At 44.1% G+C, this 288,358-nt stretch overlaps 4 protein-coding genes across 9 annotated transcripts; 2 read left to right on the forward strand and 2 right to left on the reverse strand.

Moving 5' to 3' along the window:
• Positions 1-7,056: 7,056 nt before the first annotated feature.
• On the forward strand, positions 7,057-111,209 carry SPTBN4 (spectrin beta, non-erythrocytic 4). Its single transcript, XM_069746758.1, has 37 exons — positions 7,057-7,241; positions 13,263-13,415; positions 18,445-18,596; positions 22,057-22,230; positions 22,741-22,832; positions 22,917-22,997; positions 23,907-24,022; positions 25,665-25,777; positions 26,302-26,489; positions 26,842-26,959; positions 29,131-29,289; positions 29,371-29,673; positions 30,655-30,805; positions 31,850-32,163; positions 32,744-33,303; positions 34,329-34,466; positions 35,243-35,999; positions 36,812-37,014; positions 37,809-37,899; positions 74,892-75,038; positions 82,463-82,726; positions 92,081-92,305; positions 93,921-94,010; positions 94,401-94,679; positions 95,523-95,653; positions 98,066-98,270; positions 98,556-98,933; positions 103,913-104,157; positions 105,546-105,684; positions 106,124-106,208; positions 107,172-107,368; positions 107,458-108,125; positions 109,206-109,272; positions 109,430-109,707; positions 109,818-109,991; positions 110,076-110,118; positions 110,928-111,209. Exons 2-37 carry the CDS (start codon positions 13,268-13,270, stop codon positions 111,087-111,089), a joined length of 7,635 nt encoding a protein of 2,544 aa, XP_069602859.1. The 5' UTR covers positions 7,057-7,241; positions 13,263-13,267; the 3' UTR covers positions 111,090-111,209.
• Positions 111,210-116,276: 5,067 nt separating this feature from the next.
• Positions 116,277-176,735, reverse strand: LOC138661825 (G-protein coupled receptor 4-like). 4 transcript variants are annotated; one of them, XM_069746760.1, is made up of 3 exons: positions 176,638-176,733; positions 169,742-169,848; positions 116,277-117,492 (listed from the first exon to the last, which is right to left on the reverse strand). In XM_069746760.1, the coding sequence occupies exon 3, from the start codon at positions 117,459-117,461 to the stop codon at positions 116,424-116,426; it is 1,038 nt and encodes a 345-aa protein (XP_069602861.1). In that variant the 5' UTR covers positions 117,462-117,492; positions 169,742-169,848; positions 176,638-176,733; the 3' UTR covers positions 116,277-116,423. The 4 variants fall into 4 exon arrangements, with proteins under 4 accessions (XP_069602861.1, XP_069602862.1, XP_069602863.1 ...); XM_069746761.1 differs by lacking the exon at positions 169,742-169,848 and having other exon boundaries at positions 176,638-176,735; XM_069746762.1 differs by lacking the exons at positions 169,742-169,848; positions 176,638-176,733 and adding an exon at positions 139,256-139,315.
• A 2,594-nt stretch (positions 176,736-179,329) lies between these two features.
• Positions 179,330-197,078, forward strand: SHKBP1 (SH3KBP1 binding protein 1). Its single transcript, XM_069746763.1, has 18 exons — positions 179,330-179,467; positions 182,231-182,284; positions 182,451-182,496; positions 183,650-183,723; positions 183,832-183,890; positions 185,748-185,828; positions 186,427-186,597; positions 189,654-189,744; positions 190,289-190,479; positions 190,613-190,728; positions 190,900-190,987; positions 191,191-191,307; positions 191,522-191,692; positions 191,879-192,034; positions 192,313-192,409; positions 192,508-192,692; positions 193,826-193,961; positions 194,545-197,078. Exons 1-18 carry the CDS (start codon positions 179,409-179,411, stop codon positions 195,092-195,094), a joined length of 2,442 nt encoding a protein of 813 aa, XP_069602864.1. The 5' UTR covers positions 179,330-179,408; the 3' UTR covers positions 195,095-197,078.
• Positions 197,079-227,014: 29,936 nt separating this feature from the next.
• Positions 227,015-262,821, reverse strand: LOC138667180 (estrogen-related receptor gamma-like). Of its 3 annotated transcripts, XM_069755475.1 has the most exons (8): positions 262,763-262,821; positions 262,573-262,578; positions 255,083-255,456; positions 241,899-242,015; positions 240,577-240,696; positions 240,330-240,491; positions 237,831-238,100; positions 227,015-227,896 (listed from the first exon to the last, which is right to left on the reverse strand). In XM_069755475.1, the coding sequence occupies exons 1-8, from the start codon at positions 262,819-262,821 to the stop codon at positions 227,652-227,654; spliced, it is 1,353 nt and encodes a 450-aa protein (XP_069611576.1). In that variant the 3' UTR covers positions 227,015-227,651. The 3 variants fall into 3 exon arrangements, with proteins under 3 accessions (XP_069611576.1, XP_069611578.1, XP_069611577.1); XM_069755477.1 differs by lacking the exons at positions 262,573-262,578; positions 262,763-262,821 and having other exon boundaries at positions 240,330-240,546; positions 240,608-240,696; positions 255,083-255,260; XM_069755476.1 differs by lacking the exons at positions 262,573-262,578; positions 262,763-262,821 and having other exon boundaries at positions 240,330-240,535; positions 240,573-240,696; positions 255,083-255,260.
• Between the last annotated feature and the right edge of the window lie 25,537 nt (positions 262,822-288,358).

Consider the following 288,358-nt stretch of genomic DNA (forward strand, 5'->3'; position numbering starts at 1 on the left):
GCCCCTTATATTGTTCAGGCACAGGGGTCCTTATAATGTTCAGGCGCAGGGGCCCCTTCTGCCCGCCCTGCCCCAACATTTTCCTCCATGTGTATCAGGTAAACTGTCCTGCTTGGAAAGAAGGTGATTCCCATAATGTATAACAAGGGGGGTCAGCTAGCTGCCATTTGTAAACCACAGCACGTATAATACTAACCAACATTAATAAGACAAAATGCAGCAGCCAAGCCCCCAATTGACCACTTCGGGGCATCATTTTGGTTTGGTTTTGCAGGACAGTTGGCAATAATGGTCTAGTTATCTTCCATGCTCATTTACCCTGGTGCCCACACAACGGCCACAGCCCCCCACTTACTGTATGACTGATGCATTGTATGAATAAGGGGTGATAGCTTACTATATTCTGGGAAGACCTTGTTCTTGCCCCCCACCTTTTCATCTCCTCTTTTTTCCTTCCATACTGTATATTTCCCGACCCACAATGACGAGAATCGCTCTGCAGTGGCCATTTCCACGAAGTTCTGCTCAGTTCCTATTCACTTTAATAAGAGCTGAGCTGCAGTACCCGGAAACAGCCACTATGTGGTGCATGGAGTCGTGCTGTTCTCCTCCGTACACTGTTTAGATATGGCTGCCGCCAGAGCTGAAAATGGCTGATCTGTGGAGGGTTCCTGGTGTCGGACCACACTAATCTGAGAATTTTCTAGGTTTAATATCCTAAGCCTAGAAAACCCCTTTTACTTATTAACAGGTCTTCCATGACTTGAGCCCCACTTATTGTTTAGATGCAGTTTTTGGACATGTGCAATAAGGGGGAAGGGCTATTATGCGTGGATGGAGAGAGGTGCCCTGATCCCAGGCGCCGATGCATCACCAGTAAGGAAACTGTTAAATGGTGCAACCTTAAGCTGCGCTTACACTGGAAGATTACCTGGAACAAGTGTTCTTAAGAGCGCTAATATCACGATAATCTTTCATTGTAAACAGGCGGCCGATGAACAAGCTGTTAGGGCTAGCGGAACGCACCAAATAATTAAATAGATATAATAAGGTGCGTTCGCAGCCCGGGGTCCACCGTGCAGAGATGGAACCTGCTGCTAAGTAATGACGGACTATATGGCGGTACAATGAGGATACACACATGGGTTAACTTCACCCTGTATGAAGAAAGCGATCCCTGTTAAGTCACAGGGTCGCGGTACCGCACAGAGAGCGCAAGCAAGGAGTCACAGGACTCTATCCCAGGACACAGGATTAGAGTTAGTGTAGACCTCTTGCGATCGACACTACAATTGGGGTATCAGAGTTAACTAATATGCACAGAAGTGCATGCTGTGCCACACTAGCGGACGCCACAAACCACCCAGATTTGGGTAAGGTAAGCGCTCTAATAGCGCACGGCGCCGCACTGGCGGTCACAGCAGTTAGACGCTGTTTCGTGTGTTAAAGCTGTGAGTTCAGCCTGGCGCTAGATTGCAGCCATACACCTTACGCGAACAGTCATACACAAGGGATGGGTTTTTTAAGGAACGACTTGCACTCATCAACACACACACGATAACAATTGTATACTAGCGCATGGCCGTGTGGCCATGCAAACCTTTTATAGCTGCAGCAAGTACAAGACCTTCCGAGAAGGACCAATGGGAGTCTGCCACAGAAGAAGAACACCTTTAGGACCTTCCTAGAGGACCAATGGGATTAGCTGCAGTATCTAAGCATGTGACCCCCGACCTCCAATGGGAGGTCATCCCGTGGGCATGCTCAGAAAGGGAAAATCTGGACTTAGTCCCAGAAAGACCTGCTCGATGCTGAACATTGCTGGCTACAAGAACAGAGCCTGGAAGGGCAGTAGTAACCAGTCATCCAGTATTAGCCTGAGCTAGACGCTGGGACTGACGTCTCCACTGCGGCTGGAGAAGAATGGGAGACCGCAGCGGAGATGGTTCGAGATTCCCCCTGTGCAGAGGCGGGAACTTGACACCTAACACAAGCATCAGGTGAAATAATCTTTTGCGCTGCGCAAAGATCATAGTTCTCGGCATCGTCCTGTGTGTACAGGACTTGTAGTGCCAAGGAAAATGGAAGCCCATGCGTACTGAGCAATCTTTCCAGTGTGGGACTGGGAGACATTGGGCCCACCAGAGGACTCGATTTTGAGGGCCCATCTTTCATCTATACAAAACCAATGCATTATCATTAAAAGGGGCTCTCAGACCTGGGATAATTTTTGTCAATGTATCTTATGGTCAGTGGCGTAACTAGAGTCTGATGTGCCCATGTGCAGAAATATAGACCTGGGCCCCCACCTACATGTTTGTCAGATGTCTGTGCCCTTGTAGTGTTCTAGATAGGGCGAATGTGTATGTCTTCACACTATCATGTCCCCCATGCTGTAAAAATGTCCCCGATCCTGGTCCCTTCCTGTAATAATGTCTCTCATCCTTGGCCTCTTCCAAGTATAATTTCTTCCTTCCTGCCCCTTTTCCTGGTATGTCTCCATCCTGGGCCCCTTCCTGGTATAATGTGCTCCATCCTGGGCCCCTTCCTGATATAATGTCCTCCATCCTGGGCACCTTCCTGGTACAATGTCTCCCTTTCCTGATATAATGTGTTCCATCCTGGTCCCCTTCCTGGTATAATGTGCTCCATCCTCGACCCTTCCTGGTATAATGTCCTCCATCCTGGGCCCCTTTCTGGTACAATGTCTCCCTTTCCTGGTATAATGTCCCCCATCCTGGGTCCCTTCCTGGTATAATGTCCTCCATCCTGGGCCCCTTCCTGGTACAATGTCTCCCTTTCCTGGGATAATGTCCTCCATCTTGGGCATGTGTCTGGTATCATAGAATCATAGAATGGTGCAGTTAGAAGGGACCTCCTGGGTCATCTGGTCCAACCCCCTGCTCAATTCAGGATTCACTAAATCATCCCAGACAGATGTCTGTCCAGCCTCTGTTTGAAGACTTCCATTGAAGGAGAACTCACCACCTCTCGTTGCCGCCTGTTCCACTCATTGATCACCTTCACAGTCAAAAAGTTTTCTCTAATATCTAATCTGTGTCTCCTCCCATTCAGTTTCATCTCATTGCTTCTCTTTCCTTGTGCAAATAAGAATAAAGCTGATCCTTCTACAATGTGACAGCCCTTGAGATATTTGTAGCTATTAAGTCTCCTCTCGGTCTTCTTTTTTGCAAGCTAAACATTCCCAAATCCTGTAACTGTTCCTCATAGGACATGGTTTGCAGACCGGTCACCATTCTGGTCGCTCTTCTCTGAACTTGCTCCAGTTTGTTGATGTCTTCTTTAAAATGTGGTGCCCAAAACTGGACCCAGTATTCCAGATGAGGTCTGACCAAAGAGGAGTAGACGGCAATAATGACTTCACGTGATCTAGACTGTGTGCTTCTGTTAATACATCCCAGAATTGTATTTGCCTTTTTTTTGCTGCTGCATCACACTGTTGACTCATGGTACAATGTCTCCCTTTCCTGATATAATGTCCTCCATCCTGAGCCCCTTCCAGTAATTTGTCTCTCGTCCTGGTATAATGCCCCTCATCTTGGGGCCCCTTCCAGTAATATGTCTCTCGTCCTGATATAATGCCCCTCATCTTCGGGCCCCTTCCAGTAATATGTCTCTCGTCCTGGTATAATGCCCCTCATCTTGGGGCCCCTTCCAGTAATATGTCTCTCGTCCTGGTATAATGCCCCTCATCTTGGGGCCCCTTCCAGTAATATGTCTCTCGTCCTGGTATAATGCCCCTCATCTTGGGGCCCCTTCCAGTAATATGTCTCTCATCCTGATATAATGCCCCTCATCTTTGGGCCCCTTCCAGTAATATGTCTCTCGTCCTGGTATAATGCCCCTCATCTTGGGGCCCTTTCCAGTAATATGTCTCTCGTCCTGGTATAATGCCCCTCATCTTCGGGCCCCTTCCAGTAGTATGTCTCTCGTCCTGGTATAATGACCCTCATCTTGGGGCCCCTTCCAGTAATATGTCTCTCGTCCTGGTATAATGCCCCTCATCTTCGGGCCCCTTCCAGTAATATGTCTCTCGTCCTGGTATAATGCCCCTCATCTTCGGGCCCCTTCCAGTAATATGTCTCTCGTCCTGGTATAATGCCCCTCATCTTCGGGCCCCTTCCAGTAATATGTGTCTCCCAATCATTACTCCCCTGCTTTCAGTATAGGAATCGGCTCTGCTTGCCGCTTCGATCGGTCATCATGTGATCAATCACATGTGATTTTGCATGTTTGTGGTGACGAGCTCATCTTCCTGCTTCTCGGAATGGTAACTGTAAAGCATTGAGAGAAGCGGGAAGAGTAGTCGGCACGAGACCAGAAGAATGCAAATCACATGAGTGATCATGTGACCACCGAACAGAGCAAAATCCTAACAGTGAGTACATTCCACGCTGATAGGACACAGGATGATTAGCCATGGCCTGGGAAATCCCTTTACTAATACTGCAGAATGAGACATTGGACAGAGCTGTTCATTGCAGCACCATACGTGTGCCACTTCTAGCTGAGCCATGGGGGTGCAGAACCGGACTCGCGCCAATCTGATATCGATGACCTGGCCGAGAGAGAAATCACCAACGTCATCAGAGCAGAAAACCCCTTTAAAATAAAAGTTGTGTGCGCTGAACCCTAAGTTGGTACCAATAAAAATGTGACTTTTCCACCCATAAGAACCGCTCCTCCTCATAACCTTCCAATGATTGACCAGCGCTACATTCACACAGAGCTCAATAGCCCTGGCTCTCGGAAGCAGTGGGGGTGTCAGCAGTCGGACCTCCAAGGCTTGGGGATAATGTCCAAACTTCAGAATACCCCTTTAAAACTATAGTGCTATGTGAAAATGCTGCTATACTGCCCCCTAGTGGTTACACTGTGCAATGTCTCCTATTCACTTCCAGCATAGCACTAGGTTTTATGGCCTACATGGGGTCTGCACTCATAGGGTGGGCTCGCCATACATAGGGTGGGCTCACAATACATAGGGTGGGCTCGCCACACATAGGGTGGGCTCACCATACATAGGGTGGGCTCGCCACACATAGGGTGGGCTCGCCATACATAGGGTGGGCTCGCCATACATAGGGTGGGCTCGCCACACATAGGGTGGGCTCGCCACACTTAGGGTGGGCTCGCCATACTTAGGGTGGGCTCGCCATACATAGGGTGGGCTCGCCATATATAGGGTGGGCTCGCCATACCCAGCAGGTGCAGGCTGTGCTGCACAGACCACATCTGCCTGTAACAGCAGCAACCAGAGCTTTCTCCCAGCTTAAAGGGAACCTGTCACCTGAATTTAGCGGGACCGATTTTCGGTCATATGGGCGGAGTTTTCGGGTGTTTGATTCACCCTTTCCTTACCCGCTGGCTGCATGCTGGCCGCAATATTGGATTGAAGTTCATTCTATGTCCTCCGTAGTACATGCCTGCGCAAGGCGGTCCATGTGAGTGCGCGGAGTCCGCTGGGCAGGGTCTTTGGGGCGATGTCACATGCGACCCCAGAAGGGTCAGGACAGGAGATCCTGGGTAAGGCCGGACATTACGGGTCGTATATGGACCATCAAATACAGGCGCGTAAACATGTTAGAAGTTTTTATGTCTGGACAACCCCTTTAACCCCTTAATGACCGCCAATACGTCTTTTAACTGACCTGAGATATAAGAGAATAGCCTCCCCATACAGATGACAATCCAGCATCTGTCGGTTGTGCACTATAGCTGACAACTTACTGTACCAGCCACGATCAGTATTTGCACCGTCCAAATCTGTTTAACCCCTTAGATGCTGCTGTCAATAGTGACTACATCATTATAAATGGTTAACAGAGTGTGGGGGCTTCTTCTTTGTCACAATTGGTGCCCTCAGATCATGATTTTGTTGTCCTGATGTTTTCCATGGCAATTCATGGCCAAATAGCGGCTTTAGAGTCTGACAGCTGTTGTAACCTGTTCAGAAGTTAGCAACATTTAGGCGGTAAAAATACATTTTCATTTCTGTCATACCACTTTGCATTAATTCCTGTAAAGCACCTGAAGGGTTAATAAACTACCTGACAGCAGTTTTCAATATGTTTAGGGGTGCTGTTTTTAAAATAGTATCACGTTTGTGGGTTTCCCAATATATGGGACCCCTAAAGTCACTTCAAACATGGATAAGTCCCTAAAAAAATAAATTTTGTAAATTTCTTTGAAAAAATGAAAAATTGCTGCTACATTTTTAAAGCTCCTAAAATGCTAACAAAATAAAATAACATTTTACAAATGATGCTGATGTAAAGCCGACATGAGGGAAATGTTATTTATTAATGGTTTGCTGTGATATGACCATCTGGATTAAAGGGATAATCATTCAAATTTAGAAAATTGCTAATTTTTTAAAATTTTTCTCAAATTTTTGATATTTTTTATAAATAAACACAAAAAATGTTGAACAAAATTTACCATTATCATAAAGTGTAATGTATCACGAAAAAACAATCTCAAAATCACTGGGATTTGTTGAAGCGTTGCAGAGTTATTACCACATAAAGTGACACTGGTCAGATTTCAAAAATTTGGCTCGGTCACTAAGGGGTTAAATTTGTGGACATTCAAGCTCCGCCCCCTAAGACTCCATTATGGGCGTGGTCTCACTAACTCCACCCCTCTTGTGTCCTGTATTGTACTGAGAAAATGTCTTCTTTGAAAATCCCTTCTCACAAATGGTCGCAGCACGTACGCTACACACGCAGACTGGTGCCTTGCCATCACAGATCACATCGTTACCCGCTGCGTGCAGAAAGGACAGGGTCTGAGACTTCTCAGCGCGCATGCGTAACTCTCTTCTTCCCGGTCACCTAGAGGTCTCACGCTCACTAGCAGTCGTTAGTACGCACGCGCAAATCTTCTGGCTCAGCTGTCTCTAGCTCAGCCGCTATCTGATGCGGGATCCGTCTGCTTTCAACTGCGCCTGCGCAACCCTTTAGCTGCCTTCTAAGCGCCCCCTGCAGGAACACACCGGCACTTCCTGCGCCTGCGCTGCCCGAACTGGTCCATGAGATGATTTTCTGAAAGGGATTCTGCAGCATCCGCTCCCCGGATCGTTATCTGCAGATGCTCCTGCTGCACACCGGTGTCCGGGGCCTGGTGAGAGGGCCCGGGGCCCAATGACCTCTGCATTACAGCACAGCAGAGGGGGAAGAAGAGAGTGGGTGACATTGTGTGGCCTTATCATGGTGAAGGTAGGACCATGCCCTGCTGGCTGGGGTACAGCTGTAATGGGGGGTCCGTGCCCTGCTGGCTGGGGTACAGCTGTAATGGGGGGTCCGTGCCCTGCTGGCTGGGGTACAGCTGTAATGGGGGTCCGTGCCCTGCTGGCTGGGGTACAGCTGTAATGGGGGGTCCGTGCCCTGCTGGCTGGGGTACAGCTGTCATGGGGGGTCCGTGCCCTGCTGGCTGGGGTACAGCTGTAATGGGGGGTCCGTGCCCTGCTGGCTGGGGTACAGCTGTCATGGGGGGTCCGTGCCCTGCTGGCTGGGGTACAGCTGTAATGGGGGGTCCGTGCCCTGCTGGCTGGGGTACAGCTGTCATGGGGGGTCCGTGCCCTGCTGGCTGGGGTACAGCTGTAATGGGGGGTCCGTGCCCTGCTGGCTGGGGTACAGCTGTCATGGGGGGTCCGTGCCCTGCTGGCTGGGGTACAGCTGTAATGGGGGGTCCGTGCCCTGCTGGCTGGGGTACAGCTGTAATGGGGGGTCCGTGCCCTGCTGGCTGGGGTACAGCTGTAATGGGGGTCCGTGCCCTGCTGGCTGGGGTACAGCTGTCATGGGGGGTCCGTGCCCTGCTGGCTGGGGTACAGCTGTAATGGGGGGTCCGTGCCCTGCTGGCTGGGGTACAGCTGTCATGGGGGGTCCGTGCCCTGCTGGCTGGGGTACAGCTGTAATGGGGGTCCGTGCCCTGCTGGCTGGGGTACAGCTGTAATGGGGGGTCCGTGCCCTGCTGGCTGGGGTACAGCTGTAATGGGGGGTCCGTGCCCTGCTGGCTGGGGTACAGCTGTCATGGGGGGTCCGTGCCCTGCTGGCTGGGGTACAGCTGTCATGGGGGGTCCGTGCCCTGCTGGCTGGGGTACAGCTGTCATGGGGGGTCCGTGCCCTGCTGGCTGGGGTACAGCTGTAATGGGGGGTCCGGGCCCTGCTGGCTGGGGTACAGCTGTAATGGGGGTCCGTGCCCTGCTGGCTGGGGTACAGCTGTCATGGGGGGTCCGTGCCCTGCTGGCTGGGGTACAGCTGTCATGGGGGTCCGTGCCCTGCTGGCTGGGGTACAGCTGTCATGGGGGGTCCGTGCCCTGCTGGCTGGAGTACAGCTGTAATGGGGGGTCCGGGCCCTGCTGGCTGGGGTACAGCTGTAATGGGGGTCCGTGCCCTGCTGGCTGGGGTACAGCTGTAATGGGGGGTCCGTGCCCTGCTGGCTGGGGTACAGCTGTCATGGGGGGTCCGTGCCCTGCTGGCTGGGGTACAGCTGTCATGGGGGGTCCGTGCCCTGCTGGCTGGGGTACAGCTGTAATGGGGGGTCCGTGGTGAGGTAGGACCGCTGGATTGTCATAGTGCAGGCGATAGTGATGTGCAAGTTCTAGTGCAGGACATATGAGGGTGGGTGTATATATATTATACTGTATATGTGCAATATATAAATATATATATATATGTATTGCATTTACTCATACATACACATATATACAAAACAAGTACATACACATCTATACAGACACACATACCCAGCCAAACACACATATACAGTATATACACATGCACACATACATACACCTACATGTATATACACAGACGAGTATACACACAAATACATACACACCCATGCATATACCACATACACACATAGTATTTATATACACACACATATATACACACACGCAAATGCATACACACCCATATACATACATACAATATTTACATATACATATACAGACATGCAATATATGTACACATACATACACATAAATGCACACACATATACACATATTTTATACTTACACATATATACTCATACACACATATATCTATACATCCATATACAATATATACACACTTGTGTGTGTATATATAAATATATACATTCAAAATATAAGCACAAATACATACGCATCCATGCACACATACATACATACAATATATACACGTATATAGAGTTTCATGTATACAAACACATACATACATGCATATTTACATATATATTTACACATACACATCCATAAACATTTACATACATACAGACACATACAGTATTTATACAGTGAAATATATACATATACAGACATACAATATATACATACATACACATGTTTATACTTACATACAAAATATACATACACACCCATGTACATATATACAAACAATATATACACATACATATATTTATATATACAAACATATATATACTGTACATATTCGCACATGCAGACACATACAATATTTATATATACACATACAGACACATTTATAAGTGTACACACACACACACTTCTATACATATACACATTTCTAGACCTGCTCTGGTTGCAGTCGCCATCTTGCTGATGTACAATCACAGTACTCAGGCAGATGGTATCTATATGGGCATAACCCCATGCCATTTAATCCGTAGGCTTGGCTGAACTGCCATATTGAGTGCACATATGTACTCTCCGGGCATGCAGTGTTCAGTAGCCGTGTTCATGTGATTATTAGCCCCAGAGTGGGGGTTGTAGTACTGGTCATGGGCGGCACCATATATATAGAATAAGGAGGGATTAGATATTACATATCTAGAGGGTTATATAGAAGGTACATGGGATGGGAATAACGTGGCGCGTGCAGAACAATAGACGTGGCACTGTGAATGTGTTATAGTGGGTATACAGGACGATAGTAATGTGCGGCCGCCCCTAGGTCATTTCTTATCCCTTTTCTGAGAAAGTTGTGGTATAGCCAATATGGACACTTTGGGTAAGGACAGTCGTCCTGTCGTGGCCTGCAGATCTGGAGTGGAGGAGGTATCCGTGAATAACACAATAGTGGTCATATGTGTTATCACCCAGCTGTTCCCCAGTGCCCTAGGAGATGATTTACCCCTTGTGTGATCAGGGGTCCGGTCACTGAGATATAATTAGACTTATATAGTGGAGCGTTCCTTAAAAAAATAAATGGAGCAGGGAGTTTTTTCTGTCCTTTTAGGATCTCCTTTCCCAATGCTTCTCTCCTAACCTGGCCATTAGATAGCTGTCATCACCCACAGCTGTTTCTTCCACCACCCCCCTCCCTTTATATGCACGCACGCTTGGCTGAGCATGCATGTATTCCCAATAGTAAGAGAGAGTATACAGATGACAGTCAGCGGAACCTGCCGATTCTGTTGGATCAGTAGACCATCTACTGTATATGGGGGTCCCCCCCCCCCCCCCCCCCCCCGATTATGTGGATAGGGAGCAGGATTGGGCTATTGGGATTTCAGAGTCCGATCCCTTTGTTTTTTGAGGGAGATAAGCAGCTGCCAGGCACCTCCTCTCTCCCCTTTTAATAGAACATGACGTCTGGCCGACCACTAGTGAAATGATTATGGGGGGATTCAGGTGAGATTGACAGAATAGGAATTGGTTCTACGAACAGTTAGCTCAGGTGTTTCGGCCAGTCACAGACCCCTGTGGTGCAGCTTATCTCCTCCAACATTAAAGATTATTACCCATGCAAAAAAAACAAACAACTAGTTGATAATTTGTAGATCTGTAAAGGTCCGATCTCTCTCCATACATTCTCTATAGGACTGCCGGAAGCAGCCAAGCACCGTACTGAGCCATTGCCACCAATCCCGTAGAGAATGAATGGAGTAGCGACACATTCTAGAACTTTTTTGGGGGGGGATCGGTCCCCCTATAATCTGCAGGATATCATGTTTCCTGTGCATTGAGGATCATTTTGTAATGTCGGGAATAACCCTTTAGAATCAAGAATATCCAAATTTCCTGACCCATCCTTCTGTATCTTACATGCACTTTAAGGTGGAAGGCGTTATCATTCTGGGGGTCAGAACATTTGCAATAAAAATCCTTTTAGATAATAGAAAATAAATGAAGCCTTAGGCTATGCGCACACTTTGCGGAATTTTCTGCAGCGGAATTCCAAAATCCGCAGTGAAAACCCATTGCGGTTTTTACTGCGGATTTATCGCGGTTTTTACTGCGGTTTCTTATGCGGATTTTCATCTGTATTTTCCTATTGGAGCAGGTGAAAGTCCGCAGAAAAGAAGTGACATGCTGCGGAATGTAATCCGCTGCGTTTCCGCACGGTTTTTTCCGCAGCATGTGCACAACGATTTTTGTTTCTCATAGGTTTACATTGTACTGTAAACTCATGGGAAACTGCTGCGGATCCGCAGCGGTCAAATCCGCTGCGGATCCGCAGCAAAATCCGCAAAGTGTGCACATAGCCTTATATGAACTGATATCATTTAATCAACCCTTAGAGAGTCCGTCCAAAATCAGTGGTTGTCCGTCTTCATCAATGTTTTGCAAAATAAAAGCAATGCCCCTGGCAGACGATAACATTCCTATAGTCATTTTGCTTTTTTTCCTTGCTCTCATTTTTCACATGATGCTCAGTGTCCTTTGCGGCCACTACAGATGTGCCTGTAGACTTGCAATCCTCCCATATAAACAGGCGCACCTTTACCCGACGGCTCCGCTGACGCTGCAGTGTGCCCGCCTGTTTACTGTTCGCTTACCATATGGGTGGGGGAAAGCTGCAGAGATCAGGACTCTCCAGCCGTGATCCTGCAGCATTAATGTAATAGTCTTAATACTTGATACAGACTCCTGTAATTCCTTGGGAATTAAAGTGACCATGTCACGGAGACAGATGCACCAATAAAAGTAAGCTAATGGGTGCGATGGCATCCACCATGCTTCCCAACGAGCTCCTGATCGGGGGCATTAATGGAAAATCTCACTTGCTGCATGTATAACTGCACATCTGTCTTCATTGTTGATGATTTACGCACTGAATGGTGAGCCGGCTGGAAATGACTTCTGCTGGGTTCCTGAATGTCGGGCCAGACGCTTATGAGGGTCCTGAAGATTTATTTCTAGTATTGTCTGAGAAATTCCCAATAAGGGTCTTGGACCAAACTCAAAAAGTGCACATTTTGCATATAATAATGTATCAGAAGAGGGGAGCAAGATGGCGCCAATATATACTGGTAATGTCTCATGGGGGGTCTTTACAGCTGGCCAACAGAGTTATCCAAAGATGGTTCTAGGAGAACGAGGGGTTAGACGTTTTCAGATGTAGGGATGGCTAACCAATATTTCCAAGAAAGAAGGATGGGAAGGGAAGGAGAAATTTTGGGAGATGGATGACACTGGGAGGAGGTACAGATCCAGGTGGGAAGCTGGAGAAAAGCAGGCATATCCCAAGGCATGGTACAATACTGATGGTGGTGAGCACACATAAAGTTGTCTTATAGGGTTGTTCCCAAAATATCAAGTTATCCCCTCTCCATGGGATTGGAAATTATTTGCTTATTGTTGTGGATCCCTCCTCTCCATACAAGACTGAGCTCTAAAGACCCCCGTTCTTGGAGTGCCAGACCAACATTCTTGGGGTCCCAGCAATCAGTAAGTTATTCCCTCTACTGAAGATAACTTATTTTTTTTGGAAATAACCCTTTAAACACTTGGTGAACAAGGCAAACAATTGTAGAGTGGCTATTAGGGCAGCTGACAAAATTTAGAGGGAGGTTTAGCTGTGTGCTTCAGTCTATTTGTAGCAAAAAACTAAAAAATGAAATTGTCCATGTGGTGGAGATTGATTAAAGAGAAGTAGCTATGACGCTCCTCATCCTCACCGAGGACCCATGGACATTGGTACGAGCTTCCTCACCACCATACCTGGCACAGATTGGGTGGAAGGCTTGTGCATGAGGATGCTTCCCGAAGTGTGGTGGGTGGCATATCCTGGGTGGCCATAGCTTTGAAAAGTAGGAGCCAAATTAGAAGCAACCTGGAGAGAATGGCAGATGTGACAGGTGATTGGGATATTGCCTGGCAGCGCCAATACACATATACAATTCTTGGGCCGATTGTGAGCCTGTCTCTATTTCTGTCATTTATCCACTTCTTGAACCCCAAAAATTAGACATTAACAATATATCTAATCAATATACCATTATTTTCAATGCTGGACCTTGTTATACCTATTTTGTTTCCATTTTTCTGGTAGTTGTGATGGCAAATGTGAGCCCAGAACTTGATAACATGGAGGTGCAGACTCCCCCGAATAACAACAATCGCTGGGATCAGACGGAGCGTCTGTGGGATGAACCCGCAGCTTCTGGCAAACTGTTTGAGTGCTCCAGGATCAAAGCTTTGGCTGGTAAGAGTGATGATATCTTCTGCACAATGGCAGCAAATTTTGAACTTTTCTTGGAAAGCCATAATTCATGGTGGAATACAGGAGATAAAATATTGTAGAATTTTATACCTCCTCTCTTACACCATTGCCCCTATCCATAAGCTTTATTAGGGTGTCACAGGGATACTGTGACAGAGAGGGGTCAGAAGATCTTGGCGTCTGGTTTAACAAACTCCTCCATTTATTAGAACTGTTTCACCAGTCTATTAAACAGTGCAGTTTTTTTTTTTTTTGCTCTGTCATGGCAAGTGTTAATCAGTTCAGTTGATTTCCTGGAGCTCTCCATACTGAATTGTCTCAGCTGTTCTGTGTTGGCCACTCACATCTGGTATATATGCTCCTCGCTGGCAGTTGGGATTTGCCAGTGATAGTTCTACTTCCTGGTTTGGTGTTGAAACAGAAAGTTTAGTGGTTGGAGTTGGCGGTTGAAGAGTTTTTTCTGGAGATTGCTGTGTGGAGTTGGTTTTCGTGTTTATCCTTATCCTCTCACTATCGGTTTCCCCTTTCTATACCTCCCCTGTTTCCAACTCTGTTGTGTTTTGAGTGTATTTGTATGATTAAAGTTTTCTTTTATACCTGTCTGTTTACCCCTGTCTGTCTGGTTAGTGTTTTCCTATACACTTTGGCCCTCTCATCTCTCTTGATGGGGGAGAGATCAGATAAGGGTTGGAGCATAGCTAGTCTATACTATCCGGGGTAATCCAGTCGACAGGAATAAACTAGGACGGCTCTAGATAGATGAAACAGGTAGGTGCCTACAGTCCCTTGGCTCTATGTGACACTGGGCCAACCATTTTGGATCAATTATGGACTCTGTGACTGCTCTGGTAGCGCAGCTACAACAACTCTGCCTGGAGGTGGCAGACTTGCCCTTCATGACTTTACAGCTCCCATGGACTCCAGACTTAGGACCCGTGGCTCCCTAACAACCCATGGTGGAACCCAAGATCGCTTTGCTGCATAGGTTCTCTGGGGGTTGGGATAAGTTTGTGGTTATCAGGGAGATGTGCAAACTTTATTTTAGATTGCGTCCTCATTCCTTGGGTACCGAAGAGCAGTGGGTGGGGATCGCAATATTTCTTCTCCAGAATGGCCCTCTGGCCTGGGCATTTTCTCTCCCGTCTAATTCCCAGTCGCCTTGGTTGAGGAATTTTTTTCTGTCTTTGGGTCTTATCTGTGACGACCCCGATCGTGTTTCTCTGAGTCCAATCTATGACAGCTGCAGCAGGGACACCAGCCAGCGGAGGATTATTGCTTTGAGTTCTGTAGGTGGTCTACAGATACTAGGTGGAATGACCCCGCGCTTCATAGTCTGTTCTGACAGGGGCTTTCTTATAGCATAAAGGATTCCTTTGTGCTGTATGAGACCTTGGTTTCCCTGGAGGCGACCATGTCTCTAGCTATCCAAGTGGACCACCGTCTATGTCAGATACATAAAGAAACACTACAATTTTAGGGGGCTCAGGGGTCAATGGAACATGGGTTGAGTACCGAGGAACCCATGCAGTTGGGGGGAGGGCCGACTCGTTTTAGCTGTCCTCCTGTAGTTTGGTACAAAGAGGGAGTATGTTTTTTCTGTGGTAAGAAGGGTAATTTTATTGGTACTTGTCCATCTATATGTAATCACAAAGAGCAATTTAATCTGATGTGCCACAGAAACATAGGGGCACACGGACACGGATAATTCCGGTACCGATTTTTTCCGGTACCGGAATTATCTGGACGTGTGAAACCGGCCTAAGGGAGGGAGATGAGTAGAATGCTTTTAATACACCAGAGGGACACTATGGATACACCAGAGGGACACTATGAAACCCTCCTTATGCCATTTGGGTTGACTAACGCTCCCACTGTTTTTCAGCACTTTGTAAATGAAATTTTTTGTTGTCTGGCAGGTAGATTTGTATTAGTCTATCTGAACGACATATTGATTTATTTGCCGGACCTCGAGTCACATCAGGTACATGTCAGGCAGGTCTTTCAAATACTCAGGGGCAGTAAGTTATATGTCAAACTAGAGAAATGTATGTTTTAGGTTTACGAGATCCTTTTTCTGGGATATTTCTTATCGTCCACCGGTTTTCACATGGATCCGGCAAAAGTCCAGGTGGTACTGGATTGCGATCGTCCTGAAGACTTAAAAGCTTTACAAAGGTTTTTAGGATTCACCAGTTATTACTGTAAATTCATCAAGATCTTTTCGGTAGTGGTCAAGCCACTGACAGATATCACCAGGAAGGAGACAGACTCTAAAGAGTCTAGTCTGGCCAGTGAGGCATTTGATACTTTAATTTAAAGAGATGTTTTGCTTCAGTGCCAATTCTAATACACCCTGACGTCATTGTAGAGGTTGACGCATCAGAGGTGGGGGTTGGGGCTGCATTGTCGCAGGGTTCGTCTCCAAGTAAATGGCATCCATGTGCATACTTCTCCAAGAAACTGTCATCCGCCAAACGATGACATTGCTAATAGAGAACTCTTGGCAATAAAGTGGGCCTTTGAGGAGAGGCGTCAGTTTTTGGATGAGGCAGTTCATCCGGTCATGGTAACCACCGATCATAAAAACATTTTGCATTAGGAATCTGTCAAACGTCTGACACACAGATAGACAAGATTGTCATTTTTTTTTACCAGTTTCAACTTTTTTTGTGATTTATAGGCCAGGGGTATAAGAAGGTTAAGGAAGATGCTTCATCTTGTATGTTTTCCGGGGGGCAAGGAAGTAATTGTAATCCGGTTCCTATATTACAGAAAGTTATAGTTATTGCTACTATATGTTATGATCTGGAGAAGGATGTCGTAGAGGCTGTTTTTCCTTCAGGTAAACTTCGTCCCCGTGAAACCTCCATCTTAAAATTTTGAGGGAGCATCATGATTCGGTCCTGACTGGACATCCTGGTAGTAAAGTCACCACAGATCTTCTTACTCGTAGTTTTTGGTGGTCTAAAATTCACCAAGTTGTTCGGAATATGTAGCTGCCTTCAGTACTTGTGTGAGTTCTAAGACCCCACATACTTGTGCTTCCGGGGTCTTCAACCTTTGGCAATTCCCTGTAGACCATGGACTCCTTTGTAGATTTCATCACTGATCTACCCGTATCAGCAGGGAACACTGTAATATTGGTGGTGGGTGGATAGATTCAGCAAGATCGCTCATTTCATTGTGCTACCTGTGCTTTACCAAATTCCAAGATTTGGGCACAAATTTTTATTAAAGAAATCGTGAAATTACATGGGATTCCATATGATATTGTTTTAGACTGGGGGTTCAATTTATTTCCAAATTTTGGAAAGCATTTTGTGCTCGGTTAGGGATTTCAATCTTTCATTTTCATCTGCCTTTCATCCACAGTCGAATGGTCAAAGTAAACTAGCGAACCAGAATCTTGAGTCATATCACAGGTGTTTTGTGTTCGAGAATCAGGAGAGTCTTATTTATCTATAGCTGAGTTCGCTCTGAATAACCGTTATCATAAATCTACTGGCAAGTCCCCGTTCTTCGGTCATACGGTTTTCATCCACAATTCTGCTCCTTCAATAGGAATCGTTCTTCATGAGTATTAACCGAGGAGAAACGGTTTTCTTCATCCATTACATTAGTGTGGCTTGTGTTTTTAATAATTTGAGAAAGATGGGGTCCAAATATAGCTGATCAGAGATGCTTGGTGGTTCCGAACCTGTGTGTTTTGGTGATTTGGTGAGTTGTCCTCGTAGAACATTAAGTTGAAGGTTCCTTCTTGGAAACTGGGGCCCAAGTTAATCGGCCCCTATAGGATATAAATATATTGCTTCCCCTGAACCATCTCCACCACCACTTTCCCCAGTCATTGCTGATTGGAATCTGGAATCTTGAAGACTATCGATTCTCGCTTGTTATGCCAGTGTCTTCAATATTTGATTCATTGGAAGGGTTACTTTCCTGAGGAGAGGATGTGGCTACCAGCGTCTAACATCCATGCGATCAGATTGGTCCATTGTTTTCACACTGCACATCCAGATAAATCTGGTATGAGTTTCCGGAGGTACCTCTTGGGAGGAGGAGTACTGTTGGGGATACTGCGACAGAGAGGGGCCGGGACATTGCTGCATCTGGTTACACACACTCCTGCACTTATTAAAACTGTTTCACGATCCTGTTAAACAGTGCAGGATTTCCTTGCTTTGTCATGGCAAGAGTTGATTAGTTCAGTTGATCTCCTGGAGTTCTCCATTCTAAACTGTCTTAGCTGTTCTGTGTTGGCCACTCCCTTCTGATATATATGCTCATCACTGGCACTTGGGAATTGCCAGTGATAGTTCTCCTTCCTGGTTTGCTGTTGAAGGAGAAAGTTCAGTGTTTGGAGTTGGTAGTTGGAGAGGTTTTCTAAGGGTTGCTATGTGGAGTTGGTTTGTGTATTTATTCTTATCCTCTTACATTTGGTTTCCCCGTCCTATAACTCCCATTTCCCACTCTGTTGTTTTGTGATTGTATTTGTATGATTGTGATTGATGATTTATTTTATCTCTGTCTGTTTACCCCTGTCTTTCTGGTTAGTGTTTTCCTATACACTTCGGCCCCTCACCTCCCTGGGTGGTGGAGGGATCAGATAAAGGTTAAGCTAGAAGCATAGCTAGCTCAAGACCCCTGTGTCTCCACCATATGGGGTAATCCGGGAGACAGTGATAGACAAGGGTGCCCCTAGTTCGAGGCATCGAGTAGGTGCCACCAGTCTCTTGACACAACGTGACATAGGGCTTATGGAAATTGCAGAAAGGAATCTTCTATCTTCTATAAGCCAAAGTGGCCCTGGCGCTTACATTGTACTACTCGGATGGCCATTAATTTGACCATGCAACTTCCACAACGAATGGCCTCCTGTAACTTCCCTGTGTTACGATTCTTGATGATAGGGGGTTTCAGAAGAATAAAGCTTGGGTGGAGGGGGTCTTGGTCAGACATCTCGTCTAATAATTACATACATTCTCAGCTTTTCTCCTCTTCTAATCCGTAGATGAACGGGATGCCGTGCAGAAGAAAACATTTACCAAGTGGATGAATTCTCATCTCTCTAAAGTTCCCTGTCGCGTGAATGACCTGTATAGTGACTTACGAGATGGGTACATCATCACCAAACTGCTGGAAGTGCTCTCTGGGGAACAGCTGGTATGACTGTGTGATGGGGATATAGAAATGGTGGTGTAATTGCTTTTTTATGGATTTTAGAAGCTCAAAGAGAATCTAACACCTTGGGCAGCATGACTCTGCGTCCAGCTCCATGGTTGCAGCCATGTATGTTTTACATACAGTATAGACCAAAAGTTTGGACACACCTTCTCATTTAAAGATTTTTCTGTATTTCCACAACTATGAATATTGTACATTCACACTAAAGGCATCAAAACTATGAATTAACACATGTGGAATTATATGCTTCACAAAAAAAGTGTGAAACAACTGAAATTATGTCTTATATTCTAGGTTCTTCAAAGTAGCCACCTTTTGCTGCGATGACTGCTTTGCACACTCTTGGCATTCTCTTGATGAGCTTCAAGAGGTAGTCACCGGGAATGGTTTTCACTTCACAGGTGTGCCCTCTCAGGTTTAATAAGTGAGATTTCTTGCCTTATAAATGGGGTTGGGACCATCAGCTGTGTTGTGCAGACGTCTGGTGGATACACAGCTGATAGTCCTACTGAATAGACTGTTAGAATTTGTATTATGGCAAGAATAAAGCAGCTAAGTAAAGAAGAACGAGAGGCCATCATTACTTTAAGAAATGAAGGTCAGTCAGTCCGAAATATTGGGAAAACTTTGAAAGTGTCCCCAAGTGCAGTGGCAAAAACCATCAAGCGCTACAAAGAAACTGGCTCACATGAGGACCGCCCCAGGAAAGGAAGACCAAGAGTCACCTCTGCTTCTGAGGATAAGTTTATCTGAGTCACCAGCCTCAGAAATCTCAAGTTAACAGCAGCTCAGATTAGAGACCAGGTCAATGCCACACAGAGTTCTAGCAGCAGACACATCTCTACAACAACTGTTAAGAGGAGACTTTATGCAGCAGGCCTTCATGGTAAAATAGCTGCTAGGAAACCACTGCTAAGGACAGGCAACAAGCAGAAGAGACTTGTTTGGGCTAAAGAACAAAAGGAATGGACATTAGACCAGTGGAAATCTGTGCTTTGGTCTGATGAGTCCAAATTTGAGATCTTTGGTTCCAACCACCGTGTCTTTGTGCGACGCAGAAAAGGTGAACGGATGGACTCTACATGCCTGATTCACACCGTGAAGCATGGAGGAGGAGGTGTGATGGTGTGGGGGTGCTTTGCTGGTGACACTGTTGGGGATTTATTCAAAACTAGCTGTACTATCCGGCTTCGCCTGGGTTAATTACTGCTGTTAGCAAAATAGAATGTTAACAAAAATTTATTCTGCACACAAAAACCACAAAACAAATAGATAGAAATGTAATTATTAAAAGGCAACTAAGCTAATAGAAGCATTTCACAGGATATATTTCGTCTTGTTTTCATGTCTGCAAGCCTCGGTTCCCTCTCCTCAGAAAGTTCTTTGGCTCTTGAGGAAGCAGCTGCTGTTCTCATGTGTGTCAGCCTTGTTTCTCGGTCTTCACATTTTTCATTGGCCCGTAATGCAGCTTTTCTTTTCGCATCAGCTGACATTCGTGCCATGGAATTCCTATTCGTATGAGGCATTATTGTGGTAAAAATAGTCTGTAACTGGCAGTTTCTATATCCTCTCACATAGAGGTAATGTGACTGACATCAGCCTTTCCACCAACACACCCTAACTGACATGCTATTACCTCACACAAGCTTTCTTATGCTGAGAATGTCCTTTGTTGCCTATATTAACCAATCAGAGCTCAGATTAATTAACTGTAGCAAAATAGAAGCTGAGCTGTGATTGGTTGCTATTGGCAGCCTGATAAATCCCCAGCCAACAGGAAGCCCTCCCCCTGGCAGTATATATTAGCTCACACATACACATAATAGACAGGTCATGTGACTGACAGCTGCCGTATTTCCTATATGGTACATTTGTTGCTCTTGTAGTTTGTCTGCTTATTAATCAGATTTTTATTTTTGAAGGATAATACCAGACTTGTGTGTGTTTTAGGGCGAGTTTCGTTTGTCAAGTTGTGTGTGTTGAGTTGCGTGTGGTGACATGCATGTAGCGACTTTTGTGAGATGAGTTTTGTGTGCGACATGCGTGTAGCAACTTTTTGTACGTCGAGTTGCATGTGACAGGTTAGTGTAGCAAGTTGTGTGCAGCAAGTTTTGCGCATGGCGAGTTTTGCGCGTGGCGAGTTTTATGTGTGGTGCGTTTTGAGTATGTGCAAGTTTTGTGTGAGGCAACTTTTGCATGTGTTGCAACTTTTGTGCATGTGGCAATTTTTCTGGGTGTGCAAATTTTGCGTGTGGCGAGTTTTCCATGAGGTGAGTTTTGCACGTGTGGCGAGTTTTGCATGTGGCGAATTTTGCCTGTGGCAAGTTTTGTGTTTCGACTTTTATGTGGCGAGGTTGGTGTATGTGTGGTGAAATGTGTGCTGAGGGTGGTATATGTGTTCAAGCACGTGGTAGTGTGTGGCGCATTTTGTGTGTGTGTTCATATCCCCGTGTGTGGTAAGTATCCCATGTCGGGGCCCCACATTAGCAACTGTACGGTATATACTCTTTGGCGCCATCGCTCTCACTCTTTAAGTCCCCCCTTGTTCACATCTGGCAGCTGTCAATTTGCCTCCAACACTTTTCCTTTCACTTTTTCCTCATTATGTAGATAGGGGCAAAATTGTTTCGTGAATTGGAATGCGCAGGTTAAAAATTTTGCCTCACAACATAGCCTATGACGCTCTCGGGGTCCAGACGTGTGGCTGTAGCTGCGACGGTGCAGATGCCAATCCCGGACATACACACATACACACATTCAGCTTTATATATTAGATTGAAGGCATACTGAACCAGCATGGCTATCACAGCATCTTGCAGCGGCATGCTATTCCATCCGGTTTGCGTTTAGTTGGACCATCATTTATTTTTCAACAGGACAATGACCCCAAACACACCTCCAGGCTGTGTAAGGGCTATTTGACCAAGAAGGAGAGTGATGGGTTGCTACGCCCAATGACCTGGCCTCCACAGTCACCCGACCTGAACCCTGACCGTAGAGTGAAGGCAAAAGGACCAACAAGTGCGAAGCATCTCTGGGAACTCCTTCAAGACTGTTGGAAGACCATTCCCGGTGACTACCTCTTGATGCTCATCAAGAGAATGCCAAGAGTGTGCAAAGCAGTCATCAAAGCAAAAGGTGGCTACTGTGAAGAACCTAGAATATAAGACATATTTTCAGTTGTTTCACACTTTTTTGTTAAGTATATAATTCCACATGTGTTAATTCATAGTTTTGATGCTTTCAGTGTGAATATACAATTCTCATAGTCATGAAAATACAGAAAAATCTTTAAATGAGAAGGTGTGTCCAAACTTTTGCTCTGTACTGTAGATATATGTAGTAGTTCTTAAATGGTCTTGATTGCATGAAGTATAATGTTTTTTGAGTCTGCAGGTAAAGTTTTTAAGTGCAGTGAATTAATGAAATCTTCCTTCAGCCAAAACCCACACGAGGCCGGATGAGGATTCACTCTTTGGAAAACGTGGACAAGGCCCTTCAGTTTCTTAAGGAGCAGCGAGTTCATCTGGAGAATGTCGGATCCCATGATATTGTAGACGGGAATCACCGGCTAACGCTCGGCCTCGTCTGGACCATTATTCTTCGATTTCAGGTAATTTGCACATTTCAGAAGATCCCTGTGTTATTTCTCCTGGAAATTTGTGAATTAATTAACACGTGGGTGTAGCCATTCCCCTTTTATTAGTATTATGTGTATACGCTTTAGGATGCTTTCACATGTGCCATTTTGATGCATTTAGTGGGGAAAAGAAGAAAGAATATGTCACTTCTTTGAAGCAGTTCCTGATGGAACTCGCTCCAAACTAGACACTAAATGAAAAACTGCACCAAGAAACAGCTTTCGCGTGAAAGCCCATCATTTTTGATCTTCTGAAAAAAACTGTGTCCACGTAGACTTACCTAAACTCTCATGATCTAGAGTGGCTTTCCAGCTCTCGCAACTCTACAAGAATGACTGGCAGAACATGTTGGGAGTTGTCACTTTGCCGGAACTGAAGATCCACAGAGTTGAGACTTCAGTTCTGCTGGAACAGTTAATACTATGACTCTGTGCATTGTTTCCTTTTTATGAACATTTTCACTATTTCTTCATTCCTGGAAGATCCAAGTGATAAAGATTGAAACTGAAGACAACCGAGAGACGAGGTCAGCCAAGGACGCCCTCCTCTTGTGGTGCCAGATGAAGACAGCAGGGTAGGTTCTGGATTTTTTTTCGTCTAACTGACAAGTGACCTATTACAAGATCCCATAGTAATGTATTATTCTTTCTATCTGCAGCTATCCTGAGGTCAATATCCAGAACTTTACCACCAGCTGGAGAGACGGGCTGGCATTCAGCGCTCTGATCCACAGGCATAGGTAGAACCACATATTAAAGGAGTTTTCTCAAGATGAAAAGTTATAGATTGGGGGAGAACATACTGATCTTTGGGGGTCTGACTTCTGGGACTGTCAGCAATCCATAGGATGGATGGAGCTGAGGTCGAGCATGTGCACCTCCGCTCGATTTATCAGCAGAGGTGAAGCCCCAGTACAGGGATTGGCTTTTTTTTGTAGTCTCCCCCTAGCTAGAGGAAGATCTGACCATTCTTGACCTGGAGCAAGAAAATGGCCCAAAAACGGTAGGGTAGGTCCAAAAAAAAAGTGTGTCTCCCACGATCCAGTGAAAAAATTGAGGAGGCTTTATTAAATATTCCACGGAAATAGATGCAAATACAAAAATGCAACACTTATGATCCTTCCTCGTAGCTACCAGAAACGTGTTGCATTTTTGTAATTGCGCCTTATTCTATTTCCGTGGAATATTTAATAAAGCCCTCTCCTTTTTTTTTACTGGATCGTTGGAGCTGGATTCTTTTGTTCCTTCTCATTGCTCTACACAGACCATATGATCCGTGCACCTACTAGTGGGTTAGTTGGACTTTTCTTGTTCTATTAAGTAATAAGATAGTCCGCAACTGTTTTTCCTAGTTAGCAAGTATAAGCCGGAGTAGGTGCTGGTGCAGACCGCCATGCATGCAACCATGCAGATTTTCCTGCGATATTTTGCAACATCAGCAAGGGGTTTGTTTGGTTCAACTGCTTGTTATGACATTTTCCCATTGTGTGTGTCAGAAATTACATTGTGAGCACCATTGGGACTGACGTGAGTCACCGGGACTGACGTCAGTGGTGATGAGCTTTGTACAGCGCTACTGCGGCTGTATATTGTTTTGCTATATAAGCAGCATACGACGTGAGCCTAACCAAATGTGTTCTTGTCATCAGACCAGATACCATTGACTTCTGCAGGCTGGCCAAGTCCAATGCTACTCATAACCTTCAGCAAGCCTTTAATACAGCAGAACAACAGCTGGGACTGATCAAACTGCTGGACCCCGAAGGTGAGAGCTGTATGTGTTCTGTCTCACCTAGTGAAATGAATCATCGCAGCCCTCAGTCCAGAAGAGCGATTGTTGTGCCGCTCAGACAGATGACGTTGGTGCAGCAAGGTGAACAGTTTGGAGCAACGGAGGCTGTGAAGGCTGGGTGGCAATTGTAGGCGTAGCCCAGTAGACCACAAGGATGGTGGAGATCCAGCAAAAGGAGACCTAAGAAGCAGAATCGAATAAACAGCACAGTAGAGAGGAGTTGGTGAACTATCAGGAGACTCGCTGCAGTGATGTAGCAGAGCCCAGAGATATAGTAAAGTGGAGTGTTGAAGCAGAGCCCAGTGGTGTAGCAAAGCTCGGTATGGCAGGAGACTTATTGCAGCAGAATTGAGTAGGTTAGGAGACACACTATAGTGATATAGAAGAGCCCAGCGATGTAGCAAAGTAAAGGGTTGTAGCAGAGCCCAGTGGTGTAGCAGAGCTGGGTATGTCCAGAGACTCATTGTAGTACATTTGAGTAGGTTAGGAGACACACTGTAGTGATACAGCAGAGCCCAGCGATGTAGCAAATAAAGGGTTGTAGTAGAGCCCAGTGGTGTAGCAGAGCTGGGTATGTCTTGAGACCTATTGTAGCAATGTAGCAGAATTGAGTAGGTTAGGAGACACACTATAGTGATATAGCAGAGTCCAGCAATGTAACAAAGTAAAGGGTTGTAGCAGTGTCCAGTGGTGTAGCAGAGCTGGGTATGTCCAGAGACTCATTGTAGTACATTTGAGTAGGTTAGGAGACACACTGTAGTGATACACAGAGCCCAGCGATGTAGCAAATAAAGGGTTGTAGCAGAGCCCAGTGGTGTAGCAGAGCTGGGTATGTCTTGAGACTTATTGTAGCAATGTAGCAGAATTGGGTAGGTTAGGAGACACACTATAGTTATATAGCAGAGTCCAGCAATGTAGCAAAGTAAAGGGTTGTAGCAGTGCCCAGGGGTGCAACAGAGCTGGGTATGTATTGAGGCTCCTTCCCTGTAGGGAAGAGCTGGAAAGTGGACCAGCAGGACAATTATATGAAGACGTAGCTTGTGTGTCAACTACCTGAATGCACAGGCTGTGTGCCGCTGCCAGTGCTGGCCTATACTGCTGGGGGGACTGTAGCCTCAGGGATGCAGACAAGTTACTATGGTAAAGCAAAGTGCAGGAGACAGGCAGGAAAGCCTGGACAGGTAAGTGCACGTGTCAGTCTCTTTCCTCCTATGTTCTTGACTTTCAATATTTTCATACTAGATGTGTATCCTTGTGCCGTAGGGAGGATCCTGGGGAACTGAGAGATTCAAAGGGTTTTCCCAAGGTAGTAGAGTTATCTCTTATGCATAGAAAAGGGGAGAACTTACTAATGGGGGTCCGACTGCTTGAATACTGGAAAAAGCAGAGTGCCGTATATTCGGCTTCCTCTGGTGATGTGTATGCCTGGCCACCGCTCCATTCAGCTAGGGCTGTGCTACGCCCAGTTTTCTAACCGCCCCAGTGATCAGTCAGGTATCCCCCCATGGTATAAAAAGGAGGAAAAACCTAAAGAACGCATTTGTGGCTAGGGCTATAGGCTTCAGCATGTGTAGAGACTATTAGTCGTCACACTATATCCTTTCTTTTCCTGTAGATGTTAACACAGAGAATCCAGATGAGAAATCCATCATCACATACGTAGTGTCCTTTTATCATTATTTCTCCAAGATGAAGGCGTTAGCAGTGGAGGGGAAGCGCATAGGAAAGGTAAGTTATACATCCTCACAAGTGGGGACGGGATAAGATGGTGCATGGATGGGATACACCTTCGGGATACGGCTGTTCTCTTGCACATTCCTGTCCAAATCAGTCATGGGGGCAGCACGGTGGCTCAGTGGTTAGCACTACAGCCTTGCAGCGCTGGAGCCCTGGATTCAAATCCCACCAAGGACAACATCTGCAAAGAGTCTGTATGTTCTCTCCGTGTTTGCGTGGGTTTCCTCCGTGTTCTCCGGTTTCCTCCCACATTCCAAAGACATACTGATAGGGAATTAGATTGTGAACCCCATCGGGGACAGCGATGATAATGTGCGTAAAGCGCTGTGGAATATGTTGGCGCTATATAAATAAAGAGATTATTATTATTATTATTATTCCTACATTTGGAAGTAAATGCAGCTGTTTGAATTTTCCCTGTAGGCTGCTGCTTATCGCTGATCATCTTATGTTTGCACTGAACTCTGCAGTCCATGATCTTATAACGTTTCATCTCCGCCATTGGTTCTCTGCAGGTCCTGGACCAGGCGATCGATACTGAGAAGGACATCCGTAGATATGAGGTTCTGGCAACAGAACTTCTAGAGTGGATAGAGAGAACCATAGCCATCATCACAAACCAGAAGTTTGCCAACTCTTTGCTCGGCGTCCAGCAGCAGCTTCAGGCATTTACCACGTACTGCACCACAGAAAAGCCTTGCAAGTGAGTGGTGTATTCAGGTGGCCGCGTGTCTAGGATAGATGTCGGCTCGTTTGGCCGACATCTCTACCTTCCGCACTCCATCCCATATGTGGGAGGCTTATCCATCCATTCTTTTATTTGGCCCTGACAGGTTTCCTTTAAGCTTTATTACAGCATTGTACAACCTGGTAATGCGGTCATCCGACTAGAAAAAGTTGTGCACCCCTGATCTAATGTGAATGGGGGTCTTCAGATACAATTGGCCGCCATTGATGTGACTTCAGTCTTCTGCTTGGACAATGACAAGGAATGTTTGGGAGCCTTTGTAGGGATAATGCTGCTCACAGGATCCATTGTCTTCTTTTTTCTCCAGGTTTCAGGAGAAAGGGAATTTGGAAGTTCTTCTATTCTCTATTCACAGTAAGATGAGGGAAGAGAAACGTAAACTGTACGTGCCATCCGAGGGGAAGAACATCTCCGATATTAACAAGGTCGGTTCCGTATCTGTCCGAATGATGACATTTAGGGCCCAATTCATTATTCGCATCACTTTCTTTAGTTGTCTTATGTTATTCGTCAACTTTTTTTTTTCCGCGCAAAATTCTTCAAAATGACGCAGTGCGGTTCATGAATTCTATGCAAAATCAAAAATGTTCTTTACTTTTGTCTAAAAAAACTTTTTAGGGATCTTTTCTCAAGCATTATTCTGCTCAAATGTGACAAAATGTGCACACAAAAAAAAAAAATCAGGTGTATTCTAAAATCACTCCGGATGGGACTGGAGTACATTTGCGCAAAAGTTTTCAAACTTTTTAAAAAAAACCAAATGATGAATCTTCTGGAAACCCCAAAACCTCTTCCAGTAGTAACAAGCATAAAAAAAATAAACAGGCGAACGAGTATAAAATAGAAGTTAAAAAAAAGTGCAAATGAAAAGAAAGAATAAGGCGGAATTGAAAGACACAAAAAACTAGGCATAAAATGGCGCAAATGCTGCTAGGCAGAGGGAAAGCAATGAAAGGGACACAATGGTGGTAACCCTGGTATTTTCTGGGTTTCTGTAATGTTCAGGAAGTGATTGTAGCTATATTTTTTTAATTATTTTTTTAGGGTTATTCTTCATATCTACATTTTAAAAACTATCAACATATTATTTATTTTTTTCTTGGAGAGTTTATATTCTTTTTTTTGTGTGGAATTAGTAGTATTTTATTAGACCATTTAGCGACATATGTATTGTATAACTTTTTTTTTCTATAATTCGTCTTTTCTTATACTTTTACATGCTTTAGCTACATGTATATATATTTTTCTTTCGCCAAAGATACAATAGTAGAACTGTATTTCGCTCCAATAGTGGGATGGTTTTACATAAAATAAATTTAAAAAAATAAAAAGATCAATACAGTAAATACCATTTTTAATTACAAGTATTTCCATGTTTCTCTAGGGAATTATATAACTATTATATACTTTTTATAATAACTTTTATTCATTGCATTAGTACCATTTTCGGGTACATTCATCAGCGTTGGCGTGAACCAGGTCTAAAACAGCCTCTACACGGTTACCCTCTTTTCAATGAGCTTTGCATGACTCAATAGTAAAGACGACTATAAGAAACTTTTGATATACCGTATATATTTTATCAAAGAAACTTGTTTTTCTCCACTTATGAGCCATTTCTTCTCCTACCTTCTGAACTCTCCATTCACTCTGAAAAACTGTTAACAGCTGTCCTGATCAAAACAAGACAAACTGCAATCTCACTGAGGGATCAGGTTACAGTTGTCTATTGATGTATGTGGAGAGAAGAGTGAGGGGGAGGAGAAGGTAGAGCAGAAAGAAAAAGATGCACACAGCCCTCTACTGCTGCTTTCTTGTGTTTTATCTCAATCCCATGGCTGGATTCACAGTTACACTGTTCAGTACCTTAGCATATTGTGGTACAAAGTGACAGGGAAGCAGGAATCCCTTATATCTGTGTGTGGTGCATATGGGAGATATCATAGCAGCTAGTCTGCTGCTTCTTGTAAGTGCTTTAGCTTAACCCCCAGAGCTGGATTCACAGTTACTCTTCTCAGTGCCATAGTATATTATGGCACAGTGACAAGGAGGCAGGAATCCTTTATATCTGTGTGTGGTGTGTATGGGAGATATTATAGCAGTTAGTCTGCTGCTTTCTTGTAAATGCTTTATCTCAACCCCAGAGCTGGATTCACAGTTACACTGTTCAGTACTGTAGTATATTATGGTACATGGTCTCAAGGAGGCAGGAATCCCTTATATCTGTGTGTGGTGTGTATGGGAGATATTATAGCAGCAAGTCTCTGGCTTTCTTGTAAGTGCTTTATCTCAGCCCCAGAGCTGGATTCACATTTACACTGCTCATTACCGCAGTATATTTTTCTACATAGTGAGAAGGAATCAGGAATCCCTCATGGCTGTGTATGGGAGATATTACAGGAGCTAATCTTATCCCATTAGCTCAGAAAGAACAGAAAATTAGAGGGGAAAAATATATGCTACAAATCCTATAATGGCCAGAACGTTTATTACTCCTCATAAACACACGCCGCGACGGCCTGTTCTGAAAAGTCACCTGGAACGGTAGGTATTTGACAGTGATTGTGACATCCTGGATCCATTTGGTATAACCTAGGCTTGGACATGGCTGGAGAAGGCAGAACATGAGCGTGAGGTTGCTCTTCGGAATGAACTTATACGTCAAGAGAAGCTAGAACTACTGTCCCAAAGGTTTGATCAGAAAGCCGCCATGAGGGAGGCCTGGCTCAGCGAGAACCAACGTCTGGTGTCGCAGGTAACACATGAACGGTAGTGATTTTGCAATCATGAGAGGCGATCGCACTTTTTAATTTTTTCTGTTTGCTTTACTTGATAGGATAATTTTGGTTACGACCTCTCTGCTGTGGAGGCTGCCATGAAAAAACACGAAGCCATCGAGGCAGATATCTCTTCCTACGAAGAGCGGATCCAGGTGGTGGCGGACCTGGCTCAGGAGATGGAGTCTGAAGGCTACTATGATATCTGCCGGATAACCGCTCAGAAGGACAACATCCAGAGACAGTGGAACCTGCTGAAAGAGCTGCTCTGCGCCCGGAGGGCCCGACTGGAGAGGAACCTGGCGCTGCAGAAAATATTCCAGGAAATGGTCTACATGATAGACTGGATGGATGAGATGCAGGTCAGCGGCGGTCAGATTTAGTGTGAAATCAGTGCTGATTAACCCCTTCCCTCATCTGCTGTAATAGTACGTGAGGGCCTCATTGCCGTAAATATGTCAAGGTGATCGCTGGGGCATTGCCACTGTGCCAACATGAGATATGGAAAATGGATGGCTTTAATAAAAAAAAATAACTCCCACCTAGAGATGAGCAAAAAAGATTTGTAAGACCCCGATCTTGCGTCCACTTTGTTACTCCGTGGCAGCTGGAAGACACTCAAAAATGGCATTCTGGGTGCCTATTATGGGGTTGTCCACCTTTTTGAAGACATATATATCACTTAAATGCATATATTTTGGGCTAAAGTAATGTATCCAATCACTGTCTTGCTGGCTGCAGAATTAGTTCGTTAGTCAGCACCATTATTGCAGTCTGACGAGGAGTTTGTGACTCATTTTTCACGCTTTTATCCGTCTTTTTCTTAGATCTTTTATGCTGATTTGTGACAACAGACCACATAAAACTTGAATGAAAGTTCCTTTTATGAAATTAGAAATAATAATTTAAAAAAATCAGCGAAACATTTAAAAAAAAAAAATGAAAGTCCCTTTATGAAATAAAAAAAGGAAAAATAAGTTTTGTAAAAATATATATATATACATGTATAATAAACAAAAATATGTATTTTATTAATAAAAATGTCATGAAAAACAAAGTGTTATATATAAAGAGATGCCAAAATATATAGCTTCCCTCAGAATCTAATGCTTCCCAAACTCCAGCCCGTACTGCCCACCAATAGATCATGTTTTTAGGATTTCCTTAGTGTTGCACACATATATGTCCCCAAAATGGTACATGTAGAAATGGCAGCATGTTCCACGCAAAAATAAAATGTCATATTGCTGCAAAAATTTCTAAAAAAATCCACAAAAATGTGTATTTTGGAAGGCATTAAGGGGGGGATTACTCGAATGTCTAAGCCTCCCTGTTTTCCCCAGGTTCCCCTGTCCTCTAAAGATTTTGGAAAACATCTATTGGAAGTGGAAGATTTCCTGCAAAAACACAACTTGCTGGAGGCTGATATCGCCGCTCAGACGGAGAGAGTCCACACCCTGAACCAATCTGCTCTGAAATTCACACAGTTCTCTGGTGAGCGCTACTGAATATTATTATAAAGTAAGGGAAGGGTCAGACGGCCGCATAACACGGACGGGGATCACAATGCAATGCTCGGACTTCTGCCCGCTCTCCCGAACCATAGACCCGAGCATGACGGGTTCATGTATTTCTATGCAGCTTTACGCTCGGGTCGGACAATTCGGACGTTGCGTTGCAATACTTCTCCGAGTTTTAAAACATTAAGTAAGACATGTACGATTTCTGCAAGTCATGTATACATGCCATATCCTTATTCCCCACAAGAGGGCAGTGTAATACATCAAAGCCAATAGGGACCAAATCCAATTCTTATGATCCCACATTGTACAAGGAGCAATATAAAAGGGGTTGTCTCGTCACCGACAGATCCCTTTATTATGACTGGCGTCAATCTGACAACTGATCTTGCATTGAACTGCTGGATGTTTGTGTTTTTTGCTTGTTAGCGGGCTCAAATAGTGAGTCTTGAGCAGGTGACCCACCTCCACTTCTCATATAAATAAATTAAAGGGGTTGTCCACTACTATGATATTTATGGGCAATAAGTGATCCACCTTATTTGTGGTCGTTTAATAGTATGCTTACACAGGCTGATCCAGCATTAGATGAAAGATCTGCGTACTGATCGCACGGACGTTGTTCTCAACAGCACAGATCCTGTTTATACAGTGCGCTGCGCTGCCGAGAACTACAATCTTTCATGCAGCACAAAAGGTCATTTCCCTTGACCTTTCCTCGTTTGTTCGTTTGTGAAATGATCGGCAGCTTGTTTTAACTGCAGAATTTTCATGAATGAGCGTTCCTAGAAATCCTATATGGACCTTAGGTATCAATATAAGATATAGTGGACAACCCCTTAAAGGTCAATCAAGGGTGTAATGAAGACTGCACGTGGCACCAATTGTCTTTTTTTACAAGCATTTGACATATCTGAACCACACATCTACTAAATCGTAAACTATATAGAGGAAGAAACCCGATAAGATGCGTGTGCAGAATGATTTGCCTATTGAGCGATCACTTTATGTCATACAGATTACCAGCCTTGTGACCCCCAGATCATCTGCAACCGGGTGGAACACGTTAAGAGCTGTCTGGAAAGACTACGGCAGCTGGCGGAGAAACGACGGGGTGAGCTGGAAGAATCAAAGCGTCTTTGGTGCTTTTTGCAGGAAGTGGAGGAGGCCGAGGGATGGATACGAGAGAAAGAACAGATTCTTGCAACCCCACAAAGTTATGGAAAGGATCTGAGCAGCGTCCTACGACTGCTGAGTAAACACAAGATTCTGGTGGGGGAGATCGGAGGGAGATTCGCCATGCTACAGCAGACCATGCAGAAAGGGGAGCAGGTGAATACACTGCTTGCGTTATTGGGGTGGTTCAAGGATTTAATATCCTCACGATTGCGCATCAATATTGGATCAGTGGAGGTTCGACTCTTAACATTCCGGCCAATCAGAGTCACATCCACTGTTTGACATTGATGGTCTATCTTCATATTAGATTGGTGTGGGTCTAATTCGGGAGCACTGTGTCCCCTTGAGTATTTACCAGGCGCATTAACGTACATTTTCTAGCAGCTGTGCCTGGTATTGAAGGTCAGACCCATTCATTAGCTGCAGTACCAGGCATAGACCATATAAACTGGACGGCGCTCCTGATCACCTCAATCAGCTGATCAAAGACTGGTGCGGGTCTAACGCACTAAGGCCGGGTTCATACCAGCAATGCCCGGTCTGGCTGCAGACTTACAACCTCACATGTTTCTTTGATGCTCCAAGTTCAGGTCTGGAGACCGCCGGTAAGTTTGGGCATTGCAGTCCCGTGAAATACTCTTGTGTGAACCCAGCCCAATATTGATGAGCTTGATAGGTATGGGTGGATGATCATATAATATGATCATTATCTTTTGCTTTTTCTGTAATCAAGGTGTTAACAAAAAGGCGAAGAGGAATGGTCGGGCTCCGCCAGCGAATGCAGGAGGTGAAGCAGAAATGGGAAAACCTTGAGAAGGCTTCCAACGCCCATCACCTGAAGTTACAAGAGGCCTCCAGCTTCCACCAGTTCAACGCAGACACAGTGGAGCTGGCCGGGTGGCTGCAGGACACCTACCGCCTGGTATCCAGCGATGATTTCGGACACGACGAGTTCTCCACCCAATCTTTGGTGAAGAAGCATCGAGCTGCAACGGAGGAGATAGAGAAGCACAGAGCCACCGTGCTTGGGTTGAGAAAACTGTTGTCAGAGCTGGGGTCCGAGTACCGAGACCAGGTGGACGTACAGATCAGCATCGTGGAGGTGGAGCAGCTGTACGGGGAGGTGGTGGAAGTCGCCTCCTTACGAAGTCAGTGGCTGCAGGACGCATTAGATGTCTACAAAATGTTTGGGGAGGTGAACTCCTGCGAGGTGTGGATAGATGAGAAAGAGCAGTGGTTAATGAAGATGGAGATCCCACAGAGACTGGAGGACGTGGAGGTCGTCCAGCACAGGTGAGGACTCCGCAGGGTACCCGGAAAATTAACACATTCACTGTCATAGCCTGGTAGATTTGATATGAAATGTGAATTTGTGTGCAGGAGGGTTTCTACAACCACGTGGATTGGACTTTCTCCATTTTGTGTAAAGAGAACCTGTCAGTGAAAAAGTTGCTACTGAAATTAGTAATATAGGTCGTAATACAACAATAAAAATGATACCTGTCTTGTAGTAATCCGATGTCCAAGTGCTGAGAAATCAAGGTTTAAAGTCATATGCAAATTAGCCTTGAAATGCATTGGGGGCGTGTCTGTACACTCAGAGAATATAGACATGCCCCAAGCGCAATACAAGGCTCATTCGCATTTGGCTTCAAATCTTGATTTCTCAGCGCTGGATTACTATAAAACAGGTATCATTTTTATTATTGTACCAAGACCTACACAGCCATATCACTAATTGCAGTAGTCAAACTGACCTGACAATTTCTACAGCCACTCCTACAACTACAGCTTCTGCCATGCAACCTTGATAGTTCCTACATTTCTACAGAACCAGTGCGGTAATATTTAGATTTTTCCATGACTCTGAGGGTTACTTATTAGACTAAGGCTCTAGATTAACACAAAGCATCCCTTGACGGAGATGAATGAAATCTCTCCCTCTTTTTGTGTTAAAAGGAAACCTGTCAGTAAAGATTTTACTGGTATGTCTGAGTAGGTCTTGGTACAGCAATAAGAATGATACCGGTCTTGTAGTAATCTCATGTACCTGTGCTGAGAAACAAGCAAATTAGCCTGCAAGTGCATTGGGGGGGATGTAAGTGCACTCAGAGTACATTGACACGCCCCCAGTGCACTTTCAAGCTCATTTGCATTTTTATTTCAAAAACTCATTGAGAATTTTTTTTTTTTTTTTGGGATGATTTTCTTGGTGAGTTTTTGCAATTCTGCGCCACCAAAAGATCCAAGTGTCTTCGATAACCCAGTCTGGTTTTATACTGCAAGTTCCGGTTTGTCCTTGATGATTTTCCTTTTAGATTTGAGAGTTTGGACCAAGAGATGAACAGCCTGATGGGCCGCGTCCTAGACGTCAATCAGATCGTGCAGCAGCTGCTGGAGGGGGCACATCCCAGCTCGTCAGAGGTCCGGGCCTGTCAGGATCACTTAAACAGCAGGTGAGGACATTGTTATATAAGGAGCGACTCGCAGATTTGTCTGGTCACATCTAATGCTCCCGACACTGCCTCCGCTGATGGGTGATATGTACCGGAGGTGGCCGAGCTATAGTAATCTTCTGTTACATGGGGATCTAATGAGCGCGGCCGACCATGTCCTCTTTTACCAAGGTGTTTCACATTTTATGTTAAAGCCTAACTTCACCTAACCCGAAAAATTCAATTACGACTTCAATTAGAGGGGTCATTCCCATCTTCTCATATGGTTAGCGTCATATAGAGCTTGTAAATATAACCAGTTTTGTAATTTACTGCTTATTAAAATTTGCAACCGTTCTTGAGATAACACTTTTCTTTTGTTTACATCTTGTTGCCCTGGAAACCGACCACAGCTGGTAGACAGCAGAACAGGCACAGCTCTATTTCTATCGAGCTCATAAGCGCTGTTTTGAAGCTCTTTTCTATTGGGCTTGTCCAGAATCGCTGGACCGCTCTATTATCTTCTAGTCGCAGCTTCAGCACAGATAGCAGCGGTGGTCGGTCTCCTAGGAAACAAGGTGTAAACAAAAGAAAAACGTTAATATCTCAAAAACGGCTGCAAATTTTAATAAACAGCAAATTGCAAAAGTGATTGGTTTTACAAGCAGTACTCAAGTATAAAGATAGGATTAACCCTTTAAGAGAAGATTATATTAAATAACACCACATTTATTGTTTGTTTTTTTATTTATATTGTGGATTTTTATGCACTTACCATTATTATTCTGTTTGACCAGGTGGAACCGTATTGTGGAGCTGGTGGGGCAGAGGAAGGAACAACTTTCCTCCGTCCTTCGCCTACAGAACTATTTCCTAGAATGCAACGAGGTAAAGTCACAGATCCGTGAGAAGAGGAAGTCCATGGAGTCCTCCCAATGTGGCAGCGGGGAGTTGGGTGGGGTCCTTGCCCTGCAGAGGAAGCTCTCCAACATGGAGGCCGCATTGGTGGCTCTTGAACCCAAGTTGGTCCAGTTACAGCAGGACGCAGAAGTTCTCGCCACCTGCCACCCCACCCAGGCCATGGAGGTGCTGGTGCACTTTGAGGAGATCAGTAGTGAATGGGAGGCTCTTAAGAGAACATTACAGGGGTGCGAGGATTCCCTCACGGTGGCCAATAAGCTTCAGCAGTTCATTCAGGACCTCGACAACTTTCTCACCTGGTTGGTGAAAACGCAAACTGCGGTGGCTGCTGAAGAGCTGCCGTCCAACCTGTCGGAGGCGGAGAGGCTGTTAGGACTTCATGCCTCCCTGAAAGAAGAGATCAACAGATACGAGGAGGACTACAACAAGATTCAGGCGGTCAGCGATCTTCTCAGCTTGGAGGAGGCCGACCTCCCGTACCTTTCCCTCCAGCAATGGCTGCAGAAGCTGGAAGTGGGGTGGAACAAGCTGATCCAGATGTGGGAGAACAGACGGGAGGTCCTGGTCCAGTCCCACATCTTCCATCTGTTCCTGAGAGATGTGAAACAAGCGGAGGCCTGCCTTAACAATCAGGTGAGACGCGCGGCTTTGTGATCCTTCACAATGGAAAAAAAGCAACACATGCTAAACATGTATCCGAATATGGAGGCTGCTGTTTTTACAACCGATTTATCCAACAGAGAACAGAAGGAAAATATAAAGGCAGCCCTGCTCTCAGGCCCTAACAAGGCTTAGGCTAAAGCCCCCAATTCACTATAGATGACTGGCTGCCAGCCAATCGTTCAGCCAACAACTCCCTCGCCTCAGGCGGCGGACTCATTCTCTGGCGGCAGCTGACCTTTTTAAGTCTGGTAGTCTGAAATCTGACATGTTGCGTCCTTATCCCCCCCTTCCCCCACACATTACTGTCGGCAGAATTTTATCGTATGCCTCCATCCAGCAGACAGTGGCCTTTGTCCAGAGGCCACAACTTCAGTGTGGCGTAAGCTCTAGCAGAGCCACTAAGCTCACTGATTGGCTGCAGTGCTGCAAACGTGACATCAGCGCTGCAGTCAATAACTGGGAGCAGCAGCAGAGGCTCATTGCTGAACCATGGGAGGGTGTGAAAAGCACAGCTTGTTTTTTTGTTTTTTTAAACCAGAACTGCAGCCGGGTGTGACAGTAATAAGCCAGGGAGGAGGGGGATGCAGCTGCAGCCGGTCTTTTTCTGTGTCTGTGAGGCTGCATGCTGTCAAAGGGGGCGCAGAAGCAGACATCTTTTGGCCCAGCATGGTTAACAGGCGCCATGTCAGGAGAATCCCGGTCGCTCAGCATGTAGGGAAAAAATTCTGTATGTTTTCAAAAAAATTAAAAATACAATTTCAGTGTTTTGATTGTGGTTGTAGGAATCGGCTCTGGCTCATGTTGAGCTATCCCATACCGTGGAAGGGGTAGAAATGGCCATCAAGAAGCATAAAGATTTCCTTACGACCATGGACATGAATGCTCAGAAAGTGACGGTGGCGGTGGAAGCAGGAGAGAGCTTGATACGACTTGGAAACGTCTTTGCAGACCGGGTTCAGGAGAGGATCGGAGCCATTCAGAAAAGGTGAGAGTGACGATAAAGCTGGGTTTATTCTTAGCGATGATGATGATGCAATTTTCCTATTGTACGGAAATATAGCGACTAGAGCTCAGTCATGTTCCATATAGAGGTAGATACAGAGATAAAATATAATGGTCACCACTAGAGGGAGCTCACTGCAGACGGTAAGGCTATAGCGTTCAATGTGTAAGGCTGCTTTCACAAGTCCGTTTTTGGGAATCCGTCACAATGCGTCGTTTTGGGGAAAAAAACGTATCCTGCAAATTTTCCTGCAGGATGCGTTTTTTTCCCATAGACTTGTATTGCCAACGGATCGCGACGTATGGCCACACGTTGCGTCCGTCATGCACTGGTTACGTTGGGTTTTGGCGGCCCGTCGTCACAGAAAAACGTTTAAGGGAACGTTTTTCTGTACGTCGCATCCAGTGTTTCAGACTGCGCATGCCCAGCAGGAAATATCGCTCTCACGATCTTTCCTCACCCTGCAGTCTGACGGAAATGTGAAAGCAAACACTTCCGTCGGGACGTCGCGCCGACGCTTCGTGACGGCCCCGTACCGACGTAAATGTGAAAGAAGCCTAACCTGTATGCAGTAAGCTCCCTCTAGTGGTGACCGCAGGTAACCACAGTTACATTAAATCCATATTTGTGAGCGATTGGAGTGACAAACCATATAAATATATAGTAGGTAATTGGAATGGTCATGTATCGGTAGGATATACCATCATTATATGATTGGTGGATGTTTGACCTCCCAAAAGTCGAAACAATACTGTATGATATTTGTTATTCACTAGGAGCCAACGTAATATGGCCCTGGCTCAGAAATGGCTGCAAAGACTGAAAGACCACCTACAGCTGCAGCACTTTCTGCAGGACTGCAATGAGGTAAGACCTTCTCGCTTTCCATGTTGAGTTTTCGGTGGTGTAAGCCGCTTTTTCCTACATCACAGACTTATTTGGGGCACATTAAGGTGATGCTACAAGTAGCGGGGTTGTGAGGTGTGACCCTCACATGTTTTATAAATTGCTGTTTTTTATGCCCTTTTTTTCCCCTATATGAGCCGAAATAAATAGAGGCTGTGTAATACGAGATTGCAGTGGAAATTCAATTTTCTGTGTAAATTGACCTTTACTATAATGGGGGCTTTCACCCTTTTTGTATGTAACATCTGTGTTTTTTGCTCCTTGAAATTGGCATTAAATATGACCATACCACGATTAAAGACAGTTCTATGTCCAAAACACGTCATTTTTTTGCCTTGATGCAATATTTTTAATGTACCTGGGACCTTTTAAGCTGTGTTCATAAATTGGTGAAGTTTTATATCCAAATGTCTGGTTACCTTTGTTTGCTTTGTCTATTTACCCTTATGAGTATAGTTACATTGACGATGTTTTTTTCGACCGTAATGAGCATAGCTACATTGACGATTTGTTTTCTGTTTCAATTTTTTTTGTTATTGCTTCTGGACTGCTCATAGACTTTAAAACGTCTGGGTGAGCCGCCTATGACTGAAGTGATGTTTTAGAATGTTACTGCAGAATAACAAGGTCGGGAGCCGGCTGTCAGACACAGCCAGACTCCCCACAGAGAAGGCAGAGATGTTTTAGTTCTGTTTCTGCCTTCCAGATCTCTGTATACACAAACGCTGTGTTTACAGTATAGGAAGCACTGGCAATGCTTCCTCGTCTGGGTGATCACTGGGTGTCGGGATGGAGCAGGATCTGCTGTGTACTAGCAGACCAAGATCAGCTCTGCAGTTCAAGTAATAGACTAAATCTGCCCTATAACTGGGGCTAATATACTTGCCCCAGTTACAGGGGAAGTCAGCCATAATAAATAATAATAATAAAAAATCACCACCAGTTCAATTGGCTGTTTCTAGCCTGCCACCATCAAAATAGACACAAATGTGGAACACAGTTTTAGGCCTCGATGGTTTTCTGTGTCACAGCCGCTGTGTGACGCCATGTTTTCATCTATGCATTTGTAGTAGGACAGTGGAAGAAACGCTTTTGGATTTTTTTTTCCTCACATATTTTGCTTGAATCCATGATATAAAAACCTCCATGAGACACTGCATGAAATCCAAAGCTCACGGAGTAAAAGCCATCTATCCCCTTCCCGTTCTGTTTTTGCCCTTTATTTTTTTTTCCCTCACCTTCTTCCAAGAACAATAGCTTTCTTTTTATATTTCCATCCACGTGGCTGTATGAGGGTTTTGTTTTTCTTTTGTTTTTTTTTGCTGGACGAGTTGTAATTTTGAGTGACATTATTCATTTCACTGGAAAACGGGAAAATCATAAATAATTGACCGGGCAATGTGTTTATCCTTTTAACTAAAATTATGACGATAACAAACTTTTATAAAGTTGTTTTTTTTTTTTTTAAAGTGGTAAAAAAAAATCATAAATTTGTTAAAAAATAAATAAAAATAAAAATGCATTTGTGTCATAATTTTCTCTGAGACATGTAACGTTTTTATTTTTTGGCCGATGGAGTTGTGTGAAAGCTTATTTCTTGGGTGGCGAGTTGATGTACCACTTTGGGGGTAAAAACCATGTTTTGGAGGTCTTCTTGTTGCATTTTGATTTGTGGTGACCCCTTATTTACATGCTGTGATGTGCTGCCGGCAGCTATGATTTTTATGGTGGTATAAAATGTTCTAATTAACCCGTGAGTTATCTGGTGTAAATTGATCTTAACAGTGCAGGCCCATAACTTTCAATGGCCGCCATTATGTAGAACCTTACAAGGCAAATTTAGATAAAAAAAATCATGATTAAAAAAAAAAAAAGCTAATAAATGTAAAACCTCATTCATACGTTTGTGTTTTATACTACATACTCATTATAATATATGGCTATGTTGACAGGCTCATCGTCAGAACCCCAGCGATCACTATGTTGTGCCCAATCCTATGGACAGGAGATGGCGCGCACATATATACAAATGTGGTCAAAATTGTTGGTACCCCTCGTTTAATGACAAACCCACAATGGTCACAGAAATAACTTGAATCTGACAAAAGTAATAATAAGTAAAAAAAAAATCTATGAAAATGAACAAATGAAAGTCAGACATTGCTTTTCAGCCATGCTTCCACAGAAATGTAAAAAAATAAAGCTCATGAAATCTGCCTGGACAGAAATGATAGTAGCCTTAACTTAATATCTTGTTGCACAACCTTTTGAGGCGATCACTGCAATCAAACGATTCCTGTGACTGTCAATGAGACTTCTGCACCTCTCGTCAGGTATTTTGACCCCCTCGTCAAGAGCAAACTGCTCCAGTTGTCTCGTGTCTGAAGGTTGCCTTTTCCAGATGTCATGTTTCAGCTCTTTCCAAAGATGCTCAATAGGACTTAGGTCTGGGCTCATAGAAGGCCACTTCAGCATAGTCCAGTGCTTTCCTCTTATCCATTCTTGGGTGTTATTAGCGGTGTTTTGGGTCATTATCCTGTTGCAAGACCCATGACCTGCGACTGAGACCAAGCTGACACTGGCGGAACATTTCTCTCAAGAATCCCTTGATAGTCTTGAGATTTCATTGTGCCCTGCACAGATTCTAGACACCCTGTGCCAGATGCAGCAAAGTCATCAAATGAGGGGTACCAACAATTTTGACCACGTGTGTATATCTTCATATCATATTATTTATAAAAAAATATATATAGAAATTTTCAATTTTCACACCAGCCACTGAGGCTTTTTTTTTCTACTTTGCAGCAGACTCTTTATCATCAGAGGCAGGATATCACAGCTCACCTTGTCCCCCTTCCTTCACAGTGACCTTTGCACACGCTCATTAGATGCTTTGGTACAAAAAATAGGGCTTGCATTTGTTCATTGTGGCTAATATACATGTGCATAGCTCTGAGCCATCTCGGGTCAAGCATGACATTGCCCATTTGGGAGAGCTGTCCCGGGAGGTCAGAGCAATGTCTTTTCTTCCACTCACTGTGCAACGTCTCTCTGCTCTCTTCAGATGTACATTCAGTTTTCTTGACATTTAGTCTCGTTGGGATTCTAACGCCCAACCTGTATCATTGGAGACAGTAGCAAAACCTATAAGTCACAGGCTGCATAGGAGTGTTGTGGGGGAATTTTCTCTACTTGAATGTGCAGTGTAGTCTCCTAAATTACAGGTGGATTGTACTGGTACATAGAGATACATCTCTATTGACCAGTGCATTTCTATGTACCTGTATTGTAGAAGGAAAAGAATTGGCCAATCTATGCGCGAAGTTACCTTCCTTTTTTCATAGCAATTTTTGCAAATAAATATTTCATGTGTACATTATATAGCGCTTTTTTCCCATTTTTTCCTATTTCCTATGGCAGCAATGCAGTTTCATTGTTCTAGAGTAATCCTTCCTTGTATATTATGGTGCAACCTTACTATTTGTTGCAGAAGGAAAAGAAGTCAAATTTTTTTTTCCATAAAATTGCTAAAAAGAATGAAAAAATTACAATAATTACATTTTTAATGCAAAAACAAAAAATCAGAAATCAGCAAATATCATGAACATATTTATCGTCCCTGTAATTGTAAGAACCCATACAATACAGTGATCAGATTATTGATGCTGAGTGGCTTAAAAAAATGTTGTGATTTATTTATTTTTTCTCCAATATAACTATAAAAATATAACTGAGGCCGTGTTCACACATAGCATAAATGCTGTGTTTTCTTTCTGCACATTACATTTACTGTAGGTGCCTGCTCCAAACTAGTCAATAAGAATCTTCTCTGGTAAATGCGTTTTATATGCATTTTTTTTAATGCATTTCCCCCCGTGATTTAATGCGTTTTTCATGCAGATTTAAAGTAGCGTTTTGCACTTAAAAAATACAACTGCGTCTTTTTTTTACATGCGTTTTTTCAGGCTTCATACAGAAGCTTATGGAGAAAAAAAATCCACCAAAAGCGCACAGTTCAGCAGCGTCTTTAGACGACAGTGTGTGGATTTTTTTGTATGAAATCACATTCACTTTGCTTGGACACTTAGGCTGTGTTCACACGTAGCGTAAACACTTCACTTTTTCTGCTGCGTTTTACTCTCCAAAAAAAGTGGATGTGATTTCATAAGAACTCCGGCACACTGTGTGTCTGTTGAACTGTGCGGCTTTGGTGGGGTTTTTTTTCCGTTCTCCATAGGCTTCTATGGGAAGCCTGAAAAAAAAGCAGCTTTTTTTTTTAAAGTGCAGAATTAAAATTAAAACCGCTGCCTCAAAATCTGCGAAAATGCAGCAAAAAAGAAAAATGCAATAATTAGAGAAGAGTATTATTACCTAGTTTGGTGCGGACACCTGTACAATGTGTGCAAAACCCCCTTACACTACTTGCGCAATTGCGTGTGAACATGGCCGTACCGACACAAACAAAAAAAAAAAAGCAATAACTCATATAATGAAACTTCCAGAAATTGAAAAAGTTCTGGCAGCTATAGCTATCAAGAAAAGAACAAAAAAAAAGTGGGAAAATGACAAGATTTCCATGTTTTACTTTTAATACAGATTGTTTGTGATATCTAAAAAAAAAAAAAAAAAAAAAAAAATTAAAAAAAATTAACACACAAGCCCGATTTAAACATTAGGTGTTTTTTTGTTTTTTCCCTTTATAACCTTGGTGGCTGGTCACCTTTTCCTCCCGCGGTCCTGCGCCTCGCTGCCCGGGATGTGATGTTCTGCTCGTGATTCGGATGTACAGCTTTATGGGACTTGTTAGGAGGCATCTTGTAACAGATGACGGCACAATCTGTCCTCTCAGTCTGATGTACATTTTGTTTTCAGACACCGCAGATACTTCTGCCCCTCTCATCCTAATCATCCACAGGAAAACCATGCTTTAAATGAATATGAAATGATGGTGGGGTCTCCGTAGTCGGACCCCCAATGATCCAGCACTTACCACCTATCCTGTGGCTAGAGCACAACGTCTTCTTAGGCCGGCGTCACACTACCGTGTTTTACGGACGTAAGAGAGGTGCTGAAAATACGGATTGCATACGGTACAATGCTTCTCTATGCCCCTGCTCCTATCAGCCGTATTTTACTGATCCGTATTATACGGTCTTCTACGGCCGTAGAAAATCGCAGCATGCTGCGTTTGTTATCGTATTGCGCAAAAAATACGCCAATGAAAGTCTACGGGGGCCAGAAAAATACGGATTACACACGGACCAGCAGTGTGACTTGCGAGAAATATGCAGCGGTGTTAGAGAGAAAAGCCGGCAATTCAGTGCGGTGTACAGTAAAATCACACTGACAGGTTAGAATAGAATAGGTAGAATAAATGTGTACACATAGAATAGGTGTGTATATATATATATATATATATATATATATACAGTACAGACCAAAAGTTTGGACACACCTTCTCATTTAAAGATTTTTCCATATTTTCATGGCTATGAAAATTGTAAATTCACACTGAAGGCATCAAAACTATGAATTAACACATGTGGAATTATATACTTAACAAAAAAGTGTGAAGCAACTGAAAATATGTCTTATATTCTAGGTTGTTCAAAGTAGCCACCTTTTGCTTTGATGACTGCTTTGCACACTCTTGGCATTCTCTTGATGAGCTTCAAGAGGTAGTCACCGGGAATGGTTTTCACTTCACAGGTGTGCCCTGTCAGGTTTAATAAGTGGGATTTCTTGCCTTATAAATGGGGTTGGGACCATCAGTTGTGTTGTGCAGAAGTCTGGTGGATACACAGCTGATAGTCCTACTGAATAGACTGTTAGAATTTGTACTATGGCAAGAAAAAAGCAGCTAAGTAAAGAAAAACGAGTGGCCATCATTACTCTAAGAAATGAAGGTCAGTCAGTCCAAAAAATTGGGAAAACTTTGAAATTGTCCCCAAGTGCAGTTGCAAAAACCATCAAGCGCTACAAAGAACCTGGCTCACATGAGGAACGCCCCAGGAAAGGAAGACCAAGAGTCACCTCTGCTTCTGAGGATAAGTTTATCCGAGTCACCAGCCTCAGAAATCGCAGGTTAACAGCAGCTCAGATTAGAGACCAGGTCAATGCCACACAGAGTTCTAGCAGCAGACACATCTCTACAACAACTGCTAAGAGGAGACTTTGTGCAGCAGGCCTTCATGGTAAAATATCTGCTAGGAAACCACTGCTAAGGACAGGCAACAAGCAGAAGAGACTTGTTTGGGCTAAAGAACACAAGGAATGGACATTAGACCAGTGGAAATCTGTGTTTTGGTCTGATGAGTCCAAATTTTAGATCTTTGGTTCCAACCACCGTGTCTTTGTGTGACGCAGAAAAGGTGAACGGATGGACTCTACATGCCTGGTTCCCACCGTGAAGCATGGAGGAGGAGGTGTGATGGTGTGGGGGGGCTTTGCTGGTGACACTGTTGGGGATTTATTCAAAATTGAATGCATACTGAACCAGCATCGCTACCACAGCATCTTGCAGTGGCATGCTATTCCATCCGGTTTGCGTTTAGTTGGACCATCAATTATTTTTCAACAGGACAATGACCCCAAACACACCTCCAGGCTGTGTAAGGGCTATTTGACCAAGAAGGAGAGTGATGGGGTGCTACGCCAGATGACTTGATGGTTTGAGGTGAGCTGGACCGCAGAGTGAAGGCAAAAGGGCCAACAAGTGCTAAGCATCTCTGTGAACTCCTTCAAGATTGTTGGAAGACCATTTCCGGTGACTACCTCTTGAAGCTCATCAAGAGAATGCCAAGAGTGTGCAAAGCAGTCATGAAAGCAAAAGGTGTCTACTCTGAAGAACCTAGAATATAAGACATATTTTCAGTTGTTTTACACTTTTTTGTTAAGTATATAATTCCACATGTGTTAATTCATAGTTTTGATGCCTTCAGTGTGAATTTACAATTTTCTTAGTAATGAAAATACAGAAAAATCTTTAAATGAGGTGTGTCCAAACTTTTGGTCTGTACTGTATATGTCAGTGAGACACATATATGTATATATATTAATATTTCATCCAGCGCTAGATAGCTTAGAGCCGGTAATTCAATTGCCGGCTTTTGCTATCTCCTTCCTAAACCCGACATGATATGAGACATGGTTTACATACAGTAAACCATGTCATATCCCCATTTTTTTTTTGCATATTCCACACTGCTAATGTTAGTAGTGTGTATGTGCAAAATTTGGCCGTTCTAGCTATTAAATTAAAGGGTTAAATGGCGGAAAAAATTGGCTTGGGCTCCCGCGCAATTTTCTCCGCCTGAGTAGTAAAGCCAGTGACTGAGGGCAGATATTAATAGCCTGGAGAGGGTTCATGGTTATTGCCCCCCCCCCCCCCCGGCTAAAAACATCTGCCCCCAGCCACCCCAACAAAGGCACATCTGGAAGATGCGTCTATTCTGGCACTTGTCCACTCTCTTCCCATTCCCGTGTAGCGGTGGGATATGGGGTGATGAAGGGTTAATGCCACCTTGCTATTGTAAGGTGACATTAAGCCAGATTAATAATGGAGAGGCGTCAATTATGACACCTATCCATTATTAATCCAATAGTCTGAAATGGTTAAAAAAAACACAAACACATTATTAAAAAGTCTTTTAATGAAATAAAAACACAGGTTGTTTGAATATTTTATTATCCTGGTAATCCACCTGAAGACCCTCGCTCTGTAACAAAGAAAAAAAAAAAAAACAACAATATACATACCTTCCGTAGATCTGTAACGTCCCACGTTGTAAATCCATCTGAAGGGGTTAATTTTTTTTACAGCCAGGAGCTCTGCTATAATGCAGCTGTGCTCCTGGCTGTAAAACCCCAGCGAATGAATGTAAAGTAGGTCAATGGCCTGTAGTTACCTTCATTCGTGGTGATGCGCCCTCTGCTTCCAGATGTGCCTTTTCTGGGGTGGCTGGGGGCAGATGTTTTTAGCCAGGGGGGGGGGGCCAATAACCATGGACCCTCTCTAGGCTATTAATATCTGCCCTCAGTCACTGGCTTTACTACTCTGGCGGGGAAAATTGCGTGGGAGCCCACACCAATTTTTTCCGCCATCTAACCCTTTAATTTAATAGCTAGAGCACCCAAATTTTGCACATACACACTACTAACATTAGTAGTGTGGAATATGCAAAAAAATGGGAATATGGCATGGTTTACTGTATGTAAACCATGTCTCATATCATGTCGGGTTTTGGAAGGAGATAGCAAAAGCCGGCAATTGAATTACCAGCTTTTAAGCTATCTCGCACTGGATGAAATATTAATATATATATATATATATATGTGTCTCACTAACATATATATATATATATATATATATATATATATATATACAGTACATATGTTTTTATTATTTTTTTGAGCACATGGATCCCTTGTATATCCGTATGTTGGTTTTGCAAGCCTGCGAGAAAATCTCGCAGTACGGATGCCATACGGATTACATACGGAGGATACCATGCGCAAAATACGCTGACACACCCTGCCTACGGAGGAGATACGGACCACTATTTTGGGGACTTTTCTGCGTATTACGGCCGTAAATTACGGACCGTATTTTTATATGCTGAGTGTGACGCCGGCCTTACTGGAATAACCCTTTAATTCTTCTAAAACAGTGTTTATGCAAATATGATGCAATGACGGAATTACACTTTTTTTTTTTTTACCATTTCACCCCAGTTTATCCAGTGCATTATATTGAATTGAATGGAGTTATTCAAAACTACAATTAAAAAAAGTTCTGGCTTTTGGGAGAAGAAGAGAGAAAAATCAAAAGCGCAAAAACGATAATTGGGCTTGAAGGAAAGGTCTTAAAAGGAGCACTTTTTCTTTCCTTTTATTTCATTTCCCCCTTTGGTAGTCATGTTTGTATGTGTATTGATTGCAGTAACATATTAGCGGTTGCCATCATCTGCCGTATTTAGCAGCGCTCCAGTCCACTGCGGCATCACGTGACCGATTTGTAACCTGCTGGATCACGCATTGTCTTCTGTTAACTTCTCGGTGCAAACCTATGCAAGGCCCTCTCGCTTTGTTCTGAGACCCGTAGACTTGCATTGTGAGAATTTAAAAAGTGATCTCAGCTCCACAAGGACGACACTTTGTGATTCGGCAGGTCACAAAGGCTGTCACATTTCACGGGAGTGGATTGAAGCTCTGCTTAAGGTCTCTTTCAGAAGTCAGTGTGTCCAGTATGTGTAGTGAGTTTTCACACGTACCGGAGACCCGACACATTCAAGTGAATGGGTTTGTGCACATGTTAGTGCGTTTCCACGGACCATGTGTGTACGTTTTTTAACAGTAGCATGGTCTGCAAAACGTCCCGCCCACGGATGACACATAAATGACATCCGTGTGACACGTACCGGCGCCTGGGAAGCAGTGGTACCCTGGCGCCAGGTGCTGAAGACTGCTCGCATCATTCAACCCTGCTTGTGCCGAGATCAGCACTAGCAGGGGAGAGAATGTTGAGAGTTATATTCAACTGATAACAGTGAGAGCAAGCAATGGCTGATGGGACTACTACTCCCATCAGCCTACACCTGTTGCTGCTAATAACAGTGAGAGCAGGTGGCGGATGATGGGAGTATCCATCAGCTGCCGCCTGTGGTATAATTAAAAAACTTAAAAAGCAGTGTTCCCCTGTATTTTTGATAACCAGCCAGGCAAAACTGACAGCTGTGGGCTGCCACCGTCAGCTGTCAGCTTTAGCAAGACTGGTTATCAAGAAAAGAGGAAACCACGCTGTTTTTTTTAATTTAATAATTTAAAAAAAAAAACTGCGTTGGGTCCCACCATTTTTGACAACCAGCCAAGTTAAAGCAGGCAGCTGAGGGCCGGTATTCTCAGACTGGTAAGGGGCCATGGATATTAACCCCTCCAGCCTAAAAATAGCAGCCCGCAGCCACCCAGAAAAAGATGAATCTATTAGATACGCCAATTCTAGTGCTTTGCCCGGCTCTTCCCACTTGCCCTGTGGCTGTGGCAAGTGAGGTAATATTTATGGGGTTGATGTCACCTTTGTATTGTCTGGTGACATCAAGCCCATGGATTAGTAATAGTGAGGTGTCTACAAGACACCTATCCATTACTAATCCTATACTTATATGGTAAATAAAGACACAGCCAGAATAAAGTATTTTATTTGAAATAAAAACAAAACACGGGGGTGCTGATGGGTTGCCATGACAGCTGGGGGTCGGCTGATGACCTGTGTGCCTGTCATAATGATACTTCTGTCAAAGCCAGAGTTTTGCTGGCGTTCATAGTAGATTGTGATTTTTACTATAGCTAGTAGTGCTGATGCCCTATGTGTAGCACAAGCGATCGTATGATCACTGCTTCAAGTCCCCTAAGGGGACTAATAAATACAGCAAAAAGTGAAAAAAGTTTTAAAAATCTGAAAAAAAAGTAAAAAAACAAACAACTCACAAGTTCAAATGTAAAAAAAAGTTCAAAAATAAAAAATACACATATTTGGTATCGCTGCGTTCGTAAAAGTTCGATCTATCAAAATATAAAGTAAACTAATGCTATCAGTAAATGGCGTAATGAAAAAAAATAAAAAACTCCCAAATTACGTTTTTTTAGCTGCCGCAACATTACAATCAAATGCAATAAGAGGTGATCAAAACATTATATCTACCCCAAAATGGTATCCGTATAAAAGGCAGCTCGGAGTGCAAAAAGTAAGCCCTCACACAGCCCCAGATGCCGAAAAATTAAAACGTTACAGAACTCAGGGAAAATGGTAACAAAAGCAAAAAATTTGTTTTCTTTAAAAGTTTCTGAATTTTTTTTTCAAATCTAAAAGAAAAATAAAAACTATACGTTTGGTATCTGCCTACTTGTACTGACCTGGAGAATCATATTGCCAGGACAGTTATACCATATAGTAATTATAGTAAATAAAACCCTCCAAAAAACTATTGTGCAGTTGCACTTTTTTTGACATTTCTACACACTTGGAATATTTTTTTCCCACTTTCCAGTGAATCACATGATAAATTAAATGATGTCATTGAAAAGTACAACTCATCCTACAAGAAAAAAACCCTCGTACGGCTATGTGAATGTAAAAATAATAAAGCTATGGCTCTTGGAAGAAGGGGAGGTAAAAACAAAACAAAAAGCACACGCAGAAAATCACCCAGGGTTGAAGAGTAATTTTAGCACAAGGATTACAGCTGAATGCTGAAAACGTCATGTGCGTCGTACGATATTCTTGCAGCTATGTAATCCACAAAAGATGTCAGCAGCTGTGGAAAATTGTCACATTGTCGTCATACGTACTTTAATTTTACTGCACGTATTAAAGCAGCTTTGTCAGATCTCATCTGTAAGTAGCATGGAGCAGAGGGGAACTCAGGGATATACCATTTTCTATAATGTTATATAGTATTTTTATGTAAAAAGTTGTTTAACTGCTGACTGGACTTACTGAAAAAGTCTTTGAGTCTGACCAGAGGTGTAGCTAGGGGTTTTGGTTCAGGGGGGCGAAGCTTCTGAGTGGGCCCCTAACCAGGTAACCTTGATTACAACTGGGTGACGCGCCCTAATAGTGGAGGAGAACCTCTGTAGATAACCGCGCTATTACTGAAGATAATCTCTATATAAAGATCAACATGGATATTACCGCCATATGGTCAGTGGTAAATACCAGCCCTACAGAACATATAAGAGATCACAGCACATGGTGACTTACCGCTGACGTCCTTTCTGATGGAATCGTTCACTTTTCCCATCTTTTCCATCTGGCCCAGACCGACATGACAACTTCTTCCAGCCAGGACTCATCTGCAGAGAAAACAACAAAGACACGATTCACTTCCCACATTCCAGCCATCACCATCTATTCCCAACCTGCACAAACTCCTCATCCTGCTGATACCTCAATTCTGAGCCCCTGCTGCCGTATGTGTCCCTATTACTGTCCCTGATACCCCAATACTGAGCCACTGCTGCCGTATGTGTCCCTATTACTTCCCCTGATACCCCAATACTGAGCCGCTGCTGCCGTATGTGTCCCTATTACTGCCCCTGATACCCCAATACTGAGCCACTGCTGCCGTATGTGGCCCTATTACTGCCCCTGATACCCCTATGCTGAGCCGCTGCTGCCGTATGTGTCCCTATTACTGCCCTGATACCCCAATACTGAGCCGCTGCTGCCGTATGTGTCCCTATTACTGTCCCTGATACCCCAATACTGAGCCACTGCTGCCGTATGTGTCCCTATTACTTCCCCTGATACCCCAATACTGAGCCGCTGCTGCCGTATGTGTCCCTATTACTGCCCCTGATACCCCAATACTGAGCCGCTGCTGGCGTATGTGTCCCTATTACTGTCCCTGATACCCCAATACTGAGCCGCTGCTGGCGTATGTGTCCCTATTACTGTCCCTGATACCCCAATACTGAGCCGCTGCTGCCGTATGTGTCCCTATTACTGTCCCTGATACCCCAATACTGAGCCGCTGCTGCCATATGTGTCCCTATTACTGCCCCTGATACCCCAATACTGAGCCGCTGCCGTATGTGTCCCTATTACTGCCCCTGATACCCCAATACTGAGCCGCTGCTGCCGTATGTGTCCCTATTACTGCACCTGATACCCCAATACTGAGCCGCTGCTGCCGTATGTATCCCTATTACTGCACCTGATACCCCAATACTGAGCCGCTGCTGGCGTATGTGTCCCTATTACTGCCCCTGATACCCCAATACTGAGCCGCTGCTGCCGTATGTGTCCCTATTACTGCACCTGATACCCCAATACTGAGCCGCTGCTGCCATATGTGTCCCTATTACTGCACCTGATACCCCAATACTGAGCCGCTGCTGCCGTATGTGTCCCTATTACTGCACCTGATACCCCAATACTGAGCCGCTGCTGCCGTATGTGTCCCTATTACTGCACCTGATACCCCAATACTGAGCCGCTGCTGGCGTATGTGTCCCTATTACTGCCCCTGATACCCCAATACTGAGCCGCTGCTGCCGTATGTGTCCCTATTACTGCCCCTGATACTCCAATACTGAGCTGCTGCTGGCATATGTGTCCCTATTACTGCACCTGATACCCTTATACTGAGCCGCTGCTGCCATATGTGTCCCTAGTACTGCACCTGATACCCCTATACTGAGCCGCTGCTGCCGTATGTGTCCCTATTACTGCCCCTGATACCCCAATACTGAGCCACTGCTGCCGTATGTGTCCCTATTACTGTCCCTGATACCCCAATACTGAGCCGCTGCTGGCATATGTGTCCCTATTACTCCACCTGTTACCCCAATACTGAGCCGCTGCTGCCGTATGTGTCCCTATTACTGCACCTGATACCCCAATACTGAGCCGCTGCTGCCGTATGTGTCCCTATTACAGCACTTGATACCCCAATACTGAGCCTCTGCTGCCATATGTGTCCCTATTACTGCCCCTGATACCCCAATACTGAGCCGCTGCTGCTGTATGTGTCCCTATTACTGCCCCTGATACCCCAATACTGAGCCGCTGCTGCCGTATGTGTCCCTATTACTGCACCTGATACCCCAATACTGAGCCACTGCTGCCGTATGTGTCCCTATTACAGCACTTGATACCCCAATACTGAGCCTCTGCTGCCGTATGTGTCCCTAGTACTGCACCTGATACCCCAATACTGAGCCGCTGCTGCCGTATGTGTCCCTATTACTGCACCTGATACCCCAATACTGAGCCACTGCTGCCGTATGTGTCCCTATTACAGCACTTGATACCCCAATACTGAGCCCCTGCTGCCGTATGTGTCCCTATTACTGCACCTGATACCCCAATACTGAGCCTCTGCTGCCATATGTGTCCCTATTACTGCACCTTCTGTGTGGTTCTCTGTTCCTTCTAAATTCTTAAGCAGTCCTCTATAATATAGTAATGCCGGGTGCAAGTGCCCTAGAAAACAGTGCCCATATTTTGCCCCCTAGAAAGTAATATTGCCATGTGTGCCCCTTTGATAGTCACAGTAACCTGAGATCCCCTATAACAAGAAGTGCCCACTTTACATTTAATAATGTCCCGAGTCTGCCCCCCTGTACAGCTCCCCTATACAGTATAATGTCCTCTCACTGTATAGTACCATCCACACAGTATACTGACCCCTTAGTTGCCCCCAAACTGTTTGATGGCTCCAACACTGTATGATGGCCCCTTCACTGTAATCTCCACACTGTATGATGGCCCATATAGTATAATGCACCAGATCATCCTAAATATAGTATAATGCACTCCCCATGGGTCTCCATATAGTATAGTGCACTCCCCATAGGCCTACTCTATAGCACAAGGCAGCACCCATAGGCAGACTCTATAGCACAAGACAGCACCCCCATAGGCCTACTCTATAGCACAAGACAGCACCCCCATAGGCAGACACTGTAGTATAAGACAGCACCCCCATAGGCAGACCCTGTAGTATAAGACAGCATCCCATAGGCAGATCTTGTAGTATAAGACAGCGCCCCATAGGTAGACCCTGTAGTATAAGACAGAACCCCATAGGGCAGACCCTGTAGTAAAAGGCAGTACCCCTTAGGCAGATTCTGAAGTATAAGGCAGCACTCATATAGGCAGATCCTGAAGTTTAAGGCAGCACCCATAAAAAAAACAAATAATCACCTCTCTTCCTCCTTGTTCCAATAGTGCTTCGACCTCCCGCTCATCTTCTGACAGCGGGCGCAGTGTGGTGACGTCATCGCGCCCGCTGTCAGTGTCTGCGACGCCAGATGCTGACAGGGGGATGATGGGAGGAGTGCAGCGCTCCTTCCCTCATCAGTGTGGTGACAGGCGGAGGCCCACTACTGGCACCGCCCCCCCCGGCCTGCTCAGGGGCCACATAGCGGGCGGCAGAGCAGGGAGATCGATTCTCCCTGCTCTGCTACAGAAGGTAAGTGTATCGGCGCGTGCAGCGTGCCGTTACAGTAGCGTGGCTCCGGGTGGGCCCCCTCAGAGCACCGGGCCTGGTAGCTGCGCTACTGAGTCTGTCTTTTCCTGTAAAGAAATCCCTGCGTGTCCGTCTCCCCCCACAAATACATTGAGAAAGCATGTGAGTCCTGCTTTCCACACCCACACATTGAGGTGGTCTGGGAGTCCGGCTTTCCCTGCCCTCACATAGAGGTAATCTGAGAGTCCTTCTTGCCCCACGCACACATTGAGAAAGTCTGCAAGTCCTGCTTTCCCTGCCCACACATTGAGGTGGTCTGGGAGTCCTACATGCCTCACCCACATATTGAGAAGATCTGGGAGTCGTGCTTACCCCACCCACACATTGAGAAAGGCTGCCAGTCCTGCTTTCCCTGCCCACACATTGAGGTGTTCTGGGAGTCCTACATGCCCCACACACACATTGAGAAGGCCTGTGAGTACTGCACGCCTTGTCCACACATAGAGAATGTCTGGGAGTGCTGCATGTCATACCGACATTTGGAGAAAGCCTGTGAGTCCTGCATGCTCCGCCCACACATTGAGAAAGCCTGAGAGTCCTGCATGCTCCGCCTACACATTAAGAAAGCCTGTGAGTCCTGCATGCTCCGCCTACACATTGAGAAAGCCCGAGAGTCCTATATGCTCCGCCTACACATTGAGAAAGCCTGCAGGTCCTGCTTGCCTGCCCACACACTGAGAAAACCTGAAATCCAGCTTTGTGTCCATTCAAGGAGTGAGCCTGTGAGTCCCTTTCCTCCCACTACCTGTAGAGAAAGAACTTGAATCTGTTCCTTCTTGCCCATATGAATTTATAAGGAAAAGCTGTCAATCACTGGGAATGGGGGGGGGAGGGTGGCAGCAGGACACACGGGCTTTCTCTAGTTCTGGCAGCATTTATGCAGCTTTATACATGAACATATCGAATTAAATCCTATAACATTATATATCAATATATCACTGAGCTCAGTAGTTTACCCCCCTTTCCCTTGCTGTTCATCAATAGGGAACCTGAACAGTCTTTGTAAAGGACCATATTTAGGCTTTTTGTAAATAGATGCAGTTGTAGTGTGACGCTCATCTACTATATAATTGTCTAAGGGTCACTTCCATCTTTCTGTCTGTCTGTCTGTCCTTCTGTCGGTCATGGATATTCATTGGTCGCGGCCTCTGTCTGTCATGGAATCCAAGTCGCTGATTGGTCGTGGCAAAACAGCCACGACCAATCAGCGACGGGCACAGTCCAGCGGAAAAATGGCCGCTCCTTCCTCCCCGCAGTCAGTGCCCGCTCCATACTCCCCTCCAGTCAGCGCTCACACAGGGTTAATGGCTGCGTTACACCGTGTTATGCCGCGGTGTAACGCACTCCCTGATGAAGCCACCGCTGTGGCGACACGCGTAGGGTATTCGCTCTTCTTTTGTGCCTGTTTTTACTAATATTGGGTTATTATACCCAACTTTTCTCAGGGGAAATGGCCAGTCTGCATGCTTTGCACATAGGTAGTTGGTTTATTTAGAGTGCAATATTATGACTTTGTGCACTACCTGACCATATTTTAGTACTGGGGCACCTAGGGTCATTATGCCTGGCATACATCACATTATTCTGTGATTAAGATCATCATTTGTATGTAGCCTCATGCTATATTTGTTTGTACTTATATGAGGGCTACCACCTTAGGCCAGTCTCACGCGTCCAGATAATTCCGGTACCGGAAAAATCGGTACCGGAATTATCCGTGTGTCGGTGTGCTCCCTATGGGAGGTGGAGCCGCATATTCATCACTGTAATGTGCGGCACCATGTGACCGCTCATACAGGACAAGCAGCGACGCTGAGAGGATGTAAGCGCCGAGGGAGCTGGGAGCGAGCAATCAGCGACATTGGCGCGGGATTTAAATCCTGCTTCCCTGATTGGTCGCGCCCAGCCGACATTGCCGCGGGTTTTAAATCCCGCTTCGCTGATTGGTCGCGCCCAGCCGACATTGTGGCGGGATTTAAATCCCGCTTCCCTAATTGGTTGCGCCCAGCCGGCGTGACCAATCAGCGACATTGCCACGGGACTTTTTACTATTGAGGCTGCCTATGCAGGATCAATAGTAAACAGATGCAATGTTAAAAATAATAAAAAAACAAAAAACCTGCTATTCTCACCTTCCGTAGTCCGACGATGCGCTCGCGCCAGCCGCCATTCCCAGAGATGCATTTCAAAATTACCCAGAAGACTTAGCGAGACCGCTGGGAACGGAAGATGGCGGCAGCCGCGCTTCTCAGCACAGCTTCGCTGGATCTCAGGGAGTGAGTATATAACTATTTGTTATTTTAATTTTTTTTTTTCACAGGGATATGGTGCCCACACTGCTAAATACTGCGTGGGCTGCGTTATATACTACATGACTACTATATACTACATGGGCAGTGTTATATACTCCATGGGCTGTGTGATATACTGCGTGGGCTGTGCGATATACTACGTGCCCTGTGTTATATACTGCGTGGGCAGTGTTATGTACTGCATGGGCAGTGTTATATACCGCGTGGCTGCTATATACTACATGGGCAGTGTTATATACTCCATGGGCTGTGTGATATACTGCGTGGGCTGTGCTATATACTACGTGCCCTGTGTTATATACTGCGTGGGCTGTTATACACCGCATGGCTGCTATATACTACATGGGCAGTGTTATATACTCCGTGGGCTGTGTGATATACTGCGTGGGCTGTGCTATATACTACGTGCCCTGTGTTATATACTGCGTGGCCTATGTTATATACTACGTCGCCTGTGTTATATACTGCGTGGCTGCTATATACTGCGTGGGTTGTGTTACATAGTACGTGGGCTGTGTTATATACTGTGTTTGCTGTGCTATATACTACGTGGGCTGTGTAATATACTACGTTGCCTGTGTTATATACTGCGTGGCTGCTATATACTGTGTGGGCTGTGTTATATAGTACGTGGGCTGTGTTATATACTACGAGGGCTGTGTTATATACTCTGTGGGCTGTGTTATATACTCCGTGGGCTGTGTGATATACTGCGTGGCCTGTGTTATATACTACGTGACCTGTGTTATATGCTGTGTGGCTGCTATATACCGCGTGGCCTGTGTTATACTGTTTGGGCTGTTATATACTGCGTGTGTTCTGTCCTCACTAGCTGAGGCAGGCTCATACGTAGCTATACAGTCAGCTAAACCGCTATACCGGGGTCCAATAAGGAGACTGTGGTTGAGTCTGTGCTTTATTAAACGTAGTGGTATATTGATGCGGTGAAACTGTGAACAATGATATACATAGAATCAGTGCATGGCATAGAACAGATACATAATACACATGATATACATTATGCATAACATTTAGAAAGCTAGTGACTAAACTGGGAGTACAACTGGTTAAACTAAGCTAATATAGAGCAGGAATATCTATAGGAAGCATAAAGACATACCGGCAATGCAATCGCAAGGGGGATGAAGTGAAGCGTCTTTCCTTGAAGGCAAACTGAAGAAAGTGAAAGGAAAAATGGAGGGAAATGGAGGCTGAGCTACCATAATGCATTGCAAAGGAGGAGGAGAATCAGACATGGATAATACAAAAACAAGATTGAACTGCCAACATAACTCTGACCGCTAGAGGGAGCCAAAGCATCACAGATGAATAAAGGCATGAATATATCAATACTGTATACTGAGGAAATTGCAATTATGCAAGCAAATAATCAGGGTAACAATATTAGATGGCGGAGACAGAACACTCCCCGTCTGGCATCAACGGATGTCACTACTCCTTTCTTCCGAAGGCAACAATAGGACCAGTTCAGATACCGGTCTGGAAAATGTCTTAGGTTCATTCCCTTTGGTCATCCTTAGCTCAACTTTGCGGACGTTGCCGTCCTTGCTCGGGAACGTTGCAGTAACTAGACCAAGTGGCCACTGGTTCCGGTGAATCTGACAGTCTTTCACAAGAACAAGGTCACCTATGTTCAGATTAGGTTTAGTAGATTGCCACTTCGTCCGTGGCTGCAGGGTAGACAAATATTGTTTGCGCCACCTGTCCCAGAAAGTATTTGCAAGACTTTGTACCTGTCTCCATTGGCGCTTGTAGAGGTCCTTCACGTCGAATCCTCCTGGAGGGGCACTGGACAGTCCTGTTTTCTGGGTAAGTAAAATAGCTGGAGTCAATAACAAAAACAATGACAAACGACTCCTCCGGGTCGTTAGGAACTGGAACTAGGGGTCTTGCGTTAATTATAGCTGCAGCTTCAGCCATGAAGGTGATGAGACTTTCGTGGGTAAGCCTCGCTGCTCCTTTACATTTTTCCATGTCACGAGTTCTGGTGGTCCTGAATGAGCGAGCTATACGAGTCAGGCAGGTAATGGCTGGAGTAAGTGACTTCCAACTTGAGAATCTGTTGAACCTGCAAGATACGAGCTGGATAACAGAGGTCATCGTATGTAGTATAGACACCTGAGGGCGGATTTCAGCATCTGAGTCCTCTCCTACAAGTTCGAAGGTGTCTGGAAAACATTCCTCAATGTACAATAGTTTTGGTCCAGAGAGCCACGTTGTGCTTCCTAGTCGACTTGCGTCAACTGCTCTAGTTGCATGATCTGCAGGATTCTGGTCTGTGGGTATGTAATGCCACTGCTGTGGGTGAACTGATCTCCTGATTCGTAGCACTCTGTTATTGACATAAACGTAGAATCGCCTGGTTTCGTTGTGGATATATCCCAGGACTACTTTGCTGTCTGAGTAGAACTTGGCTTGTGTCAGGTCGATATCCATTTCGGATGCGATGAACTCCGCTAACTCAATGGCTAAGACTGCGGCACAAAGCTCTAACCTGGGTATAGTGTGCTCTGGTTGTGGTGCGAGTTTGGCCTTTCCCATGACGAAACCAATGTGGCACTGAGATTTGGAGTCTACAGTTTTGAGGTAGGCAACAGCGGCAATTGCTTTGACAGAAGCATCTGCAAATACGTACAGTCTTTGGCTCTGTATCTCAGTAGATGGCACAGGGGTGTATGGTCTTGGCATATGCAAGTTGGAGAGTGCCGCTAACGAGTTCTTCCACTCTTCCCACTGGATCCTCTTATCAGGTGGCAGAGGTGCATCCCAGTCAGATGTTTCCCTAGTTAAGTCTCTTAGTAGGGCCTTGCCTTGTATAGTAACAGGAGCTGCGAAACCCAAGGGGTCGTACAGACTGTTGATGGTAGACAGGACGCCTCTACGTGTGAAAGGCCTTTCTTCCTGGCTGACCTGAAAGGTGAAAGTGTCTGATTGTAGATTCCAGAGAAGCCCGAGGCTGCGTTGCATTGGTGCGGGGTCTGACCCCAGGTCCAGGTCTCTGAGACCATTACATAGGTCTTGAGAAGGGAACGCTTCCATGAGTTCTTGGCTGTTTGAGGCTATTTTATGAAGCCTAAGGTTCGAGCAGGCAAGCATGTCCTGAGCTCTCCTGAGAAGACTGATGGCAGTCTCATTTGAAGGCATGGCTTTTAGACAGTCGTCGACATAAAAGTCCTTTTCTATGAATTGTCTGACATCTGCTCCGTATTCTGGTTCTCCTTCCTGAGCTGACCTTTTGAGTCCGTAAATGGCGACTGCAGGTGAAGGACTGTTGCCAAAGATGTGCACTCTCATGCGATACTCTGTGACTTCTTTAGTAGGATCATTGTCTCTGTACCAGAAGAATCTTAGGAAGTTCCTGTCTCTCTCTCTCACAAGGAAACAATGGAACATTTGCTGGATGTCAGCGATGAAGGCAATGGAATCCTTACGGAAGCGCATAAGTACACCCAGTAGTTTGTTATTGAGGTCTGGTCCTGTCAGCAGAACGTCATTCAGGGAGACATCATTAAATTTAGCACTGGAATCAAACACGACTCTGATCTGGCCTGGTTTCTTAGGGTGGTATACTCCGAACATGGGTAGGAACCAGCATTCTTCAGAGTCTTTGAGAGTGGGAGCTAGTTCTGCGTGACGGTTTTCAAAAATCTTTGACATGAAGGAGAAAAAGTGATCTTTCATCTCTGGTTTCTTTTGCAGATTACGAATGAGAGAGGAGAAACGTTGTAATGCCTGATTTCTGTTGTTCGGTAGACGTGGTCTGTGGGTTTTGAAGGGAAGAGGTGCGACCCAGCTGTTGGTCTCATCTTTAACGAGTCCCTTGTCCATTACCTCTAAGAACAACTTGTCCTCTACCGACATTGCCACTTGGTTGTCCTGCTTAGTTCTCTGGAAGACTGTGCCCCCTAACTGATCCTCATAGCTTCCCGACACTATACTGCTGTCGTGAGTAAAGTCTATTAAATGATCAGGTAGTTGGATGCTGTGTGGCAGTTCCCTGACATGGAACTCATTGTTACAAGGTTGAAACAGAGATGGACGTCCTTTCTCCAATGTATTTGTCAGCATGCTTGTCACAGAAGATGGGGCGTGCATGCGTCCCAAGCATACGTTGCCAATTATGACCCATCCTAGGTCTAGCCTTTGGGCATAGGGAGCATTGTGGAGTCCGTTGATATGACGTCTCACTTTATGAACCTGTAGGATATCTCTCCCCAACAGCAGAATTATCTGGGCCTGATGGTCGAGTTCCGGTATGAGGTGTGCTATTTGTTTTAAGTGAGCGTGATGGATTGCTACATCTGGCGTAGGGATTTCAGATCTGTTGTCTGGGATCTGGTTACATTCGATGATCGTAGGTAGTGGTAGGCAGAATTGTCCGTCTAAAGACTCGATCTGGTAGTCAGTAGCTTTCCTGCCTGCTGTTGTCACAGTACCTGCACACGTCTTTAAGGAGTAGGGAGTGCTTGGCCCTTTGATGTTGAATAGGTCAAAGAACGTTGATCTAGCCAAGGATCGATTACTTTGGTCATCTAAGATAGCATACAGTCTTACAGCTTGGTCTCTATGGCCCTTCAGGTATACTTTGACGAGGCATATTTTTGAACAGGACCTACTGTCTATTGTCCCTTTGCAGACCTCGGTGCATTGTGAAGTGATCTCTGGCGTAGCTGTATCAGTGTTCCTTTCCTCCCCGCCATGCTCACTGTCAGCTGGCGTGTTTTGTGTACTCCATGGAGCTGGGCCAGGGTGTAGAGCGGTGTTATGATCTGTGGTGCCACATTCTGTGCATTTTACACTGACCTTGCAATCCTTGGCAAGATGAGCTGTGGACGAGCAGCACTTGTAGCAGATACCGTTTTCTTTCAGGAAGCTTCTGCGATCTGGCATAGATTTTCCTCTGAAGGCTCTGCATTTCAGGAGAGGATGAGGCTTCTGATGAAGTGGGCACTGCTTGTCAGGGTCCTGCACCTTCGTCTCTGATTGGGAGCAGCCAGCAGACCTGTAATTAGAACCTGGAGAAGAAACATAAGTCTTGTGTACTTCCACAGATGTTCTGCGTGGATTTGCAGGTGGTGATGGTGTGGCATATGGTATTGCAAAGTCAAAGCTGGGATCGTTTCTAATTCTTGCTTGTTGGTGTATGAAGTCTACAAAAACGGAGAAGGGAGGGAATGGAACGCTGTGTTTGTATTTGTACGTGGAACCATGTGTGAGCCACCTCTCCTGTAGATTGTAGGGCAACTTCTGGACTATAGGGTTAACACCTCTGGCTGTGTCGAGAAATGCAAGTCCCTGTAGGTCGTCCTCGTATTTGGCAACTTGGACTTCCTTTAGCAAGTCGCTTAGCTCTCTAAGTTTCTGGAGACCTTTGTTAGATATTTTAGGAAAGTCACCGATTCTTTTGAACAAGGCTCTTTCTATTACTTCTGCTGAGCTGTAACACTCATCCAGCCTTTTCCAGATCTCTTTGAGGCCAGTCTCAGGGCGGTTTATATTAATGTCTCTGATCCTTACTGCGTGTTTGACTGACTCTTCTCCCAGGTATTTGACTAACAGGTCTATCTCTTCCCTGTGTTGTAGCCCCAAGTCTCTAATGACATTTTGGAAGGAAGCTTTCCAAGCTCTGTAACCTTCAGCTCGGTCAGTGAATTTCATGAGTCCCTTGGCAACCAGTTCACGTCGTGTGAAGAACTTGGCAAATTCTGTCGTGAACCGGTTGTCAGCAGAGTATACTGGTGATGGGTCGCCCTGATAGTGATGTGAGGTGCGTTCGTACCTGTTAGTGTCCTCATGGTGGCGCCAGCCGGTGTCGTATTGCTTCGGCCTGATGTACGGTGCGTCAGCAGGGTGATCCACGTTGGTTACCTGATGAGGGGCAAGGTAGTCATTAGCAGAGTTGTTTTGCCTCACGTTTTCGAGTTTGTTTCTGTCCTGAGCCTCGTGACGACTCTCGCTCACTTCGCTGGAGGTGTCGTATTCTGGTTTTGGTACTGGTTCAGGGTTATAGTTTGGATCAGGAAGGTCATTAACATACTGAGATGTGCGTTGTGGTGAGTCTTGCAGTGGAAACTCCAGACTTGACGTACTGCTTTGGCTATGCAGCTTGGGATTTTGCGCGGCTTCTAGCGATTCTGCTTCGGCGAGGGCTGCGGCAGCTTCCCTGTTTGCTGCTAGGCTTTCTAAGGCGGCATCCACACGTGCCTTCTCTAACTGCGACCTTCTCTTTTGATCGGCTCTCTCTACATCTATGCGTGCTTTTTCTAATTTAAGTTGCATCTCTTGGTCAGCAAAGCTCGCTCGTATTTTGGCAGCTTCAGCATTTGCGCGGGCAATGGCGACAGCGCTGCTGATGGATGTTGTCTTTGAGGAGACGGAAGTAGCAGATCTTGTCCTATGCGATTTGTGAGACATGGTGTCTTGGGAAAGTGCTTGGCTGTGCAGAGATTGCTGTAGCTGTATTTAGTCTCTGAGTAGCCGGTGACTTGAATCCCACTAGTTGGATGGCTGCCGTTTCACTGTTGAATCCCACTAGTTGGATGATTGCCGTTTCACTGTTCTGTCCTCACTAGCTGAGGCAGGCTCATACGTAGCTATACAGTCAGCTAAACCGCTATACCGGGGTCCAATAAGGAGACTGTGGTTGAGTCTGTGCTTTATTAAACGTAGTGGTATATTGATGCGGTGAAACTGTGAACAATGATATACATAGAATCAGTGCATGGCATAGAACAGATACATAATACACATGATATACATTATGCATAACATTTAGAAAGCTAGTGACTAAACTGGGAGTACAACTGGTTAAACTAAGCTAATATAGAGCAGGAATATCTATAGGAAGCATAAAGACATACCGGCAATGCAATCGCAAGGGGGATGAAGTGAAGCGTCTTTCCTTGAAGGCAAACTGAAGAAAGTGAAAGGAAAAATGGAGGGAAATGGAGGCTGAGCTACCATAATGCATTGCAAAGGAGGAGGAGAATCAGACATGGATAATACAAAAACAAGATTGAACTGCCAACATAACTCTGACCGCTAGAGGGAGCCAAAGCATCACAGATGAATAAAGGCATGAATATATCAATACTGTATACTGAGGAAATTGCAATTATGCAAGCAAATAATCAGGGTAACAATATTAGATGGCGGAGATAGAACAGCGTAGCCTGTATTAACGCATCGGGTATTCTACAATATGCATGTATGTATATAGCAGCCACATAGTATATAGCACAGGCCATGTAATATTTGCTATATACTATGTGGCCTGTGCTATATACTATGTGGCTGCTATATACATACATACATATTCTAGAATACCCCATGCGTTAGAATCGGGCCACCATCTAGTCTACTATATAATTGTCAAAGGGTCACTTCCGTCTTTCTGTCCTTCTGTCTTTGTCTGTCTGTCTGTCACGGATATTCATTGGTCGCGGTCTCTGTCTGTCATGGAATCCAAGTTGCTGATTGGTCGTGGCTGTTTTGCCGCGACCAATCAGCGACCGGCACAGTCCGGAAGAAAATGGCCGCTCCTTACTCCCCGCAGTCACTGCCCGGTGCCCGCATACTCCCCTCCAGTCACCGCTCACACAGGGTTAATGCTGGCGGTAACGGACCGCGTTATGCCGTGGGTAACACACTCCGTAACCGCTGCTATTAACCCTGTGTGTCCCCAACTTTTGACTAGGCAATATACTACGTCACTGGGCAATATACTACGTGGGCTGGGCAATATACTACGTGACTGGGCAGTATACTACATGGCTCTGTGCTGTATACTACGTCGCTGTGCAATATACTATGTGGCTGGGCAATATACTATGTGGCTGGGCAACATACTATGTGGCTGGGCAATATACTACATGGCTGGGCATAATACTACGTGACAGGGCAATATACTACGTGACTGGGCAACATAATACGTGGGCTGTGCAATATACTACGTGACTGGGCAATATACTACGTGGCTGGCCAATATACTACGTGACTGGGCAATATACTACGTGACTGGGCAATATACTACATGACTGGGCAATATACTACGTGGCTTGGCAATATACTACGTGACTGGGCAATATACTACGTGGCTGGGCAATATACTACATGGCTGGGCAATATAGTACGTGGCTGGGCAATATACTACATGGCTGGGCAATATACTACATGGGCATGCATATTCTAGAATAACCGATGCGTTAGAATCGGGCCACCATCTAGTCTATATATATAATTGTCGAAGGGGTACTTCTGTCTGTCTGTCTGTCTGTAATGGAAATGCTGTGTCGCTGATTGGTCGTGGCCGCCAGGCTGCGACCAATCAGCGACGGGCACAGTCCGGCTGAGAATTAGTCCCTCCCTACTTCCGTCCAGTCAGTGCCCGGAGCCCACTCCTTACTCCCCTCCAGTCAGCGCTGACACAGGGTTAATGGCAGCGTTAACGGACCGCTAAGTCATCTGGGTAATTTCGCAATGCATCGCTGGGAACGGAAGCTGGTGGCAGCATCGCGTGCATCGGGACAGCTTCGATGGGCGCCGGCGGGTGAGTATATAACTTATTTTTTATTTTAATTATTTTTTTAACAGGGATATGGTGCCCACACTGCTATATACTATGTAGGCTGTGTTATATAGTCTCTAACTGGGTCGCTGTGACCAGTGGGGTACCGCAGGGGTCAGTATTGGGACCTGTTCTCTTCAACATATTCATTAATGATCTGGTAGAAGATTTACACAGTGAAATATCGATATTTGCAGATGATACAAAACTATGTAAAGCAGTTAATACAAGAGAAGATAGTATTCTGCTACAGATGGATCTGGATAAGTTGGAAACTTGGGCTGAAAGGTGGCAGATGAGGTTTAACAATGATAAATGTAAGGTTATACACATGGGAAGAGGGAATCAATATCACCATTACACACTGAACGGGAAACCACTGGGTAAATCTGACAGGGAGAAGGACTTGAGGATCCTAGTTAATGATAAACTTACCTGGAGCAGCCAGTGCCAGGCAGCAGCTGCCAAGGCAAACAGGATCATGGGGTGCATTAAAAGAGGTCTGGATACACATGATGAGAGCATTATACTGCCTCTGTACAAATCCCTAGTTAGACCGCACATGGAGTACTGTGTCCAGTTTTGGGCACCGGTGCTCAGGAAGGATATAATGGAACTAGAGAGAGTACAAAGGAGGGCAACAAAATTAATAAAGGGGATGGGAGAACTACAATACCCAGATAGATTAGCGAAATTAGGATTATTTAGTCTAGAAAAAAGACGACTGAGGGGCGATCTAATAACCATGTATAAGTATATAAGGGGACAATACAAATATCTCGCTGAGGATCTGTTTATACCAAGGAAGGTGACGGGCACAAGGGGGCATTCTTTGCGTCTGGAGGAGAGAAGGTTTTTCCACCAACATAGAAGAGGATTCTTTACTGTTAGGGCAGTGAGAATCTGGAATTGCTTGCCTGAGGAGGTGGTGATGGCGAACTCAGTCGAGGGGTTCAAGAGAGGCCTGGATGTCTTCCTGGAGCAGAACAATATTGTATCATACAATTATTAGGTTCTGTAGAAGGACGTAGATCTGGGTATTTATTATAATGGAATATAGGCTGAACTGGATGGACAAATGTCTTTTTTCGGCCTTACTAACTATGTTACTATGTTACTATATACTGTGTGGCTGTGTTATATATTGCGTGGCTGTTATATACTACGTGGCCAGTGTTATATACTGCGTGGGCTGTGTTATATACTGCGTGGGCTGTGTTATATACTGCGTGGGCTGTGTTATATACTGCGTGGGCTGTGCTACATATTACGTGGGCTGTGTTATATACTGCGTGACTGCTATATACTACGTGGGCTGTGTTATATACTGCGTGGGCTGTGCTACATATAGAAACAAAAAGAAAAGAAGCCACTACACAAATGTTCGCACACCACCTGATACGTATCAAAAGAGAACAACTTTAATGGGTAACACAACAATAAAAACAGTTAAAACCAATACAACAAAACTCCCCCCGTCAGGTCCAAAATGCTCACAAATGTATATATAAATATGCTGCATAAAACATATGACTATAGAACCGGCTGTGTTCACAATAAGGCACCATGTAATGTCACCTGGGATAGCATCATAAAGAACCGGGCATCCAGAGGGTCAGTGCCCCAATGCCCCGCACGGTAAACTCAGAGGGGGGAGGGAGAAGGAGGACGACGAACCCCAACCCCGTAAATGAAACCCCCTAGAGAGTCCAAACTACTGGAACGTAGGGTATATAAACGCTAAAGACATCTAATAATGCTGTGAGATGTAAACAGGGATCATAATGCCTGGGCACATACTCTGAGCAGACCCCTAGGCTACCATACTAGGTGCCTCACTAGCCATATAGTCACCTTCGGTAAGAACACACAGCCGCAAGTGGAGCAGGACCGACACGGGGGACAGCATTATTAGATGTCTTTAGCGTTTATATACCCTACGTTCCAGTAGTTTGGACTCTCTAGGGGGTTTCATTTACGGGGTTGGGGTTCGTCGTCCTCCTTCTCCCTCCCCCCTCTGAGTTTACCGTGCGGGGCATTGGGGCACTGACCCTCTGGATGCCCGGTTCTTTATGATGCTATCCCAGGTGACATACATGGTGCCTTATTGTGAACACAGCCGGTTCTATAGTCATATGTTTTATGCAGCATATTTATATATACATTTGTGAGCATTTTGGACCTGACGGGGGGAGTTTTGTTGTATTGGTTTTAACTGTTTTTATTGTTGTGTTACCCATTAAAGTTGTTCTCTTTTGATACGTATCAGGTGGTGTGCGAACATTTGTGTAGTGGCTTCTTTTCTTTTTGTTTCTAGTAGTACTTTCCAGCCACTGGTTCTGCACCCCCACCCCCATGTTACATTTACATATATTCAGGAGTGCGCCAGCTGTTGTGCTATGTTAGGCTGTGCTACATATTACGTGGGCTGTGTAATACATTGCGTGACTGCTATATACTACGTGGGCTGTGTTATATACTGCGTGGGCTGTGTTATATACTACGTGGGCAGTGTTATAAACTGCGTGGGCAGTGTTATAAACTGCGTTGGCAGTGTTATATACTACGTGGCCTGTATTATATACTGCGTGGGCTGCGTTATATACTGCATGGGCTGCACTATATATTACGTGGGCTGTGTAATATACTACGTGGCTCTGTTATATACTACATGGCTCTTATATACCACGTGACCTGTGCTATATACTATGTGGCTGCTATATACATACATATATACATACATATTGTAAATACACACCTGTACTTTGTATCTCCCCCACCTCATTGTAGATTGTAAGCTCTCACGAGCAGGGTCGTCTTATTTCGCTTTAATTATTGTTTTGTTAACGTTGTTACTTATGACTTTTGTGTTTGAAACTGTTAAACTGTAAAGCGCTGCGGAATATGTTGGCGCTATATAAATAAAAGATTATTATTATTCTAGAATACCTGATGCGTTAGAATCGGGCCACCATCTAGTCATATGATAATTGTCTCAGGCTGCCCTAGACTTATCCTGTGCATTGAGTGTCTGCAGTTCTTATCCTTGCAGGATAATCCTAACTTGCTTCTTTCCTAGCACTGGGTGTCACTAGCAGCTCTAGCTGTTGTAATTCTGATTATCTCGGTCATCTCGAGACGCCTTATTGCAGCTGCCGGGCATCTCCTGCTGCTAGTTAGCATTTCAATGATTTGTTCTCCAGCAAAGAAACTCACATCTACACTAAAGGTACTGTCACACTAGACGATATCGCTAGCGATCCGTGACGTTGCAGCGTCCTCGCTAGCGATATCGTCCAGTGTGACAGGCAGCAGCGATCAGGCCCCTGCTGGGAGATCGCTGGTCGGGGAAGAAAGTCCAGAACTTTATTTCGTCGCTGGACTCCCCGTAGACATCGCTGAATCGGCGTGTGTGACACCGATTCAGCGATGTCTTTGCTGGTAACCAGGGTAAACATCGGGTAACTAAGCGCAGGGCCGCGCTTAGTAACCCGATGTTTACCCTGGTTACCATCCTAAAAGTAAAAAAACAAACACTACATACTTACCTACAGCCGTCTGTCCTCCAGCGCTGTGCTCTGCTCTCCTCCTGCTCTGGCTGTGAGCGTCGGTCAGCCGGAAAGCAGAACGGTGACGTCACCGCTCTGCTTTCTGGCTGCCCGGCGCTCACAGCCAGACCAGAGAAGCAGAGCGCCGAGGACAGACAGCGGTAGGTAAGTATGTAGCGTTTGTTTTTTTACTTTTTAGGATGGTAACCAGGGTAAACATCGGGTTACTAAGCGCGGCCCTGCGCTTAGTTACCCGATGTTTACCCTGGTTACCGGGGACCTCGGCATCGTTGGTCGCTGGAGAGCTGTCTGTGTGACAGCTCTCCAGCGACCAAACAGCGACGCTGCAGCGATCCGGATCGTTGTCGGTATCGCTGCAGCGTCGCTATGACGGTACCTTAATGCAGCCATCTGTAAATCTGCCTATCGCACATGTATCACTTCATTTACCTGTGATAATCATATCATGTAATGATTTACCATGTTAGATCATCACCGACTTCAGTGGTCGGATGCATAGAGACAGTATTGCGGGGTCGTATGTCTCGATTAGAGTCTCGCCTCTGTATATAATAGGGGGGGGGGGGGGGGGTGACTGCTGCGCCTGATGCATTTTTGGGAAGATTCCAACAAATCCTGAAGGCCCCGTTGACTTTAATTGGGGTTGGTCCAGACTCTTTTGTCCAGAGCCTCCAACTTGGCCTCTTCTGTAACTTTACAGGAGAAAGCCATGGCCAGAAGGACGTTGGTGGTTTCAGGGAAAATGTAGTTTTAAAGAGGATTTGTTGTGTGTGTGTATATATATATATATATATATATATATATATATATATATATATATATATATAAAATAGAATTGGAACAGCACAATTGCTCACCAGCGGGTGCCAGGCCTCCTGAGTAGAGTAGTCCGATCCTCTACCCAAAAATATACAAAAAGAAGAAAAAGAAGGCAGCACTCCAAATCCTTGTCAGGGTGAAAACAGTGAGGTTTATTCAGCCCACATCTCTGTGCTAAAGCATTTCACCCTGACAAGGATTTGGAGTGCTGCCTTCTTTTTCTTCTTTATATATATATATATATATATATATATATATATATATATATATATATATATATATGTATGTATATATATATATATATATATATATATATATATATCTACTATATAATTGTCTAAGGGTCACTTCCGTCTGTCTGTCACGGATATTCATTTGTCGTGGCCTTTGTCTGTCATGGAAATCCAAGTCGCTGATTGGTCGCGGCAAAACAGCCACGACCAATCAGCGACAGGCACAGTCCGGAAGAAAATGGCCACTCCTCACTCCCCGCAGTCAGTGCCTGGCGCCCGCATACTCCCCTCTGGTCACCGCTCACACAGGGTTAATGCCGGTGGTAACGGACCGCGTTATATTGGTAATGTTACCGCTGCTATTAACCCTGTGTGTCCCCAACTTTTTACTACACTGTGTTCCAAATTATTAAGCAAATGATATTTTTCTCGGATTTTCCTAAATGGACGGTGCAAATGACAGTCAGTCTAATAAAAGTCAACACCCGTTAGATTATACGTTGAATTTTATTGAAGAAACCTCCCAATGATAACAGTATAATCTCCAAAAAAAATAAAAACTCAAAATGCACTGTTCCAAATTATTAGGCACAGTAGAATTTCTAAACATTTGATATGTTTTAAAGAACTGAAAATGCTCAATTGTGGAATTTGCAGCATTAGGAGGTCACATTCACTGAACAAAAAAGCTATTTAACTCCAAACCCTCCTAACAGGCCAAGTTACATGTTAACCTAGGACCCCTTCTTTAATATCTCCTTCACAATTCTTGCATCCATTGAACTTTTTTTGGAGAGTTTCTGCTTGTATTTCTTTGCATGAAGTCAGAATAGCCTCCCAGAGCTGCTGTTTTGATGTGAACGGCCTCCCACCCTCATAGATCTTTTGCTTGATGATACCCCAAAGGTTCTCTGTACGGTTGAGTCAGGGGAAGATGGTGACCACACCATGAGTTCATCTCCTTTTACGCCCATAGCAGCCAATGACTCAGAGGTTTCTTTGCAGCATGAGATGGTGCATTGTCATGCATGAAGATGATTTTGCTCCTGAAGGCACGTTTCTGCTTTTTAGACCATGGAAGAAAGTTGTCAATCGGAAACTTTAAATACTTTGCAGAGGTCATTTTCACACCTTCAGGAACCTTAAAGCGTCCTACCAGCTGTTTCCCCGTGATTGTGGCCCAAAATGTGACTCCTCCACCTCCTTGCTGACGTCGCAGCCTTGTTGGGACATGGTGACAATCCACCAACCATCCACTACTCCATCCATCTGGACCATCCAGGGTTGCTTGACACTCATCAGTAAAGAAGACTATTTGGAAATTAGTGTTCATGTATGTCTGGGCCCACTGCAACCATTTCTGCTTGTGAACACTGTTTAAGGGTGGCTGAATATTAGGTTTATGCACCACAGCTAGCCTTTGAAGGATCCTACCCCTTGAGGTTCGAGGGACTCCAGAGGCACCAGCAGCTTCAAATAACTGTTTGCTGCTTTGTAATGGTATTTTGGCAGCTGCTCTCTTAATCCCATGAATTTGTCTGGCAGAAACCTTCCTCATTATGCCTTTATCAGCACGAACACGTCTGTGTTCAGATTCAGCCACAAATCTCTTAACAGTACAATGATAGCGCTTAAGTTTTAGGGAAATATGTAATGTTTTCATCCCTTGACCAAGGCATTGCACGATTTGATGCTTTTAGGGAGCAGAGATCCTTTTTCTTTCCCATGTTACTTGAAAACTGTGGCCTACTTAATAATGTGGAACATCATTTTTAAGTAGTTTTCCTTTAATTAGAATCACCAGGAAAACTAATTATCACATGTATTTAAGATTGATTTCAGTGATCCATTGAGCCCTGAGACACAATACCATCCATGAGTTTATTTGAAAAACAAAACAATTAAATCTTTTTGACACTTAAATCCAATTTGCATAATAATTTGGAACACAGTGTATTGAGGCTGCCTATGCGGCATCAATAGTAAAAAATATGTAATGTAAAAAATAATTTAAAAAAAACAAAAAACCTGCTATTCTCACCCTCCGTAGTCCGCCATCTTCCGTTCCCGGCAATGCATTACGAAATTACCCAGAAGACTTATCTGGGTAATTTCACAATGCATCCTGGGAACGGAAGATGGCGGCAGCTGTGCGCGTATCGCCGGAGCTTCGCTGGATCCCAGGGGTGAGTATATAACTATTTTTTATTTTAATTATTTTTTTTAGCAGGGATATGGACAAATGGATGGACAAATGTCTTTTTTCGGCCTTACTAACTATGATATGGTGCCCACACTGCTGTATACTACGTGGGCTGTTAGATACCGCGTGGCTGCTATATACTACATAGGCAGTGTTATATACTATGTGGGCTGTGTTCTATACTGCGTGGGCTGTGCAATATATTACGTGGCCAGTGTTATATACTATGTGGGCTGTGCTATATACTGTGTGGCTGCTATATACTGCGTGGGCAGTGTTATATACTACGTGGCTGCTATATACTGTGTGGGCAGTGTTATATACTACGTTTCTGCTATATACTGCGTGGGCAGTGTTATATACTACTTGGCTGCTATATACTGCGTGGGCTGTGTTATATACTATGTGGCTGCTATATACTGCGTGGGCAGTGTTATATACTACGTGGCTGCTATATACTGCGTGGGCAGTGTTATATACTACGTGGCTGCTATATACTGCGTGGGCTGTGTTATATACTACGTGGCTGCTATATACTGCGTGGGCAGTGTTATGTACTACGTGACTGCTATATACTGCGTGGGCAGTGTTATATACTACGTGGCTGCTACATACTGCGTGGGCAGTGTTATATACTACATGGCTGCTATATACTGCGTGGGCAGTTATATACTACGTGGCTGCTATATACTACATGGGCTGTGTTATATACTACGTGGCTGCTATATACTACGTGGGCTGTGTTATATACTACGTGGCTGCTATATACTGCGTGGGCTGTGCTATATATTACATGGCCAGTGTTATATACTACGTCGCCTGTGTTATATGCTGCATGGCTGCTATATACTGCGTGGGCTGTGTTATATAGTACGTGGCTGTGTTATATACTGCGTGGCCACTGTTATATATTGCGTGGCCTGTATTAAAGCATCTGGTATTCTACAATATTCTACAATATGTATGTATATAGCAGCCACATAGTATACAGCACAGGCCACGTAGTATTTGTCTGCTATATACTACATGGCTCCTATATACTACGTAGCCTGTGCTATATACTATGTGGCTGCTATATACATAAATACATATTCTAGAATACCTGATGCGTTAGAATCGGGCCACCATCTAGTCTACTATATAATTGTCTAAGGGGCACTTCCGTCGTTCTGTCTGTCCTTCTGTCTGTCACGGACATTCATTGGTCGTGGCCTCTGTCTGTCATGGAATCCAAGTAGCTGATTGGTCGTGGCAAAACGCCCACGACCAATCAGCGACGGGCGCAGTCCGGCAGCAACATGGCCGCTCCTTCCCCCCTGCAGTGAGTGCCCACTCCATACTCCCCTCCAGTCAGCGCTCACACAGGGTTAATGGCAGCGCTAATGGACCGCGTTATACCGCGGGTAACGCACTCCATTAACGCTGCTATTAACCCTGTTTGACCAACTTTTTTACTATTGATGCTGCGTATGCCTTCAATTTACAATTTTCATAATCATGAAAATACTGAAAAATCTTTAAATGAGAAGGTGTGTCCAAACTTTTGGTCTGTACTGTGTATATATATGTATATATATATATATATATATATACACACACACACACACACTAGTTCTTACTCTTATTTTATATCTACTGCAGCCCCGAGTATTTCAGTTTTTGTTGCTTTTTATTTTTAAAACCGCCATACTGTTCCAGAGATGTACCGTAAGGCTTTTTTATTTAGTGTTAATTTTTATGTTCTTTACTAAAAGGGGAGTGGCTCTCGGGATCCTCTGGGGCGTGTCTTTAGGCAGCTCTGCATAATTACCCTGCGAGCCACACCCCTTTGTAAAGGCATAAAATTAGCACTAAATTAAAGTTACCATATCTTTGGAACTGTTCACTTTTGACCTGGTGACAGGTCCACCTTACAGACCCCATACATAGATGAAAGTCGGCCTAGTCTGCTGACTTCGGTGAGACCTCCCCACGTGAATGAGAGCCTTTCCCGTCAGAGGGAAGAGAAGGATCGGGTAGTTGGAATTTTAACACCCGATCATTTTTGTTTACGGGGGAGATGAGCCGCTGACACACGGACGGACGCAGGAACGCTTGGCCGACCTGAGCTCCCTGGTGTATATGGGGTCAGGAGGGATGTGTGAATGTGCGACTATTCAGCTGACCGCTGTCTCGTTTAGGCCCTGTTCACATGCTGAGGATTTGGCATAAGTTTAGGTGTGGATTTTACAATGAAATCCATGTCAAGTCTTACTACAAGTCGCATCCCATTGCATGTGAATGGATCTCTTTGGGGTGCCGTCAGACAGACATATAAATTGGGCAGAGATCGGAACACAGTACACGGACTGGTCGGCGGCTCTACTGACCCGAGTCGGGTGACGGCTGCACAGAAATACAAGAAGCGGTCACATTTGGGTCAGGAGAGCGGCTGACCAGTCCATGCACTGTGCTCCGATCTCTGTCCAATTTATACGGCTGTGTGACTACTCCCTTAATCCCATTTATAAGTTGCAGAAAACCTTTTCCACTTTTTAATGGGTTTTTTTTTATGTTTGTGGTGAAAAAAGATGCTACTGGAGAGAGATATCACTCCCTACACAGGGTATGTTGTCACTAGACTGATACTTGGCAGATTGTAGGATGATAATCTGCAGTGTATTAAGGTGAAATTTTGCAAAATCTCATCCACATATTGTCTGGGAACAAAAAAAAAAAACAGCAGAAATGTATCAGGAGTGCTGGAGAAAGCGCATGTAAACAGCGCATATTTTGGGCAGCGTTTTTCTTGCCAACGCTGATTTGTGCAGCAGAAAAATCTGCTGCAAATACTCATGTGCACATCGCCTTTTCCAAAGTAAACTCTGCAGCCTTTCTTCTGCGAAATTCGTGAAAAAAAAAAAAAAAACGAAAAACGATGTGTTGCATTTTGGCCATTGTGGATTTTCAGCTGCGAAAAAATTCCCAGCGTATCTGTCTCGTAGATGAATCCTAAGGCCGGGGCTACGGGGAGAGTCGGGCAGCGGCACAGGTTGCTGTATATCGCAGCGCAATGCGCCGTGACCGTGACGAGCAAGTCGGAAAAAATCCAAACAATTCTGACTTTTGCCGACTTGCTTGTCGCGCTGGCGGATCGGTGAATCACAGTGCGACCCCCTATTCCCTTGCGATGTCGCGGATAATGTCGGCACGTATATTCTGAAAGCTGAGGACTTTTTCTAGATTGCCTATATATACAGAGGTGCAGACGTGCAGCACTTATTATGGCAGATATGATGTCCAGGCATCGTGGATAGATGAGTGACGCTGACGAGCACGGATGTGGAGATGGAGGCGCTGCGCTCACAGAGGGACATGCAGAATGAGGGGTAGAGATTGGAGCAGGCAGTCGGGCGCTGGAAGCAGAGGAGATGGGGTGGAGGGGGAGATGACGCATCACATTCAGGATCCTCCCCCTCCATCCATTCACTGCAGTGGGATCATTCCACCATCCCACCTTGACTGTGGATCGAGGGGGACCTGCTAGCAATGAGCATGTGTCAGGATAGCTGGGGCACCGTGCTCCTTGTCCGGTCCGGCTAACGGATCTGTGCTGTGGATCGAGCTGCCCACCCCTCATAGGGACAGCAAATCTCACTGCACCAAACAGCATCGCAGGACATTATGCACTGACAGCAGCTTCTGCAGCCACACGGCACCATCTCATGCAGCCTCCTGTTTATTCCCTTCCCCTCGACTGCTCGCTCTCTGCCCTGCTATTAATCCATCTGCTCTGGCCTGTCATCTCCATCCATGCCCTTACCTGTCTCGTCAGACATCCACCCCGCCACCATCTGTCGGATCCCATCTTCATCGCTCACCTGTCGGATGAGGGGGTCCGTCTTCTCTCCTGTCTCTTACGTGCCCGTCTCACACCTGTCTTATTTGCCGTGGATTCTGTGATTGCCGTCTCACCTGCCTGTCCCTTTCATTTCTTACCTGTCTCATTACTTTTTGCACCTCTGTCCGGTCTATGTTCCTTGTTTTTGTCTCCGTACCTTTTTGCCATCTGTAGATCTATCCTAATATACCCTGAATGATAAAATGACCGGTGGAGATACTGGGACCCTCGCTCCCGTCCTTACCTGCACTCACCCGGTTTAGAATAGAAAGCAAACATGGAAGCCGTCGCTCTCACCCACCTTTATATGTCCCGCAGCTGGATGCTTGGATCAGCGAAAAAACACTGATGGCTCGGGATAACTCGCGGGATGTGACTCAGAAACTCCACAAGAAATGGCTCAAGCACCAGGCGTTTATGGCTGAACTGTCTCAGAATAAAGGCTGGCTGGACAAGATCGAAAAGGTAAGTGACGGCTCCTTTATGGCATTGATAAAAATGTGAGGACCCCTATTCTGGAGAGACCCCGGGGGTGGCAGCCCTTATCTATAATCCTATATAGCCATGTTTTTCTTCCTCTTCACTTTCCAGCACATTCTCGATTTGCTTTGATCTAAATATTCAGAATAATCCCAATACCTCGGGGAGCAGTAATGCTGCCGGCACATTGTAGGAATTATGGGGGGGTTTATCCTACAAGAAGAGCCGGAGTAAAAGGTATAACATGCGGTGCAGTGTGGCTTATCCCACTAAGTGGTGGTGGTGGTGGTGGGCACGTGCCCTGACTCCTGGAAAAGATGCCAACAAGCCACTTTGCATTGTATTTTTGCCCAATATTAAGGCTACAAACTGAACATTGCCTTCCATAAATGAGACCTCAAACACAAGTATTATTCTATATATTTTTTTACAGTCTGATCATTAAAAACTTGTATCTAGTGTATCTAGGGCAGGGGTCCCCAACTCCAGTCCTCAAGGCCCACCAACATGTCATGTTTTCAGGATTTCCTTAGTCTTGCCAAGGTAATAATTGCATCACCTGTGCAATGCAAAGGAAATCCTGAAAACATGACCTGTTGGTGGGCCTTGAGGACTGGAGTTGGGGACCCCTGATCTAGGGGACCCGATCAGTTGTGTAGTTGCCAGCTGTCAGGGCCCGCTGGGAGTTGTAGTTACCACTCCTCTGGAGAGTTACAGGTTGCTATCCCCAAATTTGATCCAAAATGTGTTTTTCTCTATATTCATGGTGTTTTAGTGGAGAAGGAAGGGATTACTTATAAGGTAGACATGCTTGTGTACCAGCCAAGCCATGAACCCAAATGAACCCACCGTGATCCAGTTCTGTGGTTCTTGAGCCAGAAGTTTCCTTCCACCAAGTAATAAGTGGCCAGTTTCTGCTCTTACTTAATTTCCTCTGCTCCTCCACCAAGCAGCGCGGTGCTTACATGGTAATAATGCAGAGCAGCCTAAAGACGCGCCCCTGAGGATCTTGGAAAGCATTATAAAAATTAGCACAAAATAAAGACGCCCATATTTCTGGTACCATATGGCAGATTTTAAAAAAACAAGAAAAACAAAAACGAAATACTCGAGGGAGCAGGGGGAATAAAATAAGAACAGAAAATAGACACTAGTGACCAGTCCTCTTTAAGAGCTTTTTTAGATCACTTGTTCATTATCAATACGGTCCATGTGGGTGATTAAATTATTGCAGAATTTGGGAGTCTGATAATTCCTGGAATTGTATTGAAATTTCTTTAGTGGCCAAAGTAAACTTCCATAAACAGACTCTGGACTTCCAGACTGGACCACTGAATTATTAACATGGTCATATGCTTGGCCAAATGCTCCTTCAGTCAACACTTATTTCTCCCATCTCCCTCAGTCAGGAAGTTGATACCTCAGGAAGCAGAAGGATCGGACCTTGTAATTCATCGTGTCCAAACCTTTTCTGTCCTGACTTCATCTGTAGGGAAACTTCCATACCTATTAGGCCAGGTTCATACTAAGAACTCTCAGCTGAGGACTACCTTGAGGTTTCTGTTGGAATCCCCAAACCACAGGATTCCGTCAGGAACCATGAACTTTGTAGAAAGAGTCACTGTGGGCACTGTCTGGCCCCCTGGCATTATTCATCTCTCTCAGACATGCACAAATAAAGTGTCAGAGCACTGTACGTGAGTTAACCAAACCCTAGATGGTCCACCAGTCTGGCTGAAATCGCTGGGATCAGCTAGTTTTAACCCAATGTTTATGGGGGGGTTACAAAACATGGCTGTCCGTTCCTGCCTTATATCAACTGAAGACTAGAAAGAGACGATAACCAAATGCCCCCAAACTTATTTTGTTTTTATATTTTTTTTATATTTCCATGACTTTGGATTCCCATGTATCTACTGATCATGTGGAGGAGGACATAACATCATGGAGGCAACGTCCTGTAAAGGTCGCGTCTATTTATACCCTCGATCCATTTTCTGATAGATCTGGGTTCCAGTTTATGTAATTTCTCAGTAACCGGACACGCACTTCCGACATACGTGACGTTAGATTTCCTTACATTTTTTTCAGGAGTTATTTGTAGATCCTCTTCTCGGTAACTTCAGTGCTTGGTGTTACTGTACGCAGATTGTATTGTGCGTCTTCTTGCTGGGAATGGATTCAGCATGACACCCAGTGTCAGCCTGATGCCAGCCGTGCCAAGGCTGATTATAGCACTGCATACCCTCCTGGCACGATATCCTAGACAATGAAATATGGTAACACCGTATACGGGGTCACTGGCTGTGAACGTAAAGATTTTTCTCTATTTTGCTGAAGCCGTCAGGATTGTTGGATCCGTAGGATGAAGACATGCCAAGATTCCTGTAAACATTTTATTCGGGAGATTAGCATATTGCTGCAGTGTCCGTGGGCACCAGTTTATTTCTACATTGCTTTTGAAAATCGGGCCCACAGAGGCCGCCATTATTTCTATCTGTGCATCTTGTCCTTATCATAGGTCAGCAATACGGCGCTGTATCTATGTATTGTGTCTGTGACCGGAAACTGATGTTAGAACTGTGTGTCTTCTTGTATCGGCAGAAAAATAAGCATTTACTACAGGCGTTGTCCCGGATTAGAAAAACAGGTCCAAAGGCTGTCGCTGGTGCAATGCCAGTCACGGCCCAAAACAAGGGTGGCACTGTTTCTTTTTTTTCTTATGCGTGAAATGTTTTCTGCAGCCAGGTTGGATTGTATAACGTTAATGAGCAAATAAGTGATTTGAATTTTTCTGCGTTTGTGGCAAAATTTATGGACGTGGTAGATGATAATGCAACGTTGGCCGTGGCCTCCATTTAAAAAATGTGTAGGTTAAGAATTTTAGAATTTTGGTTGACGTTGTGCAGACTGTATTTCTTCTAAGTCACTACTAGTCCATGACATCAGTCCCAAAAATTACAAATTGCCCTTAAGTAGCCCAATCGCCCCCGAGTACTTAGGCTCCATTTTTGACGTATTCTTCTGTGTCTTTTTTCTTGGCCAAAAAAGTTGTAGCCTGATGTTACGTCCTACAGTTCATTCTCATTTGTGGCTTTTTTTTGATCTGTAACTTTTTCCTTTTTCTTTTAAAGACAAAGCATAAGTTATGGCAATTTTTTTTTTTTTTGCCATTATTCGCAAAGATTTCTATGTCAAGTCCTGAGAATAAAGCTAGGGAAAAAAAAGATTGAATTAGAACGGCCAATAAAATGTAATTAAAAATGCATTACGTAAATGTAATACAATTAGAAAAATCCATTTTTTCATGGAGTTTAAAAGCCTGGAAGACGGGTACATTTAGATTGAGGAGTTTTGGTTTTTTTTTTAGGTCCTTGTGGAGAGTGGACCCAGGGCTAGCCAATGTGCTGGTGCTAATGGGCAGTTTTCCACACCGACCTGACCTCGGTAAAAAAAAAAAAATTGCAGTATGCACTAGACTGGTCCAATTTACAGACCAGAGTAGTACATATCAATGCAGGCAGTTCCCGCACCTTTCTGCTATGCGGAGAAACTGCACACGGAGCCGGTCACGTCCATAATTTGCGACTGTGACTGATCCGATAAATCCAGCTGTCTCTTTTTCTTTGAAGGGGCGCTTAAAAATTATCTTTAATCTGAGGCGAAACATTGAATTTCTGCTGCAGCGCCACCACTGGAGAAATGAAAGCATTACATGGTGCCTAACGGAAGGAGTGTAATTATACTGCGGGGTGTGCCACAGTAAGGTGGTCCGGCAGGTTGCATTCCTCTCCGGATATGAGCAGGTCAGATGTAATGATCTAATTATGCTCCGTTATAGGATCAGCGAAGAGAATAAGATCACGTTGTGTTTAATTCTCATTTCTGTCATATAAAATGGTACTAACATGACCCAGATACGGCGACTTCAGATGTGTTTCACCCATGTGACATATCATAGGCTTCCAGGCATTTCTTGGAGGAGCTTATCTCCGCTTTTACCAGCCAGACACCAATTTGCATTAAATCCGATTATTTTGCCCTCTTTTTCTCTGAAGGAAAATAACAAGATGATGAAGTATGGTGGAATTGAGGGAAGTAGCAGATTGAGATCCTTGTGCCGCATATATTGAGGATGAGTGACTAGTGGTGTGTGGGCAGGAGAGAGCAGAGACGGCTCACCTGACGTAACGCCCCTCATCAGCAAAAGGATGGGAATAAAATGCCAAACTGAAGGTTACCCACCTTATATAAATCAACGAAAACAATGTGGTCAATTTCAATTAGTAACATAACAAAAAAAAAATCCTCTCCGATTCCCCCCAGATCCCTGATCTAAGGTGGTGCCTGTTTACTGGTCCTGTCCCCGACACATAGGAAACATCTATAAATTTCCACTTATCCAATCACTGGCATTTCCAGAAAGCAAAAACCAGTGAGCCGCCACAACTGGAGCTACGGAAGATCGGGTACAGAGAGTAATTTAAAAAAAAATATATTTTAATTGGAATCTATCAGCAGAATATGACTGTTCAAGCCAAGCCCAGGAGTTGCACTCTTGCCGTGGCTGAGCATTTCTGTGCTTCTTCCCATCTGTCTCTGTCCTTCTTTGACTTCTATAAAGCCGGAGCCGTCAATCAAAGAAAGACGGGGCAAAAATAGACGGAAAATTGCACTAAACTGCTCAGGGAGCTTGGTTTGAACAGTCATTTAAAAAGGAACATCTGGAACCCGCCTTTATAGGTGTCTATAAGCATTAGGTCAGAGAGAAACGAGTGGTTTAAGGACCAGATTTCGGGGCACAAAGGAACCGATATTTGTAGTCCGGCTAGAAAAGTATTTCTCCATGGAGGACCCAGTATGTGGTCACCATGTAATGCAACCTTTTCCCTGTGGGGGCACTGCAGAGGAATTGAATACTTGGAACGGAAAATTTGTGATCAAATAATTTTTTTTTCTGGGGGGTCCTTCTAATGTAGAAAAAAAAAGGGATAAGTGCTTATCACAAAAATCAGTGGCATTATACAGGGGTTGGACAAAATAATAGAAACACCTGGAAACATCAACAAAAGTTAGTATAATATGGTGTAGGTCCACCTTTTGCGGCGACTACAGCCTCAATTCTCCGAGGTATGGATTCATACAAGGTGTGAATTGTTTCCCAAGGAATTTAAGCCCATTCTGCAGTTAAAGGGACTCTGTCACCTGAATTTGGAGGGAACAATTTTCAGCCATAGAGGCGAGGTTTTCGGGTGTTTGATTCACCCTTTCCTTACCCGCTGGCTGCAATATTGGATTGAAGTTCATTCTCTGTCCTCCGTAGTACATGCCTGCACAAGGCAATCTTGCCTTGCGCAGGCGTGTACTATGGAGGACAGAGAATGAACTTCAATCCAATATTGCAGCCAGCATGCAGCCAGCGGGTAAGGAAAGGGTGAATCAAACACCCGAAAACCCCGCCCCTATGGCTGAAAATTGTTCCCTCCAAATTCAGGTGACCGAATCCCTTTAAAATACCCTCCAGTTCTTTGGGCGACGATGGCGGCGGAAATCGACGTCTAATTTGAATCTCTAAAATCGACCATAAATGCTCAATAATGTTGAGGTCTGGGGATTGCGGGGGCCAGATGAGATGCTCAACTTCATTAGAATGTTCCTTGTGCCATGCTTTAACGATTCTAGCTGTATGAATTGGTGCATTATCATCCTGAAAGATGGCGTTCCCCTCCGGGAACAGTGCTTGAACCATTGGATGCACTTGGTCGCCCAAAATGCCTAAATAATCTCGGCTGTTAATTCTTCCATGAAGGGATATCATTGGTTCGGCGGATCTCCACGAAATAGCACCCCAGATCATCACAGAACCTCCGCCATGTTTTACGGTTGGGAGAAGGCAGTCTGGAGGGAATGCTTCTTTCGGCTGTCTCCAAACGTACACTCGGCCGGAGGTCGGAAATAGGGTAAACGATGAATCGTCTGAGAATATCACGTTTCCACTGCTCGAGGGACCAATTCTGGAGGTTTCTACACCACTCTAAACGCTTGGAAACATTTGTCATTGAGAGCAGCGTTTTTTGTAATTGCAGCTCTTCCGTGGAATCCAGATTTGTGCAGCTCTCGACGAACAGTTTTCGTGGAAACTGGGTTCTGTAGGTGTTCAATGAGCTCAGCAGTGATTTTCGGAGCCGTGGTCTTCCGATCCTGTCTCACAATTCGCTTTAGAGTCTGATGGTCTCTCTCAGTCAACTTTGACTTTCGGCCAGACCTGTGCTTTGCTGCGGACGTTTTTCCTTCTCTTTCAAACGCAGTCATTACTTTGGAGACAGTACCTCTTGACACGCCAAGCATTCGGGCACGTTCTGTTACACTAGCGCCTGCCATATGAGCACCAACAATTTGGCCTCTTTGAAAATCCGAGAGGTCTGCCATTGATATCAGGTTCTCATCAATGTTCTTACAATTACTGTATGCTAAACAAACAGTTAATTTACATACACATATCACAAATAATCAACTACAAAACATTACCATATGTCACGGTTTGCATGTTTATCACATGTTCGAAGATTATGATGCCAAAACGTTAGGTGTTTCCATTATTTTGTCCAACCCCTGTATATTAAGGGCTATAGGAAATAAATTGAGCTCCATTATGTCACAGTTCCTTCTTTTTTTGTTTTGTCAGGGATCTCGGCTCATGAATCCTCTCTGATGTTCACTTTTGACATCTCTTTATGATATACGACAAGATAAATTAAATTGAATTGTCACAACAGTATAATTTTACCAGGACAGATATAAAACATCCCGCCGTGGCTTCTGTGTTGCAGATCCCAATGATTCTGAGTCTGGGTAAAAAAAAGCCACAACTTGCAACCAAAATACTGGCCTTCTGGTGCCACTTATTGGAAGTGGCAAGTCAATGCCCAGGCTTAGTTGGCATTACCAGGCCTATAAGTCTACCTATATAATTTAGCAATTTAATCTAAAACAAAAAACCCTAGCCCTCTGTCAAAGGCTTTTGACCCAGGGGACCATTACCCTGCTCTGCACTGATGAAGGGCAAACCACCACCAAACAGTTGTCTACATTGTAGATGGGTGTCTCTTCCCTTTTAGAGAAGACTCAGCTTTGGCCAAGTTTTTTTAAATCATCATTTGTGAAGGCTCTTCTAGGGTTCAGACATTGACTTCTAGGATTCTTACATCCATTAGGTAGCAGTAGGCAGCCAGCTTCTTTCTCCCTGGACCAAAGTTTGCAAAAATTCGCAGACCCTTTTAACAGAGTTCACTTTGTCCACTATAAGTCTCTGCGAGGTGAAACAGTATAGCCCTAAAAAAAAAAAGTAAGACTGAAAATATGATTGAGAACCATTCCTGAACTATTTCTCTGGTGTCTCTTTTGCCCAGGAAGGTCATCAGCTGATCCAAGAAAAGCCGGAGCTGGCCGGTGTGGTAAAGAAGAAGATAGAAGAGATCCGTCAATGTTGGGTGGAGCTTGAATCCAGTACACAAGCCAAAGCTCAGCAGCTCTTCCAGACTAGTAAGGCCGAACTAGTGGTACAAAATTATTCAGACCTGGGCAAAAGACTTCATAGGCTGGAAGAGCAACTGCAACCTGTGGAACCTGGTTGTGATATTTCCACTGTTAATACGCATCTCAAGAAGCTAGAGGTGAGTTGCTTGTTTTATAGATTTCCAAAGATATCTGAGGTTGGTCATATAAAACCTTACGTTGGACTTGGCTACATTCAGACTTAAAATCAGACTTAAGTGGTTTTCATGGATAACCTTTATATCACCTTTTCAACCTACTCACAGGAGAACACATATTGCTCAATGGTGCCCGAAAGCTGTGGACCCGCACCGAACGGCAGAATGGGGCACTTTTAGCCCCCGTTGGAATAGAGCAGAAGTGCACATATGCCCAACCGCTGCGCCATTTATTCTCTTCAAGGCTTGGGAACTGTACACTTGGCTTTTTCTGGAAGCCCTATAAAGGATGAATGGAGCTGCAATTGGGCATCCAGTGGTCGGACATTGAACAAAAGTGTCTGAAGATGCACAAAAATGATCAATTTCATGCTGTTGAGTCCAAGTTCACACTGTCAACTTATCGGATAGGATTAGTAACGCTGCCCCATTGTGTTAACCATTAAAGTGATGATTTGCAATTGATTTGCTGCCGGTTTGTTTGTAATCTATAATCTTTTGCTTTATGATTGTGACTTATTTTGTGTTTGCCAACTCTATCAAGGAGCCGATATTTGGAGTACAATGTGTAGAGATGGCATTGGGCCTGCTCAAATCCTAGGCAGGAAAATAATGTAAGATAATTCTGGTGGTCAATGCATGACCACTAATGGGCAGCAGGAAATTAAAGGATCATTCCCCCTAAAAAAACAAAATATCTCCTATCATGGGATAGGGAGTTAACTTGCTGATCGCTGGGACTTCCCGAGATCCAAAGATAGAGGCTTTAGAACCACAAGACTAGCCAATAACCTGAGTGGTTCCCACGCATGGATATCTCTGCTCCATTTAGGAGGTGGCTGTAGATCTCTGTTTTGAGGTTCTAAAGTCCCAATCTTGGGATCATTGGGGGTTCAAGCAGGGTTAAGAAGAAGTTCTCCATGTCTGAAGATGCACAAACCTATCAGCTTCACCCTGGTGAGTCCAAGTTCACACTTGGAGATAAGTTGTTTATTTGGGGAATGACCCTTTAATTCCCTCTATCATTGAGAAATGTTCCCGAAATATTTACGATGGCCAACAGCAGACGATCTGTAAAGTTGGGTTTTTATTTTTTAACATTATTGCTGAACCTACATGTGTTTGGCACGAAATGACAAATTTGTCCGATTATTTGCTATTTTGCACAAGCACTGTTTTGTTTTTTTAAACCAATCTGTGACTTTCGCCTGATCGATACTTTGATATGAATGACGCGATTGAGATTGATCAGCCGTAAAATCCTCTGATTTTTACAGTTCTTACTTAGGCAGGACCAGCATGTGGATTATGTCTGTTTAATAGGACTAATACTTGTGTATTTGCCAAGCGAAAACCATTTGATGTGTAGCTTATTGAAATGGATTTGAACTAGAAAAACTGTATTATTGGCAACGTTGCAAATGGAAGCAATTTTGAAGCAATTGTTACATGAGTTTTTGACAGCTTAAGAAAAAAAAAAAAAAAAAAAATTATATATATATATATATATATATATATATATATATATATATATATATATATATATATATATTGTTTTTAATATTTATTTCCAGCATGGAAAGTTTTGCAACTTTGAAAATCACTTTGATTAGTCTTCAGTTCTGTAAAAAAAAAAAAAGCATTTAAATGGCTCCCAGACCTTTGCTTTTCCACATTCTGTTTGCCTGCTGTAAGCTGAATTGATATGAGAATGTACTCATGTGGAGTGCAACTGATGGCAGTGATGGGTCAAGCTCATGTGTCCTCCTCTGAATGTTATAATAAGCAGAACAATCTCTTGCAGCAGTCTATCCCCAACTGCTGGAGATTGTCTTGATAACACAATACTCGGGCCCCTGTTTTCCCGCCGGTCGTGGTGGAGTCAGGCGCTCCTGACTCTTGAATAGGTGCACGCTTTCTTTATGAATCTGGAGCGCCTGACGAGTGGCAAGCGTCCCACCAGAAATCTTACTCCAGAGACTGGAGTAAAGTTTATGGTATATGGAACACACCAACTCGTCATGGATTAGATGAGCCGTGTGTTGCGCCCCAGATCCACCCACTTTGGAGAAACTGGCACAAAAACACCAAAATTTTGCAACTTTTTAAGCTATGTGCACACGTTGCGGATTTTGCTGGGGATCTGCAGCGTTTCCGCAGCTGCGGATCCGCAGCAGTTTCCCAGGAGTTTACAGTACAATGTAAACTTATGGGAAACCAAAAACGCTGTGCCCATGCTGCGGAAACGCAGCGGATTATTTTCCGCAGCATGTCAATTCTTTGTGCGGAATCCGCAGCGGTTTTCCATCTGCTCCAATAGAAAACTGCAGATGGAAAACCGCAGTGGAATCCGAAGTAGAAACCACAATAAATCCGCAGTAAAAACCGCAGCGGTTTTGCACTGCAGATTTTCAAAATCCGCTGTGGAAAAATCCGCAGTGGATTTTTCTACGTGTGCACATAGCCTTAAAGCTTTTATGCCAATTTTTTTTTAGCAAAAGCTTTGGTGAATAGGGCCTTTAGTGTCAGCACCTGTGTCCTTCTCTTTGACTGCCATTATCTGTACTCCAAATGAGTACGTTCTGATATCCGTGCAGCTGAAGGTAAATAGGGGGTGGAAGCCAATTACTTGCAATTTTGGTACAGGAATGTAAACAGATTCCCTAATAAAGTGATTTGTAAAGTTTGATAACTTTCCATGCTGGACAAAATTATTTAAAAAAAAAAAAATTAAGCTTAGTTAGGTGTGGAGAGAAAAAAACAGTGTGAGACAAATGCAGAAAAACAGTCTTCTCCAACATCCTGAAGTAGAGGCATCCACATTGAGACAGTTGGAAGAGGATCTTGAAAGCAATCCTGGGCTTTATCTGCCATTCCACCCTTCAATCTAGGCCGAACCTGGATACTTTCATGGATGCCAGAGGTGTCATATCTTGCATTGTGAATACACTTGTGCCGAGCTCCATGTACAGCGCATTTCATTGGAGCAAAGATGATGTTTCGGCTTTCTGCTTGCTCAGCGCCCATCATTCATGAACACCTCATTCTTCCTACAGCATGACGCAGACACCCATGACTGTCCATCTCAACATCACAGTGCAATTTGTGATCCCCGGTACAGTAGATATTGTGTGTGTGGGTATCTTGTACTCTCTCATCCCTATTTTCAAACTGTCCTTTCTTCCGTTTCTGGACCCATAGTCCACTATCACTAGTGAATTTCTACTTTCTTCCACCCTCTGATATAAAGCTCCAGATATCCTTCTGTACAAAGGTTTTACTCTCACCAGCATGCATCTCCTTCGATTTTTCTTCTTTAAGACTCTTGCATATTCCTGACTCTTGCTGTGTACTTACCCGTGTGGACCAGTTATTGGTACAGTAAAGGAAATGTGTCCACAGAAAGTGACAATGTTTAATTCAGGTTCTTATGTTAAATGTATATTTTTTTTACAAGTTCTATATAGTAACATAGTAACATAGTAACATAGTTAGTAAGGCCGAAAAAAGACATTTGTCCATCCAGTTCAGCCTATATTCCATCATAATAAATACCCAGATCTACGTCCTTCTACAGAACCTAATAATTGTATGATACAATATTGTTCTGCTCCAGGAAGACATCCAGGCCTCTCTTGAACCCCTCGACTGAGTTCGCCATCACCACCTCCTCAGGCAAGCAATTCCAGATTCTCACTGCCCTAACAGTAAAGAATCCTCTTCTATGTTGGTGGAAAAACCTTCTCTCCTCCAGACGCAAAGAATGCCCCCTTGTGCCCGTCACCTTCCTTGGTATAAACAGATCCTCAGCGAGATATTTGTATTGTCCCCTTATATACTTATACATGGTTATTAGATCGCCCCTCAGTCGTCTTTTTTCTAGACTAAATAATCCTAATTTCGCTAATCTATCTGGGTATTGTAGTTCTCCCATCCCCTTTATTAATTTTGTTGCCCTCCTTTGTACTCTCTCTAGTTCAAATAGATAGCTTTGTTCAAATTTTCATACACTGCTCAAAAAAATAAAGGGAACACTAAAATCCCACAACCTAGATATTATCGAATTAAGTATTCCAGTTGAAAATCTGTATTCATTACATAGTGGAATGCGTTGAGAACAATAAGATATAAAAATTATCAATGTAAATCAAAATGAATATCCCATGGAAGTCTGGATTTGGAATGATACTCAACATCAAACTAAAAAATCAGATTACAGGCTGAACTTCAGTGGAAATGCCTCAAGATAAGGAGATGATGCTAAGTAGTGTGTGTGGCCTCCACGTACCTGTTTGACCTCCCTACAACGCCTGGGCATGCTCCTTGTGGGGCAGCGGATGTTCTCCTGAGGGATCTCCTCCCAGACCTGGAATAAAGCACTCCTGGACAATCTGTGGTGCAACGTGATGTTGGTGGACGGAACAAAACATTATTTCCCAGAAGTGCTCAATTGGATTCAGGTCTGGGGAATGGGCGGGCCAGTCCATAACATCAATGCCTTCATCATGCAGGTACTGCTGGCACACTTCAGCCACATGAGGCCTAGCATTGTCATGCATCAGAAGGAACCCAGGGTCCAGTGCACCAGCATATGGTCTCACAATGGGTCTGAGGAGCTCATCCTGGTACCTAATGGCTGTCAGGGTATCTCTGGCTAGCACATGGAGGGTTGTGTGGCCTTACAAAGAAATGCTTCCCCACATCATTACTGACCCACTGCCAAACTGGTCATGATGAAGGACGTTGGAGGCAGCAGAACATTCTCCACGGTGTCTCCAGACTCAGTCACGTATGTGACATGTGCTCAGTGTGAATCAACTATCAGCCACGAAGAGCAGATGGCGCCAATGTCAAATCTGCAAATCTTGGTGGTCTCTGGCAAATGCCAATCGCCCTACACGGTGTTGGGCTGTAAGCACAACCACTTGTGGACGTCGGGCTTTCATACCACATTCATGGAGTCTGTTTCTGGCAGTTTGAGCAGACACATGGATGTTACTGGCCTGCTGGAGGTCATTTTGCAGGGCTCTGGCACTGTTCCTCTTTGCACAAAGGAAGTAATAGCGGTCCTGCTTCTGAGTTGTTGGCCCCCTCCACATCTCCTGGTGTGCTGGCCTGTCTCCTTGTATCTGTTCCATGCTCTGGACACTGTGCTGACAAAAACAGCTACCCTTCTTGCCACAGCTCCTATTGATGTGCCATCCTGGATGAGCTGCACTATGTGAGCAACTTCTCTGTGTTGTAGACACCGCCTCATGATACTGTACAGTACCCCTAGGGGTGAGAGCAATGACAAAATGGAAAAGTGACCAAAACAGGCAAAAAGAATGAAAACAGAGAAATGGTCTGTGGTCACCCCCTTCAGAACCACTCCTTTATAGGGGTTATATTGCTAATTGCTTATAATTTCTACCTGTTGTCTGCACAACAGCAGTTGAAATTTAATAAGAAATAAGCATTTTCACTATATATACACCTGTTTCCTTTATAGCTGCATACCCAGAAGCACCCTTCGCCTTGGTGCACACAGGACTGAGTCCAATAAAGCTACAAAAATAAAATCAACTCTAAGACGCGCTCACAAGGATTATTTGAATGGATATTTGACAATGTAGGAAGGTATAGCGGAAATGGCTTCGTTACCTGTTTCCGTTGTGCAGCAGTAATGATCCGTTCTGGATATTGCTTAGTCAGGATGGTTGCAAAAGATTTTCTTGTCGCACTGTTGTAGCGAAGAGCCCCTCGGGCTGTAAGAACCTGCACTGTGTTTGCTGGGAAATCCTGTATGCCTGGACTCATGTGGTGTTAAGAAAAAAGAACCGTGCTGGTATGGTGCAGGCCGGTCACTGCTATACCAACACCTGTTCAAAAAAGCTACCATCTTGCAGGCGTGTGACATCTCTGATACAGTAGTCACTAATGCAGTAGTGCATTAGTGGCATCACACGCCTGCAAGACGGTAGCTTTTTTGAACGGGTGTTGGAATAGCGCTGACTAGCCGCCACCATGCCAGCACAGTTCTTTTTTCCCCATCAACCAAGATGGCACACCTTATAGAGAGGGATCCACCCATCAAGGACAGGAAACCATCTGAAATAAAGGGCGATGCCTCTCCCCCGTATCAGTTGGTTTCCGGTTCTTGATTGGAACATTTGTGCTGGAATTGGCGGTTTCACAGAAGAAGATTTTTATATTTTGTCTCTTATCTAGTCATGTCCTGGAAGAGCAGGCTGTGTGCCTGTGGGCCGGCCTTCAGGATACTGGAAGCGCCTTCCATGGGTCTAGTGGGGGCTCTAGTGTATGAGCGGGCGGCACAAATATGCTGTGCATGTCTTGGTCCCTCCTCTGTCTCCCCACTCTCAGCCTCCATGGTCTCGGCTGAGATGTGCTTCCAGGGGTGCAATCCGCTGAAGTCACGGGTGCAATGCACGCTGGGAGCGGGCGTGCCTGAGTAACGTCAGGGAAGTTGCGCCAGAAACAAGGTGGCACCTTAGGTAAACGCCGGTTGGGACGCTTGGGGATTCAGCATGTCTTGGCTTGGGGCGAATTGGAGAGGGGAGGGGTGATTACCAGGCTGGAGGAGGCGGAACCAAGGAGAGCGCAGTGGATCCCCTGTAAAAAAAAAAAAAAGGGGGAGATAGCCACAGATCATTGCTTGTGTTGAGCTTTCATTCCATCATGGATGATCAGAGATGACAGCCGCAGCAGCCACCACTTCCGTCACTAGCTCACCATCAGCGGGGGCATCGTAACGGGGGCAGCCGTTCAAGTAGCAGGAGCAGCATCCGTCCCAGCCAGAGGAGTGGAAGGTCACAGGACTCCTCGGTATCCAGGAGGGATGTCCTATGTATCTCTGAACAGCCTCCGAATCCGGTACCCTCAAAGTGACAGTGGGTGGTGAGTGATCTTCATGAATGTCACCATTTTAATAGGCCCATTTTCTTTGTTTAAATCACTAGGAGCCTAGAAAAGCTAGCGCAAAGAAGAGGAATAGAGAGTGTGCCCAATGTAAGACCAGCACTAGCAATGGACTGGCAGAAGACTCTCAGTTCAGATTCAGGAGCTAGCATTAGCGATTAGTACCCTCAAGGTGCAGGTATCGACCTTAGGCGCATTATACAATTGTAATCTTGCGGGAAAAAATGGGTGTCACGATTCATAAAATCCTGCCGTAGGTCCAGGCCGGTCACAATCCAAAGAATTCCACTGTGGAATCTAAATCTGATACTAGAGGCATTAACTAAAGACCTGTTCGAGCCCCTACAGGAATTGTCAGCTAAATTCCTCAAGCTTAAAACCATTATATTAGTAGCTCTAACTTTGGCCCGCCCTATCCAAATGCCCTCCCTATACACAGATATATGAGGGTAGGGTTATACTAAGACCTGACCCGGCTTATCTTACTAAAGGTAGCCGTTCCATAGGAGCCAAGAAATGATTTTGCCCTCCTTTTGTAATAATCCTAAGAATCCACAGGAGGAAAGATTCCATAGGTTAGATGTCAGAAGAACACAGTTACAATATATCTATGACCAGTCAGTGAAGGAAAGACCAGTCCCTGTTTGTAGCCTTTCAGGGTAGCAGAACAGAATACGGGGTATCCAAAGGTGCCATTGCCAGATGGATCAGGGAGGCCATTAGTTTGTCTTACACTGCGAGCTGTGCTCTGGTTCCTGAAGGCATCAAGGCTCGCTAGCTGTGGCTACCTCCTGGGCATAAAAAATGGCGAAATCAATTGATCAGATTTGTAAGGCCGCTATCTGGTCCTCACCATCTACCTTCTTTAGAAACTACAGACTGACTTCACTGCTGACTTAACCTTTGGTAGAAGGGTGCTGCAAGCGGTGGTCCCTCCCTAATGTTTCAATTCTCCAAAAATCTCTCAGGTGTGCTGTCGTGGGTGATGAGAAAACACCAAGGTTACTTACAGGAAGCTGTTTAATTCCAGTACACATGACAGCGCCCATATATTCCCCTCTGTAACCCAACTGAAGCAGGGGAGAGGTGCCATCGTTTTATTTCAGTGGGTTTCCTGTCCTGGCTGGGCGGATCCCTCTCATCCGTGCTGTCATGAGTTCTGGAAAAAACGGCTACCGGTAAGTGACCTTGGTGTTTTATTAACACCACGTGAATCCAGGGTTCTTACAACCCGAGGGGCTCTTCGCTACCACAGCGTGGCAAGAAACTCCTGCACAACCATCCAAACTATGCAATATCCTGAACGGATCATTGCGGCTGCGCAATGGAAACCAGTAAGGAAGCCATTTTGGCTACCCTTTCCTACATTGTCAAATATTCATTCAAATAATCCTTGTAAGCGCATCTTAGAGTCGGTTTTATTTTAGCAGCTGAAATTGATTCACAGTCAGTGTTGCTTCGTAACTGGACAGGTTGATTTCACAGAAGTGTGATTGACTTGGAGTTACATACAGCGTTCCCTTTATTTTTTGAACAGTGGATTTATCCATAAATAAATTTAGAAATCCTGCAGTTTTCAGACTGGCCACTAAGCTAAATACTACAATAGACTCATTTACTGTTCTGAATTTAAGTGATAATTATCATTATAGAAAAAGATAATGACAGATAACATCTCTCAATTCAGTAGATAGCACAGGAATCATTACTCACAATAGGTGACGTCACAGCTCACATCCTCCTTCTCCTGTACCATGACCGATAACACCCCATTTACCATAAAAACCTGATTTAGATAATTAAATTATTTTCTGAAGACATTTTCCATTTCTAGCCGTTGGACCACAGTAGGAGCTACTGAGTTTACTCCCCAAAAAATGTGCTTCACCTCCAGAATGGGAACCTGTCAAGTGTTTTCTGTCCCCTAAATCGCTACTGACATCTAGTTCTGCTCCCGCGGATCGGAAGACGGAGCGCGTGCAATTTGCTCTACATGTTCAGGGCCACGTGTGCCAGTCTTCCGATGAATGGCGTTGCAAGCACAAGATTTGTGCGGATGAAGAAAGGGAAGTCAGCCACCTATCAAAGGCGGAGGGCTGGTGTTGGCAGGGTCCCCAGATGTCTGAAGCCATGCAGGTGGATCCCTGGTGCACCCTGTAGTGGCCCCATGTACGGCTTCAGGAAGATATTAGAACAAAACTGTATGCTAGTGGTGATGGTTAGAGGGGCAAACAACACCCGACAGGTTCTCTCGAAACACCCAGAATTTTCTTCATTTCCTGAAGCCACCTGCTCCGCCCCTGGTTTGTTGTGTTGTAATGAGTCTTACAATTTTACGAATACCGCTGAAGCCCGACTCAGAAATCCTCCGTTCCTCCCTCGACTCTTTTAATGCAGACGATGGAGTCACAGATGCAGGAATGGTACAAGGAGGTTGGAGAGCTGCAAGCGCAGATTGCCTCTCTCCCCCTGGATGTGGTGAGCCAGGAGGCCGTGGGTGAAAAGCAGAATGAGGTCGGAACTAGAATCGTGCGTTTGATCGAGCCCTTGAAAGAAAGACGACGCATTCTCCTGGCCTCTAAGGAGGTGCATCAAGTCACCCGGGACCTGGAAGATGAAATTGTGAGTACAGCACTATGGGTTGTTGTTTTTTTCTCTCTGCGTGTCAATGTAAAGGCTCCGAACTGTATCGTACTGGAGCAAGAGAGTGCAGGGGTTGTAGTCTTAGTCACCAAGGACTGCAGGGGTTGAAGTCAACAAGGAGTGCAGGGGTTGTAGTCTCCATAGCCACCTACAGGCAGTAACTAGGAGTACAGGGGTTGTAGTCACCAAGGAGTGCGTGAGTTGTACTCTCCATATCGACATACAGGCAGTAACTAGAAGTGCAGGGGTTGTAATATCCGCACTATCTATGGTACTAACTAGGAGAGCAGGGGTTGTAGTATCCGTGTCTACCTACGGGCAGTAACTAGGAGGGCAGGCGTTGTAGTCTCCATATCCACCTATGGGCAGTAACTAGGAGCGCAGGGGTTGTAGTCTCCATATCCACCTATGGGCAGTAACTAGGAGCGCAGGGGTTGTAGTCTCCATATCCACCTATGGGTAGTAACTAGGAGCGCAGGGGTTGTAGTCTCCATATCCACCTATGGGCAGTAACTAGGAGCGCAGGGGTTGTAGTCTCCATATCCACCTATGGGTAGTAACTAGGAGCGCAGGGGTTGTAGTCTCCATATCCACCTATGGGCAGTAACTAGGAGCGCAGGGGTTGTAGTCTCCATATCCACCTATGGGCAGTAACTAGGAGCGCAGGGGTTGTAGTCTCCATATCCACCTATGGGCAGTAACTAGGAGGGCAGGCGTTGTAGTCTCCATATCCACCTATGTGCAGTAACTAGGAGGGCAGGCGTTGTAGTCTCCATATCCACCTATGTGCAGTAACTAGGAGGGCAGGCGTTGTAGTCTCCATATCCACCTATGTGCAGTAACTAGGAGCGCAGGGGTTGTAGTCTCCATATCCACCTGTGGGCAGTAACTAGGAGCGCAGGGGTTGTAGTCTCCATATCCACCTGTGGGCAGTAACTAGGAGCGCAGGGGTTGTAGTCTCCATATCCACCTATGGGCAGTAACTAGGAGCGCAGGGGTTGTAGTCTCCATATCCACCTGTGGGCAGTAACTAGGAGCGCAGGGGTTGTAGTCTCCATATCCACCTATGGGCAGTAACTAGGAGCGCAGGGGTTGTAGTCTCCATATCCACCTATGGGCAGTAACTAGGAGCGCAGGGGTTGTAATATCCGCACTACCTATGGTACTAACTAGGAGAGCAGGGGTTGTAGTATCCGTGTCTACCTACGGGCAGTAACTAGGAGGGCAGGCGTTGTAGTCTCCATATCCACCTATGGGCAGTAACTAGGAGCGCAGGGGTTGTAGTCTCCATATCCACCTGTGGGAAGTAACTAGGAGCGCAGGGGTTGTAGTCTCTATATCCACCTATGGGCAGTAACTAGGAGCGCAGGGGTTGTAGTCTCCATATCCACCTATGGGCAGTAACTAGGAGCGCAGGGGTTGTAGTCTCCATATCCACCTATGGGCAGTAACTAGGAGCGCAGGGGTTGTAGTCTCCATATCCACCTATGGGCAGTAGCTAGGAGCGCAGGGGCTCGTGGCTCTAACTTTGTACTGTATGGAGATATTTTGTACGATTAATCCATTTTCATTCTCTCCATTCTACCTCTGACAGACCTGGGTACAGGAACGACTTCCTCTTGCAACATCAAAAGATCACGGCACTAACTTACAGACCGTGCAGCAACTTATCAAGAAAAACCAGGTGAGTTCCCGCACTATGCGCCAGGTCTATGTGCCAGGTCTATGGAGCCGATTGATGCTAAAGTTGATTAGGAGCATGGAAAGTAACGAAAAACAAACCTGTATGAGTAAAGGGGCACACGTGTGCCAGTAATTGGCCAAACGGGCCTTCATGAGAGCACATGTTCCTGGCCAGTGACCCGTTTATACTGATGCCGGTGATCACCCGACAAACGAACAAAGTGCTCGCTCGTTAGGGGATTGGATTGTTTCTGCCGCCTATAAGCCAGGGATGGGATGCCGACACTGTGTACGGAACAGTCATATTACTGTGGCAGGCTGCTTACTAGATGTCTGTGCATTGACTTCTGATGAATGGATGACTTTGCTCCAATCTTTGTCACATTATCAGAACCTGAGGAGGGAGGTTCAGGTCCATTCCCCCCGTGTGGACGACATCTTAGAGCGAGCGGGTGCCATTGCCAGTATTCGGACCCCAGAAGCAGAAGGTGTCAGAATTGGGTTTGAGAGTCTTCGGGAGATGTGGGATGTCCTGCGGGAAGAGGCGGAAAGGCGGCAGCAGCTTCTGGACATCAACTACCAGGTGCAGCAGTATTACTTTGACGTGGGCGAGGTGGAGACCTGGTTAAGCGAGCAGGAGCTCCTGATGATGAATGACGAGAAGGGAAAGGTGAGGATTTACAATGACTAATTATCACATTCAGGTCTCTCTGTATTTGGGTTTCCTCCAGAAATCAACATTTATTATCGTCTTGAGATCATATACTTTTGCAAACCCGGTTCCAAGACTCCATTATTGCTCCTTTTTCGCCGAATCCTTTTGGCTTTTAGATGTCATTCTGGAACTCGAAGGAGAGGACGACCCTAGAAGCCTCGGTGGCACGGTTCCTAAGACTTATTGTTGAGCAAAGATCCAATAATCATTTAATATAGGAGTAGATTATAATGGACCGGTGAGGTGTCAAAAGAAGCTTCATGAGAAAAAAGACTTCCCTTATAAAAATTGTCACTGTAGGTCCAAAATTCTGCCTTGGTTATTTCCTAAAAGGGTTATTCTCAAGTTCTTAAATGGTTAAAAATGTTTGTAAAAACAATCAACTTTTGCAATTTACTTCAGTTCTCGATATTTAATTCTATTGTTGACTGCTTGCAGTCTATCAGCGGTGGCTGCCCCCCGCAAGCAGAAAGCAGAGGAGTGGTGCACTCCTAAAACGAACGCTGCAAACACTGAGATCTCAAGTGTGCTGTGCCGTCTGCCTGCAGCCGCCACTAGAGGGAGCTTTGGAGCTAACTGCATACACTACTATTATAGCGTAAGCTAGGTAACAGCATTTAGTTCTTCAGCGCCCCCTAGTGGCGAGTGTAGGTAGACAAAGTGTTTTGTCTTTGTCTGCAGAGGATTTGGAGCTCTGCATAATCAAAATGGAACGGACACACATTTTTTTGAACATATTAACATTTAGATTTAAATCTGTATTTTTCCATATTTAACAGCACCATTTATTTCTACCAGGATGAGCAGAGCACCCTACAACTCCTGAAAAAGCACCTGATGGTGGAACAGACGATAGAGAACTACGAGGAGACGATAGCTCAATTGTCTCGGCAGTGTCGCAGCCTCCTAGATCTGGGACACCCCGACAGGTGAGAGTGTGACGATCTCCCCTACCAATTCTACTGAACGCATCAATCCTAAAGCCGTAGTCGAGTGCTTGAGTCGCTGCCGATTGATGTTGGGACTTGTTTGCGGGGTTGGAATATTATGGCTGTAGGTCACAGCAGCGCGAGCTCTGTTTATGGCCAATAGGTCAGTGGTTTCTATGGGTTAATTCAATAGAAGATCCTGGCGAATCTGTATTGTAGCCCTAATACAAAAATCATACCTTTAGCCTTCAAATCCGTGTCTGCATTTGCAAGAAATGATTCTTTTTACCATATATGCTAATGAGACGCTTGGTGCATTCTGGGCGTGTCCGAGCCATTCATTACATCTTCCCACCTACATGTTTTCCATCCGTCTCCACCATTTTCTGGCTCCTCCAAAGCCAGAGCTGTCAGTCAAGGAAGAGGAGGGCAGAGATAATGGGAAAACGTAAATGAGAAGACTGAGCCGCTTGGCCACGCCCTGGACGCATTGAGTGCCTCATTAGCATAATTGGATAAAGAACGATTTCTGACAAATTCAGCAAAGGATTTGGAGGCTAAAGGTACAAGAGGAAAAGTCATTTTGTACTGTCAAATTTCATTTTATGGCTCTTGATGATAACTATATGACTAGGTGCTCATAGATGTGCATCAATAATGTGTCTTTCATGGGAAGATGGGACAAAGCCGCTGCTTCTGATGGAGGTTTATCTCCCCAGAGAAGAAAAGGATGGGGCAGCTAAATTCAGTCTGCCTGATCCTAATCTCTGCCTACATTAAGGTACCTTCACACTCAATGATATCGCTAGCGATCCGTGACGTTGCAGTGTCCTGGCTAGCGATATCGTTCAGTTTGACAGGCAGCAGCGATCAGGATCCTGCTGTGCCATCGTTGGTCGGCGCAGAAAGTCCAGAACGTTATTTCGTCGCTGGACCTCCCGCAGACATTGCTGAATCGGCGTGTGTGACGCCGATTCAGCGATGTCTTCACTGGTAACCAGGGTAAACATCGGGTTACTAAGCGCAGGGCTGTGCTTAGTAACCCGATGTTTACCCTGGTTACCAGTGTAAATGTAAAAAAAAACAAACACTGCATACTTACATTCCGGTGTCTGTCCCCCGGCCTCAGCTTCTCTGCACTGTGTAAGCGCCGGCCGGAAAGCACAGCGGTGATGTCACCGCTGTGCTCTGCTTTCCGGCCGGCGCTTAGTGCAGAGAAGCAGAGCGCCGGAGAGGACAGACACCGGAATGTAAGTATGTAGTGTTTGGTTTTTTTACGTTTACGCTGGTAACCAGGGTAAACATCGGGTTACTAAGCACGGCCCTGCACTTAGTAACCCGATGTTTATCCTGGTTACCAGGGGACCTCGGCATCATTGGTCGCAGGAGAGCTGTCTGTGTGACAGTTCTCCAGCGACCACACAGCGACGCTGCAGCGATCGGGATCGTTGTCTAGATCGCTGCAGCGTCGCTTAATGTGACGGTACCTTTAGATCTCAGGACATGTAAGACATGTATTTGCATCACTACTGCAAGCTGGTTCCACTGTCATTAACTAATGTGAGCAGTGCATCTGAACGCTAATTATAGGGGAAAACCTCTGCCCATAATGTGCACTTTTCAACAATAAAAGTCAATCAGCGGAAATTTAAAGGGCATTTTCCTGCCCGATGCAATCTGTATGGCGATGAGAATCTGTTAATACGATCATTCGGTCCCTGTACAGTTTGCATATTGTCGGCAGCACATTCCTGTTTGCTTTTCTCACTATGGGAGAGACCCGTCAATCACCAGGAGCATCACTGGGAGAAGCCGGCCAAGAAGTACGGTTGTGAGTGATGACAGTCTAATCTGTATGGGGGCCGCACACAAGACCATGGGGGAGATCAGGATGCGGCACGCTGGCATCTCAGCGGCTGATCCTTCTCCTCTGAGATCAGTTGAGGACTCTGGCAGCGGTTCTCTCATAGAGGACGCAGGAGCGATCTGCCAAGCCGCATGTTCCTGTGTATGGCGGAGTCACGAGTGATAGCCGCTGGCTGAACGATCTTAATGTTTATGGGGGTCTGGGTCCCCATTACTCCCTTATTGAATAGAAGTGGTTTCTGCACAGGGTGCTCCCTTGGTCAGCAGGGAACCTCCATGAAATAGCTTGCATAGTACCTACTGTAATCAATGGGCATCCATTGCATATCAGGGGCATGCCACGGCCATATAAAATCCCGGCTTCCTGGCTCAGCATTTCAATTGGTGCAGTGTCTGTACTGTAATCTTGTTTTGTACACACAGTTCTTCATAGACATGTGCTAAATGACGTTGGATGATTCTTTTACAATGCGATGCTATAAGTCACCTTTGTGCTGTCTCTGTACTGCGCCCCCGACTAACGCACTGACTACTGTCCTTGCATAGTGAGCAGATAAGTAGGCGTCAATCACAGATTGATCGGCTCTACGTGTCTCTGAAGGACCTGGTGGATGAGAGAAAAGGACGTCTTGAGCAGCAGTATTGGCTCTTCCAGTTGAGTCGTGAAGTGAATGAGCTGGAGCACTGGATTGCGGAGAAGGAGGTGGTGGCCGGGTCTCCGGAACTGGGCCAAGATTATGAGCACGTAACGGTAAGTGGCTCTGGATTTATGCCAACATAGTTCTAGTGAACCAATCTAGGAGGTCTGTAAAACTAGGGGTTTGGTCTGCTACAACCTCGGTGGATGGTGGGGAAGTGATACTAAAAAATGTCTTCGTTGCATCTGTTCATGCGAGATAGAGAAGACACCTCACACATAAAGGCAATTTCTAAAGACCCAACAAGTCTTAAGATTTTACATTGGTGAGGCTGTATGTAAAAGCCATTTATAGTGGATTCTATAAAGTGAGTATTTCCCATGCTCCTGTCTTCGCAGCTTCTTCAAGAAAAGTTCACCGAGTTTGTGAGCGAGACGGGCAGCATAGGGCAGGAGCGCATCTCCGCAGTCAATCAGATGGTGGATGAGCTCATTGACTACGGGCACTCAGACGCAGCCACCATCGCAGAATGGAAAGATGGAGTAAATGAGGCCTGGGCGGACCTAATGGAACTGATGGAAACAAGGGCCCAGATGCTTTCTGCTTCCCACGAGTTACATAAGTTCTTCAATGATTGCAAAGAAGTCTTGTCCCAGGTGGAGGAGAAGAAGCAGCGGGTGCCGGAGGTGAAGGCGCAGGAAGCTCGGCTCTCAGCTGGTTCCTTGCAACGTATACTTAGTTCATTTGAACATGACATTCAGGTCCTTGTCACTCAGGTGAGCTCTCTCATATATATCTATATATATAATTGTCTAAGGGTTTTTCCGTCTGTCTGTCTTTCTGTCTGTCTGTCTTTCTGTCTGTCTGTCTTTCTGTCTGTCTGTCCTGGAAATCCCGCGTCTCTGATTGGTCGAGGCCACCAGGCCTCGACCAATCAGAGACGGGCACAGTATCGACGTAGAAATCCCGCGCCTCTGATTGGTCGAGGCCGCCAGGCGGCCTCGACCAATCAGAGACGGGCACAGCGATGATGATGTCATAATGGTTGCCATGGCGACGATGATGTCATAAAGGTTGCCTCGACCAATCAGCGATGGGCACAGTCTGCCTCGAATTCTGGAATCATCATTGTCCATATACTACGGGGACATGCATATTCTAGAATACCCGATGCGTTAGAATCGGGCCACAATCTAATATATATATATTGGGGAAAAAAAGTATTTAGTCAGCCACCAATTGTGCAAGTTCTCCCACATAAAAAGATGAGAGGCCTGTAATTGACATCATAGGTAGACCACAACTATGAGTCAAAATGAGAAAACAAATCCAGAAAATCACCTTGTCTGATTTGGCAAGATTTATTTGGCAAATTATGATGGCAAATAAGTATTTGGTCACCTAAAAACATGCAAGATTTCTGGCTCTCACAGACCTGCAACTTCTTCTTTAAGAGTCTCCTCTGTCCTCCACTTATTGCCTGTAGTAATGGCACCTGTTTGAACCTGTCCACAACCTAAAACCGTCACGCTCCAAACTCCACTATGGTGAAGACCAAAGAGCTGTCGAGGGACACCAGAAACAAAATTGTAGACCTGCACCAGGCTGGGAAAACTGAATCTGCAATAAGCAAGCAGCTTGGTGTGATGAAATCAACTGTGGGAGCAATAATAAGAAAATGGAAGACATACAAGACCACTGATAATCTCCATCAACCTGGGGCTCCACGCAGGATCTCATGGGGTCAAAATGATCACAAGAACAGTGAGCACAAATCCCAGAACCACACGGGGGAACTAATGAATCATCTGCATAGAGCTGGGACCACCGTAACATAGGCTACCGTCAGTAACACACTACGCTGCCAGGGACTCAGATTCTGCAGTGCCAGACGTGTCCCCCTGCTTAAGCTAGTACATGCCTGGGCCCGTCTGAAGTTTGCTAGAGAACATTTGGATTATCCAGAAGAGTATAACTAAACTATAGGGAGAAAAATACTTTATCTAAAAAACTAATTTATCTAAAAAACTAATTAAAGCTGCCAAAAAGGAAAAAGAGAAGCACATTGCTAAAGAGAGTAAAACTAATCCCAAACTGTTCTTCAACTATATCAATAGTAAAAGAATAAAAACTGAAAATGTAGGCCCCTTAAAAAATAGTGAGGATAGAATGGTTGTAGATGAGGAGGAAAAAGCCAACATATTAAACACCTTCTTCTCCACGGTATTCACGGCGGAAAATGAAATGCTAGGTGAAATCCCAAGAAACAATGAAAACCCTATATTAAGGGTCACCAATCTAACCCAAGAAGAGGTGCGAAACCGGCTAAATAAGATCAAAATAAATAAATCTCCGGGTCCGGATGGCATACACCCACGAGTACTAAGAGAACTAAGTAATGTAATAGATAAACCATTATTTCTTATTTTTAGGGACTCTATAGCGACGGGGTCTGTTCCGCAGGACTGGCGCATAGCAAATGTGGTGCCAATATTCAAAAAGGGCTCTAAAAGTGAACCTGGAAATTATAGGCCAGTAAGTCTAACCTCTATTGTTGGTAAAATATTTGAAGGGTTTCTGAGGGATGTTATTCTGGATTATCTCAATGAGAATAACTGTTTAGCTCCATATCAGCATGGGTTTATGAGAAATCGCTCCTGTCAAACCAATCTAATCAGTTTTTATGAAGAGGTAAGCTATAGGCTGGACCACGGTGAGTCATTGGACGTGGTATATCTCGATTTTTCCAAAACGTTTGATACCGTGCCGCACAAGAGGTTGGTACACAAAATGAGAATGCTTGGTCTGGGGGAAAATGTGTGTAAATGGGTTAGTAACTGGCTTAGTGATAGAAAGCAGAGGGTGGTTATAAATGGTATAGTCTCTAACTGGGTCGCTGTGACCAGTGGGGTACCGCAGGGGTCGGTATTGGGACCTGTTCTCTTCAACATATTCATTAATGATCTGGTAGAAGGTTTACACAGTAAAATATCGATATTTGCAGATGATACAAAACTATGTAAAGCAGTTAATACAAGAGAAGATAGTATTCTGCTACAGATGGATCTGGATAGGTTGGAAACTTGGGCCGAAAGGTGGCAGATGAGGTTTAACAATGATAAATGTAAGGTTATACACATAGGAAGAAGGAATCAATATCACCATTACACACTGAACGGGAAACCACTGGGTAAATCTGACAGGGAGAAGGACTTGGGGATCCTAGTTAATGATAAACTTACCTGGAGCAGCCAGTGCCAGGCAGCAGCTGCCAAGGCAAACAGGATCATGGGGTGCATTAAAAGAGGTCTGGATACACATGATGAAAGCATTATACTGCCTCTGTACAAATCCCTAGTTAGACCGCACATGGAGTACTGTGTCCAGTTTTGGGCACCGGTGCTCAGGAAGGATATAATGGAACTTGGGGCGACCCCCCCAACGAACCTATCCATTTCAGTAAATGGCTGCCCACTCTCCCCAGTCCCACAAGCTCGCTGCCTCGGGGTAATCCTTGACGCTGATCTCTCCTTCAAACCACATATCCAAGCCCTTTCCACTTCCTGCCGACTTCAACTCAAAAATATTTCACGAATCCGTTCATTCCTCAACCATGAATCTGCAAAAACCCTAGTCCATGCCCTCATCATCTCTCGCCTTGACTACTGCAACCTCCTGCTCTGTGGCCTCCCCTCTAACACTCTCGCACCCCTCCAATCTATTCTAAACTCTGCTGCCCGACTAATCCACCTGTCCCCCCGCTATTCCCCGGCCTCTCCCCTCTGTCAATCCCTTCACTGGCTCCCCATTGCCCAGAGACTCCACTACAAAACCCTAACCATGATGTACAAAGCCATCCACAACCTGTCTCCTCCATACATCTGTGACCTCGTCTCCCGGTACTTACCTACCCGCAACCTCCGATCCTCACAAGATCTCCTACTCTACTCCCCTCTTATCTCCTCTTCCCACAATCGTATACAAGATTCCTCTCGCGTATCACCCCTACTCTGGAACCCTCTACCACAACACATCAGACTCTCGCCTACCATCGAAACCTTCAAAAAGAACCTGAAGACCCACCTCTTCAGACAAGCCTACAACCTGCAGTTACCACCGATCGACCAAACCGCTGCATGACCATCTCTACCCTCACCTACTGTATTCTCACCCATCCCTTGTAGATTGTGAGCCTTCGCGGGCAGGGTCCTCATTCCTCCTGTACCAGTTATGACTTGTATTGTTTAAGATTATTGTACTTGTTTTCATTATGTATACCCCTCCTCACATGTAAAGCGCCATGGAACAAATGGCGCTATAACAATAAATAATAATAATAATAATAACTAGAGAGAGTACAAAGGAGGGCAACAAAATTAATAAAGGGGATGGGAGAACTACAATACCTAGATAGATTAGCGAAATTAGGATTATTTTGTCTAGAAAAAAGACGACTGAGGGGCGATCTAATAACCATGTATAAGTATATAAGGGGACAATACAAATATCTCACTGAGGATTTGTTTATACCAAGGAAGGTGACGGGCACAAGGGGGCATTCTTTGCGTCTGGAGGAGAGAAGGTTTTTCCACCAACATAGAAGAGGATTCTTTACTGTTAGGGCAGTGAGAATCTGGAATTGCTTGCCTGAGGAGGTGGTGATGGCAAACTCAGTTGAGGGGTTCAAGAGAGGCCTGGATGTCTTCCTGGAGCAGAACAATATTGTATCATACAATTATTAGGTTCTGTAGAAGGACATAAATCTGGGGATTTATTATGATGGAATATAGGCTGAACTGGATGGACAAATGTCTTTTTTCGGCCTTACTAACTATGACTATGATATGTATTGGGAGAATGTCATATGGTCCGATGAAACCAAAGCATACCTGTTGGTAGAAACAAACCTCGTTGTGTTTGGAGGAGACAGAATGCTGAGTTGCATGTAAAGAACACCATACCTACTGTGAAGCATGGGGGTGGCAACATCATGCTTTGGGGCTGTTTCTCTGCAAAGGGAAAAGGACGACTGATCCGTGCACATGAAAGAATGAATGGGGCCATGTATCGTGAGATTTTGTGTGCAAACCTCCTTCCATCAGCAAAGGCACTGAAGATGAAACGTTGATGGGTCTTTCAGCATGATAATGACCCTAAGCACACCGCCAGGGCAACGAAGGAGTGGCTTCGTAAGAAGCATATGAAGGTCCTGGAGCGGCCTAGCCAGTCTCCAGATCTGAACCCCATAGAAAACCTTTGGAGGGAGTTGAAAGTCCGTATTGTCCAGTGACAGGCCAAAACATCACTGCTCTAGAGGAGATCTGCATGGAGGAATAGGCCCACATACCACCAACAGTGTGTGCCAATCTTGTGAAGACTTACAGAAAACGTTTGATCTCTGTCATTGCCAACAAAGGATATATAACAAAATATTGAGATCAACTTTTGTTAATGACCAAATACTTATTTTCCACCATAATTTGCAAAATAAATCTTGCCAAATCAGACAAGGTGATTTTCTGGATTTGTTTTCTCATTTTGATTCTCATAGTTGTGGTCTACCTATGATGTCAATTACAGGCCTCATCTTTTTAAGTGGGAGAACTTGCACAATTGGTGGGTGACTAAATACTTTTTTCCCCCACTGTTGTATATTTATGTTCCATCTGTTATTTTTGCATGTTACATATAATAGATCTGGTGAGTTAGGAGACAAGCGTGAAGGTTTATTCTCAGTCCTTTCTTTAACGTGCAGGTACGGCAGCTGCAGGAAAATGCCGCACAACTGCGGACTTTGTATGCCGGTGAAAATGCAGCCGCCATAGTCACCAGCGAGCAAGAAGTGATGAGATCCTGGAAGGAACTCCTGACCTCATGTGAAGACTGCAGGCTGCAGATCACTACCACCAGTGATCGCATGAAGTTCCTAGGTCTCGTGCGGGACCTCATTTCCTGGATGGAGAGCATTATATGCCAAATTGGCACAGGAGAGAAGCCCAGGTATGTAGAAAACAGTAGAAACTAGAAATGAAAAAAACATTGGTTTCCAAACAAATTGATATTGAAGCTGTCTTTTGGGAAAATATTTGAGTTGTGCTCGCCAAATAGAAATGACAAAGGACGGGGCTGTTCTGCCTTAAAACTAAAGGTGCATTTCCACCTCCCGACCGCAACCACTAAACCAATGGCAATTGGCTATATACAAGCTGATCGACGGTCAATTAGTAACATAGTAACATAGTAACATAGTTAGTAAGGCCGAAAAAAGACATTTGTCCATCCAGTTCAGCTTATATTCCATCATAATAAGTACCCAGATCTACGTCCTTCTACAGAACCTAATAATTGTATGATACAATATTGTTCTGCTCCAGGAAGACATCCAGGCCTCTCTTGAACCCCTCTTGAATTGATGGCCTGTTTAGACAGAACGACCACAGAAATAATCAGGAATAGATCGTTTTGTGCTTATAGAATATCGGTGTTCTTGTCAGCACATGTCCTGTTAACACGGGAACATGTGCTACTGAAAACGAAGATTTTCATGTCGGCATGAACGATCCAATCACCCCACAAATAAGCCTGTTTACATAAACCGATAATCGGCATACACCCGGGTGTCCTAATGTTCCCAATTATTGGCTGGTCTAAATGTGCCGTTAGTACGATCATCCATTTTAGGGAAGAGAGGCTGACCGCGATTTCTCCCTAGCCCTCCATACATGTGCATGCTTGGCCTGTAAGCCACTGACCGTTGCCTCTGATAGCAGATTATTTTTCCGAAAACAAAAGGATCCGGCCGGTCAGATCCAACTGTCTGATCCTTATACCCTCAATATCTGCTGTTGGGGGTGCATCACAGACACCCTTCGTTATCTAAAGTGTGGCCATCTTAGCTCCTTTATCACTAGGTACACCCCGGACCCTTCTGAGGCTAGATTCAGACATCCATGTTTTACTGTCGGTATAGGGACCGCAATGCCCTTTCTGACCGCTGCTCTGTTGACTTGAACGAAGAGTTTTATATTTGGCTATGATGTTCTTAGTTCAGGTTAGGACACTCGTGGTCGGATCTAGGAATTTCGGTCCCTATACGGACCGTGAAACGCAGATGTCTAGTTAGTAAAGTACCAAAGATGTAGATCGGAGATGTGACCACGAGGTTGAGTTTCACACTGAGCTGGCCAATATGGCATCTGAAGAAAGCCCCAAGAAGGACAGGAAATCCTTGTGAATCTCACTGGCTGATAATGTTGTTGGCAAGCTGAAAACTTACCCAAAAGTCAAGTTTTCAGGATCGGTGAAATTTTTTTTTTAAAAGGTGATTCTACTCTAATTATCTTGTTACATATGTAGCAGCTAATAATTGCTTCTTCTTGTGTTCCCAGAGACGTGTCTTCTGTGGAAGTTCTCATGAGCTACCATCAAGGATTAAAAAGTGAAATTGAGACCCGAAACAAGCGGATCGCAGATTGTGTGGAACTGGGAAAGTCCTTAGTCCTAAATAAGAGGCCGGCCACTGAAGAAGTAGGTGATTTGTATGATCTAACTCAGGCCGGTTTCACACATCTGTGTATCATGGTCCGAGTATGAACCAGGATGTACGAACTGGTGCAGGTCTCCTCCTATATATAAGATTATTGTGTTCAGATCTGGAGACCCGCGGCAGGTCCGGGCATCATGATCCATATTTCGACTCTGTTTCATGGACATCTGCAACGGTCCCAGGTGCAGTGCACACTTTCCAGTGTTCCCCTGGATGGTTTCCGTTTTTATTGCACTGCACCCGGTTCCCATTTTTATTGCATTGCACCCGCTTCCCATTTTTATTGCATTGCAGCCAATTCCCATTTTTATTGCATTGCACCATTTATATGTGGGTTGGAGGATGTATAGGACAATGTAAATGGATATTGTTTCTCTGGTATTATATGGTAATGCTCTGAATAATTCATTTATCTGCCAGATCAAGCAGAGTCTGGACAAATTGATGGCCAAGAAGAGAGAAATGCTGGACAAATGGCAGAAACATTGGGAGTGGCTGCAGCAAAGTAAGTGCGTAATGTCATGGTGGATGGATCTGCGATCAAGGGTCGGGCGTATAATGTACCATCTGCATTTTCATTTACTTTTTTTTTTTTATCCAACTGAACTTCACACAAAATGTCCTACTTAATCTCGCTTTCCGATAAAAAAAAAAAAAAAAGCAAAAACACAAGGCGGGCAACCCCCTGCCATCTAAAAGACCAGCTAATTAGGGTTACCATGGAAACCTTTACAGCTCCCACACTCACTTTCCAAGTTCCCCCTGATGAATGCGGGGGAGACTTAAAAGCAAAAATGTATGGGCCTCTCTCAGTAGAGAGTATTTAACTGTATCTGCATCCCAAAATATGTGACTCTCCAAGCTTTTATGCCCACACTAGTCAGTACCCTTAATATAGGTTGGGAAAGGGTTAATAATGCCTGGCGATGAAGCTGATTAGAGAGCCCATGCAAGGGTTAATGACGCAGTACTAAAGAATGGACATGCATCAAGTGAAGGCGTAAGGAACGTTATGGCATTTTGGAGCTTTTTTTCTGCTCCTTCTAAGCATGGACACTTTTGCACCATGGTGGGGGGGTTAGTGACCACTTATTCAATGGATTTATAGTACTGTTTTTTGAAAGGGTTAATAATATATTTGATGGCACTATTGAGTGATAGAGCTATGGAAGGGTTAATAGTGCACTCAGCATGCCTGCAGCATGTTGGGTCTGTTCACACCTGGAGTTTTCGCTTCTTCGGTAATTTACTGTCCTGGGCCAGTGTTGCATTGTAGTAAATGGGGGGGGAAATGTACGACTATTTGGGTATGGTCCCACAAGCGGGTTGTCGGCCCGGCAAACTGGCAAGCGCAGTAGGTGGCCGACTATTAGCGTGACTTGTTATAAAACGTGTATTAATATAAAAATGTGGCAAGCACCACTGAAGGGAAGAGATAACTTTTCCCACTTCTCTTCCTATAACTCAGTGCTTGAAGTTCACCAATTTGCCCAGGAAGCTGGCGTGGCCGAAGCCTGGCTGACAGCGCAGGAACCCATAGTGAAGAGTCCGGAGCTGGGAAACAGCGTGGACGAGGTGGAGCAGCTGATACGAAGACATGAGGCCTTCCGTAAAACAGCCGCAGCGTGGGAGGAGAGATTCAGCTCTCTGAGGCGGCTTACTACGGTAAGGAATACGTGAAGTAGGGCTAAGTGGTGGCGTAAGCTGTATATTGAAGTATTGCAAACCATTTTGCTCCATTTTTGTTTTGCAAGCTCGAGAAGATGAGAGCAGAACAGAGCAAGCAACCAGCAACCCCACTCCTTGGTCGCAGAGTTTTCCCTGACACAACTGACTCAATGCGACCATCACCCATTGTACATCACACAATCCAAGAAAAAACAGAACCAAAACTGGAGCAAAAAGACACCCTGTCCATCCCCAATGGGGTTCAAATGGATAGCCATAGAACAAGAGCAGAGAGGGCAGCAGAGTCCCGGGTTGGGTATGTACGGCAGGAGATGAAACCGGAAAGACTGCAACCAAAGATAGACCACATAGAGGCCAAGGTCACAGAGAAACTACCGCCTGCTCCAGAAGGATCCAGGGCAGAGCGATCGGAAATCAAAGCTGCGCAAAGTATGGCCACGGAGAAAGCAGATGGTAAATCTAGTCGGCATGGAGAGAGACGGAGAGACCGGCATGATCGCAGGCTAGAGCGTCAGGAGTCCAGTGAGAAGGAGGTTCCCAAACCAGAGCAGCTAGAGGAGAAGAGGAGGCGGGATAGACACGACAAGAGGCTGGAAAGACAGGGATCCAGTGAACAAGAGACCCCAAAACATGATCAACCAGAAAGGAGGAGAGAAAGGCACGAAAGGAGGCCGGAAAGACAAGAGTCCAGCGAGCATGAAACGCCAAGGAATGAACCTGACAGGCAAGGAGGGTAAGAGCTTAAAAGGAGATCCTAACCCCAAACTCCAACATGTTTGTGTTTGGGGTTTTAGTAGTATGCAGATACTATAAGGTGAACATCTTGGTGTGGTCTTCACCTATATAGCTGTCTACCGCTCTCTCCCAACTTCATCATACGTATGAACTTTCGGCTCTGATTCCTTTTTGCACTTACGTCATTTTTCGGCATAAAGTCTGCATGCACCACCTCCATATTAGATGGTCAATTGGTCCTGTCAAATGTATATAAACCAAAACAAGAAAACAGAGATCCCTAAAAAATAACTTTTAATAGTATAATTAAAAAGACTATAGTCTTTTTAATTATACTATTAAAAGTTATTTTTTAGGGATCTCTGTGTTTCTTGTTTTGGTTTATATACTTTTTCTGGGATTCCGCATTATTGTGCTTAGGTGTTTTCAAGTCCTGTCAAATGTGCAGGGTTCGGCCTTCTTTTAAGTAATGTATTTGGAAGCATTTAGTGTGTGTTTATTACAAGATGGCTATAGTTTGCAGTGTGCATCATTCTCTGGGATTCCAGCCAATCCCAAAAACCTACATTTTGAGGTCCTTTTGGCATTTTTCTTGCAAAGTTGCACTCCTAACCACCCGATGTTCAAGGAACTGCAACACTGCTCCACTGAACCGAAGGTGGCCAGGACCATGGCTGTGCAGGAAAAAAGGAGCCACGCAGCTTAGCGATGTACCTTCATTTTGATGGTTGACAAGTCAAATATGCAGCAATCAGGAAGTGACGGCACATCATAGCACTATGCCATCACTTTTTAATTGTAGAAAAATCCCTTTAAAACAAGTTTTCGCACAAATCCTTCCAGGTTACAATCCTTATAATTGTGTATAAGACTAAGAAGTTGGTAACCTCTCGAGCTGTGTGCAAGCGGCCTGTTTTTCTGTCCAGTCTGACATTTGGACATATGAGGAAAAAAAAGTCAGAAAAACTGATCTCTTGCCCATTAGCTATCTAGTCGTCTAATCGACTTCAAATAGAAATTATGTTGGTTTATGTGGAGGCTGCAGGTATTATTGGTTGGTCTGATCATCTTTCTGCAGAAAGGCGACCCTTGCAGATATTGTTGAGCAGCTACAGGAAAAGGAAGCATCACAGAATAACCCTCCAGTAAGTATCTGTATGTGCATGTGTTCCATCATTTGTTTTCCAATGTATGGCCAATTTTAAGTAAGCAGTTTTTTTCACTAGGTAATAACCAGTGAATATGGGTAGAAAACCCACTTTTCCTGTTGCTTGCTTAGCAGTATTTGTTCTTCACCCCTAGAGTCGAGATTCTACGGGGCGATTACCCAATGGTATAGATAATCTTCCGGAAAGGACACCAAGACCGGATCGTCCAAGAGCAAGAGACCGACCAAAGCCAAGGAGAAGGCCTCGACCCAAGGACCCGAACCAACCCCCGGGTGAAGCCCGGAGGTCTCGATCAGCCCCCGCACAGAGCAGTGCACCACCTCCACCTCCTCCCACCCATACAGTACAACAGGAAGGATACCTCTTCAGGAAACACGAGTTGGATGGTCCCAGTAAAAAGGCCTCAAATAGGTGATTGTAGAGTGCCGTGAAGAAGTGGGGGGTCTCTCTGCAAGTAGCAGTAAACTCTGTACTAAGAGCCCAGGACCTCCTAACCTTCATATCTCCATTGCTTCTCGCAGGTCTTGGGTAAACCTGTACTGTGTGCTAAACAAAGGCGACTTGGGGGTTTACAAGGATGCAAAGAGTCAGAGTTCAGGGGCTACACATGGGGGGGAACCGCTGCTTAATCTACATGGAGCTACTTGTGAGGTGGCTAATGAGTACAAGAAAAAGAAGTTTGTCTTCAAGCTCAGGTGAGGCTTCCTCCATCGTCCATAAAACGGTTCATGGAGGAACGGTGGTGGTCAAACTTAAAATGCAAATGTCTCTTCTTCTAGGTCGACGGATGGGAGAGAATTCCTCTTTCACGCAAAAGATGAGGTGAGCAGCCATCACGTTAGTGACTATTGACTCTCAAAAGATTACATTTAGTAAAAATGCAATAGCTGTAGATAGAAAAGTTTTACCTTCAAACTAGTGTCCAAGTCCGTTAGTGGCCTAGATCTCTTCTCATGATGCATGCATCAAAGGGCACTGATAGATAAGCGGTGAGCGGCAGGAGAACCATCGTGTCAGTCCAGAAATGTATGGCTGCCGTTGTTTTTACCGAATACATTACAGTCTATAAACTTTCCTGCCCCAAATAGTTGACAAGTGAGTTATTGACAGCACACCCCACATACTGTGCTATTCCATCTAGTAGAGATTGGAAACAAGACCACCCCATATAGGTCAATTTCATGTATCAGGATTAGGATGGAGCAAAAAAAGATTTACAGGATCCTGGTCTAGTGGCCATGTTGGCTGACGTCAGACTAAGACCTGTGGGATGGAGAGTGGTGAGGCCTATGGGTCCCTGCTCTCACGTGATCATGTTGATGGTGATACAGTCCTATATTGTGGCTCCTCGGAGAGCTGGGTCACCCAGCCTGAAATCCAGGGCACATGCACTGCTCCAGGTCTTAGCTACTTAAGGGACCAAAATTTCGAAAGAAAAAAAAAGTTTTACTTTCTTTTCTTTTGAAATTTTGCACCCCTTAAGTTTTTTGGCTCAGGACAAAGACCCCTGTGACGCCTCTACCTTACTATGCCTGTGCATTACACCAACGTGACGGACCCGCAATAATAGTTTTCTAGTCTTTTTCCTAATATAAACGTGATATTGACGCCTTGAACATTTTTTTTAATAGGAGGAGATGAAAAACTGGATTACGGCTATAGCTACTTGCGTCTCTGAACATACCGAGATAGCCAAATGGAGCCAGACCCTCCTTACTACCTCCTCCACAGATGAAGGCAACATAAAAAGAGAGTCTGATCGCAGATCCAGCGCCGGGGGCCGTAAGAAGTGAACCATAAGGGGAAAGCACGGAGCTTCCTACATAACCCTCCTTTTCTACTTCTTCCGCCGCCTTCGGGTTCAGCCGGGAGTAGAACACACACCTGCAGCGATAACCCCTCCAGACTTTATTTCTACAGGTGGTCTGAAATGTTTTGGAACTGAATCTTGATGTCTATGCATTTCCTGAACATAGTTTTCCTACCCCCCCAAAAAAAACACACACAAAAAAACAAACTCTCGGGTGTTAAAATTTTATCCTGAAACTTCCATCCTACAATATTCCCCTTTTGGTTCCTCTGGGGCCCTGTGGGAATAATGTATCTCGCTCTTTTATAGAGTCTGGTGAATATATATATATATATATATATATATATATATATATATTATATATATATACACACACACACACATACACGTTCGTATATATGGCCCAAATGGAATAACTGTGTGTAGCAAATCAGCCTACACCTCTAAGTGTAAGAAACGTGGTGAGAATCCAGACTCTCGGGACCTGTGTGGTTCTGTCAAGGGAGAAGAACCGGAGAACTTTGGGTATAACATGTTCAAAACCTTTTTTTTTTCTCTCCCTCTGGAATCAGGATGGTCCGAGAATGTAGAAGAGCACAGATATTAGTAGCGTAGGGGAGGACAGAGGATCTAGTTTTATATCACTTGTGACAGTCATGTAGGAAGGAACTTCAGAAAACTTGTGCAATATTCGGGGCGGCCGTTGCACAGTTGTGCGATTTTTTTTGGGGAGAGACCTGAGCGTCTAGAGTGAAGGATAGTAATGTGTGAGTTGACATTTCCTGGCACAAAATAACATATACCACCAAATCCAGATGAGAAGAATCCTATATATTTTTTTCTTTTTTTACACATTTAGCCACACGTTAGGTCTTCCATCATACAGCACAACTCGTATCCTTACAGGTTCCCACCTTCGGAATAGAAAAGGACAGTTAGTTACTACCTGCAAATAATGGTCAAAAATAAATGTGCGGGAAATATTTTTTTATCTTATTTTTCCACTGTTATGACGTAAATTCATAGGTTTATGTTCACTTGGTTGCACCAAAAACAGGAGCTTAGCCCATCAGAGAAGGACACGAGCGTTCCTTAAAAGGGTTGTCCTATGGTCACACATTCCTTTTTGTTACAAGAGTCGCTCAAGTATACGTAGATCTCGGTGCATTGCATTGCTGGAACATCTGATAATATGGGAAAATATGGATTTTTTTTTTTACTTAAATGCAGAACATTTTTGCAACTGGATTTTCATTAAAAAAATTGCACAGTTGGGACTTTTTAGGCTGCAGAGTGAGTTAACTAAGAGTCAGTCAGCTGTTTTTTGGGTTGTTTTTTTTTTTAATACTGAACGGTCTGAGGGACGGTTTCACACGTCAGTGGCTCCAGTACGTGAGGTGACAGTTTCCTCACGTACCGGAGACACTGACACACGAAGACACATTAAAATCAATGCATCTGTGCAGATGTCATTGATTTTTTGCGGACCGTGTCTCCGTGTGTCAAACACGGAGACATGTCAGTGTTCGTGGGAGCGCACGGATTACACGGACCCATTAAAGTCAATGGGTCCGTGTAAAACACGTACCGCACACGGACGTTGTCCGTGTGCAGTCCGTGTGCCGTGCAGGAGACAGGGCTACAGTAAGCGCTGTCCCCCCCACTGGTGCTGAAGCCGCCATTCATATCTTCCCTGCAGCAGCGTTTGCTGTAGAGAAGATATGAATAATCGTGTTTAAAATAAAGATCCATGTACCCACCCCCCTCCCACCCCCTGTGCGCCCCCCGCTGTTCTTAAAATACTCACCCGGCTCCCACGCTGGCGCTGCTTCCTGTCCTTGGCCGCACCTTCTACTGTATGAGCGGTCAGGTGGGGCCGCCGATTACAGTCATGAATATGCGGCTCCACCTCCCATAGGGGTGGAGCCGCAAATTCATTACTGTAAATGAGCGGCCCCACGTGACCGCTCATACAGTACAAGGTGCGGACAGGACAGGAAGCAGCGCCAGCGAGGGAGCCGGGTGAGTATTTTAAGAGACTGCCCTTAGCTTATCTATGACCACATCAAAGTTCAGCTCAGCTTTCATTTGATTTTGGAGTTCAAAATAAGACAGGTAAGAGTAAAATCTCCCAGTAAGGACGAGCTCATGACTGATTCTTATTCTGCCATCATCAATGTGCAGGAAAATAAAGTGAAAGGTGCAATTTTTTTTTTTTTTTTATGAAAACCAATTGTAAAAATTATTTTTAACCCAAAATACACGCATTTAAGTAAAAAGCAATAAAAAAAATAAAGGCCTTTAAGTATATAAGGAAAATTTCTGCAGCAAGTGTTCTTCTTTGCAGCACCACCACATGAGACATGAAGCAATACAGAGCTCCCATTCAAATAATTAGGCTGTTAATGTGCCGCATTGACCTTCTGGGTCCTCCATAATAAGGGCCACTATTTGTAGACTCTTTGGCCTCAATTCACCATCGTTCACTTTTCTAGAATAATTTGCTCCCCGTTAGTGGCTTTTGAATTTGCGCCTTATTCTAGTTGTCTGTTTTTTGTTGTTTTTTTTCTTCACAACTTTTCTTATTCAGATGTTTTAGACAGATTTATGAAATGCGACGTTTACTAAATATTGCATTTTTGGGTTACATCTCGCTCCAGTCTCTCAGTAGTTTTCAATTTGGTACATTTTTGTAACTTTTTAAAGGATTTGTAACTCAGAATTACCTAACTGGAGATTTAATAATATTTTTTTTCCCAAATCAGACAACCCCTTTAAGGACTTGCCAATAAATAGTGATAAGAGGAGACATGACAAAGAAGACCAGCCAGGGCTTCGTCAATGAAGGACTAATTTTAGGGAACTTGGGTCTTCTATTCTCAAGTGCTTGGACTTTAGTTTTAGTTTTGTTTTTTTCCCACACAACGACTCTAATACTTTACATAAGTGACAGAAATAGAGGACATATTGGTTTGGTGGTCCCAAGTGAAAAAAAAACAAACTAACCAGATCTGATGATTGAGTTAGGTCGTATCCTGGTGATTGTGTCAAAGAGGAGGCAGACATTACAACAAGCAAGAATTCATAACACATCCATGTGGAGACAGTTTCATGAAGTTCTGTTTGCACATTGTTGGTTTCCTCATCATATCAGAATAATTAGGCCATTGTATTGGAAGCTCTTGACAACAGGTCAACATGCCCTCCGACCATAGTGATAGGCACAGGCTTCAATTAGGGTAGCGCTCTGGTCATGAGGCATAGAGTCTCGTGATCAAAATAATTGTACAAGTTTCTGACTTCAGTTAAAGATTTAAAAAAGTCACAGCCAGGTCACGTACAACTACATCGTAGTCTATGATGCTACAGTTGTGTGCAACGTGCCATCTAACATCCAGTAAGATTGGATTTTTGGCACGTGGTGGTCTCGTTAGATCGCATGTCCCTTTGTTACATGCAGTGTGACATTGAGATCTTCACGTCCACATCACCAAAGTCGATGTGCAGTCAACATTCATGAGACCTGCTGACGATCCTTACAACGAAAAGCTTTCTTATTGTTAAGAGCCCGATTTACGGGAATATCATATACCATGGGCCACATTACACCCCCAGTCTGGATGATCCATAATTCTGGTGGATCAGCAGCTTCTGATGCTTGTGGATTATCGTTACCCACTAAAGTATCAGGTCATGCCAATTACCAAAGTAAGCACCGATTACGTAACCACAGCTTTAGTCTTAGGATGACCAACCTACTGGTCGCTTGGCGATATATTACACAGGATTGGGTTTTGTATTGCAATTTATTTGTAGAAAACCTCTGTTGGGGAGATTAGGTCACTTCTAGGGCCACCGCTACCTGCACGTTTACAATAAAGCTATCCCCCCTACTTCCAGACTGGGGTCCACCAGGGGACAAGTGCTGATAGAGCATCAGCATTTCAGCAGAGAAGGCCCTACGTAAGGGCATGGTGATCTGGCATGATGAGCTATGAGGATGGGACCTGCTGTTAGGTAGTCACTTCACTGTCTAACAAGCTCAGTTTCCCAAAAAAATATTCAGTAGAGACCCCCAATGAATACTGCCTTTTTACTAGAGCTTCCCTTTAAAAGGACCATCTAGTGTCTACAGCAGGCAGCCTCGTAGGTTTCACGGCACGTATCGGCTTCCATATTTCTACAAAATATTTGCATGGCAAATTACTGCTCACGCAAACCTTTATGACCACTTTTATTTTTTTTAGAGGAAACCTGCAACCATCACTTACACCAGGGCACCTTTTAGCCAGCATGTCCATTTTAATAAGCAACTAAAAATAAAAAAATAGTTGAAATTACATGCGGCCATATTGGCCCAAGAGCAAAGCATGTTGGACTTTGTTGATGGGAATATTTATATCCATTTCTTTTTTTTAAATGTTTTTGGAGGCCTTGAAAGACAACAGATTTAGGCTAGGGGTTTAGACAAAAATGATCTTTGGCCAGTGTGCTGTCCCCGTGCACAACTTACCGCACACTGACGAAAGAAACGTGGCTAATGCACGTGAACAAATTTTCCACACTGGGAAGGAAAAAAAATAAATAAAATAAAATGCAGCCTACATTTGTCACGTGCAAAAATGTGATAGATTCAACAGCACACGCACTGTCTGCTTTGTGGATGAGCTGGACATGAATGGAGTCAAGTCCACAATTTACATGGAGTAGCCGGTGAATGTAAAGATTTGTCTAAACGTAGCCTTAATCCCATGATTAGCAACAGAAAACACAAAATAAGGTCTGTTGCCAAGACCTACACACATACATATCTCAGTCATTAGGACCATGGAGTGTGCAAGGATTTTCGGAGGCTGCATGCCATAGGTTATAATGCATGAGTAGGTAATGTCCTCTCCCATTGGATTCTGTTCCTGCTGGTGTAAAAAAAAAGGCAAATACGTAAATGGTTTTCTAGGATGGATTTGAAAAAAAAAAAAAGAAAATGTAATTTTATTTTAAAGAATATTCAGCTATTACAGAAAGGCATTAATATGTAAACATGTATTTTCCCAAGGGGCTCAGTGCGGCAGGTTAAATAAAAGTTAAGTTTTCCATGCATTGTCTGGGTTTGTAGTCTTAAGAGGAATAAAGGAGGGACGGCATTAAATGTGTCTGGGGTTTCTTTTGTTACCTTTTTGGAAAAATGTAAGAAAGCAAGGTTGAAGACCATGAAAATGTAGAGAGATGAATACACAAGTTATCAGTTTTGGAGACCAAGGGAAGCCCTGGCTCAATTTGCTGCTTGTCACAAAATTGACCAGCTACCTTATACATATCAAAGTGGAGTCTCCTCTTTCTTCTCCAGTAGGTGATCGTCTTCTAGGTGATGCGTTACCGTGTTATATCCATCATTCCGTGAAGTCCGCCTTATTGAACTTCGTGCGTGTCGAAGGGATCGAAATCCAGACCATACCGCTCTGACCTCCTTCAGAAGATCTTGCTTAATGCTTTCGCTGACGAAGATGTTGATGAAAGGGTCCAAAGCGCTGCTGAGACTGGTCAGGGAAAAGGTAATCCGATAAGCTGGACGTACCTTCAGCTCTATGTTACAGGTGCAGATGTTACGGTCGCTCACATAAGAGCGGATGAAGAGCACGATATGGTATGGGAGAAAGCAGATGACAAAGATGGCCATCGTGGTCAATAAGAGCCCAATGATCTTTCGCTTCTGCTCTTTTTCCAAGCCGTGACTTCGGTGAACCACATGAACAACAGAGCAGTAGGAGACCACTAGAAGTACCAAGGGGATGAGGAAGACCACAAAGATACGGAAGTAGTTGAGACGAGCCATCCACTGTTCCATTGGATACTTTTCATAGCAAAGCTTGACATTCTGACTGGAGTTGAAGAGTTCATCCCGGGCAAGGAACACAGAATGACTCCCCAAGATAATCAGCCAAACCACACCACATATTATTATGGCGCCTCTCATAGTTCTCAATGCCCTGGCCCGGAATGGGAACACGGTGGCAACAAACCGGTCAACAGCGATACAGCTGAGGAATGCTATGGTTGTGTACAAGTTGGCATTGAAAAAAAAACCTACTATCTTGCAGGTGAGAGCCCCAAAAAGCCAGTCATCTTTGGCTGTGTAGGCAATCCACACTGGAAGTGTGAAGATATACATGAGGTCGGAGGCACAGAGATTAGCTAGATATACACCAAGTACATTACCCCTCTTCACATGTTGATAGATAACACCTATGGCAGCCAAGTTGCCAATCAGTCCGAAGGTAAAAACCAATCCATAGATAACTGGGAAGAGCGTGGCCTCATATGGAGCCGAATAATCACAGATTTGTCCACATGCCATTGAAGAATCGTTCTGGATCCTCAGACACGGCCTAATGGGAAATAAAAAGTCATGTAAATACTATTGTCTAATAGTTCTGTAAAAAATATATATACAAATAGCCTTTTTAGAGAGGAAGAGAACAGGAACTCTAGCGCCACCTATTGGAAGCAGGAATTTTAAAAGTCAATATTGACCCTTTAAAAGGGCCTTGCCCTATGAGTTAGCCCCTCATCAGAGTAAAGCGGGAACATGGTTTTGACTCAGTGCGAAGCTTCTGACAGGGTGTTTAAGGGGTAAAGTTTCTCCTTGTGGATTGCTACTTCCAAACGGAGGCATTAAAGATCCTGTCCTTTTCCTTACTGAAGAGGCCATTTGTGTATATAAATCCTTATGTCGAAGTTCGCACTCGAAACTCGAAACTTTACCCCTTGAACACGCCTGTCAGAAGACTCTCACCCAGCCAAATCAGCTCTCCTGCTTTCCACTGACGAGGGGCAAACACCGATGGGGGTCGATATTGACTTCTAGGATTGCTACCTTCACTAGAGTTCTTAACCTCCTCCTTTCTGAAGAGGCTATTTGCAAAAGATATCAGATGTCAGCTACATGTAATGCTTACCATACCAGGGCTTGTGACTAGAGGTAGGCCAGTAACATCTTTAACATTCACGGTCCGTTTATGGTCTACAACAGGGGTCTCAAACTCAGCTGGAAATATGGGCCGCATATAGAAAAAATTTGAATTTGGGGGGCCGCATTGTTTGAAGGACAAAGTGACATTTTTAGTGATACTGTTTATTTTTCTATACACCTTTTGAACATTTTTGCCTTGTTTATTTTATTTTTTTAAGAGCTTGGGTCGTATGGATGTGGTGATAATAAAAGTGCACTTCTTTTCTTTACTTAAGCTTATATATAAAACAGCATTTTAAGTGGAAAAATATTTTTTCATGCTTTATTATGATTTTTTTTTTTTTTTTACAATTTTGTTTCCCCCGATTGGCTACATACAGTAATATTGTCTTACAATTAGCTCTATATAGTAATTCTAGCAACCATCTTGTAGTAATGTGCCCTTTCTTGGTCCCCTTCTTGCAGTAATGTCCCTATCCTGGTCACCGTCTTGTTGCAATGTCCCTATCCTGGTCACTGTCTTGTTGCAATGTCCCTATCCTGGTCCCCATCTTGTAGTAATGACCCATCCATGTCTCCTTCTTGTACCAATGCCCCATTCTGGTCCCTGTTATGATCTGGTGGTTTAGGAACAACATGAGACAAGCTCTGAAGGAGGTGGTATCTGTACTGACCGGAGACCCTGAACCAAGCAGCGCAACTAGAAATAGCCGTGGGGGGTACCTGACGCTCCCTAGACCCCTCAGCACAGCCTAAGAACTAACTTCCCCTAAAGATGGAAACAGGAAACCTATCTTGCCTCAGAGAAAATCCCCAAAGGAAAGATAGCCCCCCACAAATATTGACGGTGAGAGGAGGGGAAAATAACATACGCAGAGATTAAATCAGATTTTAGCATAGGAGGCCAGTCTAGCTTGATAGATAGGACAGGAAAGGATACTGTGCGGTCAGTATAAAAACTACAAAACAATCCACACAGAGTTTACAAAATCTCCACACCTGACTAAAGGTGTGGATGGTAAATCTGCTTCCCAGAGCTTCCAGCTAACAGAAAAAATCCATAATGACAAGCTGGACAAAAATAGAATGCACAGAACAATAAGTCCACAACATGTGGACTGAAAAGAGCAAAGCCAGAACTTATCTTTGCAGAACTGGTCAGGAAACCAGGAGAATCCAAGCAGAGATGTGAATCCAGCCAGAGAACATTGACAAGTGGCATAGGCTGAAGACTAGAGCCAGGTTAAATAGCAGAGCCAGGAGAGACGATTAGTGAAAGCAGCTGCTAAAGCTAAACCCAAGGAGCGGCAGGTCCACTCAAAACCACCAGAGGGAGCCCAAGGGCAGAATTCACAAAAGTGCCATTTACAACCACCGGAGGGAGCCCAAGAACGGAATTCACAACAGTACCCCCCCCCCCCTTGAGGAGGGGTCACCGAACCCTCACCAGAGCCCCCAGGCCGATCAGGATGAGCCAAGTGAAAAGCACAAACCAAATTGGTTTCATGGACATCGGAGGCAACAACCCAAGAATTATCCTCCTGGCCATAACCCTTCCACTTGACAAGATACTGGAGCCTCCGCCTCGAAAAACGAGAATCCAAAATCTTCTCAACCTCATATTCCAACTCTCCCTCAACCAACACCGGGGCAGGAGGGTCAACCGAGGGAACAACGGGCACCACATATCTCCGCAACAAAGATCTATGGAAAACATTATGAATGGCAAAAGAGGCTGGAAGAGCCAAACGAAAAGAGACCGGATTAATAATTTCAGAAATTTTATAAGGACCAATAAACCGAGGCTTAAACTTAGGAGAAGAAACCTTCATAGGAACATGACGAGAAGACAACCAAACCAAATCCCCCACACGAAGCCGGGGACCAACACGCCGACGGCGGTTAGCAAAACGTTGAGCCTTTTCCTGAGACAACGTCAAATTGTCCACCACATGAGTCCAAATCTGCTGCAGCCTGTCCACCACAGAATCGACACCAGGACAATCAGAAGGCTCAACCTGCCCAGAAGAAAAACGAGGATGAAAACCAAAATTACAAAAGAAAGGTGAAACCAAAGTAGCCGAACTAGCCTGATTATTAAGGGCAAACTCGGCCAATGGCAAGAAAGACACCCAATCATCCTGATCAGCAGACACAGCATCTCAAATAGGTCTCCAAGGTCTGATTAGTTCGCTCAGTTTGGCCATTCGTCTGAGGATGAAACGCCGAAGAAAAAGACAAATCAATGCCCATCCTAGCACAAAAGGCCCGCCAAAATCTAGAGACAAACTGAGAACCTCTGTCAGAAACAATATTCTCCGGAATGCCATGCAAACGAATCGCATGCTGAAAAAACAATGGAACCAGATCTGAGGAGGAAGGCAACTTAGGCAAAGGTACCAAATGGACCATTTTAGAGAACCGGTTACAAACAACCCAGATAACAGACATCTTCTGGGAAACAGGAAGATCCGAAATAAAATCCATGGAAATATGCGTCCAGGGCCTCTCAGGGACCGGCAAAGGCAAAAGCAACCCACTAGCGCGGGAACAGCAAGGCTTGGCCCGGGCGCAAGTCCCACAGGACTGCCAGGACTGCACAAAAGCACGCACATCGCAAGACAAGGAAGGCCACCAAAAGGACCTAGCAACCAAATCTCTGGTACCAAAAATCCCAGGATGAACAGCCAACACTGAACAATGAACCTCAGAAATTATCTTACTTGTCCATCTATCAGGAACAAACAGCTTCCCCACAGGACAGTGGTCAGGCCTATCAGCCTGAAATTCCTGAAGCACCCAGCGCAAATCAGGGGAGATAGCAGAAAGAATCACCCCCTCCTTAAGAATGCCAACCGGCTCAAGGACTCCAGGAGAATCAGGCGAAAAACTCCTAGAGAGGGCATCAGCCTTAACATTCTTAGATCCCGGAAGATACGAGACCACAAAATCAAAACGGAAGAAAAACAGGGACCATCGAGCCTGTCTAGGATTCAGCTGCTTGGCCGACTCGAGGTAAATCAGATTCTTATGATCGGTCAGGACCACAACACGGTGTTTGGCTTGAGGGAGCTAATGTCGCCACTCCTCAATCGCCCACTTCATAGCCAACAACTCCCGATTGCCGACATCATAATTGCGTTCCGCAGGCGAAAACTTTCTGGGAAAAAAAGCACACGGTTTCATCAAAGAACCATCAGACTCCCTCAGAGACAAGACGGCCCCTGCCCCAATCTCAGAAGTGTCGACCTCAACCTGAAAAGGAAGAGAAACATCCGGTTGACGCAACACAGGGGCAGAAGTAAATCGGCATTTAAGCTCTTGAAAGGCCTCAACAGCCTCAGAGGACCAATTCGTCACATCAGCACCCTTCTTCGTCAAATCAGTAAGGGGCTTAACCACACTGGAAAAGTTGGCAATGAAACGGCGATAGAAATTAGCAAAGCCCAAAAATTTTTGAAGACCCTTCACAGATGTGGGTTGGATCCAGTCATGAATAGCTTGGACCTTAACAGGATTCATTTCTATAGACGAGGGAGAAAAAATAAAACCCAAAAATGAGACCTTCTGAACTCCGAATAGGCACTTAGACCCCTTCACAAATAAAGCATTATCACGAAGGATCTGGAACACCATCCTGACCTGCTTCACATGAGACTCCCAATCATTGGAAAAAATCAAAATATCATCCAAATATACGACCATGAATTTATCAAGATAATTGCGGAAAATATCATGCATGAAAAGACTGGAACACAGATGGAGCATTAGAGAGCCCAAATGGCATCACAAGGTATTCAAAATGGCCTTCGGGCGTATTAAATGCAGTTTTCCATTCGTCACCCTGTTTAATACGAACAAGATTATATGCCCCTCGGAGGTCAATCTTAGTAAACCAACTAGCCCCCTTAATCTGAGCAAACAAATCAGTAAGAAAAGGCAAGGGGTATTGGAATTTGACCGTGATCTTATTAAGAAGACGATAATCAATACAGGGTCTCAAGGAGCCATCCTTCTTAGCAACAAAAAAGAAACCCGCTCCCAATGGTGACGAAGAGGGCCGAATATGCCCTTTCTCCAAAGATTCCTTAACATAGCTCCGCATGGCGGCATGCTCTGGCACAGACAGATTGAAAAGTCGGCCCTTAGGGAACTTACAACCAGGAATCAAGTTAATAGCACAATCACAGTCCCTGTGCGGAGGAAGGGAACTGGACTTGGGCTCATCAAATACATCCTGGAAATCCGACAAAAACTCAGGGACCTCAGAAGAGGGGGAAGAGGAAATTGACATCAAAGGAATGTCACTATGTACCCCTTGACAACCCCAACTAGTCAAAGACATAGTTTTCCAATCCAGCACCGGATTATGTTCCTGTAAACATGGAAATCCCAGCACAACAACATCATGCAGGTTATGCAACACCAGAAAACGGCAATCTTCCTGATGTGCAGGAGCCATGTACATAGTAATCTGTGTCCAGTACTGAGGTTTATCCTTAGCCAAGGGTGTAGCATCAATGCCCCTCAAAGGAATAGGGCTCTGCAAAGGCTGCAAGGAAAAACCACAGCGCCTGGCGAATTCTAAGTCCATTAAGTTCAGGGCAGCGCCTGAATCCACAAATGCCATGACAAAAAAGGACGACAATGAGCAAATCAGGGTCACAGATAAGAGAAATTTAAGGTACTGTCACACTAGACGATATCGCTAGCGATCCGTGACGTTGCAGCGTCCTCGCTAGCGATATCGTCCAGTGTGACAGGCAGCAGCGATCAGGCCCCTGCTGGGAGATCGCTGGTCGGGGAAGAAAGTCCAGAACTTTATTTCGTCGCTGGACTCACCGTAGACATCGCTGAATCGGCGTGTGTGACGCCGATCCAGCGATGTGTTCACTGGTAACCAGGGTAAACATCGGGTTACTAAGCGCAGGGCCGCGCTTAGTAACCCGCTGTTTACCCTGGTTACCAGCGTAAAAAAACAAACAGTACATACTTACATTCAGCTGTCTGTCCCTTGCCGTCTGGTTCCTGCACTGACTGCTGGCCGTAAAGTGAAAGCAGAGCACAGCCACAGCGGTGAGTCACCGCTGTGTGACTCACCGCTGTGCTGTGCTTTCACTTTCACTTTACGGCCAGCAGTCAGTGCAGGAACCAGACGGCAAGGGACAGACAGCTGAATGTAAGTATGTACTGTTTGTTTTTTTACGCTGGTAACCAGGGTAAACATCGGGTTACTAAGCGCGGCCCTGCGCTTAGTTACCCGATGTTTACCCTGGTTACCGGGGACCTCGGGATCGTTGGTCGCTGGAGAGCGGTCTGTGTGACAGCTCTCCAGCGACCAAACAGCGACGCTGCAGCGATCCGGATCGTTGTCGGTATCGCTGCAGCGTCGCTAAGTGTGACGGTACCTTTAGGCTGTATCGTACTAATGGTAACAGACCTAGCGACTCTCTTAGTACGCTTAGGGCAATCAGAGATAACATGAGCAGAATCACCACAGTAAAAACACAGCCTATTCTGACGTCTGAATTCCTGCCGTTCTATTCTAGTCAAAATCCTATCACATTGCATAGGTTCAGGACTATGCTCAGAGGATACTGCCATATGGTGCACAGCTTTGCGCTCGCGCAGACGCCGATCAATCTGAATGGCTAGAGACATAGATTCGTTGAAACCGGCAGGCGTAGGAAAGCCCACCATAACATCTTTAAGGGTTTCAGAAAGACCTTTTCTGAAAATAGCAGCCAGAGCCTCTTCATTCCATTTAGTGAGCACAGACCATTTTCTAAATTTCTGGCAGTATAACTCTGCCGCTTCCTGACCTTGACACAGGGCCAACAGTGTTTTCTCAGCATGCTCTACAGAGTTAGGTTCGTCATACAATAATCCGAGCGCTTGAAAAAATGCGTCTACATTCAATAATGCCGGATTCCCTGTTTCAAGAGAAAAAGCCCAGTCTTGCGGATCACCACGCAGCAAGGATATGATGATTTTCACCTGCTGAATGGGATCACCTGAAGAACGGGGTTTCAAAGCAAAAAACAATTTGCAGTTATTTTGTAAAGTTCAAAAACTTGGATCTGTCCCCAAAGAACAAATCCGGAGTAGGAATTCTGGGCTCTAAAGCCGGAGTCTGGACAACATAGTCCTGGATACTCTGTACTCTTGCAGCCAGTTGATCCACACGAGAAAACAAACCCTGAACATCCATGCCAGACCATATATCCTGCACCACCCAGATATCAAGAGGAAAAAAAGAGGCAAACCAGAGCACAGAAAAAAAAATGGTTCAGAACTTTCTTTTCCTTCTTTTGAGATACATTTAATTCATTTTTGGCCACTTGTACTGTTATGATCTGGTGGTTTAGGAACAACATGAGACAAGCTCTGAAGGAGGTGGTATCTGTACTGACCGCAGACCCTGAACCTAGCAGCGCAACTAGAAATAGCCGTGGGGGGTACCTGACGCTCCCTAGACCCCTCGGCACAGCCTAAAGGTACCTTCCCACATAACGATATTGTTAACGATATCGTTGCTATTTGTGACGTAGCAACGATATCGTTAATGAAATCGTTATGTGTGACAGCGACCAACGATCAGGCCCCTGCTGGGAGATCGTTGGTCGCTGAATAAAGTCCAGAACTTTATTTCGTCGCTGGACTCCTGCTGACATCGCTGGATCGGCGTGTGTGACACCGATCCAGCGATGTCTTCACTGGTAACCAGGGTAAACATCGGGTAACTAAGCGCAGGGCCGCGCTTAGTAACCCGATGTTTACCCTGGTTACCATGCTAAAAGTAAAAAAAAACAAACACTAGATACTTACCTACAGCCGTCTGTCCTCCAGCGCTGTGCTCTGCTCTCCTCCTGTACTGTCTGTGAGCCGGAAAGCAGAGCGGTGACGTCACCGCTCTGCTTTCCGGCTCACAGCCAGTACAGGAGGAGTGCAGAGAAGCAGAGCACAGCGCTGGAGGACAGACGGCTGTAGGTAAGTATGTAGTGTTTGTTTTTTTTTACTTTTAGCATGGTAACCAGGGTAAACATCGGGTTACTAAGCGCGGCCCTGCGCTTAGTTACCCGATGTTTACCCTGGTTACCGGCATCGTTGGTCGCTGGAGAGCGGTCTGTGTGACAGCTCTCCAGCGACCAAACAGCGACGCTGCAGCGATCCGGATCGTTGTCGGTATCGCTGCAGCGTCGCTTAATGTGAAGGGGCCTTTAGATCTAACTTCCCCTAAAGATGGAAACAGGAAACCTATCTTGCCTCAGAGAAAATCCCCAAAGGAAAGATAGCCCCCCACAAATATTGACGGTGAGAGGAGGGGAAAATAACATACGCAGAGATTAAATCAGATTTTAGCATAGGAGGCCAGTCTAGCTTGATAGATAGGACAGGAAAGGATACTGTGCGGTCAGTATAAAAACTACAAAACAATCCACACAGAGTTTACAAAATCTCCACACCTGACTAAAGGTGTGGAGTGTAAATCTGCTTCCCAGAGCTTCCAGCTAACAGAAAAAAATCCATAATGACACGCTGGACAAAAATAGAATGCACCGAACAATAAGTCCACAACATGTGGACTGAAAAGAGCAAAGCCAGAACTTATCTTTGCAGAACCGGTCAGGAAACCAGGAGAATCCAAGCAGAGATGTGAATCCAGCCAGAGAACATTGACAAGTGGCATAGGCTGAAGACTAGAGCCAGGTTAAATAGCAGAGCCAGGAGAGACGATTAGTGAAAGCAGCTGCTAAAGCTAAACCCAAGGAGCGGCAGTTCCACTCAAAACCACCAGAGGGAGCCCAAGGGCAGAATTCACAAAAGTGCCATTTACAACCACCGGAGGGAGCCCAAGAACGGAATTCACAACAGGTCCCCTTCTTGGACTAATGCCTCATCCTGGTCCCTTTCTTCTAGTAATGTGACCTTGTCTTCATCTTATAATGCTAACCGATTCTTACCCCCATATTGTAGTTATGTCCTCATCCAAGTCCTCATATTGTAGTTATGTCCCCATCCAGGTCCCTATATCTTAGATATGCCCCCTATTGAGCCGTTCTTCACATACACATTAAAAAAAAAAAAAAAAAGACGATTCTTCTCATCTGACCTCTGTTCCCTCTGCATCCTTACTGCATTTGTGGCCGCAGGCACTTTAGACCCCTTGACGATCACGGCCCGGTACAGGAGCAGCCGACGGCAGTATTTTATTACAGTAGAATGTGTGCCCTTGGACGTACATTCAGTTGGAATACTTTGCAGCACCGAGACTCTCTGCACAGGAATACCAATGTAAGCCGCCGGTCAATCAGGCGCCAGCAGCTGACATCTATGCTGGCTCATGGCAGTGACATTATACCCTGCTGCGCTGGCACGCCGATGTCAGCTGCTGGCCTCTGATTGGCTGGCGGCTGGCATAGGTATTGCTGTGTAGACCAGAGTCTCTGCTTGGCAATACATTTCAACTGAATGTGCGTCTAAGGACGCACATTCAGCTGAAATAAAACGCTGCTGTCGGCGGCCCCCTGGGCAGGAATCGCCAAGGGATCTACAGCGTCTGCGGGCCACATGAAGCATGTGGCCTGCGGGCTGTGTGTTTTAGACCCCTGGTCTACGATGTCCACACTAGCTGAGGAGGGTCTCCTGAACTCAACCACCTCCTATATTCACGTGACACAGTTGAGTTCGGGCCAGGAGACCCACGGCCGGTTCAGTTATCGGAATCCGCACTCGGACGGTGAATATCGAACATATGAAAACGGACATAAGCAAAGTAGGGCATTATTAAGGGGTGAAACACAATTATCAGAAGCTGTGCCTGAGTGGCAAATAATGCGAGTTCTTTTAGTATACTGGGGAGGGAACAGAACATGCAACAAAGGAATAATCTGGTGGCCAGCAAGTCCTATGCTGAGAACCATATACAGGGGGAGGACGGAGGCAGAATGAAAAGGATTGATGGTTAACTGTGAAAATAAATGAATGAACAGCTATTGTCTTATACTTCAGGAACTGAAAGGGAAGGGGCTGCCATTAGCACCAATATGGCTTCTTCCACCCTTGTGTGATACACCAGAGTAATCATGAGCTGCTTAGATTAACGACCCACAAACTTTTTTTTAGTTGCCATTTCTGAATTCTTTTTGTGCCATTTTTAACAAGTTTTATCAATTTAAAAGCTCATTGAACACAATGATTATTGTGATAGTAAAGCAGATTTTTTAAAACACTAAAGGTGAGTGAACAAATGTGGCTTTCTGTGTAAAGGCCCATATAAATGGACCAATAATTCCCCAATATCGGCCCATCTAAACATGTCGGTAAACACCTGATAAATGGGTAAGACATTTACCTGCTGGGTTAAAAAAAAAAAATCCATAGTTGTTCCTTGTGTAAACAGCTGTCCTGCTCATAACCCGATATTGTATGGACACAAATACAAACTGCAAGAATGATCAGTTCTGTGCACACTGAATTGTGTTCGGCTGAGCAGGCAATTAAACGACTGCTGATCAGTGCGCATTTATTGGCCACGATCGCGCCGTCCAAACCCAGCATAAGACGCTAGGTTTAGACAACGCGAACACCTCTATAGTTGTGCGTACTTTTAATTTTGTCGATGGGTGCCCTGATGATTAGCGGAGATCCAAAGAGGATACAGATTACAAATGACTGCCGGCTGGTATAGTGAAACAAACGATCATTCATTTCAACTCACGAATTCACCTCTTTTTTTTTTTTTTTTTTCTTTTCTTCAGCCTTTTGTTAAAAATAAGAAAAAATAAAAAAGTATTACATAAAAAAGTAACAATTTGTATTACCCTAACCCTGGCCCTAAGCGTCAGCCCTAGTTAGGATTAGTAAAAGTGTATATAACGTATAGATGCACTTAGTAATGAACCTTTTGGTTAGTAATGAATGTAGTTTTGAATCAAGGGCCGTGCACATTAAATCGGTAATCTCTTCATTCATTAGCTGCTTATCTTCTGCTATCTTGTTTGCTGCTTATGCAGAGTGCAGCAATCGAGATTAGTTTGCCATCAGCTCCTACGCTCTGCATAGGCAGCAACCGACATGACAACGCTCATTTCATTATGCTTTGTCATTTGGGTTTCTGCCTATGCAGGGAGTGACAGCTGATGAATCAACTCATCAATTGCTGCACTCTGCATAAGCAAAAAAAAAAGTGTCACCTGCAGATCCCAATGACATGACCGTGATGGCGTAAAGGTGCTATGGGGCACAATTTTGCACCTCTATAGACTCTGGCATTTGGGGTAACTTTCCCTTTGAACTTCACTGGTCCCATGGTGCGGCTGCCTTCATGAGGGGGAACATAAGCAACATAAATATGTGATAATTATCACTGAGGCGTCACCTGCAGTTATACGCATATTCACACTCCGTTCTCAAATGGCAGTGGCACCGTGGGAGCTTTATGTACCCACCACAGGTCAAGCGCTGCCCCTGTGCCACTGCGCCAGTCTCTGTTGATCGGCTGCAGCAGTGACGTCATGTCAACAGTATCACTGCCAATCACTGAACTTACCGGCTTGTGCAGTCTATAAGGTTGAAGCCACTGTGCAAATTGATTGATGCAGTGTCATTGACAAGATGTCATCGCTGCTGACAGTCAAGAGAGACCAGGTCAAAGGCTGGACCGATGAGTAAGGCTACTTTCACACTGGCGTTTTTTGTAATACGTCGCAATGCGTCGTTTAGGGGAAAAAACGCATCCTGCAAAGTTGTTTGCAGGATGCGTTTTTGCCCCATAGCGTAACATTACCGACGCATTGCGACATATTGACACACGTCGCAACCGTCGTGCGACGGTTGCGCCGTGTTGTGGCGGACCACCGTGAGCAAAAAACGTTAAATATAACGTTTTTTGCTCCAGACGGACCGCTTTTTCCGACCGCGCATGCGCGGCCGGAACTCCGCCCCCACCTCTCCGCACCTCACAATGGGGCAGCGGATGCGCCGGAGAATGCATCCGCTGCACCCGTTGTGCGGTGCTAACAACGCTAGCGTCGGAATCTCGGCCCGACGCAATGCGACGGGCCGAATTTCGACGCTAGTGTGAAAGTAGCCTAAGTAAACCTTATTTTGTTTAACTCGACCTATGGCCCATTAAGGGTATTGGCATTGGCTTATCGCCTGCAGGAAAAGGATTGGACATGATAAAATCCAACATGCCTAATCCTTCTTTCCCTGACATAGGTTCTGTGGACATTTCCCTAAGTTCACGATTTTGGGAGATGTCATAGTCACAAGATTATATATATATATATATATATATATATATATATATATATATATATATATATATATATATATATATATATATAATTTCCTATGGTTAAGAGTCACAGTGTGACAGGATTTTTTCCACGGTTTAGAGACCGGATTTAGTTAGTCATGTGGCCGTAGTATAACAACCACAGTCGAGAGGATTTGTAAGCGAGTGGATATGAAAATGTGTTGCATTTCAATGAGCCACAGACATATTGGTCTTGTTGCCCATAGCAACCAATCACACTGCTTCTCACATTTTCCAAGAGCACTTTATGAAATGAAAGCAGGGTCCTGATTGGTTGCTATGGGCAGCAAGATCAAAATCAGTATCCATGTAAACTAGCACATAGCCCGTCGGCACAACCTATTCTGTATTACCCGCGACGCACTGTGCTTTCTAATCTGGCCATTAGGAGGCGCCGTTATTACTAGAGCAAAACAGACGTCATGTTTAGCAAAAACAACTTTATTGATATTTTGTGACACATGGTCCATCGCCGTCAATTAGAAGGCAAAAACTTTATTTACAGCACATATCAGAAATATTAGAAGAAAAAAAATTGCTACTAGAATAGTCTCATTTTATTTTTAAATCGGTGGTAAAACATGGCAATTCCCTCCTCCTGCACCCAATATGAAGCATCCCTCTAACAAATACTAGTCCCTGTTAAAGCACAACGATTTAATGTTCCCGATTTGCGAGGCCCATCCCGCCGAGACACTTATATCAGTCATACCGCCATGTTTTACGAGTGGCCGCTTGGCATGTGCCTAAATACATTCACTAAAAGGACTATGAAGTTTAGGAATTGTATAGCTTACTGTTATCAGCCATTGTCAAACGTAATGGCTCCTTAAAGGGGTAACATGACGTAGATCCACTCTGCTCTATGGGCCGTGTCTGGTACTGCAGCTCAGCCCTATGCAATTTAATAGGACTGACTTATAATACCCCACACAGCCCATAGAGAAGAAAGTAGCCATTTGTGTTATTCTTTAGGGACTTTTGGCAATCTTCATCTGACGTTGAGTCTTACATGTCCCCATAAGTATCAGACTAAAGTTAGCTGAACGGACCAATAACGCCAAGATCGACCTACAGTCTAATGTGTACAGGGACCTTCGACTCTCAACGACAGATGATGTTTGTGGGGAATACAAGGGTCAAGAAGTTTGAACCTCAATGGCCGATTTTTCTGTTATTATTATTGTGTTATTATTCAGGCCTTCTCCTTTGACATAATTCAAAAACGTTCAGGATCGTTTAACCAAAAGCTATCTAATGCATATGCGGGAACCTTAAGTTATGGAAAACCTAGTTTAAAATACCATTGTTTTAGCCGTTTTTATGATAAAAAAAAGCTGGGAAGAACACCGCACCCAAAAGAAGACAACGGAATGGATATGCAGGTCACTATCGCAACACAGTCCGACATTCACGATCAGAGTACGGACCACCCGTGGGTGACCTGGCCCAAGCTGCACAGCCTCATGTATGTGAATGAGGCCGTCAAGTTCGGGTACGGACACCTGCGTCGTTCCTCACTTCGCTGTCTATTCTCAGACATGTGAAACCAGCCTAAACCGAAGGTATATTTTAAAGGGGCTATCATCAATACAATGAATTGTTGATAACTTACTGAGCAAGGAGGTCCGAGCACCTGGATCTGGACTTGCAAAATGGGGAGTTTTTATCCAAACAGAGAACTTTTTATTCATGTTACAAAATGGAGCGGCTGGTCAGACACCCGACCTCTGCTCCATTCTCTCACTGTTGGGCTACCTGAAAAAGTCAAGCGCAGCGCATGGAGCCCCATTGAGAATGGATAGGACAGCAGTGGAACATGCGGATTGCTGTTTCATTCTAAGAGGCATACAAGTTCCCCAATCGTTGCAAGTCCCAGCGGTCGGACCCCCACTCCCATTAAGGTATAACCTATCCTGTGCATAAGTAATAAAAAGGTGTTATCTGGTGAAAATAGGTTACGGTAACTATGTGCTGTGCAGTCTAATTCAATCTATTGTTCTCTGTCACAATTCAACTCAAGGTTAAATAACTATACTTCTTTATGCCTCCTAGATTGGACTCTCTGGCTTTGTAATTCTATTTTTTAGCACCTTTTTTAAAAAAAATTCTAAGCCGTAGATCTGATACAGATCAATATTTTTAAGATTTGATACAAAGTTTAGACCAGAGTTGTATGGAAAACCTTCCAAACCTCTGTAATACTGACACAAATGTAATCAATTCTACAAAAAAAATAATACAAAATCAAAAATACTGAGATTACAAAGCAAAAATCTGTGTTCACTGACCCGGTTATGGCCTGGAGAGGACCACTTGGCAAGTTACTTGTCCATCGTGATCTGGTTCTCTCTATAATATTAAAAAAAAGTCATCTAGGAATAAAAAAAAAAAGCATGGCTGCTTTTGTCCAAAAATAGTGTAACTCCTATTGCAGCCCAGCTTTATTACAGTTCCACATATAACCTGTGGACAGGATGTGTAGCTGTTTTTTTGGAAGAAAGCAGTGATGTTTTTCTGGGCCTGGACAACTCCCTTAAAATTACATAAATTACTCAATTCATGGAGCAGTCAGGTAAGGATTGCACTAATGACTGGTCTCTACGTAGAAGTCAATTATGTTCCATGAAGAAGATCCAGAAGTAGAAGGGTTGTAACATGTCAGAGTGTACTTAATGTCTACAGATTATCCTCATAAAGACCAGATATAGTCCTCTTGATTTTAGCCATATTTTGCAGATTTCTCAAGTTTTAATCCATTCCATTAAGAGCTACACATCTAGTCAATCTCAACGTCGACCAGGTGAAGGTTCCTTTATCTAGAATCGGGTGTGTACTTTGGTTTGATGCGTGCATAGGAGACGATTACCGTTTCTTGTGGCTTCATGACATACAAAGTTAAGGCACTTCCCTTTTCTCCTTTTGTCAGGTCTTCCTCGATATAGCAAAAAAAACCAGATAGCTTTGATTTCCACCTTCAAATCCCGCTTTACCCCTTCACTGACAAAAATATTAATAAAAGGGTTTAGAGCGCTACTTAGGCTCGTGAAGGCAAAGCATACCCGATAGGCCGGTCTGATCTGCATTTCGAGCTCGCAGTTGCAGTAGGCCAAGTCACTGAAATAGGAGCGAATAAAAAGGATCACATGATAAGGGAGGTAGCAGATGATAAAGATGGCGGTCATGGACAACAGAAGGCCAGTAATTCTTCTCTTTTGCTCGATATCCATGCTGCAAGCATGATGGATTGTACGGATGATGGAGAGGTAGGAGAAAACGAGAAGAAACAACGGGATAAGAAATAAAATCGTTCTAAAATAGTTGAGATGAGCCATCCATCGCTCCATGGGATACTTCTCATAGCAGAGTGCCACATTTTGGGTTGATATAAACAGATCGTCTCTGCTCAAGAAATAAGAGTGGGAGCCTAGGACAACGATCCACACCACCACACATGATATCAATGCCTTCTTCATGCTCCGAATGAACCTTGAGCGTAGGGGAAAAACGGTGGCAATAAAGCGGTCCGTGGCTATACAACTGAGGAAGGAGATAGTGGTGTAGAGATTAGCATTGAAGAAGAAGCCCACTATCTTACAGCTAAGCATCCCAAAATCCCAGTCCTCCTTGGCGGTGTAGACTATCCAGACGGGAAGGGTGAAGAGGTACATAAGATCGGAGGCACAAAGGTTGGCAAGATACACTCCCAAAATGTTGTTTTTCTTGATTAGCTGGACGATCACTGCAATCGCAGTTAGGTTACCCAGTAGTCCCACAATAAAGACGAAGCTGTAGATGATAGGGAACAGGATGGCTTCATATTTGTCTGGAAATGGGCACGATACAGTTTCGTTACACATTGTCGCACCGCGAGGCCTGTTGTGCTGCAGATCCTGGTGAATAATAGTATACAAGATCAGAGCAGTCCCATATAACTTCCAATATTTCTTTGCACACAGACGGTAATCCAAGAGTTACACAACATGTATGCATACACAACATATATACACATACACACATGCACAACGATCCTGCGAACATCCTAATTCCGCCGCCCATCCAAAGATAACACTAGCTTCCTGAAGCCCCTAAACAAAAATTGTACTAACCCTATCATCAGTTATGTTTGGGGGTTCATGCAGGATACTTTTGTTGTTAGGGGAGATCTGCTGCTACTAGGAGTCTAAGGACAGAGACACACTGCCGTATTTCTCGTGCGATAATCGTATCGCACTGCACGGACGGGCCGGCACCTCTCCTGACCCCGAGCATGACAGCGTGTTGGATTACTATGCAGCTGTCAAGCTCAGGTCAGGAGAGGTGCCGGCCAGTACAAGTATTACCATGCAACTCTCATGAGAAATACGGCGGTGTGTCTCTGCCCTTAGGCTGAGTGCACACGGTGAGTTTTTGATGCGTTTTTTCCCCATAGAATATGCCCAAAAATGCTAAGGAATCCTTATGCCAGCAAAGTCAATGAGAATCCTGAAATGTTGTGCACATGATCAGTATTTTTCTTTTCCAGATTTGCTGTGCGTTAATCCGCAGTATGTCAATTTTTTGCGTTTTTGATACATTGAATGCACAGGGGAAAAAACGCACGCCAAAAAAAATGCACCAAAACATGCTTCAGATTTTTCTGCAGAATTTTTGCTGCCCAGAGATGCAGAAGCCTTGCAGAAATACCCTAAAGGTCCCTATACATCAGCCCTTTAATTTATTTTTGCTGTGAGCACACGCATGCAGCGTTCACTACTGAATGCTGAGGAACATGCAGTGAAAGATTATGTCCTCGCACCAGTGCCAGAACGTACCTTTTGGTAGGAGCTAGCGCGCGATTTGTACAGCCAGCAAAGGATAGCATAAACATCCAAAAGGCCCTTGGAAGAAAAAAGGTTTTCCACCCCTGCTATACATACACAGTAGACTAATGTCTGCTGAACCAAATGATATCACTGGTTTAGGCCAACAGTCTAAGGTGTACGAGCGTGTTGGCCAACTGATGGTTAGGAAAGAATGGCAACTGGACATGTCCGATTTCATTGTTCTCCCGGTTATAAGCTGTTGGCCAACATGTCAGTCGGCAGCTTTCTCATAGAGGACACAGGAGCAATCAGTCGAATGAGCTCTCGTGGATGGGAGAGTTGGCTCTGATGGCTATCGGCCGAACAATCAGCCATGTTTCCCATTCCGTGAGTGCCTGCATCCTAGCATACCAATAAAAATTATCTTCATAAATGCTCTCCTGCATGGTTTTTGGCACAGAGCGGGCCGATGGGCAAGTACAGACCATCCTCAGCCTCATCCACTTGCTACGAGCTTGCTATTCCGACCCCTCTGACTGTGATTGATACAATCAGGTTAGCGAGCTCAAAGCAGGAAATGAGGTTGGACGATACACACCCATTGGACCGCTTTTAGCGATATGCTGGGATGTAAGGACACATGGAATGGATTGTTAGGATCCCAATTAGCAGGAACATTATTTTCAGGCAGTTTAATAATGGGAAACCTGATGACAAGTTCCCTTTAACTAAAGTCTCGCCATAAAAGAGTAAACCAATTTCTGTGGGTAACTGATCACCGATTATTTACTGTGAGCACCTAATCTAAGAAGTAAAGGCCACATTCTTTAGACTAGAATCCCTATAATGGCTCGGTATAAAACCACCACATGCGTGACCGATTCAGACTGATGAGTTAGCGGATGGCTAAGTTTTCAGATTTGGTGACTTCATCCTCCTTGTAGAGCACCTGCACAATCAGAACAAGGACAGAAAAACAAAAAATTGAGAGAAATTTTCAAGTCCAAAAAATAGACCTAAAAAATTTCAAGCAGTGACTATTGTAAACCTCAATATCCTACTGCTCACTTTACACTTTGTGGAAGATCAGATATGGGGGGTTGTTTGCAGAGTCATCAAGCAGCTGGTGTTAGGTGTTCCTAGGACATTGAGGAACACTGGTCACCACTGGTTGTAATCAATGACACCAATTTAATCTGCATTGTCAAAAAGGTTTCTGTTTTCCCATGAGAATGTCCTGCCAACAGCTCCCCAAATCTCATTTGGCAGGGTGCAAGATGGGCATAATAGGAATGCTAAAAAAAATGTTGTGCTTAGGAGAACATAATCTTTTTATCTATCCAAATACTTCCTTATAATAACGATCCCCTGCTATTTCACACGCAAGCACTTACAAGAGTCCATTGTGATAGTCCCACAGAAAGTCTCACTCCTAACAGATAACTCCAGACAGTTCACAATGACTTTATTGCAGTCTGGTGGAGAAAGAGTTAAGTAAACACATGACTCTCCGCTCCATCGAATCCTAAATTATCTGGATTTTTCCAACCTGAAAAGAAAAGCCCTGAAGTGCTTCATTTCCTCAGTTGCTAGGTCCAGATCTGCCCTCTTAAAGGGAAACTTAAGACCATGTTTGCTTTGATACCAATAGGACAATGTACTTCTGCTGCGCACAGCCGGCTTTCTACACTAGAAGGGCAACTCCACCCAAAATGCATAAATGTTGCGCACACCTTATACTACAGGACTGGTGACAATCTCAATATTTTTGTCACAAGTGCCTTCATTTTCCAAAATATGTTAAAAGATTATTTTAAAAGTTGTCAATGAGGAGGGACGCCGCACAAGGTGCGCTACATTGTGGGGTTGCACTTTATTCTGGATCCCTTTCTCTATGATGTTCTGGCATTTGGCCGGAGTCATCTTTAGGGGACAATCCCTTTAAAGGGTATACAGGAGCATCTTGGGACCCTAATGAGTCAATCTGGTAGATTCCAGCATTTGTAGAAAACTTTCACTATTCTAAAAAGATAAAAACTAGTATAAAGCCCTCAAATGACGAAGCAGGAGATATATACTTAATTTCAAGAAGAAGGACCCCATACTTTTTTTTTTTGCCTTACTTTTTTCTGTTTGTGAGAGTAGGCGACTGATCTGTTAAGACTGGTTTCACATATGTGAGTATATATCACAATGTCCTACAAGAAAAACTGATGTCTGAATGAGGCCTAAGTATGTGCTTACAAAATGTATTTATGGGGAGTTTTTAATTGTTTAATGGGGGCGTCCTGGTTTGGGGTTCCAGTCTGCAGTCACTATGTGACACTGCGCTCTGTTAGGATGCTCTTGTGCCAGGAGTGCGTGGTCACGTGGCCGCAGGCATGCATACATGTGGTCACGTGCCAACTAAACGTGCGCGGCCTCACCCAATACAAGTGAATTGAGCGAGGTCGGAAAAGTCTAGTTGGAATGTGGCCGGAAGTATGCAAATCACATACTTGTGGTCACATGACCGCCCGCTCCTGGCATAAGAGAATCCTGACAACGTGCACGGTGCACGCTATGAGGATTCACAAATCTGCAGTCACATAAAGTGACTGCAGACTTGACACCCAAGCCTGAACAACCCCTTAAAGTGCTCCACAAAAAAATAAAAAAAGACGTACCGCTTCTTGCAATGTTGGTTCTGTGATTACCACCAAGATACTATAACCAGTGAAGTAGCAACTGTTATCTTCGGGGATGTCAAGCAACGCCTCCTTTAATCTTTCGCAGCAATGAACACCCTGGCCTAACATATTTTGTACTTTTTGTTCTCCTTTTTTTTTTTTTTTAATTTTACAAGTTAAGCCACCTCTTGGGTGGTGAGACAGGAGCACAGAGGATCTTTTTTTTTTTTTTCAATCACAATGGAACAAAAAAAGTGTAATAACGAGAGTTAAATAGGCTAAAAAAAATACCATTCTCTTTTTATCTGAAAAGAGATCCCGGGGGAGGGTACAAATTATCCACCAAGGACCCTGGTCACAATATTATCAGCAATCAATAGTTGATTTGTTGCTAGGGCTACTCACTTCCAGGAATTTGGTGACACCACAATAACAAAGGCCCGTGGGTTATTGTGACCATCTGGAATACGTTAGTAAGCCCAAAGCTGGGTACACAGGGTGTATACGTTTACATCTATATATACAGCCATCCAACGAAAATAATTTACGGTAATAAGAAACTCTACTATCCATACTTCTGGTGTTGATCCAGACTCCTGCCACTAGTAAACCAGGGCTTGTCTGTATCATGAGCATCTAAACTGGGATAATAAGACATTTACTACAATTCCATACTACTTCCCCAATTCCAGCCACAGCCCCGGCACGGCTCACAAGACCTAAAACCTTTCATGTCTCTACAAGAAAAATACCGCAATTATCTGCCTCGTTCCTGAGATCTCTGCGGTAGCTTTCATGTCACAAAGGAGGGGACAATCAAAACAGGACCAAATGTACATCTACAGTAGCCGGACTGTGAAATGCGTGGGCTGATGTGAATATAGCTAGTCTAAGGGCGGGTTTACATGGCACAAGCCAGGCCATTAGACAACCATTGATCTACCACATACAAGGGGTCTTATAATAGCCCGTTTAGACTGGCTGGCGAACATTCAATGTGCACAGAATGAAGGCTAATACGATCGCTCTGTGCCCATACAATACCGTGCTATCGGCAGGCATGACCTGCTTACACTGAGCAAAGTGAGCCCAATAAAAAAGATTTTTTAAGCCGGCATAGAACTAGCGTTCTGCTCACTTGCCAGGAGGTTGCCCAACTGTTTATAACAAACGATGGTCGAAAATTACCTTTCCTACAAAACGCTAATTGGCTCGTCAAAAAGGGCCATAACTCCAAATTTTCACCTCTTTATTCTAATAATGGTCTCATGCCCACATCACCAATCCCTACACTGATGACTTACAACTCCATTCATTTTTTTTAGATAGGGGTTGGGTAGTTTACAATTATGGTAAAGAGGCAATCAAATGGCATTTAGCAATAAATTGTTGACCTCAGTCACTGGCACCTGACGTTTGGGCTGAGAGATGGAGACTCTTAAGGGTATGTTTCCACGTTCAGGAAACGCTGCGTGTTTGACGCTGCGTAGAGCCGCAGCGTCAAACACGCAGCGTCCAGATGTTACAGCATAGTGGAGGGGGATTTCATGAAATCCCATCTCCACTATGCATTAAAAGACGCATGCGGCAGACCCGCGGAAACGGACATGTGGCGCGCCAGTGACCTCAGGTGCAGATTTCGTCAGGATTTTACCTGCATAAAATCCTGACCAAATCCTGATGCAATCCTGAACGTGGACACATACTCGTACAGAACCCCCAGCTACCATCTATCATTTATAACAGTGGTGTGACAGGAGTCGTTTGGCCTCCTAACGTACCATCACCGATAGTGGCATCTCCGCACCTCTCTATAGCAAACCCTATACCATTCATAGAAACACAACTACATCAAACAGAAAACCATCTTTCCGATTGGATTGGTCTATAGCCAGAGGTAAAACTATAGTGGGTGCAGGGGTGGCAGTCGCATCCATGTCCTGGAGCTTAGGGGTTCCCAAAATGTCCGTTTGGTCCACTTATGAGGACCAATGCTATTAAACGTTGGGAGCCTTTTGGAGATTTTATCCACAAGCTTCAAGTTATGCCACTGTCCATAGCCTTGCTCCTGCCCTTCTCAACCATTTCCGAACTTACAAAACTTTTCAGATAATTCAAAAAAACTTTATACAGCGCAGTTATTGGATCCCAAATGGAGGAAAAGTAGTAAAGAAATATGTATACTCCTTTGTTTAGAGGATTGATTCAGAAACGCCAATGCCCAGGCTTTCCAGATGTCTTGTAGGTGGCTCACCATATGTACGTAGATTCTTGCCTAGTCTGCTAGAGCTAGATCACTTGTTGCAATGGCATCCGCCCCATATATACTCTTGCATACATGCAGCCAACACAACAGACATGGGACTAGCACATAGTTCTTACCTGGCTTCCTCCTCTAGATCTCACAGCTCAGGCTCAGCTCCTACAATGTGTCTGCATCAGCCCAGCTTCCCACTAATAAGCACAGGGGGCAGGAGTGACAATGAGGTAGTGTAAAGTCTGCCCTGCCACATCCTAGATTAACCCCTCCCTGGCCATTGGCTGCTGCACACAATAGTCTTTGCTGTGATCAGTCAAAAAAAAAAAAAAAATAAGGGCTTATTTGCATCTGATGCCATGTCTATGTCGCCAGGCGCTGCACGTCGTGCTCACTCCTGCGTATCCTACCAGACATCACTGCAGCACAATAGAAATGTTCACTTGGTTTAGAAGTCCTTTTGAAGTAAAATTGGGAAAAGTACTTAAAAGGCAATTGCTTCATAGCATCAATCTAACGTAAAGGATCAAATAACAGAGCAACCATAGGGGCATTGCCAATTCCGAATACTTGTATAGTGCCGGCGCAGTTCAGACCCACACACCCCATCGTACATAGCCTACCATGGAGCCATACTGTTCCTCACCTTGTTTCTGCTGGCAGATTACAAAACATAGCTTCAATAGGAGACCATAGAATATACCGCAGGGTGGCACATGGAGTGTCTGTAGGACCGTACCAGGTACGGACTGGGGCTGAAATTCAGCCCTGGCATTTGAAATCACACAGGCCCATGTTGTCCCCGTCCTCGTGAACCAGATGAGATATATTACTAATATTACCCTGGATGGAGGAAAGCAAAATTTACTACAAGACTAATATTTCTAATGATACCCATGGCCTGCTGGGGTAAGTGACAGAGTCAGCAACTTTGTGCTCCATCACAACTCTTAATAGTATTGGTGTCTTGAGAACACCGATTCTGTTAGGCTGGGTTCACATTGCGTTAGTGGGTATCCGCTAACGGAATCCATTACATAGCGCCACTAACGCAATGTAACGGATCCGTTAGCGCACCCATTGACCGCAATGTATGTAACGCATCCTAACGCATGCCATTTTTGGCATGCATTAGCGATGCTCCGTTATTTTGTGACGGACCTCGAACGCTATCTGCAGCGTTTTTGGGTCCGTTCTCGCGGCATCTGCGCTAAACGCGATCCCTTTTTGGACACTGCGTTAACGCAGTCAGTTACCGTATGCGCTAAACGGACTGCACTAACGCAATGTGAACCTAGCCTTAACAACGTAGCACACAAGGCAGCCCATGACCAAACAGGCCCTTCTGGCATTTGCCAGAATTGCCAGATGGCCAGTCCGTCCCTGGGACCGTCATATGGACCATTAGTGCTACCATACCAGGTCTGCACACATCATACAATAAATTCACATAATATAACCAGAGACATCTTCCTGGAGCTTGGATGCTCTCTTCATGTTTATGTGGGTCTTCCAGAAATACACAAGCAAAAAAAAATCCAACATATATTTTTATTCAATACCACGGATATACATATGTATATACAGGTTCGCGCTGGGAAAAAAGCCGCTAAATGTCTAAATAGGTGTCAACAAGCTGGTTAAGTCTGCAATCACCTAGTCCAAATAAATATAGGTTAAAACTCAGGGATGGAAGGAGACCGGTGTCTCTGAAACGCGTAGGATAGAGGTCTGTACCGCACTCCGTACACATCACCGGGTTCTAGTAGCGGTCACGTGGGTCACTACGTCAGACAGTTCCTGCAGACCAGCCGGACTTACCGCTCGTACCACACGCGGCGTCGGCACAGCTGGACCCCGCTTTCACCTATAACCTGGTGAGTAGTGGCTGCTACTGGCTGGGGCAGCCACTAGCTTCGATAAAGACTTCATCTGACTTTTATTTAACCTGCCGCTGCATGGAAGGGCAACGCTACCTGCATCCCGGAGAACCCCAGCACGGCGGGTAAGAGAATATTTCTCCCACCGATACATATAAAAATAAGAGCAGCACAACGCTCACTGGTGGGTGCCAAGCCTCCTGGATAAGACCATCCACATGTCCAACCACATAATATGCCAAGCAGAAAAAGAAGGCAGCACTCCAACAATTTGTAAAGGTGAAAAAAAGCTGTGAAGTTTATTTCAGACCCACATCTCGCGACGTTTCGGCTCACACTGAGCCTTTCTCAAGCCTTTCTGGCTTGAGAAAGGCTCAGTGTGAGCCAAAACGTCGCGAGATGTGGGTTTATTACACATATACATGTTTTAAGCGTGCCCTAAAAACTCATTTGTTCAGACTGGCCTACCGCCTCAATGCATTAACCTAACGATCCCTGTGTGGCCTATTTATAATAAAAAAAAAAAAAAAAAAAAAAGTTCCTCGCATCATGTTCTCATACACTTTATGCAGTTAATAGCCCTCTGTGTCTGTACTGCTACATACTTAGGCAGGTAACTGGTTCATGCAGCTTTACATGAACACTCGAGCCTTACACTATAGCTGGTCCGAATAACTAAAGCAATTGTTACCATCCACCTCTCGTGTCTCCCCTTTTCCCCATAGTTTGTAAGCTTGCGAGCAGGGTCCTCATTCCTCCTGGTATCTATTTTGAACTGTGATTTCTGTTATGCTGTAATGTCTATTGTCTGTACAAGTCCCCTCTATAATTTGTAAAGCGCTGCGGAATATGTTGGCGCTATATAAATAAAAATTATTATTATTATTATACATATATACATATATATATATATATATATTTATTTTTTTTGTGGTTAATTGGAATTACTCCTCACGTATTTAACTATTTTTTATTTATGGGCCACCATGTTTTAACCCATATATATTTGGACTAGGTGATTGCAGAGTTAACCAGCTTGTGGACACCTATTTAGACATTTAGCGTCTTTTTTCCCAGCGCGAACCTCTATATACATATGTATATTTGTGGTATTGTGGTAGCTTACGGATTGCAATACAACCCCATTCACCTGCCTTACGCCGCAATGTAGAGCAATCTATGGCTGCATGGTGTGTGTCGCAGGCATAGTGTGGTGTAGCCCCAGCCATAATGATACATGAGGTGCAATATCGCACTGTGAGCTATGGAGATGAGTGATAATTGCACCCTCTGGCATGCAGATCTGATCCTTTCAGACCCAACAATGCAGGCCAGTGGAGGTACAGGCCGTTTACTGCCATTTTCACACTTTACCCCTTCACAAGTATCTGCGATGTTCACACAAGGCAGGAAGCGACTACAAAATTAAATTCGTGTCCTAGCGAGATCCATTATTATTATTGTCTTTTATTTAAAGCCAAAACCAACGTATCATATCATAATATGCGCTACAGACCGCCGCCATCCTGGGGAGCGTGGGCAGATAGCTCTTTCACAATCACCCGGACTAGTCTAAACCTGTTATATAGACATTCATTTATGCACGTCTTTATGGTTATTGCAAACGAGGGGGTCGGCTAAAGCAAATATGTGGCCAAGCCATCATGGCTGCCTTGTAGCTAAATCTCAAGGACAGATTCCTGTCCTGTGTACTGGTAAATGTTACTTATATCTATCAGCAGACGAAGGCATAAAAGCACGTTCCAAAGTCAGATTTAGCTTCAAACCAGGAGACTGATTAGGAATTTTTTTTCAAGGGTGATGACTGGATACTGAATCAAATTCAGGCATTTTCCAGAAAAAGAACAAAAAAAGACTTACCGTACTAACCTAATGAGAAATATTTAGAATTGAGAGTCCTCAGTGGTTGATACCTTTTAATGGCTAACTGAAAAGATGGTGATAAATTGCAGCTTTCGAGACTACACAGGTCTCTTCATCAGGCATAGACTAATAGAAATTCTGAAGAATCACATATTTATGCACAACACAGCCCAAAAATAATGCCATAGATAAGACAGGTGACATGAAGCAGAACTACCATTATGTGAGTGATAAACAGTTGTGTCCATAAATATTGGAGTTACCAACACAGTAACATGGTACAAAGATATATATATCTTTCCTTTAACCTAACGAGAGCAACTTTTAGAATATAAAGATATACGTCACCCCATCAAGGTGACCTGACCAGCAACCAAAGTCTATTGGTCCCAGTGGGGCTAATATTCTTGTCTAGACAAGCTTTATAAAATAGGGCCCTGGACAAATAGAAAATGAGGACTCTCTGCTCTCCATTTTTTACATTTTAATTTCATATATACAATATTTTTACGTAGAGGTTTAACCAAGTCTAAGATTATTCCAAAGCATGCCTACACCATAAAGAATTTCAGTGGCCAAATAATACCACCATACTATGTCTAAATATTACCGCTATACAGTACAGCATCCAATAATGCCGTATTACTACATTACATGCCATACTACCGTTCAATACACAAAGAAAACAGCCATTCGATATCCATTTAATTTTTTCCTTCAGTGCCTACATAGTGAAGGTTGATAATGGTAAGGTAAAGGGTAGGAGAAAGTTCCTGAAGACCGAGCTTGGTGAAGCCTTTTAAAGGGCTTTTCCAAAAATAGCACGTTATACCCTATCAATAGCATAAGGAATAGCTTGCTGCTTACTGGGGGTCCGACAACCTCTGATGCGGATATTGGGGCTCTTGGATGGATCGGGTGTTTGCATGCTCAATCTCAACGCTATTTATTTTCTATGGAACTGCTGGGGAAAACGGAGGACAGAGCTCGGCTTTTCCCACAGTCGAATTGACAATGAATGGAGTATAGATCGGGCAAGATCATGTGTGATTTTTTTTTTTTTTTTAAATGTAAGCTTCACTTTCTGAGGCCGCCGTCACACATGCGAGTTTTACGGACGTAAGAGCGCAGAATCTACGTCCGTAAAACTCGCAAAAAATACGGCACAATTATTCTCTATGCCCCTGCTCCTATTTGCCGTATTTTACTGATCAGTATTATACGGCTTTCTACGGCCGTACAAAATCGCAGCATGCTGCGTTTGTCACCGTACTGCGCAAGAAATACGCCAATGAAAGTCTATGGAAGCGTGAAAAATACGGATTACACACGGACAAGCAGTGTGACTTGCGAGAAATACGCAGCGCTGTTAGAGAGAAAAGCCGGTAATTCAGTGCGGTGTACAGTAAAATCACACTGACAGCTTCCAGTCCAATAGGTAGAATAAATGTGTACACATAGAATAGGTATATATATATATATATATATGTATGTCAGTGAGACACATATATGTATATATATTAATATTTATTCCAGCGCTATACAGCTTGAAAGCCGGTAATTCAATTACCGGCTTTTTCTTTCTCCTTCATAAAACCCGACATGATTTGAGACATGGTTTACATACAGTAAACCATGTCTTCTCTCCATTTTTTTTGCAGATTCCACACTACTAATGTCAGTAGTGTGTATCTGCAAAATTTGGCCGTTCTAGCTCTTAAAATAAAGGGTTAACTGGCGGAAAAAATTGGCGTGGGCTCCCGCGCAATTTTCTCCGCCAGAGTAGTAAAGCCAGTGACTGAGGGCAGATATTAATAGCCTGGAGAGGGTCCACGGTTATTGGCCCCCCCCTGGCTAAAAATATCTGCCCCCAGCCACCCCAGAACAGGCACATCTGGAAGATGCGCCTATTCTGGCACTTGGCCACTCTCTTCCCATTCCCGTGTAGCGGTGGGATATGGGGTAATGAAGGGTTAATGCCACCTTGCTATTGTAAGGTGACATTAAGCCTAATTAATAATGGAGAGGCGTCAATTATGACACCTATCCATTATTAATCCAATTGTAGTGAAGGGTTAAATAAAACACAAACACATTCTTTAAAATTATTTTAATGAAATAAAAACAATGGTTGTTGTAGTATTTTATTCAACGCCCAATCCAGTCACTGAAGACCCTCGTTCTGTGAGTAAAGAAACATAATAAACCAACAATATACTTACCCTCCGCAGATCTGTAACGTCCAACGATGTAAATCCTTCTGAAGGGGTTAAAACATTTTGCAGCAAGGAGCTGTGCTAATGCAGGCTGCTCCTCGCTGCAAAACCCCAGGGAATGAGGCTAAAAATAGATCAATGATCTATATTTAGCATCATTTGCGGTGAGGCGCCCTCTGCTGGCTGTTCATAGATCGTGGGAAATTACCTAGAAAGCTCCCTGGCTCCCTGGCTTTCTAGGTAATTTCCCACGATCTATGAACAGCCAGCAGAGGGCGCCTCACCGCAAATGATGCTAAATATAGATCATTGATCTATTTTTAGCCTCATTCCCTGGGGTTTTGCAGCGAGGAGCAGCCTGCATTAGCACAGCTCCTTGCTGCAAAATGTTTTAACCCCTTCAGAAGGATTTACATCGTTGGACGTTACAGATCTGCGGAGGGTAAGTATATTGTTGGTTTATTATGTTTCTTTACTCACAGAACGAGGGTCTTCAGTGACTGGATTGGGCGTTGAATAAAATACTACAACAACCATTGTTTTTATTTCATTAAAATAATTTTAAAGAATGTGTTTGTGTTTTATTTAACCCTTCACTACAATTGGATTAATAATGGATAGGTGTCATAATTGACGCCTCTCCATTATTAATTAGGCTTAATGTCACCTTACAATAGCAAGGTGGCATTAACCCTTCATTACCCCATATCCCACCGCTACACGGGAATGGGAAGAGAGTGGCCAAGTGCCAGAATAGGCGCATCTTCCAGATGTGCCTGTTCTGGGGTGGCTGGGGGCAGATATTTTTAGCCAGGGGGGGGGCCAATAACCGTGGACCCTCTCCAGGCTATTAATATCTGCCCTCAGTCACTGGCTTTACTACTCTGGCGGAGAAAATTGCGCGGGAGCCCACGCCAATTTTTTCCGCCAGTTAACCCTTTATTTTAAGAGCTAGAACGGCCAAATTTTGCAGATACACACTACTGACATTAGTAGTGTGGAATCTGCAAAAAAAATGGAGAGAAGACATGGTTTACAAATCTGCAGGTGGTCGGGCATCTAGGAAATAGCGACCACAATATTGTACAGTTTCACCTGTCTTTCACTAGGGGGACTTGTCAGGGAGTCACAAAAACATTGAACTTTAGGAAGGCAAAGTTTGAACAGCTTAGAGATGCCCTTAATCTGGTAGACTGGGACAATATCCTCAGAAATGAGAATACAGATAATAAATGGGAAATGTTTAAGAACATCCTAAATAGGCAGTGTAAGCGGTTTATACCTTGTGGGAATAAAAGGACTAGAAATAGGAAAAACCCAATGTGGCTAAACAAAGAAGTAAGACAGGCAATTAACAGTAAAAAGAAAGCATTTGCACTACTAAAGCAGGATGGCACCATTGAAGCTCTAAAAAACTATAGGGAGAAAAATACTTTATCTAAAAAACTAATTAAAGCTGCCAAAAAGGAAACAGAGAAGCACATTGCTAAGGAGAGTAAAACTAATCCCAAACTGTTCTTCAACTATATCAATAGTAAAAGAATAAAAACTGAAAATGTAGGCCCCTTAAAAAATAGTGAGGAAAGAATGGTTGTAGATGACGAGGAAAAAGCTAACATATTAAACACCTTCTTCTCCACGGTATTCACGGTGGAAAATGAAATGCTAGGTGAAATCCCAAGAAACAATGAAAACCCTATATTAAGGGTCACCAATCTAACCCAAGAAGAGGTGCGAAACCGGCTAAATAAGATTAAAATAGATAAATCTCCGGGTCCGGATGGCATACACCCACGAGTACTAAGAGAACTAAGTAATGTAATAGATAAACCATTATTTCTTATTTTTAGTGACTCTATAGCGACAGGGTCTGTTCCGCAGGACTGGCGCATAGCAAATGTGGTGCCAATATTCAAAAAGGGCTCTAAAAGTGAACCTGGAAATTATAGGCCAGTAAGTCTAACCTCTATTGTTGGTAAAATATTTGAAGGGTTTCTGAGGGATGTTATTCTGGATTATCTCAATGAGAATAACTGTTTAACTCCATATCAGCATGGGTTTATGAGAAATCGCTCCTGTCAAACCAATCTAATCAGTTTTTATGAAGAGGTAAGCTATAGACTGGACCACGGTGAGTCATTGGACGTGGTATATCTCGATTTTTCCAAAGCGTTTGATACCGTGCCGCACAAGAGGTTGGTACACAAAATGAGAATGCTTGGTCTGGGGGAAAATGTGTGTAAATGGGTTAGTAACTGGCTTAGTGATAGAAAGCAGAGGGTGGTTATAAATGGTATAGTCTCTAACTGGGTCGCTGTGGCCAGTGGGGTACCGCAGGGGTCGGTATTGGGACCGGTTCTCTTCAACATATTCATTAATGATCTGGTAGAAGGTTTACACAGTAAAATATCGATATTTGCAGATGATACAAAACTATGTAAAACAGTTAATACAAGAGAAGATAGTATTCTGCTACAGATGGATCTGGATAAGTTGGAAACTTGGGCTGAAAGGTGGCAGATGAGGTTTAACAATGATAAATGTAAGGTTATACACATGGGAAGAGGGAATCAATATCACCATTACACACTGAACGGGAAACCACTGGGTAAATCTGACAGGGAGAAGGACTTGGGGATCCTAGTTAATGATAAACTTACCTGGAGCGGCCAGTGCCAGGCAGCAGCTGCCAAGGCAAACAGGATCATGGGGTGCATTAAAAGAGGTCTGGATACACATGATGAGAGCATTATACTGCCTCTGTACAAATCCCTAGTTAGACCGCACATGGAGTACTGTGTCCAGTTTTGGGCACCGGTGCTCAGGAAGGATATAATGGAACTAGAGAGAGTACAAAGGAGGGCAACAAAATTAATAAAGGGGATGGGAGAACTACAATACCCAGATAGATTAGCGAAATTAGGATTATTTAGTCTAGAAAAAAGACGACTGAGGGGCGATCTAATAACCATGTATAAGTATATAAGGGGACAATACAAATATCTCGCTGAGGATCTGTTTATACCAAGGAAGGTGACGGGCACAAGGGGGCATTCTTTGCGTCTGGAGGAGAGAAGGTTTTTCCACCAACATAGAAGAGGATTCTTTACTGTTAGGGCAGTGAGAATCTGGAATTGCTTGCCTGAGGAGGTGGTGATGGCGAACTCAGTCGAGGGGTTCAAGAGAGGCCTGGATGTCTTCCTGGAGCAGAACAATATTGTATTATACAATTATTAGGTTCTGTAGAAGGACGTAGATCTGGGTATTTATTATGATGGAATATAGGCTGAACTGGATGGACAAATGTCTTTTTTCGGCCTTACTAACTATGTTACTTACTAACTATGTTACTGTATGTAAACCATGTCTCAAATCATGTCGGGTTTTATGAAGGAGAAAGAAAAAGCCGGTAATTGAATTACCGGCTTTCAAGCTGTATAGCGCTGGAACAAGTATTAATATATATACATATATGTGTCTACTGACATATATATATATATATATATATATATATATATATATATATATATATATATATATATTCTTTTCTTTTTGGGACACATGGATCACTTCTATAGCGGTATGTTGGTTTTGCAAGCCTGCGAGAAAACCACGCAGTACGGATGCCATACGGATTACATACGGAGGATGCCATGCGCAAAAAACGCTGACACAGCCTGCCTACGGAGGAGCAACGGACCATTTTTTTGGGGACTTTTCAGCGTATTACGGCCGTAATATACGGACCGTATTGTTTTACGCTGTGTGTGACGCCGGCCTGATTGTTGAAAAATGTCCCTGTTTGCGACCCCTACAAACTATCCCCTTTTCCTAGGTGTAGTAAATGAGGGCAGCTTTTAATAAAGGCCTGAAGCTTCTACCTGGGTCAGGAATTACCTAAATGCCAAGCGGAAACCAATGTTCACCAAGTTGGAGGATGGGAGACCGCGGTATTGGTTTAGTGGGTTTTCCATAAGTGCTTTTACCCCCAGTGTGCTAGGTGACAGAATTAACCGCTTTCTGATATAATCTAACTAGTGAGGTGCGAGCTGCCATTATCTAGGGGACAGAACGTTTGTGGAAATTCCAATATTGTCACAGTGACACACTGTCCAGATAGCTGGCTCACATAGCTTCTTATATCAGAGGAAGCGTATACACAGCACTACAGATACACTATCTAGAGCAAATGCAAACTGGACGTAGCAGGTCATATATATACAAAGATAAGAAATACTATACACATCAATGTGCATGAAAGATGGCATACATGTGCTGGGGAACCAAATGGCAGACCATTCAGGGTAATACTAAGAACCAAGAAGAGAACACCGAACATTGGTAAAAAAATGAGAGTGGGGCATTGCATAGGAAATAAAACACCTTTATTAGACAATGGGTGGCAATACATACAACAGAGTGCCCGCGCTTGTAGAAAAATGGTAAATAGCTGCAGATGAAAAAAAAAATGATGAAACAAAAAAAGAATAAAAAATAATAATCAAGGGGGACCACAGAGAGGTGAAGTGAGGTGTTATGATCTGGCAAAAGGCAAAACACACTGCAAAGAAAAAAAAATGGTCTCAGAACTTCTCTTTTCCCTCTATTGAGAAGCATTAGTACTTTGGGCCTCCAGTACTGTTATGATCTGGTGATTCAGAACCACAATGGGCTTAGTGGTTAAGAGCACAAAAAGTGACCTGACAGTTACCAATAACAAGGACGAGCTCTGAGACGTGGGAACTCTGCTGACCGCAATCCCTAATCCTATCACACCACACTAGAAGTAGCCGTGGAGCGCTCCTGACCAGTCCTAGGCGCCTCGGGCACAGCCTGAGAAACTAGCTAGCCTGAAGAGAGGAAAATAAGCCTACCTTGCCTCAGAGAAATTCCCCAAAGGAAAAGGCAGCCCCCCACATATAATGACTGTGAGTTGAGATGAAAATACAAACACAGAGATGAAATAGATTTTAGCAAAGTGAGGCCCGACTGACTGAACAGACTGAAGATAGGAAAGATAGCTTTGCGGTCAACACAAAACCCTACAAACAACCACGCAGAGGGCGCAAAAAGACCCTCCGCACCGACTAACGGTACGGAGGTACCCCCTCTGCGTCCCAGAGCTTCCAGCAAGCAAGAAAAACCAATATCGCAAGCTGGACAGAAAATATAGCAAACAAAAGTAACACCAGCAAAACTTAGCTTATGCAGGATAGACAGGCCACAGGAACGATCCAGGAGAGAGCAAGACCAACACTAGAACATTGACTGGAGGCCAGGAGCAAAGCACTAGGTGGAGTTAAATAGAGCAGCACCTAACGACTTAACCTCGTCACCTGAAGAAGAAAACTCAGAAGCCGCAGTACCACTCACATCCACCAAAGGAAGCTCATAGACAGAACCAGCCGAAGTACCACTCATGACCTCAGGAGGGAGCTTGACCACAGAATTCACAACAGTGAGGTAACTAAACCGGTCAATTACAATCTCAGTTAATAAATCAATATGTAATCAATAGCCTAGTGGATAACCAATGGAATGAGAAACATATTAAACCAGAATGAAAGTATGTCTGTCCTTTGCATGTTACCTGGAAGTTTGCAAAGACAAACTGGAGCGATCGGTGCCAGTCACTGTTTTCATACAAGTGCGGGCACTCTGTTGTATGTATTGCCACCTATGGTCTAATAAAGGGGTTTTATTCCCTATGCAATGTCCCACACTCATTTTTTGACCAATGTTTGGTGTTCTCTTCTTGGTTCTTGGATAGACAATCTATAATAACTATGTAGGAGGAGAAAGAAAACACAGACATAGTGAAGGAAGGGACTGACCTGACGCCTGCAGTCTACAGATCTCAGTATTGTGACTAGTACAAGAATTATAAATTACTAATTTACATGGCAGAGAGCTAATAAGCATAAAATGCAAACAAACCTATGCATATCACGTGTGTTGCAGGTGGCATGGAGCCAATGTGGGCACCAATGTAACGTGGCGCGTAGTGGAAGCAGTGGGCGAGGTACTCGTCTCTTACGCCCCGACACGTTACATGAAGGTTAGGGTCCTGCCTGGGTGTGTGGTCTTACTCTACAGGGGCGTTACTCGCGTGCAGGCTGTATGTAACTGATGGCTTGGGTTGGCCAGGACCACATGTACAGTTCAATGAGGGAGAACACCAGTCAAAAATAAACTTTTTACTGAACGATAACTTGGTGGGGGATTATGTATAACAGATAGCGGGTACGTAGCCTGATGCATGTTTCCTTCCCAATACGGAGCATTTTCACACACTATCAGCTTCCCGCCGTCAGCTTCCCGCACTGACTGTGAGCGCCGGCTGTAAAGCACACCGCTGTGCTCTGCTTTACGGCCGGCACTGACAGTACGGGAAGCTGACGGCGGGGGACGTGACAGACACTGGAATGTGAGTATGTACTTTTTTTTTTTTTTACATTTACAATGGTAACCAGGGTAAATATCGGGTTACTAAGCGCGGCCCTGCGCTTAGTAACCCGATGTTTACCCTGGTTACCCGGGGACTTCGGCATCGTTGGTCGCTGGAGAGCTGTCTGTGTGACAGCTCTCCAGCAACCACACAACGACTTACCAACGATCACGGCCAGGTCGTATCGCTGGTCATGATCGTTGGAAAGTTGCTCTGTGTGAAGGTACCTTAAAGGTACTGTCACATTAAGCGATTAAGCGATGCTGCAGCGATATAGGCAACGATGCCGATCGCTGCAGCATCGCTGTGTGGTCACTGGAGAGCTGTCACACAGACAGCTCTCCAGCGACCAACGATGCCGAAGTCCCCTGGTAACCAGGGTAAACATCGGGTTACTAAGCGCAGGGCCGCGCTTAGTAACCCGATGTTTACCCTGGTTACCATTGTAAATGTAAAAAACAAACAAACACTACACACTTACATTCCGGTGTCTGTCCCCCGGCCTCAGCTTAGCTGCACTGTCAGCGCCGGCCGTAAAGCAGAGCGGTGACGTCACCGCTGTGCTTTACGGCCGGCGCTCACAGTCAGTGTGGGAAGCTGACGGCGAGGGGACAGACACCGGAATGTAAGTATGTACTGTTTGTTTTTTACACACACGCCGATTCAGCGATGTCTGCGGGAGATCCAGCGACGAAATAAAGTTCTGCCCTTTCTGCTCCGACCAACGATGGCACAGCAGGATCCAGATTGCTGCTGCCTGTCAAACACAACGATATCGCTATCCAGGACGCTGCAACGTCACGGATCGCTAGCGATATCGTTGTTAAGTTGTTCAGTGTGAAGGTACCTTAAGACAGAAACAAAATGAACACATACCCTGCTGTAAGCAAATACGTAAAAGCAATAGTGCATAGATACAAATAGGGTACTTAGTAAACACCACAGGTTTTGGTTAAAAAAAAGTGTAAAAGACATCCCTCCAGTGTCAAGGTGTACCCAAATCAGGATGGTCCTAAGCTCTAGTATTAAAATCTTACCATTCGTCATAGTGAAAAACTTTGATAAATATTTGACAATTTCAACAGAATTATGTTGCAAATAGCAGATATTGCAATGGTCCAACAATGATGCTTTAATGACCGGACTTCAGCCATTACCTCCATGTTTTTCTGAACACAACTGCCCTAGTCACCCATGCAGCGTCCTCCATAGACCTACTGTACATAATATACTAAATGTATGCAGCACGTCTCAGCCTTTGCCTGCAAGCCTCTCTGCTCCTTGATCCTTATCTTTCTGTGAAATTCCTGCTTTGACGCTTGCGGCACATGTTAATATATGACTGAATGTATTATGCAGGATTGATATTTTGCACATTTGATGCGAACAGTAATTGCACAGTAATGGAAAAGAAAACCATTTAACGTGTAATTCCAATGTTTCCAGATCAGATGAACAGATACATTTTTTTTTTTTAAACTAAGAGACCATATTATTATTATTTTATTATTTACCCCCTTTACCCAGTGATTATTCACTGGCATTCAGCAATAATCATTATGGGAGTCTCCGAAATCCCACATTAGTGAAGAAGAAAGAGACACTTACTAATAATTGATTTGTGTGTTCATTGCAGGTCAGCAAAAACAATCGAGTTAGAACACAGTGGGTTTCACTGTAAAACAGAATTAGATGGAAGATCTGAGACTCTGGTCCTGTCTTCTCCATATTGTTCTTCTGACAAGCTGATTTCTCAGGGTCATTGTGCCCCTCTCACACCTCTCTGCCCCCTGCTCTGCCATTGTCTACCACTGACTGCAATCATTGTGTATTCATTACATTGTTCTCGCACAAACCCTCAGGCTACCATTTTTTTTTTCTAGAAACAAGCAAAACAAAAACAGAATAAAATAAAGTTTGGGCACTTTTCAAAAATTTGAATAAATGTCTGCAACACTGGAGCACCAAGTGTGCAGGAGTTAATGATTGGCAGCCAGTTAGTGACTCGGGTCTTGTTCACACAGACAGATCAAATATGAACGCGTAGTATGGGTATGGGCACATGACATTTTTCGCTAATGTAAAACTAAGCAAATTTTCCGACTGAAAAACGTATTGCCTTTGCACGCTATGCGCACGTCCGTACACATGGGTCATTTCTGCCGCTGACCTCCTGCAGCGGATGTAACACTGCGGTAAATCCCACTGCAAAATTGTCGCACATTTCATCTATTGCATTTCAAATCCACACTTAGTGGGACCGCAGTCTCGATGAACAGACCTCAAGCAACGTCATCACGTCATGACATCTAGTAAGCGCAAGAAATGTCGCCTGCACGAGTGAAGACCCATCTCAGCAGGCGACAGAACTGAACACCGGACCAAAACAGAGAGAATCAGCTTTAATTCTAGGAATATTTCCAATTTCAACAAAATATTCTTTCATGAATGTTGGTACAGAAAAACAATCACATAATTGATTCCTCCAGGTAACTAGGGTTCATTTTAAACCACAAGTGACAAGGAAGTAACAAAATCACAATTATAAACTCATTATAATTAATTATACTGTGCGGTGAGACAGACGGATAGTGGAGCTATGTTTAAGGGTATGTGCACACGTTCAGGTTTTTTTGCGATAAAAACTCATTAAAAACACATACATTATGCATCCTATCATTTAGAATGCATTGTGCAATTTTTGTGCACATGATGCGTTTTTTTTCCGCAAAAAAAACGCATCGCGGTAAAAAAAAGCAGCATGTTCATTAATTTTGCTGTTTTTTTTGCGTTTTTCCCGCTATTCTATGGATTTGGAAAAAACGCAAAAAAAAAAAAGCACCAAAAACGCATTAAAAAAACGCGCAAAAAATGCATCAAAACTGCTAAAAAAAACATGCAGATTTCTGGCAGAAATGTCAGGATTTCTGGCAGAAATTTTCCTGACAAAAAACAGACGTGTGCACATAGCCTAAAGCTCTCCCTGCTGGCAAAAAAATTCTCTGCAATCTACGGCGGTAAAGGGGGTCTTGCCCGTACTATTATTTATTTATTTTGCTCACTTAGGCTACACTAGCATTGTTGGCTGCACGTCGCAATGCGTCGTTTAGGAGAAAAAAACGCATCCTGCAAAGTTGTCTGCAGGATGCGTTTTTTCCTGATAGACTAACATTAGTGACGCATTGCGACATATGGCCACACGCCGCAACTGTCGTGCGACGGTTGCATCATGTTTTGGCGCACCATCGGCAAAAAAAAATGTTACATGTAACTTTTTTTGCGCGTCGTGTCCGCCATTTTCGACCACGCATATGCAGCCGGAACTCAACCCCCTCCTCCCTGGACCTTACAATGGGGCAGCGGAAGCGTCATAAGACTGCTTTCGCTGCCCACGTCAAGCATTATTTTCACAACGCGCGTCGGCACGTCGGGCCGACGCATAGCGACGGCCCCGTGCCGACGCTAGTGTGAAAGCAGCCTTATATAGATGCATTAATTCCACAGCACTTTACAGACATCCTCTCTGTCCCCATTGGGGCTCACAACCAGCAGCCATCGTACACACATCCCACTGGAGTATGGGGACGCCACATCATCAACGCTGCTCACCTCCCAATTCAGAAACGAGCAGTGACGGATAACCCATTTAATGGAGTTGCATCAAGCATGCAATTTATCCAACTTCTGGGCATCCTCTCTAAAACACTTAGTCTTATCGCCAGAAAGAACAGATGAAAAAAAGTCTGAAACTGCGAAATGTAAAAGCTTTAGGGTATGTGCACACGTCAGGAATTTCTTGCAGAAATTTCCTGACAAAAACCCGGACATTTCTGCCAGAAATCCGCATGCGTTTTTTTCTGCATTTTTTATGCGTTTTTTTGTGCGTTTTTTCCCAATGCGCAGAATAGCGGGAAAACGCGAAAAATCCTCAAAATTAATAAACAAGCTGCTTTTTTTACCGCGATGCGTTTTTTTTTCATTCTAAATGATGGGATGCATAATGTATGCAGTTTTTATGAGTTTTTATAGCGCTTTTATCGCGAAAAAAATGCAAAAAAAGCCAGAACGTGTGCACTTACCCTTACTAAGGGGATTTTTTTTTTTACTTCGCCGACGTACTAGGTTCTGTTCTGCAGCTATAGCGATATAGACTTTATCCAATTTTACAACACTATAAGTATCCGACGCATTTTTAATGCTGCAAATTTATTTAACAGTTTTATAAATTAGTTTACTAGAGTTTTTATTGCATTTTTTTTTCTTAAGCTGCCACTTCATTTACCGTAGTTTTGATATGTCGTTTTAAATAAGACTGCTTTAAAAAAAATAATAATAATTTTAATGTTATTTTGCTTTCCTAAAACTTTATTGATGAAGTCATGTGCAGATCATATGCATTCTCACTGCAGAAAAGCAATAGATCGCGCATGTATTTTTTATATGCTGACTGTTCTCATCTCATTCAAGTCTATGGGAAAAATCTGCAAATAATTATTTAGTCTTTACAGCAACAGAAGCTGACATGTTGCAGGATTCAAATTTGCATCGCAGGTCAATTTTTGCATTGTGAAAAAAAGAAATACAGTAGGCACGAGATTTACTTAAAAGCTTTACACTTTGCTGTGACTATTTGCTGCCTAAAAAACGCACCAAGCATTATCATGGGAACTCAGCCTCAGGACTCATTCACACATCAGTATTTGGTCAGTATTTTGCATCATTGTATGCCAAAACCAGGACTGGAACTTACAGAGATAAACTAGGAAAGATTGACACTGTGTTTTGGAGACAGCCCTGGGTTTGGCATACAAATACTGATAAGTATTAGTATTAAAAATACTAATGTGTGAAAAAAGCCTCAAAGGGAATCTGTCAGGCGATACATGCTGCCCAAACTGTACCATGTATATTTGTCTAAGATACGCTGCGGCATCAGAAAAAAAATTGTCTTTAATAGCTTCTGGGGATGAAGCCACGCGGGTGACTAGTCGTACAGGCGGGTTCCCGGCAGCTTCTCCCTGCCCGCTGACAGTGAGAAAATCAGTAATGGCCTACATAGAAAAGGACATACTGTCACCATGGATGAAAGGTCAGTGCTTATTTTTACATTACGTTTCTACCAGAATGGTTTCCCTGAAATTATTTTTCTTGATGAAATTTACCTAGAGCCGGCCGTATGTGCGAATAGGTCTTACTGGCCAGAATGACCTGTTCTGTTCATGTTGTGATGATGGAACTAAGAGGGTGCCGGTTGATCCTTTATATTTTTATGGTAAAACAAGATGGTTTTCCTTACATACTGGAAATTGACCCTGTACCAAAATAGAGGTCAATTTCACCAAAGAGCCTAAAAATTTAGAGGCCATTGTCCAGAAACAAAAATAAAGTGCGTGGTTGGTGGACCTGACTGGTGGAGGGTCCTCCTTGTAGAGGAACTCTAGTTCTTCAGGTGCTTGTGAAATGATGGGTGTAATGGTAATAACCAATACAGCTGCTATTGGGCCTAGGAAAGAAAAGAGTAATCCTGGAATCAGGTTCTCAATAGAGACCAACCTAACGCTCTCTCTCCACTCTACACAGACACTGTGACATTAGTCAACAACTTGGAAACAACCAACTCTAGTATGCCACTGATGGAAGGTGCATGTGCCTTGTTCATTAGAATAGGACACAACACCTGTCAATCATGCACTCATCTTGACAGGTGTGTGTGGGTATAACATTGGCGTTAATCACTCCTGGTAAGGAAGTTGGAGTAGTGATGGATATTGGATAACTCTTATTGTGGGTGAATGATCACGTCAATAATTTCTCAGGCGATTATTCAATTGGCTGACTGCTCTTTTTCCAGACTCCCCTATGCACATGAACTTGGCAAAGTTCTGTATTTCCAATGGGGAGAGAGAAGAAAGCTGCTTCCAGACACCTCAGAAAACAAAAATATTGTGCACTTGAATTCAAAATGCCTGATTCATCCCCCAATGGTTAGAGAAAACAAGACCTCTAAGGGCCACATACATAAGAAGGTGCCAACAAGACTAATCCCCATAAACATTGGTTGTGGTCTCTGCTACTTTTGCACTATGTATGATGACGTTAAGGCAACTGTGAACATTTTAAAATTCATTCTTACCAACGTAACTCACAGTCTAGTTAGAAGGCAAGTGTCAGCTTTCCTCAAGGAAGGAAGTGTCATTTTATCAGACCATTGACAGATCTCCAATTTCCAGTAAGATATTTTTCAGAATGAAGGTCAGACCTAGAGAAGGCATGTACAGCAACCCTATCCTCCCACAGAGGGGTCGTAACAAATGTATCACTCAAAGACATTCCTCATGTGTGACATTGTAGGTCTTTGTAGCAGACATTACTCCTTCATTATCGTCGCGCTGCAATAGGTGCATGTGTTGTAAATCTGACCACACATCTCAACATTTTCACACTCCAGCCATGTAAATTTTTCTTCTGCCAGTGGTCCTGAAGTAGTTGCTCCAAGACCAAGTAGGATTTCTGAATGCAACATTTGAACATTTCAGGTGCCCAACTTTATGGTCTCCGAATAATAGTCACAGAACAGGTATGATTAATGCTCCTATGCATTGTAAAGTCACTTTGCTTTCGTGTATGGTAGCTTAGGGCAGCACAGTGTCCCAGTGGTTATCGCTGGGGTCCTGGGTCCAGATCCCACTAAGGACATCATCTGCAAGGAGTTTCTATGTTCTCTCCATGTTTGCGCGGGTTTCCTCCAGTTTCCTTATATTGTACTAGCTATTGAACCCGTTCTACGCCCGGGTGGCGAGCATTTATATTGGCATATGGTCTCCATCCTGTCATGAGCTGCTCCATCCTGCGCCCCCATTCTGACATGTGCTGCTCCCATCCTGCGCCCCTATCCTGTCATGTGCTGCTCCATCCTGTGCCCCTATCCTGTCATGTGCTGCTCCCATCCTGCACCCCCATTCTGACATGTGCTGCTCCATCCTGCGCCCCCATTCTGACATGTGCTGCTCCCATCCTGCACCCCCATTCTGACATGTGCTGCTCCATCCTGCGCCCCCATTCTGTCATGTGCTGCTCCATCCTGCGCCCCCATTCTGACATGTGCTGCTCCATCCTGCGCCCCCATTCTGACATGTGCTGCTCCCATCTTGCGCCCCCATTCTGACATGTGCTGCTCCCATCCTGCACCCCCATTCTGACATGTGCTGCTCCCATCCTGCGCCCCTATCCTGTCATGTGCTGCTCCCATCCTGCACCCTCATTCTGACATGTGCTGCACCCATCCTGCGCCTCCATTCTGACATGTGCTCCACCCATCCTGCGCCTCCATTCTGTCATTTGCTGCTCCCATCCTGCGCCCCTATCCTGTCATGTGCTGCTCCCATCCTGCGCCCCCGTTCTGTCATGTGATGCTCCCATCCATATGCCCCATACGCTGCTCCATAAAGGTTTATGGCCCCCATAAGATGCTCCATATTATATGCCCCGTACACTGCTCCATAAAGGTTTATGGCCCCCATAAGATGCTCCATACTATATGCCCCCTGTACCCTGCTCCATTATGGTTGATGGCCCCATAAGATGCTCCATAGTATTATATGCCCCTTATGCTGCTGCGATATATAAAAAAAAAAAATACCATACTCACCTATCATCGCTGGGCGCCGAGTGCTGGGGGGCCTGAGCAGGCGGGGACACCGGCGCGCTGTGGGGGTCATGTGCCGGAGTCGTCGCTAGCTCAGGCCCCCGACACTTGCTATATTCACCTGTCCCCCGTTCCAGCACTGCGTGCGGCTCCGTGTTCCGGCTCCTCTGGCTGTGACTGTTCAGTCAGAGGGCGGCGGGCATTAAGCGCGTCATCGCACCCTCTGAACTGTGAACGTCACAGGCAGAGAACCCGGGAGACGGAGCCCCACGCAGCGCTGGAACGGGGGACAGGTGAATATACTTACCCTCCTGGCGTGTCCCTGCTATCCGTTGCGGTGTGCGTTCAGTGTTTACGCATACCGCGATCTCCTGGGAGCGTCACTCTGTGGGGTCCAGACTGCGCTTGCGCAGTCTATAAAGGCTTCGGACAGAGTGACGCTCCCAGCGTTATATTATAGATTCCTTCCTCTACATATCCCATATTCAACAGCTACTTCTTAGCGTACAAGTATTTTCAATAGGGAGAGATGCAAAATTCCACCTACTAATCCCACATATTTTAGATAACGGTCAACTAAATGCTCCCCAAATCCACCATCAACATTAATGTCTGTCTGATCAGAAATTTCCAGCTCTGGTTGGATGTATACAGTGAATGAAGCTCGAAGAGCAGAACTCCATACACTGTGCATCCTCAAGTTTCACAGATCAGCTCCTATTGAAGTTAATAGGATATGAGCTGCAGAACCCAGGAACATTGACTACTCATTTTACAGAGCTGAGCTTTTCACCATTTCCATCAGTCTGTCGCTGAAGCTACCTACAGCTGATCGGTGGAGTTTCCGATGTTGGATCCCCACTGATTTGATACGGATGACCTAACCCGAGGATCTTCGATAGGTCATCACTATCAGAATCCCTCAAAACCCAAATGTTCTCTATCATTAGGGAGGAAGTAAAAGGGCTACAGTAAAACTATGTCCTATGTTATTATTAATCAAGTGCACAACCTGCATGGAGCACTCAATTTTTAGATCTACGTAGAATATGCATTTGTCAATTGAAGTTTCTTAATTGTGTTTTTAAGTGGATGACTGGAGATAGTTTAATGCAATTTTTTTTAAGGAGGTAACAATGGTTTATCATCAAAACACATATATAAATAAAATTATGTGGGGGGTTACAATGTATGAAATATCATGGTATACCGTACTTATACTTTCTCTATTGCAAGTTATAGTGAACTTTTCAGGACTAGTGGTATTGGCTGTATAGGTCATAGTATAATAAGAAAAATTACCGTATATCTGTTTTGTAGTGATCCGATGTGCAAATGCTGAGAAATCAAATTCAGAAGTCCTATACAAATTATCCTGCAAGTGTACTAGGGGTGTGTCAATGTAATCCGAGTGCCAGGATAATTAGCATGTGGCTTCAGAGCTCGATTTCTCTGCGCTGGTACATCAGATTACTACAAGAGAGCCGGTATAATTTTTTATTGTTCTATGACCTATAAAGCCATACCACTAATTTGACTAGTAAAATTGTCCTTACAGGTTTCCTTTAAAGAAGCACATTTTAATGAGGAACTAATATGCAAAACAAACCACAAGTCTAAGGAAATAAACCACAAAACTGTAAAAAATAAAAAAAAAAAGTTGCTAGCAGAATATTTTTTGCTTTTGTTTCGTTTTCTAGTTAAAGGAAAACTCAGATTTTCTAGTTCATAAAAAAAATCAAAACGCTACTTTCTAAATATACTAACACTAGTGATGAGCATACGTGCTGGGATAAGGTGTTATCTGAGCATGCTCGGAAGCTAATCGAGTGTCTTCGGCGTGCTCGAATAATATGTTTGAGTCCCCATCCCTTGCCTAACAAACAGGCAATCCCTTCATGTCTCATGGCTCTTGAACAGCGGGGACTCGAACATATTTTTCGAGAATGCAGAAGACACTCAAATAGCACCCGAGCATGCTCAGATAACACCTCATCCGAGCACGTTCACTCGTCACTAATTAACACAGGAGGGGATCAGTTTCATACCTCGTGCGGGTTTTGGATGAGGACAGGCCTCTTAAACAAGAATCTTCTACAAGTCTTCTCTGGGAGTGCATAAGATTAGTAATGCCTCTACAAGATACACATCAGTGCACACAAGCAAATGTGGAAGAAAAGTGATGTAGTTCATAGGGGAGGGGTTAGTGAATTATATTTTCCTCCATACAACCACATTTTTATGCAACAACCCATGTCATTATTTTTTTTTACACCCTGCTCGGTATATTTGTTTGCATTGAGAATGTTGCTTTTGATAAAATACAAGTTCTAGAATGGCCAAATTATGTGCAAGCAATTCCTGAAGTTATTCTGGCCATTTAATGGACTCAAGGCCATTACCACTAATATTATAGTGTTGTTTTTACCACAGTTTTGATCATAGGAAAAAAAAAAAAAAAAGATAGTGATGTGTGAACGCAACCTTTCCATTTACAACAATTCGCCTTTGCTGTACAAATGAGAATAATACTTTTTATGCCTGGACAAGACTTTTTTTTGGAAATTTCACATTAGTCTTGCAGAAATCTTCAAAACATGGCATAAATTATAATGGAGATTAGGCAATGCTGCTTGCACTCAGGCAAAATCCCACTCACCTTTTAGGAAACAGGCAGGGCCAGCCCAATAGAACAAAAAGTTGAGATATATATATATATATATATACACACACACACACTCACCTCCTAAGTGATGTGCAACTGATTATGTAGCACCCCAGGTGGCCGGTTGCTCAGAGGCAATGGAGTTCTCTTCACCAGGTAAGGCACACACATGCAACATATTCTGAATCCAGGCCAAGAGGGGGAGCTCAGGACCTGGATTCAGGGGAGCTTCCCTGAGCTATATGTATCCTGACCTGGAGGAGGAGTTAGTTGTTCAGAGGCAGTTGGTCCTAGGAGACCAAGGAGGCTAGTTGGACAGAGAGACTGAAGTGGAAGAACGTCTGGAGCAGACGAGAGAGGCCTGACAGCCACGAGGGAGCTGCAGCCTCTGAAATAACAGATAACCTGGAAAGGTTGTATGTGGAGTAGCCAGAAGGGAAGGAGCAAAGGCGAGGAACAGGGCTCAGAGGGGAACAGCGATAGGACACCCTCAGAGCCATAGCACCAAAGCCAGGTACCGGGAGCCCGAGGCCTTAGTGGAACTGTACGACACTTGGCAGAACCGGAGGGCATAAGATCATACAGACATTGCCCACACCACACCTGAGACGCAGCAGCACCTAAGGAGCCCGGGGCATGATAGGGTCCCTGTAAATGGCTCAAGCTGCCCGTCATGCAGGTACCTGTCTCAGGACAGGGGGAATAGAGGACTCTGCAGAAAGCTTCAGGCAGCAGGGACTTAATATACAGCAGGCGCTAGTTGGAAAGGCTCACGGACCTCTACTGGAAAAGGGAACCCTCCATTGCCTCTGGGCCGGCCGGACCACCATCATCTGTGCCTGGTATCCTGGACTGTGGCCTGCCAGCTACAGTAACCCAGGTAAAGACTTACAACTTGTGTCCTCCACTTATTTGTCGGTATTTACCACCTACATCTTACCAAACCCCTTTAATTGAGTCCCAGGGCCAGGGACCAGGTCGCAGCCACCGTGACATCCCCTTTAAGACCAGACCCGGTACAGAGTACCCCAAGCCCTGGTAGGGCAACTCAAATTACCTTAATGGGACTCTGTCAGCACAGAATGACTGCCCACTCCAAGCACTGGCGCTTGGTGCACCATGGCATGGCCAAACAATTAAAGAAGAACTCCAATCAAAATGTTGATCCTTTTAATATATTGCAATCATCGTATTATATAGCACTGTGTACTTACAGTTGCTCATTTTGCCTTTCGACCCAGTTAAATCTTCTCTTTTCTATTAGGTCTATAACATCACGTGATTAAAAACTGACTAATTGAATCCTTCTAAGCTCTATGAAGAAACAGGAGGTCAATTTTCCCTGCATGAGTCACTGCAAAAAACCCGGGCAGGGGGAGGAGGGAACAGCTCTGAGTCAGGAGTTGAAGGAGAGGATGAGAAATGCAGGGACAAGAGACTTCCTGTTTCTACATACAGCAGAGAAAAGAGGAGAATTAGCTGGGTAGAAAGGCAAAATGAGCAATTGTAAGTACATGGTGTTGTATAATATGATGACTGCAATTATATAAGATGATAAAAACTTTGCTAGGAATGCTTCTTTAAGTTCACATTCCAACCTGCTTCTTTCCCATCCATCTCCGCCATTCACAAGGGTCTGTGAAGCCAGAGATGTCAATCAAAACAAGCAGGTACGAAGGTACACTGAACTGTTTGGCCACTTGAAGGGTGCACCAAGTGCCTGTACTTCGTTTGAACAGTAGTATTTTACATCAGTATTTGTGTTTCAATCATTTTTATTATATTTTTAAATATTTACATAGAAAACAGGAAAGGTGGGGGAGGGATACTTGGAAGCCAAAATCAGGAGAGGAACAATATTATGGAAACACGTCACCATTTAGAACATTTCTAAAACAATCCACAGCGAGGAGATTGGAACAAAACAAAATCCTCTAAACTGCATGCTCGCAAACGCCAGAAGCCTGACAAACAAGATGGAAGAACTAGAAGCAGAAATATCTACAGGTAACTTTGACATAGTGGGAATAACCGAGACATGGTTAGATGAAAGCTATGACTGGGCAGTTAACTTACAGGGTTACAGTCTGTTTAGAAAGGATCGCAAAAATCGGAGAGGAGGAGGGGTTTGTCTCTATGTAAAGTCTTGTCTAAAGTCCACTTTAAGGGAGGATATTAGCGAAGGGAATGAAGATGTCGAGTCCATATGGGTCGAAATTCATGGAGGGAAAAATGGTAACAAAATTCTCATTGGGGTCTGTTACAAACCCCCAAATATAACAGAAACCATGGAAAGTCTACTTCTAAAGCAGATAGATGAAGCTGCAACCCATAATGAGGTCCTGGCTATGGGGGACTTTAACTACCCGGATATTAACTGGGAAACAGAAACCTGTGAAACCCATAAAGGCAACAGGTTTATGCTAATAACCAAGAAAAATTATCTTTCACAATTGGTGCAGAATCCAACCAGAGGAGCACCACTTTTAGACCTAATACTATCTAATAGACCTGACAGAAGAACAAATCTGCAGGTGGTCGGGCATCTAGGAAATAGCGACCACAATATTGTACAGTTTCACCTGTCTTTCACTAGGGGGACTTGTCAGGGAGTCACAAAAACACTGAACTTTAGGAAGGCAAAGTTTGACCAGCTTAGAGATGCCCAACTGGGACAATATCCTCAGAAATAAGAAAACAGATAATAAATGGAAAATGTTTAAGAACATCCTAAATAGGCACTGTAAGCGGTTTATACCTTGTGGGAATAAAAGGACTAGAAATAGGAAAAACCCAATGTGGCTAAACAAAGAAGTAAGACAGGCAATTAACAGTAAAAAGAAAGCATTTGCACTACTAAAGCAGGATGGCACCATTGAAGCTCTAAAAACTATAGGGAGAAAAATACTTTATCTAAAAAACTAATTAAAGCTGCAAAAAAGGAAACAGAGAAGCACATTGCTAAGGAGAGTAAAACTAATTCCAAACTGTTCTTCAACTATATCAATAGTAAAAGAATAAAAACTGAAAATGTAGGCCCCTTAAAAAATTGTGAGGAAAGACTGGTTGTAGATGACGAGGAAAAAGCTAACATATTAAACACCTTCTTCTCCACGGTATTCACGGTGGAAAATGAAATGCTAGGTGAAATCCCAAGAAACAATGAAAACCCTATATTAAGGGTCACCAATCTAACCCAAGAAGAGGTGCGAAACCGGCTAAATAAGATTAAAATAGATAAATCTCCGGGTCGGATGGCATACACCCACGAGTACTAAGAGAACTAAGTAATGTAATAGATAAACCATTATTTCTTATTTTTAGGGACTCTATAGCGACAGGGTCTGTTCCGCAGGACTGGCGCATAGCAAATGTGGTGCCAATATTCAAAAAGGGCTCTAAAAGTGAACCTGGAAATTATAGGCCAGTAAGTCTAACCTCTATTGTTGGTAAAATATTTGAAGGGTTTCTGAGGGATGTTATTCTGGATTATCTCAATGAGAATAACTGTTTAACTCCATATCAGCATGGGTTTATGAGAAATCGCTCCTGTCAAACCAATCTAATCAGTTTTTATGAAGAGGTAAGCTATAGACTGGACCACGGTGAGTCATTGGACGTGGTATATCTCGATTTTTCCAAAGCGTTTGATACCGTGCCGCACAAGAGGTTGGTACACAAAATGAGAATGCTTGGTCTGGGGGAAATTGTGTGTAAATGGGTTAGTAACTGGCTTAGTGATAGAAAGCAGAGGGTGGTTATAAATGGTATAGTCTCTAACTGGGTCGCTGTGACCAGTGGGGTACCGCAGGGGTCAGTATTGGGACCTGTTCTCTTCAACATATTCATTAATGATCTGGTAGAAGGTTTACACAGTAAAATATCGATATTTGCAGATGATACAAAACTATGTAAAGCAGTTAATACAAGAGAAGATAGTATTCTGCTACAGATGGATCTGGATAAGTTGGAAACTTGGGCTGAAAGGTGGCAGATGAGGTTTAACAATGATAAATGTAAGGTTATACACATGGGAAGAAGGAATCAATGTCACCATTACACACTGAACGGGAAACCACTGGGTAAATCTGACAGGGAGAAGGACTTGGGGATCCTAGTTAATGATAAACTTACCTGGAGCAGCCAGTGCCAGGCAGCAGCTGCCAAGGCAAACAGGATCATGGGGTGCATTAAAAGAGGTCTGGATACACATGATGAGAGCATTATACTGCCTCTGTACAAATCCCTAGTTAGACCGCACATGGAGTACTGTGTCCAGTTTTGGGCACCGGTGCTCAGGAAGGATATAATAGAACTAGAGAGAGTACAAAGGAGGGCAACAAAATTAATAAAGGGGATGGGAGAACTACAATACCCAGATAGATTAGCGAAATTAGGATTATTTAGTCTAGAAAAAAGACGACTGAGGGGCGATCTAATAACCATGTATAAGTATATAAGGGGACAATACAAATATCTCGCTGAGGATCTGTTTATACCAAGGAAGGTGACGGGCACAAGGGGGCATTCTTTGCGTCTGGAGGAGAGAAGCTTTTTCCACCAACATAGAAGAGGATTCTTTACTGTTAGGGCAGTGAGAATCTGGAATTGCTTGCCTGAGGAGGTGGTGATGGCGAACTCAGTCGAGGGGTTCAAGAGAGGCCTGGATGTCTTCCTGGAGCAGAACAATATTGTGTCATACAATTATTAGGTTCTGTAGAAGGACGTAGATCTGGGGATTTATTATGATGGAATATAGGCTGAACTGGATGGACAAATGTCTTTTTTCGGCCTTACTAGCTATGTTACTATGTTACTTCTGCATTTTTCATCCCTTTCTGGTTTTGGCTTACAAATACTGATGTAAAATGCTGACCAAATACTGAACGTGTAAACATGGACTTAAAAGGGAACCTGTCAAATCCTTTTTGGCATGTAAACTGCCCCCAGTGCATTGTTAATGATGCAATATGCATCAACATGTTTTTTTTTTCATTAAAAAGGTGCCATAATCATATGCAAAAAGCACTTTACATTGTTAGATCCTACCTGCTCATTTAGTCATAGGGGTGTGCTTAATTTAATTCCATTACGGTTGAGAAATCTCTCAGTTGCGCAGAGTCTCATAGAGCCGCGCTTACACAGCGTCGATGGGGGGAGCCGCACATGCACAACCGTGATGAGCAGCTCCCTACACATGCGCACTAAAGCTGTATTTAGTACCCAGCTTCACTGACCTTGTGCGGCTGGAGCCGCTATTCACAGCGCCACAGCGCATGAGCGGCTCCCCGATGAACACTGGGCAAGTGCGGGATATTTCAAAGCGGATTTGAGCAACGTCAGCGAAAACCCGGGAACATCATTCAAATTTCGTGGGCAGCGACAACCTTGACTGAATAATATGAAGCACGCCACTATGACAGAATGAGCAGGTACTATCTATGTAAAGTGCTTTTTGCACATGATTTGATTACTGTTTTTAATTAAACATTGCATCACCAACAACGCATCAGGGACAGTTTACATGCTAAAAAGGAAATTACAGATTCCCTTTAAGGCGAGTGTATCCTATGCTTGAGAACAGGGTCTTGAGAATTTGGCACCAACATGGTTCCATAATGTGTATAGATAAAAACGGCAATCCGTGCCCTTCTACATACAGTGCCTTGCGAAAGTATTCAGCTCCCTGGAACTTTTGAACCTTTTCCCACATATCATGCTTCAAACATAAAGATACCAAACGTAAATTTTTGGTGAAGAATCAACAAGTGGAACACAATTGTGAAGTTGAACGAAATTTATTGGTTATTTTAAATTTTTGTGGAAATTCAAAAACTGAAAAGTGGGACGTGCGATATTATTCGGCCCCTTTACTTTCAGTGCAGCAAACTCACTCCAGAAGTTCATTGTGGATCTCTGAATGATCCAATGTTGTCCTCAATGCCTAATGATGATAAATATAATCCACCTGTGTGTAATCAAGTCTCCATATAAATGCGCCTGCTCTGTGATAGTCTCAGGGTTCTGTTTGAAGCACAGAGAGCATCATGAAGACCAAGGAACACAACAGGCAGGTCCGTGATACTGTTGTGGAGAAGTTTAAAGCCGGATTTGGATACAAAATGATTTCCAAAATGTTAAACATCCCAAGGAGCACTGTGCAAGTGATCATATTGAAATGGAAGGATTATCATACCACTGCAAATCTACCAAGACCCGGCCGTCCCTCTAAACTTTCATCTCAAACAAGGAGAAGACTGATCAGAGATGCAGCCAAGAGGCCCATGATCACTCTGGATGAACTGCAGAGATCTACAGCTGAGGTTGGACAGTCTGTCCATAGGACAATAATCAGTCGTACACTGCACAAATTTGGCCTTTATGGAAGAGTGGCAAGAAGAAAGCCATACACACCAAACATGTGGATGAAGGTGCTCTTGTCAGATGAAACCAAAATCTAACTTTTTGGCAACAATGCCAAACGATATGTTTGGCGTAAAGGCAACACAGCTCATCCCCCTGAACACACCATCACCACTGTCAAACATGGTGGTGGCAGCATCATGGTTTGGGCCTGCTTTTCTTCAGCAGGGACAGGGAAGATGGTTAAAATTGATGGGAAGATGGATGGAGCCAAATACAGGACCATTCTTGAAGAAAACCTGTTGGAGTCTGCAAAAGACCTCAGACTGGGACGGAGCTATGTCTTCCAACAAGACAATGATCCCAAACATAAAGCAAAATCTACACTGGAATGGTTCACAAATAAACATATCCAGGTGTTAGAATGGCAAAGTCAAAGTCCTGACCTCAATTCAATCGAGAATCTGTTGAAAGAGCTGAAAACTGCTGTTCACAAACGATCTCCATCAAACCTCACTGAGCTCGAGCTGTTTGCCAAGGAAGAATAGGCAAGAATTTCAGTCTCTCGATGTACAAAACTGATAGAGACATACCCCAAGTGACTTGCAGCTGTAATCGCAGCAAAAGGTGGCGCAACAAAGTATTAAGTTAAAAGAGCCGAATAATATTGCACGCCCCATTTTTCAGCTTTTGAATTTCCACAAAAATTTAAAATGACCAATAAGTTTCATTCAACTTCACAATTGTGTTCCACTTGTTGTTGATTCTTCACCAAAAAATTACATTTGGTATCTTTATGTTTGAAGCATGAAATGTGGGAAAAGGTTGAAAAGTTCCAGGGAGCCGAATACTTTCGCAAGGCACTGTACATGATGCATAAGTAAATACAGTGTGATGAACTAATGCCCAGATAAACATCTTAGATCATCAGGCTGTGCCATGATAAATATTATCATAGCACCACATATTGGACAGGTAGAGTACATAATACCCACATTCTGCCATGCATTCCATGACGAATATTGTGCACATTGCACAGATAAACATTCTGTAAAGTGGCCTGACGGGGTGATGCTGCACCATGAAAATAAAGTGTCCCAGTTATAGTTTACACATTGCACCCCCCAAAACAGCCACTATGCCAAATTGTACAGACAGCACACCCACAATGCAGCATTACACCCCTGTGAGTAGATGGGTAGTAGTGCCCCACAGTGGAGCGGAAGTCTTCAGCTAGCAGTATATAAGAGGTAATGCCATATATTGTGGGGGATGGCATATCTGAAGAATAAAATATCAGGGTTTACAAGTCTGACGTTACTTCTAATCCCTCCAATCGGAGGATTGCACGCTTCTGTCCAAGCATTCTCTGAGGGGGTTCCCTGCCATGTTTTCCAGCAGGGTTACATAATGAAAATCTGCTCGCTTGTGCAGGATTAAAAGGTTACTCCATAATTGTGACAATATTTCCAACTTTTCATTTTTGCATTTCATAAATAAATCTCACTACCTGTAAATGCTTCCAGCAGCGCAGTAGAATGCGTTTTCTTGGTTTTTATTACTTCATGCTCAGCTTGCTGTTAAGTGCCTTTCCTATTATGGTAACATGTTCGAACACTGAAAAAAAAGAAGAAAAAAAATGCAAAAACCAAACCTCCCATTATAAATCTATGGAGGACCAGAGCTGCAGAACCAGATTCACTTTGAGAAGCATATAAAAACATCAACTCTTCAAATTTAGCAAACCCCCAAAGTTGCGTTAAATGTATCTAATGGGATTTGGGCAAAAGTAAATACAATCTTCCTTCATTCGCCTTGGGGAAAACGTCATCTTGTCATTATTTGGGCTACAGTCACACATCCTTGTGACATGTCCCAATCTCTTCTTTTCTCTTGGACAGCATGCTGACCTATATGGGTTTCATAGATCCATACACACATCAGTTTTAAAAGCAGGTCCTTGTATCTAGACCGGGAGACTCAAAAGTCTATTATTTATTCTGAGGATCAGACTAGGACATTGCAGTATATGAGGATCCATGTAAAACGGATGACTGACTTTGTACTTCAGAGATCCATCTGCTTTAACTGATCCATTGTTGAGTCATTGTTGAACAATAAAAAAAAAATCCAGTTTACCTGCTTCAGTGCAAAAAAAAAAAAAAGAGAGAGAAATAACTGGGATAATACCGGAGAAGGAAATTGGTCCTTTTTCCATGGATGGTAACACATGTGTGAATACAGCCTTATCTGAATACCTTGGCCAAAGTAACGTGGCTTGCTGTGCCCCCCAGTCCCAGAGCATATGCTCTGCCAGTCCTCAGATAGGTAAGGCTAGGGTCACATTGCGTTAGTGCAATCCGTTTAGCGCTAGCGGATTGCGCTAACGCAATGTTTTCTATGGGGCTGCGGTCGGGGTCGCGTTAACGTCCCCGCTCTCGCAGATCCCCGATCTGCGAGAGCGGGGAACGGACCGCGGGCGCGCCTCGGACGCTGCAAGCAGCGTCCGCGGCGCGCCAGGAATCACCGGCGCGTCGCTAGCGCGTGCCGAACATGGCACGCGCTAGTGAAGCGCGTTCGCATTGCCTTCAATGGGCGCGTTAACGGCTGCGTTGCACGGCGTTAATTTCGCCGTGCAACGCTGTCCGTTTAACGCGGTCCCATAACGCAATGGGAACCCAGCTTAATAGGCATTCACAGAGAGACACTGAGCAGACGGTGCTCAGTGTCTGCTGGGTGACAGGCTGTATGGTCACAACATACAACCATGCAGCCTGCCATCTAGATGTAGTAGAGCTAGACCTGTCATGGGGTAAATGGATTAGCAGCATCTCTGCGGAAAGGTGAGGAATATTGTTGTTTGTTGTTTTTACTGTTTTGCAGACGACAAGGGCATCAGGGGAATGGGCGAGGTCGTAAGTATGGTTTAAATAAGATTATTAAAGGAATCTGTGTTATTCTTTCAATTAAAGGACTTTATTCTGGGTGTCTGTGTTTTCATACAATGTGACTATGGAGTTAGTAATGGGGGCGTCTTATTGACACCTCTCCATTACTAACCTCAGAGCTTGGTATCACCTGACAATACAAAGGTGACATCATCCCCCAACTATCACCCCACTTGCCACCACTACAGGGCAAGAGCGAGGCTAAGTGCCAGAATTGGCGCACCTTAGAGATGCGCCTTTTCTGGGGCGGCTGAGAGCTGATGCTTTTAGCCTGGGGGGGCAGTATCCATGGCCCCTTCCTAGGCTATTACTATAAGCCTGCAGCTGTCTGCATAACCTTTGCTGGTTATTCATTATAGGGGACCCTGCGTCAATTTTTTTTAAGGGTCCCCCATTTTAATAGCCAGTAAAGGCTAAGTATATAGTTGTGAGCTGATATTACCTGGGAAGCTCCAGGGGTATTACCCCCTTCCCAGGCTATAAACATCAGCCTCCAGCCATCAGTTTTCCCTCTGCTGGTAGCAAAAATTGTGTGGGAGCCCACACCATTTTTCATTTTAAATAATCTTTAGTTAAATACATATACAGTAAGATAAAAAACATATCACAAGGCCACCACCCAGAGCGAAATCCTGATCAACAGATCAGTGTGAAGGTACTGTACAAGAATGGGTAAGTGAAATCATGATCAACAGATCAGTGTGAAGGTGCAAGAATGGGTAAAGTAGGTTCAGTGCAAGGTCATGAAAATCATACAAGAAAAAAAAACAAAACAAAAAGAACCAAGTAATCATAAAATATAAAGCTTTATTGAAACCAAACTATATACAGTGGGGAAAAAAGTATTTAGGCTGGTTTCACATTTGCGTTCAGGAGGGCTGCGGATGGCTGGGTACTTCCTCTCTTCTTCCTCCCTGAAGCTCCGCCTATTTTTGTAGGTGTACTGCTTTCCCTGAATACCTATCTTTAACATTGGGTACACAGGACATGCGTCCGCATGTGGCGATTTACAGTTTTGCTCAAAAGTGCAAGTGCATAAGTGCAATATAACAATCCCAATGATATAGCCTGGAGAATAAGTATGTCCAAATCAGGGGCTAAAGCAGATGTCCAAGAAGGCTGTATACCACATCAAGGACAAAGAGTGTAGAGCAAAAAATAAGTGAAAACAGATAGTACAATGTTTGCCTAAAAGTTACCTGAGACTCTGTGGTGCCACCCACCCCAACCCGCATTTCGGCGCTGTACCTTCTTCCGGTGGAGTAGCATCCATGAGTAATCAGGACCTTAACCATACCGAGGGGGCCTATCAAGATGTCTGATACAAAGCAGAGTAATGCTAGAGTTGACTACTGATGCGGACCCTCCTGACCGGTGACGCCCTTGTGATGCTTGTGCAGCGCCCCAGGGTCCTGGTCGTTGCAGTAATATCATTCTTCCACCAGGGGGAGGGATGTTACGTTTGAAGGCAATAAAGGAGATCTCTTTGCCAGGTAACACTAACACACAACACAATTCACACTCCAGTCCACCAGGGGGAGCTATGCTCCTATTTATTAGGGCACTCTTCACAATTAGGTAAAACTGGTGGTCTGGATAGGAAGCGAGGCAGAAGCTGGCTGGGTTTCACCCAGTGAGCTGCTATCTGAGCTCTGCTCAGGGAGTGGGTCCCTGACAGTGGTGGGATCCTGTCAGAGGCCTAGACAGAAGGCCACGGAGCTGCGCCTGCCCCATGTGCGGCAGCATCCTAAGAGAGAGACACGAACAGAGAACTGTATTGTAAAGCGTGAGGAGTAGTCATAGCAAAAAGAGAGGAAACCAGAAGGAGTTCTGCCCTGCACAGGCTGCTTCCTTCTGAGACACAGGATCTGGTAGCCAGAACACCGAGGGAGCAACAATCCTTTATGCCTTGCTCCAGAGAGCGGCAGGACAGCTAATTTCAAGTTACTGATCCGCCCTATACCCAGGAGGTACGGTAGCAACTTGTGGGGGCCGGGGCGTGCTAGAGTTCCTGTAAAAAGCCTCAGGCTACCAGTCATATGGGTTTGTCCTATCCATCTGGGGGACAAAGAGAGAGACATAACATCTAGAACATCTACAACAGTTGTGAGGACCTTATGAGAGGCTCAGCAGTAAGGTACTACAACACCCAGGTGCTAGAGGAAGGCTACTGATTTCCACCTGGATAAGGGGACTCTGGATTTGCCTCCAAACCGGCTGGACTCTGCCTGCCCTGTGATCTGGTGCTCTTGACTGTGGATGCTGAACCTTCAGTAAAGGTAAAGAGACTGCAACCTTGTGTCCTCGTTCTTCACTGCGCCTTACGCCATTCACCATCCACCATCTACACTCTGGGAAGCCGTGGGGACACACTTCACCTGTGGGAAGGTATACCATCTAGCTGCCATAACATCACCCCAGCGGACCCCTAAGCTGCATCGGTCACACTGACCGAAAACCACAGGTGGTGTCATGAACATTTCCCCTTTAAAGACCTTTCCCCCCCTTTTTACAACGGACGTCCCTAGCGCCACGGACCGGGTCAGCCACCGTGACATCCCCCTTGAGAACTGAAGGACCCGGTACCGAGTACCCCACTGCCCTACGGGGCCATCCACTTGCTTCCGGGAGCGGCCAGCGTCACATGCGCCACTGACATGCATCGTTACTCTGCTTGGTTTCGGATATCTTGATAGGCCCCCTCGGTATATTTAAGGTCCTGATTACACATGGATCCCACTCCCCTGGAAGAAGGCACAGAGCCGAAACACGCATTGGGGCCGGTGACACCACAGAGTCTCAGGTACCTTTTAGGCCAGGGGTGGGGAACCTCAGGCTCCAGGGCCATTTACGGCCTTCGATGACCTTTTATCAGGCCCCCGAGCAGATTCTCAGGGGCCGCATTCTTGGGCAGGCAGCTATATTTTGATTACAACCAGCTCATTAATTTCTTCTTGCTCGGTTAGCACACATGCAGTGTTCACTACTGAACACTGAAGGGCAGGCAATGAAAGATCGCGTCCTGACACCAGTGCCAGAGTCAAGATGTACTGTGTGGGCGGAGTTTGTACGGCCCCCGAAGGATGATATAAATATCCAAATGGCCCTTGGCAGAAAAAAAAGATTCCCCACCCCTGTTTTAGGCAAACATTGTACTATTTGTTTTCACTTCTCTTTTGCTCTGTACGCTTTGTCCTTGATGTGGTATACAGCCTTCTTGGACATCTGCTTTAGCCCCTGATCTGGACATACTTATTCTCCAGGCTATATCATTGGGTATGTTATATTGCACTTATGCACTTGCACTTTTGAGCAAAACTGTTTATCTTTTATATGCTTGCTGGTTTACCTGACTCTTACTGTGGTCCCACCTTATTTGGCTCAGCACTGTCATATCCCTACTTACCCTAAGTTATATGGTTTTATATAGTTTGGTTTCAATAAAGCTTTATATTTTATGATTACTTGGTTGTTTTTGGTGTTTTTTTTCTTGTATGATTGTCATATACAGTAAGCTGCACATATTGTACTAATTGCATTTGTCACAGACATCTGTATTTCTACCTATTATATTTGTATTTACTGTATGTAATCCATCTCTTCTATCCTGTTGGCTCCTGCAGTGATTTTACAAGACACGGCAGTTGAATTGCCGGCTTTCCCTCTATGTATGTAAAAGCTCATGTTAAAAATCGCATTGCATTCGGATAGCAGTCACACTGCATTCGGATGTAAATAGGATGCTAGGTGTGAAAAATCGGATTCTACTTTACGTTTAGAAACAAAGTTCATTCAGATGGGAAACCTATTCTGGAATAGAATTAATAGGCAAAAATTGACAAATTTGTATCCCTGTAGTAGATCAGATATGATCCTGCAGCTGACATTGTGAGATTCCATTATTAACATAGGAGGGGATTGCAATTCCCTCAAGATCTGAGAGATAGATAGATAATATATATATATAATATATTAAAAAAGAAAAAAAAGAGAGAAAATTAACAATAGACAAGCCATTAGCAGTTAATTTCTAATAATGCAGTGAAAAGTCACTAGGTGTGTTCTCTTGTATGAAGATGCTGCTTTTCTTTCTGCCATTTTCATGTAGTAGTTTTTTTTTTTTTGGTGCTGAGCCACTGTGATTCTAGATTCAGACTCTCTGCAAAGGAAGCAAAATTGCAGTGGAAAAATGCACTAAGGGCACATGTTACATGCACACCCAGCACTATGTGGGACTCCAGCCAGGTTTATACACATATATTACCAACCAATCTAATGGTATTTTCACACAACGACTCACTAAAGAGGATTCTGCCTGGAATCTCCCTGAAAAAACTCCCCAGAAAATGAACATAGTGCACAGCAACATCAAAACACCATTGCTGTGCACACGTTCCATCTTGGTTAAAAGATGTGACATGCTAGGTGTTCAGGCGACTTTTGTCATCCCCCAGTGCATGAGATTTTACAAACGATCAACCACACATTGCAGTTAAAATTGGTTAAAAGTATATATTTGATATTGACTGTCTGTTCAGTGATGGAAGAGGCCCTTGTGTGAGGGCAGTATATGGGCCCTTTTTGTGGCTGTGACAAAACCTGCTTGCTGATTTGATAGCTGTCCCCTTTACCGCTGTGGGCCCCTGTGCAGCTGCACATGTTAAACCAATGATATATCGGCCTCTGGGCAAGATTATATTATGGATTTCACAGTTTTCAATGCAAAGGGTATGTTCTCATAGAGCTGCTTAATGTGGATTATGTATCAGACCTGCATCAGTAAACTTAGTGTGAACATACCTCAAGTGTGGAAGCTGCAATAATTCTGCACACACTCTTAACACCCAAAACTGTGCTCACATTGCATTAAATGTGTCTATTATATGTCTGTAGGGGACGCATTAGGGTATGTTTCCACGTTCAGGAAACGCTGCGTGTTTGACGCTGCGTAGAGCCGCAGCGTCCAGATGTTACAGCATAGTGGAGGGGATTTAATGAAATCCTGTCTCCACTATGCATTAAAAGACGCATGCGGCAGACACGCGGAAACGGACATGTGGCGCGTCTTTTCAGAAAGCAGCATGTCCTTACAATGCTCAAACAACGCATGAACAACGCAGGTGACCCGCCAGTGACCTCAGGTGCAGATTTGGTGCAGATTTTACTTGCGTAAAATCCTGACCAAATCCTGATGCAATCCTGAACGTGGACACATACCCTCTGACTTTTTATGTCCACAATTTTGCAAATGCATTTCCCTCCCCCTCCTTACTAGAATGGCAGGGGATATATTGCATAGGAGTCTGCGCTGAGCTCACACTGCAAAACATCACATACATCACCATGAGGTCTTATCAAAGAATGCAAGAAAACCACAGCACAGAACAACAGGAGAGCAAGCACTGGACCCAGTAAATAATCCTGCTCCTTATAGGTAAAGACAAAGCCATGCTCTTACCTGCACTAGTCAGCAGCTGTATATAGGCTGCACCCTGTTTGTCACAGTGTACAGAAATCATGACCAGCAGGGAAGCAGAAACCAGACACCCAGGTGCTTCAGATTGGGTGGAAACATTGGGTGGATATGCTACCCCCATCCCATCTCTGTGTCAAATCCTCCCCTCATTAAACTGCTGCAGGCATGTCTTCTGTGTCATATTCAGAATTGTTGTCCTTTAACCCTTTGCAGCACAGGGAAACTGACAGTAGAAACTGCAATGTACAAAGCTGATGCTTCAGGAAATGGAAAGAAAACGATATAACACATGGCTACAAAGTGTCAGTCATGCTGAGCAAAAACTGAAGACCACTCTGTAGAGCCATGAGTTCTCTCTTCTTTTAATACTTATGGGGTTTTTTTAAGGATAGGGCTAGGCAGTGATTTAACACTAGTTCCCTTGGTGTCTCATTTCACTCTGCGACCAACTGCAGCACAGAGGCGCTAATGTTTGCAACCATGTTGGATTTTCTACCATTGGTTGCAAGTTGCATACGACTAACTCGCCATAGACTTCAGTGCAAGTTGCGTGCGACTTTTTATCTGCGATTTGGCCATTGTTGTGCAGCAAAATCTCATGCATGAGTGACAGCAAATTGTACAGATGTTTTTCTGAATTGCTGTTGCGTGACACATGTCGCTGTCGGGGCTCATTCAGACATCAGTTTTTCACAGATAGAACTCGTACCCATTATAGTCTATGGGGCTCTTCACATGTCCGTCTACTTTTCATTACTGAGCGCTCCTGACGAAGTCACAGAGACTTACCCAATTTTTATCCAAGTCAAGGATCGAACGCCTCAATGCAAGTCTATGGGTCCGTGAAAAAAATGATGCCACCTGTGTGCTGACCATTTTTCACATTGATTGATATGAGAAGGTTGAGACATTTTTTTTCTGATCAAATATGTTAATCCTAATTTTACTGGTATGTTATTAAAATCTAAAAAAAACACATTTGGTGTAGTAGCGCTGGTTACTGTCCAAACTAATAACATATTTATCCCGTACGGCGAACATCAAAATACAAATGTATGTTTATTGGTCATAATTAAAAAGAAATAAAGGTAAAGTCCTTTAAAAAGGAACTTCCATAATGATCCCGATCATCAACATTCTAATTAAATCTGTGACACTAACCTATAAAGATAAATAATGCTACACATCAGGCCGTCAGTGTTGAGGAATGGACACCAGGTAAGGCTACTTTCACAGTAGCGTTAACTGCAATCCGTCACAATGCGTCGTTTTGCAGAAAAAATGCATCCTGCAAAAGTGTTTGCAGGATGCGTTTTTTTCCCCATAGACTTGTATTGACGACGCATTGCGACACGTCGCATCCGTCGTGCGACGGATGCGTCGTGCTTTGGCGGACCGTCGGGAGCAAAAAACGCTACATGTAACGCTTTTTGCTCCTGACGGACCGCTTTTTCAGACCACGCATGCGCGGCCGGAACTCCGCCCCCACCTCTCCGCACCTCACAATGGGGCAGTGGATGCGCCGGAGAAATGCATCCGCTGCCTCCGTTGTGCAATGCGTTAAACGCTAGCGTCGGAATCTCTGCCCGACGCATTGCGACGGGGAGATTCCGACGCTAGTGTGAAAGTAGCCTAACCATATCTGACCCTATACCTCCTGAAAAGGGTTACCTCCTAAAAGCCTCCTGATGGCCCATGTACAGGAATGGGGAAACGCGTTGAGGTTGTGATACTGGAGCTATGTGGGGTTTATTTTGTGACAAGCTGGGACCAACTATGGTTAACTGTAAAGCGCTGCGGAATATGTTGGCGCTATATAAAGATTATTATTATTATTAATTGGACTTAATGTTGGCATGTTGATTGGAAGCAAATAGGTATTTTGTTTGTGACAATATTAGTCGCACTTATCAGAGGCACTGACACTTCGTTTTTCTGATTTTTTTTTTCACCTCTTAAGTCCATGTTGAAATGAATATCATTTTTCCAAGAAAAGACCCTTTATCTCGGCTTCTTTGCCCTTATAGCATCTATCAAATTGGTGATTTGACTTGGGGTCTTTGCCTCCTGTGAGGGGTTGTAGTACCTAGGGGCTTTGCCAGGGAAAAAGCGGCGGTGAGCAGGCGCGCCATAACTCACCTGCTTATTTAGGGTGCCATCCTCCGCTTACCGTGCGGTAATTTATGAGGGAATATTATTGGGGAAAGGATTAATGTTCCCTTCCCGTTCCCTGCTACCTATAATAAATTAGCACGCCTATGCTAGGCAGCATTATAAAACTTCCTTTTTAAAAGGGTTTTAATAAAGTATTTTGTTTTGGGTTTTTTTTCTGTTAGACATGTTTAATATTCTCCACTATATCCTCGATAGTGTAAGTCTAAAGACATATGAGCCACAATATGGGAATTATATATTAGTTTTTTCCTCAGAAATCAGAGGCAAAATGTTACACCGACTATACAGAAAATAAAAAATAAATAATAAAGTGTGCGTACCGAAAATGTGTATAAAAGGACCATGAGGTGAAGCTGCACACAGTACAAGCACCTCTCTCTCTCACACGCCATCACCGGCGCGTACTAGCTACTCGGCGCGTCCTCTCCACTAATAAATGTAAGGGGCGGGGCAAAATTGTGACTGACAGGAGCTGCAGCCAATGAGCAGGCCGGTAACTGAGTGTCAGGTCTGTCCGGTGTTGCCGGAAGTATGGCGGCGGCTGCTGCTGTGTGAGGTGGTCAGTGAGGGAGTGAGGCATGGCGGTGCCGGGAGGCCGCAGCGGGGATGTCATACACCTCAATGTTGGGGGCAAGAGGTGAGTGTGCAAAATGGAGGGTGAAATGAGCGCTGCTGGCAGGGAAAGCAGAGGGGAAACGTTCAAGTGGCTGTATGCTAATGGTGGGTAGCCCTGGACCTGTGTGTGCTGGGCTGTGTGTCTGTTCCTTATATTCTAGACCAGGATCACGTTTTCTTTGTCCTGGAAGTTAATGGGAAATGATGTTTAACCCCGTAAATGCCGCTGATGGCAGACAGCTGTGTGTGAGTGGTACGATTGGGGTGGGTGCAGCTTCTGGCGCCTACTGCCCCCCCCCGCGATGTGATCTGGGGGCCCCCAGCGGGTTGCTATGGTAGCTAGACCTGCTGCCGAAAACACCGCGGCCGCCATCTTGGCGCTCCCGCGTAGGCCGGACAGAGGCTGACCTTCATGGGAGGCCGCGATCCACCCCGTGTACAGCGGTATGTAGGAATTACGAAAAGCGTAACAAAAAATGCGAATTAAAAAGTTTCAAACCCCCTCCCCCTTATTTGTCATCACGTCCGTAAAAATCCGATCTAAAATAAATAAAATTATTAAACACCGAAAAGGAAAAATATCATTACTATATATATATATTTTTTATTGATATCACCCTCCCCCCAAAAAAAGAAATGCAATCAAAACATCATGTTAACCTTAAAATAATATCAGTAAAAAATTTAAAAAAAAAGTAAGTTTTCATACAGTGCAACTGATGGGGGAAAAAAAAAGGTGTCGGAAAATGGTGATACCAACCAATTTTATTTTGATTTTGATGTCAGAATTTTATTAAGCCACTGAAATAAATATAAATATAACATCGCACGTCTGTTATCGCCGTAATCGTCACTATCTGCTGGCACGGGTGCGGCCGATGCACCGGGTGACCCTGACCCATAACATACATTGTGACCTCTCCGGTCACTGAACATCGGGAACAAGCGTCCTAATGAACTTTTCCTCTCTTCTAAATGAGATTCTACACAAATTTTTAATTTTTTCCTGGTGCCCTAAAAGCACCACAAATTGCACTTACATGTTATACTGCACACACTCCATTCCTGGCATGATGGGGCTTTTTAAAAGGCTGTTCCCATCTCATTGGTACATGGCATATACATATAAAATGTGGATCCCGCCAATAGGACCTGCATCTATTGAGAGAATGGGGTCCTGCCGTCAGGGGGAGAGGTGGGCAATCATTTGTATGGGAATTTCCATCATTCGTCCAGTGAAGGCAGTGTGCAGCGGGCCCCGTTTCTACCAGTCTAGTATGGCATAGCTTGTGGATATGCTATAAATGTACAAGATGGCAATCATCCTTTAAATCTGCAACGGATCCTTTTAGTGTAGATTTTTCTGTGGCCAAATCCAAATTAATATCAGTGACAAAAAAAAAATGCAGGTGCAGGTTTTAGAAGCGGTTTTCTAGTGTAGTCTGTCTCCCACGATAAAACAAATCCTGGATGAGTAGGATGGCGACAGGTAAGGCCGATCCATTGGAAAGTCAAATGAGGATAGCACCACCTCTTGTGTGACTGACAGACGGCCAGCTGTGTAGTCAAGATGGTGGGCTGTCAATCAAGAATGGTGGTGCTGAAGCTGTTAATAGAGCTGTGGGCTTTGTGACTCCAAATCCTTCTAGAGGGTTGTTACATGCGCCCCCCAACTTGGACGAGTGTGCATGTGTTCTCAATTAGAAAAGGAAAGCACGGTAAGTGTTTGCCAGACAGCCCTAGTGGTGAGTTATCTCACGGAAGGGTAAAATAATCTGGTATGTTCAGATTTCACACACCCGGTCTTTCTCTCCGCTGACATCTGCCATCGGGCACCCCCATATACGTGTTATAGTCGTCAGCTTTGGCTGCCATCCGTCAATGTGTCGGGCATTGTACTGATTCAGTCCGCAGTCTGTACAGTGCTGACATCACGCAAAGAGTAAAGTTGGCAGCGGCCCACTATTGTACAGAGGCTTTCCATGAATACAGTGAGGTGGAGATATTTGTCTCGGGAAGTTGCACAGAACCTACACTTATGTGCTAAAACCTCTCCACCCAAGTAGGAAAAATCTACACCTAGTCGTTAATGTCTCTCTCCTCTTAGTCTGTGCAGTAATGAAAATGCTGGAAATTACATTTGGATAAGGTGTTACAGATTTGCAATATTCCAAAACCCTTGTGTCCTACTCCAGGGGTCCATGAAGCTCAGATGTTGGGGGGACTTTGCTCTTTAGTGCTTGGCTAGGCAAAGGACCTAGGTGGCCATTGCACCTGGAAATTGGCTGCTGGTCAGTTTATATAAATAATATATCTTCATGTAAGGCTAGGTTCACATTGCGTTAGTGGGTATCCTCTAACGGAATCCGTTACATAGCGCCACTAACGCAATGTAACGGATCAGTTAGCGCACCCATTGACCGCAATGTATGTAACGCATCCCTAACGCATTCCATTTTTGGAATGCGTTAGCGATGTTCCGTTATTTTGTGATGGACCTCGAACGCTGTCTGCAGCGTTTTTGGGTCCATTCTCGCTAGCGCAGATCGGGCATCTGCACTAGCGCGATCGCTAAACGCGATCCCTTTCTGGACATTGCGTTAACGCAGTCCGTTAGCGTATGCGCTAAACGGATTGCACTAACGCAATGTGAACCTAGCCTAATAGTGAAGGTCCTCCTCTAACAATTAGGAACGAACAATGCAGAGACCCCCTTGAGTTATTAGTTGAGGGATTTGCACTGTGAAACCAAGAAGGGCTAATAAAGTGTCATTATCATCCACAGGTTCAGCACGTCCAGACAGACCCTGACGTGGGTCTCGGACTCCTTTTTCTCCAGGTATTGTATAATATTAATTTTAAGACTTTTTTTGTGTTTTTTTTTTTTGCCTTTTTATTTCAGAATATTTTTTGTTGTAGCTCCGATTACAAACACTAAACGGCTGTATTAGAAAAAATATTTTCCTTCTTGACCATCATTAATGGTTTTTTTTTTTATTCTTCAGCCTTCTCAGTGGCCGCATTTCCTCACTAAAGGATGAAACTGGCGCGGTGAGTTTTTGTGGAAATTTTGCACAAATGACCATTAAAATATATTTATACAGAAGTTTCTGTTTCATAATTCTCCATTCTAAGCTGCACTAAAAGTAACAACCAGTACAGGTTCATGGAAACCTTGATGCTTGATTTGATGTGTTAACCCCTTCACGCCGCAGCCCTTTTTCTTTTTTGCGTTTCTGTTTTTCGCTCCCCTTCGTCCCAGAGCCATAACTTTTTTATTTTTCCATCAATATGGCCATGTGAGGGCTTGTTTATTTGCGGGACGAGTTGTACTTTTGAAAAACACCGTTGATTTTACTATGACGTGTACCCAAAAACGGGAAATAAAAAATTCCCACTGCAATGAAATAGCAAAAAAGTGCAATTCCACAACAGTTTTTTTTTTTTTTTTACCATGTTGACCAATTGCTAAAACTGACTTGCCATTATGATTTTACAGTTCATTACGAGTTTGTAGATACCAAACATTTATAGGTTGTTTTTCATTTAAATGGTGAAAAAAAAAATCCAAAGTTTGTTTTTATTTAAAAAAAAAAAAAGTCATTTTCCGAGACCTGCAGCATCTCCATTTTTCGTGATCTGGGGCTGGGTGAGGGGTTATTTTTTGTGCGCTGAGCTGACGTTTTTAGTGATACCATTTTGGTGTAGATACAATCTTTTGATTGCCCGTTATTGCATTTTAATGCAGTGTTGCGGCACCCAAAAAAAAAACGCAATTCTGGCATTTTTAATTATTTTTTTCCACTGTGCAGTTTACCGATCAGTTTAATTATTTTTATGGCTTGATAGATCGGGCGATTCTGAACACGGTGACCCCAAGTAAGTGTTAATTTTATATACACATTAAATGCCCCTGTCAGCGATAGACAGCGGCAGTTAACGGGATAACAGACGCAGATGGATCATAATTCCACCTGTGGCTGTTAAAGGCACATGTCAGCTTTTCCTGACACATGTCGGGAAAGGTGTGGGCTAAGCATCGGAGCCCACATCAAAGGGAGGGACAACACAGGCGCTGTATTAGTATGGCACGTGTCGTGAAGGGGTTAATATATATGTTTTTAAATTTATTTTTAGCAAATTGTATTTTACGGCGCATCAGAAAAGCCCGATAATACCCACTTTGCTTTTTATTTTTTAACAGATCTTTATCGACAGAGACCCCACAGTATTTGCTTCAATACTAAATTTCTTACGAACCAAAGAGTTGGATACCAGGTTAGCAAATGGAGGGAATGCATAGAGGCTCAATATATGATCTCACTCACATATACAGTATCTGTATTTTCCCTCTGGCTATTTTATTATTTATTTGGTGTTTTGCAGAGGTGTTCACAGTTCCCTTCTCCTACATGAAGCAGAATTTTATGGGATCACACCGCTAGGTATCATATATTTTTTTTTTACTTTGTAAGTCTATATTACAAATATCCAAGGAGAAAAAGGAAAATGCGGCACTCACCCAGGTAGATTGCGAATCAAAGTCCTTTATTCATCGTAACGTAACAACGGACATAGTAAGGAGAGGCGGCTGGGAGAGATCAGCGGTGCGGGGAGAAAGAGCAGGACTACGATCGTTTCGCGCTTGTGCGCTTCCACGGGTCCATGTGCACAATTAAAATCATCATTTCCTTTATAGGGAACTAGACAGCTTGATGTGAACAGGTGTGAGATTAAAAAACCACATTGGTTTGTGTGCAAGAAACAAGATTAACAAGCACAAATACAAATCGGCATTATGAGCCACATAACATGAGGGAGCCAGCACAATGATAACAATATTGCTACAAAAATATATAACAAAAATGTTACAAAAATATTGTCATGTCCAGTTTATCATTGAGACCAATGGGCCCTTGCGCATTGGTCTCCATGATCCAACGTGCCTCGTGCTGTAATAGAATTTTCTTGCGGTCACCACCTTTTACTGGATTTTTAACCACCTCAAGACCTGCGAATTGTAACACATTTGGATTCGCATTATGGTGATCCCGCATATGTTTAATAAAGCGCGGGCGACCCTTCCCGGACGTTATAGAATTGCAGTGCTCACTAAATCTCGTGACCATGGGACGTATTGTTTTACCAATATAATAAAACTGGCATGGGCAGAGGATTAAATAGACCACACATGGAGTTTTGCACGTAATTAAGTCTCTAACTGTATGGCAAACTGAGCCTATGCGAATCGGATTTTTCAGAAGTCTTAAATGGCAGAATTTAGTTACCGCATTTGTGATTACCCGTAGGTTGATGTTTCGTGAGCCAATTATTTTCTATTGTGGGGAGACGATTTTTAATCAGTAAATCCCCTAAATTTCTCGTACGCCTATACCCAAACCTTGGGCTATTCATGGTCAGAGAAGATAATTCTCTATCAGATTGCAAAATGTGCCAATTTCTATTGATGGCTGCGTAGATCTTTGTCAATCGGACTGTGGGTAAACGTAAATGTGAACCTGTGCTGCTCATTAGGGGAGACGTTTGGTGTTATTTTGCGTCTTTTTAATAAATCGTTTTGAGTTAATTGCACCACCCTACGTTCCGCTTTTGCTAAAATATCTGGTGGATAGTTTCTGTTTAGGAGATTAGTCTTTAACTCTGCAATTTGTTGGCCGAATAATTCCTCGTTATTATTGATTTTTCTGTATCGCACCATCTGACTATAGGGTATACTGTTTTTGGTATGGAATGGGTGGGCACTGTTAAAATGAAGAAGACTATTAGTAGCAGACGATTTTTTATGTACTTTTGTAGTGAGCATGCCATCTAATATCTGAATTTTCACATCCAAAAACTCTAATTCGTTCCCCCCAAAACAGGCAGTAAATTGCATATTGTCATCATTTATAGTATCAAGATGGGAAACGAAAGAATTAAACACATGTTCCGAACCATCCCAGACAATAAAAATGTCATCCGCGAATCTCAGGTACAATCGTATAAACTTTAGAAAGGGATTTGTCACGGTCATTATATATTTCTCCTCAAAGACAGCTAAAAATAGATTAGCGAATACACAAGCGACGGGCGTCCCCATCGCAGTTGAGCTGAGCACCACCCGAACATTGCAGACTATATACGTGCTCTAGGAGTCCTGCAGTGGAATCCTCAGGCTGCGGCTACACCGCCTGCTGCGATAACACCTAGTGCTGTTCATATTTTGTGCTTTTTGAAGTCTATATTACAGTAGAGAGAATATGTAATGGTTATATTTTTTTTTTTTTAATTCTTTTTTTTAGTTAGACGCCTACAGCTGTGTGAAGAGCTGGAACGCTCCTCGTGTGGGAGTGTATTATTTAATGGATACCTCCCCCCTCCAGGTAAGAGACTATGTAGGACTTTTTTTTTTCTTCACCTACCTGAAACCACTTATACACCACTGGAATTTATACAGCTGCCGTTAAACTAAATGGTAGCTGTGAAAATCTGAGTAGTCCGAGCTTCCCCTAAGTGGTGGCTGCTTAGAAAAATAGCGATCATTTTAACCCTACTGCCGATATTCTGGAACAGGCAATGGAAGATGCAACTTAAGACTGCAGTGTCTTCTCCCAGAGTATTTAAAGAGCAGAGGATATATTGGGGGGTAAAGGGTTCCGCAGGAACGCTTTGCTCAATCTTTGAATATTTTTTGCCCCCTTTCTTCACGGTGTGCTTTTGGTTGGAAGACCTTTCTCCCTCTGTGCTCAGCACTGCCCGATGTTGCACCTTGGTGAAGCGATAAAAGCCCATATACATATTCGACTTAAGTCGCTGAAATCTGTTGGATCAGCCAATCATTTAATATGTAAGGGGGTCCTAAAAAATTAAGTTATTAGAGCTTTTGTCTCTGGATGTACAAATTCAGTAGATGTGTCATTAGTACTTACATCCTGCAGCAGGGAGCGACCCATTTCACATGCCTTGATCATTATATTGCAGTCTTTCCAGCCAAGAAGAGGAATCGTCACAGTGTGTCCGGGCTGCAGGTCAGCTCCCGAAGTGCAGGAAATGAGCGTGCACCTGTTCGGCGGAGTAACACTATGCCCCCCAATTTGGGGAGTGCTGGCATTCTAGGACGTTTGTTGGAAGAGAGGAGCTATGGAAATGGAGGTTGGTTGTTGTAGTGTTCATTTTTACAATAGAGAGAGATATGTCTTACATGGATCTGTGCACAGACAATACACAGATCCTTGTGAGCATTGTAAGGTTATACTAGCCATATTACAAGGACGGCTGCTGTCAGATCACAGTACATAAATCACAATCATAATACATTAGGTGAGAATGCAGACAGCTTAGAACTCTTGTGTCCAGGGCCGGACTAGGACTTAAATTGAGCCCAGGCATTTGAAGTTACACAGGCCCACTTATCACATGGTGACTGTATAATATCTTTGTACACTTGTAGGTTACAAGAAGTGAGGGGAGTGTAACACGACTATATAACATATAATCACAGCTGTATCCAGCATTACAACTCAGTCCTATTTATGGCTTTTAGTTGCAGTACAAAGAAAAGCCGCTACTTTACTTACATAACTGGATCTCGTAGATAATGAAGGGAAGAGACGACCAAAGGCTGTGGAACCTCATTCTGATGCTCCATAAACTTTGCCTACAGCCACTTCTGGTTCCGCTGTGCAGCACGAGACCCGGTGACTCTGAAGAGCGGTGACATCAGTAACGTCACCACTCTTCAGATATTCCGGGTCTTGCGCTGAGCTCAGCGACTGTGAAGAGCGGTATTGTTACTACCGTCACCGCTCTTCAGAGTCGCTGGGTCTCGACAGGTCTGGGCTAGTAGTGGGGGTGTCTGATAGACACCTCTCCATTACTTACACCAGGGATTGATAGCAGCTGACATTACGCAGCTGACATCAACCCTAAAAATCATTACACATACCAGAATTAAATGCTCTGGCGGCTGGGAAAAGCAGTAGAGTTAGCGCTATTCCCAGGCGCCGGGTGCTAACTACAACTGTCATCATCCTTGCCTGGTTTCCCTGCGAAGCATTTCTGCTGTATTTACATGCGCTAATCTCAGGACACTAAACGAGTGTGATCGGCAATACTGAAGTCGTTCGCTTCTTTCCCGACCTCTGTACCAACTGAGAAAGAATGATGGAAACAGAACAATCACAATTAGATCGATCTGTTCCCATACAGTATCATGTTATCAGCAGCACATCTACAGTTTACAGCGGGCGATGTGCTGCTGAGAGCAAGGATTTGTGTTCCCACGTAATCCAATCACCTCAGTCCTCCATATAGTATAATACACTCCTCAGTCCTCCATATAGTATAATACACTCCTCAGTCCTCCATATAGTATAATACACTCCTCAGTCCTCCATATAGTATAATGCACTCCTCAGTCCCCCATATAGTATAATACACTCCTCAGTCCTCCATATAGTATAATACCCTCCTCATAGTCCTCCATATATTAAAATACTCCTCAGTCCTGCGTATAGTATAATGTACTGCCACAGTCCTCCAAATAGTATAATACACTCCTCATAGTGCTCCATGTAGTATAATGCACCGCCATTGTCATCCATGTAGAACAATTCACTTCCCATAGTATAATGCACCCCATAGTTCTTCATATAGTATAATGTATTCCCAATAGTCCTCAATACAGTATAATGCAGCCCACATATAGTATGATGCCACCGCAGAGTATAATGTAGCCACCCCACAGAATATATTGTAGCCCCCTGAGTATAATGTAACCCCCCAGAGAATATAATGCAGCCCCCTCATATAGTATAATGCAGCCCCTGCATATATATGGTAGCCCCCTCATAGAGCATAATGCAGCCCCCTATAGAATATAATGCAGCTCCCCATAGAATATAATGTAGCCCCCAGAGAATGTAATACAGCCCCCCATAGAATGTAATAAAGCCCATCTCCCCACAGAATATAATACAACCCCCCATGGAATATAATGTAGCCCCCATAGAATGTAATACAGCCCAGCCCCCATAGAATGTAATACAGCCCAGCCCCCATAGAATGTAATACAGCCCAGCCCCCATAGAATGTAATGCAGCACAGCCCCCATAGAATGTAATACAGCACAGCCCCCATAGAATGTAATACAGCACCGCCCCCATAGAATGTAATGCAGCCTGCCCCAGTAGAATGTAATGCAGCCAGCCCCCGTAGAATGTAATGCAGCCAGCCCCCGTAGAATGTAATGCTGCCAGCCCCCGTAGAATGTAATGCTGCCAGCCCCCGTAGAATGTAATGCTGCCAGCCCCCGTAGAATGTAATGCTGCCAGCCCCCGTAGAATGTAATGCAGCCAGCCCCCATAGAATGCGATGCTGCCAGCCCCCATAGAATGCGATGCTGCCAGCCCCCATAGAATGCGATGCAGCCAGCCCCCGTAGAATGCGATGCAGCCAGCCCCCGTAGAATGCGATGCAGCCAGCCCCCGTAGAATGCGATGCAGCCAGCCCCCGTAGAATGCGATGCAGCCAGCCCCCGTAGAATGCGAGGCAGCCAGCCCCCGTAGAATGCGAGGCAGCCAGCCCCCGTAGAATGCGAGGCAGCCAGCCCCCGTAGAATGCAAGGCAGCCAGCCCCATAGAATGTGATGCAGCACAGCCCTCTTCCCCCCTCCCCCCCCCCCCCATTTGCCCCACAATCCAGTTATCACTCACTGATATATATATAACAAAAAACACTCTCCGCACCTCTCCTCGTGCCCCACGCTGCTCCCGGCTCCGGTCTCAGCAGTTGCAGTCTGCTCGGCCACACAGCAGGTGCGCGATGATATGACGTCATCGCGCACCCACAGTGTCAGCGCGAGGCAGAGCGTGGAATGATGGGAGAGGGAGCCACAGCGGACGCTCTCTCCTCCATCATTGCATTCAACTGTACCGGCGTCATAGATGCCGGTATAGTTGAATGCGGGGCGGGCGATCGGGAAGGGAGGGTGAGTCGGCGCTGGCGGGAGGAGTCGGCCCTGGCGCCGCTGATAGCGGCAGCGGCCCACTCCTGGCATCGGCCCTTCTGGCATTTGCCAGAAGTGCCCCATGGCCTGTCCGGCCCTGCTTGTGTCCCATGGTTTTAGATCATGCAGAGACAATACAAACCTTCAGTCCTGCTTTACATTTGATATTGTACTGAAACATTCTTGACTTGGTTGCTTCTAGGGCTGTCCGGTGACCCTGGCATGGTCCGAATCATTTGTGGACATCATAATTGGATTGCCGTGGCTTTTGCTCAGTTCATAGTCTGTTACAGGTAATGTTTAGCATGGAAGGAAGTTGAACTTTTATCATGCGGGATACCCCAGGTGTATTCTTCTGCTATCAGGATGCTGACCTTAAAAAAAAAAAAACAAAAAAAAAAAAACCCATACATCAGTCGCTGTTCCTTTTTGATATTTTTGAAGCTGATTGTTTGTTTGTTTATTTTTTTATCTGGATAAAAACGAATCAACCTTTGTGTCATTGTCATTTCACACTGATGTTAGAAATTATGTTAGAAAAAATGTAAAATGATGGGGAAAATAGCAGTGAGCATGAAAGGGCCACAGATTTTTGCAGCCTTTTTTTGTGCTAATGATTGGTAGGGAACTGATGCCAGACCACCACCGATCACATCATCTGACATGGAAATATCACCCCAATGTAGCCAGGTGTTGAGCATCATGATATATAGAAGGCCGTGTGTGTGTTTTTTTTTTTTTACATTTTAGCATTTTTTTTTTTATTTCATACTTTGATTAAAGGTAAAAATAGTTTAATTACCTTGGATAATGGGATTTTTCTGCAACTTTTTTTAGAATGAAAGAGACTTCTGGATGGCAGCTGATTTTCACTAGCCCTTGTCTGGACTGGGTTATTGAGCGGGTGGCTCTTAATGCCAAGACGATTGGAGGATCCCTGGGAGACCATGACAAAATGCTCGCCGTCTCTTCCTGCAGTGAGATCATCTTGTGGGCAATCACTGGTGATGGCACAGGAAGCGAAATAGGTAAGGCAGGTGTGAACATGGCATCTATAAATGTAACCATGTGCTCAATGGATGCTATGGAGATTGCAGCATTCTCAGATGAGAAGTGCTGGGTTAGGCTGTTAGTACCTTACCATTCTTATACCTCTTTCAGGGGTCTTTAGTCTCGGGGTCCCAGCTGAAGCCTTGTTCTTTGTGGGAAATCAGCTAATAGCCACCAGCCACACCGGCAAGATAGGTGTGTGGAACGCAGTGACCAAACACTGGCAGGTGAGACTTCTAATTCTGCTCATGGGACACATTTATCTTTGGTTTTTACCATGAATGATTTTGATTTTTTTTCACACATATTACATTAAAATGCAAACCTTGAATTTTATTGTGTATATATTGCAATCAGTGGCTGTTCTAACACTTCCCGCATTCTCCATTTTGGGACAGATCCAGGATGTGGTACCCATAAACAGCTACGACACTGCTGGATCCTTCCTTCTGCTTGGGTGTAACAATGGCTCCATCTACTATGTAGGTAAATGACTTTTATTTTTGCTGGTCAATGATGGGTAGGTACGTTTTTTTGTTGTTGTTGTTTTTTCCCTTTCTTGCCAAAAATAAAACCCAGTTTCATGACTAATTCATCTCCTTCCATCCATTATATACTTCTCTACTAATTTTTATTTATTTTTAACTTGCTTTTGGTTTTTCATATTGCGTCTTTTTTCTATTCTACAGATGTCCAGAAGTTTCCTTTGCGAATGAAGGACAATGATCTTCTTGTTACAGAGCTTTACCGGGATCCTTCGGAGGACGCCATAACTGCCCTTAGCGTCTATCTCACACCCAAAACAAGTATGAGATTCTCCCCCCGCCCCAATGTTTTTAAGCTTAAAATCAGATCCGATCCAGTCTTTTTCCGATGCTCGCCTCACGTTAAATCATCCATAAATCATATCTGACTGTTACATTGGAGAATAAAGATTTTCATTACTAACTTTTTATATATATATTTTAGTCCCACCGTGTGTCTCTTCTGACAGAATACGCACATTACTTTCTTACACAGGTGACAGTGGTAATTGGATTGAGATTGCATATGGCACAAGTTCTGGAGTTGTCAGAGTTATAGTTCAGCACCCAGAGACGGTCGGCTCTGGACCTCAACTCTTTCAGACTTTTACAGTCCACCGTAGCCCAGTCACTAAAATCATGCTATCAGAACGACACCTCATATCAGGTAATTAGTTAAAATTTTTGTGCGTGTATAAATTTGATTAATTTGCTCAGAAGATGCATAGCCAGACCGGTTCACGTAATCTGGCCATATAGCTCTCTCATTCCTGTCTTTACCTGTGCTGAGTACTTCAGATATGAACTGTCGTCCTGTTTCGGCTGTAACCTCTCTACTTTTGTCCCCACTCAGTATGTGCAGATAATAATCATGTGCGCACGTGGACGGTCACTCGCTTCCGTGGTATGATTTCTACCCAGCCTGGATCCACACCATTGGCATCTTTCAAAATCCTTTCTCTAGAAGACATTGATGGACACGCGGGCTGCAGTGCAGGGAATGATATTGGTAATATTTGGAAGAATTGCACTCTGCATAGTCAGAAAGATACTGTAACATTGCTACTATTAACTGTGTTACTTATGGAAAATATTTGATATGCTCGTCAACATTTATATCCTCTTTTCAAATCTAAGAAATCTATGTTTATGAATTACGACAATGTTGCTAATCTTAGAAAAATCCAAAGAGTTTTGTGCCTTGTCATGACCCAGTGAATGAATTAATATTTTTTTTAGCTTTTTTTTTTATTATTTTTTTTTATATATCACGTTTTGATCTTTCAGGTCCTTTTGGAGAACGAGACGACCAACAGGTTTTCATTCAGCGTGTCGTTCCCGATTCTAACATTGTGTACGTCCGTTTGTCTTCCACTGGAAAGAGGTAATTAATTTCTATAATTCATTGTCCCCATTATTTGGAGATCTGTTTGGTCTATTTTTTCCTTTCTCCTGGTGTTAATCTCACCTTGTCTTCTGTAGGATATGTGAGGTTCGTTCTGTGGATGGTTCCCCTATTACTTCTTTCACAGTTCATGAGTGCGAAGGATCTAGCCGGATAGGCTCCCGCCCCAGGCGCTACCTGTTCACGGGACATGCCAGTGGTTGCCTCCAGATGTGGGATCTTACCACTGCCATGGAGGTGGCGAATAAGGGTGAAAATAGAGGTAGGAGCTTTCTTAAGCATCACACTATCCAGCTTTCCGGTCCATTTATTCCATGGCGCTTTACATGTGAAAAGGGGTATACATAAATACAGTAATCAGTAAAAAGCGAGTGTCCGAATGGTACAGGAGGAGAGAGGACCCTGCCCGTGAGGGCTCACAATCTACAAGAAGATCTCTTGAAAGGGAACCTGTCATGCAACTTATGCTATCCAGACCATGTGCAGCATAAACCAGGGCATTGGCTTCACGTATGCAGCCAGGATTGGGTTTTTTTTGTTTTTTTTCTTAAACACTCTGGTAATTCAGAGAATTTATAGATCTTTTCGCAGCACCGCTCTATGGGAAAGACCTGTCAGATGCGTGGAGTGGTGTTGGCATAAGCTGGCCTAGGATGGTGCTGGACTGTTTCCACCCCCCCATCTTTGACTATATTCCCATGATGGACCCTCTAACTATATTTTCTCTCAAGCTCCGGAGCGTGTTTTGGGCAGCATGAATCAAGTGACAGGTTCCCTTTGAACTTTACTATCCTATTGTAGTCTCTGGGATCTTTTCAATCACCCCCTATAGCTTTAGAAAATGGTGCCTATATTATTAGGTCCATGGCTTTGCATATTCTACAAATTGATTTGAACCATTAAAGAACCCTGACAAAATGCTGCAGCTATATGAGAGCGCATTGACTTTGGCTATTTCTAGATGATGATCACCTTTTGACTTGGGAATTTTTTTTTTTACATAAATTCAGATGCAGATCCAAGTGTCATTCAGGTGTGGGAGTGTTTCTCCGTTATACAGGCTGGCTGGGATGCTTGTGCTTATTGGGGGGGGGGGGGGGGGTTTGCTGTCTTCATCAGCTCAACATCCACACAGCTTCTATCCTGCACCTTTTTCATCGCCATGTGCTTTTCTCCCTTTTTTTTTTTTTTTTTTAATTCATTTTCTCTGTCCTCACCTAGACTACGGTAGTTAATGGACTTGTACACCCTGCCGTAGCAAAATGGTAGAAATGTTTTAATGACTTCTATAAAGTTGCATTCAGGAAGTAAATTGACTTAAAAAATCTGTGAAGTTCTACGTAGGCTTTAAACTAAGGCGCTCACTAATCGTTCCCATATTCTCCTCCCTTACAGCGGAGTTGGGGGGTCTTACTCAGGAGGAGCTGCTGGAACAGCTGGAGCAGTGTGACCTGGCTCTGACTCGTACTCCTGAGATGAGCCCAGCCACATCGTTCTCTCACACTGTGAATCCTCGTGCATCCATATCCAGGTACGTACTGATGGTATAACCTGAAAGCTATATGTAAGCTGCACAATGTTATCACCTACATGTCCTCTTGTCCTTGATTTTGCACTAAATATGTTTAATGTCCCGGGGCCTTGTATGGATCAGTGCAAGACATTCTGTAAACCTGCTTAAAAAGAGCAGCTATCGGGAGAAAATTAAATTGTTTTGTCCTGTAAGCCGCCAGCTTTCAGTTATTGGGGTGTGCACTGCTTACTATCTTGTCCGCGGCGGCTGTAACAATGTCCTGACACTTTGACAGCTGGCTCTGTACAGCATTTGTGTAGAGCGAGCCGCCAATCCATGTGCCGGGGCGTGCTTCCAGGATAGTGAGCAGTGACAGTAGCCGCTCCCTGTATCATCCTGATAACTGAAAGCTGGAGGTTCCCAAGAGGAAAAAAGTTAATTTTCTCCCGTTAGCTGCACTTTCAGTGAGGTGGCCAGGAAGCATTGCAACGTCAGGTAACTTGCAGATTAACCCTTCATCTGCAGGTAGGTAAATAGCCTTTTCGAAGGTGACTGGTTCCCTGTAATATCTTTTTTACCTGTTCATGGTTCTTTCCTGCAGCTTACAGTCCCAGCTAAGTGACATCCCACGTGATCGTTTCTCAAGGCTCGTGGTGTCCTCCTCACATCGCCCCCAAGCCGCAGCTGTTCGCCCCTCTGAAGCTTGGGCTTCTCTGTGCAACTTGCAGCCGCACCTCTCAGGAAGCTTCAATTCATTGCACAAGTCGGACACATTGCCCCGTTCCAACACAAGACCCGGGAAAGTTCAGAACAACCAGCTAAAAGTAGATGTCCAAGGCTCTAATCCACCATCTCCTCATATCAGTGGCAATTTTGTGGAGCGCTGCCAAGAGCTTGCCCGATGCACAGAGTCCCATCAGGCTGACTCCCGTCGATCTAGCATCGACGTGACTGCCAGCAGAGCCAAGCCATCACGGGGCTCCGCATCAGCGAGACGGCCGGCCTCTCCTGCACCCCAGCCGCCGCCACCTCTGTGCATCGCACCATCGCCATCTCCTCAGTCCTCTGCAGCAGTATTTGATATTCCTACACCGTCACCATCTCCCCCTAAACCCCCACCAAAGCCCAGACTGAATGAGACTTCTTTCTAAGAGTCACAGCGTAAACGGGAAGCCGCCATTAACGAGTGAAGATCATGTGCACAACTCCATTTGATTTCCTCCTGGACCTACTTAAAGTATTAAAGGGATTGTCCAGTGGCGCTAATTTCTGCACCTGTCACAAGGTATATGCAGACGCGACGTCATCGCACCTGGATGACCCCTATAAGGGTATTCAACGCCATTAGTATTGACTGGGAATTCTGTTCCTTTTCCACATTTTTGTTTATTTATTGTGGGACTACCTTTATACACTTTTATTCTTACATTATATTCATTTTTTTTTAACTAGTAGAAGAAGCAGCAGCAATACGGAATCAAGTCCCAATATTCCACCTTTTGGATTTGTGCCTTATTAGATGAGCCTGAGGGGTATTACTCAATGTTGCCTTTTCCAAGTGCCATTCTGGCTTGTGACTAAGCTGGATCATTGAATTAAGGCGATATTTTACATCCAACCTTTTATACAATCACTGTGAACAACGCGCACAGGGAATCGTCGTACTGTACGTCTGCTGACATCTCGCCATTGGCATAGTTCGGCACATACATAGGGATATTTAATTAGTATTTTTTATTTTCATTTTCTGGATCAAACCACAGCTTGGTTGCAAGGAATTAGTTTGGAAATTACTGACTTTGTTTTTTTATGAAGGCGTTTGGATGCAGTTTTTAATGGGAATGTCCAGGATATGTAGTTTTTATTTTTAATTTTTGTTATTTTTTTTATACAGAAATGACACTATTCTTGTTTGTGGGTTTAAGCGAATAATCTAAACTGCAAAACCAGATATATCTCACAGATGAGAATAGTGTGTTTTTATAATCCTGCACAACCTATTTTAAGTGTTGGGGGGAATGGCTGCTTTACTTTAGAAACCTTTCTTCTAGGTGCCTGGCTTTGCTGCTCAGCCCCATTCACTTTATTTGAGCTGCGCTGTAATATTGGACATAAATTATTTGATGTGTGGTGCTGTTTTGGGGAAAAAACACGTTTTTCACTGAACTGCTGGAGTTGAGCCAAAATATTCCCAGAACCCTAGCTCAGTGGCCATGTCAGTAGCCTATGGCGGCTGTACCAGAGCACTGCAAACCTACCTGCAACATGCCCAGTATCTCCTCTCTGTCATGCATACATTGTGCCATGATGGTTTACTAATCGGAAGAGGCACCAAGGCTCTCTCGTGTAGTAGGAGGTACATGTGGCACTGGGCCAGCGGCCACAGGTTACCGACACGGCTGCTGGGTTCTCTAAAACTTATTTTGCTTAACTTTATGAACAACCCTTTACGTTTTACCCTACCTAAAGAGTGTCTCATCCAGTATTTCTATATTTTGGTCAGTTTACCTTGCAACCCTCAAGATAGTGTTTGTCCATCGTCCATGCCATAACGTACCCTATGATTTCAAGTAAAAAGATACACCGTATATACTCGTGTATAAGTCGACACGAGTATAAGCCAAGGAACCTAATTTTGCCTCAAAAAACTGGGAAAACGTATTAACTCGAGTATAAGCCAGTTATTCATTCTCCCCTAATTCCCATTCTGGAATGCATGGTTCCTCATCCCCATCCTTGTATGCATGGGCTCCTCATCCCCATCCTTGTATGCATGGTTCCTCATCCCCATCCTTGTATGCATTGGCTCCTTATCCCCATCCTTGTCTGCATGGCTCCTTATTCCCATCCTTGTATGCATGAGAAAAGCACAGTGGCTCAGTGGTTAGCACTGCAGCCTTGCATCGCTGGAGTACTTTGTTCAAATCCCTCCAAGGACAACATCTGCAAGGAATTTGTATGTTTTCCCCGTGTTTACGTGGGTTTCCTCTGTTTCCTCCTACACTCGAAAGACATACTGATAGGGAATTTAGATTGTGAGCCCCATCGGGGACAGCAATGATAATGTGTAGAAAAACTGTAAAGCGCTGCGGAATCTGTTGGCGCTATATAAAGAAATTATTTTATTAAAAGCATAAGAAAAAAAAAAAACATCCTACTTACCTTCCCTGCGCTCCCTCACACCATCTCGTTCCGGTGCCAGCAGCTCCTGCAGCCGGGGGGGATCACATGTCCTCGCTTATTAAGGTAATGAATTTTCGCCTCTCTCCACACCTATGGGAGTGGAGAGAGGTGAATATTCATTACCTTAATGAGCGTGGAAACGTGCTCGCCCAGCCGCAGGAGCCGCTGGCACAGGAACGAGATACTGCGAGGGAGCGCACGGAAGGTAAGTAGAATGTTGTTTCGGCGGCTGTAACTGCGCTATAAGAGAAATTAGTAACATAGTTAGGCCGAAAAAAGACATTTGTCCATCCAGTTCAGCCTATATTCCATCATAATAAATCCCCAGATCTACGTCCTTCTACAGAACCTAATAATTGTATCAGTGCAATGAATATTCACTATCTTTAGCAGTGGGCACAGGCTTTAGCTGCAGCCATGGGCTCCTGTGACCCGTTGCTCTGCCGCTCCCACTCCACCGCTGTAAACTGGGGCTATGACTTGTGTATAAGCCGAGGGGGGAATTTTCAGCACAAATAACTTGGCTTATACACGAGTATATACGATAACCAAGTTTGACTATGGAAAATGTGATTTTTAGACTAATTACACTTCCCTGATGGTCTAGGGCTGTTAGGGGTTCGTATCAGCATTCCTGGTTTGTAAGAGGTTAGTAATATCATTCCTGATGATCCTGGGTTGTAAGGGATTGGTATTAGCATTCCTGGTGGTCTAGGGTTGTAAGACTTTAGTATTAGCATCTGTGGTGGTTTAGGATTGTAAGGGGTTAGTATTAGCATCTGTGGTGGTTTAGGATTGTAAGGGGTTAGTATTAGCATCTGTGGTGGTCTAGGGTTGTTTGGGTATCAGCATCCCTGGTGGTTTAGAATTGTAAGGGGTTAGTATTAGCATCCCTGGTGGTCTAGGATTCTATGGGTTTTGTTCACTGTATTCACCTTCCTCTTCCATCTTTCTCCATTACGTCAGTGACCAGATCTAGTGTTGTATGAATTAGTGAATGTCTTGTACATTACCTGCCCCCTGGTTACTGACACCTCTCCGTCCTCCAGTCTTTCCTGTGTCCCCCATCTGTCTTCTGTCCTGTACTTCTTCAGTTCTCCACTTATAATTGCACTTTTCAGATCTTCTTGCAATATGTACGGTATTTTTTTTTTTCTTTAATGCAAAAGGGACATGAAAGTGTTAGATGCGTTTGCTACAAGCAATGTGTTTTTAGGTTGTGACCATTTTTAAATGATGTTACTGATATTTTAGGCATTTGGGTGAGCGACTGAGGAGCTTTAGTCTGGTATTATAAGACGGCTGTATTTTGGGGGATTTTCTGAGCGAATGTGAGGGTGATCCTGTGCAAAAACCGTGAGCGACTTTCTGCAGCGAAAAGGAAAACTTTCCATAACGGGAACACAGATCTCAGACCTAACAAATCTATAAACGGGCAAACTAGACACTTTTAGGGTCTGATGTATCACTTTGCACTTGAAGTGTTGCACAATACATAATTGGGCAAAGTTTTGTTTTGTCACTTTTACACCAGCTTTTTGAAAATGGGCTGGAGTTTAGATGCAAAGGTTCGTGGCCATTGTCTCTCTGGTTGACTGACAGCGACGCTGGAGGAGGCAGCGCTGGGCGCTTATTAGATCTGCGGAGAGCAGAGGCTCGGGAAGAGCTTCCACACCCCAAAAGCACATAAGCCTCATTTGCATGTGGTATACAGGTATTCTGCAGAAATGTAAAAATTCACAGCATGACCTGTATTTTATCAGAAATTGCTTCTCGAATTTTACATCAATATATTGAACCATTAAAAAAAGCAGCAGAAAAAAAGTTGCACATTTGGATGTGTTGGAAAAATTGCATCAGGAGCGACATTTTCTGTCATTTACACAAATGCATTGATAGATCGGCAGGAACCTCTAGACCAAATATCCTGTACATAAAAGAAATAATATCTTTGCCACGCTGAGAAGTGGCGTCTGTTCAGGACAATGCTTTGCATTAATAAAGCTCAGTGCCATTACTTTTATTAAATTTTATATATTTTTTTTTATTGTTTGTCTGATTTTTTTTTTTTGTCACCTGACTTTTTTTTTCCTTTCTAAAATATTAATAAAAATAAGCTTCATGTATGTTTTTCTTTGTAGAATTTTATTTCTCAATTTCTTTTAATGACCGTGACTTGTTAAATGTGAAGATTGACAAAATAAACACGTCCACAAATGTCCTGCCAGTACTATTGTTACTGGCTGCTATGGATAGGAACTTGGTGCATATATACATGCGTATATAAAAAATACATAATATATTGTATGTTGTTGTTTTTTTTTTTTTTAATAGATGTGTATTGTCTGCAGCTCTCTGTGGATACAGCACCTGTTGTATACTGGTGATATTTCCTAGTTTAGAAGGTGCAGGCGCACACTACTCCCAGGACCATGATATTCCCCACGGTGGCAAGAATGGCAATCCACATCCAAACAGTTTCGCAGGTATTTCTCCCTCTGTCGGCGGCATCTGCTCTGTGCATTGGTCCAGTGCTGAGCGTGGAAAGCGAAGTCTGGAGAGACAGGTCCCCGTTGTAAGAGGCGTATAGAAGTAACCCACTCATGGCTGAAATCTACAAAGACAGAACGGACAGTCCTTGAGTGGGTTCATAACTGATCGTGTTGTGTATACTAAATGCACCAGTGCCTGATGCCAAGAGTGAAATGTGAGGATTGACCTCGTAGCACAATGGTGGTATTTACCAGGGGAACCTGTGACCTACCCAAATTGCAGGACCTCATGTTCCCGCACACCCCTGACTCCTGGTTATCGCCCAGTGTACCAAAGGAATCTGGTATACAAAAGTCATCCATGTGTTGAGTTTAATGACGACTGTGTGTCTCCCACTAAAAGGGAATCTATCCGGTGATTTTTTGACCTCCCAAACTGTTACCAATACCATACCCTTTCAAGGAGCTGGAGACAGGCTGAGAAATCAAGAGGATCATTCCCCAACCCTGTCCAATCTCTTATAATTGTATCCCTAGACATTCCTTCAATGTGAACTGTAATTTCAATAACTCAATCTTCTCATCACAGGGAGAGCTTGTTTTTTTTTTTTTTTTGTTAGTAAGTTTTACAACTTCACAATCCTCCCCACAGATTACTAAGGGGTCTCGGCAGTATCCGAGTGCCAAAAAGGGATTGTGCAAAACGGGCCACCCATTTCATGTCTGCAGATAGATCAATGACCCAAATTTTGGGGGTTAAGGTATGAGAATCTCGGCAAAATACGCCACCTAATTGGTTAGGATCTGATTATCCGGACATGGTATATGATGATTTGCTTCCTACCTGCTCATCCACCAGTGAATAATCCATTGTTCTATCGTGTCCTGACGCCAAACAATAAATTCACCTGCTGGTATAAGCAAAGACCAGTCCATCAATCCAGTGTAAGTAATTGTATATCAGCAGTATCACTCTCGCTGCCCATCCCAGTGTAATCGCAGTCCGTGTGCGCAGGGAACGAGACTTTAATTTGTTAAATCTCTCCAGATGTTCGGGGGCTGATTGTGGTTTGTTTGCCAATAGGATTAGAACGTGTATTTCTGGCCCTCTCCGAATGCCTGATCCCAGCTGGCACTGTATCCATGGGCAGAGGATGCTGTGATGAGACACGATGCAAGTCAATTCAATAGATCACTAGGACCAGAACAAATCTAGAAGCTCAGCTATTAAATGCAGGAAGATACCTGACTATTAAAGGACTTTCCTTGTGGGGCAGGGGGCGGACATACCATTGAGGGCCCAAGAGGTAAGGGCGCCACTATTACCTCCAAAGTGGCACACAAATGGATGAATTATGGACTATAAAGGGACAATATACTGGTCCCGCACAGGGGCCCACCTCTGTCTCTGTCCACCCCTGCTTTAGGGGTAAGTTCACACATGACTCTAAAAATTCTGTTTCTGAGCCACAACAAATACGGCATGTGTTACAAGTGGATTTCTCTGTATGCTGTGTTAAAGGTGAAATCTATGATAAGAATTGACAGGTTGCAGATTTAAAAAAAGAAAGAAAAAAAATCCACTGAAGTTGGATCAGCCTGTAATTTGATATTCCACTTTGATATTGATTCCAAATTCAGACCTCCATGGCATATTTATTTTGATATACATTGATAATTTTTATGTTTCATTGATCTCAATAAATTCCCCTATGTAATGAGAAAATTATAGACAAACATGTTAAAGGTAAAGATTATAAGACCATCTCCAAGCAGCTTGATCTTCCTGTGCTACAGTTGCACATATTATTCAGAAATGTAAGATCCATGGGACTGTAGCCAACCTTCCTGGTCGTGGCCGCAGGAGGAAAATTGATGACAAAACAAGGAGACGGATAATACAAATGGTAACAAAAGAGCCCAGAAAAACTTCTAAACAGATTAAAGGTGAACTTCAAGCTCAAGGAATATCCGTGTCAGATTGCACCACCCATCGTTGTATGAGCAAAAAAGGGGACTTCAGGGGAGACGACCAAGGAGAACACCATTGTTGGAAAAGAAATCATTAAAAAGCCAGACTGGAATTTGCCAAACTACATGTTCACAAGCCACAAAGCTTCTGGGAGGATGTCCTGTGGCCAGATGAGACACAGAACTTTTAAAGCTGTTGTGCCTTGCCAATGTTCACAGACGGAAAAATGAAGCATATCAAGAAAAGAACACTGTGCCTACTGTGAAACATGGAGGAGGCTATGTTATGTTCTGGGGATGTTTTGCTGCATCTGGCACAGGGTGTCTAGAATCTGTGCAGGGTACAATGAAATCTCAAGACTACCAAGGAATTCTAGAGAGAAATGTTCTGCCCAGTGTCAGAAAGCTTGGCCTCAGTCACAGGTCATGTGTCTTGCAAAAGGATAATGACCCAAAACACAGTTAATAACACCCAAGAATGGATAAGGGGAAAACATCAGACTATTCTGAAGTGGCCTTCTATGAGCCCTGACCTAAGTCCTATTGAGCATCTTTGGAAAGAACTGAAACATGCCGTCTGGAAAAGGCAACCTTCAGACACGAGACAACTGGAGCAGTTTGCTCTTGACGAGTGGGTCAAAATACCTGTCGAGAGGTGCAGAAGTCTCATTGACAGTTACATGAATTATTTGATTGCAGTGATTGCCTCAAAAGGTTGCGCAACAAGATATTAAGGGTACCATAATTTTTGTCCAGGCCTATTTCATGAGTTTTATTTATTTTTTTTAATTCTATGGAAGCATGGTTGAAAAGCAATGTCTGACTTTCATTTGTTCATTTTCATCTTTTATTTATTATTACTTTTGTCAGATTCAAGTTATTTCTGTGACTATTGTGGGTTTTTCTGTCATTAAACGAGGGGTACCAACAATTTTGACCACGTTTGTACATACAGCTCTGGCAAAAATTAAGAGACCACCACATCAAAACCCTGTCATGAGCAGCCCAATCTCCAGACCTGAACCCCATTGAAAACCTCTAAAATGTAATCAAGAGGATGATGGATAGTCACAAGCCATCAAACAAAGAAGAACTGCTTACCAGGAGCAGTGTGAAAGACTGGTGGAAAGCATGCCAAGACGCATGAAAGCTGTGATTAAAAATCATGGCTATTCCACAAAATATTGATTCTGAACTCTTCCTGAGTTAAAACATTAGTATTGTTATTTCTATATGATTATGAACTTGTTTTCTTTGCATTGAGGTCTGAAAGCACTGTTGTTGTTTTTTTTATTTTGACCACTTCTTTTCAGAAAAAAAATACAAAATTTATTGCTTGGAAACTATGAGACATGTTGTCAGTAGTTTATAGAATAAATCAAAAAGAGGGATTTTTGGTACTCAACGTAAAATCTTTCTTGGAGCCTTCATTGGGGGACACAGGTAACCATGGGTGTATGTTGCTGTCGCTAGGAGGCTGACACTATGCAAAAAAAAAGAAAATGGCTTCTCCTCCACAGTATACACCCACCAACAGGCACAAAGTACCTCAGTTAAGGTACCGTCACATTTAGCGACGCTGCAGCGTCGCTGTTTAGGTCGCTAGGAGACTTCAAACACCAGCAACAGCTGAGCGATCCAGTGACATACTTATCATTCTCGCTGTTTGTTCGCTCCATTGAAAACCATTGCAGGCATCGTTGCTTTTGCTGTCAAACACGACGAATTGCGCCGACCTGACGACCAAATAAAGTTCCGGACTTTCAGCGACAACCAGCGATGTCACAGCGGGATCCTGATCGCTGTTGCGTGTCAAACACAACGAGATCGCTATCCAGGACGCTGCAACGTCACGGATCGCTGTCGTTCTCGTTGGAAAGTTGCTCAGTGTGAAAGTACCTTTAGTGTTAAAGCAGTAGGAGAAGCAACCAAAAAATTCAACAGATGTACCAATCCAACAGCGAAGGCAAATAGACCAAATAATGGTACAAGATATGTACCAATCCATCAACGAAGGCACATAGACCAAATAATGGTACAGCATATGTACCAATCCAACAGCAAAGGCACATAGACCAAATAATGGTACAACATATGTACCAGTCCAACAACGAAGGCACATAGACCAAATAATGGTGCCAACGGTTAGGGAGGGTGCTGTGTCCCCCAATGAAGACTCCAAGAAAGATTTTACGGTGAGTACCAAAAATCCCTCTTTCTTTATCGCTTCATTGGGGGACAAAGGTAACCATGGGATGTCCCAAAGCAGTCCCTAGGGCAGGAAACAGGAAGATTCAAGGAATAAATGGACTCAGGTCGGTCAAGTGAAAAACCGCCGCCTGCAGCACCTTCCTTCCCAGGCCTGCATCAGACGAGGCATGGGTATAAACCCTGTAAAAACTCGCAAAGGAGTGTAAAGATGACCAGGTTGCGGCCTTACAATCTGGAAAGCCAAATCCTGGTAACGAACAGCCCAGGAGGCCCCCACCGCAGAGCGGAGTGAGCCTTCACCCCCAGAAGAGCCTTCGCCCCTGGAAGAGGCTGTTTGTCCTGAACGTGGAATGCCTCCAAGGCAATAGTGAACTTAGAGGCTAGGAGCCCATTAAGATAACCCTCAGAGATGACGAACAGGGCATCAGATTGACGAAAGGGAGCAGTCCTTGAAAGGTAGACTGATAGCTGTGAAGGGATCCAGCTTGTAGAGGGACTTCTCCAGGAGATGGACCGGAGAGACACAGAAGGAAGGACAATGTCTTCATTAATGAGAAATAAAAAGACCACCATGGGTAGAAAAGAAGAAACAGGCCTGAGACCTACCTTGTCCTGATATAGAATCAGGAGCAGGGAACGGCAAGACAATGCCGTTAACTCGGAAACTCTCCTGATGGACGTAATTTAACTAAGACAACTGTCCAAGACAGGAGAAAAAACGTGATGCCTTGAATGGGCTCAACAGGAGCGCGCCAAAGACAAGGTTAAAATACCATGGATGTATCGGAAGACGATAAGGAGGTACCAGGTGGGCGACTCATTGAAGAAAGGTCTTTTACCTGGGAACAAGAAGCCAGATTTCGTTGGAAAAGAATTGACCGAAACGATAGAGCCAAGTTAAGACCCGCTTGTAGAAAACCAAGAATGGAAGAAAGCGAAAAAAAGGACATAGGGACCAAACCCTTGTCCACACTCCACCGGAAGAAGGCATTTTAGTATTTGCATTAGATACGCAAGGATGCTTCCTTCATAGGACTGATGCCGACAGCGTCACCAGGTGACGGACTGCCTCACCCTGAGGTAGAAGCACGGGATCATCCGGGGAGACGACCAGAGGACCAGCTGAAGAGGACGGGCATGGAACTGGGCAAAAGAAACAGCTTCCATGGCGACAATCCTTTTCCCCTAGAACTCTCATGCAGGACCGTAGGAGGAGAGAAGCTGGACGCTTTAGAGTACGGATCCCCTGGCAGAGGGATGAAAAAAACTCTCCTTTGGAAGACACGGGCTTGGGTCGTGTCGAACCTTATACCTAGAAACACCAGGTGCTGAGCAAAAGTGAGGGAGAACTTCTCTCGGATATAATCTAGCCGAGATGGACCAGAGTAAACTGAAGACTCTGGTTGCAGTCTCGGCGGGACGGCTCCTTGATCAGAAGATCATCCAAGTAGGGAAATATGAAACACCCCCTGGAGAGAAGGATGTCCATGACCGCTGCCATGACCTGACTAGTCTGGAAGCAGAGGCCAGGTGGAAAGGAAGGGCCGTGAACTGATAAAGACCCTCCTGGATCGCGCACCATAGGAACCTCTGATGTTAAACACAAACAGGAATGTGAAGAATTCTCCCGAGTTCATGGAAGTGATAACCAAACGTAGGGACTCGATCCTGAAAAGACAGAACCGAATGCGGCAGGTAAACGCTCGAGGTCCAAAAACGGAGGTAGCGGTCCGTCTGGCCTGAAGAACTTCTGGGGCCTATGACGTATGTCTTGGCAGGCGAAACAGAAGGAAACTTCTTCCTGGGGAGGGGAGAAGTCGATTTTGTAGCCGGAAGTCGCTATCTCGAGATTGAAGCAATCTTTTCCTATTAAAAGGACATTTAGACTTGGACCGGGAAAGCAAGGTGCTGTTCCCTCCGGTGACATCCAAAATTATTTGATCCAGCTTGGATCCAAAAGGTCTAGAGCCTTGGAAGGCAAGGCCATTGAGGCCAGAGAATGCAGCGTATAGCGACAATGTTGCTGGTACCCGAGGCGGATCAACCAGCCGCATCAAAAGGGAGTGGTCCCGAGATATTTGACGGCATGGGCAATCTGATCTGCCAGATCTGGCATCCCATCCGGAGAAGCTGCCGCTAGATTACCCTGAGTAAGCATTCTTGCCCCGGCAGGTATGGATTTTGACACCCAAGTGTAAGCAAATATGGGACAGAAAGAGGCACCAGCTGCTTCAAAGGCTGACTTCGCAAAGGATACAATCTGTCTATCTGTAGAATCTTTAAGCGATGCACTGATCGGTAGAGACAAGGCTGTCTTGCAAGACAGGCAAGAAGCCAGCGGATCCACATTAGGGATTTTGCCCATTTATCAAGAAGGTCTGGGCTAAAGGGGTAGAGGATGTGTAGCTTCTTCCTACCTGGGAAGCGCTTTTCAGGGTGTTCCCAGTGTTTAGACATAATCATGACAACTTCCCTGAGATTAGGGAAAACTTCAGGAAGGACATTTTACCCCTTAGAAAGCAAGGGAGTGCTCCTGAGCAGGTGCCTCGTCCTCCCTTAGGTTCAGAATTTTGGTAATTTACCAAGATTGAACATATCTTGCATCTTTCAGGTCTGGTCCGTATCGGACTCAGACTGGGAATCCATATCCGACCCCAAAAGCCTCCTCCGAGGGGCATGGGATGAGGAATACATCCAGGAGAAAGGGGGACCCACAGTTTCCTTTGTACCCGATTTGTCCCTGTGAAGGTCGCGGTCTGGTGCATGGGAATCACTGTGAGAGGTGTTCGGAGCACTGGTGGCAGAAAACAAACGTGGAGCTCGCTCCAGGACCTGGACCGGGGACTGTGAGACTTCAGTCAGATCTGAGACCGACTGTGATATGGCAACAGCCCACTCCGGAGGGAGGGGAGTGCTCTCATCCTGGGCGTTAGAGGGGTTCGCTGAATGCCACTTTTCTTTTACAGATGGCACAGGCATCACGGATTATAGGGACAGGAATGGGCCTCCCCTGAGATTGGACATAAGTGATGGACTAGGGCTAAAGCTAGAGAGCGCTAAGCCCTTGTGAAGAGAGAAATTAACCAGTCTGGGCTGGTCCTACCTGATAACAGAGACGGCGCTGTCACTGCTCAGGCTGCAGTGTCCCCCACATCCAGTGCAGATTAGTGATGGACGCCTGTTGTGCTCTGTAGACGATGGTGACTGCACGATTCTTCATACACTTTCAAATCTTCACACACTTTGCAGGCAGAGATACACTATGTCCCCCCAGCGGGGGCGTCTCGGGAGAGAGCGATAGAGAAAACACACTCTCTTATTAGGCCAGGAGACTGGGCCTCGGCGTACGGCGGGCCCTAATTAGCCGAGAGTCCAACAAGGGGGTGTGGCTAAGCGGATGGCGATCGCTTATTGGCTGGGGCCCGGTAAGCAGTCGTGGCTACACAGAGTCCAGGAGAAGGCCCAAAGTCGGGGACTAAATTAACAGAGGACATGCAATTATGCGATGCCTCAGCACCTGCAATGACAGGACTGGAAAATGGCATTAATTAAGGTCCTAATCCAGTATGGCCGCGTCTGACGGAATCGGGGAGTAGGGGCTCTCCTATTGGCTGTGCCGCCGGAGGAGTGCAACGGGCAGTGAGAGGAGGCGCCTTGATAGGGAAAAAAGCGTGCGATAATTACGTGCACTTAATGCGGGGGCGTTAACGAAGCACTAGCATGAAGAAAAAGATGGCCGCTGTCGTTTAGAGATGTCATTCTGTGCGCAGTTCTTCACGGGTAAACAGAGAGGCAGGCGGGTAGCTGCCGGGGACAGAGAAAGGGACATACCTGTAAAAGGTGAGTCCCGAATCCCTCTTCACTGACAAGAATCACATCAGGAGCCCTCAGGGTGGGTGAGGGTAACTGGAAACCGGGATCCTCCTTCCCACACCGTCTCCGGACGGTGCAGAAGATGGCATCAACCCCTTACAAGAAGGGAGAAGGTCACCGCTGGTGACCACAGTCTTCCTCTCAGCCCTCTCCGAGGAGAGGGGTGAGGAGGGGAAAAGGCAAGGACCGCCACCAGTAATCACCCTGAAACACCAGTAAAGGTAACGGGATAAAGTCCAGCTTGCGGGTCCGAGAGTGGGCGATGTGGGTGACACCACACTGCTGTCTCGGTCGCATATGTGTGGGAAAACAGGGCGAGACATTACATCCTGTTACCCTGAGGCTGAAGAACCTGAAAGACAAAGGAAAAAGATTAATAAAACACAACAGGTGACCTGAAAAGGAGAAGACGGATCTGGGATCAGATCCAGGTCCGCCTCCTACAGACACTAAGCTTAAACTGAGGTGCTTCCTGCCTGTCGGTGGGTGTATACTGCGGATGAGGAGCTATCTTCTATTTTTGCACAGTGTCAGCCTCCTTGCGACAGCAGCATACACCCATGGTTACCTGTGTTCCCCAATGAAGCGATAAAGAAATTTACATTTTACTCAAAAATATACCTATAAAGAGAAAAATCAGACAAACTGAACATTTTGCAGTGGGCTCTTAATTTTTTGCCAGAGCTGCTTTTTCCTTTATAGTACTCTTAGGGTACTTGAATCTTTTTTTTTTTTAAGTGTTTTTGCAGCTTTTTTTTCACCCATAGAAAGCAACGAGTAAGTGCAAAAACGCATCAAAAAATGCAGGCATCAGGTTTTGCTGTGTTATGTTTTTTGGGAGGTACTAAACGTTATCAGCATGCAGAAGAGACAAATATACCCACTAAAAACGGTTCAATAAGATGTATTATATGCAGCAAAAAATACAGAAAAACCTGCTTTTTGTAAGCAGCCTCTTTACTGCCAAGAGAGCAGGTTTTGCCTGGAGAAAAAAAAACCTGCAGCGTGTGAACATAGCCTAAAGCTTCAGTCACACGTCTGGGTTTTGTATGTATTTGAAAATCAGATTAGCAAATCGGTCAGTTTTTCATCCATTTGTTCATTTTGTTCCATCAGTATGTCATCTGATTTTTGTCCTATTAAAAAAAAAAAAAAGATGGCGGTCAGCAAAAAAAAAAATTTATGAATACATGAAAATGCCTATAGACTAAACAGAAACTTAACTCCAGGCAGGGACTGCAGTGAGATTAATCTAAAAATAATGCAAAAGTTGGTAAAAATCGTATTTCATGAATCTGTCTTTTACATCTGGATAGGCAAAGTTCTAGAGGAAATTTAAAACAAAAAAAAAAAGTGCCGCAAAACGTGTAGAGAATGAAAGGCAAATACTAAAGCCACAGAAAAAAAGAAGGAAATTACTCCAGGAAAGTGGAGAAATAACAATGATGAAATGGGACCAATATGTGCATCATCCAAGCTGCATCCCTAAAGAAGGGAGCGGGACTGAGGAAAACATCTAAAGAATGAAGAGGTCGCATGAGCGCATGTAACGTGTTTGTCCACAAGGGGGCACTTTAGAACCATTACTGAGGTCTTATAACATTCTAGGTGGGGTCTGAGGACGCGGACCCCCACTGAGCTGCTTCTAATTATAAGGGTACTGAAATATGTTAAAAAAAAAAAAAAGTAAAAGTACCCTTTAGGATAAAAGTTCACTTTATTATGTGACCTAGTTACGGCCCCGGCCTCAGATCTCATTGCTTTATTAAAATATTCCTCATTTTATGGTAAAACTGATTTTACTGTTTGAGTTCAGAACTACTTTTTTCTCTCCCATACAAGAGGTTATAATACTCCATTTCCTATAGAAATCTTGTCATTATTTTCTGGGATTTGTCGACTTTCAGGTAACTTAAAAAAAAAAAAGCGCAGTGGGTAGGAGATTTCTATAGGAAAATTGGATGAGTGCTATCCACGGTTTTGACAGACAGCACTCGTCCCCATGTTATTCAATGAGGCATGTGCGATATATTTTTCCTTGCGCCAAGTGGTTTAAAGTAAAACAATCGCATTGTGCATGATTTCCTCCAATTCTGGGATCGCACTCGCCCATTTAAGTCTGTGGGTCCGTTGAAAACATCGGGCTGCACTCTAATGACATCCGAGTGCGGGCTGATTTTCACTGACGGACTGAATAGAGAAGGTGGAGAACCTTTTTTTTTTCTCCACTTCTGAGAAAATCAGCTTATACTCTGATCACACTCTGATTAGAGATTGATAAGCATGATTAGACTGATTTTCTCGGATGTGGAGAAATCGATCGTGTGACCTTAGCCCAAGTCCCAGTCACTTTGCTGGAACGGTCAGATGCTGTGAATTAGACGCAGAAAATATATGCAGCATCAAAAACTCATCGTGTGCACACAGCCTAAGTAAATCTTCAACTGGCAGCAGTAGGTTAACAGCAGATCAGCAGTATGCAGAGGTTTAATCAACATTCAGATTCATTCATTCTCTCCCAGACCCAGCGCCACGGCCCCAGAATGGGAAAGACTCTGTTATTATGCACCTCCACCACTTATACCGCTGTCCACCACTCACCAGCTCCTGTAATGATTAGCACAAGGTTCTAACGATCTCTACTAATTAACAAACACATCATCTTAATTTGGTGCCTTTGATTCTCTATCAGTTTACATGTTGATACTTAACTATTTGGTCTCCTCTTTCTAGCATTGCATTTTTATGTTCTCATTTCTTTGCATTACCTTGCAATACCTAATGTATCACATTAGCGTCCGGTCTTCCTAAGTGAATAAGGCAGGGATGTCACTATTGGGTGCAGAGGTTGCGATCGCATTCTTATCTCGGAATCTCAGTGGTGCCCCAATTGTGCACGGTTTCTCCCAGGTATATGTTACATGCAAAGGCGTAGCTAGGGTTTTGGTTCAGGGGGGCGAAGCTTCTGAGTGGGCCCCTAACCAGGTAACCTTGATTACAACTGGGTGACGCACCCTAATAGTGGAGGAGAACATCAACAGATGACAGCGATGTTACTGAAGATAATCTCTATATAAAGACCAACATGGATATTACCGCCATATGGTCAGTGGTAGATACCAGCCCTACAGAACATATAAGAGATCACAGCACAGTTATAGATGGTGACTTACTGCTTAGATTCTTTCTGATGGAATCGTTCATTTTTCCCGTCTTTTTCATCTGGCCCAGACCTGCACAAACTCCTCATCCTGCTGATACCCCAATACTGAGCCGCTGCAGCCGTATGTGACCCTTTTACTCCACCTGATACCCCAATACTGAGCCGCTGCCGCCGTATGTGACCCTTTTACTCCACCTGATACCCCAATACTGAGCCGCTGCTGCCGTATGTATCCCTATTACTGCCCCTGATACCCCAATACTGAGCCGCTGCTGCCGTATGTGTCCCTATTACTGCCCCTGATACCCCAATACTGAGCCTCTGCTGCCGTATGTGTCCCTATTACTGCCCCAGATACCCCAATACTGAGCCGCTGCTGCCGTATGTGTCCCTATTACTGCCCCTGATACCCCAATACTGAGCTGCTGCTGCCGTATGTGTCCCTATTACTGCCCCTGATACCCCAATACTGAGCCGCTGCTGCCGTATGTGTCCCTATTACTGCACCTGATACCCCAATACTGAGCCTCTGCTGCCGTATGTGTCCCTATTACTGCCCCTGATACCCCAATACTGAGCCGCTTGTTGTGAATTCTGTGGTCAAGCTCCCTCCTGTGGTCATGAGTGGTACTTCGGCTGGTTCTGTCTATGAGCTTCCTCTGGTGGATGTGAGTGGGGCTGCGGCTTCTGAGTTTCCTTCCTCAGGTGACGAGGTTAAGTCGTTAGGTGCTGCTCTATTTAACTCCACCTAGTTCTTTGTTCCTGGCCTCCAGTCAATGTTCCAGTATTGGTCTTGCTATCTCCTGGATCGTTCTTGTGGCCTGTCTGCTCTGCATAAGCTAAGTTTCGCTTATGTTACTTTTGTTTGCTATATTTTCTGTTCAGCTTGCTATATTGGCTTTTCTTGCTTGCTGGAAGCTCTGAGACGCAGAGGGAGCACCTCCGTACCGTTAGTCAGTGCGGAGGGTCTTTTTGTCCCCTCTGCGTGGTTGTTTGTAGGTTTTTGTTCTGACCGCAAAGCTATCTTTCCTATCCTCGGTCTATTCAGTAAGTCGGGCCTCACTTTGCTAAAATCTATTTCATCTCTGTGTTTGTATTTTCATCTTACTCACAGTCATTATATGTGGGGGGCTGCCTTTTCCTTTGGGGAATTTCTCTGAGGCAAGGTAGGCTTATTTTTCTATCTTCAGGGCTAGCTAGTTTCTCAGGCTGTGCCGAGGCGCCTAGGTTTTGTCAGGAGCGCTCCACGGCTACCTTTAGTGTGGTATGATAGGTTTAGGGATTGCGGTCAGCAGAGTTCCCACGTCTCAGAGCTCGTCCTATGTTAGTAACTAACAGGTCTCTTGTGTGCTCTTAAACACTAGGTCCATTGTGGTTCTGAATCACCTGTTCATAACAGTACTGGAGGCCCAAAGTACTAATGCTTCTCAATAGAGGGAAAAGAGAAGTTCTGAGACCATTTTTTTTTTCTTTGCACTGTGTTTTGTCTCTCTTTTCCCCTAGACATTTGGGTGGTTCTGAACACAGGTGTAGTGATGGACATTAAAGGTCTGTCTTCTTGTATGGATCATCTCACTACAAGAGTACAAAATATTCAAGACTTTGTGGTTCAGAATTCTATGTTAGAACCAAGAATTCCTATTCCTGATTTGTTTTCTGGAGATAGAGCTAAGTTTCTGAGTTTTAAGAATAATTGTAAACTATTTCTGGCTTTGAAACCCCGCTCCTCTGGTGATCCAGTTCAACAAGTTAAGATCATTATTTCTTTATTACGTGGCGACCCTCAAGACTGGGCATTTTCCCTTGCGCCAGGAGATCCTGCATTATGTAATATTGATGCGTTTTTTCTGGCGCTCGGATTACTGTATGATGAACCTAATTCAGTGGATCAGGCAGAGAAAAATTTGCTGGCTCTGTGTCAGGTTCAGGATGAGGTAGAGATATATTGTCAGAAGTTTAGGATGTGGTCTGTGCTCACTCAGTGGAATGAATGTGCGCTGGCAGCAATTTTCAGAAAAGGTCTCTCTGAAGCCCTTAACCCCTTACCGGCATCGGACGTACTATACCGTCCGATGCCGGCTCCCCTGCTTTGATGCAGGGCTCCGCGGTGAGCCCGCACCAAAGCCGGGACATGTCAGCTGTTTTGAACAGCTGACATGTGCCCGTAATAGGCGCGGGCAGAATCGCGATCTGCCCGCACCTATTAACTAGTTAAATGCCGCTGTCAAACGCAGACAGCGGCATTTAACTACCGCTTCCGGCCGGGCGGCCGGAAATGACGTCATCGCCGACCCCCATCACATGTCCGGGGGTCGGCGATGAGTCTCCATTGTAGCCATAGAGGTCCTTGAGACCTCTATGGTTACTGATTGCCCGTCGCTGTGAGCGCCACCCTGTGGTCGGCGCTCACAGCACACGTGCAATTCTGCTACATAGCAGCGATCAGCAGATCGCTGCTATGTAGCAGAGCCGATCGTGCTGTGCCTGCTTCTAGCCTCCCATGGAGGCTATTGAAGCATGGCAAAAGTTAAAAAAAAAAGTTTAAAAAAATGTGAAAAAAATAAAAAAAACATAAAAGTTTAAATCACCCCCCTTTCGCCCCAATCAAAATAAATCAATAAAAAAAATATCAAATCTACGCATATTTGGTATCGCCGCGCTCAGAATTGCCCGATCTATCAAATAAAAAAAAGTATTAACCTGATCGCTAAACAGCGTAGCGGGAAAAAAACTCGAAACGACAGAATTACGTTTTTTTGGTCGCCGCGACATTGCATTAAAATGCAATAACGGGCGATCAAAAGAACGTATCTGCACCGAAATGCTATCATTAAAAACGTCATCTCAGCACGCAAAAAATAAGCCCTCAACCGACCCCAGATCACGAAAAATGGAGACGCTACGAGTATCGGAAAATGGCGCAATTTTTTTTTTTTTTTTTTAGCAAAGTTTGGAATTTTTTTTCACCACTTAGATAAAAAATAACCTAGTCATGTTTGGTGTCTATGAACTCGTAATGACCTGGAGAATCATAATGGCAGGTCATTTTTAGCATTTAGTGAACCTAGCAAAAAAGCCAAACAAAAAAACAATGTGGGATTGCACTTTTTTTGCAATTTCACCGCACTTGGAATTTTTTTCCCGTTTTCTAGTACACGACATGCTAAAACCAATGATGTCGTTCAAAAGTACAACTCGTCCCGCAAAAAATAAGCCCTCACATGGCCAAATTGACGGAAAAATAAAAAAGTTATGGCTCTGGGAAGGAGGGGAGCGAAAAACGAACACGGAAAAACGAAAAATCCCCCGGTCATGAAGGGGTTAAGGATGTCATGGTGGGATTTCCTATGCCTGCTGGTCTGAATGAGTCTATGTCTTTGGCCATTCAGATCGGTCGACGCTTGCGTGAGCGTAAAACTGTGCACCATTTGGCTGTATTATCTGAGCATGGACCTGAGCCTATGCAGTGCGATAGGACTTTGACCAGAGCTGAACGGCAAGAGCACAGACGTCAGAATGGGCTGTGTTTTTACTGTGGTGATTCCACTCATGCTATCTCCGATTGTCCTAAGCGCACTAAGCGGTTCGCTAGGTTTGCCACCATTGGTATGGTACAGTCGAAATTTCTTTTGTCCGTTACTTTGATCTGCTCTTTGTCATCCTATTCTGTCATGGCGTTTGTGGATTCGGGCGCTGCCCTGAATTTGATGGACTTGGAGTATGCTAGGCGCTGTGGGTTTTTCTTGGAGCCTTTGCAGTATCCTATTCCATTGAGAGGAATTGATGCTACGCCTTTGGCCAAGAGTAAGCCTCAGTACTGGACCCAGCTGACCATGTGTATGGCTCCTGCGCATCAGGAGGATATTCGCTTTTTGGTGTTGCATAATCTGCATGATGTGGTCGTGTTGGGGTTGCCATGGCTACAAGTCCATAACCCAGTATTGGATTGGAAATCAATGTCTGTGTCCAGCTGGGGTTGTCAGGGGGTACATGGTGATGTTCCATTTCTGTCTATTTCATCATCCACCCCTTCTGAGGTCCCAGAGTTCTTGTCGGATTACCGGGATGTATTTGATGAGCCCAAGTCCAGTGCCCTACCTCCGCATAGGGATTGTGATTGTGCTATCGATTTGATTCCTGGTAGTAAGTTTCCTAAAGGTCGACTGTTTAATTTGTCTGTGCCTGAGCATGCCGCTATGCGGAGTTACGTAAAGGAATCCTTGGAGAAGGGTCATATTCGCCCGTCGTCGTCGCCATTAGGAGCAGGGTTCTTTTTTGTGGCCAAGAAGGATGGTTCGCTGAGACCTTGTATTCATTACCGCCTTCTAAATAAAATCACGGTCAAATTTCAGTACCCCTTGCCGCTGCTGTCTGATTTGTTTGCTCGGATTAAGGGGGCTAGTTGGTTCACCAAGATAGATCTTCGTGGTGCGTATAATCTTGTGCGTATTAAAAAGGGCGATGAATGGAAAACAGCATTTAATACGCCCGAGGGCCATTTTGAGTACCTGGTTATGCCATTCGGGCTTTCTAATGCTCCATCAGTGGTTTAGTCCTTTATGCATGACATCTTCCGAGAGTACCTGGATAAATTCCTGATTGTATACTTGGATGATATTTTGGTCTTCTCGGATGATTGGGAGTCTCACGTGAAGCAGGTCAGAATGGTGTTCCAGGTCCTGCGTGCGAATTCTTTGTTTGTGAAGGGGTCTAAGTGCCTCTTTGGTGTTCAGAAGGTTTCATTTTTGGGTTTCATTTTTTCCCCTTCTACTATCGAGATGGACCCTGTTAAAGTTCGAGCCATTTATGATTGGACTCAGCCGACATCTCTGAAGATTCTGCAAAAGTTCCTGGGCTTTGCTAATTTTTATCGTCGCTTCATCAATTTTTCTAGTATTGCTAAACCGTTGACTGATTTAACCAAGAAGGGTGCTGATGTGGTCAATTGGTCTTCTGCTGCTGTGGAAGCTTTTCAGGAGTTGAAGCGTCATTTTTCCTCTGCCCCTGTGTTGTGCCAACCAGATGTTTTGCTCCCGTTCCAGGTCGAGGTTGATGCTTCTGAGATTGGAGCAGGGGCTGTTTTGTCGCAAAGAAGTTCTGATGGCTCGGTGATGAAACCATGCGCCTTCTTTTCCAGGAAGTTTTCGCCTGCTGAGCGTAATTATGATGTTGGCAATCGTGAGTTGCTGGCCATGAAGTGGGCATTCGAGGAGTGGCGTCATTGGCTTGAAGGAGCTAAGCATCGCGTGGTGGTCTTGACTGATCACAAGAACTTGACTTATCTCGAGTCTGCCAAACGGTTGAATCCTAGACAGGCTCGTTGGTCGCTGTTTTTCTCCCGTTTTGACTTTGTGGTTTCGTACCTTCCGGGCTCTAAAAATGTGAAGGCGGATGCCCTGTCTAGGAGTTTTGTGCCCGACTCTCCGGGTTTGTCTGAACCGGCGGGTATTCTCAAGGAGGGGGTAATTTTGTCTGCCATCTCCCCTGATTTGCGGTGGGTGCAGCAAAAATTTCAGGCTAATAGACCTGACCGTTGCCCAGCGGAGAAACTGTTTGTCCCTGATAAATGGACGAGTAGAGTTATCTCTGAGGTTCATTGTTCGGAGTTGGCTGGTCATCCTGGAATCTTTGGTACCAGAGATTTGGTGGCTAGATCCTTTTGGTGGCCGTCTCTGTCGCGGGATGTGCGTTCATTTGTGCAGTCCTGTGGGATTTGTGCTCGGGCTAAGCCCTGCTGTTCTCGTGCCAGTGGGTTGCTTTTGCCCTTGCTGGTCCCGAAGAGGCCCTGGACACATATCTCTATGGATTTTATTTCGGATCTCCCCGTCTCTCAAAAAATGTCGGTCATTTGGTTTGTTTGTGATCGCTTCTCTAAGATGGTCCATTTGGTACCCTTGTCTAAATTGCCTTCCTTCTCTGATTTGGTGCCATTGTTCTTCCAGCATGTGGTTCGTTTACATGGCATTCCGGAGAACATCGTTTCTGACAGAGGTTCCCAGTTTGTTTCGAGGTTTTGGCGAGCCTTTTGTGCTAGGATGGGCATTGATTTGTCTTTTTCCTCGGCTTTCCATCCTCAGACAAATGGCCAGACTGAACGAACCAATCAGACCTTGGAAACATATCTGAGATGTTTTGTTTCTGCCGATCAGGATGATTGGGTGTCCTTTTTGCCTTTGGCTGAGTTCGCCCTTAATAATCGGGCCAGCTCGGCTACTTTGGTTTCGCCGTTTTTCTGCAATTCTGGTTTCCATCCTCGTTTCTCTTCAGGGCAGGTTGAGTCTTCTGACTGTCCTGGTGTGGATACTGTGGTGGATAGGTTGCAGCAGATTTGGACTCATGTGGTGGACAATTTGACATTGTCTCAGGAGAAGGCTCAGCGTTTCGCTAACCGCAGGCGCTGTGTGGGTCCCCGACTTCGTGTTGGGGATTTGGTTTGGTTGTCATCTCGTTATATTCCTATGAAAGTTTCCTCTCCTAAGTTTAAGCCTCATTTCATTGGTCCGTATAGGATTTCTGAGGTTCTTAATCCTGTGTCTTTTCGTTTGACCCTTCCAGCTTCTTTTTCCATCCATAACGTGTTCCATAGGTCATTGTTGCGGAGATACGTGGCACCTGTGGTTCCATCCGTTGATCCTCCTGCCCCGGTTTTGGTTGAGGGGGAGTTGGAGTATATAGTGGAGAAGATTTTGGATTCTCGTATTTCGAGACGGAAACTCCAGTACCTGGTTAAGTGGAAGGGTTATGGTCAGGAAGATAATTCCTGGGTCTTTGCCTCTGATGTTCATGCTGCCGATCTGGTTCGTGCCTTTCATTTGGCTCATCCTGGTCGGCCTGGGGGCTCTGGTGAGGGTTCGGTGACCCCTCCTCAAGGGGGGGGTACTGTTGTGAATTCTGTGGTCAAGCTCCCTCCTGTGGTCATGAGTGGTACTTCGGCTGGTTCTGTCTATGAGCTTCCTCTGGTGGATGTGAGTGGGGTTGCGGCTTCTGAGTTTCCTTCCTCAGGTGACGAGGTTAAGTCGTTAGGTGCTGCTCTATTTAACTCCACCTAGTTCTTTGTTCCTGGCCTCCAGTCAATGTTCCAGTATTGGTCTTGCTATCTCCTGGATCGTTCTTGTGGCCTGTCTGCCCTGCATAAGCTAAGTTTCGCTTATGTTACTTTTGTTTGCTATATTTTCTGTCCAGCTTGCTATATTGGCTTTTCTTGCTTGCTGGAAGCTCTGAGACGCAGAGGGAGCACCTCCGTACCGTTAGTCGGTGCGGAGGGTCTTTTTGCCCCCTCTGCGTGGTTGTTTGTAGGTTTTTGTGCTGACCGCAAAGCTATCTTTCCTATCCTCGGTCTATTCAGTAAGTCGGGCCTCACTTTGCTAAAATCTATTTCATCTCTGTGTTTGTATTTTCATCTTACTCACAGTCATTATATGTGGGGGGCTGCCTTTTCCTTTGGGGAATTTCTCTGAGGCAAGGTAGGCTTATTTTTCTATCTTCAGGGCTAGCTAGTTTCTCAGGCTGTGCCGAGGCGCCTAGGTTTTGTCAGGAGCGCTCCACGGCTACCTTTAGTGTGGTATGATAGGTTTAGGGATTGCGGTCAGCAGAGTTCCCACGTCTCAGAGCTCGTCCTATGTTAGTAACTAACAGGTCTCTTGTGTGCTCTTAACCACTAGGTCCATTGTGGTTCTGAATCACCTGTTCATAACAGCCGCCGCTGCCGTATGTGTCCCTATTACTGCCCCTGATACCCCAATACTGAGCCGCTGCTGCCATATGTGTCCCTATTACTGCACCTGATACCCCAATACTGAGCCGCTGCTGCCGAATGTGTCCCTATTACTGCACCTGCTGTGTGGTTCTCTGTGCCCTCTAAATTCTAAAGCAGCCCTCTATAATATAGTAAGGCCGGGTGCAAGTGCCCTAGAAAACAGCGCCCATATTTTTGCCCCCAGAAAGTAATATTGCCCTCTGTGCCCCTTTGATAGTAACAATAACCTGAGTTCCCCTATAACAATAAGTGCCCACTTTACATTTAATAATGTCCTGTGTCTCCCCCCTGTACAGCTCCCCTATACACAGCATGATGGTCTCTTATACACAGTATAATGACCCCCCGCACAGTATACAGACCCCTTAGTAACCTCCAAACTGTTTGATGGATCCAACACTGTATGATGGCCCCTTCACTGTAATCTACACACTGTATGATGGCCCCCTAGATAGCCTCCATATAGTATAATGCACCAGATAGTCCTAAATGTAGTATAATGCACTTCCCATAGGCCTACTATATTGTATAATGCACCCCCCATAGGCAGACTATAGCACAAGGCAGCCCCCATAGGCAAACTCTATACTGTATAATGCATCACCCATAAGCAAACTCTAGCACAAGGCAGCACCCAAAGGTAGACTCTATAGTACAAGGCATCACCCCATAGGCAGACCCTGTAGTATAAGGCAGCACCCCATAGGCAGACCCTGTAATATAAGGCAGCACCCCATAGGCAGACCCTGTAATATAAGGCAGCACCCCTATAGGCAGACCCTGTAATATAAGGCAGCACCCCTATAGGTAGACCCTGTAATATTATTATTATTATTATTATACATTTTTATAGCGCCATTTATTCCATGGCGCTTTACATGTGAATACGAGGCAAATATAGACAAATACATTAAACATGAGCAGATAACAGGCACACGGGTACATAAGGAGGGAGGACCCTGCCCGCGAGGGCTCACAGTCTGCAGGGGATGGGTGATGAAACACTAGGAGAGGGCAGACCATAGGCAGACCCTGTAGTATAAGGCAGCACCCCATAGGCAGACCCTGTAATATAAGGCAGCACCCCTATAGGAAGACCCTGTAATATAAGGCAGCATCCCTATAGGCAGACCCTGTAATATAAGGTGAAGACAAGGAGAAAAATGGAGTATAACGGGTATATTAATTTATTAAATATACAAAGTGATAATAAAGGGGACTTCCCCTTGAGATAGCGGTAATAACAAGAGCGAAACGCGCGTCGGGAGTCTTTGTCTTGATCCTGGTTCCAGTCCGGTGTGTTTCTCTGCCCTCTATACCTGCGGTAAGCGTTGCATTATATATGCCTACTACTGGAGACTTTGTGTCACCTTATTGCATTAACTACTATGGCGGCTGCTTGCGGCTTTGTTTGTTACCAGTGAGCTGATTATATCAGACTGGTTTACTTCTTGGGCACTGCACACCAGTGGATACCTGATTTCCTTAACCATCCTTATGCACTTTTTATCTATGTAACATACTATTGTTGTACTTTTGATATGTGTTTATTATCACTTTGTATATTTAATAAATTTAAATTCACGTTATACTCCTTTTTTCTCCTTGGGGATGGGAGAACTACAATACCCAGATAGATTAGTGAAATTAGGATTATTTAGTCTAGAAAAAAGACGACTAAGGGGCGATCTAATAACCATGTATAAGTATATAAGGGGACAATACAAATATCTCGCTGAGGATCTGTTTATACCAAGGAAGGTGACGGGCACAAGGGGGAATTCTTTGCGTCTGGAGGAGAGAAGGTTTTTCCACCAACATAGAAGAGGATTCTTTACTGTTAGGGCAGTGAGAATCTGGAATTGCTTGCCTGAGGAGGTGGTGATGGCGAACTCAGTCGAGGGGTTTAAGAGAGGCCTGGATGTCTTCCTGGAGCAGAACAATATTGTATCATACAATTATTAGGTTCTGTAGAAGGACGTAGATCTGGGGATTTATTATGATGGAATATAGGCTGAACTGGATGGACAAATGTCTTTTTTCGGCCTTACTGACTATGTTACTATGTCTTCATCATAAGTATGGAGTGGGTTGCCTTTTTTGCAGGCTTTGGGTCTCTTACCACTATTTAGTGCTAATAGCCCCTTTCTTCTCTTCAAAACATGTGCTCTGGTTTTGTTGCTGTAATATAAGGCAGCACCCCTATAGGCAGACCCTGTAATATAAGGCAGCACCCCTATAGGCAGATCCTGTAATATAAGGCAGCACCCCTATAGGCAGATCCTGTAATATAAGGCAGCACCCCTATAGGCAGACCCTGTAATATAAGACAGTACCCCTATAGGCAGACCCTGTAATATAAGACAGCACCCCTATAGGCAGATCCTGTAATATAAAGGCAGCACCCCTATAGGCAGACCCTGTAATATAAGGCAGCACCCCTATAGGCAGATCCTGTAATATAAGGCAGCACCCTTATAGATCCTGTAGTATAAGGCAGCACCCGTAAAAAATAAATACTTCTCTTCCTCCGCAGCTCTGGGCGCCCGCTCATCTGACAGCGGGCGCCGGCTAGTGATGTCATCGCGCCCCCTGTCAGTGTCTGCGTGGGTGAGGTCAGACGCTGAGAGGGGGATGATGGGAGAAGTAGCGTAGCGCTCCTTCTCCCATCAATGCGATCAGCTGTATCGGCAAAATGTTGGTACAGCTGACCTTGCGATGGCAGGCGGGGTGCCCACTGCTGGCACCGGGGCCCCCCGCCTGCTCAGGGGCCCCATAGCGGCCGGGCAGCAGAGCAGGGAGATCGATTCTCCCTGCTCTGCGCATAATGTAACTCTATCAGTGCGCTGTGCACGCCGATACAGTAGCGTAGCTCCGGGTGTTCCCCCTCTGCCCCCCCAGTAGCTACGCTACTGGTTACATGGGTTATAAAATGCCAGCTGGTGGGGCAGAAGGCCAGAGAATTGTGATTGACAGGTCTCTCCTTATGTACAATCGATCACTGGGGTAGAGAAAAGTCATCTGGGGAGTAGGAGGCCAGAGAGATGTGATTGACAGGTCTCCCCTTATGTACACTCGATCACTGGGGTAGAGAAAAGTCATCTGGGGGGCAGGAGGCCAGAGAGATGTGATTGACAGGTCTCTCCTTATGTACACTTGATCACGTGGGGGGAGGAGAAAAGCCAGCTGGATTTGTATCCTCAGCTATGTAGATGAAGCTCAACCACATCCATCGGCCATACATGTTATCTGGCAAAGAGGCCAATGCTTTATATTTAAAGCGCCAATTCTTTGAGGAGTTTGGAAGGATTGACGTTACAAGGTTCATGCTTACTATTTCATGTTTTTAGTGAGAAAGATGGAAAGGATAAGAATCAGGAGAAAATTCATTTTTTTTGTAGTCTTTGAACATCTCTATATTTGTTTGTTCACTGATGATGGCACCTTGGAAAGAACACTCATCTGTAAAATAGGCTTGGATATATATATATATATATATATATATATATATATATATATATATATATATATATATATATATATATATATTATAACGCTGGGAGCGTCACTCGTTCCGAAGCCTTTATAGACTGCGCAGGTGCAAGCGCCGGCGCAGTCTGGGCCTCACAGAGTGACGCTCCCAGGAGATCGCGGTGTGCGTTCACACTGAACGCACACCGCGATCTCCAACAGAGAAGCAGGGACCGCCAGGAGGGTGAGTATCGGCCATATTCACCTGTCCTCCGTTCCACCGCTGAGCGCCACCATCTTCCCGGTCTTCGGCCTGTGACCTTCAGTTCAGAGGGCGCGATGACGCGCTTAATGTGCGCCGGCGCCGCCCTCTGACTGAACAGTCACAGCCAGGAGACCGGGAAGATGGCGGCGCTCAGTGGTGGAACGGGACAGACAGGTGAATATAGTAAATGCTGGGGGGCCTGAGCTGGCAGCGATACCGGCACCTGACCCCCACAGCGCGCCGGTGTCCCCGCCTGCTCAGGCCCCCCAGCACTCGGAGCCGAGCGGGTCAGAGGCAGTATGGGGACGCAGGATGGAGCAGCACATAAGGATGGGGACGCAGGATGGGAGCAGCACATGACAGGATGGGCACGCAGGATGGAGCAGCACATGACAGGATGGGGACGCAGGATGGAGCAGCACATGACAGGATGGGGACGCAGGATGGAGCAGCACATGACAGGATGGGGACGCAGGATGGGTGCAGCACATGACAGGATGGGGACGCAGGATGGAGCAGCACATACCAGGATGGGGACGCAGGATGGAGCAGCACATAAGGATGGGGACGCAGGATGGGTGCAGCACATCACAGGATGGGGACGCAGGATGGGTGCAGCACGTGACAGGATGGGGACGCAGAATGGAGCAGCACATGACAGGATGGGGACGCAGGATGGGAGCAGCGCATCACAGGATGGGAGCAGCGCATCACAGGATGGGGACGCAGGATGGGAGCAGCGCATGACAGGATGGGGACGCAGGATGGAGCAGCGCATGACAGGATGGGGACGCAGGATGGAGCAGCGCATGACAGGATGGGGACGCAGGATGGCAGCAGCACATGACAGAATGGAGGCGCAGGATGAAGCAGCACATGACAGGATGGGGACGCAGGATGGAGCAGCACATGACAGGATGGGGACGCAGGATGGAGCAGCGCATGACAGGATGGGGACGCAGGATGGAGCAGCGCATGACAGGATGGGGACGCAGGATGGGAGCAGCGCATGACAGGATGGGGACGCAGGATGGGAGCAGCGCATGACAGGATGGGGACGCAGGATGGGGACGCAGGATGGGAGCAGCGCATGACAGGATGGGGACGCAGGATGGAGCAGCGCATGACAGGATGGGGACGCAGGATGGAGCAGCGCATGACAGGATGGGGACGCAGGATGGAGCAGCGCATGACAGGATGGGGACGCAGGATGGAGCAGCACATGACAGGATGGGGACGCAGGATGGAGCAGCACATGACAGGATGGGGACGCAGGATGGAGCAGTACATGACAGGATGGGGACGCAGGATGGAGCAGCACATACCAGGATGGAGACCATATACCAATATAAATGCTCGCCACCCGGGCGTAGAACGGGTTCAATAGCTAGTATATATATATATATATATATATACTAAATAGTGGCCCGATTCTAATGCATCGGGTATTCTAGAATATGCATGTCCACGTAGTATATTGCACAGCCCACGTCGTATATTGCCCAGCCACGTAGTATATTGCCCAGCCACGTAGTATATTGCCCAGCTACGTAGTATATTGCCCAGTGACATAGTATTTTGCCCAGTGACATAGTATATTGCCCAGTGACGTAGTATATTGACCAATCACGTAGTATATTGACCAACTACGTAGTATATTGCGCAGCCACGTAGTATATTGCCTAGTGACGTAGTATATTGCGCAGCCACGTAGTATATTGCCTAGTGACGTAGTATATTGCGCAGCCACGTAGTATATTGCCTAGTGACGTAGTATATTGCCCAGCCACATAGTATATTGCCCAGTTACGTAGTATATTGCCCAGTGACGTAGTATACAGCACAGAGGCTGGTGACTCGGATAAACTTATCCTCAGAAGCAGAGGTGACTCTTGGTCTTCCTTTCCTGGGGCGGTCCTCATGTGAGCCAGTTTCTTTGTAGCGCTTGATGGTTTTGCCACTGCACTTGGGGACACTTTCAAAGTTTTCCCAATTTTTCGGACTGACTGACTTTCATTTCTAAAAGTAATGATGGCCACTCGTTTTTCTTTACTTAGCTGCTTTTTTCTTGCCATAATACAAATTCTAACAGTCTATGCAGTAGGACTATCAGCTCTGTATCAACCAGACTTCTGCCCAACATAACTGATGGTCCCAACCCCATTTATAAGGCAAGAAATCCCACTTATTAAACCTGACAGGGCACACCTGTGAAGTGAAAACCATTCCTGGTGACTACCTCTTGAAGCTCATCAAGAGAATTCCAAGAGTGTGCAAAGTAGTCATCAAAGCAAAAGGTGGCTACTTTGCAGAACCTAGAATATAAGACATATGTTCAGTTGTTTAACACTTTTTTGTTAAGTATATAATTCCACATGTGTTAATTCATAGTTTTGATGCCTTCAGTGTGAATGTACAATTTTCATTGTCATGAAAATACAGAAAATTCTCTCTAAATGAGGTGTGTCCAAACTTTTGGTCTGTACTGTATGTATATACATACAATATATACACTAGATGGTGGCCCGATTCTAACGCATCGGGTATTCTAGAATATGCATGTCCACGTAGTATATTGCACAGCCCACACAGTATTTTGCCCAGCCACATAGTATATTGCCCAGTCACGTAGTATACAGCACAGAGCCACGTAGTATACAGCACAGAGCCACGTAGTATATTGCCCAGTAACGTAGTATATAACACAACCCACACAGTATATATCAGTGGCCATGTAATATATAGCACAGCCCACGCAGTATATAGCACAGCCCACATAGTATATAGCAGCCACGCGGTATCTAACACAGCCCATGTAGTATACAGCAGTGTGGGCACTATATCCCTGTTAAAAAAAATAATTAAAATAAAAAAATAGTTATATACTCACCCCCTAGGATCCACCGAAGCTCCGGCGATAGGCGTGCAGCTGCCGCCATCTTCCGTTCCCAGGATGCATTGCGAAATTACTCAGATGACTTAGCGGTCTCGCGAGACCGCTAAGTTTTCTGGGTAATTTCGCAATGCATCGCCGGAAACGGAAGATGGCGGCTGGCGCGAGCGGCTCAGCGGACAACGGAGGGTGAGTATAGCAGTTTTTTTTTTATTATTATTTTTAACATTACATTTTTTTACTATTGATGCCGCATAGGCAGCATCAATAGTAAAAGGTTGGGGTCACACAGGGTTAATAGCGGCGGTAATGGAGTGCGTTACCCGCGGCATAATGCGGTCCGTTACCGCCAGCATTCGGTGACTGGAGGGGAGTATGCGGGCGCCGGGCACTGGGCGGGGAGTAAGGAGCGGCCATTTTCTTCCGGACTGTGCCCGTCGCTGATTGGTCGTGGCTGTTTTGCCGCGACTTGGATTTCCAGGACAGACAGAGGCCGCTACCAATGAATATCCGTGACAGACAGAAAGACAGACAGAGGGAAGTGAACATAAGACAATTATATAGTTATATAGTAGATATATACATATATATATACATACACACACAGTATATATTTATGCTGCAGGAGAATACCAAGGAATGAATTAGAGACAGAGCCTCCCTTACTTCACCTACTCAGCAGCAGCATCATGCCCAAGTGGAAGCCTCCTTAGTAGTTGATGGTCAGTCCAGCTCCTGTACTCCTACCTTCCTCTCTTCTGGAGCAGCAGGTATGGCAATGGTTAAGGGTTGTCTACCTCTGATTTGTTGTCAGTCAGCTTTTGTAAGAAAGCCATTGACAGTAGCCCAAGTGCGCATTTACAATAGAAGAAGCAGAGACGACATTTTGCAATGATTGATAGTCCAACTCCCTGATGTTGGGTTTCCAATGACATTTTGTATTGGGCACCAGTGGAATTTTAAAGCTGCCAAACACACTCGATCATTGTTGGACAAACTTGATGATTTCAGCATGACTGTTTATAGGGTTTTTTTTCCATCTTCCCCCTACCCCACCCATGGGGAAGGGTCATTTATGCCATATTAGAAAATGTGCCAGCACTGCGGATTGTGTGCACATACCCTTCGGCCGGTTTCATACATCCGTGTTTTACGGTCCCGATACTGGCTGGCCGTGTGTCTCCTGATGCAGACTCAAGAGACTAATGAATGTCTATGAGGTTGTTGAATTCAGCTCAGGAGACCCATGGTTAAGTGTGAACTCGGTCAATGAAACAAGTATGTGTGAAACCGGCCTTAGACTGACGGTGAGTTTTAACATGTTGGCCCTGTCCCACTTCTTACCAATTGTTCACATATTTTTTTCAGCCAGTGAGCGAGGAGATGACATTTGCACAAATAGCAAACATTTTAGTTCAATAAACCTTGAGGAAAAAACAATCTCTGCTTCAATTTGTGCACCATTATTTCTATTTTACACATTTTTCTGTACAGAATGATACAATAAATTAATTTGGGTCGTTTTTTTTTTTTTACCCAATGGGGCTAAGCACTTATCAGCAGATACTTGCTAACTACCTGCCCTGCAACTATCTCTCTCATCTTTCTGCTGATGGTTCTCTTGCTTCCTGTGACATCACATCGACAGAGCAATTCCTTCTCTTCCGCTCTACTCTGTGGACGGGCTGTTACTGCTGACATCAAGCTGATTAAAATTCAGCTCCTCGCAGTTAGGCAGCAGGGGGACGGCTGTCTATCAGCATGACATGGGCAGTGACTCGCCATCTACAGAACACAGTGGAAGAGAAGGAAATGCTCTGTCGACATGATATCACAGGAAGCAGGAGAAGCTGCTGTGTCTGCTCTGAGCCGGGAGAGATCGTCACAGGGCAGAACAAGCAACTACCTACCAATAAGTGCTTAGCCACCTAGAGAAATTATAAAAAAGTCCCAGATAACCCTTTTAAATATATTCTACAAACTGCATTATTGGACACATACAATGGACATTACAAGGGATGAAGACCTAACTAGACACAATGCACATTTTTGTACAGTTGATTATTCTGGTGGCATGGCCCAAAACCCATTGTTCATGAGAACATTGAAACCTGATAGTGCTAGAATATGTATACTCCACATCATATCTTTATACAGATGCAAAGAAATGAGCGTACAGTACGATCTGCAGTCCCTCTAGAATTTTTTATCCAGACTTGTTCCTTACAGAGTTGCTATGCCCCAGATGGGTATCCTGAAAACAGCGATGGTCTCTGGTCAGCATATCATCCAATATGTCCTCCAGGCCTTGAAGATCTCTGACCATAGTCAGTCTCAAGTAAATGTTTGCAGATATTGATACTTTTGTGAAGCTGCTATGTGGTGTCGACGTATGAAGGGTCCATGTTCTATTGTTGGAGGTATGAACAATCACATCTTGGCATCCAGCATTTCCAAGAAAAGTTTGTGCATGGGGATCCTCCCTTCCAACCGGATCTGGCAGAAAGTGCGGACAGCTTCATTTGCCGTCTGACGGAGTAGTGGTAAAGTCATGAGAAGTTTGCCAGACCGGTGGGGATCCTCAGAGTGTTGTTCCCTCTCGTAGTCCTGTAGGGCCTCGTGAAGACGATCTTGAAGGTGAAGAACAGACTCCATGTTCTCGATACTACTAGAATCTGAATAAGAAACAAGGATTGGTCAAATGTCAACCCTGAAGAAGAAGAATCACAGATCGCTCTATCATTAAAAGGGTGTCCAACTCTTCCTGGAGTCCAGGAGGCCTTTCCTATTTCCTGAAGGCTTATGGACTCTCCGGGAGAGTTGGCAAGCATGGGTTAGTCAATGACTCAAAAGAAAGTCCATTTTAGGTATATGTACAGAGAAGGGGGTTCTTACATCTTTTATGTTGGATTCACACGTCTCATGCAGTATATTCCGAGTAAGCTGATATTTCAGGCCTTGAGACCTGCGGTTGACCAGGTATTGTGGTCTGACTATGGACCTCATATTCCAGAAGTATGAATCAAGGCATAGGCCAGTTTCACATGTCCGACATTTACAGTCCAAGTACGGGCCACTATTTCTAGATCAGCTGAGGGTCTCCTGATACAAACCCAACATTCATAAGCATATATGAGGCTATTGAATCAGGAGTCCCAGAAAAAAAAGGACAACACACGGATGTGACACACGGATGTGAATGTAGTCTTAGGCAGAGTGAAAATCCACTGTGTTTCACATGGTTTCTCTCATTATTGTGAACGCTATAGTGAAGCAACAAGGTAGAAGTGGTCAACCACCCCCTTCACTGGGATTTTCACTACCGACACCATAGAAATCAATTTATCGCCAGAGCATCTTTCTTTGAGACACATAAAAGAGGGCCATACATACCAGTTTTTGGTCTACAAGGAGAACATAAGAAAAGTGATTTATAGTTATATTATAGAAGTATTAGAAACTTCCAAACACCAACCTTATGACTTTTTCTGACGAGACATCGGCGTCGGTTAAATGACGTTTACATTGACCCATCCCCCACATTTCATTTTCTATTACATTTCCATTATTATTTACTTAATCTTTTACATCTACTTTTCTTGTAATAAGTAGGAGGGGACGGCTGATGTAAAGAGCAGCCTATTAGGAATTCACTGATCAAAATGGCTGATGGATTATTTCATTATGAGATGATCAGTCTTGTGGTTGTACATGCAGTAATCACTCCTGCGGTAAGACACAATTACAGCAGAAAGGCAGATGGCCACAAACCGCTCCCCAATTTTTTCAATATACCTAATTTTTGTTTTTACCCTTTATGAACATTACACCTGATACGTTTGTACCTGATAAGACATTGCTAATACGGACAATGTACATGATTATATAAACTCCCCCAGTGACAAGAATTCGTCCAGGGCTGCAGAAATTTGGGGTGCAAGACATATTTTTAGGTGATGTAATCATATCATCTATGAAACGTCAATATATAATGCATAGAGAAGATAGGTCACCGCTCAATAGTTCCAGGCACTGCCCAAATAAAAGTGCAATGCTTCATTTAGCCTGTGGAGGCACTGCAGGAAAATGTCGCACCTACTACATGACAGATTATAACTGATTGCAGATGATCCCAGTATCAGAACGCCTGGTGATAATTGGGTAGTGTCAAATTAGATAGGTACAGGCTTTATTGGCTAGGGGAATAGTAACATCCCGTTTTTAATGAATTCATGCATTTCCAGGAGCAATAACAGAGGAATGGCACAAAAAAAAAAAAATAAACCAGCATTTCTATTTTATGGGGAACGCAAGTATTTACTAAAACAGACGCATCGGGTGAGTTACTTCCCTGAGCCCCAATTTAAAGTTTTCAGTAACTAAAGCCCAAATTTTCCTATAGAATTTTTGGAGCTTTCTGAGCTTTAACCCCTTAGAGACGGAGCCAAATTTTTGAAATCTGACCAGTGTAATTTTATGTGGTAATAACTCTGCAACGCTTCAACAAATCCCAGTGATTTTGAGATTGTTTTTTCATGACACATTATACTTTATGATAATGATAAATTTAGGTTAATATGTTTTGTGCTTATTTATAAAAAAATATCAAAAATTTGAGAAAAATGTTAAAAAATTAGCAATTTTCAAAATTTGAATGATTATCCCTATAATCCAGATGGTCATACCACAGCAAACCATTAATAAATAACATTTTCCACATGTCGGCTTTACATCAGCACCATTTGTAAAATGTTATTTTATTTTGTTAGCATTTTAGGAGGTTTAAAAATGTAGCTGCAATTTTTCATTTTTGCAAGGAAATTTACAAAATTTATTTTTAGGGACCTATCCATGTTTGAAGTGACTTTAAGGGTCTCATGTATTGGGAAACCCCCAAAAGTCATACCATTTTAAAAACTGCACCCCCTGACATATTGAAAACTGCTGTCAGGTAGTTTATTAACCCTTCAGGTGCTTTACAGGAATTAATGCAAAGTGGTATGACAAAAATGAAAATGTGTATTTTTACCACCTAAATGCCTCTAACTTCTGAACAGATTACTAGAGCTGTCAGACTGTAAAACCACTATTTGGTCGTGAATTGCCATGGAAAACATCAGGACCACAAAATCATGATCTGAGGGCACCAATTGGGATAAAGAGGAAGCCCCCACACTCTGCTAACCATTTATATTGATGTAGTCACTATTGACAGCAGCATCTAAGGGGTTAAAAAGATATGGACGGTGCAAACACTGATCGTCGCTGATACAGTAAGTTGTCAGCTATAGTGCACAACCGACAGATGCTAGATTGTTAACTGTATGGGGAGGCTATTCTCTTATATCTCAGGTCAGTTAAAAGACGTATTGGCTGTCATTAAGGGGTTAAGGTCAATTATTCATACTTCCAAGATATGTTTGTTATAAATTAATGGACTTTTTTTATTTTGTTTTATTTATTTTTACATATAGATATTGAAAACTTGTGATTTTTCTGCAATTATAATTGTAACTCCTTATTGGCTATGGTTCGCGCAAACGTGGCTGTATAGAGCTCACGTCTCAATGCAGCGGAGGTTAACCATGCGCACTTCTGCTCCATTTACTGTCTGTGGCACTGCCAGAGATAACCAAGGTTCTGTACACAATCATCTCTGGTAGACTCATAGAGAATAAATGAATGGAGCGGAGGTGCGCATGGTTAACCTCAACTGCTCTGAGACATGGGCTTCACCCTGCCCCGTTCGCGTGATCAGTAGGGGTCCCAGCGTTTGAGCAAGCTCACCTTTGCTCCACTTATTGGCTATGGTTTTGCTGGAGATAACCAAGTTCTTTACACAGCCTTCTCCATCAGACAAATAGAGAACAAATAGAGCTAAGGTGTGTTTGCGTAACCTCTGCAATGCTCGATTATTGGGATCACTGACAAAGGGAAAGGTTTTCCTGTGAAGCATAGGATTTTGACTTGGTCCACACACTTTTCCGTTGCAGTGACATCACTTCTAACAGGACTCGAGACTTATGCAGTGTCTGAAGCGCGCCACCAGACAGGACATGCTACATTCCTCATCTTCCTAACAAGCATATACCTAAAGGGAGTTACCTCCCTCCGAACAAAGGATCTTATTGTGGACTGTGGATATCTAGGACCTGGTTCATACCAAGCCGGAGTTCCAGTGACTTTCTTAATATTTGCTGGTACGAAAACCTTCAGTAGATCAGTACTTGGTATTCTTTTTACATCAATCCCAAATGCGCCAATAGTTATTATATTTTTTAAGATCTTAAGAACAAGTGAAAAGTGTTAAGGAGGACAAACACTCCACATAAATTGTTAGTAGAAAGGGAGCAATATACAATCCAACTCAAACATGGGGTCCATTGTGTCAGGTAAGGGTTAATGTAATGGGGCACTTAGGCGCCGGTGAGCAGGGCATCTATACATCGGACCGCCTGACAGAATCTATTCCATATCCAGCTCAGATCATTACAGCTATAAACTGAAATCCAAAGTTACAGAAACAGTCCGTGGCCAAATAAAGCAACTGACACAAATCTAAATTAAGCAAATCCATTTACTGCATGGATCGCTCCAGGCTTCAAAGCATTTGCTTACTCCGCGAGGAGCGAGCCCCCCACCCTTCCTACCCTCTATTGTTCTGATCCATCCCACACACAAAACACCTCAGGACATTATTGATTGGTCGTGCCAGACTCCAAGAGGCGGCCATCGATAACGCAGCGCTTGTCTATTTGTAAGAGACTGTGACAGCTGTCAGTGGGATCATCTCGTGGGTTGGCTCTCGCAGATCAGGGACGGATTTTATGGGAATAGTAGGAAAAGTCTCAGAATGAATGAGGAGGCCATAGTAGCAGGAAGATAACCTGATGAACCAACCATGGCTGATGATGAAACATCTATTTGTTTTGCACCATTTTTGAATTCTGTAGGGAATCACAGCCCAGACCAGTTATAAAGAGCTGCACCAGAGGAAATATACACCGTGTGGACATGCCTCCTGATTTCCCTGGCAAGGTCAGCTCAGCTGGATGACAATCTTACCATCAGGTGGGTCTGTCTCAGAAACTGGGTTTCTCCCATGTTGACAATCCTTTTAAACAATGAGTAGTGCCACCAAACACTCAAGCTATGGTGGACCGAGGAGAAGTGGCCACTCTGTTGTGGCCAGTGTTGGGCATATAAGTCCATAAAGTAGCCACTGTCTAGATAGATGCCGTCTCATCTGTCCAACACTGAACCCGTTGCTGAAAAAAAAGCCATAAGGAGGCAATAAGGACTAGTCTGGTTAATTATGGCTTTTCTCAATTCCTGAACCTTCCAATCATCTAAACGGCCTCCTGACAATCCCACCTTCTACCCCAACAGTAGATGTTAGGGGAAAAAAATATTGGCTTAATGTATTTCAGCAGCCATATGATCGTGCATGCATATGGAGGTGTTGGAAGAGATGGAACATGTATGTCCAAGCTGGGGTAGTACACCTCTGCAAGAATGTGTTTAATTTTGCTTTTATAGAGATGAAAGGACTCCACAGAAAAAATGAAGAAAATGGGGTTCACTTCTAGACCTGGTTATCAGCACCATAGTCCTCACCACCTTAGAATGGAGGACTAGGTGATTGTTCATGATCTTAGAGAATTGCTCACACCTTGTTTTTGTGGGATCTATGGGGAGGAGATCCCTGCAGGTGTTCTCATCAACCATTAAAATGATGGAGGCAGCCAATATAGAGTGGGAACATCCTCTGTATCGTAGCCCCATATCAGGCCCCATTGCCAACTTCTATGGTGCCATGTTCTGATGGAAGACGAACGAATGTCCTGTATGGGTGCTGTTTTCTCTGGAAAGGAAATGCTTTGACACATTTTATTCTTATTGTTAAAAATACCGAAATTTCCAAGTACACACTGCACATTCATGCCAAGTGTTATTGGTAGAGATTTTTCATAGGTTGCGCCCATATGGTCTTTGCAGCCTGTTCAGATACACAAGGGTTTGGGTACAATGTGGCCTGTCACCGACAGTGGCGGATTATAATAAGGTCAATCTGGGTGGTAGCCCAGGGCCCAGTGGTGTGGGGGGCCCTGTCCTACCACTCAGATTGACCTTGGCCGCCATCAGGGCATTACTGCTCTGACTGGCATTACGTATGGGGCCCGGTGAGCAGAGAGGGCCCGCATCGGGCCCCGTCTCATCTGCTCACCAGGCCCCTACCGGCGCTGCGGTAGTTTAATGCTATTGACGTGCGGGTGCGGGCCCGCTCCCACACGTCAATAGTCAACAGCCGCCAGCCAATCAGAGGCTGGCAGCTGACGTCAGCCGCAGCACACACGTCGCCGGCGTCTGACGTCATTGCCAGTTACCGGCAAGTGCTCGCTTCAGCTGCGAGGAGGGAGCTTCGCCGCAGGAGCGTGGCCAGGTAAGAAGAACTCTTTTTTGTTTTTGTTTTTTTTATTGAGAGCGGCGATCCGGGGGCCCGGGGCAGAATGCTGGACTCACTAGGGTCAGAATGCTGGACACACTGGGGACAGAATGCTGGACAAACTGGGGTCAGAATGCTGGACATTTGGGTCAGAATGCTGGAAAAACTGGGTCAGAATGCTGGACACACTGGAGGCAGAATGCTGGACACACTGGGGGCAGAATGCTGGACACACTGGGGGCAGAATGCTGGACACACTGGGGGCAGATTGCTGGACACACTTGGGGCAGATTGCTGGACACACTGGGGGCAGAATGCTGGACACACTGGGGGAAGAATGCTGAACACACTGGGGGCAGAATGCTGGAGACACTGGGGGCAGAATGCTGGAGACACTGGGACAGAATGCTGGACACACTGGGGGAAGTGTTGTGAATTCTGCTCTTGGGTTCCCTCCAGTGGTTGTAGCTGGGAATGCACTTGTCTCTGAGTCACAGTCCTGGCCAGGTGTATCTGCTAATTGCTGTTCTGACTGGGATATTTAAGTGTGCAGGATTCTTTAGCCCTTGCCAGTTGTCAATGTTTCTCTGGAAGTGTTGGATCTCAGCCTGGCCTCTCCTGCTTATCTGCCAGTTCAGCAAAGATAAGTGTTTGTTTCTTTTCCTGTGGCACACATGCAGTGTGCTTATTTTCAGTACTATTCGTTTGTTTTTCCTTTTGTCCAGATTAGACTGTGTTTGTGTTTTCTCAGTCTGATTGGTTTCACTGGAGTTGCAGATATACGTTCCTACATCTTTAGTTTGATGTAGGAGGTTTTTTTTATATATTCCGCTGTGGGTTTTTTTTGAAGGGTTTTAATACTGACCGCACAGAACTCTGTCCTATGCTGTCCTATCTAGCTAGAGTGGCCTCCTGTGCTAAATCCTGTTTTTTCTGCCTGTGTATGTTTTTTCCTCTCCGACTCACCGCCAATATTTGTGGGGGGCTGTCTATCCTTTGGGGATTTTCTCTGAGGCAAGACAGTATTCCGATTTCCATCTTTAGGGATATATAGTCCTCCGGCTGTGACGAGGTGTCTAGGTGTGTTAGGTACACTCCACGGCTACTTCTAGTTGCAGTGTTAAGTTTAGGTTTGCGGTCACTATAGTGGCCACTTTCTCCAGTGAAAGTTCTCATGCAGCTCCTAGGTCACCGGATCATAACAGGGAAGAATGCTGGACACACTGGGGAAAGAATGCTGGACACACTGGGGGAAGAATGCTGGACACACTGGGGGAAGAATGCTGAACATACTTGGGGCAGAATGCTGAACACACTGGGGGCAGAATGCTGGAGACACTGGGGGCAGAATGCTGGAGACACTGGGACAGAATGCTGGAGACACTGGGGGCAGGAATGGAGACAGATGGGGCAGGATTGGAGACAGATGGGCCAGGATTGGAGACAGATGGGCCAGGATTGCAGACAAGGGGCAGAATGGAGATACGGGCATGATTGGAGACACGGAGCAGGATGAAAGACATGGGGGCATGATTGGAGACACTGGGGGCAGGATTGGAGACAGATGGAGCAGGGTTGGAGACAGATTGTGCAGGATCATGGGGCAGGATGGATACGATGGAGACCGATGGGGCAGGATGGGGAGATCATATGGGGCAGAATGGATACTCATGAGGGCAGGATGGGAGAACATATGGCTGAAGCCAGGAATGAGATACATGGGGCCAGGATGGGGAATATTATTACCACAGGGGCTAATTAAGGGATATTATTACTGCAGTGAGGGTATTTATTTTATGTTTTGAGTATACTGTTTTAAATGGGGGGGCGGTCCTGTTACTGTGTAGAGTGATTTTTTCTTCTTGTGGTGTAATGTAGAATTTGGGAAAAATTAAGCAATGTGTTCTGCAAGCGGAGCTCGAGATAACTGTTATTTCCTGCAGAGACGAGCCCTGACTGGAAGAAGTGATGGCGATCTATGCTGGATGAAAAAAGATGAAGGACTTCACCTAGAGACGTCACTGGTGAGTCAGTGTTACCTATACACTGACACTATACACTGTATACTATATACAAAGCTCCTGTGTATAATATCACCAGTGATCACTGTATTACTTCTACACAGACACTGCATACTAAGTACAGACCTCCTGTGTATAATGGCACTTATGGTGATAGTATTGTGAGGTTTTTTTTTTATTACTGATCAGTATTGTAGTATTCAGTCACTATGTGGTAGTAATATGTGGTCTGGACATGGTGTTACGGTATTTGTCGCTTGTATGTGGTATTTGGTCACTTTGTGGTGGTAATATGTGGTCTGGTCATGGTGCGGTGGTATTTGTTCCTTGTATGTGATATTATTTGGTCACTGGTGGTAATATGTGGTCTGGTCATGGTGTTGAGGTATTTGTTCCTTGTATGTGATATTATTCGGTCAATGTGGTGGTGGTAATATTATTATTTATTTATATAGCACCATTAATTCCATGGTGCTGTACATGAGAAAGGGGTTACATATAGAGTTATAGATATGTGGTCTTGACATGGTGTAGCGGTATTTGTTCCTTGTATGTGATATTATTGGTCATTTAATAAAAATATACCTAAATTGTATTGCATATTTTAACAAATATTTAAAGGGAACCTGTCACCCCCGTTTTTTCAGATGGAGCTATAAATACTGTTAAATAGGGCCTGCGCTGTGCATTACTATAGTGTATGTAGTGTACCCTGATTCCCCACCTATGCTGAGAAATACATTACCAAAGTCGCCGTTTTCGCCTGTCAATCAGGCTGGTCAGGTCGGGTGGGCGTGTTCACAGCGCTCTTTTCTTCCCCAGCTTTCCGTTGGTGGTGTGCGCATGTCCAAGTTCCGAATTCCCTGCGCGCACGTGAAGACACAGCGCGCGATCTGCGCTGTCATCCCTTTCATCGGTGGGGGCGGCCATCTTCCTGGGGCCGCGCGTGCGCAGATAGAGTGCTCTGCTGCACGGGGCTTCAGGAAAATGGCCGCGGGATGCCGCACGTGCGCAGAAGAGATCGCGGCGGCCATTTTCCCAAAGCCGAGATGCAAACTCGGCTTTGGGAAAATGGCCACCGCGATCACTTGTGCGCACGCGCGGCATCCCGCGGCCATTTTCCTGAAGCCCCGTGCAGCAGAGCACTCCATCTGCGCACGCGCGGCCCCAGGAAGATGGCCGCCCCCACCGATGAAAGGGATGACAGCGCAGATCGCGCGCTGTGTCTTCACGTGCGCGCAGGGAATTCGGAACTTGGACATGCGCACACCACTACGCCACCAACGGAAAGCTGGGGAAGAAAAGAGCGCTGTGAATACGCCCACCCGACCTGACCAGCCTGATTGACAGGCGAAAACGGCGACTTTGGTAATGTATTTCTCAGCATAGGTGGGGAATCAGGGTACACTACATACACTATAGTAACGCACAGCGCAGGCCCTATTTAACAGTATTTATAGCTCAATCTGAAAAAACGGGGTGACAGGTTCCCTTTAATAGGTTACAGTAGAGTAGGGCCCGGCCAAAAGTGTTTACCGTGTTATGGTGGCGGCTTAAAAAATCTTTTGGCCAAAACAAAAGCTGTCGGCTATATGTGTGATCTGGTGATGGGAACTGTTAATGTGTGATAGGTGAGAAGTGTAGTTTCACTCAGCAACTATTTTTGTGGAATAATCTGGTTCAAGTATATGATGACTCCGTCGCATGACCCCGTCACATGACCGGGGGGCCCACAGTCTGAACATACTGGGGCCCTGGCTACCCTTAATCGGCCCCTGGTCACTGATGACTGGATTATTTGTGACATTGTTTAGATATGAAAATCGGAGAGCGTAACAGTGCACCGAGCTCTTGGTCACGTAAAGGGTGCACCAAAACACCCTAATTTGTCATATATGAAATAAAAATCAATTTGCCTGAAAGTTCCGCACTAAAATGCATATTTCTGGTATGATTTTTATAGGGGCCAAATTCTTTTTATAAATGTTAAGTAGCTGAATTTGCACTTTTAGGGGTGACAGACTCCCTTTGGCTCTGACAGTGTGACACTGCTTCCAAGTGAGTCCAATGCTTACATTTTCCTAAGCAACCCCTTCATTGTCATGACGCATATATCAGCCCAGACAGATGGGTGATGAATACCTGAGTTAGCGAGAGCCATGGCCTTCAGGGTGACAAATTCTTCCTTGTCCACCTTTGTTTTTCGATATTTCCTGACCAGCTGAAGCAGAACCGAATGGAGGTTTAGAAGTCCTGAACTGCGGCATTGTTCTCTGCCCAACAAGAAGTTCTCTGCCACTGCCAGCTCGTCGTTCATCGGTAGTGAGCGATAGACGATGCCCAGGACCAGGATTTCCATCCACGCGCTCTGCAGTAGTGCCATCTGGTCAACCAAGGAGAGGACTGAGAAGCCTAAGGGGGGAGATTAGACATTGTGTTAATTGTATAGGATCAGGAAGAGGGTATATTTGGGTAAGGTCAATATTGGCAAAGATAAGACGCCACTACATGTATCTAGGAGCCTCATTGTACCCTCTCCCCATTGAAATCACAGGCACGCTCGGCAGAACATGTATGTATGCGCGTGAGGGTTTTGGGAGTAATAGCAGTTGGCCAAAGGAGAGTTTGGCTGACAACTATCGAAGGTGTACGGGAGACAATGCAGTCGGGGAAGTCACATGCAGAGCCATAGCTTGCAAGGACTCAACTGATCGCTGGTGGTCCATCCAGTAGGAGTGCCACCAATCCCGATAAAGGAGCTCTGAAATGCCCAAGGAGCAAGTGGTGACCGTACATTCATGCCGACACTCTATTAATTGTATATAGGTCTGCGGGAAATGGCCGAATACAGGAATTGGCTAGCTCCAGCAGTCTCCTAGACAATGAAAGGCCAATGCTATATTCCAAGAGGCTTTCAGAGACCTGTTCTCAAAAGTGGGACAGCTTGTATAGATTTGTGGATCCAAATGTAAAATCTGAATCCGTGCCCTCCATTTATCACGTGCCAGTTATGATGCGGCTATCTGTTCTTCTATGGCCTTTGTAGTGACCGTTACCTCTGCAACCCCTTTTGACATTGTCCTGGTCATAGCCGATTCCACCTTCTCCAGTAACCTTCACTGTGATCTGGGTGTGTTTTGTGCTGAATATCAGCCGGAACCTCCTGCCCTGTCACGCTCTTCCGTTCCTTTCAATTAGCTCCTCTTTGTGGTGTCAGCCTCCATTACCTGTCTTCTTCACACTATGGCAGTACAATTGTTTCTTTATATATTGAGTGCTCTGTTTAATTGGGAAATATTGGAGATTGCTATCACCGGAGGAGGGGGCTCCGCCGTGTCACAATTGGAGAAGGGACCCAGAATACCATTAATTTGGAGATGATAATCTGCGTCCTTCTTGCAGCCATTCGATAGATGCCGGGGTTGATAGCTCAGAACCCAACTTGGAGGGGAGGCAGAGGCTGCCTCGAAATGGCTTGGTTATCAGATGCTTTTTAAGGCAAAGCATTGTGGATCCAGCCAGGCAAATTATCTGCATCACATTTTACAGTTTTACTTGGAAAACTGAAATTTTCATTAAAAAGAAATTATGGTTTACTGCCATTCGCAATATCTTTTAAAGTGAAGATCCATTTAAAGTATTACATTATTATTAATTCCCCTTTATACATCCATTGTTATATATCCATTTCCCCGTTGGTGGATTTTGCACCAAATACATCGATTTGGGCGCACAACGAAGAATTGGAGCGAATTCAAATATGCTTTTTTTTTTCCCCTTTTGCTTTTTTGTGCCTTTTTAGAGTAAAATTTTCAAGATCCTTTCAATAATCTTTAAAATGTTGCACATTATTCTTCATCTTCACTAAATAACACCCAAAATGCTGCACAATAAGAAAACATGAATATAACAAATAAATTTCACTTTAAAAAGTAACAGAATTTTTACTATAGGAAAAAGGCACAAAAGCAATGATAAATTGGTCCCTATAGTTTTCTTTAGATTTATTTGTTTGGGACTTGTAAGAAACATCACGGATTCTATGCATTTCTTTTTACAAGCTTTTTAAGTGCATTTTATTTTAAATTTAGATTTTTTTTTACTGTTTTTAAGCACTTTTAGCATTTTCCTATTGACTATTGGCGGCAACCTTCTTTGCAAAAAAAATGCTGGAAAAACACCAGAAAAAAAAATGGAGCAATAACTGCAGCATTTTTTTTTTAAACAAAATTCATCAAAGTGATTATGTCACAATTAAATCTCTTTGAAAAGTCTCAAACTGTTTGTGCAATGTGGAGTTGTGCAAGAGTTTTGCCGTTTTCACGCCGGTTTCGTCTAGCTCCGCCAAAATGGGAGGATACAGGGGCACGATGAGGGCTTGTTAATAATATTTGTTATCTGCTGTTACAGCATGGTGTCTACATTGTAGCAAGCAGTTGTGGTGATCTCAGCGCCATATAGAATACAGGCAAATGTGCTTCAGTCCCTGGTGGGAAAGATGCACCAGGACACCTACAATAATATATTTTCACAGTCCTGTTATTATTGGTGTCCCACAGAGGATCATGGCTCTCACACTGTGGTGATACTGGCACATTGGGCATCTTTGAAGTGCCATTAATAGGTAACCTAACCCTGTACCTGGGACATGTTTGGCCCATCCGATGGTGACCAGCAGCTCGCGGTTGATGAGCTCACACAGGGTGGTCAGGATGCGCAGATCGCCATCTTGAAGGTCAAGATCAGGGCTAGCAAATATCTCCCCAGGTTCCACCAAGACCAAATGAGACACTACTTTGTTTGCTGCCAGGAGACAGAGAGGAGAATTTAGAGTAAGTATATGGTTCCTCGGTCCCATCTGATATTATAATATTTGCTGTAAACCTACATGTCTTCTTTCCTTGGAATGGATGATGAACGGTGAGGTAAGAGCAAGGATTTGGAGTCTCCACTTCCACAGGACGTCTGTACTTCTGTCTACCACCTCGGACACGATCCAGCCTCACACCTAAAACCGGAATTTCATATATGTAATTAAAGACAGATTCATGTGTCTTAGTTATATGTGTTGTGTTTAAAAAAAAAAAAAAACAATTTCCCTTCAATAAAAAGTCCTTTTTTTAACATTTGTTAAAATTTTGTATTCAACCACTATTTTGCTGGGCTTTCAAGCTGCATATTGACGTTGAGTAGAACACATATGTATATGGTTTGTAAGTGTTGTGAAAATTACTGTGAAAGTGAACCCATGATATATGCTGCGGATATTCTAACCAGATTATGCAGCGTACGGCAGGAGCAAAGTGGGTGAAAATGTACAAAATCTCATCAATACGATGCATTACAAAAAAAAGCTTTAATTTCCCAGAGTATAAATTTTCAGCACATTTTTACCCTTCACAGCGCACAAAGTGAAATCTGCTGCAAATCTGCAGCATAGCCACAAGTGACACAGGCAGATTTTGCAGCAGACTGGTTGCCATAACCATATTTGCGCCTGGAAAATCCAATTCCAATGCCTCATAATCATGACTAGCCTCTCGGGAGTGAGAAATATTACATAGGCAGCTTACAGGAATGGCTAACCACCTGAGAAAAGGGGGGAGCAATATGCAAAATGCTAATTTCACCCCACTTTGGATAATGGGGTGTCTGTAGGGTCCTCATTTTTGCTTTGTGTACAATACAGCTTATATACCAGAATGAGATTTAGGACTAATATTATTACTAAGTCGTCTTTAAGCGTTCGTGCATTAAAGGGCTTCTCCTATAAATAATATTATCTACATTCTTACACAGAATACGTAAAAATGTATGATCGCTGGAGGTCTGACAACTGGCGTCCACACCAATCACTAGAACAGGGGTTCCAATGTCTACTGTGTCAAAGGAGCAGCAGTGAGCATGTGCGACCACTGATCCATTTACTGTCTATAGTAGCAGTGGTCGCACATGCTCAGTACTGCTCCATTCATACAGGTATCTTTTAGCCTTTCAGTCTCAGGATGGGTGAGCATGTTAGTATCCTGTCACCCAGCAATCATTTACCTCTCAACAGGATGGATGATTATATAAATTGTTTATGGGACATCCTCTTTAAATTATTTACATAATTAAAGCATTTGATTAATTATACAGGAACTAATTTGGATACCATAGACCATTGTCAGAATGAATTATGGTCAAAAGTGTAAGTTTTCTTGCATGTACCTTCCTTCATCATCCCAACTTTCAGGCACTTGTGGAAGCGGCAAGCTTGACAAGACTTCCTCCGCCTCTTGGTAATTTCACAGTCATTCACCACAGGACAGCTATATTCAATGTTACCTGTGGAAAATACAAATGCAATACAGAGGACACATAGAAAACCTCTAAATCACACTAATTAAAATGGTTATCCAAAAATAGAATAAACGATCTGCTTTGTGTTCTAGAGACATTGTCAAGTTTCGGCTGAGTTCTGGTAATCAAGCTCTGCCTTCATCACTTAGGGTGGGAGAGGGGGTGATTCGTGAAAGAAATGTATGGCATATCTGAGAGATCTCCCATATTTGTCCGATAGGTTCTAGACCTCCACCTGTCTCCAGAGCGGTGGTCCTTCAATCCTCCATGATTGGAGGTGGAGAAAGATCTCCCATATTTGTCCGATAGGTTCTAGACCTGCATCTGTCTCCAGAACGGTGGTCCCCCAATCCTCCATGATTGGAGGTGGAGAAAGATCTCCCATATTTGTCCAATAGGTTGCAGACCTGCACCTGTCTCCAGAATGGTGGTCCCCAATCCTCCATGATTGGAGGCGGAGAAAGATCTCCCATATTTGTCCGATAGGTTGCAGACCTACACCTGTCTCCAGAACGGTGGTCCTTCAATCCTCCATGATTGGAGGCAGAGAAAGATCTCCCATATTTGTCCGATAAGTTCTAGACCTGCATCTGTCTCCAGAGCGGTGGTCCCCCAATCCTCCATGATTGGAGGTGGAGAAAGATCTCCCATATTTGTCCAATAGGTTGCAGACCTGCACCTGTCTCCAGAATGGTGGTCCCCAATCCTCCATGATTGGAGGCGGAGAAAGATCTCCCATATTTGTCCGATAGGTTGCAGACCTGCACCTGTCTCCAGAATGGTGGTCCTTCAATCCTCCATGATTGGAGGCAGAGAAAGATCTCCCATATTTGTCCGATAGGTTCTAGACCTGCATCTGCCTCCAGAGCGGTGGTCCCCCAATCCTCCATGATTGGAGGTGGAGAAAGATCTCCCATATTTGACCAATAGGTTGCAGACCTGCACCTGTCTCCAGAGTGGTGGTCCCCAATCCTCCATGATTGGAGGTGGAGAAAGATCTCCCATATTTGTCCGATAGGTTGCAGACCTGAACCTGTCTTCAGAATGGTGGTCCCCAATCCTCCATGATTGGAGGTGGAGAAAGATCTCCCATATTTGTCCAATAGGATCTAGACCTGCACCTGTCTCCAGAACGGTGGTCCCCCAATCCTCCATGATTGGAGGTGGAGACACATCCCCCAGTAAATGTGCTAGCTTGTGTTTGGAACTCCAGTAGTAAAGAATGGAAAGAAATAATGCATGTGCCGCAACCTCTCCATTCAGTGTTGGTGAGACGACAGCCAGAATGGGGGGGACGAATCAGGGGCTATATGGCATATCCCATAGATTTGCTATAAATGACTCTTGTGAGATACAAACTCTTGAAATTGGGCTAAACTTCAATACCAGACCCAAAGCATGGACAAAAGTGGTGCCATTTCTTGGATGAAGACCCAAGACGTCAATGCTTAGAGCTGGATGCCATATTATCTCAGCTGGTGGAGTAGAGTAGCCCCTACTCAGTACTTTTAAACATCGGGATGTATCTTTTATGGGTGTTAGTCAATTGCAATTTTTTTCCCACAATAGATGTTCCTATGTATCTCAGTTTTTGATTTAATTTTCTTTTGGAGACTCCTGAACCACCATGTCTGTGGGCTCAGAAGATCCAGTAATGTTGAGGACAACTCCAGCACATAATGGAGTCTTGATCGCCAGTGCTAAGGAGTTATAACTGTCACTTATTACATCCACAGGGGGCTTTTCCGCTGCAGTATTTTTGATTTGGATTTGCTCCATTGCAAAACTGCAGTGAAAATCTGCACCCTAAATTGACATCCTGTCGATCTCAAATCTGCAGCGCAGGTCATTTTACTCTGCAGATTTTTTGTGCGGTTGAGATTGTGTTAATTCACATTATACTGTAATACGCTGTGGATTTTCTGCCTGAAGAAGACGTTCCTACAGGATGTACTGGGATCAGTAGCAAAATCTTGGTGGAAATCCTGCAAATTATGAAATTGCCGATGAGATTAACATTACAAATTTACTTTCTGCGGATTCGAAATTCACATTTTCTCAGCAGCAGAAATGGATGAGATTTATGCTAATAATGAAATTTCAGCCTGGAAAATCCACTAAGTATCCGACCTTTGTGCAGAATATGCTGCAATTGGATATATTGGTTTCAGATTCTTCTACAAAATCCGCAGTGACAAAACAGTCATGGGTTTGAAAATGGTGCATTGCAAAGAATGAAATCTCCAACGAGATCCACATCATAAATTGACATTCTGCTTATTTTAATATTGTAACGTCGGCTCTTCTCTGCAGCGTGTGGATGATTTTTTTTTGTGAATTACACAACAGATTTTCCACCTGAAAATCTGGTCAGAAGCGGCACGCATATATATCTACTGTAAATAGATGTCACCAGCAAGAAGATGAATGGAGTGCGAATTACCAGTCTAACATGAAAATGAGAACGTATTGATGAATTTAAAGACTTTGGGTTACAGGATGAAGGAACCCAAACGGGGGGGGGGGGACGCTCACGTTTGTGATAAAGCTGTCTATACGGACATCTGCAATGGTGACAGCAACAGTAAGACAGATGTAAACATGGCATAACGGCTCATCTCTCCCCTCTCTGATCTTCCCCTCTCGTTCCTTTGGGGTATTTGCAGCTTATTTAATTACAAATGAGAATAAACAGAGAGAAAGTGGAGGAGAGGCAGTGCCCACTGTATAATGGCAGCGTGTCCCTAGGGGGGCCCCATGTTAGGATGTGAGGGGATGCTCTGCCACTCAAAGCTTACACACACTAATGAATATTGACTGCTCTCTTTTGCCTGACAGATTCCTCCTCGGGTCCATGTGTGAGGATGGAGGGGAGACAAACCCTCTGGAAACTTGGCACTGCCTCCCATCAATACTTCAATTAGCCGTGGTGGCCTCAATTGCAGTATGGTATTAAGGAGTTAAAGCAGAAATTATTATGAATGAGTGGACTGCGGTCAGGAAAGTGGACATATGTGTTTTCGATTTCTCTAAGAGGCCCCTTTTCCCAGAGCAGTATCACGTAAGACATGTTATATAAGTCTATACATATTGCAATCGAATAAAAGTATAGAAGAGTGCTCCCCAACTCCGGTCCTCAAGAGCCAACAACAGGTCATGTTGTATTCAGGATTTCCTTAGTATTGCACAGGTGATGGAAATCTTGCCTTTACAGGTAATGCAATGATCACCTGGGCAATACTAAGGAAATCCTGAATACATGACCTGTTGGTGGCTCTGGAGGACCGGAGTTGGGGAACACTGGTATAGAGTGACATATGTGTTATCTACGTCAGGCTGCTGATGTTTTATTTCTGAGAGAGGAACGGCTGTCAAGTAATGGCAGCTCCAAGCTTACTTCTTCTAAACTTATTTCTTCCCCTAAACTTATTTCTTCTCCTAAACATATTTCTTCTCCTAAACTTACTTCTTCCCCTAAACTTACTTCTTCTAAACTTATTTCTTCCCCTAAACTTACTTCTTCCCCTAAACTTACTTCTTCCCCTAAACTTACTTCTTCCCCTAAACTTACTTCTTCCCCTAAACTTACTTCTTCCCCTAAACTTACTTCTTCTAAACTTATTTCTTCCCCTAAACTTATTTCTTCTCCTAAACTTACTTCTTCCCCTAAACTTATTTCTTCCCCTAAACTTACTTCTTCTCCAAAACTTACTTCTTCTCCAAAACTTACTTCTTCTCCAAAACTTACTTCTTCTCCAAAACTTACTTCTTCTCCAAAACTTGCTTCTTCTCCTAAATGTATTTCTTTTCTAAAACTTACTTCTTCTCCTAAACTTATTTCTTCCCCTAAACTTATTTCTTCTCCAAAATGTACTTCTTCTCCAAAATGTACTTCTTCTCCTAAACTTACTTCTTCTCCTAAACTTACTTCTCCTAAACTTACTTCTCCTAATCTTACTTCTCCTAATCTTACTTCTTCTCATAAACGTACTTCTTCTCCTAAACGTACTTCTTCTCCTAAACGTACTTCTTCTCCTAAACTTACTTCTCCTAAACTTGCTTCTTCTCCAAAACTTACTTATTCTCCTAAACTTACTTATTCTCCTAAACTTACTTATTCTCCTAAACTTACTTATTCTCCTAAACTTACTTATTCTCCTAAACTTACTTATTCTCCTAAACTTACTTATTCTCCTGGAACTCCAGTATATTGCCATAAATTCAAGACTGAATCATGAATAGTCGGAGCAAAGATGTACTTATTATATAGACGAGAGAGGGTTGATTCCAGGTTGTTCTTGTCCCTGTTGCTTGTGGTGAGATGCACCATCCACAGGTGGTAGAAGTTTTGGGAAATGTACACAAAAATTATACTGGGACGCCAAGTGGTTGGGAGTTACATGATGGTGTTAAGAAGAAGCTAAAAGGGGACTCATTTTTCTCTTTGATTTGGTGGTTCTTAAATATTAACCTTACACCTATATGGAGAGCCAAATCTATGCTTGGTGAAGCCCCAACCACTTTACGTTTCACCCTACACAACTCACCCCAAAAACTACACCCATGTGGATTCATAGAAAGCAACTTACCAACATGTGCTACCTACAGGGATTGGGGTAACTTGCGGCTCGTGGAGCTTAATGCAAAATTTCCAACAGGAGCTCCAACTTACATGGGTCTTTAGTAGCGTTGTTTTTCTTCTATTGGCCAAAGGGACATTTTGGGTCCCCTAGACTCTAGGGTACAGATGCGACTTTAGTCCCTGCACCCACTATAGTTACACCCCTACTGTATCTCTAAACCTAACCCTAAATTAATTTTTCAATACATTCATCCAACCAAGGGTTTTCAATAAGTGACACAGAGAGTCTTGTTGCTCATATGGACTACAGTGCGACTTACTTTGGAAATAGCATTGGTAAAAAAAACATTGATTGCACATTTTTTTAATGAATATAGTTCTAGAAATTGCATTTCCACTGATCACTGGTCCTAAAATGTCTGAGAAATGGTTCACTTGTTAGCCATCCAAGGTGTGAAGTCCCATTGATCTTGACGACCATCAGGATTTCTCTTGTACTATCTTGGCCCAATAGCGTCACAATATCTTTCTCTCTCATAGAAGAGCCTCGTCATTGCACATAATATTGAGTATTTTTATAGGTGCTTGACCAGCCTCAAATCATGGTGTAATTCTCACCCGAATGTAACAATAAGTGATGTATTTGCCAGACTTGTAAAACTATATTTTGTGATCTCTAAGGCTATGTTCTTGAGTTAAATTAATAAAAAAAAACATTAATTTTTCATATAAAAACCGCTTTGAGAAACTCTCCTGTTTGTGGAAGGTTTTGGACAAGTTTTTCTCTCCCTGAAAAGGTTTTGAAGAGTTTTGCAAGAAAGTTTTTCCTGAAGCATGGCTAGTTTGGAGAGGTATCCTTTTCCCACAAGTGTCTTGCACTCTTTTTTTTATTTTTCCACCCGTTCTTCAAAACCTCTTCTGGCGAAAAAAGAAAAAGCTAAAAAATTCCTCATGTAAACAGCAAAGTGGATTTCGCATGGACATAAATTGGAAGAGTTTTCCAAGCGTTTTTGAAGCAGTTTTTGAGCATGAGGATCTGCTCAGAAAAACTCCTAAAAAATCTCAGTGTGAACATATCCTTTACATTTCAAGCTCATTAATAAGGTCCCATGGATAATGAGTCTAATGATAACTATCCAAATAGTTCATCTTACAAAAATAATGAAAACACTTCATAGATTTGTCTGGTCTCCTCGGCTTTCGTTTGCAGAACTCCTTTCTCAAGGCTTCGTCGATGAAAGAGACGATGACACCGGAGCTGTGTAACTCCTTTTCCCTTTCACATATTGAGCCTTCACACACAGATCAATGGAGATTATTCAACCAATTTAAGGCCTTGACTCACGCACAACATATCTCACAGGATCCATAACCTTCCAAGGGCTAAAAGAAATTTACGTAATGACTATACATTGTGCCTTCACCCTATCAGGCTCCTTGCAGCCGTCATCCCTGTGTATTGCAGCTGCCCAGTGACACCAACGGACCCATTAAATTTAGGAAACATGTAATATTTATAGAATCAGCTTCTTTAATAATGGATCAGACATCTTCACTCATGGACCTCCACATGAAAATATCTTCCTTCTTCTGAGACTTAATTTCTACATATCGTTGACTCTAGTTGGAGCGCCCCCAGACACAGGGCCACGCGTTCTCGGTACCGGGCCTCTCTGGTTTGGTTCTGAAGCTGTCACGGTGGCTAGACCCGGTCCGCGACCCTGCTAAGGGGCATCCAATAAAGGTGGTACAGTCCGTCAGGGGTTCGTGACACCACCTGTGGTGTTCGGTCAGGGTGACCGACGCTGCTGTGGGGTCCGCTGGGGGTGATGGAATGGCAGCTGGATGGTATACCTTCCCACAGGTGAAGTATGTCCCCAGGGCTTCCCAGTAAGGTGGATGGTGATGGTGTGAGGTGCAGGCAATAACGAGGACACACGGTTGCAGTCTCTTTACCTCTTTACTGAAGACTTCAGGATCCGTAATCCAGAGCACGCTTAACAGGGCTATCTGAGACCGGCCGGTCCGATGGGCACTTCCAGAATTCCCTTTGCAGGTGGAAATCGTTGCCTACCAATAGTGCCTGTGTGTTGTAGTGCTACCCTGCTGAGCATTCGGAATAGTCCTCACAACTTCTGTTCTCGTTCGTTCTTTCTAATATGTTCCAGATGTTTCTAGTTCAACGTCCCCCAGGTATGTTATGGCTAGAATGCACCCATATGACGGGAAGGCCTGGAGGTCTTCCGGGACCCTAGAGTCGCCCCTCTCCCACTGTTGCCCCCTATGTCTTCGTAGGTGTTTAGGTTAGACAGCCAACCTATAATTAACTGTCCTGCGGAGTTTGAAATAAGGCGTAGAGTCAGTTACTCCCTCGGTGTTCTGGCCACCGGCTACGCGCCACAGTAGGATGTTGCCTCGGTCTCACGGCATGACTCCTACTGGCTCTCCTTTGTGCTTGATCTCGTTTCTCACTGTCTTACAATATCCTTCGCTTCGTGTCTCTTTCTTAGGATACCGCCGCGGGGTGTGCAGGCGCGGTTCCGTAACATTCTGTTCTGGACGCTAGGTACCTGCCAGGTTCCCACGCCTGACAGGGACCCCCCTGTGTCTTCTCCCTGCAACACCCCCTGCCACGGGATGTTGCCTGAATCCAACCCAGTCAGCTTCTGACTAACTTTCTATCCAACCCCTAGTTTTACCAGTGTGAGGAGTGGCCCAATAAATAAAGCCTTTTGCTCCCCCTAGTGGCCGGAGTGTGAAGTGTAATGTGTGCTGGTGATACCTGGTCAGTGGAATTCCTTCAGTGCCATCAGACGTACCATCACTCCCCTTAGTGGCAGAGCGTCATACTGCAACGACTAGATCTCTGGGGCGCTGCATATTCACACTCGTCATTCTGTGTCATCAGGTTTATTATGTCCATGAATAACAGTCTCCATAGTAGGAAAAAATAGAAACCTAAGGATATGTTCACACATTGTATTTTTCAGGTGGACCGGCCCCGAAACCACCTGAAAAAGCTCAAAATAATGATTCTATGTAAAAACAACTCGTTGCACATATATGTTCAGTCTTCTGAGCATCTTTTAACAGCTTCATGTTTCCAAAGTGGTTAAATGAAGTGACCTGTCCAATCTTCAGGCATTTTTCACTTGGAAAATGCCCAAAACAGTATAATAGAAGTCAATGGGAAGGCTCAAATGATGCCTGGAAAACGCTCTGCGCCTTTTTGATAGTTTTGGCATCGGTTTTGCTTCCTTTATTCATTGTTAAATGGAGTTAAAAAAAAAAAAAAGCCACCAGTAAAAAGATGCCCCGATTGGCAGCTCCTCAGTGTCCCTCCTCCCTGCTGAGATCTCAAACTGCTCAGTACAAGCTGCAGCTGTCAGTCAAGCTGGGTGTGCAGGGACTGAATACACTTGGGCTCTCCCACACTTTAGCTGAACTCATAAAATACACATTTTAATAAAAGGATTATACAAACATTCTGACATGGATTTTCAAAGTAAGTGCACCAGCCTCATCAGGTAACATAGTTAGTAACATAGTTAGTAAGGCCGAAAAAAGACATTTGTCCATCCAGTTCAGCCTATATTCCATCATAATAAATCCCCAGATCTACGTCCTTCTACAGAACCTAATTGTATGATACAATATTGTTCTGCTCCAGGAAGACATCCAGGCCTCTCTTGAACCCCTCGACTGAGTTCGCCATCACCACCTCCTCAGGCAAGCAATTGCAGATTCTCACTGCCCTAACAGTAAAGAATCCTCTTCTATGTTGGTAGAAAAACCTTCTCTCCTCCAGACGCAAAGAATGCCCCCTTGTGCCCGTCACCTTCCTTGGTATAAACAGATCCTCAGCGAGATATTTGTATTGTCCCCTTATATACTTATACATGGTTATTAGATCGCCCCTCAGTCGTCTTTTTTCTAGACTAAATAATCCTAATTTCGCTAATCTATCTGGGTATTCTAGTTCTCCCATCCCCTTTATTAATTTTGTTGCCCTCCTTTGTACTCTCTCTAGTTCCATTATATCCTTCCTGAGCACCGGTGCCCAAAACTGGACACAGTACTCCATGTGCGGTCTAACTAGGGATTTGTACAGAGGCAGTATAATGCTCTCATCATGTGTATCCAGACCTCTTTTAATGCACCCCATGATCCGGTTTGCCTTGGCAGCTGCTGCCTGGCACTGGCTGCTCCAGGTAAGTTTATCATTAACTAGGATCCCCAAGTCCTTCTCCCTGTCAGATTTACCCAGTGGTTTCCCATTCAGTGTGTAATGGTGACATTGATTCCTTCTTCCCATGTGTATAACCTTACATTTATCATTGTTAAACCTCATCTGCCACCTTTCAGCCCAAGTTTCCAACTTATCCAGATCCATCTGTAGCAGAATACTATCTTCTCTTGTATTAACTGCTTTAACATACTTACTAACCTAGGTCACTTGGATATATTTTTATTTTCAGGATGTAAAGAAGAATGTTCTTGTTCACTGACAGCAAGCAAATATCTTGAAAATGGTGAATTCAAATATAAAGTATATTAGAAACTTATAGAATATTTTATTATACTAGCGATTAATGGGGGATCTGCTGCCAGGCTTCGTATATATCTGGTTCATGCTGCACCCAATACACTATAGCAGTCCTGTATGTATGAGGAGAAGGGGTTAATGCCGATCTGTCTCATCCCGCGGTGATCGGGGATTACTCTTTACCTGTTTAGTTATGAAGATTAATCAATAAAGATTTAATTATGTTGTTATAACCTCTGGCCTCGTCCATCAGGGAGCTGCCAAATAACATTGTGTCTGTAGAAGTCCAGGGGAGGGCAAAATGGTGCTAGGATCACTCCAGAATTACAGATATAGACAGGCTGCCATGTTACTCAATGCACCATTAATATTCATCACTATTCCCCAAACACTCTCCTCAGTACTGTGCCGGAGGGCTGATACCTGCTGCCGCCATGTGTAATGGAGACTCCAGCCATGTGACGTGTATGATCTGCCTATGTGTCCTAGGACCGGAGTGTAATAATGGCAGTGATGAGTATAATAGATCAGTCCTTCCTAGGACCGGAGTATAATAATGGCAATGATGAGTATAACAGATCAGTCCTTCCTAGGACCGGAGTATAATAATGGCAGGGATGAGTATAATAGATCAGTCCTCCTTAGGTCTGGAATATAATAATGACAGTGATGAGTATAATAGATCAGTCCTTCCTAGGACCGGAGTATAATAATGGCAGTGATGAGTATAATGGATCAGTCCTTCCTAGGACCGGAGTATAATAATGGCAGTGATGAGTATAATGGATCAGTCCTTCCTAGGACCGGAGTATAATAATGGCAGTGATGAGTATAATAGATCAGTCCTTCCTAGGACCGGAGTGTAATAATGGCAGTGATGAGTATAATGGATCAGTCCTTCCTAGGACCGGAGGATAATAATGGCTGTGATGAGTATAATGGATCAGTCCTTCCTAGGACCGGAGGATAATAATGGCAGTGATGAGTATAATAGATCAGTCCTTCCTAGGACCGGAGTATAATAATGGCAGTGATGAGTATAATAGATCAGTCCTTCCTAGGACCGGAGTATAATAATGGCAGTGATGAGTATAATAGATCAGTCCTTCCTAGGACCGGAGTATAATAATGGCAGTGATGAGTATAATAGATCAGTCCTTCCTAGGACCGGAGAATAATAATGTCAGTGATGAGTATAATAGATCAGTCCTTCCTAGGACCGGAGTATAATAATGGCAGTGATGAGTATAATGGATCAGTCCTTCCTAGGACCGGAGAATAATAATGTCAGTGATGAGTATAATAGATCAGTCCTTCCTAGGACCGGAGTATAATAATGGCAGTGATGAGTATAATAGATCAGTCCTTCCTAGGACCGGAGTATAATAATGGCAGTGATGAGTATAATAGATCAGTCCTTCCTAGGACCGGAGGATAATAATGGCAGTGATGAGTATAATAGATCAGTCCTTCCTAGGACCGGAGTATAATAATGACAGTGATGAGTATAATAGATCAGTCCTTCCTAGGACCGGAGTATAATAATGACAGTGATGAGTATAATAGATCAGTCCTTCCTAGGACCGGAGAATAATAATGGCAGTGATGAGTATAATGGATTAGTCCTTCCTAGGACAGGAGTATAATAATGGCTGTGATGAGTATAATGGATCAGACCTTCCTAGGACCGGAGTATAATAATGGCAGTGATGAGTATAATAGATCAGTCTTTCCTAGAACAGGAGTATAATAATGGCAGTTAGGAGTATAATAAATCAGTCCTTCCTAGGACCGGAGAATAATAATGGCAGTGATGAGTATAATGGACTAGTCCTTCCTAGGACAGGAGTATAATAATGGCTGTGATGAGTATAATGGATCAGTCCTTCCTAGGACCGGAGTATAATAACGGCAGTGATGAGTATAATAGATCAGTCCTTCCTAGGACCGGAGTATAATAACGGCAGTGATGAGTATAATAGATCAGTCCTTCCTAGGACCGGAGTATAATAACGGCAGTGATGAGTATAATGGATCAGTCTTTCCTAGGACCGGAGTATAATAATGGCAGTGATGAGTATAATAGATCAGTCCTTCCTAGGACCGGAGTATAATAATGGCAGTGATGAGTATAATAGATCAGTCCTTCCTAGGACCGGAGTATAATAATGACAGTGATGAGTATAATAGATCAGTCCTTCCTAGGACCGGAGTATAATAATGACAGTGATGAGTATAATAGATCAGTCCTTCCTAGGACCGGAGTATAATAATGACAGTGATGAGTATAATAGATCAGTCCTTCCTAGGACCGGAGAATAATAATGGCAGTGATGAGTATAATGGATTAGTCCTTCCTAGGACAGGAGTATAATAATGGCTGTGATGAGTATAATGGATCAGTCCTTCCTAGGACCGGAGTATAATAATGGCAGTGAGGAGTATAATGGATCAGTCCTTCCTAGGACAGGAGTATAATAATGGCTGTGATGAGTATAATGGATCAGTCCTTCCTAGGACAGGAGTATAATAATGGCAGTGATGAGTATAATGGATCAGTCCTTCCTAGGACCGGAGTATAATAATGGCAGTGATGAGTATAATGGATCAGTCTTTCCTAGGACAGGAGTATAATAATGGCAGTGATGAGTATAATGGATCATTCTTTCCTAGGACCGGAGTATAATAATGGCAGTGATGAGTATAATGGATCAGTCTTTCCTAGGACCGGAGTATAATAATGGCAGTGATGAGTATAATAGATCAGTCCTTCCTAGGACAGGAGTATAATAATGGCAGTGAGGTGTATAATGGATCAGTCTTTCCTAGGACCGGAGTATAATAATGGCAGTGATGAGTATAATGGATCAGTCCTTCCTAGGACAGGAGTATAATAATGGCAGTGAGGTGTATAATGGATCAGTCTTTCCTAGGACCGGAGTATAATAATGGCAGTGATGAGTATAATGGATCATTCTTTCCTACGACAGGAGTATAATAATGGCAGTGAGGTGTATAATGGATCAGTTTTTCCTAGGACCGGAGTATAATAATGGCAGTGATGAGTATAATGGATGAGTCCTTCCTAGGACAGGAGTATAATAATGGCAGTGAGGTGTATAATGGATCAGTCTTTCCTAGGACCGGAGTATAATAATGGCAGTGATGAGTATAATGGATCAGTCCTTCCTAGGACCGGAGTATAATAACGGCAGTGATGTGTATAATGGATCAGTCTTTCCTAGGACCGGAGTATAATAACGGCAGTGATGAGTATAATAGATCAGTCCTTCCTAGGACCAGAGTATAATAATGGCAGTGATGAGTATAATGGATCAGTCTTTCCTAGGACCGGAGTATAATAACGGCAGTGATGAGTATAATAGATCAGTCCTTCCTAGGACCAGAGTATAATAATGGCAGTGATGAGTATAATGGATCAGTCTTTCCTAGGACCGGAGTATAATAATGGCAGTGATGAGTATAATGGATGAGTCCTTCCTAGGACAGGAGTATAATAATGGCAGTGAGGTGTATAATAGATCAGTCCTTCCTAGGACCGGAGTATAATAACGGCAGTGATGAGTATAATAGATCAGCCCTTCCTAGGACCGGAGTATAATAACGGCAGTGATGTGTATAATGGATCAGTCTTTCCTAGGACCGGAGTATAATAACGGCAGTGATGAGTATAATAGATCAGTCCTTCCTAGGACCAGAGTATAATAATGGCAGTGATGAGTATAATGGATCAGTCTTTCCTAGGACCGGAGTATAATAATGGCAGTGATGAGTATAATAGATCAGTCCTTCCTAGGACAGGAGTATAATAATGGCTGTGAGATGTATAATGGATCAGTCTTTCCTAGGACCGGAATATAATAATGGCAGTGATGTGTAAACCTGTAACTCACAGATTCTTACCTTGGATGGTGCGTTTAAAAAATGCTTTGCATGCCTCACAAGATGCCACCCCATAATGATATCCTGATGCCGTGTCACCACATACCAGGCACAGTCGCTTGGGGACAGACCTCAAAACACATTGCATGGTGGGCTCGTCACTCAGAGATGGGGGGCTGTCAACAAAAAGCTTCTCCCCATTATCGGAAAATCCAAGTAAAGCAATGGGAGAATCCAGGCCTTGAGACTGTCCTCCTACAGACAGTCCATAGCTGCTGCTGGTGTCCGACATGCCCCCGGGACTAAAATATCCCCCCGTGTCCATCTGTAGGGTCGGGCTGGTTGGCTCAGCTTTAACCTGAAGGTTCAGATTGTGCGATATCCCACACAGAAACCTGAAAGAGAAAGGAACGAGGGTCACCAAGCATCATCCATGTCTTTTCACCCCGAAATATAGTAATTATTGGATCTGCATTATTTTTAGAAAAAAAAATGCTTTTTTTTGTAAAGGTGGGTTCCTATGATCTTCTTTCATCCTGTTGATAAGACAAAGTGAACATGTATTAAAACCCATCACACCTAAACCATGTTGTTGCTGGAGATAAAAGGCAAGGAACCCCCCCCCCCAAATGTGATAAAAAGACACCCAGTGTGATAAAATACCACAAAAAAAGAGTTTTGCTTTTTTTTATTCTATATTTCCCCACTGACGTGCAACCAACATCTGTCCACAGTGCTGATTGCTGCAAAAAAGATGGTAAAAAAATGGCAGGATAAACACCTAAAAAATGCAGACTTCCTTATAGTGCTGTATGTGGAACCACCCTAAGTCTATGTTCACACAGTCTTTTTATTGAGTTTTTTTGGGGCAGATTTGGAAAGTTTATGCTAAGTTTCTGCTCTAAAAAATCCTAAAAACCCTCAGTGTGAACACACCCTTAGGTGAATGTGTTTTTTTTTAGACAGATAAATCGTAGATTGTTCCCAAAAGAAATCCATGGAGGCTTTAGACAAGTAACCCAATTCATCATTTGTACATTTTTTTAAAAGTCATTTTTTTGTCTTGTGATATTTGCTAAGGTTTTTGCGCCAAATTCATCAACAGGTGCAAGCGGTTCATGAATTTTACGTACATTTGAAAATGGTCTCTATCGCTTCTTTAGTATTCTTTTAGTGTAAAATAAAAATCCAACGTATCGCAAAATATGGCAAAAAAAATGTGAAAAAATTCTGGCAAACATAAAATCCCTTCAGTTTGGGACTAGGAGTGGATTTGCACAACATTTTTGCAACTTTTCAGAGTCTCAATTGATTATTCAGGCAAACAACGCCTGGAAACCCCTAAACCACACCGATAATACCGAACATTAAAAAACTAATAGAACCGGCGAATAAATAAAAAAGTGATTATAAAAACAAAGCGCAAATGAAAAGATGAACATGACAAAAACAAACACATAAAAAACGCACAAAACTAGACAAAAAAACAGGAGCAAAAGCAATGATGACTCAGCCCCATGGTTTTAGATCAGACCCTCTTTTACAATGATTTTTTATGATGTTTTTAAAAGGTATTTTGAAGCTTTTTTTTTTTTTGCAGCTTTTCAACTGAAGAGTGTCAACTTTGGAGTGGATTCTGGGCATAACACCAGCCTTGAGGAATCGGGGCCTATTGTTTACTATGGGGCCTGTAGAGACGGGGCAAGAGACAGAGATTCTCATGCTGCGCCCCCTTAGACGTAAAACAGTGAGGAAAATTTACCCAAACGGTCTAAAACAAGAGCAATCTTTGTTGCCCATAGCAACCAATCACAGCCCAGCTTTCATTTCGCCAGAGCTGTTTTAGAAATGGAAGCTGTGCTGTGATTGGTTGCTATGAGACAGTTTTTGTTTTGGAAAGTTTTGATAAATGAGACCCAGTTTTACGGATTATCCCTTTAAAACATTACTGAGTGTTCATAGTGATGGTCCGACATAAAGAAGCCATATGATAAATGATGAATATATGGGCCTTTATTGTTTGGCTGAATAGGTTTCAACAGAAGTCTCAACAAATGCAACTTTATCAGTATTCACGAATGCTATGTGTGAACAGGGATGTGCTGTAGGCATCATCTCATCTATCCTCTCCATTAATTACATTATATCTAGTCCTCTACTGTATGTAGATAAGAAATGAAAGGAAACTTGGGCCGTAGGGTATGGCGGACCCCACACAACCTCATGATTGTATGTGGTCAGCAGACCCCATTCCAATGGGACTTGACACAGAGGAGGTGGAAATGATAATGATAGCAGGGAAGGAGTCAGACCCCATTATAAGAGCTGACATGAAAGGAGAACCTGTTTCTCGCCTTCTTCCCTTGACATCTCGATCAATACCACTCAATGGCCTTTGAAAGAGATGCTTAACATAGATTCTGTCCATTTGACGGTCAGTCCCCCTGGAGAATGTTTGGAGGTAGGAACAGGAACATCACAGCCCCCATTTTGTTTATATGATCGGCCACACGTCAATCCTTCTCAGTTATGATGAAATCAGTACTAGGACTGATCGGCGGGACCCCCCGGACCACCGCCAACAGATACCTTAATATTATATCGTTCATCATCAGATAGAAATTCTTTGGGCACGGGGCTCATTACATTTCTGTACGCTGCCGACACCAGACAGTGTCCAGTGGAGGGCGCTATATTTTTCAATGGGTGTATATTCTTTATAAGGTGCGGTGTGTACTGCTAGACTTGTCCGACAGCTGGTGATAAATCTGCCCAAGTCAAGAGAAGGGGACACACAAGGACCAAATTGGGTCTCCTGTAGGAGGAAACGTTTTGACACCTAGAGATTAAAGGGGTTGTCTGGTTATTAAGCTTTCCTTATAGAGGGCCAATATATTCTGCAGGGCTTTACGGACATTATCATTGCTGTCACAATCTAAATTCCTTATTGGTACTTTTGGTAAAGATAAGTGATCACCTAATCACTGGATAGGTGGGGTCCAACAACTAGGATCCACACCGATCAGCAGAAAGGGGCACTTTTATCCCCATTAGAATTGAGCGTCAGTGCGAATGTCGGACCACCGCTCCAGTTATTGTGTACGGGACTGCTGAGCAGAGCGCTTGGCTTTTTCGGCAGTCCCATAGCGAAGGAATGGAGTGGTGGTCAAGAATATGTTCTGACGCTCAATTCTAATAGGGATAAAAGTGCCTCGATAGGGGTCCCAATCTATATCAACGGAATCATCTGACAGTCTAATGTGTATGGGGACCACCTGACAAATGTCGTTTTGAGGATAAAAGGATCCGGCCTGTTGGATAACGGATCATTTTGTTCAGCATCAAGATAAGCTGCTGACAGAGGAATCTAGCAGAAGCTCCCTCACAACACATGGATGCTCGGCTGAACACCCCTGTGTATGGGGGAGTTGGGAGAGATAGATGTCAGTCAAACGATCGTTCCACAAATAACCATCTATTGTATATGGGGGGATTAAACCTTCCCCCTCCAGCTGGCGGTATTCACAAGGAGTAACCATAGCCCCCTTTATGGAGCCATGTTTTTACACCTAGGACATGACTGGTGTTCGGTGGCTTGGTGTCACGACTTCCGATTCTCATTTCCTAACGTCCGTGCTTCTTTTCTGTAGACGGGAGTCCTGCACCTAATACCAAATAGATGGGAGGGGTAAACAGATTTGGGACCCTCTACTCGCAGCTGAATGGGTTTTCTAGAATGAAATGGCAGCAGCCAGAAACTCTTCTTTTTTTTTATTTTTTAACTCCTGCCGGAGTAAGCTTTTAGTTGTCTGAGTGAAAAGCAACTGTACTAATGAGGGGCAAGAAACCCAAAGCAGCCGTCTAAAGATGGGTGTGTTTTTATTTTTAAGATCACTCTGGTTTGGCTAAAATACCCCGAGGCAAGTCTTGTTAAAGGGGCTGACATTGACTTCTAGGGTCGCTACCACCTATAGGTGTCACTAGAGAGCCAGCTTGCTTCCTCTTGGAGGAGAGCTCATCTGCATACCATTTTCCCAGGGAGCTTTGCTTGGTCCATCATTCTTTCTACTCCACCTGGGGGTCTCCCCAAGGAAAAACAGTGGCCCCCTATGAGAATTATCTCGCTCCTCTAATATTCTGTTGAGACCACTCTGGATACGTCCATTATAAAACCAAGTCTCAAATCAATATTTGAAACTCCTGATTTTCCCAGTCAATATTTTGAAGGGAATGTTTACATTCTGAAAGTAAAAAGCCATTTTGTAAAATGAATCAATATTCTTAAAATGGGTTGTCTAACTATGGGGACTTTTCTTTTTTTTTTTTTAACGTTAACATGAATTTTGGGCAAAAATTATTTTTACAGTTGGGTTTCATTAAAAATGTTGCACTATTTGGCTTTTATAGCCTCCGCGTTCCACACTCCAATGCTGACTGCAAAATGAGCTAACTGAGAATCTATCAGTGAGCTTGTTCTGATGGTCTAAGAGGAGAGTTTGTGACTTATCTGTTTTTTTTCTTAGCCGAGCTTTGAAATACAAGGAGCAGAATAAATATTCCTGACTTTTACTATGGGGGACGTTTAGTGGAATGCATCAGATCATTGCTTAACTAGCAATTCCACCATATACTCTCCATAACTCTTATTATTGCCAGCACTTAGGAACAGTGTGAAGGAGCTGTGAATCTATTGACCCGTCCACCATGGGAAATCACATTCACTAAACAGCAGCCAGGAGCATCTAAATGAGCTCCAGACTACAGACAGACAGAAGTAAGGCCATCGATTGATGGGAGCAGACTCGCCCTATACCCAGCAGCCATCAGAACAAGCAGAGCTGCAGTGTAAAGCATGGACAGGAGTCTGAGCCTCAGAAACAGCGATAAACACTGGCGGACACAGACAGAAGAGGGCCCCTGTGCAAGAACAAAATGTGCAGTCCAATAGTTCATCATAATGCACGATACCGCCTGCTGTTACGGTATAAACGGACCCCCTCACCTCCTGGACCCCTGTCCGGCTGCACAGGTTGCACCAATGATATATCCGCCCATGCAGGTAAAGTCACTGGGACATCAACATTACCAGAATAAGTTTCTACAAGTTCCTAAAATCCTAAAAGGAGTCACAATGTCACCACTATCTGATTGTTAGGCAGTTCTATAATATGTTCCCAGAACGGCAGATTTTGCATGTGACCGGGAAGCAGAAGGCCGCACATTTGTTTTTCCCTCTAAATCCCCCATATACAATAATGGGTAAAACTGAGCACCCTTTCCTGACTTGTCCTCCACTTTGCAGAGGGGAAAGGAGGCACAAGTCCTCCATTCTCCTGATATGTGGGTGTTACAGATAATAATGAAAGAATGACCTGAGGACAGGCGAGGAGAGACCCCTTTTGTATGATCAAATCAATAGATGAAATGACAGATATTAGATGGACAAATAAATATTAGATTGACCGATAGATAAGTGGATATATAGTTATTACATGGATGGATAGATAGATGATAGATAATAGATAGATGATAGATAATAGATAGATGATAGATAGATGATAGATAATAGATGATAGATAAATACAGTAGATAATAGATAGATAATAGATAGATGATAGATAATAGATGATAGATAAATACAGTAGATAATAGATAGATATTAGATAGATAGATGATAGATAGATATTAGATAGATAATAGATAGATAATAGATGATATATATATAGATAATAGATAGATGATATATATATATATATATAGATAATAGATAGATGATATATATATATATATATAGATGATAGATGATAGATGATATATATATATATATATATAGATAATAGATAGATGATATTATATATATATATATATATATATATATAGATAATAGATAGATGATATATATATATATATATATATATATATATATATATAATTGATAGATGATAGATAGATAGCTAGATAGATAGATAGATAATAGATAGATGACAGACAGCCCACATCTCGCTATCACATCCTCCCGGCATGTTTCCTGTATTCTCACCATATGTGATCAATCAGGAATAGTGTATTTTGTAATTAACGGGATAATCCTAATATTAATGTCCCCGGCCTCCATCACACCCATATGATGAGGGGCGCGGGGTATGAATTCCTTAATGTATCTACAGGTGACCGGCTTTCTATGACGTTTCTGTGACTTTCTTGCGGCAGCATGTGAATGGATTTCTGCACAAATGGGATCCTCACACAAATTTCCCATATATCCGATACATTATATCCCTCATCTAAAGCCACAAGCACCAGGGATGAATACCGGAGCCCGGGCCCTTAGATATTAGATTTCTGCCGATCTCTAGAGAGCAACATGTTCCATTCATATCGCTCACCGATGGGAGATTGGGGATCCGCTTACCCCTTTATTGCCCTGTATACAAACCTAATAAAGATAGATGTTCCCTTTTAATAGAAAGCACCCAGAATTGTCCAACATGTTCAGACTGTGCGCCAATAGCATACATTACTCCTCCATACCCTATTATACATGGGGCAATGTTCATCCCCTACAGTAAGGATATTAAACGTCACCTGCTACCTCTGTGACCATAATAAAGCGTAAGGTACAGGCTATGGACTTCTCACAGGACTCCTAACAAGTTTCCTCATTTATATTGGGGGGAGCATTATTCCATATAGTCTCAGCTGCTGCAGAACCTCTTGATGAAGAATAATGGGTGTACTAACGCTTCTAATGCATAATACACTTAAAGTGGTTTTCCAATCTCGGACGTGGATTGCATAGCCGCAGGATATGATACAAAGGTCTGATAACTGTGGGCCCCGCACCTATGGGAGCCCTGGCAGTCACCAGCGGGAATGGAAAGGTTAGGAACTCTTCAGCCACATTCTCTTCCATGATGGGAGCCCCCTTTAACACTTTCATGACATCAATCAGACATCAGAGAATTGCCATCACCTCTTGTTCCGATTTCTGAAATTAATGGGAGGTATGGAAACCTCTTTTCTTGGAGGATCAATGACGAACACCATTAATTGCATTTTCTTGACATGTTTGATTGACAAGTCAAACAATTGTGTAGTGGAAAAAACCCTTTAGAAGAGGATGTGTGCATATATTTGGGACTAAAATGTGCAATTGGGTTTCATTATCCATTTTTGCCTTCTGTAGCCTCTGGGTTGCACTGTGTATTACAGGTTGCCCAATGAGTCAACAGAAAATCTGCCAGTGAGCTCATTCTGGGGGAGTTTGCAACTATTTTATCTGCCATTTTCTAGGCCGACTTATGATCGCAGGCCGCATCAACGTTGAATGTGCATTAAAGCAAAGAGCCTATAAAAGCAAAACGGTGCAACATTTGTAACTGCAAAAATGATTTTTAGCACCAAATACATGCATTTAAGTAAAAAAAATATATATTTTTTTCCCCATGAGTGGTCAATCCCATTTGGAACATATAAGTTTGATATGGATGTAGCAGAGCTCAGTTTGTAACTTGATCCTACAAAGGTGGGGAAGCCCAGGACCTCATATATGGCAAATTGGGGTCTTATAAAATTGTCCCTAGTGTCCGTCATCATAAAACGTGATAATCTTTGACCCCCAGTTTGGTAAACCCCATTCTAAGAGTTAATGGAAAAAGTGCCCGGCGGAGGTGGCGACATACGGATACTTACGGAGGTGACGGATGCTCGTCCTGTTGGCTCGCTGGCATATCGAGCCAAGATAATTCTAGGTAATCCATGTGCAGGGAAGACGTAGGATTCTTTCTGGATAGAGAAGACCCCAAGCTGTGAAGTGTCTCCAGCACTGAGATGTGGGAGAGCCGGACCACTCACACCCCCTCCTCCATCCTCTCTATGGATTTGCTTAGAGAAAGCGCTGTAAGGGGGGAGATGGGACACATAATTGCAGACACACATCGGGGGTCTACGGGGAAATATTAACTGGCATAATAGTAATAATAATAATGACAATGTATAAATTAGCTGCATCCCCCCCTCCCCCATCTGCACGCAGGATGAATGTTTATGGCAAAACGGACTGTCACCTCTAATCCCATCAAATTATATAGGATCAATTATTTTTATTGCGGTCCAATGAGACGGACACATGGGTCCGAGAATAAAAAAAAAAAAAAAAAAAAAAAAAAAAAAATCGGACCTCACACAGAGCATGTAAGCGGCCTCCAATTTTTAAGGATGGATTTCTATTATAAACCTTGGAAACTATGTGATCGTGTGCATGGTTTAAGATAGCTGTATGAAAATGGATCGTACACAAATGTCACACGGATGTAAAAAAAAAAACCAAAAAACACACGGCAGATGGATGAAAAGGAGAAAAAAAGTTGTCAGTTTTCTGGATGAAACTTGGAAGATTTTTTCATACACTCTTCGGAAAGTGTACACCTATTTTGTTGCCTGTGGTTTGTTAAACATAAGAACCAAAAATAATAGAGGTCTATGGTAATAAAAATGACAAAAAGTGTTAAAAAAGCAGCTTTAAAAAGTATAAATAAATAAAAAAGCAACAGTGCAATGAACAAATGAAACATAACATATAGATAGACACAAAGGTAGATGGTGCATGAGATAGATAGACAAACACAAGGGATGGATAGATAGATAGATAGATAGATAGATAGATAGATAGATAGATAGATAGATAGATAGTAGATAGATAGTAGATAGATAGATAGTAGATAGATAGTAGATAGATAGATGATAGAGGATAGATAGATGAGAGATAATAGTTAGATAGATAATAGATGATAGATAGATAGATGATAGATAGATAAAGGATAGATAGATAATAGATAGATAGAGGATAGATAGATAATAGATAGATAGATAGGTAATAGATAGATAGATAATAGATAGATAGATAGTAGATAGATAGATGATAGAGGATAGATAGATGATAGATAATAGTTAGATAGATAATAGATAGATAGATAGAGGATAGATAGATAATAGATAGATAGATTAGAAAGATAGATTAGATAGATAGATAGATAGATAGATAATAGATGATAGATAATAGATATAGATTATAGAAAGTAAGATGATAGATAATAGATAGATAATTTATAGATACACAAGTGGCCAAAATTGTTGGCACCCCTCGTTTAATGACAGAAAATCCCACAATGGTCACAGAAATAACTTGAATCTGACAAAACTAATAATAAATAAAAATCTATGAAAATGAACAAATGAAAGCTATACATTGCTTTTCAACCATGCTTCCATAGAATAAAAAAATAAAAATAAAACTCATGAAATAGGCCTGGACAGAAATGATGGTACCCCTGAAAATAATGTGACAAAAGGGACAGGTTAAGTCAAGGTGTGTCCACTAACTATCATCACAGGTGTCTACAATCCTGGAATCAGTGAGTGACCTGTACATAGGGCTACAGATACTCACTGTGCTGTGTGGTGACATGATGTGTATCACACTCAACATGGACCAGAGGAAGCGAAGGAAAGAGTTGTCTCAGGAGATTAGAAAGAAAATTATACACAAACATGTTAAAGGTAAAAGTTATAAGACCATCTCCAAGCAGCGTGATGTTCCTGTGACTACAGTTGCACATATTATTCAAAAATGTAAGATCCATGGGACTGTAGCCGACCTCCCTGGACGTGGCCGCAGGAGGAACATTGATGACAAATCTAAGAGACCGATAATACGAATGGTAACAAAAGAGCCCAGAAAAACTTCTACAATTATTAGTTCTGTAGAAGGACGTAGATCTGGGGATTTATTATGATGGAATATAGGCTGAACTGGATGGACAAATGTCTTTTTTCGGCCTTACTAACTATGTTACTATGTTACACAGATTAAAGGTGAACTTCAAGCTCAAGGAACATCAGTGTCAGATCGCACCATCCATCGTCGTATGAGCCAAAGTGGACTTCGTGGGAGACGACCAAGGAGGACACCATTGTTGAAAAAAAAAATCATAAAAAGCCAGACTGGAATTTGCCAAACTACATGTTGACAAGCCACAAAGCTTCTGGGAGAATATCCTATGGACAGATGAGACAAAAATGGAACGTTTTGGCAAGACACATCAGCTCTATGTTCACAGATGGAAAAATGAAGCATATCAAGAAAAGAACACTGTCCCTACTGTGAAACATGGAGGAGGCTCGGTTATATTCTGGGGCTGCTTTGCTGCTATGCAGGGTACAATGAAATCTCAAGACTATCGAGGAATTCTACAGAGAAACGTGCTGCCCAGTGTCAGAAAGCTTGGTCTCAGTCGCAGGTCATGAGTCTTGCAACAGGATAATGACCCAAAACACAGCTAAAAACACCCAAGAATGGCTAAGAGGAAAACATTGGACTATTATGAAGTGGCCTTCTATGATCCCTGACCTAAATCCTGGAGCAGTTTGCTCTTGAGGAGCGGCCAAAATACCTGTCGAGAGGTGCAGAAGTCTCATTGACAGTCACAGGAATCGTTTGATTGCAGTGATTGCCTCAAAAGGTTGTGCAACAAAATATTAAGGTAAGGAAGGGTACCATCATTTCTGTCCAGGCCTATTTCATGAGCTTTATTTATTTTTTAATTCTGTGGAAGCATGGCTGAAAAGCAATGTCTGACTTTCATTTGTTCATTTTCATAGATCTTTGATATATCATTACTTTTGTCAGATTCAAGTTATTTCTGTGACCATTGTGGGTTTTTCTGTCATTAAACGAGGGGTGCCAACAATTTTGACCACATGTGTAGATAGATAGATGATAGATAGAAGACAAATAAGTAAACAGGTGCAAGATGCTGTGATTGCAGCACTATAGGAGACTACAGAAGGGCAGGTGAGCTCGATAGTGCAGATCACATCTACAATGGGGTACAGCTCTTCATCACAGACGGGCGCACACGTTTTACATGTATAGGCAATATGGCAGTAACGTAGACCCATAATTATTATTTATTTATGATGCTTTGCTTGTATAACGCGATCATATTCCCCAGCGCATCATCACAGTCCCCAATGGGGCTCCCAATCTCCATCCCCTATCAGTATACCATATTTATTATTACACATACCTTCACACACGGCTGACATTGCTTGTTTGAAGATAGATTAGATAAACATTTGCACTTCTGTGTTATAGATCCGTATTTTTTTTTTTTTTACATTTTTGTAATATATACCGTGTGTGTACATATATTTATCCGGATCATTAGTAGGTGGGTAATTAATCATTTAGAATTGACCAATAATTATGGTAATCCCGAACCTTACATTACAGGGCAGCAAATCCACCTCACCTGTATCTCACCCCCGTGGTATTAAGGGAGCACAGCCGGCTTACGCCAGCAGATTAGGGTCACTCACAATGATCAGGGTTTATCTCCAGGTCATAGCCCTATAGGTCGGCTGCTGGGTCTTCTACCAATCCTGCCCCAAAACAGGTTTACCCATCATCAACATTTAGCAACTAATCCACGGGATGTCTGATTCCTGGGGGTCCCACTGACCACTAGAACAATTAAATGTCTGCTACCTGGGGGTCCCACTGATCACTAGAACAGATAAATGTCTGCTACCTGGGGGTCCCACTGATCACTGGAACAATCCCTCACCTGATGTATGTTCCATGGCCGACTCTTGAAAAGATCTGATTGAAATGAGAAAATAAACTTTTTCCCCACAGAAACAGCGCCCCTCCTGTCCAATGGCTAGATCTGGTAATGCAGTTTGCAACACCCCAGGGAACCGGTTGTTGCAGTGATGTTGCCTTCCTTTCGGGGAGGGTGATGTCACGCTTGGAGGCAAGGGAGATTCTCTCTAACAGGTAAAGCACTCACATTCAACACATTTGAATCTAGGCCAGGAGGGGGGAGCTCAGGACACGGATTCAGGGGAGCTTCCTTACACTTTATGTATCCTGGCCTGGAGGAGGAGCCAGTTAGTCTCAGCGAGTCTGAGAGAGGAGAGTAGAAGGACGTCTGGAGCAGACGTAGGGGCCGAGCAGCCACGAGGAAACTGCTACCCTTGGAGTGAGAATCCGAAGGAAAGTTGAATAGTGGAGGAGCTTAGAGGGAAGCAGCAGAGAAGGAAGAGGCTCAGCAGGGGAACAGCGGAAGGACACACTGGGAGCTGGAGCGCAGGAACCGGGTACCGGGAGCCCGAGGTTGTGTTGTTCTCCAGGACGCACGGCAGAACCGGAGTGCATAGGACTGTTTAACTCCATATCAGCATGGGTTTATGAGAAATCGCTCCTGTCAAACCAATCTAATCAGTTTTTATGAAGAGGTAAGCTATAGGCTGGACCACGGTGAGTCATTGGACGTGGTATATCTCGATTTTTCCAAAGCGTTTGATACCGTGCCGCACAAGAGGTTGGTACACAAAATGAGAATGCTTGGTCTGGGGGAAAATGTGTGTAAATGGGTTAGTAACTGGCTTAGTGATAGAAAGCAGAGGGTGGTTATAAATGGTATAGTCTCTAACTGGGTCGCTGTGACCAGTGGGGTACCGCAGGGGTCAGTATTGGGACCTGTTCTCTTCAACATATTCATTAATGATCTGGTAGAAGGTTTACACAGTAAAATATCGATATTTGCAGATGATACAAAACTATGTAAAGCAGTTAATACAAGAGAAGATAGTATTCTGCTACAGATGGATCTGGATAAGTTGGAAACTTGGGCTGAAAGGTGGCAGATGAGGTTTAACAATGATAAATGTAAGGTTATACACATGGGAAGAAGGAATCAATATCACCATTACACACTGAATGGGAAACCACTGGGTAAATCTGACAGGGAGAAGGACTTGGGGATCCTAGTTAATGATAAACTTACCTGGAGCAGCCAGTGCCAGGCAGCAGCTGCCAAGGCAAACAGGATCATGGGGTGCATTAAAAGAGGTCTGGATACACATGATGAGAGCATTATACTGCCTCTGTACAAATCCCTAGTTAGACCGCACATGGAGTACTGTGTCCAGTTTTGGGCACCGGTGCTCAGGAAGGATATAATGGAACTAGAGAGAGTACAAAGGAGGGCAACAAAATTAATAAAGGGGATGGGAGAACTACAATACCCAGATAGATTAGCGAAATTAGGATTATTTAGTCTAGAAAAAAGACGACTGAGGGGCGATCTAATAACCATGTATAAGTATATAAGGGGACAATACAAATATCTCGCTGAGGATCTGTTTATACCAAGGAAGGTGACGGGCACAAGGGGGCATTCTTTGCGTCTGGAGGAGAGAAGGTTTTTCCACCAACATAGAAGAGGATTCTTTACTGTTAGGGCAGTGAGAATCTGGAATTGCTTGCCTGAGGAGGTGGTGATGGCGAACTCAGTCGAGGGGTTGAAGAGAGGCCTGGATGTCTTCCTGGAGCAGAACAATATTGTATCATACAATTAGGTTCTGTAGAAGGACGTAGATCTGGGGATTTATTATGATGGAATATAGGCTGAACTGGATGGACAAATGTCTTTTTTCGGCCTTACTAACTATGTTACTATGTTACTATGTATGTCAATTGCCTGCATCAAGTCTAAGGTGAAGCAGTAACCTTAGAGCCCGGGTCATAATAGAGACACTATAAGCAGGCTTGCACTGCCTATCGTACAGACATTTGTCTTAGGACAGGAGAGAGGGGACTTTGCAACTAAGATTCAAGCGGCAGGGACCTCGCCAAGTAAAGTAGCGCAAGTAGGAAAGGCTTACGGACCTCACCTGGGAGAGGGATCTCCTACTGCCTCCAAGCCGGCCGGACCACAGCTGCCCTGCACTTGGTACCCTGGACTGAGGACTGCTATCATCAGTAAACCAGGTAAAGACTGCAAACCTGTGTCTTCGTTCTTCCCTATACCATCCACCACATCATCGATGCCACTTACTTGGGATGCCCTGGGGACCCCGCTTCACCTGTGGGAAGCGTCACCATCTAGCCACCCTACCATCACCCCAGAGGACCCCTTTAACCCCTTCCCGACCCATGACGCCACGTAGGCGTCATGAAAGTCGGTGCCATTCCGACCCATGACGCCTATGCGGCGTCATGGAAAGATCGCGTCCCTGCAGATCGGGTGAAAGGGTTAACTCCCATTTCACCCGATCTGCAGGGACAGGGGGAGTGGTAGTTTAGCCCAGGGGGGGTGGCTTCACCCCCTCGTGGCTACGATCGCTCTGATTGGCTGTTGAAAGTGAAACTGCCAATCAGAGCGATTTGTAATATTTCACCCATTATAACGGGTGAAATATTACAATCCAGCCATGGCCGATGCTGAAATATCATCGGCCATGGCTGGAAATACTAGTGTGCCCCCACCCCACCCCACCGATCGCCCCCCACCCCCCCGATCTGGCCGGTACACTGCTCCGGCTCCCCTCCGTCCTGTGCTCCGCTCCCCCCTGTGCTCGTGTCCGCTCCCCCCGTGCTCCAATCACCCCCCCGTGCTCCAATCACCCCCCCTGCACTCCGATCCACCCCCCCCGTGCTCCGTTCCACCCCCCCGTGCTCCGTTCCAGCCCCCCCGTGCTCCGTTCCACGCCCCCCGCGCTCCGTTCCACCCCTCCCGCGCTCCGATTCCCCCCCCCGTGCTCCGATCCCCCCCCCCGTGGTCCCCCCCCACCCTATCATACTTACCGATCCAGCCGTGGTCCCGTCCGTCTTCTCCCGGGCGCCGCCATCTTCCAAAATGGCGGGCGCATGCGCAGTGCGCCCGCCGAATCTGCCGGCCGGCAGATTCGTTCCAAAGTGCATTTTGATCACTGAGATATAATCTATCTCAGTGATCAAAATAAAAAAAATAATAAATGACCCCCCCCTTTGTCACCCCCATAGGTAGGGACAATAAAAAAATAAAGAAATTTTTTTTTTTCCACTAATGATAGAATAGGGTTAGGGGTAGGGTTAGGGTTAGGGGTAGGGTTAGGGTTAAGGTTAGGGGTAGGGTTAGGGGTAGGGTTAGGGTTAGGGTTAGGGGTAGGGTTAGGGTTAGGGGTAGGGTTAGGGTTAGGGCTAGGGTTAGGGCTAGGGTTAGGGCTAGGAATGTGCACACGTATTCTGGTCCTCTGCGGATTTTTCCGCTGCGGATTTGATAAATCCGCAGTGCTAAACCGCTGCGGATTTATGGCGGATTTACCGCTTTTTTTCTGCGCATTTCACTGCGGTTTTACAATTGCGATTTTCTATTGGAGCAGTTGTAAAACCGCTGCGGAATCCGCACAAAGAAGTGACATGCTGCGGAATGTAAACTGCTGCGTTTCCGTGCAGTTTTTCCGCAGCATGGGCACAGCGATTTTTGTTTCCCGTAGGTTTACATTGAACTGTAAACTCATGGGAAACTGCTGCGGATCCGCAGCGTTTTCCGCAGCGTGTGCACATACCTTTAGAATTAGGCTATGTGCACACGGTGCGGATTTGGCTGCGGATTCGCAGCAGTGTTCCATCAGGTTTACAGTACCATGTAAACATATGAAAAACCAAATCCGCTGTGCCCATGGTGCGGAAAATACCGCGCGGAAACGCTGCGTTGTATTTTCTGCAGCATGTCAATTCTTTGTGCGGATTCCGCAGTGTTTTACACCTGTTCCTCAATAGGAATCCGCAGGTGAAATCCGCACAAAAAACACTGGAAATCCGCGGAAAATCCGCAGGTAAAACACAGTGCCTTTTACCCGCAGATTTTTCAAAAATGGTGCGGAAAAATCTCACACGAATCCGCAACGTGGGCACATAGCCTTAGGGTTAGGGTTGGAATTAGGGTTGTGGTTAGGGTTAGGGGTGTGTTGGGGTTAGTGTTGTGGTTAGGGGTGTGTTGGGGTTAGGGTTGTGATTAGGATTATGGCTACAGTTGGGATTAGGGTTAGGGGTGTGTTGGGGTTAGTGTTGGAGTTAGAATTGAGGGGTTACCACTGTTTAGGCACATCAGGGGTCTCCAAACGTAACATGGCGCCACCATTGATTCCAGCCAATCTCGTATTCAAAAAGTCAAATGGTGCTCCCTCACTTCCGAGCCCTGACGTGTGCCCAAACAGTGGTTTACCCCCACATATGGGGTACCAGCATACTCAGGACAAACTGCGCAACAATTACTGGGGTCCAATTTCTCCTGTTACCCTTGTGAATCTAAAAAAATGCTTGCTAAAACATAATTTTTGAGGAAAGAAAAATGATTTTTTATTTTCACGGCTCTGCGTTGTAAACGTCTGTGAAGCACTTGGGGGTTCAAAGTGCTCACCACATATCTAGATAAGTTCCTTGGGGGGTCTAGTTTCTAAAATGGGGTCACTTGTGGGGGGTTTCTACTGTTTAGGCACACCAGGGGCTCTGCAAACGCAACGTGACACCCGCAGACCATTCCATCAAAGTCTGCATTTCAAAAGTCACTACTTCCCTTCTGAGCCCCGACGTGTGCCCAAACAGTGGTTTACCCCCACATATGGGGTATCAGCGTACTCAGGAGAAACTGGACAACAACTTTTGGGGTCCAATTTCTCCTGTAACCCTTGGGAAAATAAAAAATTCTGGGCTAAATAATTATTTTTGAGGAAAGAAAACGTATTTATTATTTTCACGGCTCTGCATTATAAACTTCTATGAAGCACTTGGGGGTTCAAAGTGCTCACCACACATCTAGAAAAGTTCCTTTCAGGGTCTAGTTTCCAAAATGGGGTCACTTGTGGGGGGTTTCTACTGTTTAGGCACATCAGGGGCTCTGCAAACGCAACGTGACGCCCGCAGAGCATTCCATCAAAGTCTGCATTTCAAAACGTCACTACTTCAATTCCAAGCCCCGGCATGTGCCCAAACAGTAGTTTACCCCCACATATGGGGTATCACCGTACTCAGGAGAAACTGGACAACAAATATTGGGGTCAAATTTCTCCTGTTACCCTTGGGAAAATTAAAAAATTCTGGGCTAAATAATTATTTTTGAGGAAAGAAAACGTATTTATTATTTTCACGGCTCTGCATTATAAACTTCTATGAAGCACTTGGGGGTTCAAAGTGCTCACCACACATCTAGATAAGTTCCTTTGGGGGTCTAGTTTCCAAAATGGGGTCACTTGTGGGGGGTTTCTACTGTTAAGCCACATCAGGGGCTCTGCAAACGCAACGTGACGCCCACAGAGCATTCCATCAAAGTCTGCATTTCAAAACGTCACTACTTCACTTCCGAGCCCCGGCATGTGCCCAAACAGTGATTTACCCCCACATATGGGGTATCAGCGTACTCAGGAGAAACTGGACAACAACTTTTGGGGTCAAATTTCTCCTGTTACCCTTGGGAAAATAAAAAATTGCAGGCTAAAAGATCATTTTTGAGAAAATAATTTTTTTTTTTATTTTCATGGCTCTGCGTTATAAACTTCTGTGAAGCACTTGGGGGTTCAAAGTCCTCACCACACATCTAGATTAGTTCCTTTGGGGGTCTAGTTTCTAAAATGGTGTCATTTCTGGGGGATCTCCAATGTTTAGGCACACAGGGCCTCTCCAAACGTGACATGGTGTCCGCTAATGATTGGAGCTAATTTTCCATTTAAAAAGCCAAATGGCGTGCCATCCCTTCCGAGCCCTGCCGTGCGCCCAAACAGTGGTTTACCCCCACATATGGGGTATCAGCGTACTCAGGACAAACTGGACAACAATATTTGGGGTCCAATTTCTCCTATTATCCTTGGCAAAATAGGAAATTCCAGGCTAAAAAATCATTTTTGAGGAAAGAAAAATTATTTTTTATTTTCATGGCTCTGCGTTATAAACTTCTGTGAAGCACTTGGGGGTTTAAAGTGCTCAATATGCATCTAGATAAGTTCCTTGGGGGGTCTAGTTTCCAAAATGGGGTCACTTGTGGGGGAGCTCCAATGTTTAGGCACACAGGGGCTCTCCAAACGCGACATGGTGTCCGCTAACAATTGGAGCTAATTTTCCATTCAAAAAGTCAAATGGCGCGCCTTTTCTTCCGAGCCCTGCCGAGTGCCCAAACAGTGGTTTACCCCCACATATGAGGTATCGGCGTACTCGGGAGAAATTGCCCAACAAATTTTATGATCCATTTTATCCTACTGCCCATGTGAAAATGAAAAAATTGAGGCGAAAAGAATTTTTTTGTGAAAAAAAATTACTTTTTCATTTTTACAGATCAATTTGTGAAGCACCTGAGGGTTTAAAGTGCTCACTAGGCATCTAAATTAGTTCCTTGGGGGGTCTAGTTTCCAAAATGGGGTCACTTGTGGGGGAGCGCCAATGTTTAGGCACACAGGAGCTATCCAAACGCGACATGGTGTCCGCTAACGATGGAAATAATTTTTCATTCAAAAAGTCAAATGGCGCTCCTTCCCTTCCGAGCCTTACCATGTGCCCAAACAGTGGTTTACCTCCACATGTGAGGTATTGGTGTACTCAGGAGAAATTGCCCAACACATTTTAGGATGCATTTTATCCTGTTGCCCATGTGAAAATGAAAAAATTGAGGCTAAAAGAATTTTTTTGCGAAAAAAAATTACTTTTTCATTTTTACGGATCAATTTGTGAAGCACCTGGGGGTTCAAAGTGCTCACTATGCATCTAGATAAGTTCCTTGGGGCGTCTAGTTTCCAAAATGGGGTCACTTGTGGGGGAGCTCCAATTTTTAGGCACACGGGGGCTCTCCAAACGTGACATGGTGTCCGCTAAAGAGTGGAGCCAATTTTTGATTCAAAAAGTCAAATGGCGCTCCTTCCCTTCCAAGCCCTGCCGTGCGCCAAAACAGTGGTTTACCCCCACATATGAGGTATCAGCGTACTCAGGACAAATTGGACAACAACTTTCGTGGTTCAGTTTCTCCTTTTACCATTGGGAAAATAAAAAAATTGTTGCTAAAAGATAATTTTTGTGACTAAAAAGTTAAATGTTCATTTTTTCCTTCCATGTTGCTTCTGCTTCTGTGAAGCACCTGAAGGGTTAATAAACTTCTTCAATGTGGTTTTGAGTACCTTGAGGGGTGCAGTTTTTAGAATGGTGTCACTTTTGGGTATTTTCAGCCATATAGACCCCTCAAACTGACTTCAAATGTGAGGTGGTCCCTAAAAAAAATGGTTTTGTAAATTTCGTTGTAAAAATGACAAATCGCTGGTCGAATTTTAACCCTTATAACTTCCTAACAAAAAAAAATTTTGTTTCCAAAATTGTGCTGATGTAAAGTAAACATGTGGGAAATGTTATTTATTAACTATTTTGTGTCACATATCTCTCTGGTTTAACAGAATAAAAATTCAAAATGTGAAAATTGCGAAATTTTCAAAATTTTCGCCAAATTTCTGTGTTTATCACAAATAAATGCAGAATTTATTGACCTAAATTTACCACTAACATGAAGCCCAATATGTCACGAAAAAACAATCTCAGAACCGCTAGGATCCGTTGAAGCGTTCCTGAGTTATTACCTCATAAAGGGACACTGGTCAGAATTGCAAAAAACGGCAAGGTCTTTAAGGTCAAAATAGGCTGGGTCTTGAAGGGGTTAAGCGATGTCGGTCCCCACTGACCGAACACCACAGGTGGCGTCACGAACAAAAGACTTTATTTATAATTCCCTTTAAAAGACCTTTCCCCTTTTAATGGGCGCCCAGGGTGACGGACCGGGTCGCAGCCACCGTGACATCCCCTTTAAGACCGGAACTGGTACCGAGTACCCCGCTGCCCAGGCGGGGCGTTCCACTGTTTAGGGGAGCAAATCAGAAGTTAGAGCAGTGGCCAAAGTCTGATCATCAGATTTCTTTTGGTTACATAGTTAACAGTATTTTTGCTGTACTAATACCAGGATCCATGTTAGTTGTCACTTTTGATTATTTTTTCTGTAATTTGTCATTTTTTTACGGATTGCAGACGCTGAGCAAATGACATCCGTTTCTGAGCAGCTAATTGGGGGATGGTCAATATGACATCACTTCCTCCTGTCACTCTGGCAGAAATGGTTGTCAAAGTCTGAAGTGAGCTATTCTTCCCAACATGCCCCATCCTTCTCTCTGCCCCATCCAGTCTATCAGTCACAGTTTACCGATCCTGTATGGGTCAGCCACCTCCTTCCATGGAAACGGTCACCTCTGAAAACCCCTAGCCAATCAGGGGAGCAGAGCTGCAGGGGGGAGAGGGTGGAGCAACAGCCTGAACCAATGATGAGACAGTGGGTGTGTCTCAGACAGCCTCAGGCTCCCTGCATGCACTGCAGCTGTATGGTAGTCACCGATGCGAGCTGACATTTAGGCAAGCAGCAAAATTCTTAAGGCAAATAAATAGCAAATATTAATCCGCTATAGGTATTGACATATATATAATTTCTCAGTTCCTGATTGGGAAGTCACTCTAAATAAAAAAAATAAAAAATCTAACCGCCAGAAGCTGCCACAAGATGGCGCTCACTGCATACACTGCTTCTATTAAGGCCAGTGAGAGCAATATAGACTTGCCGTGAGCTTCTTCTCATGGCCTGCAGACTTTTTCAGGATACCAGGCTGCTCTGTTAGAAGTTTGGCAAAGTCCACAATGTTAGAAGAGGAGACATGTATGTGCTAATGGCCAAAGGCCAACATATAGTGCACCCCCTTCTGGTGAGACTATATAACTACATGTGTATGCAAGGTCAGTTTTACAGATCTGTACTTTATTTATGTAAAATAGGTCACTGCATGTGGAAAATACATTTTAAAAGCATAAAAAAATATCCTGGATAAATCCAGACAAGTTTAAAGAGACTCAAAATATCAGATAAATATTCTCGTACAATTTTTATTAATCTGAATAATTAATTTAATACTGTAACAAGGTACAAGACAACCCAAAATATGGTAAAATATCTAATAGGCGGCGTCTGCTGAACGTGCCCCTGGCTAGTCATTGTAAGGGGCGACAGAACAAAATGCCTGCAACAACTCTGCCCTCTTGTGGCCAAAATAATAATTGCAGAAAAAGTTGTAAAAATTATTAAAAAAAAAAAAAAAAAAAATATCACCAATAAATAAAGGTTTAGCAAATATACGTTTATGTCAGTGTGGTCTGATAGTCTCATATATAGCACAAGCACAAAGGTGTGTAATGGGAATTGTAGTTTTATAACAACTGGACAGCCATAAAATAAAAATCACTTCAATACAGACTCTCCTGAGATCATTTACCCCACTGGCTACCAAAATTGTAGCGAGAAAACAAATTGTCCAGGATTGGAAAAACATGGCTGATTTCTTTCAGAAACAGCACCGCACCGGACCATGCGCGGTAGCTCGATTCAATGGGGCTGAATTGCAATACCAGACACAACCCATAATCAGGGGTGGCGCTGTTTTTAAAAGAAAACAGCCATGTTTGTTTAAAGTAATAAAATGCTATTGGTATGAAAAGGAAATACATTTAATGCTGGTATTTGAGTGTCTGAAAATTAAAAATATCTTAAAAAATATATAAAAAAATAGAGTTGATATTTTCAGAAAAGATGGAAAAATTACCCCAAACAAATATGCAATAAAACAATAAAAACAAAAAAAAAATATAATATATACATTTTTTAAAAACTGATAAAAATATTAAATTTTAAAATAAGAATCTTCAAATTTCCTAAAGGCCATTAAAAACACAGTAAACTACGGTAAATAAAACACATAAAAAATAATAAAATAAAAATACATTTTTTTTTATTCATTTCAGGATGCTGGGTTATAACTTACTACTGGATAGTAAAACCAACAATCAATATTCTAAATATTCACAGACATAAAAAAGTAAAAAAATAAAGAAAAAAGTGTAAAAAGTAGAATAAAAAAGTGATAGTTTCTTATCTATTATTATTGTAGAAAATATTTAACTAAAAATAACATTGGTCTCGGGGTATACAAGTTAAAAAAAAAAAATAAAAAATAAAAATGGAATTGACTTACATGGTCTGTATGTGGCTGTCGCGTTGTCAAGAGGTGACCTTTTGGAATATTCTGTGCACAGCGATGGGGCGCGTGGCACACAGGAAGGTGCTAAGCCGATGGCAGTATATTAACCTACAAGCATGGCCGACAGTTGTGTGGTCCACAAGATGTCAGACCCAATATTGAGGACTAATGGGGGTCCTTGAGCCCAACGCTTCTTCTTGGGGTCAATGATCGTACCGGTCTGTGGTGAGTGTATGGCTGTTGGGTTTGTAGACTAGACCGCCGATTTTCTGGAGCCACCATAAGAGCCCTGCATGTGCGGCAGTGAAAGTTTCTTCTCTGAAGCAGGTCAGTGGGGTGAGGAAGGGATAATCCGAGAGATTAAAGTTACCTCTGGGAGATGCTGAGCCAGCCACTCAGCCCTCACCTGTGCTGTATCTGCACCAACAATATACCTTATAATCTACACTCTATGAGTAAAAGTATGTGCCCCCTGCACATGACCCCGACAGGGGCTTTTATCACACCCCATTCTAAATCCATACACATTAATATGGAGTCGGTCCCACGTAAGAAGGAATCAGATGGTAGGTGCCGGTGGGAGACATGAGCAGTGGAGATCAGGGAGGGCGAGTTTTATTTTTTGGTTATAAATCTTGAGCCCCTTTAAAAATGGAATCTCCTGGACACAAGCTGCTAAATTCAGGTCCTTTACCGGGATCTCTGGGGCTCAGAACAAAAGCACTACAGTCACACGGCCATTAATTAGAAAATATTTTTGTCCACATCATCACTGGGACGTGCGGCTGTACCCTACTGCTACGGGACTGGGATGTGAGCACAACCTCAACGAAAGCTAGATCTTTTCTTCATTATCAATGTTTCAGAGTAAATAAAATGTATACATTTCTTTCGAGGATGACATTTTTTTCCCCAGCATTAAGTATACCAGGCCTATATTGATGACCTATCAGCGGGGGCGGTCTGACACCAGGCACCTCCCCCGATGAGCGGTTGTCGGCTCCAGCAGCTAATATATCTAACCAGGGTGCGTGGCAGGAACAGCACAGCTCCATACACGCCCTAGTGGCTAATCTCCGGTACTACAGCTCAGCTCCTAATAGGTTAATGGCGACCTTAGTGTCAGAACCAGAGCTGATGTGACTCAGTCCATCGGCCATGTCGATATGGCCGACAGATGGCATCTCTGGCTCCCCTTTTGATAAGCTGACCTGGTGCGGCATCATTCTTGTGGCGTGACGTACATGCAATGTCACGCCGATTTATCAAAAAGAGCCACGGATGCCATCTACCGTGGCCAATAAACTGGGTCCTGCCAAGCAATTCGCACCAACTCTAGTTAGGACACCATTAATCTAATATGTACGGCCAGTGGCAAGTGAGCCTCGGCTGCCAATCCTAGCACAATCAGATGCTTACCGATTCACCATGCCCTGGTCCGGTCCTCTATGGCCGCTGGACCAGGGCAGTTTTCATCTCTGCACTCGGTATCTTCAGCCTGGCATCCCAGGCGCTTCTTGCACTGAATAGACGTCATGTAAGGTTATGATGTACCCCACACTGCGATAGGCGAGTACTTCATCAGTCCCGCTGCCATCCCACGGCAGCGTGAAAATTTATGCCCAACTCTACTTGCCACATTTTCCCTATAGCAAAACGTCAGGTCACAGCGCGATCAGGATTTTCCCGTCACTTTTGGGGAACGCTTTGCTTCTTTGAAGCCGTAGTATAAATCACACCATTTTTAACTATTAACAGTGCACAGCCGATAAGCAGTAATATGCCTGTAACAAGGCCGGAGCGAAGGGTTAGCCAGGGGTATCCCCCAAATAAGAGAAGCGACCATTTATAGACTTGAGTGCTTCCCCTGACCCCCACAGCCCTGTACACAACGACATTCGTAAAACATCACATACAATACTCACAAAAAGTTAGAGATATTTTGACATTCGGGAGAAATGTACGGAAAACATAAAAAGTTCCCGCTACAGTGATATTTTATCACGACAGTCGGGCATTTAGGTAGAAGCAGAAATGGTGATTTCCTCATCTCTACAATTTATTAAAACAAAAGCCAACAACAGCAGTGGATATACCCCCCAAAAGATGTCAGTGTCTCAATCACTTGTTCTGTGTCCTTAAGCATTACAGCTGACGACGACGTCTCCTGCTGATCACAAGTGGTGTTACTGTCTGCTGAGGCATGGCGTCCCACTCTTCTTGAAGGACGGCCCTCAGGTCATTGAGTCTCTGGAGTACAGCGTTACGAGCCTCTACACAGCCACTCAGCTGATCCTATAGGTTTTCTATGGGATTCGGATCTGTAGAAAGTGCAGCCGCTCCATGTGAGGTCTCCCAGTCTCCAGCAGCCGATCCCTGATGATGAGACCTCGATGAGCTGGAGCATTGTCGTCCATGAAGATATTAGGCCGGCGTTGTTCATGTAGAGGCACAATGACTGGATTAACGATGTTATTCCTGTAAGAAGGGACTTGTCACAGAGTGTAGAGCAGTTCTGTATGGACCTGACACCTGCCCACATCACCAAAGGCTCGTCTGGTGACAACAATGGCTGATGCATAGCTCTCTCCCTGACATCTCCAACATCGTTGGTGGCCATCATTTGTGCTCAGTATGAATCATCAGTGAACAGCACTGAGGCCTCCTGGCCCCTCGTCCAGCGTAGATGATGCCTCGTGGTGCGGTCAGGTACCCTACAGGTCATGTAGCACGCAGACCACGTGGATGTAAACAGTTTTGAATGGTCTGACGTGACACTTGGGAACCTCTCACCTTCCTTACATGTGCCTGGAGTTGTGTGGCATTCATCATCTGGTTCTGAAGGACATTGTTCACAATGAAGCCGTCATCAGTGTGGGATGTGGCCAAAGGACGTCCACTTTTCTGCCTCTCTGTGACTCTTCCAGTCTCTGTATCTCTGTGACATCCTGCTGATGACTCTGACACTCTGAGCTCAGCGGCCACCTCTGTTTGAGAACATCCTGCCTGAAGCCTCGCAATGGCGACATACTGCTGATCAATTGTTTGGTGTCGTCTTGGTCTCACGATGTCAAAACGTAAACAGCCTGATAAAGAGGAGGAGGACTGATTAATACCAATTGTAATTGAACCCCAAAATTTATTGGGCGATTCATGGATCAAACACCTGTTGGGAATTTTACCATTAAGCTCCTTGTTAGAGAAGAACAAGTTGTGCAAAAAGTCCTGAAACATTGTACAGTTGGACGTGTGCACTCAGAAGCTTAGAGAAGGTCACACTAAACCCTTAGTGACGAAGCCAATTTTGACGTTCATGACAAGGCCAATTATTTTTTAAAACTGACCAGTGTCAGTTTATGAGGTAATAACTCTGGAACAATTCAACGGATCCCAGTGATTCTGAGAATGTTTTTTCGTGACATAAGGTACACCATAATAGTGGTAACATTTGTCCGATATGATTTGCATTTATTTGTGAAAATATTGGAAATTTGGTGAAAATTTTGAAAAATTACGCAATTTTCAAACTTTTCATTTTTATGCCCTTAAATCAGTTATGTCACACAAACCAGTTTATAAATAACATTTACCACATGTCTACTTTACATCTCCACCATTTTTGGAATAAAAATTGTTAGGAAATTAGAAGGGTTAAAATTTCATCATCAATTTCTCCAACAAAATCTTTTTTTTTTTTTTTTTTTTTTTTTTAGGGACCACATCACATTTGACATGACTTTGGGGAGCTTATGTGAAAGAAAATAGCCAAAAGTGACACCATTCTAAGAACTGCACCCCTCAAGGTGCTCAAAACCACACTAAAGAAGTTTATTAACACGTCAGATGCGTCAAAAAAAACTAAAGCAATGTGGAAGAAAACGTTTTTTAAAAAATGACCATTTTACGTTTTTTTTTTTTAAATATTTTTACAAAAATGTTACTTTAGCCCTAATTGTTTTTTATTTTTACAAGAATAACAGGAGAAAAAGGACCCTAAAATTTGTTGTACAATTTCTCCTGAGCAGGCCAATGCCCCATATGTGGGGAAAAAGTACTGTTTGGGCGCACGGCAGAGCTCAGAAGAGGAGCACAGTTTGACTTTTTGAATGCACAAATGGTTGGAATCGAGAGCAGATGCCATGTCGCATTTGGAGAGCCACTGCTGTGCCTAAACAGTGTAAACCCCCCACAAGTGACCATATTTTGGAAACTGGACCCTTCAACTAATTCATCTATGGGGTATACTGAGCATTTTTAACCTACAGGTGATTCACAAAACTTTATAACATTTAGATGGAAAATCAATTTGCTCTGCAATTCATCCTGAATGTGGTGGTACTCCATATGTTGTTGTACACTACTGATTGAGCACACGGCCGGGATCGGAAGGGAAGGAGCGCTACTTGGCTTTTAGAACGCAGATTTCGTTTTATGATGTGTCAGAACAGCAGAAACCTAACAGGTGACCCCATATTAGAAACTAGACCCCTCAAGGAATTCATCTAGGGGTGTAGTATTTTGAACCCATAGGTGCCTCACAGAATTTTATAACATTGAGACAAGGAAATATGACATTTTAGTGGTAAAAATGTAATTTTTGTATTTGCTGCAAATTTGTCAGGTACACAAGGGTTAATAGGTAAAACCGGACCCCATAATTTATTGCGTAATTTCCCCCAAAAGTGGTGCTGCCCCATATGTTGTCAGAAATTACTATTAGGCCTCAGAAGGAAGGAGAACTATTTGGCTTTTGGAGCACAGATTTTGCTACAATAGTTTGCGGGCGACATTTTCGGAGCCTCAAAGCTGCCAGAGCAGCAGTAAACCCCCAAAAGTGACCCCATTGTAGAAACTGCACCCCTCAATGAAATCATCTACAGCTGCAGTGACTATTTTGTAACATCCATGCCAGGCTTTTTTTTTTTCCTGAAGAATTGAAAATCTGCCAGTCTAGTACCCATACACTGTGCCCCCGTACAGTGTATAACCCCATATATTGTGCCCCCATACAGTGTAGAGCCCCCATATACTGTAGCGGTCTCATAATTTGTGCCCCCATTTAATGTAGCGCCAACACTTTTTATTCAGATTTGTCAAACACAGAATGAACACACCCAAGCAATTCAGTTATTGTTTTCGTTTTTTACGCTGTTCGCTGTGCAGTAAAAGCGATGAGACTAAATTGTTCGTCGGTTCGGTAGGATTACAGCGATACCAGATTTTATTTAATGCTTAGCTATTTTCACAGACTAAAAACAATGTTTTACAAAAATTAGTTTGCTTTTGCATCGCCATATTAAAGTCTTGGTTTTGTTTTGCGGGACGGATTGGTGTTTATACAATTTTTTTGCTTTTCCATATGACTTTTTGATCGCTTTTTATTCCATTTTTGAACAGTATGATGAAATATCGTAGTTACTCACCGATAACGGTATTTCTCTGATCCCATGACGGCACCACGGAGATAGAGAGGGATCCGCCCTCAGGGACAGGAAACCCACAGGTTAAAAAGGCGGGACCTCTCTTTCACCTCAGTTTGGTTTATAGAGCCTTGACAGGACTTCAGCTGTAACTTAAATGGTTATTAAACAACAAAATAATTGACTTTTTTTTTTGCGACACCTCGTGACTAAACATTAGTAGTGTGCGCACACACACGTGAAAGGGAGGGAATATACGGGTGCCGTCATGGGATCAGAGAAATACCGTTATCGGTGAGTAACTACGATATTCTCTTACCCCTATGACGGCACCACGGAGAGAATTTCATAGAATATATTAGGGTGGGATTACTGCCTCCAGAACCCTCCTACCAAAGGTTAGGTCTGAAGAGCAGGATAGGTCCAGTTGGTAGTGTTTGAAAAATGTAGAGGGAGAAGACCAAGTGGCTGCTCTACATATCTGGTCAATCGATGCTCCTGCCCGCTCTGCCCAAGAGGTTGATACCGATCTGGTTGAATGAGCTTTAATCCCCTCTGGAGCGACTTCATTGGACGAGGCGTATGCTTGAGTGATGGCCTGCCTTATCCATCTCGCCAATGTTGCTTTTGACGCTTTGTGCCCTTTATTTGGACCCTGAAAACAAACAAACAGACCTGCATTTCCTACACTCCCTTGTGGCTGTTATGTATTGTGTCAAGCATCTCTTAAGATCTAGTGTGTGTAGGGACTTCTCTTTTTCGTTTTTGGGATTAGGGCAAAACGATGGTAAGGATATTTGCTGAGATCTATGAAAAAGTGATGCTACCTTGGGCAGGTAAGACGGTTCAGTCCTAAGGACCACTCTATCCTCTAGTATCTGAGTTAGGGCTCATCTCCACTTGTGAGGAAAACGGACGAGTGCAATCCGATAAAAAAATCGGATTGCACTCGGACCAATGTTAACCCCTTCACCCCAAAGCCTGTTTTCACCTAAGTGACAGGGCCAATTTTTACAATTCTGACCACTGTCACTTTATGAGGTCATAACTCTGAAACACTTCAACGGATCCTGGTGATTCTGACACTGTTTTCTCGTGACATATTGTACTTCATGATAGTGGTAAAACTACTTCGATATGACTTGCATTTATTTGTGAAAAAAACAAAAATTTGTCGGAAATTATGAAAATTTAGCAATTTTCAAACTCTTAGTTTTTATGCCCTTAAATTAGAGAGTTATATCACATAATATAGTTAATAAACAACATTTCCCACATGTCTGCTTTACATCAGCACAATTTTGGAAACATAATTTTTTTTTGTTAGGACGTTATAAGGGTTAAAAGTTGACCAGCGATTTCTCATTTTTGCAACAAAATTTGCAAAACCATTTTTTTACGGACCACCTCACACTTGAAGTGACTTTGAGGGGTCTATATGACAGAAAATGCCCAAAAGTGACACCATTCTAAAAACTGCACCCCTCAAGGTACTCAAAACCACATTCAAAAAGTTTATTAACCCTTCAGGTGCTTCACAGGAATTTTTTGAATGTTTAAAAAAATTGAACATTTAACTTTTTTTTCACAAAATTTTTACTTCAGGTCCAATTTGTTTCATTTTACCAAGGGTAACAGGAGAAATTGGACCACAAAAGTCGTTGTACAATTTGTCCTGAGTACGCCGATACCCCATATGTGGGGGTAAACCACTGTTTGGGCACATGGCAGAGCTAGCTCGGAAGGGAAGGAGCGCCATTTGACTTTTCAATGCAAGATTGCTGGAATTGAGATCGGAGCCCATGTCACGATTGGAGAGCCCCTGATGTGCCTAAACAGTGGAAACCCCCACAAGTGACACCATTTTGGAAAGTAGACCCCCTAAGGAACTAATCTAGATGTGTGGTGAGCACTTTGAACCTCCAAGTGCTTCACAGAAGTTTATAATGTAGAGCCGTAAAAAAAATTTTTTTATTAATTTTCACAAAAAATTCTTTTTGCCCCAAATTTTTTATTTTCCCAAGGGTAAAAGGATAAATTGGACCCCAAAAGTTGTTGTGCAATTTGTCCCGAGTACGTCGATACTTCATATATGGGGATAAACCACTGTTTGAGCGCATGGCAGAGCTCGGAAGGGAAGGAGTGCCATTTGACTTTTCAATGCAAAATTGGCTGGAATTGAGATCGGACGCCATGTCGCATTTGGAGAGCCCCTGACGTGCCTTAACAGTGGAAACCCCCCACAAGTGACCCCATTTTGGAAAGAAGACCCCCTAAGGAAGTTATCTAGATGTGTGGTGAGCACTTTTAACCCCCAATTGTTTCACTAAAGTTTAGAATGTAGCATTGTGAAAATTAAAAAATCATTTTTTCTTTCCACAAAATGATGTTTTAGCCCGCAATTTTTTTTTTCCCAAGGGTAACAGGAGAAATTGGACCACAAATGTTATTGTCCAATTTGTCCTGAGTACGCTGATACCCCACATGTGGGGGGGAACCACCGTTTGAGTGCATGGCAGAGCTCGGAAGGGAAGGAGCACCGTTTGAAATGCAGACTTAGATGGAATGGACTGCAGGTGTCATGTTGCATTTGCAGAGCCCCTGATGTACCTAAACAGTAGAAACCCACCACAAGTGACCCCATATTGGAAACTAGACCCCCCAAGGAACTTATCTAGATGTGTTGTGAGAGCTTTGAACCAACAAGTGTTTCACTACAGTTTATAACGCAGAGCCGTGAAAATAAAAAATATTTTTTTTTCCACGAAAATGATATTTTATCCCCTATGTTTTTATTTTCCCAAGGGTAACAGGACAAATTGGACCCCAAAAGTTGTTGTCCAACTTGTCCTGAGAACGCTGATACCCCATATGTTGGGGGGAACCACTGTTTGGGCACACAGGAGAACTCGGAAGGGAAGGAGCACTGTTTTACTTTTTCAAAGCAGAATTGGCTGGAATTGAGATCGGACGCCCCCTGATGTGCCTAAACAGTGGAAACCCCCAATTATAACTGAAACCCTAACCCCAACCCTAACCCTAGCCCTAACCCTAGCACTAATGGGAAAATGGAAATAAATACATTTTTTTACATTTTATTATTTTTCCCTAACTAAGGGGATGATGAAGGGGGGTTTGATTTACTTTTATAGCGTTTTTTTGGCGGATTTTTATGATTGGCAGCTGTCACACACTAAAAGACGCTTTTTATTGCAAAAAATAGTTTTTGCATCACCACATTTTGAGAGCTATAATTTATCCATATTTTGGCCCACAGAGTCATATGAGGTCTTGTTTTTTGCGGGACGAGTTGACGTTTTTATTGGTAACATTTTCGGGCAGATGACATTTTTTGATCGCTTTTTATTCCGATTTTTGGGAGGCGGAATGAACAAAAACCAGCAATTCCTGAATTTCTTTTAGGGGGGGCGTTTATACCGTTCCACGTGTGGTAAAATGGATAAAGCAGTTTTATTCTTCGGGTCAGTACGATTACAGCGATACCTCATTTATGTAATTTCTTTTATGTTTTGGCGCTTTTACACAATAAAAACTATTTTATATAAAAAAATAATTGTTTTTGCATCGCATTATTCTGAGAGCTATAACTTTTTTATTTTTCTGCTGATGATGCTGTATGGCGGCTTTTTTTTTGCGGGACAAGATGACGTTTTCAGCGGTACCATGGTTATTTATATCCGTCGTTTTGATCGCGTGTTATTCCACTTTTTGTTCGCCTGTATGATAATAAAGCGTTGTTTTTTGCCTTGTTTTTTTTTTTTTTTTTTTTGCGGTGTTCACTGAAGGGGTTAACTAGTGGGATAGTTTTATAGAGCGGGTCGTTACGGACGCGGCGATACCAAATATGTGTACATTTATTGTTTTGTTTTTTTTACATAAATAAATGGATTTATTGGGAAATGTTTTTTTTTTTTTTTATTTGGGGATTTTTTTTTATTTTTTTTTTTACACATTCTATTTTTTTTTTTTTTTACTTTCTAACATTGTCCCAGGGTGGGACATCTCTGTATTAGATCAGATCGTTGATCTGACACTGTGCATAGCACACTGTCAGATCAACGATCTGACAGGCAGCTTAGCTGGCTTTCCAGCGCCTGCTCTCAGCATGCGCCGGCTAGCCAGGTCACTTCATGACCCGGAAGGAGTCCGGCGGCCATCTTGGATCCGGGGACTCCTTCCGGGTCACCGGAGCAACGCGATCTCATTGCGTTGCTCCGGTGGGAGAGCGCAGGGAGCCCCCGTCCCTGCGCGATCCCCCTCTATGCCGCTGTCACTACTGACAGCGGCATCAGAGGGGTTAAATGCCCGCGATCGGCGATAGCGCCGATCGTGGGCATTGCTGCGGGGTGTCAGCTGTCGTATACAGCTGACACCCGCACTCGATCACCGCGGCGCTCAGCGCGAGACCGCGGTGATCGGTGCGCCGTACTAGTACTGCTGCTGGCACTAATGCAGTGCCGGCAGCGCAGTACTAGTACGGCGCATGTCGCGAAGGGGTTAATCAATATGTGACACTCCATTTGCGATTTTTTTTCCCAGCCGAAATCGGACTGAGAAAAATCTGTGTCGGCTGAGAAAAAAATCGCAGCATGCTGCGTATTGCTGAGATTCTCGGACGAGACTCGCCAATGCAAGTCAATGGGTGCGAGAAAAAAAACGCACAGCACTCGCACCATGCGAGTGCTGTCCGATTTTTACGCACCCTTGTCCTTAGAAAAGCTGGCAATTCAGCGCAGAGTACAGTAAAATCACACTGACAGGTTAGATGAGAGTAGATATATACACATAGAATAGGTATATATACATATATATATGTCAGGGAGACACCTATATATATATATTTATATTTAATGCAGCGCGAGATAGCTTTAAAGCTGGTAATTCAATTACTGGCTTTTGCTTTCTCCTTCACAAACCCGACATGATATGAGACCTGGTTTACATACAGTAAACCATCTCATATCACCATTTTTTTGCATATTCCACACTACTAATGTTAGTAGTGTGTATATGCAAAATTTGGGCGTTCTAGCTATATTTAAGGGTTAAATGGCGGAAAAAATTGGCGTGGGCTCCCGCACAATTTTCTCCGCCAGAGTAGTAAAGCCAGTGACTGAGGGCAGATATTAATAGCCTGGAGAGGGTCCATGGTTATTGGCCCCCCCCTGGCTAAAAACACCTGCCCCCAGCCACCCCAGAAAAGGCACATCTGGAAGATGCGCCTATTCTGGCACTTGGCCACTCTCTTCCCATTCCCGTGTAGCGGTGGGATATGGGGTAATGAAGGGTTAATGCCACCTTGCAATTGTAAGGTGACATTAAGCCTAATTAATAATGGAGAGGCGTCAATTATGACACCTATCCATTATTAATCCAATTGAAAGAAAGGGTTAAAAAAATACACACACATTATTAAAAATTATTTTAATGAAATAAAAACAAAGGTTGTTGTAATTTTTTATTTAACGCCCAATCCACTCAGTGAAGACCCTCGTTCTGTGACAAAAAAAAAAAATAATAAACCAACAATATACTTACCTTCCACAGATCTGTAAAGTCCAACGATGTAAATCCTTCTGAAGGGGTTAAAACATTTTGCAGCCAGGAGCTTTGCTAATGCAATGCTACTCCTCGCTGCAAAACCCCGGGGAATGAGTCTAAATATAGATCAATGAGCTATATTTAGCTTCATTTGCGGTGAGGCGCCCTCTGCTGGCTGTTCATAGATCGTGGGAACTTTCCTTGAAAGCTCCCAGGCTTTCTAGGAAAGTTCCCACGATCTATGAACAGCCAGCAGAGGGCGCCTCACCGCAAATGAAGCTAAATATAGCTCATTGATCTATATTTAGACTCATTCCCCGGGGTTTTGCAGCGAGGAGTAGCATTGCATTAGCAAAGCTCCTGGCTGCAAAATGTTTTAACCCCTTCA

Source organism: Ranitomeya imitator, chromosome 2 (assembly GCF_032444005.1).
Source record: "Ranitomeya imitator isolate aRanImi1 chromosome 2, aRanImi1.pri, whole genome shotgun sequence".
Lineage (NCBI taxonomy): Eukaryota > Metazoa > Chordata > Amphibia > Anura > Dendrobatidae > Ranitomeya > Ranitomeya imitator.

Coding starts and splice junctions, on each gene's coding strand:
- SPTBN4 (XM_069746758.1), top strand. CDS start 13,268: ATGGCAAATGTGAGCCCAGAACTTGATAACATGGAGGTGCAGACTCCC. Junction 95,654..98,065: donor GATCTGGGACACCCCGACAG/GTGAGAGTGTGA, acceptor GTCCTTGCATAG/TGAGCAGATAAGTAGGCGTC. Junction 106,209..107,171: donor TTGGGAGTGGCTGCAGCAAA/GTAAGTGCGTAA, acceptor CCTATAACTCAG/TGCTTGAAGTTCACCAATTT.
- LOC138661825 (XM_069746759.1), bottom strand. CDS start 133,259: ATGTGTAACGAAACTGTATCGTGCCCATTTCCAGACAAATATGAAGCC.
- SHKBP1 (XM_069746763.1), top strand. CDS start 179,409: ATGGCGGTGCCGGGAGGCCGCAGCGGGGATGTCATACACCTCAATGTT. Junction 179,468..182,230: donor CTCAATGTTGGGGGCAAGAG/GTGAGTGTGCAA, acceptor TATCATCCACAG/GTTCAGCACGTCCAGACAGA. Junction 192,035..192,312: donor CAGTGCAGGGAATGATATTG/GTAATATTTGGA, acceptor TTGATCTTTCAG/GTCCTTTTGGAGAACGAGAC.
- LOC138667180 (XM_069755475.1), bottom strand. CDS start 262,821: ATGGATTACCTAGAATTATCTTGGCTCGATATGCCAGCGAGCCAACAG. Junction 240,697..241,898: donor AGTTGGGATGATGAAGGAAG/GTACATGCAAGA, acceptor TTCCGGTTTTAG/GTGTGAGGCTGGATCGTGTC. Junction 238,101..240,329: donor ATGGGCCAAACATGTCCCAG/GTACAGGGTTAG, acceptor CTCCCCCCTTAG/GCTTCTCAGTCCTCTCCTTG.